General features: G+C 38.1%; 1 protein-coding gene across 10 annotated transcripts; it reads right to left on the bottom strand.

Annotated features, from left to right (window-relative positions):
- Positions 1-62352: 62352 nt before the first annotated feature.
- On the bottom strand, positions 62353-273691 carry MITF (melanocyte inducing transcription factor). 10 transcript variants are annotated; one of them, XM_063114141.1, is made up of 12 exons: positions 273459-273691; positions 146970-147222; positions 100205-100327; positions 92286-92345; positions 92118-92210; positions 91010-91093; positions 88846-88941; positions 81192-81309; positions 79094-79168; positions 73678-73753; positions 70345-70492; positions 62353-65873 (listed from the first exon to the last, which is right to left on the bottom strand). In XM_063114141.1, exons 1-12 carry the CDS (start codon positions 273560-273562, stop codon positions 65472-65474), a joined length of 1632 nt encoding a protein of 543 aa, XP_062970211.1. In that variant the 5' UTR covers positions 273563-273691; the 3' UTR covers positions 62353-65471. The 10 variants fall into 10 exon arrangements, with proteins under 10 accessions (XP_062970211.1, XP_062970208.1, XP_062970210.1 ...); XM_063114138.1 differs by having other exon boundaries at positions 92118-92345; XM_063114140.1 differs by having other exon boundaries at positions 79094-79150; positions 92118-92345.
- Between the last annotated feature and the right edge of the window lie 14667 nt (positions 273692-288358).

Here is a 288358-nt window from a genome sequence, read left to right as displayed (position 1 = left end):
GTCAAATGGGAAAGACATTCTACATTTTTTTTAACCTAAAGAACATTGTACAAAAAGATATCAGTTAGATGGAATCATAATCATAATCAAATTCAGATCTACCATCTTATTTTCACTTAGCAATATATAGTGCACATCTGTATGTCTCTAAACAACTCTTGTGTGTGTGTGTGTGTGTGTGTGTGTGTGTGTGTGTGTGTGTGTGTGTGTGTGTGTGTGTGTGACCGGTAAGGGGATTGTAACCCTTGGCTTGGTGTGGCCCACACCGCACTCAGCCAGTAAGCGCACCGGCCATCCCTATATAGGATCCGAACCCGCGGCCTCGGTGCTCCCAGCGCCGCCCTCTCCCGAGTGAGCCACAGGGTCGGCCCACTAAACAAACAACTCTTTTATCAGCACAAAAAATATTTCATTGTATGGATGTTCATAATTTATTTAATCAATGTCCTACTGTACATATTACATTATTTTCAATCTTTTATTAAAATAAACAGTGCTATCCTGAACATCTTCACTGTTAAGTCCTTATGTACATCTTGAATTATGTTGTTAAATTGGTAGAAATCAAATAAGAAGTCAAAGTGTAGGATTCATATAGCCAAGTTGCCCTCCAAAAGATTTTATTGAAAGACAAAATTCAAGTTCATCTTACTACTTGTCATATTATCTTCTCTAACAGTATGACTCTATCCTGAAAGTGGCACCCACTGCCATTTCTGCTAAGCATGATTTTTTCCAATGACATAGGTTACTCTGTGTTACAGCCAGTCCAAAACTGTCTATATTAAAGTGACTTCTAGGTTTTGATTCAACCAACTGATCACTGATCACTGAATTATCGGTTCAGGTAAAAGGTCACAAAGACAGTTCCATAGAAAATGTGATTCAGCAAGGAGGGGAACCCTAATTGATGGTTTCTCATTCCTTTAAACTTACTTTTAACCTCATCCAATTGTCTATGTATCAATTCAATTAATATACATAATTGATTTTTTTTTTTAATGTTGTTCCCAAGCATCACACACAGGCCTCTTCTTTCTGATGAATTCTCAGCAAATACTCACAAAGGCAGACATTATTTGAAATTTCAGGCCTTTCTTTAGTTGTCTCTATTGTCAAGATGCTTGCCTTTATGTTTCTTCTGAAATCTGCTCTGCTGTCCTGGAAGACATTGGAAGTGGTCGGCCAACCCAATCCCAACATCCTGGGAGGGAATTCAGAAATAACTATACTATGTTTTTTTTAAAAAAAAAATCATTGCAGTGAACTGTTTGTGCTACTTACACAGAACACAAAATATTTTTAATCAAGTGGAAAGGATCCCCCAAATGCGAAGAGGTTTTAACAATATGGATCACGGTACCAGGGTGTTACAGTTCTTCTCTCTTACCACTAGGGTGCCATTTTCTGCTCTGAGAGAAAATCGGCTAGATTGGGCCTCTAGCCTATAATACCTCCTTCCAAGTGTGAATTTATTCTTTCCCTTCTTGCTGGCAATTTTTTACTTTTCCAGGTTGGCACATAGAATCTTGCAAGTCTCCCTGGAAGGTGACTCATATTTAAATATGAATGGAGCAGCTGGCTTCTGTTATCTTAAAGGGTTACATGATGTCATTGCACGTTTTCAGCTAGGGTAGAAACAAACTGTGCTCTTTCCACACATCAGTTCCAATAATATATATTTCTATGAGATCACAGGGACTTATAAAATATCTGAAATTTTTCCAGCTTTAAAAATTAAGAGCAACGGACTGTTTTGTAATAATTCAGCAGCAACAGAAAAAAAAATCCCTTCATTACCTATCATGCTGTTTGAGGTTTATTTTTTTAAAATGACAATGATGATGATGATGATGATGATGATGATGATGATAACCATGCAAATAATAACGACATGACGATAAAAACATTAACATGCTTTGACCACAGCACCAAGGCACTGTACCAACAGCTCTGCACATAGTTTTCACCACAATCCAAAGAAAGGGGTACACTTACTGTTCCCATCTTTCAGATGAAGTTTCTAAAGGCTTAAAGGAGATAAAATCAAAGAGCTAAGAAATGGTAGAGGCAAGGTTTGCAAGTAGCTAGTTTTAACTGCAAAGCCTATACCATTAACCATTGTGATACATATTTATCCACATATCTCAGCAAATAATTTTCTAAGCAAACCTTGAACCTTCCTTCAGGACATATTTCCTCTGGGAAGCCTTTTCTGGCCACCCAAGGCTAGGGGAGAAAGCTAGGTGAGATGCCCTGAATTTTCCCAAGCATCTCATGCACAGACCTCTGTTAGAACACACAGTGTACTCTATTTTAATAGCCTGTTCATAGTCACTACCCGCCTTCACAGGTTCTGAAAGCTCCTGAAGGACACAAACTTAATCACCTCTAACAGCACCCAGTATTTGGTTAACACGCAGTAAGTGTTTGATCAAAGAACGAACATATGAGCAAATGAGGAATATCTCTTTTATCTTAGAAGTTATGTCTCTTTGATCTTTTATCTCAGAAACACAGAAGCAAAGTGAAATTCTCAGTGCTGTATTCCTCTTCTATTTTTACATCATCCTCCACCAGGCAATTCACCTCACTGGAAAATTATCCCAAATCCTTCCTCCTTCTAAAGAATGGTGGACACTGAAATCGGACTTTCTGGGTTAGAATCCTGGCTCTGTCACTTGCCTAGTGGAGATGTATGGATTAACCTTCTTGCCTCCGTTTTCTTAGCTGTGAAATGCATTTTATAATAGTACCTAATCCACACTACAGGACTGTGATGTGGTTTGTAACACTGCTGCTACTACTAGAGTACTCACCTTTACTAACCACTTGTAATGTGTCAGGCACTATTCTAATCACTGTGCGCCTGACACATAACAAGTGGTTAGTAAAGGTAAGTACTGTAGTAGTAGCAGCAGTACTGATAGTTGTAGGTATAGTAGCAATACTATTAGCAGCAATAGTTCTCTCTGAAAAATCAAGCATGGAGATTCAGGGAGAAAAGGTTATGACATGGTTTCACTTTCTCAAAGTCTATATTGCTATTTGGTGCTGTCCTTATAAAGGACATTGCTTTCTTACCAAAAATAGAACCAAGTCTTCTTTAGGTATCCAATAATAATAATTTTTATTAGTTACAAAGTAATAGTTCTTATGTGCCAAGGACTATGCTAAATATTTATGTGTAGTAAGTAATTTAATCTTCATATTAAACTTTCAAGGTAAGTCTTATTAACCTCAGTTGTAGATGAGGGAAGAGTTTCTGAGAGGTTAAGTCACCTGCCCAGGACCATACCACACAGCTGGTAAGTGATGGCACCAGGACATGATTTGTTTACTTGTTTATTTACTTAATAGCCTGCCCCTTCCACTAGACTGAAAGCACTATAAAGCAAGAGAGTGCATCTGTTCTGTTCATCATTGTATTCACAGACTGTAGCACAGTGCATAATCAGCAATAGGAAATTTTGGAAGGTGTGAAAAAAATGAATGAATAAACAGCTGAATAAATCAAGAGTCTAAACTCTTAACCAAAAGCTGTCTCTTAATTATTTGAGATGAATGGTATTTTTGTATAACACATTGCTGTGGTTTGAATGTGTCCCCCAAAATCCATGTGTCAGAAATTTAATCCCCTTGCAACAGTGTTGGGAGGTGGGGCCTTATGGGATGTGTTTAGGTCATGGAGGCTCCACCCTCATGAGTGAATTAATGCCACTATAAAAAGGACTTGCAGAAGTGGGTTCTCTCTCCTCCGCTTTTCTGCCATGTGAGGCCTCAGTGTTTGTCCTCTCTTGCCCTTCCACTTTTCACCATGTGAGGACGCAGTAACAAGGCCCACACCAAATTTTGGCATCTTGATCTTGGACTTCCCAGCCTCCAGAACTGTGAGACAATAAATTCCTATTCTTTACAAATTCCCCAGTCTTAGGTATTCTGTTACAGCGGCACAAATGGACTAAGACACTCATCACTGGCAAAATTAGAAACGGGTTGAGAAATTATGTTATAATAATAATAATAATAATGCCTCCTATTATTGAATGCCTACTATATTTATTATTCCTTTGCAATAGCTTTATCCTTGATTCATTCATTCATTTACTCAACAGATACTGAGTGCCTGCTATGCATTATATATGATGATTTTTGTGGAAGGCACAAGAGAAGAACTAAATAAAATAAATGGTGCTAACTGCTATTGCTGTTGACTTTATCTTTATGTGTACAATAAGCAGAATAATGGTCCCTCAAAGATATCCACACCCAAATCCCCAAAACCTGTGAATATGTGATCTTACATGGCAAAAGGGACTTTGCAGGTGTAGCTAAGCTTAAGGACCTTGAGATAGGAGACCAGCCTGGATTACCTGGGTGGGCCCAATCTAATCACATGTGTCCTTAAAGAGCCTTTTCCTTTTGAGATACAGGGAGCTGTGACTACAGAAGAGGACCAGGGGTGCAACAGGGATAGCTTTGGTGATAGAGGAAGGCACCATGAGTCACGGAATGTGGGCAGCTTCTAGAAAGTAGAAAAGGCAAAGAAATAGATGACCCCCTGGACCTCCAGAAAAAGTTCAGCTAACATCTTGATTTTGCCCAGTGAGACCCAGAACAGTATGATAATAAGTTTGTATTATTTAAGCTACTGAGTTTGTGGTAATTTGTTGCAACAGCAATAGAAAAGTAATACAGTGTACAACGATATAAGAAATGGGGATTCTCAGGCTTCCAAATAATAAGAAAACTGATTTTTAAAAAGTATTTCAAGGGTAAATATTAATTTTTACACCTAAAAACTGGAAAGTACAGGAATGTAATGAATAATAAAATAAATATTTGTATTGGATGGACTTGATACCAGCTGCAAAAATACCCATTGCACATACTCACTGCAAATCTTCCAAAATCAATACACGGCATTAGTGGATTAAAATGAACCCACTCACAAGTCATGCTAGATGACTTATAACCAGTCAGCAGAACTCCAACCTGCTCACCAAAAAGATCTTCATCAATCACTTGATTTTCATTTTTTAACTTCAAATATTGTCATTGGTCATATTCACCTATAAATGTGTTCTTTAAAAAACAAAACAAAACAAAACAAAACATGTTTTCCATTCAGATCATTTTATCCACTGGAAGGGGAGAGAGAAAAGGAATTAGAGTTGTGCCAAAAAAGAAAAAAATTAATTTTCTTGCTGTGGAGGATCTTGTTAAAATGAAACATCTTTCCCAAGAAATGGACGCTAACACAACACAACAGAATACTAATAACGTGCTTTCATAATATTTTTCCTAAAGATTACTTGCATTTTAAAACTGCCTTTTATATCGCCCCTAAGTGATGCTTAAAAAGATAAATTACCTCTGAACAACAGTCACTTTTTCCTTGTATTTCTGGTTAACTAGAATATGCTTTTGTGAAGTTATCTTTAGTCAAAGAAATTTACCAAAAGAAAAGATCACTTACAGTTAAAAGGAATAATTTGTATGATTTAAAGAAGAGGTAATAAAGCCTTAGCTTTTCCCAAGGTAACACACGTGCATTAAAGACCCATATTTGTGCTTAACAACTGGGAGGAAAAAAAAGTAATTGTGTTTAATATTTTACAAACAATATATTCATTTTATATGCATTTAATGTAGGCAATTTTAAGCCCAAGTTTCTAAATATCCACTAGTCACTTCGCTTTGTAATGAGAAATGAATGCATCATGCTTTTAGACCTGGGGGTGGGGGTAGGGGAGAAAAGTATAAATTTTAAAGAAAATATGTATCTACTTTCCCCTCCCCAAAGGAAAAAGGGGGCGGATAAAGAAAATGTTAATGGTGCCAGGGTGTTGGACTGTTGGTGAGCAGGTGTGTGCTGTTGAATGGGCCTCTAGTGAATTGGAAGCTTTTAAAAGAGATTGATTCTCTTGCTTAACTAATTATTTCAAACATGCTTTTAAAGGTATTAATTACTTGTGGAAAAGAGTCTCCATTTGCTTTTAAATTGTTTCTTTGGGTGATTCTTTGCCTGCAAAAACGTCTGGAGTAAAAGTGAACATTCTGTCACCATAATTTTAAATAAGATATTTAAATAGTATATTTAAAATATTTTACTTAAAATTATATAAAACCAAATTAAATTTAATTGAAACTACATAAAACATTAAAAATTATATAAAATATTTAAAATTATTTGCTTTATATGTAAAATATTTACATTTATTTAATATATACATATATGTAACTGCTAGATTAAATATCCCTTAAAAGAACTTCCAGTTTTTGTTTGATTTGTGCATGTGTGTGCATGTGTGTGTTACACAATATGAAAACTGCTATTCCTTAGTTTGTCCCAAAGATTGTGTAAATTATAATCAGACACTTCTCTGCCTTCAACACCTGTTCTCAAAGCTACAAAGTTATTGATTCATGATTTCTTAATTTGATCTGCTGAAGCCATCTGCATCTACATCAAAAGCTCATCTTTAGTTAGCACAAAATATTTTAAAATATATAGAATTTAATATTACATAGGTAGACATCAAAATGCTAAGCACAATTCCATATTGCTTCGTGACTTAGTTTTTTAGTTTTAGCAGCCTAAGACATCGAGGTCACCTGAACAAAATTTTTGTACACCCCTTGGCACTGTATATTCTCACTATGCACTAAGGAACAATTGACAAGAGGTCATTTTGCCAATTTGCTGCCCAGAACTCAGACTAATGAGTCACAGACAGCAGAATAAAGAAACTTAAGACTCTTGGCATTAATGAGCAGGCTAAGGATTACTCATTTTAAACGTTCCTTAGTAATGCCAAAAAGTAGCAACACTTTAAAAAAAAAACAAAACACAGGAACCTTGATGTTTGAGCAACTACTTTATTTTAACCCAGCATGCGTCAAAATTTGTAACAATATCTTCCTATGTCAAAATTTATATATAGTTTGTCAGACAAACATTTTGAAAAATAAAAAGAATACCTAAAAAAAAGTAATCGGATCAATTTTGTTGTAACTGTTTTTAGATTTTAATAATATTACAGCTATTCACCATCACCAATCCAGAGTTTTAAAAGCTGCGTTGCTCATGTAAAATATATAGACAAGTGAAATACAGAAGGAAAAAAAATCTACATCAAAAATGCATCTTTGGTTGGCCAAAAACACATTTTAATACATTGAATGAATTTCTAATTGTTAAAACCAACACAAAAGACTGAAGCCTTCTCTCAGTGTTCCCAACAGGATAATGTAGTCTAACAGTTTATAAACACAAGGCAGGAATTAAAATTAAAAACTACCCCAGGTCAGAAATGATATCATTTTATAATTAGAGAAAAAACTACTGGTACCCAGTGGAGATTAAGGAGATGGTTTCTGAAAATGTACATAAGAGCGACAAAAATAAACAATTTCCACAGTCTGGTGGCACAATTCTGTTCCCTTGTGATAGAAACACAAAAAGGAGTCTCTAACAAGCTCCAAAAATATGTGTGTGTGTATTTTAAGTAAAATTTAGCTTTCCCGCCAACTACATTTTTTCTGCTGGAAATAATGAACTCACGTAAAAATGATATAAGGATGTGTGTAAAAAGGACATTTAAGTGAAACAGGTTGAAGAGCTCCATAAATTTACTGAAGATTAAATTAAAGCTGGATGTGTACGATGTAGTGATAAAACAATTTGTGGTGGTTCCTTCTTTAAGCAAGGATGCTCTGGGCTTTGTCAGAAACCAGGCTTGCATAACTAATCAGTGGCAGGACCGGCCCCAGCTCTGAAATAGGAGTCCCAAGCAGCCCCTGGTAATACGTATATGCTCAAAACTCATTACTTTTGATATGCCTTGTTCTTGACCTAAATGCAATGGAAATTCTTCCTTGGGGTGTATAATATACATGAAAAAGTACAACTTCTTTTTTAAAACACCATTAGAATATTTTATTGTGTGTGGACATACACTCTTGTTACTCCTAAATGCTATTCTATTGAGTACAGTTTATATTCACTGGCAAAGCGAAATCTCCAGGGAAGCCAGAGAGGGAATGCAATTTTTAGTAATAACAGCTCACAACAGTGAATACTCTCCACTTATCCCCACAATTTCCAGCTATTTTGGACTCCTTTCTGAATTAACCTTTCATATCAAAAGGAGCAATTCTGCACACTAGAGACTCCGGCACAATTTCATGCATAATTTATTCACTCAGTTCAACATTAAACGCACAGTCCTTGACTTTGTCAAGGTGGATTCTGTTGGCAGACTTCACAAGCAGCAAAACAGGAGAAATGAGATCTACAACTCAACCTATTCACCTGTTCTGTCTGGTGAGAGATGGTGGGTGGGGGCGGTGGAAAGAGAAAAATGAGGTGAGATTCTAGTACAGTGCATTGTCATTTGTAGATTCCAGGCCAGCACACATAGTGTTTTCACATCAGTAGTCCCTCAAACGTTTTTTTTAAAGTAAAAAAAAAAAAAAAAGCTTGAATTGTGTTTCACCAACAAATGTTGGGTGTGATTTGTTGCCTTCCTGAAAATTCCACCATCCCAGGAGAAACAATACTTTTATCCTGGGATGCTTAGTAGGCACTGTTGGAAGAAATTACTCGAAGCTATTATTCAAACAGACCCACACAGTAGCTTGAGGTCACATTAGCGGGGCTCATTGTAGAAATTTAAATAACACAGACTTTCCAATGAGATCCCAAATCCCAGATTTGCACTCCCAGATTGGCCTTCAAGAACATAGTCACTCATTTTCTCTTCCTAAACTGCCCATTTGAACCCTCAAATGAGGGATATGTGCAACCACTTGTAAAAATGGAACCCTGATACACCATGAAACTGATCCTCAGCTTTTCCAGTGTGGTATGAAGCTCAGAGCAGACAGAGATTTATTTTCCTTCCTTCAAAAGGCTACTTCATTCAAAGCCATTGGATCCAGACACCAAAATCCCAACTACTGCTTAGGTTGAAATCTGCAGATTGCTCCATTTCTCAAGCTTATAGCTTACAAACAATTTTTGTTCATCCTGTAAAAGAGGAGTTTTTTTCCTGTTAATGATTACTATATTAGCTTACTATTATAAGTATCTAACATCTGCCAGCAACGTCATTAAGGGCTTTACAAGCATTACTGAATTTATTCCATCTAACATCACCATCAGATAGTTTTTAATATCCACATGTTGCAGATAAAGAAACTGAGGCTCAGGGATCCTAATTACTATGCATGTAGTAATAACTAGGCCAATTTCTCTTGCAGCCTCGATTTACCTTGAAAGGCAAATTGTGGAACTGAAGCAATAAAGTAAATACAATGCAGAAATAGACACTACGTGATTTCCCTAAATACATGAGACAAAGGTATTTGGTCCCTGACCTTTACACTTGCCCTTTAAAAATATTACTTTCTATCAGCAGCCACATCCCTCTTTCCAAACCTGTGGCTTTGGAAATGCTACAAATGCAGGAAATTTTCACACAGGACACTTTGGCAAAGGTCTTTAAATCTAAACTTTCTTAGTCCGGTGCCCCTGAAGTCTAGTTAGAAGAAGCCCAATGCACGTAAATTGGAGACTTACCAAAACTGATCCTTACTTTTATAATTTGCCTTTAAATTTACTGCAGGACCGTGAAAATTAAATGCCTCTGGTACCATCAAAGCAGCTCACTGAGAGTTCAGCAGTCCTCCTCCGTTACCATTCAGCGGTCTTTAATGTCTTGAGACGATTCCTGGATTTGGACCAAATCATTGAAATCTGTGAAAACTCAGAAGTGCAGCAGGTTTTCAGTTTATGACCTTTCAATCCCAGAGATGTTGATTTACATCCTGATTATGACATACCAAAATGAAGTGTAGAAGCTTCATTTTGCACTGGATTCCATTTACCCACCTCCCCAAGCCACCATGCAATTTGGGATGATCGGAAGGCAGTGGGAATAGCATCCGCACGGCAGACACAGTGGACTCCAGCTGCAATGGCTAAGCGCCCATCCCACCCGGAGCCCTTGATATTCCCACATCTCGTTTTCCCAGCTGCAGCATTCTCAAGGGCGATGAAAGCTCACACAAGTGTCCTGTAACTTTAGATCTCTAGAGCATCTCATGTTTCCACAGTGACAACTAAGTCATAAAGCTCTTAGAATTCTATTATCAGAAGCTGAACAGTACCTCAGTCTACAGAGGCCAGAATGATGACTGGGCTTTATTTCCTTAGATAACCTTAGATGTATATCAGCTTCCTGGCCTGGTGACTCCAGGCATGTGTCTTAACCTTTCTGCACCTTGATTTCTACATAAGGAAACAAGCTGAATAACATCTACTTTTGAGAATTGTTGTGAGAATGTAACCTAATGATTTTAAGTTGCTTAACCCACTGCTTGGCACAGAAGGGTTGGGTATTCACAGGTGACATTCACCTGCTCACTCCATGTATGATATCATTTTAATTTTAATCTGCACAGCACATCTGCTATAGTATTTGTCATATAGATGTGGACTCAAAACCTAGAAATTAAGTTACATGTGCAAATGTTGTTTAGCTGACAGGACTTTGAACATGTATGGCTTTGTCTTCAAAGCCAAAAAGTTTAAATCACCATACCATGCTGCCATATTAACACGTGGTTGCTAAAAAGAGCTTTAAGAACTAAAAACATACTGAGGAGGAATTTGTGAAGGGCTGTATACTTAACTTGCAACTAAAATAAATTTAATTCTCTATTGTTTATTCCTTCAGGATTTTCCAATCACTCCATAAAAAGGATGTCCAAATGGAGCTAATGAATGTCCCTGAAGTAGACAGGTACTCCACCAAGATCCTCTTTCTCTGTGGGTGAACCCACTGGCTGTGAGGGCTGCTGTTAGTGGCTTACACCTGTGATTTTTGCAGAAGACTTGTCCTGGGAGCCACCTCCCCTGAAACAGAAAATTCTGGGAAGTCCGAATCAAGAATGTGTGTATGCGTGCCTGTGTGCCTGTGTGCCTGTGTGCGTGTGTGCGTGCGTGTGTTGTGTGTATGAAGAGATTTATTATAAGGGATTGGGTCACACAATTGCAGTTATGGAGACCAGCAATCTAAATCTTCAGTGTGGGTCAGCAGGTTGGAGACCCAGGAGAGCTGATAGTGCTGAGGCTGTCCAAAGGCAGTCTGCAGGAGAATTCCCTCTTACTTGGGGAAGCCAATCTTCTTGTTCTATTCAAGCCTTCAGTTGGGTGGAAGAAATTGTCCCCATTGTGGAGGACATTTTGCTTTACTCAAAGTCCACCAATTTAAAAATAAACTTTATCCAAAAAACACCCTCCCAGTTGGCACATAAAATCAACCATCACAGGAGATTACTCCCAGCTCTTCCATTCATACGGCCATAGATGAACTAATTCAGAATTTAAAGGGCCCAGGCAAGAGAAGTCAGTGGTGCAGTCGAGGATCAGCATTCTTCCCATCTTTATGGATTAGACTAAAGCTAGGCCTTACACAAGATTATATCTTTGTTTGGTTCTTTCCCCTTCCTTACTCCGCTTCTATCTCTTTCTCATGAAGATCCTAAGACCTGCCCCTCAACAGCCGCATACAACATAACCAAATTCCTGCCTCCGGCTCTGCTTCCAAGGAGACCAACCTAGGATCCTGTGTTTTGGCTCCTGACTAGCTCCCGAACGCTCCACACATTTGCAGTTATACTCGACTCCTCAGTCTCCAACCTTCCCTTATGTTTGCCTCTCCCAACACGTCCTCCTATTAGCAATTATGCTATTCTGACTCAGATTCACTCTCTGTTAAGAATTTCCCCTACTCACTCAATACCTTCTGATTCACTGAGGATTCATCTGAGTGGGCTCCAATCCAAGGGTCCGGTCTGAAAACCAGTGCTTTAAGGAGATTTTCTTCTTGTCTAAATTTCCATCACAGGTACAGGGTTTACTGAAACTGCTCTTACAATGAGTGATAGTTACATGGAACTTCATTTGAATGCTGTGTTTGAGGGATGCTGAAATGCCTTTCAATACAAACTACCTTATGCTAAGATACTCAAGACACTTTTTAACCCTTCTTGAATGGGGTTAACAAGAAACCACCACAAAGAAAAAACTTACCATATGCCAAATGTCAGTCCACGGTGTTTTAGACTTGCCAAGTCATATTCTTTGACCTGTTTTTCTCAACTGTGATAATCCATAACATGGAAGTGCCAGGTTAATATAATCAAAGACCTTAATATGGCATTCAAATCCCTGTACATTTTGAGCTCAACAACTTTCTTAGCTTTATCTGACAACCCATTCTTCCATGTAAGGTTGGAAAATAGTTCTCATGTCATCTTGCATCAACTGAGAGAGTCTGCGTGAAGCACTACTTGGAGAAGTGACATAAAGACACAAACGCAACTGGAAAGAGTGCAGTGATAGACTAGTAATGCCTGCCACAGGAAAGGGAGTGCTACTACCTTAAGGCACGCAAAAACAATAGATGCCCACTACACATAGCATGCATCATGGACTCCCATTCCTACTCTACATCCTAATTCCAGACATTGGAAGCATTATACACATCACACCCTCCTATTCATCTCTACCTCTAATAAATGTCCTTCTCTATTCCTCTCTGCCCTTTGATATTTTATTGATCATCATTCTAGGCAATCTACAATCCTACCCTCCATCACCAAACAAAGAAATCTCATTTCCTTCCTTTACTCTCTCGTAGGAGTTTGTCAGTTCCTCTATTCAGCATTAAGTATTTGACTCTCTAATATACTCATTGTATCTTTTAAGAATATTTCTGCCAGCAAATAATTTTTTTTTTAATTTTTATTTTCCTTATGGAGAAAGCAGAGCTTATGTTCCTAAAGAGTTGAAGAATAATCTGGCTTCTGGTGCTCAGGAAATGTCACCAAAATCCAATTCACTCTTTGTTCTTAGCTCGAATCATCCTGGATTTCTTCTATAGGCCAACTTCATTATCAGGCTCTCCCACGGTAGTTGCAAGATGGCTATAGCAGGTCTAGCCTTCATTTTCCTCTCAGCTTTGGGTCCACCTTTCCTTTAAAGCTAAATAAAACAAAAATCCTAGGTCCAACTTTCATTGGTCAAAATTATATGTCCATATTTTTTAACCAGTCACTGTGGTTGAGTTAGCAGTTTACACTTATGGGCTGAGCTAAATAGAGTAAAATCCTGGATCTGAGAATGATATAAACCTCTCCAAACAACATGAGCTGAGTGGGGGAGGGCTACTGATCCAAAAAAACTCCAGGCTGTTAGACAAAGAAGATGGATGTTGGGCAGCCAAGAAATGACAAATGTCTACCATGGTCAGGTCTTGTCTCCCAGGGGTTTCCACACCGGGCTCTACAATACTGTTGGGACCTCAAAGAACCTTTTTCACAGAAAAGAATAAAGAAGCAAAAGATTTGGGGCTATTGCCTCTCTCCTCTGTTTCAACCCAAATATCTCACCCTTTAGTGTTTTATATATCTGACTTCTTTGTAAGCTTTTCTTTAAAAATTTTTTTTCTTAACTTTAAATAAACAAAACCATTGTCAGACCATTATGCTTAATTTTGGAATCGTGTGTAATTTTAACTTTCTGTAGGCACTATTTTTTATATATTCTTTTCCTAATCTCCTCCCCCTTTTTTACTTTAGTTCCATATTTTAATCTTTGTAATTTTTATTTTTTTATATTCAGTCTGCTATCTATCTAGGATTTTAAAGTAGGCCATGCTAAATTGTTCTTGTTAACTGGCCAAAATGAACAAATTAAAAGTGACATGTTTGTATACAATTAGTATGACTTAGATATAATTAATTTGAAAATGATTAGATTCTATTTTTTCCTCCCTTTCTACCTTCATCAGTTGAAAGAAGGTTATTGCCAGCCCGCTTCTAAATTTTTTTTGGCAATGCAGAATCAGGAGAATGGGTAAATCAGGGAAAGCATGAGAAACTGAGGTGGGTTCAGCTGAAAGGTTATAAGTACCTATTTCATAGAGACTAACAGGCCACTTTGGGTATCCTTGGCATTGCATAACATTTGCGGGGGACAGATTTCCAAAATGGTCACCCAGGATTCCCAGCTCCTGGATATATGCAATCAAACATTAATCTAGGTACTGCTACGAAAGGACTTGGCAGGTATATTAAGGTTACTGGTCAGTTGACCTGAAAGTAGGGAGATTATCTGGGTGGACCTAATGTAATCCTGTGAGCCTTTAAAAGCAGAGTGTTTTCTCTGGTTGATCGTAGAAGAAGTAGTCACACAGAAGAGTGAAAAGGACTGAATGTGCTATTGCTGGTTTACAGATGGAAGAGACCATGTGAAAAGCAATGTGGGCAACTCTAAGGAGCTGGGAGCAAGGAAGCAGGGACCTCAGACCCACAACTGCACAGCCTGGATTCCTCCAATAACCTGGATGAGCCCGAAGCGAATTCTTTCCAGAACTTCCACATGAGATCTCAGCCAGGTTGACACTCTACTTTTGACATTGTGAGACCCTATGCAGAGAACCCAGCCAATCTTTCTAGACTTCTGACTATGCAACTGTGAGGTCGTCATTAATGTTTAAGCCACTAAGTTTGTGGTATGTGTTATACAGCAATACAAAACTAATACAATAGTTTATCCTAAGATTCCTCTTAACAGTATAGGGCAAAACACCATAGAACAAAAGTTTTAATGGCACTGCTAGTAGAGCAGTTGGCTTTGCTAGAATTTCTCAAATTTTTTTTAAATGAATCAGTCCATCAGTCTTAACCTGAGCCATTCCATGGTCCTTAGTTGAAAAGATAAGATACTGGGGCTGGCCGGTTAGCACAGCTGGTTAGAGCACGGTCTTGTAATAGTAAGGTCGAGGGTTTGGATCCTCTTACTGGACAGCCGCCAAAAAAATAAAATAAATAGAAAGATAAGATACCAACTAGTAAATATGAAATTTAATATCTGTGACCCTAACTGGGATTTACTCAAAATAATCCAGCAGGAAGGCAGAAAGTGCTTGGGGGGTACAAGTAAGATAAGATTGGCCATGAGTTGTTGATTCCTGTAGACAGATTTTTGTATACATATTAAATTTTTTTTTTTTTTTAAAGATGACCGGTAAGGGGATCTTAACCCTTGGCTTGGTGTTGTCAGCACCACACTCAGCCAGTGAGCTAACCGGCCGTCCCTATATAGGATCCAAAGCCATGGCCTTTGTGTTATCAGCACCACTCTCTCCCGAGTGAGTCACGGGCTGGCCCTTACATATTAAATTTTACTCAGTAAGTTTGTTTAAAAAATTAATTTTTTTTTAAAGAAAAGATCTGTGGCCCTAACTGTCAAATATATGACTACCTATTTTTGACTCATTTCAAAATGCTACAGTCAAGTCGTTTTTTCCTTGGCCTTTGTAATTTAAAAACTAATAAGTAAAGGAGATAGAGCAAAATCCTCTAGGCTTAAGAAATTTAAAATGTACATGTGTATATTTTTTAAAGTCACTATTCAATACATCTTTATTGTGTTTTTTAAATCATTGCTGCTATAAACTCAATCGATATAAAGTTACCTTTAAAATAATTTAAGCAAGTGGCTGTATTTTTTCTATCCCAGACTTATTCAAATTAATTTGAAAGAATTTTTTTTTCTGTACCCTTCTCCTCCTGTTTGCTTGATGAACTCTGACATAAATTCAATACAAATACAGGTGGCTGTTCAGAGGGGCGGCCTAGAAATGTTAATTGGCTTATCAAAATAACAGCCTCATCCTACTTCTAGGTAGCTCTCATCCCTAAAAGAATCATGTTCCCAAATTCCTATCAATTTAAAATAGAATTCCAGTGTCTTTGATTGAGTGTGCCAGTTTGCATTATTTTTCCATTTTATAAAACTTATGGCTGGGGAAAATGTGCATTGCACACAAAAATGTGTAAAATACAACTTATAAGTAATGTTAACAGTTAATGTAAAATAATTACGTAGCAGTTGGCTTTTGAAGAAGTTAGGTGTTCAGTTCAGAAACTGTTGGTGGGGCATATACCATGTGCCTGGCACTGTGTTGATGGCTGTATTTATTATTAAGCATAAAAAGTCATTCTGCCATTTCAAACTCCATCAGTCCACAGTGTTTTAATGTCTTATAACCAAACTCTCTCAGAAAGCCAAGTTGATTCCATTTAGCAAAGCTAACCAATATCCCGCTAATTATGCATACACCTAAAATAAGGATTTTTTTTCCCTGTAAAGATGTTTGCCATCTGTTAAAACTGATAGTCACTACAGTTTTAAGCAATGGCTATACTTAGCTTTACATTTCAGTTCTTACCTAGTCTTTTAATCTTCCCAGCAGTATTTTATCTCCTCCTCTGTGTGAGTGTGTATTGTACACATATCATAAAATTTACAATTCTGACAATTTTAGATGGATAATTCAGTGGCATGAAGTGAATTTACAGTGTTGTGCAACCATCACCATTATTTCTGGAACTTTTTCATCATCTTAAACAGAAACTCTGTACAGAATAAATAGTAACTCCTCATTCTCCCCCCTCCCCCCTGGGCCCTGGTAACCTCTAGTCTACTTCCTACCTCCATGAATTCCCTATTCTAGGTACCTCATATAAGTGGAATCCTACAGTGTTTGCCCTTTTGTGTCTGGCTTATTTTACGTAGCATAATGTTTTCAAGGTTCATCTAGGTTGTAGCATGTATCAGAATTTCATTCCTTTTTATGGTTGAATATTACATTGTACATATGTATTACATTTTGTTTATCCATCCTTCTGTTGATGGACACTTGGGCTGCTTCCACCTTTTGGCTAATATGAATTATATTGCAATGAACATGGTTGTACCGTACCTGTTGGAGTCCCTGCTTTTTAGCACACATACCTAGGAGTGGAATTCTGGACCATATGGTAATTCTATGTTTAACTTTTTGAGGAACTGCCAAACTGTTTTCCACAGCAACTACACAATTTTACATTCCCACCAGCAATGCACGGGATTTCAATTTCTCTACATCCTTGCCAAAAATTGTATTTTCCTTTTTTTTTAATAATAGCCATCCTAATGGGTGTGAAATGGCATCTCATTGACTTGCATTTCCCTAATGACTAAAGTTGAGCACTTTTTCATATGCTTGTTGTCTATCTGTATATCTCCTATGGAGAAATATCTATTCAAGTCCTTTGCCTATTTTTGAATTAGGTTGTTGATTTTTGTTGTTTAGGAGTTCTTTATATAGTCTATTTATTAATCCCTTATCAGATATTTGATCTGCAAATATTTTCTCCTGTTCTGTTGGTTGTATTTTCACTCTCTTGATAGTGAAAGATGCACAAAAGTTTTTAATTTTGATGAAGTCTAATTTATCTATTTTTTGTTTCATTGCCTGTGCTTTTGGTGTCATATCCAAAAAATTATTACCAAAGCCAATGTCATGAAGATTTTCCCCTATGTTTTCTTCTTAGAGTTTTACAGACTTAGCTCTTAAATTTAGGTATTTGACCGATTTTGAGATAATTCTTGTATATAGTTTGAGTCCAGTTTCATTCTTTTGCATGTGGAGGGTATCCAGATTTCCCAGCATCATTTGTTGAAAAGACTATCCTGTCCTCATTGAATTGTTTTGCACCCTTGTCCAAAATCAATTGACATATATATTGAAAGGACAAGTTGACACCAGTTGACGATCCATCGGAGAGAGCTCGTTTTATTAGGCAGCACACACACATATACATAGGGCTTTAAGGGAAAGCTGATTGGTTTAAAATACAATCCCTATTTAGCATACTGCATGGGGCTTTGAGGGGGGAGCTGATTGGCGTGCAATTCGCACCGGCAGGAAGGAGAATGCGGAAAAGAAGGGCAACCAGCCCCATGATGGGGTGCGGCCGAGAAGGGCTTATGTGATCAGGGTGTGATCCCTTGGGGCATTTGGGTTCTTACATTTATGACTGGCATTCCTATACATTTGAATTTAGTCCCAGTGAGTCAACTGCAAAACATAAGTACCAGAGAGTAACAATTCAGTTAATCTCACACTCTCTGCAGAGAGAGATGATCTTCAATACTTTACTTTAATACAGTATTTACCAATGCTGTTTAGACTCCTTGTTTTGTAAAAGATATTACAAATACGATTGTTATTTAGATTCAGATTTAAATATTTCATTCCACACATGAGCAAGAGAAAAACGAGCACTACCTCATGTGGCTACTTCATGGTAAAGGTCAGTTTCATTGGATTGCCTTGCTGCAATATCTCCATCTCATGATAGCTCAGAAATAACTACAGTAGGAATGAGTTTTAACCACACTGGATACTTTCACTAATGAACAAAACCTATTCTAGAATCCCGTGGCTAGAAGTTCAAACAGCAGTATTTTTTTCCCTTAGATCACCTTATCTGGGGGGGAAAAAAGACATAAAAATAGAAGTTGTTACGAAAAACAAAGGAAATCATTTTCAATACATGGCCATGTAAATGAGGAGCTTATAAAGCCTGTGGCTCTTTAACAGTGTTTTGTGATTTGCTTGGGAAGGAGATACCAGGAGGCAAAGGGTGGCTGGTAGGGGTAGAAAACAGAAAGAGAAAGACTTAATTGTTGCTTCATACCACTCTTTGCATGACTTTTATAAAACAACAAAACATTTTAAAGTCTGTGACTTTAATATATTAATGACTTGAAAACATTTTTATTAACCATGCATTGAAAAATGGAACAAAACAAAAAATGACAAGATTGTGCCATTATTCGTAGCTAAGTTTCTGAAACTTATCTAAAAAGTTAGTAATATTGAGCAATATCATCACAGATTTTGGCATTAGACAACAGACGTTTAAAACTCAATTCCAGGGCCGGCCCATGGCTCACTCGGGAGAGTGTGGTGCTGATAACACCAAGGCCACAGGTTCAGATCCCATATAGGGATGGCCGATTAGCTCACTGGGTGAACGTGGTGCTGACAACACCAAGTCAAGGCTTAAGATCCCCTTACCGGTCATCTTATAAATGAATAAATAAATAGATAAATAAATAAATAAAACCCAATTCCACCAATTACAAACCTATAAAGTCTACTTAAAATATCTGGGTCTCAGTTTCCTTATTTGTAAAGTGAGGCCATTAATAACCACTTCATGATATTGCTGTAAGAAGTAAATGAGATAGTGACGTAGAGTCACTTAAGAAAATGTGGCATATGGCCAGGACTCAACAGTATTATATTATATTCTGAATGCTGTGGATTGGATGTCCCTCCAAAGCTCATTGGAGCTTAGTCCCTGCTGACAGTGTTAAGAGGGTGGGAAATCCTATTATGCTAATCAAAAGGTGGGGTCTTTAGGAGGGGATTAGATTGTGAGGATCATGCCTAGTGAATGGATTGATCCGCTCACTGAGTAATAAGTTGACGATTTAATGGTGGTCATGGGCACGGTTCTGATGGCTTTACAAGAACAGCAAGTGAAGAGGTTAGCTCTCTGTCTAGCTCTGCTGTCCACCATGTGAGACACTGCATCTCTGTGTGTAGTCACCACTAACAAGGCCCTCAGCAGATGTGTTCCCTGGACTTTGGACTTTCCAGCCTCTGAAACTATAAGCAACAAATTTTATTTCTTTGCAAATTACCCAGTTTCAGGTATTTTGTTATAAGCAACAGAAGTGGATTAATATAATGAAAATATTAAGTATCTGTTCTTATCTATCTGTTTATATTTGTAGAGAGTGAAGCAATACTGGGGTGAGAAGGACTGAAGCCATGTTGGGACCTAAAATCGCATGGGTTGTAGAAAATTTTAAACAGACACAGTTTTCTTCTTGGCATGCATTTCTCTAAGTTCCCTCTTTTCCCATGGTTAATTGATATTTTGAACCTTGGTTATGGGGCAAGATGACATTATTTACATAAATGCAAAGTTGTTTTCCAGCCAGCCTGGACCTGCAGACTTGCATATACTGTCCAGATACTGGAAAATCAAGGAAGACATCAATAAAGCTATACTGAGTCCACCCCTCTAGCAGGACCATGAAATAACACCAATGACAAGAGCAGAAACCAGACAGAATCTTGATAAGACTGCGTGAAGCCCTCATGGCTCACATCCCCCTCCCTTCTGCTTTTTATTTCTCATGTTCCATTCCCTTGATCCCTTCTTTAAAAATCCCTCAGTAAATCTGAATCTTGGAGATGGCTTTAATCTGGCCATTTTCCTTCAAGTTTACTGGAGAGATGGGTTAGCGTAACATCTCTCTTTAGGTCATTGATATTCCTGAATAAAAGCTGACTTCCATTTTCACCAACAACTGGCTTTTGAGTGGTTTGCCTTTGAAAGGGGGCAGGTAACTAGACCTGTGTGCCTGGTAACAGCAAATAAATATCCATCAAAACTAGTTGCTTAATATATTCTCTGAAGGTAATCTGCAGTATCCTTCCATCTTAAGGAAAATTGATAAAGAACACTGAAGTTATAGGCCAGTTCCCAGTCTCTCAGTCATGTAAGCAGCAAAAAGGAAAATGTGAATAGGACAATAAATAAATAATATCTTAAATGTAATGAAAGTTTATAAAACACTTAATTTGATATCTGACACAAAGCACTTATAAGTGGGATCTATTTTATTGTTTATTTAATTTTTCTCATTCACATCTGGACAAATCTATTGACAAAAATATCAAATAAAACTTTATACTGTCATCCCATTTTCCCTCTTATTGTTACTCATACAAGATAAATATTTCATAGAGTACAAACTAAAATTAAGCTCGTTTAAAAAGATCATTAAAATTCGATATTTTTCCTACAATGGAGAGAGATAGAATAAATATGAATTCAAAAAACAATTATAGAAGTGAGAGCCCATCACATAATAGATAAAGAATGATTTCTAATGCAAACCATAACCAAATAGCAAAGAGCAAGTATTTCAACCAAAACTTCCTGTTGGAAAAAGTTAAAATCACTACCCAAAAGGACCTAATTTAGTAAATAGCTATTTTCATCAACAAATTAAGGGGTAATTCATAGAAATATAATGCTATCTTCTGGGTAAACAGGAAGTTTATAGCCACTATTCCAGCTCTCAAAAGAGAGGAGAGACCTGTGAAGAGACCTTAAACTTAGAAAAGGTTCCACTGGGTCTTATCCACTGTTGAAAGACTGAGAGTAATGGCATTAAAAAATAAATCCTCAAAATTTGATATGACATCTAGCTAAAGAGGAAACAATCGACTCTTATCATGTATATGTTTAGCTGGAAAGGATAGATTAAATGTATTAAAATCTGGTAAAAGCCAATGAATTGGGCAATAAAATTATTTTCACACCCAGTCGAGACTAGATTCTCACTATTTCATGCTGTGATTCAGAAGGAGACATAGGATTAATTTTAAAACACAGGAGCCTGCAATATCATTTAATGGTTTAGCTAATGGCATCAAGAATCAGATGGTCTATGTCATCTTGAGCAAGTGACTTATTCTAAGCCCAAATTGCTCATCTGTCAAATGGGCTTAACAATTGTGCCTGCTTCAATTCAATGGGCAAAGCATAAAGGCACTTAGACGGTGGCTGGCAATGCCCAACACTTTTTAGCTCCTACTGCCATCATTATCATCAATGGGGAAACTCCATTGTGTGAATATTTGGACTCACATTTTTCTCCCTGGAAAAAAATTAGACACATCTTATTTTGAATATACCTAAAAAATGGAAATGAAACTGTCTGGAGAGGCATCATCCTCCAGTAGTAAGAAATAATCCTGCCACAGTTTTTGCTGTCTTTAGCAAAAACAGAATATACCACACAGCCCAAAGGAATGATTTCCACCAAAATATGAAATATTCCTTAAATATTTCATTTTGCCTCCCAATTTCTCAAATTTAGGGTTGTTTCTTTCCCAACTAATGAATAACCAGGCATTTCCTGGGCATGGAAATGACACAATTCTGTAGCACAGGGAGGAATTTGCCATCTATCCACAAACCTTTTGCCAGGACAAGAGTCTCCCAGCCACAGATACTCCCAGTTAGTCCATCTTGTGGCTGAAATTATGAGAACAATGGTCTTGAGAACATATCTCCTGCCCAAAGTAAAGAGCCGAAAGCAACACTGCATACTCGAAGAAGTGCAGGCACATCATTCCCACAAAGAATGAGCAAAGCCTCCACTGCCAAATCCTCTTTCTGTCAAACAACAACTTCAGGTGTTTTTTAGATGTACAAAACAGAAAAAAATTAAATAATGCCAATGAGAGAAAGCATTAAATGGTTTTTCATTGAAAATGCAAAGCCATTCACATTTGCTCTAATACTGCTTAAATATGTGTTACAAAGGCCTCTAAATACAGTCTATTTCAATATTACTCTTAAGTGAAAATGGCTTTGAAATGTCTTCTGTATTCTTTGCTGGGACCTGAGAAGAAATCACTGCATTATCTTGCATTTGCTCTTAGAGTCATTAGCCTCAGACAGCACCATCATTTAAGAAATTTATCATCAGTGCTGTCCTTCGCCCAATGTATTAATGCAATACATTATAAAAGCACCTCACTCTGATGATGTATGGCTCCAAAGATGGTAACATCTGGGGATGAATGGGTCTAAGAATAGATTCGGTGTAAGAGAATAAATGTATAGATCCACCTTGACAGTGTTATTCTGAAATAAACCATTGTTTGTTGTTTTCAACCTACTCCTCCAACACTCATAACAATCATTACAACTTCCCTGATTTAAAAAAAAAAAAAAAGCTATTCTACATGACATCAAATTGATTTTTGATGACAAAGAGGGACAGTTTCTAAAATTAGTGGGTTGGTACATTGAGAGATAACCTGGTACAAGCTTGATGATAAATTTCAATCATCGCTTTCAAGAAAACTCTAATTTAGTCCACCTCTTGCTCACTTAAATTTTTCAGTAGATTCTCCAAGGGAGAGAAAGGAGATTAACATCTGATATCTTCAAGGGTATTAGAACAAGAACTGAGTCACAATTAATTAGTCTATACTGAATTCTAGCTTTCTACATGGCTGATGATACATTTTTTCTGAAGCTCAATTCTCCCATTTTCATTCTTCAAAGTCCAGAATGCTGCCCTCTCCATTACTATGTCTAAATAGGACACAAATATTTTAGCTAACTACTGAAATAAATCATTATGAACATTCAACCTTAAAGAAAATTATAGCAAATGAAAATGCCTCAATGCCCTGATTCATGCACAGGAGAGCAATCTGCAGGGTCACAGCCTTCTTTGTTAAAATGAGTTTAGAGTACCCTTTTTATAAACATTCAGTACGGTATGGGAACTGGCCGTACTTTCCCATTTAAACACTGGGAGTCAGTGCTAAAGTGATGCCCCAATCTAATTCTCTGCCTTATCCCATCATCCAAGGATGCTTCCTTCACTGATGTTAATCAATATTCTTTATGCTAAGAGAAAAATAAAATAAAATAAAAGGCTGAGAGGATAAAATGCCCTGCATGCAAAATCCTGCAGTTACGTCCAGTTAATGTATTTTCTCCAGGTATGTTGACATGCCAATCTTTGCAGAGTCTTAGTGTGGTGAACTTAGAGGATACTGGCTCCTTTTATGCCATGTTTACCCACACAAATCTCTTAAAGAGACTTGCAGCTTCCCTCAGTGTCTCTCAGGCTACCATAAGATCATCATATTATGTGATCTTAACAAGTAAAATATTTTCCTCCCACAGGATGCTGTGGAGGGAAAAAAATCCCTAGTCTAGACCACTTGTCGGTAGTGATCAGGGACTTGATGTGTTTTCAATACTCCTGCAGTCTGTCATCCTTTAGACTCTGGTAAAGCAATCCCCTGTTATTTGTGAAAGCTTCACTAACCACCAGGAAATCTTGGTTTAAGCAGGAAAGAAACAAGGAGGCAGAAAGAAAGAGACACACACAAGTAAGTAAAACTAAAAGATAGAGAAAGGCAAAAGGCAGGGAGGAATGAAAAAGAAAGGGGTAAAAGAAATAAATTGCTGAGCTTCAAATTGTTTTATATTCAACTAGTTAATAACTACCTTAAATCAGAAGCACTGGTCCCTGAAATAAGAAATTCTATTCTAAGTTAAAACAGAATGTATTCAATGCCTGAAGAGCAGGAGTGAATATCATCTTCTAAAGATATTATTTCCTTTCATGAAATAAATATAGCACCTTAGCAACATAAAATATTTAATTAAAGAACATATTACAGTGTCATTGAATAATTTTCCAAAATCATTTTCTCCTTTTTTACTTTTACAAATTACCAAACTTTCACTGCTTGTCATTTCCACTATACTAGTTTGTTCTCTTGTTTCCTGTTTTCTCTTCTAACTTTGTTCTGAAAACAGGATTTCTGATTTAAGATGGTTGTTAGCTAATTAAATATAAAACAACTGGAGGCTCAGCATTAATAGAAAACTACTGTATGTATTTCAAGATACCTTTTCCTCTAGATTCTTTTAAGCAAATGATGTGCCTCGAAACTTTACCACGTCCACCAACCTTTTAACATTCTGAAGTTTAGCTTATTTTATTGTAAAATAACATGTGTTTGTACCTAGGAAGACCCTAGCCCATGGTTGTGTCAACGGGAAGTTCAAGGCCTCTTTCAACCCCTTCCTCACCCCTTTCACCAAGAACAGGGCAAGTGCATGACCTCACCAGTCTTCAGGTCACTGTTCCCTCACCTCTTCCCACAATTAACTAAACAGATTGGAGGAATTAAATATTCTCAAATTTTCTGACTCACACCTTTTCCTCCATATCTTTCTCTGCCATCAATGTCAAGGTCCAAGATTTGCATGATGTAGGGGGAAACAGATTATTTGGTTATGGCTCTCATCTCTGCAACAACAACAAAAAAGCCTTCCATTGTGAACCAGTCTAAATAACAGAGTTCTGCACTGAGGTGTGTCATTAAGGCTCCAGTCAACAAAGGAAAGCTCTGATGCTTTCCTTGGCCTCTTCCATGCATATATCTTTCACGGATCTTATGGAGAACAACAGAATAGAACAATGCAAGATTCAGCTAGGAGGCAGCAGAGCATAGGGACTGGGAGTGGTTCTCTGGCATCTGGGGCTTTGCTGCTGACTGGCTGTGTGCCTCCATTTTTGGTAGCGTATGATAAGTTGTTGAGAAGTATCAGCTAATTTTACTGTTATTCTTGAGATGCTGGTCTGATATCATCTATTAGTTCCTATTCTGATCAGAAAGGAAGGATATATCTGCCTGATATGGTTTGGATATGTTTGTCCCCCCAGTGCTCATGTTGAAATTACATTGGGATGTGGCAGTGCTGGGAGGTGTTTGGGTCATGGGGGTGGATCCCTTATAAATAGATTAATGCCCTCCCTGGCTGGGGGGTGGGGTGGTAGTGAGTTCTCCATCTATTAGTTCCTGCAAGAGCTGGTTGTTTAAAGGACCCTGGAACCTCCCCTCTCTCTCTCTTGCTTGCTCTCACCATGTGATCTACTTGCACCTGCCAGCTGTCCTGCCGTTTTCCACCAAGAGTAAAAGCAGCCTGAGGCCCACACCAGATGCAGCTGTCCCAGAATTGTGACACAAATAAAGCTCTTTTCTGTATAAATTACCCAGTTTCAGGTATTCTGTTACAGCAACACAAAAGTGGACTAATACAGTGCCTGATTTTTAATTTGCAGCAAATAGAAGAGGTGGATTTGTAAATAATAAATAAATAAATCATGAAAAATAACAGCAAACTGTTGTGTTTTTACAGTGGTTTTTCAGTGAAAACCAGGAAAATCATGCATTGGTTCCATTAATTGGATACTGGTTTAATATTAAGCACCTACTATGTCTAGACTTGTGCCAGTCACTGTGAGAATACAAAAGAGATATGAGACATTGTTACTTGGGTCAAAGAACTGACAGTCTAGTTGAGGAAATGGGATAGACATAAAATAATCAGAGAGAATCCTGATTTGAGAATCAGGCAGAATTGTGTAGACCTGTTAGTGATTGAGGCAGGTGTGACACTGGGGACAGACTAGTGTGGGTGACAACAACTGGAAAGAAGATATGAAGGAGGAGCTGAACCAAGCCCAGATGGAAGGTCAGATAGAGACAGGCAGAAGGAAAAACTGTAGACATTCTAGCAGGAGGGCTCAGCATGGACAGAGGGACAGAGACAGAAATAGAGATGGTAATAGCTGGAAATAGAAAACATAACTTGCTTCAAAAGACAAGCAGATGCAGTGAAATTTATGATAGTGGACAAATGAGAGCCACTGATAGTTACCGAGTCAAGGAGAGGATACAGCAGAACTGAGATTCAAATTTTTATGTACTATGAACATTGTCCTCCAGATATGAATTTTGAATGATGGCTATGAGTAACAGCTATACGATAAGAAAAATGTGGCTACAGGAAATAAAGGAATAGACAGAAAATTATTATAAGATTCCTTGCCTTGAAGATTGGAAATTATTTGGTAGTTTTCACCTAATTGAATGTTTACGGAGTCAACTTCAGGGAAGAGATTATGAGATGAGATCAGATTTTGCAATTTTGAAGTCATAGCAAGATGTTTAGAATCTAGTAGAATGCCACATTAAGAGGGAATTTAGATCCAGTTCTAACCATTTTCTTAATTCAAGGCAATCACATAAAGAAACAACCCAACTTTTTCTTCACTAGAAATCTATCCATTCATCTCTAGAATTAAAAAAAATAATAAAATAAATTTTAAAATAACTATTTTTAAATGACAGAAGCCATTCCTTTTGAAAATGGTGGCAACTACCATTTTGTTTCAAGATGAGAAGTTTAAACAAAATCGAACTTGAGTCTTAAAAGCTCTTTAGTTGTGCACCAAACTTGGTCCGAATCAGTAAATTCTTTAATGATATTCTTGAGAAACAACCCAAGAAGACAAAGTGAAATGATAACATGCTAAGTCCAAAGGGACCCTACTTCATCTAGTCAATTAGAATTGCCTTTGGGATTTACGATGTGAGTCAGAGTGCTGCATAGATTTTGCAGTAAGAAATGAAATTAGTCCCATAAATGTTCCCAATTGAAAGACCAAAAGAACCAAAAAAACCCTACAAAGACTGTAATAAATAATCAGTTGTCTCTTTCCTGTACTGGCAGTCTCACAACACAATTTCTTAATGAAATCAAATTAATTCACATTTGGGGGGCTGGTTGGGGGACATCATGTTGTCATTTGAATCCTCTGAGCTACCGTGGAGAATCAGTTGGTAGAAATCTCTGTATATTTCAGTCCCAAATCAAGGACAGCAAACTACTGGAGGAACAAAATCTTTAAGTTGGTAAAAACAAAAGTCCCTTCTTGTTAATACGTTGCCTTCCAGCAAGCACTACTTCTCAGCGGGTGATATGAAATTCTGTCACCTACCTGCCTCCGCTTCTGGTGCCCAAACAGGTTTAGATCTCAAAGTCTTTCTTCCTCTTGATAGGGACTACTTCTTTAAAAATGTTCCCGAAGATTTCATAGGTTTCTTTGAAAATAATTATTAAAAAAGAAATGGCTCCCAGGCTTATCCATGCATAGCAATAAGTCTCAGCTGCAAGCAAGTTTTTTAAGTCAAGATTTTTGCTTCCAAAAAAACAGATTTGTAGAAATGCTTTTAAAAATCTTATTAATTGGAGCAGGCTACAGTCCAATTACTCCGGTGGCTTGAAAACAATCCCAAAATAATAAAATATATAATAATGGTAGTGGTTTTTCCCTGTTAATATCACCACAGTCTGAGAAATCCTTTGAACCATTGCACTGAAAAAAATTTTGGATCCTCAATGACAATTAATTACAGAAGTCCAAAGAGCAATTTTGTTTTTTTGTTTGATTGAATGTTTGTGTTTTTTTGGCGGCTGGCCGGTATGGGTAAAGAGCAATTTTGGAAAGTAAAAAATATAATCAAGTCTAGTAGACATACATTTGGCATTATTTAAACAAGCTATGTTTTTCTTGACTGCTCTTTCAGCATTTTGCCATTTCTTTATTTTGACACAGATGTTTTATTTTATAAGTGGATGAACTTCATCATTTTTACTGACTAAAATTTTAAAGAATAGAGTAAACAGTTATAAAAACAGCAAAAGGTTAACAAGGCTGATAGATAGGCCATATGCTAGCTTCTTTCTTGAAAAGTAAACATATCAAACAGAAATAGGAGAAAATTTAATATGAAAAAATATGTGCATTTTTAACTGAAAATGAAAACTCATTACACTAATTATAATAACAGGAAATGTGCTTTGGTAGCCTCCTAATGAATAAAGTCTCCTTATGTCCTCCCTCCCCCACCCTCCCAGGGAATTCTTTCCATGAACAGCCGATGGGGAGAAAAGAGGAAAATCTCTAAAGTCATTTCCAATGGAAAATAAAATTCCCACTTTTAGCTCCTTCCTGGAAGCTGTGTCATCATAATCTCCAGAATGCCCATGCTAAATACAAATATTATAACTAGGCAAGTAAAATATTTCACTATTACCAACACCTTAAAAGTTGGTTCTGCCATTTTCTCTCTCCATGGCACTATGAAACGTGCTTAAACATTCTAAATTTCAGTTCCTTCACTGGTGAACAACAATGTGTGTTGATATAACAATGCATGTTTTATATGGTTGTTGGGAAGACAATATGAAATGATGTCCCTAAACCTTTTACTTTGCAGCATGCCTGGTGAATTGTAGAAGGTGTTCAATCAACAGTAGCTGCTACTGCTATTGTCATTATCATTATTAATTATTATTATTACTATTCTCGTTAGCTAATGGGAAAGGAATGAAATCCATCCACATCAGCTCAGATGATTAGAAGGCAGAGAGAAATGTGCAAAGGGAAGCAGTGGAGGATGGGCTGTTTGAAGGTGCTGGGGCCCATGCTGCACAGGGATGGGAGAGTCTGCTTTAAACACCAACTCCTTGACAAGTTTGCCTGCGGCCATGCCTGACCATGTCGACTCATCCGCCACCACCACAGATGCCACAATCTCCAGATTGTTGGGCAGGTTAGTAGAAGAAAATCTGTGTAAATACAGGGCATTCGTGTAATTTCAGCTCCTTTGGCTCATTTCCCATGAGATGTTATAATTGTACTCTTCTAAAGTGCCTGAAAACCCCTATTCCAGTTGAATTTTTGCTTCCTTTTTAAAATCTTTTAGCTCTTGATTGTGAAAAAAAAAAAAAAGAGATGAGGGAACAGAGAGGACTATAGGAAAGGATAAAAAGGAATGCAGATGTCTTTTAGATGCAAACTTACTACATTTAGTGTTCATTTCTACAAGATTCTCCTGGGGATTTGGCTAATCCCATACTCACAATCAGTGCTCAGCCCAGTCCCTCAGATGCTGCAGAAACACCAGTGTTTATCAGGCTGGGAGACACATGGTGCATTTTTGAACCCTGCCCTTAAGGTCTTTGGATACTCTGCCTATAACAGGAGGAGCCAAGCAAGAATTTCTTGAGCTTCTGATTTCTGGACTTGAAGAAGCGTTTCTTCACAGAGAGTCTTCAGAGAACTCATATTCGATCAAATTTTAATAATTGTTACATAAGGTCAATAGGTCTGAGAAAGGCTACATCAAACAAGCCAGACAGAGTCCCTTATTGTAAGACTTCTCAGAGCCTTTAATGTGCTAACACGGAATAACAATTCTCAAGAGATACATCTCCCTGACCACCCAGGACATTTTTCACAGAGCATTTCATGGGATTAGCAGTCTCCTAAACACTTAGGAAAATGCTTGCGGAAATACCAAGATGGTTTTACATGCTGATGTTCTCTTTTTGTCTTGACTTATTTTGATTTGGTAACTCAAGTCCATACTATCTATTTAAGGGAGGAATTTAGAAACCTTACGATCATTCTTAGTAATACTGGTAGGATGCTTGTTTAGGATAAAGAGCTCTGAATCTTTAACTATAGCCATGAGTCTTTGATGTAAAGATGAACAACTCATGCAATATCATACACGTGACTTCTATGAAAAATCCCTTCTCAAACTCCAGCGTAGACATTTGAGTATCAAGGTCAGAAAGCATAGTGAGGGTTGGAGGATAGAGAGGGGAATCAGTTCTGTCCCTGAACACTTTCTCCATCAAAGGTGTCTTTCAGACTCCATGGAGAAGTGTGTTTATCCCCACCCCTACTTTTACAGAGCAGAACCAATGCACATGGATTTGGCTGGAATGTGTGTGCTCAGGAAAAGGTTATGGTTTTGCCTTGATTGCAGGCAAGTACATTGAAGAACAAATTAAATTTATGACCTGAAGAATCAGGAAGCATGGTCCCCAGAAGCAAACAATTTCTCTGACATCTCTTTCTAGTGAACAAGGGTTGATTTTGCGTGCCATCCCCTCCTTCCTCTTCAGTTAGTCAGCATGTGTTATTTTCCTTTTAGACACCTCCATATTTTAGAGATATGTCAAGGTAGAGGCCCAGAGATTCTAATGCCATTGGAAGGCAGGTTATGTCAGCCAGTTAGATTTCCTCTCTCCCTTGGATAAAATCCTGTGATACAGGTTAACATGGAGCTCTAGGAGTAGAAGGTTTTCTCTCCCCTTTGGAAATAGTACATACCAAGGGTCCTATGGCTTGGAGCAAAGACCAGCTTTGCCATCAACACAGAGGAAAACAGACTTGGAAGATGGTAAAGTGAAGATTCCTGGTGACAATGGTTAGAACCCATGGATTCAGCCATGCCTCTGAAATATAGCCCTCCAAAATTTCAACTTACAGGAGTAGTGGTATCTTTTCTGCTTAAGCTAGTTTGGGTTGTGTTTCTAAAGCTGCAATAAGAAAGTGGCTGAATAATCCACTCCTATTCTTAAAAATTCATGTAAAATTTGCATTCTCCTTCATAATACATCCATGTTTGTTTTAAAAGAAAAATATGTTAAATTATTTACCTTTGAGTAAAGTTGACTTTCCAGGAAGATGTGCCATGTTTACACAGTGTCTTCTCTGCACCTGGCTCATGGCTGAAGACCCAGGTTTCAAGTTGCATGATTATGGAATAAGAGTGTAATAGCGCTGTATTAGTCTGTTTTTGTTGTTTATAACAAAATACATGGAACTGGGTAATTTATAAAGAAAATGAAATTTATTGCTTATCATTTCTGAGGCTGGGAAGTCCAAAGTCCATCTGGTGGTGGTGACAGTGACTCAGGAGTCTCACATGGCAAGATGGTGGAAGCAGAGAGAGTAGAAAGAGCAAAAGACAGACTCTCCTCTTCTTTTAAAGCCCTCAGAACCGTGCCCCTGACCACCATTTTTAATTCATTGACTATTGCATGGTCCTACAATCCAATCACCTCTTCAGGGCTCCACCTTTCAATTACCATAATAGGATTTCCCACCCTCTTAACAGTCACAGTGGGGATTAAGCTTCTAATATATGAAACTTGAGGACACAATTCAAGCTTAAGTGAGTTTTGGGGGACATGATCCAATCCATTACATTCCACCCTGGCCCCCCAAAACTCATGTCCTTTTCACATGCAAATACATTAATTTCATTCCCAAAGTCTTGATTTGTTTCAACTCAAAAGTCCAAAGTTCGAAGTCCCATCTATGAAATCAATACAAGTTATCTACTTCCAAGATAACAATGGTGGGACAAACATAAGGTATATATTCCCATTCCAGAAGAGAGAAATAGGCCAAAAGAAATGGGTCATAGGTCCCAAACAAGTCCAAAACCCAGCAGGGCAGGTATTAAATCTCAAAGCTGGTGAATCAGGTACCTTAAGTCCATGGTCCAAGTCCTCTGCACGCTGGTGTGGGGGTTGGGTCCCCTTGGGCAGCTCCACTCCTATGGCTTTCCTGGTCTCAAGCCACACTTTAGCTCTCCCAGGCTGGTGTTCCATGCTGGTAGCTACACAGGTCAGGAGTCTTCATGGCGGTCCCACTCTCCCGGTTCCACTAGGCATGGCGCTGATGGGGTTTCTCTGCCGCATCTCTGTCCCCATGTTCTCACTCAGCATTGCTCTAGCAAAGGCTGTCTGCAGTGACTCCTCCCCTGTGACAGATCTCTTCCTGGGCCCCCAGACTTTTCCATACGTCGTTTGAAATCCGGGTGGAGGCTCCCAAGCTTTCACAACTCTGCCATTCTGTGAGCCAGCAAACTTAACACCACGTGGACGCTGCCAAGGCTTCTCACTTGTATCTTCCAAAGCTGTGGGTCCAGCCACACCTGTGACCAATTTAGCCATGGCTGGAGCAGCCAAAGCAGCTGGGGTGCTGGTGCTGGAAACAGCATCCTGAGGTGGCCCTGGGCAGTGAGCCTGTGGAGGGTGCCTCAGGCCTGTTCCCTAAGACCATTTTGTCTCCTTAGGTCTTTGGGCCTGTAATGGAAGGGTTGGCCCCAGAGGCTTCTGCACTGCCTTCAAGGACTTTTCCCCCTTCTCTTGATAATCCCGTGATTTTGTGTTAATCTTCTTAGTACCATTGAATTTTTCTTCTGAAAATACTCTCTGCTTCTCTACCACATGGCCAGGCTGCAAATTTTCATTTGGCTTTGCTGCCATAACTCAGCATAGGCTGCTACAAGTAGTCATGCAGCTTCCTTAATGGTGCTTTGGTTCACAACTCCCAAGTTCCAATTTCCACAAAGCCCTAGGACATGGACACAATGCAGCCAAGTTCCTTGCCAGTTCACAGCAAGAGTGATCTTTGCCCCAGTTTCCAATAAGTCCCTTCTCATTTCTATCTGAGACCTCCTTAGAATGACCTTTACTGTCCATATGTCTATCAGCTTTCTGCTCACCACCATTTAACCAGTCTCTAAAACTTGCCCTGGTTTTCTTATCTTCTAAACTTTCACTATCATCTAGGCTTTTTCTAGCCTATTCCTCCAAATTCCTCCAGCCTCCCCTCAACATCCAGTTCCAAATCTGCTTCCACATTTTCATGTATTTATTATAAGCAACACTCCACTTCTCTGGTACCAAGTTTCCGTATTTGTTTTTGTTGCTTATAACAAAATACCTGAGACTGGGTGATTTATAAAGAAACAAAACATTTATTGCTTACAGTTCCTGAGGCTGGGAAGACCAAAGTCCATCTGGTGGTGGTGACAGTGACTCAGGACTCTCATGTGGCAAGATGGTGGAAGCAGAAAGAGCAGAGAGAGCGAAAGACAGACTCTCCTCTTCTTTTAAAGCCCTCAGAACCACACCCCTGACCACCATTATTAATCCATCCACTACTGCACAGTCCTACAATCCAATCACCTATTCAAGGCTCCACCTTTCAATTACCATAATAGGATTTCCCACCCTCTTAACAATCACAGTGGAGTTTAAACTTCTAATATATGAAACTTGGGAACACAATTCAAGCTTAAGTGACTTTTGAGGGGACATAATTCAATCCATTTTGTGTTGCTATAACAGAATACCTGAGACTGGGTAATTTATGAAAAACAGAGGTTTATTGGCTTACAATTCTGGGACACCTGCATCTGGTGTGAGCCTCAGGCTGCTTTTACTCATGGCAGAAAGTGGCAGACAGCTGGTGGGTACAAGCAGATCACATGGCGAGAGGAAGCAAGAGACAGAGAGAGAGGGGGGAGGTGCCAGGGTCTTTTAAACAACCAGCTCTCACAGGAAAAATAGAGTGAGATCTCACTCATGCTCTCCTCCCCCAGGGAGAGCATTAATCCATCCATGAGGGATCTGGTAAGAGAAGGAATGGTAAGAGAAGGAAAAACTAAATAAAAGAAGACAAAGAAGAATTACATTCTAGGGAAGCTTAAGCAACAACTACTGCCCTCCTTTGCCTGGAGCCCCACTGACCACAATTTGTAGTAGCAATAGGCCTGAATTTTACTGAGCACTTACTATGTGCCACATGCCAAAATAAAAATTTAGGCAACTTAGGAATTTATCATCATCATCAACATTACCTATCACATTTCCTATATGCCAGACACTGTTCAAGCATTTTAAGATTATCCATTTCTTAAAGATGGGAAATCTAAGGTTAAACAATTTGCCTAAAATCACACAGCAAATAGGTTTCAAAATCAGATGATTTTGCTCTAGAGTCTGCAAACTCGCGCACAGTAATGTCTTCTTCATTTGGCCTTTTAGGGTGGATGAAAGGGAACAACAGCACTTCTTTCCAAGGTAGAAGAGGCCCCAGCACCCTTAGACCATCCATGTGAGAAACCAGAACTGCCCACTGAAAACCAAAGGTAAGAAGCAGAAAAGCTGGCCACACTACAGCCCCACATTCCCTACATCACATTCAATGTTGCACCTTCTAAACTGTTGCCTAATTCATGTCCTCTGATTTGACTGGGGCATGTCAAGACCCTTCTTGGGAATAGAGTGGAAAGGGGCCAGTAGGTGTATTAGTTTCCAATTGCTGATGTAACAAATTTACCACAAATTTCATGGCTTAAAACAACATAAATTCTTATAGATCTAGAGGTCAGACATGTAAAATGGGTCAGCAGAGCTAGGTTCCTTCTGGAGACTCGAGGGAAGAACCTGTTTCCTTGCATTCTCCAGCTTCGAGGGGCTGACTGTATTCTTTGGCTTTGGCCCCTTCTTCCATCGTCCAAGTCAGCAATGCAGTATCTTCAAATCCCTCTTTGACTCTGACCCTCTTGCCTCCCTCTTTTACTTATAAGGACCCTTGTGATTACACTGGGCCCACCCAGATAATCCCAGGTAATCTCCTCATCTCAAAATACTTAACTATCACATCTACAAAGTCCGTTTTTCCAGGTAGAGGTAACATATTCACAGTTTCCAGGGATTAGGATGTGGACATTTGAGGAGCCATTATTCTGCCTACCGTAGAAGATAAAGGTTTCAGCTACCCCAGAAGCCAACAGATACTGCTTCTCAAAAATAATTTAAAGCTTCATTTCAGTTTTGAGTATCTTCTCTGTCCTCCAGCTCAGGACCATGAGATGGAACAGCAGGCCTCCTGCTGTGTGTGGGAGGGAGCTCAGACAAAGGGGTGGAGATAGGTCTCCCAATTATCCCTGTCTCTTCTGGCCCAAAGATCAGATTGCCTTTTACCAGAGCACTGCCATTTCTGGTTGTTAGGATGCATTCACCTGTGGGGATTTATTTCATCTGATACTTCCAGAATAAGTTTCCACAGGTCTCTCTTTAATAACTGTGTTTTAAAACATAGCATGGAAAATGATTATTTCCTTCTTTTGGTCTGAGATCACTGTGCTTTCCAGGCTTCATAATACTAAGTGGTTTATTTGTTTTATTGCTGGTATTCTTGGATTCCCTCCTAGGCCATGTTTGAATGGGCATTATCAAATTTTCCCAATCTTTGTTTTCTTTGCTATTCGAGAAATGGAACTGAAATACCCACCATTTTCTTTTCAGACACTTCTCAACCAACTGACTGCATTTTCATAATAAAAAATATTTTTTTTTAACCTACATTTGTTTCAGTTTCACATGAAATTCTGGGATCACTTCACTCTCTTAAACTTTGGATTAAATGAAAGCAGTCACAGGTCAAGGTTGACTTTTGTTAAGGTTATGGACAAATCATACACCCTCTGAACAGAACAAACAATTTGCCCCACCCACACATAGGACCAGGGAGAAAGGCCCTAAATTTAACAGTGTCGTTGGTCAGACCCTAACAGTAGATACTTTCAAAGCTTTAGCCAAATTCTTGAAATTCAAAGGAGTCTTTGAATGGAGTTTTTAGGAAGAGCTAGAAAGAATAGCTATATAGCTCTACATAAAAAAATGGGGGACTTTTTGTTTTTGTTTTTTATCTCCTTAGAAAGAAGCCACCGAAAATATATAAATAAATGAAAGCAATGGTGTTCCAATAAACTGTACAAAAATAGGTGATGGACCAGATTTGGCCTTTGGGCCTTAGTTTGCTGACCCCCAGTCTTGTTCTTTAAGCCCATACACTCACCCCCACCCCTGACTTGTTTTTTCTTGTTTGGTTTTTTTGTTGTAGTTTCATAAATTAATTTAAGTTGGGGTACACAAATTAAACTGTATTTCAATAATATTAGTTTCCTTTGCATTTTATTTTATGCATTTAGAAATACTAATCCGAGGAGTACAAAGTCTTCACCATAATGCCAACATGGTCTGGTGCATAAAATAGTTCTGTATTATACGTGTGCTCCTTTCAGGAACTAATTATTCCCAAGAGGTTACATGTGATGAAATTACTACTAGCTTATCAAAAGGAAGTTGGGGAGGTTTAACAGAAACCCTAAGACATGAGAACGGCATGAGTGAGAACAGCGTCCACCCTCTTCTTGGCACTGAAGTGAGAGTTTGATGATAAAACAGAGCGTGCCTCAGGGTTGACCCCGAGAGGTAGCTCTTCTGATAAAATGTAATTTTACTCCCTTTGAGGCACAGCCTGAAAGTGGTGGAAATCAAATCGACTTGGTTAAGCACTAAATTCTGAGTTTGAATCCCGCTTCCACCTCTCAGCTGTGGGCCTTTGGCCTGCTTCCTTCATCTCTTTGAGCCCCAGTTTCCGTCTTTGTCAAACTTTATAGGGCTCCTGAGAATACCAAAGGAGAGAACTCAGTGAAGGAAGGGTAGCATTCAATCCACATAATCTCTTGCTCCTCCACCTGCCACGGTTAGGGGTTTCTCTGGGTTGACTATTTAAAACAAGAGACTGAAGCACTCCACAAATGTACAAGAGCATAGCTGCTCATTTAGCATTTCAGGTTTTTATTAAGCAAATTGATAAGATTTATATTCTGTAATTGGTGCATGTTCTTTTTTTGCCTAATGACACTAATCTGTTTTTATCTTCATCATTTAACTGAGTTTCGTGATTAGCACAGGCAAGGTTTTAGGGATTTAAATCATTTGTTTGATGTTTTTGCTTTCAGGCATGTTTGATTATTTATTAAAATTGATAAAATCAGCTGTGTCAACTAGTTATTAAAACTATAATTCTTTTATTGGCTAATACCAGGAGGGCTGAAGCAAATGAAAAACTAAAACATTACATGAATTCTTGATTATGAAGCAAGTTTCTATAGGGGTGGCCTACATACTTTGCATTAACTGAAGCCTGTTTAGAACAAGTCTGTTCTATCTTTAGTCAATAAGGAAAGGGCCAAGTGGGTAAGCATATGTGCAACTCATGTTCTAATTTATGCTTTAAAATAAATACAAGTTTGAAAGAAGCAAATGTGTTCTGGTCTTCAGGAAAAAAAATTCTAAATACTTGCTAAGAGAGAGTGGTGCATAGTACTTAAAGGTAGTTTCCATCAATTCATTTCCACCCTGTACATATCACCCCACCCATGGAGAGGCAGATTCTCTTTCTCCTGCCATGAATCTGAACCTGCCTGAGACCTGCTCTGACCAGTGGTCTATGGAGGAGGTGACACTCTGCCAGTTCTGGTCAGATCTTCAAGAGGCCATCAAGAGCTTCCACTTTCAACATAGGATGCCAAATTCCAAGTTCTAAAGGTGCTTAAGCCAAAATACTAAATGATGAAACACCACATGGAGAGATAAGGATGCATGGAGAAGTAAGTAGCATCTAGTAGTTTCCAGCCCAGCCCACCCTTATTGGAATAGAAGAACTGCCCAGATGAACTTGACCAGCATTCCTGATGCAAATACTGTCAACAATAATAAATCATTATTGTTTTAAGCCACTAAGTTTTGGGGTGCTCTTTTACTCAATAATAGATAAACAGGGGCAGAAGAGAGAAGGAATGAATGCAGTTTTTCAGATAAGTGCTCCAAATAAAACATCTAATTGAAAAAGACATCTTCTCTTGGCCCAGGATGATGTCTCCCCTTCAAAGAAATTTCAAAAGAAACAACTGCTCTTCTGAGATACTGCAGAGAAAAGAGAGGATACACAGTGTCACACAGTTGAAAAGACATTGGTCTAGGAGTTGGAGTTCTGACTCCAGCCCTGGCTCTGTCACTCACTGAAAAAAGTGTTGGGTAAAGCGGTTCACCTACTGGACTTCCATTTTGTCATCAGTAAAATGAGAAAGGACATTAACAGAATCAATGGATCCTGTTTGGAGGAAGGCTAATAAGATCATTTGGCCTAGACTTTACTAGATGGAGATGCTTAAACATGAGCTCTACGTATTATTTTATACATAATCAGAGAAAGACACTAGAGGATACAAAATAGATAACATCTTCCACACAACTTTAAATTTGTGTCTCATTATGTCAACTCACCGCCTGTAATGTAGGGATAACAGTTGTTTCGAAAAACTGTAACTTATGACCAACACAATTATGTTCATGTTGCTTTGTATTTTCTATGTTTACTAGTAATTTTAATTTGAAAATTTAAAAATTTAAAAAATATAAATAATTTTTGTAAGCCATTTTAGGTTTTGTTTTTTTTTTAATGTATTGGGAGTCTTAGAAGATGACACTCACCAGTACCTCTTTCAGTCTCTAAGAAATCCTGAGTGTTTGGCTATGTTGTCTCTAGGATCCCTTTTAGCTCTAAAAGTTGACTATCACCCAGGGTTTCTTTCATTATTGCATCTACAGAATAATAAAGTATTGAATATAATTTGCAATTTTTCTGACTTCTTTTTATGGTACCAGGACTTCTTTTTGAGAGACCAAGAGACCCTTGTGAACTGATCAACCTCATTGAGAGATAAAAGTTTGTCCCATGAAATCAGAGTAACTGTCTAGAATGGTTTAGAAGTCTTGGTGGCACTATCAATATGCTTGCCCACATAAAAAGTTAACTTATTAGCCATAAGCAGCTCTTAGACAAATGTCTTGTGTCTGTGTGTGTGCACAGACACATATGCACAATAAGCAGATAAGTTACTAAAAACATATATAGTACTTAAACCTCAGTTATATCATTAATTTAGCCTCTCCTCTCCTGCAAAAAAAAAAAAAAGAAAGAAAGAAAAAGAAAAGAAAAAAGATGCTTTTAACATTGCAGGAAATTAATACCCAAGAGAAGAAAGAAAAAAGGTAGTAAATATATAAAAATATATGCAAATTAAAGCAATATAATACCATTATCATCTATCAAACTGGCAAATTAAAAAAAATTAATTCCCACTGACAGCAAAATAAAGACATTTTCATTCTAAAAGACTGAAAGAATTTGTCACCAGAGATACTTACTAAAGAATATATTAAAGAGTGTTCTTTAAGCAGAAGGAAGATTATCCCAGGTAAAAGAACAGAAATGCAAAGAAGAGTGAAGAACAGCCAAAATAGTAAATATGTGGCTTTGTCAAAATGGATATTAAATGTACAAAACAATAATGCTAATGGCCTGCTGGCTTTTACAAAATGTAAAGTTAAACTACACAATGTCATATTTACCAGCAGGGAATAAACAGCATTAAAGTGGCTGGCACTAAAGTTCATAAAGAGGTTAAAAATGCTAATATCAGACTCTGATAAGTCAAAGATAGATGTAATAACCATGTAAATACCAAAAGAACATAAGTAAAACCAACAAACTCCTAGGAAAAAATGAGATGATAAAAACTCTTTAGTTTAATCCATCCAAAATAATACAGAAACATAAAAAATAAAGGAAAAAGAAGAGAGAATAGGCTGAACAGTTGAAAGACACTTTGTAATGGATAAATAATTACATTAACTATAAATGCACTAAATGCTTCATTTAAATAACAAAGACTATCCCACTGGATTTTAAAACAAAACAAAAGAAAAACACTATATACTGTGTAAAAGGGAAAAGTATAATGGATTGAAAGCTAACATTTTTTAAAAAGAGGGAAAATGTATACCATACAAGCTAATAAAATGGAAGCTGTGGAATAATAAAAATATATTTTAAGTCAAAAGCACTACTGCAGTTGAAGAGGGGCAATTTAAATAATAAATGTTTAACTCATCAGGAAAATATAACAATTCTAAGTTTTTATGCATGTAACACTTTATCCTCAAAACATATGAAGCAAAAATCAACAGAATTATAAGAACAAATAGAAATAAGACCAAATAAGATCAAATCCATGATCATAGCAGGAAATTAAAACATTTCTGTCTTTGTTACTAACAGATCATGTGATCAAAATTAGTAAGAAAGTGAACAATCTAAACAACACAACTGGCAAACCTAATTTAAAGCAAACACATAGAATGCTGCCCCAAACTAGAGAAGACACATTTTTCACAGGCCCATGTAAAATGTGAAAGAAATTGCTACTGGTCCATGAAGCAAGTCCCAGTAAATTTTAAAAGGTTGGAACCATACAGAGTATGTTCTCTGACTACTAGCAATTAAATTAGAAATCAAGACCAAAACGTTAAGTAGAAAATCCCATATTATTGGAATTTAAGAAGCATATTGAATGGCCTCCTCCAGCTATGCTGGAGTTTCTAGTTGATAACAATTCTCTTCAAAAAAACCCAACTATAAGGTCTGGATTAAAAAAATGAAGATGAATGAGTGTAATTCTACCACTGTGGGTAAAAGAATCATAAGTGATTTGGGGGTGGGTTTTTCTTTGTGTTTTTATAAATTTTCCAAGTCTCCTAAATTTACTATTAGTTACTTTATCTAAAATCAATAAGAATCACCTTTTCACTTAGTGACCATAAAGAGTTATTACAAATAAACTATCATTAATTTTTTTTTGTTATTCATGGGGGTTTTTTTGACCAGTAAGAGGATCACAACCCTTGGCTCAGTGTCGTCAGCACCACGCTCAGCCAGTGAGCGCATTGGCCATCCCTATATAGGATCTGAACCCGCTGCCTCCGCATGCGGCACTCTCCTGAGTGAACCACAGGGCTGGCCCTTATTATTCATGTGAGGGCCTTCGACACTGACGTCATTAAAAATGTACAAATCCTTTGACCCAGCAGTTCCATTTCTAGAAATTTCTCTCCCAAAAATACATTCATATATCTGTCCAAAGGTATATATACAAAATTATGTATAAATGTATATTCTGAAATATTTGTTGATAGAACACTAGAAACAAATACCTATTTATAGGGAACTAATTAAATAAACTGTGATACATCAATCTAAAGGAAAGTTGTGCAGGCATTAACAAAGAATGAAGTGGTTTTATATATGCTGATACACTGTATGTCTTTGGTTGCAAGCACCAGAAATTAATTCTGGATTATTCAAGCAAAAATGAAACAAATTGAAGCTATGTGAGTTGGCCCACAGAATGGATGGGAGGCTGAGAGCAGAGGAGGAATTGGCAACTCCAGACCACTGGGCATCAGGCATCACCCCATCGTCTTGTCTGGATGTCAGCAATGCCCTTCAAATGTTTTCATCCTGAGTCACTGGCTGAGATTCACTCTAAAGAGGAAGAACTTAGGTTGCAGACCTAACTCTTGGCCACCAGAGGACAGGGGACTTGATTTACAATCCCACAAGAAATACACAAAATGAGGAAAAAGTGATTCCTGAAAATAAAATCAAGGTACTATTTGGAAGGGAAAAAGAATGCTATCCAGTAAAAAATACATCCTCCACCTACTGTTACAGAAATTAAAGAAAATACTACAGCATGTGCATAAATAAATCACCACGCGTGTTTCAAAACATGAGAGAATACATATTACATGTATACATATCGAATGTATTTTTTTTAAACACACACACACACGAAACAATTTAACATCTATATCTCCCATTAAGTCCTCAGTTCCATGAGGGCAAGAACTGTGTCTGTCCCATTCATATCTGTATTTCCAGTGGCTAACAAAGTAATAGCGGCAGAGTAAATTAAAAAAATGTAGTTCTACAGAGAAGAGAGGAACCAGAGAGAGAGAAAGACTGACTTTTCATATTTTAATTTTTAAGTGCCTGTAGTTTTTTTGCAATTAGAAAAGGGGATGAAGAAAATTAATAGTTACGACAGATTAATTTATTTATTTTTTTAATTTTTTTCTGGCTCAAAAATTCCTTACTCTAGGAAATTTGGGATTCATTGTTGTAAATGAGCTGCCTCATCCCCCCTCCCCGAACCATCTCATTGTGTACGGGCCCATAGAGAGAGCCAAGCAGAAAAGGGCTCATTGTCTGATGGAACAAACCAGCTTCAGCAGGAGAAGCTACCCCCCTGCAGTGCACACACTGCAACTCAGCTTCTCCGGGGCCTCGGGAAATAATGACTTGTGGAAAGATAAACAGTCAAGGGTTATGTGGTCATCACACTGGGGCTGCAGCTCTTTAGAAGTCTGCACTGATAGCAAAAACATTGTCGAGTGTCTAAATAATTTGAATGATATTAGCAAGGAGACCCTGGAAAGAAGAAAACAGCAATGGCTGATGACAGCAAGCTGACAATGGGACAGAATTTTATGGGCTGAGATGATTTTAAAAGCAAACAATGGTGATATTGTCCTTCTGGTGTTATTGTGTAACGCTGTAATTTATGGATGAAGTGGAATTTCAAACAAAACAAACAGACTTGAATTTGTTAACTAATACAGTAAGCACAGAACATTCTGTTATGTGAGAAGAGAAATGGGAATGTTTTATACACTCCTGCTATTTGCTAAACAGAAATATGTTTATATTTGGCATAAAGTCTTGCTTTTGTTTTTGCTAGCTTTTTGAGAGTATCCTTTTTCACTTAATCTGGAACATAGATATAAAATGTGGATAAAAGAGGAATATTATCCATATATATCACTATGCAATTGTGTTACAGTCCTAGAAGTTAAAAAAAAAAAAGACAGTTTATTTCACCAGCAGAGAAAACTTCTGTAAAAGTGTCAATTAGTTTATTCTTTCCTTTGAAAAGCCTCTCTATTCACAGGTACTATGAAGATGTGACAACAACCCCAACAACGGCTTCTCTATCACCAGTAGTCAATGATATTATGTCAAAGTATTTGGTTTCAGTTACATTTGTAAAAGAGGAACCACTTCTTTCTAAACTAAAAGTATGTTTATATCTCAGTAAGCATTGTTAATGATAAATGACTACTATTTATGGAATTCTTGGATTCACCTTCTATACCCAAAGAGAGGGTAAACTGCCTGTCCCACATCTCAATGCTGGGTATAGTGTTTGGCACATAGGAGGTAATCAGCAGATATTTGTTGAATGACTAAATATTCAATTCTTCTATGAGCAAGGTACCGTTCTCAGTTGTGGATATATCTGTCAAAGACACAACTAAGTCTGAGATGAAATGCACAAGGGCTGTTTACTCATAAATTTGTGGCAAAGGAACAAAACTTTTGCTTCAGCAGGGGTTCCCAGGTGTTAGGTAGGAGAGTGAGTTTTATAGAATAAAAAAAGAAAGGCTGAGATAACCTCTCACTGACAAGGCTTCTGTTAAGGTAGGATTTCTAGAAGCCAGGGTGACTATCTAATTGGTCTTAAGGTACATTTGACTGTCCTTGGTTGCCTGCAAGGAGGCAAGCAAGCAGTTTGGGGACATTATTGACATGAATGCTAAAGGTGGAGGGTTTTCTGTGGCCAGCCATTTCCTGCAACACCGAGTGTTCAAAGGGGTGCATTTTTTTGGCAGTCAAACTGTCATGATGGTCCTCACAAGAAGCTGACTGCCATGATGGGCAGATTCTAACATCTGGGCTCTCTCTCCCTTCCTCTCTCTCTTAAAACACACAAACACACATACACACAAACCGGCCTCTTAATTGGCAGAAAAAACTCCTAGAAAATTTAAAATAAATAAAATAAAGTTGTAAACTTAAAAAATTCTACTATTACCCCCCAATCCTAAATGCAATAAAAATAGAAGAGTGATACAACTTTAACTGTTCATGAGAATTCATCCGATGAAAGTAAACCTGCATTTTTATATTCAACTTTATTTAATGATAAGATGTGGTCTCAGGACAAACATAAGTTTAATATTTTACTAAACTTTGGACTCTATCAGAGAAATATTATCCTGAGGATTTGGGAACATACATAGGTGTTTACTGTGCAAAATAGCCATCTTAAAAAAAAAAAAAAAAAAAAAAAGGCTTCCGAGGATTCACAACCTTTCTGTTGGTTTGTCTTTATTTATTAATTTATGAAACCGCCATCTGGGAGGACAGTATTAGTGACCATGGGAAATTTTAAGTAGAAATTAAATAGACCTTTGGCTTCATGCCCAGGAAAAAATGTCAGTCCCTGTGCAGAAAACCAGGCAAAAGATAAAAAAAGATTCCATTATATCTATAATACAATCTTCTTATGGCTTTAGTACAAGTTTCTTCTCTGCTAACAGAAGTCCCTGCAGAAGGTTTAAACAATCTCAACAATTTCATTATGTGAGCGTTGCTAAATCCAATAATGTAAAAGGGCCTACAGAGCATTCCCATATGCTTGGTTCCATAGCCTTTCTTTCTAGGGGAAGTCAAAGAACTCGGCTCTCTGGAAACTGATTCTAGTCCAATTGCCCGGAGCACAAATCTTGCTTTGTTGACATCAGCGCAGGCTCTCCTGGGGACACACAAAGAAGGGAAGGAGCCATTAGAATTTCTCGTGACCCTGCTCTGAGCCAAATTCGGCTTTGCCTAAATGAATGAAAATGCTTGTTACATGGCCCCAGAAGCTACTTTGTCCATTTGAAAATTAATTAGACCTTAGCTAGATGAACAACCCTGAGATGCTTTCACAATGGTCTTAGATGGATGACTCTGGCTGAGTTCCCAATTTTAACAAGTTTACCCTAAAGCAAAAACATGGCCTTTTGGCTAAGCTAGTGCTACAATCATAATGCTTTCCTGAGTAGTAGCCGCTAAGCACAACCTCCCCAGAAAAGGAAGTTAGAAAAGGGAGCAGTTAAAACTTTTGCATGCAATAGTAATAAAAGATGTTCTTAAAGGAAATTTTTTTATTATCTCAAGGAACCAATTTAGTTATTCATTTCACAGCTGGACTTGAAGAAAATGTTAAAATCTTGTATATGTCACGATCTACTAGAGACTAAAACTCCTCAAGGGCACAGCTTCCTTTCAGTATTTTAAGTATAGTGAGACCACTGCAGGGTTGGTAGGTTACTAGAAGCAAAAAGCACAGGTCCAGATGCAAATCTGTTTTCTAAGTGTCAGCCTGAGAGTACTCAGGGGTGCCTATTGATCAGAGAGAATCTTTGGGTTTGTAAGATTTTGAGCTGCTCCACTCACAAAGAGACTAGTAACTACTTTAAAAAGTAATCTGTACATTGCTATATTTAGGAAGTCCTTAATAGATATTAGGGATGACAAAAAAACTATCTGTAATGTGGAGTTGAGGGCAGAAATAATAGGAGTTGGATACATTATGTGGAAAATAAAATTCCAGAAAGTACCAAAAACAGAGAAATTTTGGAAAGGGTGCCCAACTCACAACTTCTTTATTGATTTAAAAAAACAAAAAAGTCTCGCAAGGTAACTCGATCCCAGTCAGCTATGATGGGGATCAAGGACAGACTTCTGACTCCTCTGGAGCCGATTCATTGTCTGAGGATCTTGTTGTACCCACTTTGAGTACTCTCGCCATCTCTTCTGCGCATGCTCTCTCCTTCTGGAGCAGCGATTGAGGGTCTCTACACATATAGATGAACAAACATAGATGCCAGTCCATTTGTGGAAAGAAGCAGAATAATAGCGAAGTTGTTGAGCGAGGGACAGAGAGAGACAAGAGGCTATCGCAGCTTTAGTTTCTTACCACAAAGGAAGATTATAAAAATCTGAAGAAAAGCAATGAAGCAGATCTCCGTGTACTCTTGAGAATTCTCTCTTGTTGCTCACCCACACCCCATCCTCACAAAGAATTTTCTTTCTTTTTTTTTTTGGTGGCTGGCCAGTATAGGGAGAGAACCCTGGACCTTGGTGTTATCCAGAGTTTCAGTTTTTGTTTTGTTTTCTTTTGTTGTTGTTTTTGGCAGCTGGCCAAGTACCCCACAAGGAATTTACATAGTTTAAATGCATAGCTAATTGTTTCAGGATAGTTTTGCCTGCCCTAATTCCAGATCTTTTCTATGTCCCTTATGACCTAAGTAGGGACCAATCATCATCCCTCCACACATCCCCCAAAAGAAAAGTTATGCAGGTCTGGGATCTCAAATATCAAACATAGTCAGAAATCTTTGGATGATGTGGTACCTTGGATGTTCAAGAATGGGTGATTCTAGAAAAGAGGAACATTAAATACGTCTTCTCATGTTGTACATTGAGGAGGACTTGTGTTGCTCTCAATAAATGTGGGTTAAAACTGTATCCTTTTGGGCCGAGCCCGTGGCGCACTCGGTAGAGTGCTGCGCTGGGAGCACGGCGACGCTCCCACCACGGGTTCGGATCCTATATATAGGAATGACCGGTGCCGGTCTCGAAAAAACGACAAAAAAAAAAAAAAAAAAAAAAAACTGTATCCTTTGAATTGAGTTAGAGAAGTCACATTGTTTCCTTTTGTGGAGCCACGTGACTTCTTCAGGATGAAAGCTATTCACAAGTTATGTGACAGGATTAGCCTCTTTTAGGTGATCTGAACCAATGGAAAGTCACCCTTGCTAGCAAGGAGAAAGAGTTGTGGGACCATAACTTGCTTTCCTTAAGGCATGCTTATGTTTGGGTATTCCAGATTTGCTGAGATGCCCTCTATCATTTCAACAAACTCCCCTTCAGTTAGCCTCACTCATTTCCCACTCTGTCTTCATGCCTTTTGAGTGTTTTCACCCTTTGTCCTAACAATTAAAACTTTCACAGAACATCCCACAAATACCCCAAAGTGTAGATGGCTTCAAGTTCCTATCTATCTTCTGTAGTTCCTCTTCCATTTAGAGGAGAACTGACAGAATCCATCTTCAAAGAGAGGATTGACCAGCAAAGGACTGTAAGGAAGCACACGAGATCCCCAGGCTAGCTAACAGGTCCTGTAATAAGCATGAAATTAAACCGAAAGCCTTATCTGACAAATTTGCAATCGACTCATTGTAGGCAAATTAAGGTGAATATAAAACACAAATCAATAACAATAATAGCAACTTATATTTTCCATGATGCTTTCCAGTTTCCAAAGCACCTTTAAATACTGTGGTTGAATCACACAACAGATAAAGAGGGAGGCAGTTTGGTATTACCATGCCCAGATTGCAGACCAAGAGAGATGAAGAGACTTTGCTAGAAGAACAAAGTAGAATTATGGATAAGGGTGCACACTGCAGAGGCAGAGACTTGGTTTGGAATTCGGTATCCACTTTTTACCAGCTGAATGGACTGGGACAAGTTGTTTAATCTGTCTATGCCTCAAGCTATTTATCTGTAAAACTGAACCAAGTGCCAAGCACTGATGTTAAAGCTACAAATACATTAAATCATTATTCTCCCAACAACCCTACAAGGTGGGATCCTCATTTTACATATAAGGAAACTGAGGCAGGTAAAGATTAAGTAACGTGCTTAAGATTACACCACTAGTAAGTGGCAGAGGTGGAATTCAAGCCCAGGCAAGGCATCTCATGGCTAAGCACTACCTCTGTAACTTTTATTGGTTGGTATAAAGAGTAAATGGCATCATGAGATGATAGTTAGAGTTCAATACAGAGTAACCATTCATTCCTTTCTATTTTAAGAACTCCTCTTACTTATTGGCTCTTTTGCTATAGAATGGAACCTCCCCAAGGGCGGAAGTGCTAGTTTTGTTCACTATTATGGTCCTAGAACATAGAATAGTGGCTGGTACAAAACAGGGGCTCAGAAAGTATTTTCTGAAGGAATGAATGAATGAATGAATGACATTTATATTTAGATTTGGGGGGGTAATTGAGGGAGGAGGGGGCCAGAACAAAAAGCATGAGTTATTCTGCCTGAGCATATTGTCACAAACTGGTGCATTTTCAACAATTTTAAAGAAATAGCATGGATGTGAAAGTTAAGGCTCTGATGAAAAGGCATCTTTGGAAGCAGAGTGAGATACACAGTTGAAACTTCAGTGGTCAGACCTTGAGACAGCTAGAAAGAAGGTTGAGGGCCATTTCGTGTACCTCTGCACTTGCTCACCTGCCACTGGTGCAAACCCTGCCTCCCTCTCCCCCCCCCCCCCTTCTCTAGCCTTGTGAGAACCCACACCTCAGCCTCCAGTCCCCAGGGCTTAGAATCTGGCTGCATCCCTGCTTGTACCTAACCAGAACCTAAACCTCCTGACTCCTGTCTCAGTTTTCTATCACCCTTGCGACCTTAAATGGCCTCCAAAAATCCCATTAATGGACCAGGATCCAAATTAAAGAATTAGATTGAATTTAGGCAGAAAAGTGAGAGTGTCCTTTAAATGCCAATAGGCATTGCCTTTGGCATAACAAAGGAGTTAAAACATAATTAAGATCTGAAGGCTGATTACAGGAATGTGTATGATTATTTTTATTATTTTTCCTCTTTCTATCTTTGTGATAGGATGTGATCAACCTCTGCCATGCTCCGTTGCTTAGTAGCAGACAGTCAGAGTTTTAATTATATACTAAAATAAGCTAAAGAACAGAAAACTGCTTTATGTCTAATACGTATATATCAAGAAAGGCATGTGACAGCATCTAAATTGCTTTAGTGCCTGATAAAGGGGGCCTCTGGTAGGGTTGTCATCAAAAGATCACGAATGGAGTAGGAAAGTATTATTAATAAAGCTGCTACTCTATTTATATGTCCTCCATTGTTTGTGATTCCTTGTTAGAGCTAGAAATGAATTTTTATCTACCACTAATTTCATCGGAGTTTTTTTTTTTTTTGAGTCTGGGGAAAAAAAAACTTTTGTCAATTTCACTGCCAACCCTAGTTCTTCAAATAGAATTCTTTTCACTCCTCCAGATCTGCAATTCCCAAAATATTACATCTCACAATAAAAAAAATTAAAGAATTAGTTCATTCATTCTTTTAACATTCAGCAGAGCGATGTTCCAGCAGCAAACCGCAGAGGCATTCTCTGCCCTCATAGAGATTAGATTTTAACGGGGGAGAAAGATCATAAACAAGTAAAACAATGAAAAGGTAATCACAGACTATAACAAAGGTTATAAAGGAAATAGAACATTCTATGTAGGATTAGGTTTAGCTGCAGGTGACAGAAGATTCAAAATCATTTGGTTTTAACCTAGGTTGTAATTCAGCCAACGTGTATCGAGGTAGCTACAAGTTTTTAACACTGGCATGTATTCTGATTGACCAGTTCCCTATTCTATTTGGTTGAATCAGGTTCATATTCTGGAGCAGTTGCTATATATGTTAAATATTGCTTGCAACTTTAAAAGTTTATTTCTCTAGGCAGCTTCATGAATTTATCAGAGATTCAGATTTGTGGTTCACCATTCTCAACATATGGCTTCTACCTCATGATTCAAGATGACTGCTTGGGCTCCAGCCATTATATCTGCATAAAGTACAAAGGTGACAAGAGGGCCATACCTCATCCTCTTAAGGATAATTTATTGTTTTTCCCAATAGTCAGAATGTAGTCCATCGCTGCAAGAAAAGCTGGAATAGGTACCCTGCATTCTAAGTGGTCATATGCCTACTTGGAAATTAGGCAGCAGTTCTATTACTAAGGAAAAAGGAAGAGCAGATATTGAGAGGCAGGTAGTAGACATTGTCACACAGGGTGACGTGATAGAGAGTAACTGGTACAGAAGGGGCTGCTTTAAATAGGGTAATCAGAGGCCTTCTCAGGCGGTAACAATTGAGCCTAAAGGACATCACTGAGCTTGCCACATAAACTGGGAGAAGGTTCCAGGCAGAAAGAATATCTTATTTCAAAATAGATTGACTTCTGCTCACAGAATGATTTTGGCCTCACTTTATAATAATATTATACAACTATTAAGTGTTCCTGGGCTAGGATGATAATCTGTTTTCTTCCTAATTCTTAGTTCTCCAAACCCCAAAGCTTGTTACATTACGGGAATTTTTGAGTTATGGAAAAAATAAACTGTTGTCAGCCTGTAAATTTGAACATAGCAGGAAATTAGCTGAAAACGTATTTAGTAGTAAAAGACTATTTGATATATTTAGGGGTGTGTCTATGGTGGGTTGGTGGGGGAGAGAGGTAGCCAAGCCAAATAAAATGTGCATGTAGTATGTCTTTGAGACCACCATGAGTAGCGTAAATAACATGCCAGATTCAGACAAAACTACTTACAAATTAGGTTATTAAATCACAACTCACAAATACAATAACATGATTTGGTTTGATGTTCACTGGAATAGAGCCAATCGTATGGAACTAATGTGATGTTTTGTGTGAATGTCACATTAGTTATGCATTTGTTATGCAATTTTCGTGGATGCCAGAATGTAATTCATTGGAATAAACAGAAAGAGCCTAGTGGCATTAAAGCCTTAAGCTATAAAGGGGAATTTGCCTTCATTAAACCTTCCCATACCGTAATTAAGGTGACATTATATCCAGTACATTTTCTTAATGAATATCCTACACTGACATCAAACAAAAAAAGAAATCAGTAATACTATTTATTTCTGCAGATTTAATGTGAACAAAGATCACTATAAAGCAAGTCATTTTTGTCTAAACATATCATGCAATGGCAACACACCCTACTACCCAATACAGAGATGATGTGTGTGGATATGTGTATGCTTCAAAACTTTCTCTTTTTAGTCTGTTGTCCAAACCACAGAAGGAGAGAATTGCCACAGAAATCAATACTGAGTCTGCAGGAAGACGCTCCAAGCATACACTTTTTCTAACCTGGCTAGATTTCGCACACATTTGTGTCTAGCTAGGAACCTAAGACATAGTCTATGGGACAAAGAAATCACGCCTCTAAAGATGTTCAAATGTAAGCATCATTTTCTAGGGAAAAGTCCTTTTTACCTCTGTAACTCCAACACCTAAAACTATGTTTGACATATAGTAGGTGCTCAGTGAGGTTTAGATGAATTAATGGCAACTTCTGTGCACAATAATCTGCATTTACCTAATAGCTCTCTAAGTCCTTAACAACGTGTTTGACAAAAATCCAATATAAAATAAAATTCCAAGGCAACAAAAATCAGAATCGGCTAAAAAGAAACCAATGCTATGTAGTATTCTATTGTATACACCCACCTCTCTCTTGAAACCTCTAGCAATATGAAACATGAAATATGTGTGGTGAACATGGATTGCAGTACACACATTTAGGTGTGCAAAACAATTTTACTTCCTTTATTTTTCTATAACTAGACTATTTCTAATTTGAGTCTACCAGTTGTTATCAAGGAGGTTTGAAGGTTAATCTTTGTAATTTGGGGTTCCCTTCCCTTTCCCATGGAGTTCTGTGTTTCAGAGGAGTCTGTAAAAAAGAGCCACTGGGGGAGGCCAGGCACCTGGTCCTCAGTGTCATTCTCTCTGGTCTTTGGTGATGAGCCCATGTGGGTTACTGATGAGTCTTTCTCATCCTCTTCTGCAAGGTCCTTTCATGATTGCTTGTTTCCTTCTTGAATTCCAGGTTTCTTCTTTTTTATATATATATTATTGCTAACTTTTTTTTTTCTTGGAGGCTAGCCAGCACAGGGATTCAAACCTATGACCCTGGGGTTATAAGACTGTGCTCCAACCAACTGAGCTAACTGACCAGCCCCCAGGACTCTCTAATTGGGCAGCTAGGTGAAGGCCCTGTCCTACCTAAATACAGTCATTTTTTTTCTCTACGTTATTGCTGCCTGTCCTGTCCGGGGACTTATCTGGGAACAACCTCAGGTCCTCTCTGCTCTCAGATCCCATAAAACTGTCTGGTCTTCCTAAGTTTCAGCCTAAGGAGCCCATCTCTCAGGTACCCATCAATACCTCTGCTCTCACTACTCTCCCTCTGATCCTCTCTTCTCCCCTAACTGGGGAATCTTTCTGGAGTTGGTTAAGGGAGTCTTTGTATCCACATATTCGTTCTATACTGGGTGTCTTTTCCATTTTCCTAGGAAGAGCTGCCTCTGTTTTCCACTTTCTGAAGGTACATCCCTTCTCGAGTCCATAAGCAAGAATAATAGATCATTAGGCTTCCCAAAGTTGTGGACAGACTAAGGAGGAAGTTGTAATACTGAGGGAAAGTTTGGCTAGTTTATAAAGATATTATTCTACCCAGTGACTTTTCTATAGCCGGATGGAACTGGAGCAAAGAAAAGAGGTGGGCGGCATGGCTGGGGAGTGGGCAGAGCTGTGGAAAGAGCAGCTAAGGTTAACTGAGGGATGCTCTAGAGTCCAGATCCCAGGGGTTAGGGTCTGTCACACTGAAACAGGACGACCAGGGACCGGCAACCAGAAGAACTCAGGTAACCAGTGCTATAGATGAAATGAAGATGGACATAGAGGTGGAAAGTTTAAAGAAAAAAAGACTTTCAATCTCTGACACTTCTCCCATCCAGAGTGGAGTCTATCTCCCCTCCCCCTGAATAAGAGCAGTCTAGTGATTGCTTGGATCGGGAGAGCGTGGTGGAATGCTTTTGTGACATCGAAGGCCAGGTCATAAAAGGACATGCAGCTTCTGTCTGGGTTTTTGGAACACTGGCTGTAGGGTTGTTCCGTCTGAGAAACCAGCTGCCATGCTGAGAGAAACCCAAGCCACGTGGAAAGGCCATGTGGAGGCACTCTGGTCAACAGTCCCAGCTGAGCCTAGGCATCAGACTTGTGAGTGAAGGCACCTCCAGATGCTTCCAGTCCTCAGCTATTGAGTTCCTGCCAGCCGGTGGAGTCTTCCCACCTGTGGCCCCAGCCATCATGGAGCAGAGAGAAGATAAGCCATGTCTGCTGTGCTGATCACTTCCTGACCCACAGATTCCGTGAACGTAATCAACTGTCTTTTGCTTGATGCACCATTTTGGGCTGCTTTGTTATGCAGCAATAGATAAGTGGAATAGTCCGGGAAGGAGAAACAAGAAAAACACTGGAAAACTAGTGGGCTGGAGCTTCCCATTGCTAGATTAGAAGGCCAGTCCAAGAAAAAAAAAAAAAAAAATCAGTCTCTATGGTACAGTAAGAGCTAACATTTGTTGAGTGTTAATCTGTGACAGGTGCACAAGTCCTTTGACATGCATTCATTCATTTAGCCTTGAAACTGTCTGAGGGAAGGGAAGTTACTTACTGCCATTTTATAGATGAGGAAAAAGAAGTAAAGTGAGATTAGATATCTTGCCCAAAGTTATAAGGTGGCAAGAGGAGGGCATTAAATTCAAACCCAGTCTGCCTCCAGCATTCACATTTTTTTTTAATAACTGTTGATTTATTCCAGAATATTATGTAATAATACAAATGTCAATACCAGCAGGACCAGCTCAAAATGTTGAAGGAGACTATGGCTGAGAAGTGGCATCCAGGTTTTTAAACACAACATTGTAGAGCCTGGTATGGCCCAAAACACGTGTGTATCCTGCAGAAAAACCCACAAACTTAGAGAATATTCTATTAGCATTTTTGATGAAAGAAAAACAACTGTTGGCCTTTTCCCTCAAGGAACTCTATTTGAAAGCTTCATCTTTTTATTATAGAAAAATGAAGTTTAATGTCTCTTAACTTTTTAAATACTATGACCAAATGCAGTTTGGGCTTTACAGCCACTAAGCAAGATATGTTGTCTAATAATAGAGTTATTTTTGACAGAGAAAAGACAACTACTGGTTGAAAGGAAACACTGCAGTACAAACACAACTGACGAGAAAATAGCAATAGTCATCAAGTGTTGCCAAGTGTAGAAATTAATGTTTTCTATATTTTCTCTCATTAATCTTCATACCAACCCTCTGAGATAGGCATTTCTACTTCCATTTTCTAAATTAAAAAACTGAGACTCAGAAAGTTTAAGTTATTTGGCTAAGATTACATGGTAAGTGACAGAGCCTTGTCACTCAAACCCTGTGTTTTATCTATGCTTGGTGTCTCAAACAACAAACAACCAGCATTAAAGATCCCAAGTTCTCTCCACAAGAGTTTCTTCCCTGTTCTATCTAGAGTTACAAAGCATTTTTAAAGGGTTGCATTAACCAGTCGGAGGATTTCATAAACCAATAATCTCTCAACAAAATTTGGATGAACAACAAGAATTGGGATCACATTATTTAAATTTATAAAAGGTAATTTTAACAAAAATGATAAACTATATTATTTCAGAATACAGGATAGCCATTTAAACTAAGTATGAGTTTGTGTCTTCACCCTCAAGTGGTCCTACACACTTACCCAGTAACAAGATCTTTCCTTTCTGTATTATTAAACAGCTATTTTTGTGTTTTTAAATAAAATTTTTATACTATTTACCACATTTTTAAAAAAAACTATGCATTCTGTCCCATAAAACATTGGAATAGGTGCTTCTAATCTCTCCAAATTTTGGAATTCTATAAATCACATAACAGGAATTCAACAAATATTAGTTGAATCATTACACATTACGCATTCATTCACTCATTCAAATATTTATGGAGAACCTATTATGTATCAGGTTCTTGGTTAACTGCTAAGGACACAAAAATGAAAGGCATATGAATAACTGCTATTGAAATGTCCTGGATCCAGACTGAGAAGTAACTATTCCTCCTACATTTGTAGATTTCCCATAGGAATGCTATCTAGGACAGATGAAGTTTTAAAATGTGGCACACATTTTGAGTTGAGGAGGGAACCATTTACCTGTGATCCTGACATTGGGCCACATAATGTACCTTAATAGCACCTTGTGAACCAGATACATCCTCCCAAATGCATGCAGTACATTGCAAGTAATAGAATGCACCAAGAAGATTGGAGCGAGAAAGTAAGTTTCCCTTTCAGAAACAACTTTGATCAATCAGCCGTGGCTGCCAAGAATATTCTTTTATGAATTGTGAAGCCATGCCCAGACTCAGAGAGAGAAACTGCAGCAACTGATTAGTAATGCCAGCCAAAGAAGTGGTTTCAGGAAGTGGTGATGTGGGGACCACGTTTTTGCCATCCTTAAGCTAGATTTTCGTTAGCAGAGAAAGATTGTTCATGGCACTTCCTACTCCCTACTCAGAAACACTAGTAGAAACCAGGCATAAGAGGAAAAAAGTAGAAAGCTATGGTGATTCTAGACATCACTAGGGCAGGATCCTTCTTATGTGTTAGATTTCTGGGGCGATGTCAGCCTTCCAGGGGCAGGAGGGATCTAAACTCAGCAAGTTATCACATATCCCTTAGCCAAAAAAAAAATTATGAAAAATACCATTATAGCCATCTTTTTCTACAGCAAATCATAGTGCAGATAATAGCATTTGCACTACTTTCATTGCTTCTTGTATAATTTTCTACTTTGTACACTATGTATAACAATCTACATTCAGTAGCTCCTTGTCTCAAACTAGATATGATTAAAGAAAAAGTTCAGCTGACAACAAAAGAAATAAATATTGAATACTATTATCCAGTCTTTTATAATAATCCCAATAAATAGATACAAACTGTTTCACTAACCAAAATAAGATATACTTTCCATGTTTTTTGCTTCCTGTTATTACAAAAGAACAACTACATCTCCTAACCTTTGTTTAGGAAACATACAAAATCCTTAGATAGCTTTTAAATTCTAATTCAACTATTCTTATCCAAGCTACAAAGAGATATTTAATTTGTTTTTGCTTAAGCAGGAAAAAAAAAAAAACTCATTAATTTAGATTATCTGAGCTGTAAGGCCAATAGGAAATAGTGAAAATTCTGAATTGAAGAAAAGGGTCAAGAGGAGGAGAAGGAAGAGGAGGAGAAAACAATCTTACTTTTAAGTGTAGAGAGTTCACTATATTTGCAAGCACAGCTAAGCTGTTGTAACAAAAGATCCAAAATACAGACATTAAAGGAGATAGCCCATTTCTTTATTTTTCACACAGCAGCCCAGGGATTAGAGGTAGAGATCAGGGATCTGCCATACACAACACAGGGCATCTATCTCTGGGTCCAGGGAGACAGTTTCAAGTCTTTCTCACGCTTTCTTAGAAAGAAGTAAGAACTGAAGTGTGCTCACATCCCATTAAGCAGAATTTAATGGCAGCCCCCTATTTTTGTACAGCACTTGAGCTATAAGAGTGGCTTTTACAAATAAACATTTACAATCAATTTGAGGCTACGGAACACTAGCTTTGAACCTCAGTTAAGCAAAATGGTACTCATCCCCCGCAAAAGAATTCCATTCTTCTCATTAGTAGATTTGTGTTACAAAAATTAGATTCAATTATTTTTATAATACTATAAATTCATCGATGAAAAATTTACAGAAATCTCTTTTCTCAGTTGCTATACAAGTACCAACATAGTATCCTTGATTTTGCCTCTCAGCTCACAAAGCCTGAAGTATTTACTTTCAGGCCTTTTACAGAAAAGTTTGCTGACCCCTGTCATAGTCTAAGCTGGACTCACCTAATAGAATTCCTGCAATGTATAGAAAAATGAATGGCTTATAAGTAACTTAGCAAAACAGAATCCCATGACCATGAGGAGCCTAACCTGTGTTTCTAATTATAGTAAACCTTCTTTAACCAGGTTACATATCCAATGACTTCTACTGCCAAAGTCCAGTGAGAAAATAGGAAAACGAGAGCAGAAAAAAGTTTCTGCACAGTCAAATTCAGAGCACTAAAGCTTATGGATTTCACATACAGGAGAATAACCAGACATTTACACAGAGCACATTCTTCTCATATAAGGCTCAATTTTGTTAACTCTTAATTACTTAACTGGATCAGCAGTTCTCCTAAGCCCACAGCAGAGCTATAGCAGTAAAGTTGAAGGGGTGGGGAGGAAAGAGTGCTACTCTCTAGGGCCACTTAATATAGGGACCAAAACCTTCATTACGCTTCTAAAGCCTCCAAGGACACCACTGTATTACAGCACAATGTAATAATGATCTTAAAGACGACCCTGTGCCATCAAGCACAGGAAAAATTATATTCATTATATTCTGTTTCAAGAGGCAGAGAATAATACATTTGAGAAAGCCTATCATCAAAAATAGTGAAGATAAAATTTTGGCCATTGAAAGAGATAAGTTTCACTATCTGTAAGTTAATTCATATGGAACATTTATTATCCCAAGAACACATGTAAATGAGATGTGATGACATGATGCTTGTAAACAGATATTTCAACAGTCCTAGCAAACAGATTCTCTTAACCTAGTACTTTTATTTATTTGAAAGATAAGATTGTATTCTTATTGACAATATTGTGGCAAAACTTGCCAGCCCTTTTCTATTGATCACAAATAGGAATATTTTATATGTAAAGGACAGGAAGCCAGCTCAAACTGGTTAGAGAAAAAAATAAGAAAAACAAAACAAAACAAAACAAAAAACCCAGGGCTCTGAAAGAATAAACAAGATGGTGTGTTAAGAAAATGCAAATGGTGCTTCCCTTCCATAAGGTGGTCAATGCCCTCTTCTCTGAGAAGGTAAAATTTAATCCAAAACCTGAAAGATAAGGAGCTAACTGCTAGAAAAGCAAGTAGACACTCACAGGCAGAAAAGAGAACTTGAGCGAGAACTTGCCAGTTTTCAGGGCTGCCCCTTTCTCCTCTAGAGAGACTTACTCCACCTTTGTTCAATGGAGTAGAAAGGATTAGGCATGGGCTACCAGTGTATCCCATCCTCTGACAATAATTGGTCCAGGATTAAACATGCTGGCCAACTTGGGCCAGTGAGATTCTAGGAGAGAAATGTTTTTCCCAGGCTGGGGGATGAACTGCAAAGATGTATTTGTGGCCATCAATTATTCTGCCACCTCACAGAGAGAATCTGCGTAAAATGAAGCCAACGTAGAAAGCAGAACTAAGTAAGAGAGAGAGCAACCAATTCATGAATTGTCATTTGAGCATGTGAGCTCATTCTGAATTCCTCTCTGGAGTTTCTTGTTATGTAAACTGATAAATCTCCTTTTTTGACTTAATCCAAATGGAGTTTGGTTTCTGCCGTGTGCAACTGAAAACATCCTGATAACCCAGGGGGCATTGGAAACGACAAAAGTAGGAATCCATGTGCATCTAGAGGAACGTGTGCCTTGTGAGTCCTCTGAATATCTTATGGCAAAGCTTGGGTCTTAGGATCTCCATGTGGTAGAGGACTGAGTAGGGGGTGAAAGCTGGAGAACTGTTGATGAAAAACTAGCCAAGAATGATGGTGATGAGGGAGATACAGCGATAGGGACTTAATACTTTCCTTTCCTCCATTTCCATCACCCTGGCTGAATGGTAGAGGAAAGAAAAATTTCAAATTGATGCATCTGGGAGGGGCAAGAGACTGGCAAAAGCAGAGCTTGTGAAACCCTCTTGACATCTACGGTAATGAGGATCTTTGTTTTGACTACTCAGAATCCACTACTCCCCCCTTTGAGAGCAACACCACCCTCCAGAGTCCGGGTAAATCTCACTTTCTTTGCTCTTGATCCACACGGCTTAGGTGTTACTGAGTAAATCTACTGGAGTGGACATGGGACCCAGACCTGGCCTACTAATATGTTCCATCTTTGGGCTATGGTGACCATACTCAAGCAGGCCCGATCAGAACCAATGCAGAGACTTTGCCATAGCAACTGGGAAAGAGAGGCTGGCTTTCCACTGGACTTGAAACTGCCAGAAGAGACGTCATAGAGAAGACCCAGCTGCAAAAAAGAGGACAGAGCCCAGAAAATTAGAGGCAAACAGAACAGACGCCTTGTTTGAGCCACTGAACCCAGGCATACACGAAGTGACATTTACCATTTGGACTTTAAGGTAATATGAGCCGATAAATTCCTCTGTTCTACTGGAGTGAAACCATTTATTCCCAGGCAAAGAGTATGGGCTAAAAAAATATATTTTAAAAAACATTGAATGAAAGAAATTTCTGATCTCATCTGTAAGGAGTGGAAAACATGTGCTAATGTGTTTTTCCACTGGTTTTGTAATACAGTGTTTAAATTCTAGAACAATCTTAGTACTACAATACACTGTAAGCATATGACGATTAATGTATCTTTAATGGGATTCCCTACAACCAATTAACAACTGTACTTTTGAGATATAACCTGGTCCATCTGTTAGCACTTGCCTGCATTAAAAAAGAAATCATTGGCAAGATTATGTCAATTCTGAATACCATACAATTCTTCCTGATGTCTTTCTGCCAAAAACCAGTGAGCAGGACATAAAGTTATAAGTCAATTATCCTGTAGCCAAGATTTCCACCCTACTTCCTAAACACTAGGTTGTCCACATTTAAAGAGGTGGGAGACATGTAATATAAAGGACTTTTTATTTTACTATTCATAGAAGAGGTACATTGAACAGGTGTATAACCACAAAAAAATGTCATTTTTAAAATTCAGGAATAATAATTTTTTAATGGCAATAGTTTTCCTTAACCAGAATTTTGTATTTTAATTGGAGATGCAGACCTAAGCTAATTTGTCTTTTCAGGAATAATTTTTTAATGGCAATGTTTCTACCTACAGAATCATAAACAAATATAAGCATAATTACCTTGGGAAAACAGAAGAAATTATCTTTATCAACCCTATATAATATTTGTAAAATCTCTGGAACTTCCCAATTTGGAGCCATTAACAGGTATTTTACACACACACACACACACACACACACACACAATCCTGTGGCCAAATACAACTGGAAATACTACATTACTATTCCCAGTCCTGAAAATTCTCAAGGCACATTAGCATATTTTAGAATTTGAGAAGTTTTGCAGTAGAGATTCCTGTTCAAATTTGTTTAGCCCAGCATTTCCCAAAGTTAACTTTCTTTCTCAAAATTAACTATAGTGTTTGGCCTCCCAGCCCCATCTCCTAGAACTCATTCCCCAAAGCTTCTGGAACAGCTTGTGGAACTAGTTCCATAAAGCAAAGTTTGGGAAACACTAGTTTAGTGGTTCTATCTACACAGATTTTGCTGTCTGAATAATATGTAAGAAGTTTTGAGTGACAATTGTACCCATTTGGATATATCTTCAACTGACTCCATAATTACAAATTTAAAATGCAAATTTTTCAAAAGCAAACTGTCTTTACCCTTTAGACATGTTGCTAAGATTTATTTGGTTTTGTGTATACTCACATTACTTTCCAGTATATCTGGTATAGGTAACAGGCTCAAAAGATCTATAAATATTGAACACAAATGCAATTAACTACGTCTAAATTTTATTTATGCACAGGGCCTTGACAATTTTAATATGGCAGATGTGCTCTGCATTTTTTTTGGAGGTGGGGTACATGCCTCTTGAGAAAATGGGAGAATGGAAGCTCCTTCATTTAGATTCTGTAAAAAATGTATGTTACAGAATCATGTTAGTGCAGGTGAAAACATGAACCCCTTGCTACTGAGTCTCAGATGTGGCAGAAAAGAATTGAGATCATCACCACGTCTCTCTAAAGATAATGAAAATCTGCCTTTACAACACTCCTCTTAAACGAGCTTTCCTCATGCTACTTGGCGAAGCATTGAATCTTGGCAAATACAAAAAAATAAAAACAGGGTAATTCTAACAGTTCATTTATGTTGGCGGGATTATAAAGATTAACCCCTCAGATGGTGTTCCAAAGAAGTCATCAAATGTAAGTACAATTGAAAATAAAACCCCGATAAATATTTCAATATTGGTAGGAAAGTGAACAGGCAGGATATAGTCAAGACATCACTCTTAGCTGCATAACATCAGTATATTTCACAAAGGATTTAAAAGTTTAATTCTGTAGGGATAGAGATTTCAGCTACAGCAAGGCATATTTTCTAGAAATAACAGAGTATAATTATTCTCATGGCAGAAGCACACATGCAGAGTGTACAGGTTTAATACAATACAAAGTGTAAGTCATTTGTACTGAAGATATTTTTAAAATATGACAGATTAGGTTTATTATTAATTCTCTAAAATATTCTAACCCCAGGTCCTACGGAGAGTGAGGTCCTCTTCTCCAAAGTAGCATGTGGCTCCTGTCACCTGGCCAATTCACACAAATCTTAGACCTACGTTATTCTGCAGTGTTTCTCCAAATGTGGTGAACATGCCACAGATAATACTTATAATGATTTTAGATGGTTCAAGGAGTATTTCCTCTTTTAATAATGAAGGTGATTATGATGATAATATAAAAACAGCAACCATTTACTGTTTATTGTGTACTGCCAAGCAAAAATTCTAGTATACTAACTTGAATGGTCTTCACAATACCACTGTGTAGTAGCTACTATTACTGTCTCCAATGAACAGAAAGGAAATTGAGGCACAGGAAAGCTAAGTAACTTGCTCAAAATCACAAAGCTGGAAATGGGCAGAGATAAGATTCAAACCCAGGAAGTTTATCTGAGACCCCATGCTTTGTCATTTCATGGATATAGTGTTTTATAAAGCAGATTGGCTTAATAAAAAAATTTTAAAATGTTTAAGTCTGAGGATATGAAATAAAGTCATACAAGTTGTAGGTGAATGCCTGATCTTCAGGTAACACTGCTATAATACATAACTGTGTGGGTGCATAGGGGGCGGCCAGAGATTAAGGATGATCATGGACTGTGAAGGGACTGTTACAAGCAAATGACAGGGCAAAAACTTGGGTTAAGGTTCTGCTGCAGACCACTCCAGGGACGAAAAGCCACAGTTTTCAACTTACCTGCCTTCAGTTTCATCCAGAAAATTCTCTTGTTCAGATAGAAAATCTTTCTACTTTTACATGATTTTAAGACATCACAGTCATATTTCTAGAGGAAATATAAGTAATTCAAATAACCCTGAAAAAGAAAGGCCTCGATTATTGTATATTACAACTTGAGGAGAAAAATTAAAAGAAAGAAAAAGCTGACAGTCAGATCAGAAGCATTACAGGAAGTTTCTCACTCATTTTCTCTAGAGGTTAAACCAGAATATATTTTTTAAAAGGGCAGAAGTTTAAGGTCTAGCTAGGGAATAAAGACATGTTTTGTCTGACACTTACCAATTCAAATCCAACATTTATCAAATGATTCTTAAGTACTGTATTAAAAAAAAAAAAAAAAACAGCCAGGAGCTGGCAGCCTGGATATATTAAGCTTTCATTATGGTAAATTTGTATTTTAAAAACCCAATATCTTTTCTGTAAATATGCAAGGGTTTCTCTGACAATTTCTCTTTTTTTAAAGCCCCCTCTCACTGAAATATTTTAAATAAAGCCTCTATATCTAAAATGAATTCTTGGCATTTGGGAGTTTAAAATCTCCCCAAATTCAGAGGGGAAAAAAGCTGCATAATTATAGTTCATCTGAGTGCAAGTCATAAAGTAATCAAAAATGTTTAAAACCTAAAAGTAACATCTTAGAGTGTCATTTAAAACAAAAAATGTACTTACTGGCATTTTAAAAATTTTCACGGAATTTGTTATTCATTAAACCAGAAGAAAATGTGCACTACCATTTTTTGATAAGGCAAACAACATTCAAAATTGGCATTAACTAAACACAATTGGCCACCACTATGTGAAAAAACCAAATGCTTTAATGAGGCTATCAAGAACAACAGTTCAATTATTTCATTGGATACATTAATATCAATCCATAATATACAGTGCTATGGACCATACAGAAATTATTGCTGCATCCAACAGCAAGTGACTATTATTAACATTACAGTACCAAGCGTCCGCAAGAGACAGTCATTTGTCATTTTTATCAAGAAATAGGGTTTTTATACTTTTATCAACATCAATTTTCCCCAGTGCATTTTTCAAAAATATTAGTAAGTGCATTCCTTTGTGCTTTATTTTATATCTTTTAACTTCCTATGTGTTTTACTTGTTCTTATTGCTTTATTGTTTAAAAACAACCAGAAAGAACTCTGTCATCCTATGTATGACCAGATTGGTTGTATGGTTTTTTGGCAAAGTCAGAAGATTTGGTATTTCCATTGCCTTACTCAGAGGAAGACATTTTGGCATTTTGGTCACTCCATATGGAGGCCCAACCCCGAGTCACAATTGTGTACCCAGGGATGGGGGGAGCGGTGTGGATTTCTCTCGCCACAATGAACCCAAACCACTGCCTCTTGGCTTAACTCATCCCTAAAATGAATCCACACTCTATTTGGCAAAAAAGAAATAAATAAAACCACCCCTAAGGTTGCAGCTTTCTCCTAGGCTTGTGCGCCTGCCACTCCCAGAAATTGTCTCTTAAGAGGAAGGGGACAGGAAAGCAGGCAATGGCAAGCTCAGGAGGTGCAAGAGTCAGGCAGTGGTATAAGATGCCATGCTTTCTTTCAACAAAGCTTTGTATAAGGTTGCTTAACCATGGCCATATTCCCTTGACCGTGGATCAGTCAACTTTGCTCTATTTTTAAAAACCATCAAAACCAGCTAAGGAAAATTGGCAACATAGCATCATGATCTTCAACTTTCACACCCAGCTTCCCCCCACCATATAAATATGAAGAGAAAAATAGACAATGCTATGATTGTATCAGTGAACACTATGGTACAATTAGCTGTTCATGCAGATTTGCATCACTATGCTAGAAAAAAAGCTATGCAATTAAGGGGATTGAAAGAATGGGAACAAATTTTCCCTACCCCCTTAAGTAATAAAGCTATAAAACTGATAGCATCATCAATGTTTCCAAGGATTTTCATTGCCCAACATGCATGGGAAGTATGCAGTTGATTATTGTCACCTAAACCATCCATCTATACATCTGACAATCACTTCTCTCTGAACCCTCCATTACCCATCACCAATTCACATTAGACATTTAAACACTTAAAAAAAACAAAACAAATAAAAAAAAACTTCCTGAATAAGGTTTCCTGATCAAAGAAGTTGGCACTCTGTCACTAAAATATATTTAATATTAAAAATATCTGAAGGAAAATTGGAAGCTCTTATATTGTCTACATAGGCACCATGCTACATGTTCTTGACTACAGATACCATCTTGAAACTTTCTCCTACATTACAGTTCAGTCAGTGCTAGTCCAAAAAAGACTACTGCTATATTTAAGGCACTTCATTCTGAATAGATATGCTTTATGCCACTTGCTATTCAACTGGAAGCTGCTACTGAGAAATTCCATTCAACAGCCTGGCTTATAACACTATATATCTTCTGTAAAAAACATCTAGGCTGGATACATGTTCTACTCCTGTTATTGCATAGGACTACACAAGTAGATAATGCACTGAAACTAACTTTACAACATTGCTGCTTGTTAAAACATTGTTATCAAGTAACAGTAACTTGCCAATACAGTATTTCTCTCTTTAAAAACAAAATTCAGCAAGTTTAGTGAAATAAACCCCAATTTAAATGACCATAATGGGTGTATTAATGCTATGGTTATCGGTCTCCAAGAATACTATTTTTATATCACTAAAAATAAATATATAAGTTTATTCTCTCTAGAAAGCCTGGTTTTAACCTATTAATACTACACCTTAAATGTGTCAAAAAACCAGTTCTGAGTGAGACTGTAATATACAAAATATCTGCAAAGCTTTCTTTAAACACAAGACCTTGCATAAAAGTTATCTTGCGTGGGTGTACAAAGAATGCGGAAAACCACCAGTGAGTTGTAAAAATATTGAAAACTTGTCATTTTAAGATGCATACTCTTACAAATTAATACAAACATATTTAAAAGAACAATGATAATAAAGTATCTGTACAAATCAAATGAACCACTAAAACATAATTTAAAAATAAAAATAGTAAAGCCAATTAGAAATGTGCCCAGTTTGGTTGTCTTATCAAAAAGCAAAAATGAAAAATGAAAAAAAAAAAAAAGTGAAACAAACTTTCAGTGCTCCTCAATATTTTACTTTGTGAGGACATTCATTTCCATTTCAAAATAAAATACATCTTATGAAAAATTGAATCACGCTCATTGATGAAGAAAACTGTAACATCTCAGTTAAAGAGAGCAAGACTAAACTCTATGTTTCAGAACTTTGGTCTAACTCCCTTCAGTTTCAGTTGGTATCAGTTATATTTTCTAACCAGACAATCCTCATGAAAATGGCTTTTTTTTTTTTTTTGTCTTTTACAGAATATAGCATTTCTTTAAATAGTTTGTAGTATAAAGACTAAATGCTGCTAGAAGGGTACTGCATCTTTAAGGCGGTAACAATGAATCAATACATTTATAAAATGGAAAAGGGTTAGTATGGATTTCTTTTCCTCTTTCTTTTTTGAGGTTTTTTTTTTTGGTTGCTTTACATTCTTTCAATTAAAATTTACATTTAATTTCCAAGGAAGTCACAGGCTTAAAAATCTCAAATCAAGTTTCCCCTGAATAAAAATGGACAGACATTTCTCTGAGGCAAAATCCTCTTGTTCAGAAAGCTGAAGTCTGCGGCAAATTCAGTTCACAGATACTGCACACTTATTGTACAATACTTTGGAGGCATCTGTAGTTGTAAAATAGAATATACAAGTCTTTCACAAAATTCTAAAAATAAAATATATCCTGGGCTATATTGATACAGCATGAAAAAACTTTTTCATATTAAAGAAAAATTATCAAGAAAACCCCTTCAGGTAAATTATGAAATCTGCTAATCAAGAAAGAAAGCAGTTTGTAAGGATGCAGAGCAGGAAAGATTCGCTAACAAGCATGCTCGGTTTCTTCCATGCTCATACTGCTTCTCCGGCTGCTAGTTTTGGAAGCTCCAGGGGATAGAGATGAAAGGAGTGGATCAGTTACACCAACAGGAGAAAGAGTATCGTCCATTAGGATGTCTTCCAGTTTGGATCCCATTTTCGTGGGGACGCTATAGGCTTGGTTGCTCTCGGTCCCGGCTCCCCGGTTGTTGTTGAAGGTGATGGTGCCATCCGTAAGATCAAGAGTTGATGTACAAGTTAGGTCTGCGTGATGCTGGAGGAGGTCTTGGTTGCAGTTCTCAAGAACGGGCTCTTGCTTGATGATCCGATTCACCAGATCTGGAGAGCAGAGACCCGTGGATGGAATAAGGGAAAGTCCATGAGCTCGAGCTTGCATTTCAAGTTCCTATAAGAGAAGTAAAAATCAGACACTGAAATAGGTGGCATGCAGAGGATTTTTAGGGCAATGAAACTACTCTGTATGATACTATAATGGTGGATATACATCATTATACATTTGTCCAAACCCACAGAATATACAACACCAAGAGTGAATGCAACTTATGAGCTTTGGAGGATAATGAAATGTCAATGTGGGTTCATCAGTTTTAATAAATGCACCACTATGGTGGGGGATGCTGATAATGGGGGAGGCTGTGTACGTTTGGAGACAGGAGGTATATGGGAAATCTCTGTAGCTTCCACTTAACTTTATTGTGAACCTAAAACTGCTCCCAAAAAAATAAAGTCTATTAAAAAAAATTAGACACAGAAGAAAAACAATGAATTATCAAAATAAAAGTTTTTTGCTCTTTTAAATTTATAAACTCTGTATCTGCTAAAGTATAGTACCACTACTATACAGAGATACAGAGTTTATCTCTATATAGCAAATAGAGTTTATCTACCAGTGGTAGATATGTATTTATGAGTAGTGCATGAGATGGTTTTTTGGGTGGTATATGGATTTTATTACATATTAAAAATAGACAGAGACAGTCTCTCACAGATATTAATGTTCAGAATGAGGATAAGTTAAAAAACATAAAAATAAAAATTTTAAATGTGAGACGATAAAAGGAAAATATTAAGTAAGAAGTAATGTAGTTTCATGGTCCCTAAACTATGGACTGAGGTACCCAGAGGTGCTACAATGAACTCACAAGGCTTGGCAATATTTTAAAATTTCAAGGGAAATGGTGATACTACCTCGAGAACTACTAAACTCAAGATCTGTTTGAGCATTAGATTGTGCTACATATTTTTCAATCATACCATATCATTGCAAAGCTGGGTTTTGGGTGGTTGCTGTGACTTTAAAAAAAAAAAAGTACTGCATCAACACGAATGTGGAATGGGAAACAAGGATGGTAGTATCCAATGCGGTTCTGAGGTTTCTCAAGTTGTGCAGTGCCCAACAGGCAATCACATCCCATTAGTAAGTACTGTGGTTATCTAAAAATAAAATTAAAATGCTATTTTTCTTTCAATTTATATATGAAAAAGTTACTAAGACACTAGGTCGCTTTGACCTAAAAAAGTTTGAGAGTGCTGACAAAAGTTGTGAAGGTTCTATACAAGTAACTAAGGTTTTAGAAGCATCATTTAACCGATATCATCATGGCACAAGAAAATTACTTTACTTCCACAAGAAAATTCTCATCTATAAGGTGAACAACTGTTTCCTACACTTTCTTCATTTATCTTCCTATTATGGGCTAAATTGTGACCTCTCAAAATTCATACATTGAAGTTCTAAACCCCAGTATTTCAGAATGTGGCTGTATTTGCAGATAGGGTCTGTAAAGAGGTAATTAAGTTTAAATGAGGTCATATGGGTGGGCCCTAACCCAACAGGACTGGTGACAAAAAGAGGAGATTTGGATACAGGCTCACGTAGAGGGAAGACCACAAGAAAACACAGGGAGAAGGCAGCCTTCTACAAGCCAATGAGAGAGGCCTCAAAAGAAACCAACACTGCCGTCACCTTCATCTCAGACTTCTAGCCTCTGGAATTGCGAGAAAATGACTTTCCGTTGTTTAAAACACCCAGCTGGTAGTACTTTGTTACAGCAGCACTAGCTGACTGATACACTTCCTAAATATCAGTAACTCCCCCAGTACCTCATTTCAAAATGCCTTCCAAGCAAGCTCTTTCCCTTTTTCCTTTCTGTGTATCCCTGGACACTCCTAAAATGAATCACAGAGACCCCAACTAATCCCTGATAAGCGTTCTGCTTCTACATGCCAATGCCACGATCCTTTCTATGTTTGTGATGCAACAACATGTAACAGAATATAAATTTGAAGCAAGTCACCTTGCCTCATCAGAGAGGGAAAGTACTCTCCACATGGACTGGCCTCTCAACCTGTGCCTACAAGCCTAGCAATATACTTATCTGAAAAGTCTTGTTCAGTCTCTATTAAAGGCTGTTGGATCTGCAAGATCCTTCTGTGAATCCAATAAGAGTAAGAGACAGGAGCCTGAGATGTCACACAAGTATCTGCATGGTCCTTTATGCAATCTCCAAAAACACAAGTTTCTCCAGGCACCATTTTAAAGCCCTGGGCTGTTTAATAAAATGACAGTTCTGCTGATATTAAGGTTTCACACTCTTTCTTCTTTGAAAATTTTTGCATGCATCACTGAGGGTGAAAATGAAAGGAAGCTCTTAACCCAAGCTGGAAACATGGACTCATGTAAATCTACACCAACATGCTAATAAGAACTGCACCTCCATGCACATGGTTTGTCTTCTCAAAGTAAATAAAGTTGGGTTAAGAGAGGCAAGTATCTTACTCTAATCCTTTGTTGTATCCTTTAAAATGTGTATCAGCTGATAAAAGTGTTACTTAGATTTCTAAATAAAATGATAAATCTCATCTAGAGAACTCTGGCTTTATTGCATTGCAGAGCTTTCCTAATTAATAATGTTTTCTATGATATGCAAATGTTTTAAACTGCCTCACACTGTCACTGGAAGAAAACCAAGAAATCGTCACCATGGAATTTCCAATGCACATATTTCATGATATTTTGTATTTCACATGAATATACATGTTTGGAACCTTAAAATAAAACAAAACCTCGCTTCTCTTTCAAAATAGTTATTATGTTTTGGTACTCATATAAGGAAATAACACCTTAGTGCAAGCTGCTTTTATAAATGGGCATACTGGGTTCAAGAGATTAAATACCTATGGCTACTTACTAAAGAGATGGAACATAAACAACAAAAGCCAAAGAAGGAGGTGGGGCAGAGGGGAAGGAAGATTTTCAACTTGCGTATAACCTCTACTTCACTACTCAGATGCTAAAATGCACCCCTAGAGAAGAACCGCCTCCCACCTCCCTGCCCCATGGCTGAGGATCTCTGCAGTGAGTGGGAGATGTGACTTCTCCAAATGTGAAGTGTTGTGGAGCATTCAGAAGACTGGAGACCACTATTATAGGAGAATTTGCTCTGTTCAATAAGTTCAATATCTGGAATAAATACCTCCAGATGAAGCATGATGGTCTCTAAGGTGTTGTAATTTGCACTGCCATTCCATAAAACAGCTCCATAAATAGTTGCACTAGAAACCCAAAAAACAATGCTTGCTCTATGGAAAAATCTAGTAAAAGGTGAGTCCTTCTCCTCAAGAAGATAAAGCATCACTGACTCACAGGTAGGCTGCATTGAAAGTCTGCAAGTAAGTTAAAATCACCCTTGCAAACTCCTTTGATCAACAGCAGAGAGTCAATCTTTGAGGGCAGTTTCAGAGGAATTTGTGTCCTTACATGCAGCACGAGAGGCTGTGCACTTGAGAGAAATACCAGAAGCTGATACTAAAGAGGGATCCCCCATCACCTGCTTCCATTGGTATGTACGCTCGCTGAATGAAATGACGGACAAATTGCACATATCAGTAAAATAAATATTTCTCCCTCTAACAGTATCTAGTTTAAGTTAAAGATACATATGGTGTAATTCCACCATCCATAACTATTTCCAAGAATTATATCCTTATTATAAGATCCCCTGGGTGTCCCCAAGTTCCCTATAAATATGAGCTTTAACTACCAACTGCTTCTCCCAAGCTACAAATACTAAGACATCTTTTTATTTAACAGGTACAGTCAATGTTCATTATTTGCAGTAGTTATGCTCTATAAAGTCACTGCGAACACTGAATTTGTGAATACTGAAGCATTGCTTCTAGGGGAAATACAGGATTAGGTTTCTGCCAACCTCTAGCCACAGCATTTTCATCAACCAATCAATGCAAAACCTTGTTTAATGTGTTTCTGTTTAAAGTCACCTTATTTAATATATATTGTTGATTCATTAAAGTTGGATTCCCGGCCAACAGCACTGGAACTCATGACTGAAGGAAGCTTGTCTAACACATGTATTTTTGCCATAAAGCACATCACAGCCTTCTTGGCTTTAGGAACACTAGACAGCACTTCAGCACTATGCTTGGGGACCATTTCAAAAAGCAAAATCACCAACAAAAAACACAAAAATATGGAAAATATAACACTTAACAGACCATGAGAAGGACACCCGTTAATTGTACAAGAGCCGAAACAAGAAGGCAGTGTCGACATTGGGCAGAGTTGTTTGCCCTCAATTGGAAATAAGCATAATGGGCAACTCAAGTTTACCACTCTGCACGTGTCTGAGAATGACCATGAACGTGCCACAAATATTGATCCTGGGTTTACAAACAAATTTTTACAAGTAGACGAGTTCACAAATACAGAATCCACAAATAATGAGGATGGACCATATTAGAATCATGGATGTCAACTCCCTTATGGCTCATTAAATTCCTTTTCCCATCTCAAAATCAGTAGCATGCAGTCAATTTACACAGCACATGCCAGGTACCTGTATTCTGAGCAACAAGTGCCGGTTGGCATGCTCCAGTTTCTTCTGTCGGTTTTCAAGTTCTTTTGCACGTTGCTGTTCTCTTTGCAACTTGCGGATATAGTCCACGGATGCTTTTAAAATGGTTCCCTTGTTCCAGCGCATGTCTCTGTGATGAAAATGGAGGAAAACAGACTTTTTTTTACGATTTGAGGCTCAATGAAAATTCAATATTCAAAGCATTCAGTTTCTAAAGATGTAACAACAATTGTTCATTATTAGTTACCATTCATTGAGTGCTTGCCACATGCTGGATGCTGTCCACCCACTTCGTAGACATTACCTTACTTAAAAAGTTCTTTATAAGGTTAGGACATTGCACACATATTGAAACAGTGACAATTCAACCTGTCCTAGATCACAGAGCTACTATATGGTGGAGTCAAGACTTAAATTTAGGTATGCTGATTACAAAATTGATATTCTTAAACTCTGTATCAATTAGTTACAGGTTTCAGGGACTCTAAAAATTTACCCAGTCAGAATAAGCTATGGTAAACAATTCTGTGAGATCCCACTACTTGAGAGTTTATGGCATAAAGTGGCATCTTTAGCTTTTTTATCATGAGTTATCATGGGCAGGTTATCTAATCCCTCTGTCCATTTCCACATCTACAAAATGGTGATACTACTCTTGGATAAGTAGCCTCGTAGGTATGTCATTGGAATCAAAGCAGACACTTTACATGAATGTGCCATGAAAAGTTTAGAACACAGTTCAAATAATGAAGCAGGCACTGTGTTAAAGGCTTGACATAATAATTAAAATAGCTATCTTTTAATAATATTTACTATGTGCCAGGTACTTTTTAAAGTGTTTTACAATTCATTTAATCATGATGACCTAAATGGGTGGTACTAATATGATCCCCATTTTACTGATTGGCAACTAAGGGCACAGTGACGTTAAGTAATTTGCCCAAGGTCTCAGAGCTAGGAAGTGGTAGAACCAGGAAGCCTAGAGAATCAGGCTCTAGAATCCCCACCCTGAGTCACTATACCATTCTTCCTCCTATGTGATTGAGTCCTCAAAAAAACTAGACTAGGTAGGAACGTTCTGACACCTCTTTTTTAACAGATGAGAAAAATGAAGCACAAGAACACAAGTATCTTCCCAAAGGTCAGATCCTGGTAAGAAACCATTTTGGAATTTCAACCCAGACAGTCCGAGTTTGGTGCCTCTCAGCTCTTATCAGTATAGCTCTAATGCACCCGTATATGAGAAAATTAAGAGCACCATTAAAATATAAGTAAAAGAGCCTTTAAAAATTTACAGCACTCTAGAAAAATAATAAAGAATGAAATATAATATACAAGTAATATTTCTATATCACTGTAAATTAATCTGAACCCTTTTATAGAAAATATTCATAATAATGATAATAAGGACGATGAACACAAAAACAATTTGCTGTATGGAGAACCATCTATCCTACAATCTACAGCTGCTGAAAGCAGATCTGAAGTATCAGGTGGGACATGTGAATGGAGGGCCATTAAAACAAGCCACCAAGTAATTGAACCTCATATGGGTTAGATGAAGAACAAAACAGAAGTTCCCCCAGGAGAGGGACCGTGACAGCCCCCAGAGGATTCCCTGGAGTTGATCCCTGGGGTCTGAGCACCAAAGATGGCAACCCAGGGAGGTGTCCTGAGGTACCCGGAGTGAGCACAGAGAATTAACATTTAGGGCTAAAATCAAAGTAATGGAAACTTTAGCAGCCAGAGAGAAAAGGAATTATAATGGATGAGGTCTCACCTAGACCAGTAAGGTGAGAAACCAGTATTGGAACATTTGAGCAGCCACTCAGGTTTTAAGAAGTGATTATTTCAACCATTTACCTTGGCTTTTGCTTCCTTGTGAGACCCAGTCAATCAATTATGCTTCTGGGCTTAAAGAACGTGTTTTTAAAGTTTCTTTCTTTCTTTCTTTTTTTTTTTGGTAAAGAAAGAAACCCTTTTTTCAAACAAGAGTGTACACAGATCCCAATACATAAAATCAACAAAAGCACACTTCTTGGGGAAAAAAGGGTATGGGACTGAGACCCTAATCAGTTAGACTATGTCTCTGTGCACACTCTAGAAACCTGGTGCGGGGGAAACCACCACACAGATTATAGTCTGCTTTATCTTAAAACAATGCCTACAATTAAAGATCATTATCAGTTCAGATTATAAACACATAAGTATTTTAATACAATGGAGAAAGAAGATATGCAAATAGCAGCTTTCACTGCAGCCCCATAATTTCATAATATGTTACTAAAGAGATTCACATGCTACAGCTTAAAAGAATATGCTAAAAAGTGAAAGCTGATAAAGAACAGGAAAATGGGAATTCAATTTCAACTATCATGCAAGACTGACTATAGGAAATGAAGGTCACAGCCCTTTAGTAGGATAAATTTGTGCTGCAGACTGAGAATTTGAATGTTTCGAGTTTGAAAATGCCTTTCCTTGAAACCTGGAAAGCAAAATGTTAAAGATGGAAATGTGCTTGCACAGTCATCAAAACCACCTCACAACAGGTAATAGTTGTATTTTATTTTGTTACAAATTCCTTGACAATAATGTGAATAGCAAATTTAATAAGCTTTGCATGAGTAATGCTTATTTCATCTTTACATTTGATTAAATAGCTAAAAGGTCATATTCAAAGGCTAATTTCATAGAAGGCCTGTGGGGACCATTAAAATGTATACACACTCCAGTCCCTTACATCGAATGGGCCAATCTCTAATGGATAAAAATTGTATGTTTATTGTGCTATTTGCTGATGTTACATGTAACTATAAAGCTGGTAGGAAAGGCTTTAGAAGATCTTTACCGCTGTTATCTCTGAAAGGGGGGATGGAGGGAGACCAAAAGCTGAAATCCAAATTAGCTGACTTGTACTTAATAAGAGGATTAAAATTACTTTTTTTCTAAATTGATAAAATCTATAAAGAGTATGCAAGTTTTCACAAAAACAATTGACCTTTTGTCTGTTGAATATCATTAAAACTTGAAGTCTCCAATATCTACTCACCAGGGCCTATTTAAAGATATTGTACAAATCAGAGAGCAAACAGTCAACAGATTGCTTTAACAGCCACTGAAATCTCTGTACTGCATAAGCTATTATTATTATTAGACTAACCAAAACAAAGGTGTAAGAACTATTTAGGAACGGAACCAAAGGAAGAGGGCGGACTTCTTTACTCTAGTTTTTATAACTGCATTTTTTTGCAATATATGAAAAAACATTAAGGTACAAAAGTTATATGATGCAGATTAACATGCAATTGTACTCACGGATCATTTGACTTGGGAATCAAAGTACCTAGTTCTTTAATGCGGTCATTTATGTTAAATCTTCTTCTTCGTTCAACTTCAAGAAAAGAGCACAGGAAAGAGCAATTAGTAACAGTGCCACATGTGCATTTAGAATATCTCATTAAAGTCATGTGCACACTACTTCATCAGGTCCGGACAATGTAAACCTGAACCTATTTTTTCCCCTGTTTTTGGTAGTAAGATTAAAGTGCTCTAAAAAATGAGACATGTTTGAACAGAAATTTATCATTTACAAAGCCTTTAGACATACAGTCTCTCATTTGATCCTATAACAACCCTAAAATCAGAGTTACTATCCTCAGTTACAAATGACAGAACCGCCTAGGAGATACTAGGGACTTGGTGAGGACACCCAGCAATAAGTGGTGAATAGCCTGAACTCAAACCTAATCCTTTAGAGCAGAGAAGGGACAAATTTTCTGCAAAGAGCCAGATGGTGAGTATTTCTGGCTTTCGGGGCCAAACAGCAAAATTGAGGTTATTATGTAGATACTTACATAACCAGAGAGAAAACAAATTTCCACAAATTTTAAATTGACAAAATTCAAAGTATAATAATTGTTGTGTACAATTTTTTGCAATGCAAGTCTACTAATGAAAAGCACTAGAATTTTCTTATAATGCTGAAATTTGAATTTTATATAATTTTCAAATATCACAAAATATTATTCTTTTGATTTTTTTTAAACCTTTTAAAAATGAAAAAAAAAATTTCTTAGCTCATGGGCCATACAAAAACCTTTCTGCTTTAGCCCAGAGCTCCCCAATAGAAGTACATTATAAGTTACATATGGAATTTAGATTTTCTAGTAGCCACATTAAAAAAGTAAAAAGAAAGGGCTGAAATTATCTTTAATATTTTATTAAACCCATTATATCCAAAATATTACCATTACAACATGTAATCAATATAAAAATTTATAAATTAAGTATTTAATATTCTTTTCTTCATACTGAGTTTTTGAACTCCTAGGTGTATTTTACACTTACAGCACATCACAGTTTGGAGTAGGCCCATCTCAAGTGTCCAATAGGCAAAAGTGGCAAGTGGCTACCATACTGGATAGCACAGCCCTAGAAACTGAGTCTAGTATTTTTATTTATAACATGCATCCTTAACAGTACTCCTATTTTATAAATCCAGTTGTATGTTCAACTCAATTATCATCATCTTAGAAGAGGATGAAATAGTAAGGCATATGAGATAGTAATAAATGTTTCCAATTTACCTAGTCTAGCAAATAAACTGCAAATAATTTAAGGTCTAATAAATTAGGTTAAAGTTGTCAATATTTTAAATACTCTAATATATATTTATATTTGACCTACTAATATTAGGGGGATGCGAACCCATGACCTGGGTGTCATAACACCATTCTCTAACCAACTGTGCTAACCGGCCAACCTGACCTACTAATACTCTGTATACTTAGATACATAATATTATTAATTTTTCCCAACATATATTGCAGTTTTTCTTGGCTGAATGATTATTCCAAAGTTTAAATCAGTTTTATATAATACTAAGTCTTATCATTAGACTTTTATAAAACAGAAACACTAAGTGAGCGTCAAAGGAATTTTTGGATCTCTGATCCACTAACCAACCTCCTTGAAACTCTTAAGCATGACTTCTTTTCTTACTTTTACCAAGCATATAATAATCATAAACATTCAAACAGTACAGAAATGCATAAAGTGAAATAAAAGCCCTCTATGATCCACTGTTGACTTTCTTACATATCCCTTGTGATTATTTTTATGCTCTAAAAACAAACACACTTGGGGTAGTGACGCAGGTGTACACCCAGGACAGAGTCCTTGGAACTCTTCTTGATCCACATTCACTTTCTGGTAATCTCATTTAGCATCAAGGTTTTGGATACTACATGTACACAGATGCCTCTTCTGTTTCCAGCCCAGACATCTCCCTTGAACACCTGACTCACATGTCTGAGTGACTACCAGTTGTCACCATATGGAGGTCCACTGGGCAGCCCAGTTCAAGCATGAGCTCCTGATCTTTTCCACTCAAATCTGCTCCACCTACAGGCCTAAAGGTAACTACCTCACTTAATGGTAACTACATCCTTCCAGCTGCTTGGGCCAGAACCTTGGGATCAATTCTGTGCCTCTCTTTCTCTCATATCCCACATCTTATGCATCATCAAATCCGTTGGCTCTACCCTTCAGAATATTGCCAGAATCTGTCCACTTCCAATCTCTACTGCTACCTGATTGGTGCCACCATCACCCCTTGTCTGGAGTATCGTAATCCTCCTAACTGGTATCTTGGCTTCACCCCCTGCCCACTGCTCCTACCCAATTTGGTCTATTGAGAACACAGCAGCTAGAAGGATCCTGTCAAAATATAAGTCAGAGCATGTCAATTCTTTGCTCCAGACCTTCTGATCACTTCCCATGTTACCTAGAGAAATGCCAAGCCCTTGAAGCAACCCACAAGGATCTGGTGGGCTCCCACCCCTCTGACCTTATTTTCTACTCCTCTCCCGCTCTGAGCATCTCTCCTACGCGATTCACCTGTGTCCTCTACTTTAGCCCCATTGGCTCCTTACTGTTCCTCAACCGAGCCAGATACATTCCCCATCTTATGACTTCACATGGCTGTTCCCCTGGCCAGGAACACACTTCCTCCAGATACCTGAATGGCTCTCCCTCACCTCCCTCAGGTGCTGACTCAAACTTACCTATGCCACTTCCCTGTCACCCTATTTAAAACTGATCCACCACTTTCCATGCCCACCCTGACACTATATTCCCTTGGCTGCCCATCGTCTTCTCATAGAACTTTCTACCATCTAATATCCCCATATTTCATTTATTTATTTATTGTGTTTATTCACTGTTGTATTCCAAGCAACTGTATGCACCTGGCACATAATAGGCCCTCAACAACGTGTTAAATAATGATACATTTAAAGTGGAATTACACTAAAAATGATTCTGCACCTTTCTTTCTTCACTTAACAGCATACTGCTGACATCATTCACCGTCAACATTTAGATGTACCACGTCTTATTTTTAGTTTAGTGACTTCCCTATCCAATTACTTATGATGAAGTAATGATGAAGCTTGTAAAAAATTTCAAAAATATAAAAGTGTATTAAGGAAAAAGTAAAAGCCAACTCTTTATACCATCCAACATCTTATAGATCATCACTGAAGCCTTTGACTTCTAGATCTGCTCCCATGCACATACACATCCATATAAACAAAACAAACAAACACATCCATCTACAGTGTGTTCTTGTTACACAATGGAATATTATACATATCATGCTGCCACTTGCTGTTCTCACTCAGTGATATATAGAGGACCGTCCCTGATTCAAATGTAAGCTCCTAAGGATGTGCAACCCATTTGTCTGATTCGCTTCTGTAGGAAGGTGCCTCGTACAAACCGGGGGCTCAATAAACAGTAATGATGAAATGATTTAGTGAATAAAGGAATGTATTATTTTGTGCATTTTAGCAAATATTCTTACAAGATACACTCCTAGAAGAGGAAGGACAGGCCAAGGAGCAATCTAACCTTGAGTATTAATATTCTACAGTTAGATGAGACTTTAAGATAGTTTTATAGCCCTTAGAGTGAGCTAATCATGTTTGCACTTTACTGACAACCCTGAACTTGAGCGTTCAGGTGCCTAATTAAAGGTATATATATTGTTTTTAACAAGATCCAACTTAATTTTCCACATCTCTGTTAAGAGAAGTTTTGGATAATGCCTAATTATCTTATTTCTAAGGTGTTTTAAAAGAAGAAATATCTTAGAGTAAAATTACTTGGAAGCTGGAGGAGACCTTGGCTAAAAGATGAGGAAAGTTTCCAGACTTGAAATGGGACCTGAGAGGGCAGCAGCTATTAAAAGTAAAAACTAACACCCTAGGGGACCCAGTGATTCCATTTCTTAATACCTAACCTAGAGAAACAAACTCCCCCATACACAAAGAGACATGCATTCACTGTGGCATTGTGTATAATAGGAAAAAAAAAAAAAAAAAAAAACCCTAGAAACATAATCACACAGCAGTAGAGGAATTACTAAATATCATACAGTCACAATGCAAAATATTATGCATCAGTTTTTAAAAAGTAAATAGATCTAGATTTCTAACAGTGAAAGTTCATCAGAACATGCTGTTCAGGAAAAAAAAAGGACAGCAACAGAATATGAACAATATGATACTGTCCATGTTAAAACGTACACAAAATAATGCTATTTTTATTCTGTGTGTTATGTGTATGTGTGTGAACTGTATTCTTCAATACGTAGAAAAAGGCCACAAAGAGCAACACCAAGCTGAAACAAACCATGCTTATTCCTGGGGTCTAAAGGAGAACTCTGGCCTTATTCTATCATTTTTATAAGGAGAAAGTACTTGTATGTGACTCAGATTCTTAAAAATCAATTTAGGAAAAAGAGGACATGAGGCAATGAGATGAGAAATTCACACACAAACTATTTCCTACCTCCAAGCCTAATTCTTTTATTTTTTTTAACTGTACAGTCTCTTTTTTGTTTAAACAAAAATTTAAGTTTTTATAGGAAAAAGCTTAAAGATTTGATCAAGAGTAAATTAAACACATAAATATTTTAAAGGGGCTGGCTGATTAGCTCAGTTGGTTAGAGTGTGGTGTTATAATACCAAGGTTAAGGGTTCAGATCTTCTTTCGGCCCACTTCTGAAAAACATATATACATATATTTTAAATGATATAGGACATTTTTTTTTAAGTCACAGTTAAAGCCAGAAATTTGGGAGCCTACTCCCCTTCAGATCTGTTTCACTTTTTTTCCTTCAAATCTCACTGGAGAAGGTGATCCAATAATCACCTTTTGTTAATAAGTTCCAGTGTGAGCAACACTTATAATTGGGTAGTTGGGGATCAAGTCTCCCTCTCATCCCCCCCCCCAAAAAAAAAAATCCACTATTATAAACAAGAAAAATAAGGGCTGGCCCGTGGCTCACTCAGGAGAGTACAGTGTTGATAACACCAAGGCCACGGGTTCAGATCCTATATAGGGATGGCCGGTTCGCTCACTGGCTGAGGGTGGTGCTGACAACACCAAGTCAAGGGTTAAGATCCCCTTACCCTTAAAAAAAAAAAAACCAAGAAAAATAAAAACTCTTCAGAAACTAAAAACAAGTATATACATAAATTGATCTGAGATAAAATATAAGAAAAAAATATATTGATTTTTGTGAAACACAAGTTTCGTTCACAAAATGTATCTTTAACAGCTATAGATATCAATTTTTCTCCAAAATTTCTGAAAACATTTTTGATATATAGGGGATCATTAACCCCAATATCAAATATCATGAACATAAATAAACCCAACTTACTCAAGTTGTGATTGTCCTTTTTTTGCCTCTCTTTAGCCAATGCTCTTGCTTCAGATTCTGTAGGAAAAATACACGCTGTGCACGTGAATGAAGTCATTAGAAACTGGAATTGTTTGAGGGACATAACAACATAAACTACAAAACATCTCATTTTCTAAACATATAAAAGCTTACCTGACTTGAGGCTAAATAAAAATATGGTTACTTAAATGATGTCACTTTAAAAAGTTTGCACTTTTTCAAAAGCAATAAATACTGAATATAGGCAAAAACTTGGCTTCCACAAGTTAGTAAAAGACCAGTAACAACGATACAAGGCATACTGTAAACATATACAGATGCTAACAAGAATAAAACAGATAACTAGAAAACTATGAAAATGCACTGTTGATTTTCTATTATCAGGAGGCAAATTTTTTTTCAGGCCATAAAACTTTTCAGTCTTTTATAAATGCCTTTAACACCCTGACATGAAAACCGAGTGGGAAAGCTTCCAAACTGGATCTCCATGTCCTCTGACTGGTGCATGGAAATGAAGTCATTTTTGCAGAACTTGGAGCCAGCTTCTGTCAAAAACTGCTAGAATGAAATCATTGATGACTCAGAAGCAACTATTTACTAGTTTGAGTCTATAAAATCAAAAATAGGGATAGGGTACAGAGGCATTTGGTGGCAACTCCATTTGGAAATTTCTATTTGCATAGCGACTCTTGTGACATCTCTGTGATAACAGGTTACTTTTTGCCTTACAGAGAAGAAAACAAAAACAAAACAAAAACATCTTGTCTGTCCAATCCTGAGATTCAGAAAGCTCTGTTCTTTTCCTTTCAGAAGTAATATCTGAAACATTACATTACCATAATTTAGAATTTTACCTCAAAATAGAAATCTTTTTGGCATAACTTACAGCCACTGAAGTATATATATATTTATTATATGAGTGCTATTATATATGCATGTACTTGTATATACATATATTCATATATGTGTGTGTGTGCATATACATATATATATGCACACACACACATATATATTCATAAAATTCAGAAGGTGAATTCTTGAGTTGGGACAGTCAATCCAAATCATTTTCTATTTCTTTTCTTACACAGAAGCATGACAGGCAGCTTTTACTTATACACCCTCCACTTAGTGACTCTTAGGTTTTTCCTTACGGTACTTTTCCTTTCTGGTAGGATACCTACTTTGTTTTTTGGCTTTGAATGATTTTTGCTTATTAATTAATTAATCACCTTTTTAATCCAAATCAATGATTTTTTAAAAAAATGTCTTTCTCCCATCACAATTTTCTGAAATATTTTTTTAAAAAGACACCCTTGAATAGAACAAGAATTTTTGGCAACTAATCTAGATTCCGTATTCTTAGTCTGTCCACCCAATCCTGCAGGATGCAAGGACCAGATAATTAAAAAAAAAAAAAGGAGGGCGGGGTAAGGGCCATAAAATTCACCACAGTATAATGCCAGTTCTAATAGTTTCTGTCATGTTTAAATGGCCACGTGACTTCCCTTTAAAGCATTAAACAAAGTGGCGAAATATGTAATTTCACACTTGTCTCAAGAACAAACAATTGCTATTATTCCATTTTGTAATTTGTTTTTTTCCTCTGTGCAATAAATCTTTTGCACATGATATAGCAAAAATAATAGGAGGTGTCTAAAGATGTAATAAATATACTCTTACCCTATCCCAACCACAGGTCAAATAAACATCAAAGGAAAATTCAGACCAGGGCTCTCAAACTCAGTTGCCTCTAGGGGCTTGGCAAGTAACATAAATACCAGGCTGGATGGAAACATTTACAGCTGAAAGTGTTGCCTGCTGTCCCCAACCCAAAGAGGACAGAAGCCATAGACACAGTGATTGGTGCCACACAGTAATGGCAGCCTGATTCTCAGTATCTCAGGAGATACAGGAAACCAGGATTTTCAAACATAAATCCTCCATCTTAAAATAGTGCACAATGTTTTAACCACTGCATGAGTTGGACACAGTTTGGACATCACTGTATTGATAACTTTGTCTAATCAGGAAGTTAACAGAAAATCCACAGTAAGAGGCACATTTGCTAGGTATTTACCTGTGAGCTCCCTTTTTATGTTGGGAAGGTTGGCTGGACAGGAGTTGCTGATGTTAAGGCCTGGGGGTGGCAGGCCTTGGTTGTTGTAAAGGTCAATCAAGTTTCCAGAGACAGGTAACTGGAGAGAGAAACAATAATAGAAATGAATTGTCGAAAAATTCCTAAGTTTTTCAGATAAAACTCGCATCCTACTCCAGGCTTTATGTAGCAGAAATGATTTCAAACAAAAAGTCATTTTTTAAAAAAACAGGAAAACATGAGATATTTACATTTTCATTCACTTGCAGATATTAAAATAATTATATGATCTCCTTAGCTAGCTCCCTTTGAGAGAGGAAAGGACAGAGTCTGACACCCATAAAATGGTTATACTAGCTAGCTGATGGGTTTATTTTGAGCATGGAGATGATGGGTAACATGGCAAACATGTTATCTGGTACAACTAGCAGCATATAGTAGATGTTCAGCAAATGTTGGTTATTATTGTAAAATAATACAATAATGTCATCTATGTGGGGTGACCTTTGTCACCAAATTGGGTTTTTCATAAAAGTCAATTTTCTTCCTTCCCTCTCTTTTTCTCTCCCTTTCTTTGATAAATAAAAAATGTTTTCTTATTGGAAAAGAAATGATTTCCTTATTGCTGAAGAAAAAGCTAGTTCCCTTGAAACTGAAATTTTTCACAAAGCCACAAGAGGGAGCCCACAGACTTTAATAAAAGAACAAACATTTTACCCTTTAAAAAAGAAAAAAATGTTTAGCCTTCCCAAGAGTCTTTCTTTCTTTAGTTTTGAATTGAATGTTTTAAAGTAGTGAACTCATTTTTTCCTGACATTGAATTCCTTTTGTTGTACATGCATTTCCTGTAACTAGCTGGCTGCAATAGTTTTGGATGCCCATTTCTGTAGAAGAGGTCCAAGACATCTCCTGTTCCCACATTAATTATGGAGAAATAGTTAAGAGACCTCACTAATTAAACTGCAGACACTTATTTCCAGATTAATCTAAACAATTCCTATGATTACCAGGTAAGATTTTATGTCATTTAGCCCTTCCCCAATGACACAATCTGAATTTTATTCTATATCTGAGAAAAGGAAATTCAGAAAACATTTAAGTGTGATTAAAACGTTTAATGACCAAGAGGCATGTACTGAAGATGGTATCAACACAGTACGTTTCATCCTCTCAAATGATCATCAACATACATATAAAAATAGACCGTGAAATAAAAATAGAATCAAATGTGTTTCCCCTCATTGGTAGCCATTTGCCATCTATTCCTATGACGGCTTCTAAGTAAACACCGTCACATGCCTGGACGCACATTTCAGTCAGTGATGGGCTGCATATATGATGGTGGTCCCATAAGATCATAATGGCTATACCATACAGCCTAGGTGTGTACTAGGCTACACCATCTGGGTTTGTGTAAGTGCACTCTATGATGTTTGCACAGTGACAAAATTGCTTAATGATGCATTTCTCAGTATGCATCCCAGTCATTAAGTAACACATGATTGTACTCTATGAACTAAGTCCCTAGCTAAAGAGATGGGGGTGGGGGGTGATGTATACAGAATAAGATACTTTCTGACAGGCTAATTTGACACTGGCTCTACCAGGATTGGGGATAAGAACAGGGGGACAGATCAGCAGAGTACAGCTCCCTCTTTTACTCTTTTTTGAAGGCAGCATTTCTTATACGTGCACAAAATATCATACACATACACCCTACACAATGCAAATAAATACACATTGTGGTGATTTAAAATGCCCTTGAACCACATTTCAAGGCACTCTGGCTAAGGAGCTATTTAATAAAAAGTGATTTTGATTATTATTTGTCATTTCACTAAGTGGTTTTATCTGAAATAGGTCACCTTCTCGGGGTCAATCTTGCTGTGTGTGTGTCCAGGTTTTTTCTTGTCCAGCTTCATACAAAGAGAAATGTGCTCACGTGTTCCAACACAATACTTTCTAAAGCACCACTGAGACAAAGCTTGTAAAGCTGCTATGACATCTTGTAACTCCTTCAGATTACAAAGCTTTATTCCCCTATCTTTCTGGAGTTTCAGACTTGGGGAGAACTTCTAGTATTAATAAACCAAGAATGTGGCTTGAAAATTCAAAGCAATAAGCTAAAAGAAAATTATTCCCATAGCTCTGGAAATGCAAATCATATCTATATTATGTTTTCATATGCAAACTATATGCAAAGCATGCAATTGTGTTCTTATGATGGTTTGTTAGGGATAAATAATAGAGAAGAGATACATATAGCTAGCTTAAAAAAAATACATCTCCAAGACATCAGTGGATTTACATTGAACAGACATCTAATTCTAAGCTTCTCCAAGACATATTTTCTCCAAGAACATATTTTCTAATCATATGCTAAAGGGAGATAACATGTATACATATATTTAATAAATTCAGAATGAGAGAGAGTGCTCTCTGCCACAGGGTGACAGAATCAAAAACTGGGAATGAGACAGACATAAAGACACAAGGAGCAGAGCAAACACAGGATGAACAAGACACACACACACAGGGAGAGAGAGATAGAAAGAAAGACAGTCAGAGAGATGGGGTGGGGTTGGGGACACAGAGCAAGACGGGGGAACCCTAGAGAGAAATGGATTGGGAGAGAGTGAAAACTACAGAAAGGACTGCTGTGATTAGCATGGATTGATAGAAGTGCCCACCAATAAGAGAGATGAATTAAAATCCCCATAACAAGATGCCTCACTGGGCACTCTACTGAGGACAGACATCATTACTTCCAGTAGAAAAAGCAGCTTATAGCCTTCTATCGACTTCTTTAAAAGATTTTCCACTTTGGACACTTTTCCAATACTTGCTGATTAGGAATGGGCAGCATAGAACATGCCAAAATATTTTGCTGGGGAACATTTAATCTTGTGAGTGCCTACTTTGGGCCAGGCACAAAACTAGAATGGCACTTCGTGCATGTTATCTTACAGATTTTACAGAAAGAAAAGCCATGTTCTTGTCATGGCTGAATAGAGGTTTTTACTAAGAGGCTCATGTCACATGTTAATAGCAGTACTGACGGGCAATATCAACACGTGATGTTAATCAATTAGAAACTGCAATTTTCAATCCATCTGCAACTGGACCTGGGAAATAAAACCCGGTTGCTCATTACCCAAATGTGGATACTTCAATCTACATATAAATAGGCAGAGATTTACTGCCTGTGCTTATGAGTAGACCCAGGTTAAATTCCTGCCTGTTGTGTGATGTTAAGCAAATTCTCTAAACTCTCTGAGGCTTAGTGTAACCATTTGAAAAGTGGTGATAATATCACTCATCTCATAGGGTTTTATGAGATTCAACTGAGATAAAGTATGTGAAACACAGTGCCTGCTACTTAAGTGACCAATTTGTGGTAGCTGCTATGATTCGTGTTATAATTTTCTAGAGACTACTACTGGATTCCCACTTTACAGTTTGGACACCCAAGCTAATTTTCACTTTGATCAACAAAACCACCTGCCACATTAGTTACCAAGTATCCTGTCCACTATTACACCAATCTCACCAGACTGCAATGCAAATCTAAGCACAAGAATCTGAGGATATTCAGAGCTGAGGTGACCACTTATTATCCTAAATCCAGACTTCTCTACTTAGGACAATTTCGTCCCCCAGTGTCAACGTCTGGAATACTTTTGGTTGTCACACCTGGTGAGGAGGAGGCACTACTGGCATCTATCAGATAGAAGCCTGGGATGCTACCAAATGTCCTACAATGGGCAGGGACAACCCTCTGCAACAAAGACTTATCCCTCCCAAATGCCAACAGTGTCACAGTTGGGAGACTATGTCCTAAATGGTGGCTTATGTTCTTTATATTATTCTGTTATTCACTGAAGCTGTGAAGAGGAAGGTGGAGTAAAATAATATGGCTTTCTAATTAAAAACCAGTCTCCTAGCCATGCATATTTCAGAAAGGATTCTGAGGTTCCCTTTCTGGGTTAGAAAAATTTCCCATAAATACAGTTAACATCATAATGAGGCCAAAATAACACCTTTGGAGCTAAGGAAGAGGAAGAGACATCTTCTGTTAACATGAATATTTTGCATCTTCGCTGGGCTTTTATCCGGCACTTTAACCTGATAGACAAGATTCCACTTCTAGAGCACATCACACAGTGGACAGATGAGAGCCACAGCCTAATTAGGACAAACAAAGAGAAGACGGCACCTGTGTCTCTGCCCCAGTTCTGGTCTGAACCGTGCTCTTCAATGTTCTACTCCACCAAAATGAATATTTTTCCAAGTAAATGATAATTGTGAAATGTTATTATTTTTTTTCTGGATGGTCCCGTTCTCTGAATATCAATTGAGCACTGTTAACATAAGTAAACTGGGACTTTTATTCTTTGTTTATGATGGTACAAGAGGGCCCTTGTGCTCTCAGAATAGTTATTTCTAGACTTCAATTCCCTTAGGATAGTTTCCTCTCTAAGTGTTCCTTCCACTTTACTTTTGTTTTTTAAGTAGTTAACTTAAAGCATTACAAAGAATCAAATAAAAGGAAAAAAATGCCTAACTGGAAGAACATTAAATTTAAACTTTACCATGGGAAAAAGTTAAAATGCTAACAGGTTGTAATAGCTTTGTTATTTATTTTGACAACTGAAACTCAAGTTGATCAAGAATAAGAATTAGTAACTAACATTTAGTGAGAGTTTATCAGGGCTGGAACTATTCTAAATGCTTTGTGGAAATTAACTTATTATTCTCACATTAATCCTATTGTGGCAGGTGCTATTATCCCCATTTTACAGACAAGGAAATTGAGGCAGAGAGGTCAAATAAGTCACTCAAGAGTATGCATTCAGATGTTTGGTTCAGAGTCTGTGCTCCTAACCTCTAAGTTACAGTGTCTTCCCCCTAACAGCAAAATGCTGAAATACTTTCATCATAAGAAGACTGAGGGGCCACATTTAGCCTTTTCCAACATGGAAATATAGAAGAGAAATAGATGGCGGTGATAAAGGCAGTGACTTCTGAGGGTGGCTGCAGGGCACCCCTCTCCTGGCTGAGAATTAATTCAACTCTACCCAGGAGATCTTTCCTAGCTGAGAATTCCCCTGAGGTGGCCTCTCTGCTCCTGAATTATCCTTCTCCACTCAAGGACTAAGGTGGTCTCCACCTTCCAGACTGGCAAGCCCCATGAGAACAGGAACTATGTCTTACCCACCTTCACATCTATAGTACCTGGCCCAGTACCACAGATTAGCATTTAATAAATGCTACATGAATCTTAAAAACAGTTCAGGAGCAATAAGGAAGAAACAAGACCTCAAGGCTAATGTAGACTGAAGAGACATGGGTATTCACTCTAAAGGAGAGAAGCGAATGAGATCATGACAACTGTCTCCAGAAGGGTTGTCACGTGGAAAGGTTCTCCATTAAGCAAACTAGGATCCATGCTGGAATTTACAGAGCAACTCACTGTGAGGGATATCTTGATTATTAAATATGATATTATTCTAACATAGAGCTTGACACATTATAGGTGCTCAATAAATATCAGCCAAACAAATACTATCAAAATTATTTGATATGACAGTTAATAAATTGCACTTAATAATTTAGATAATATTATAGAGTACAACTTATGTTTCCAATGCTAAATGCTATACATACTTTATCAAGTGAGATAACAATATAAGGTAGGTATAAATGAGCCCATTTTGCAGATGGGAAAAAGTAGAATTTCAAGAAGCTAAGTAACATGCAAGGTCACAGAGTAAATGGCAGACTTCACATTTGAACCCAGGTTTGGTCAGAAATCTCCAACTCACAACTATTCTGTTTTATTGCTTCCCCAGTGAGCTAGTACAGATCATTCACTGAAGGCTTCCAAGAAGCTGGATGCTTGATTATTTTTGCAGAGAATACTAAGTATATGCAAGAAGAGGATAATGCCCTGAGTACTAGGTCCTCACCATTGGCAAAAAAAATAAAATAAAATAAATAATTTTACAAAATCTTGTCAATTCTACAGTCCTCCTGGGTGCCTAGGACTCATCTGACACCACTGACAAAATGACCACCCTTCCAGGAAAGTTCTTTTGAGATGACTGAGCCATTGCTAATTAATGCTGGTAGGACACTGAAACATTGTAAATATACCTATGTCTTTGGATATATTTACAAATTCCCTAGTGCAAGCTCCCCAAAGTGTTTTGCTCATGTTCATCCCAGGATTCTGACTGCTGAAAAGTGTAGTCTGCCTCGTGGGATCCATCAGGTTGGAAGCAGAAGGGTTCCATGGAAGCCAATCAAGGGTTCAAAGAGGGGTGGGGAGAGTTTGGCATGGAAACACTTATCAGAATGGCACACATCTGGTTCTTCCAAAATCAGGGGTGATTTTAAATGGGTGGGAAATAGACAAACTGTAAATATCCTAGAATAAGCTTTGAGGTTTCAAGGGAGTCTTCACCCTGCAAGAGTTCAATTAAGTCAACTTAAAGAACTGAACCAAGATGGAAAAGAAGAGCAAATGCTAACTATAAAAACTCAGTTTACTGAAGATTTTGGTGCACATAAGTAAGAGCTACCTTATTCCTTAGCCAAGGGAATCTACAATTGGAATTTAGCTTCTTTAAAAAATTTTTTTATTGTGGCAAAAAACATATAGAAGTTACATCTTAACCATTTTTAAGTATACAGTTCATTGGAGTTATGTATATTCACATTGTTGTGAAACAAATCTCCAAAATTTTTCACCTTATAAATCTGAAGCTCCCTACCTATTAAATACCTCTTCCCCTCAGTAGATGTTACTCTTTTAAAGACAAGTTATAAAAGAATATAATAGTCTCGTTAAATTGCTCTCATAGAAAACAGAGAATTGGATTAGGCATTCATTCAAAGACCTACTGAGCAGGCCTGGCTCTGACTCATCCAAGCTATGTAATCTTGTGCATGACTATCTAATTTAGTTATAATCTAAAACTGATGGGCAATGATACCATTCCAACTTCACTCAGAATTACTGCAAGGACTAAATAAGATCTCAGTAAGACTTTGGTAAAACAGTGATATAAGACACAAAAGTAAAAAGTAAAGGAAAACAAACGACAGAGGCAAGGCTCCAAATTATATAGAAAAATAAGTAACATACAAGAGTAAATATGACCACTGGTTTATGCAGTAAAATTGGAACAAATTTTGCTGTTAAAGAAGGTTGACCCCACTGTCCCTCTACCACCTGTTAATTCTAAGGAACCTCCTTTAAAAACTACATTAAGTTTTTCAGGCCAACTAGATTACCATTGTGAATGGTACAATACATAGTAGTTCCCTCAGCTGCTGTGTACTAAGTTGGGCATTAGATGTTGGGGGAATTGGAAGGCCTAAGGTCCTAGTGAGAGCGTACTTGTCCTCCAGGGAACTGTAGTGCTTTATCATGGGATTACTGATAAACTCACGAAAAATTCTTAATTTCTGATGTCTCTTATCTGTGACCCTGAGATAATTCTCCATTTTATCATCAATTAATTTGTTAATGAATCACTTGCAAAGATAAACTAAAAGTTCAGGATAAAGGGAGGGAACACTGGAAATATCTCAAGATCTCCTTTAAAAAAAAAAAGAAGCTCATCAATACCGTATTTGCCATTTGCAAGGCAGGATCCATCAAGCCCAAGATTTCTTCATTATAACTTGATTCTAGGCTAATGATGTCATCAATTACATCATCCATCTGTAGGAAAAAGGGCAATGGAAGAGAGACAGAAATAAGCAAAAACTGTGCCACCCAACCTCAAAGAGATCCATGGCCCTTTCTTACCCAAAGCAATAACGCTCTTTAGTTAGATTCTAACAAGTTACTGTCCTCCTCCCTCTAAAATAAAATTATTGAAGACTAATGGGTGAGAAAATAATACTGGCAGTCAGCATTTAATGAAGGAATTACCAGGTGCCAAGCACTGGGCTCAGAGATTTTCATGGGCTAAGTTATTTACCCTGACAATAACTCTATCAAGGCAGGTACAATTATTACAGCAATTTTCCAGGTGAGATAAACAAGAAACAGCTTGCCCCAAGTCACACATTGAAGAAGGGTTGGAACCATGATTTAACTCATGCTGTCAACTACTCTGCTAAACTACCTGTCCTAAACAGGAAAGTTGAACCAGGAAACTTCATCTTGAATGATAGCTGCTATTTCTTTTTTTTCCTAACGACTATGCCCCATACCCTTCCTACACCCTTCTTGGAGAAGGAAAACATAGATGGTAATTCAGGCCTTTGGCTCAATAGTAGTGTGTGGACACTGTGGCTGCCAGGCTACTGGTTAGCCCTGCACTGATCTTACAGTGATTTGTAAAATAAGTTTCTCTTTGTACGGCCGCCAGTATGCTTGGTACTCCCCAAGGAATACAGCAGGATGAGATTATCATTACAGTCATGGAGCTGACATTCCCACTAGATCAATTTTATTCCTGAAGTACCAAAACATCAGTTATGACAATAAACAACGGCGATTACATGTGCATTGCAGCAGTTGCAAAGACGAGTCTGTGAAAACATTTCTTTGTAAACACTTTATGTATTTGAGATAGTGGGTATGTCTGAGCTTGGGCCTTAACAGTGCTTCATAGGTATACAATGAAATCTCAGAACTCAGAACGATGCTCCTCTGTGTCTTTTTGCCACTTTTCATTAAAGAGGAGAGGCTCCAACGTCATCGGGCATGCACTAAAATCCTGGTTCTTCCACTTTCTAGGTTAGGGGCAAAACCTTTGATCTTTAAGCGCCTCAGTTTGCCAGTCTATAATATGGGGTTTACTAATATTTATCGCCTTATTGAATTTTTATGAGATTTTAGCACAAACCATATAAAGTGCTCACAGTGCCAAGGACATAGTAAACATCCAACAAATGAGTGTGATTAAGTGACTCCTGAGAAGAATAAATGGTGGCCAGTTTTGAATGATTGTTAGTGCACTGTTAGGTTCCACTTCTATGTAGCCAGGTTTATTTGTTTTGTTTCTAAGAGATGATTTTCTGAGTTGATAAGTAGCAAGTAGGCCAGGGAACTTTCTCTGTAAATTTTTCATTTTATTTTTAGGGAAATAATGGGCTTGTTGAGATAGCATTTTTAAAATAACTTTTTTCTCTTTTGACAAAAGTAATGCAAGTTGATGATAGAAAATATAGAAAAGCAAAAAAACAGAATTTTTGGTTGCTTATTCTCTTATAGTCATATATTTATACATATATATTTATAAATGGATGCCACATAAATTATATATCCATTAAAAAGTATGTTATAAAAGAAACCTTAATACTTGGGAAAATATCCATTAAATATTATTAAAATAGTAAAGTTTCAAAATATATGTCCCATGAGATTCCATTTATAAAACAATATATAGATCACACACACACACACACATCTTGGTTTTATTAATAGCCTATGAAAATTGCAACCCTACAAATTTGCATAAGATACTGGTGATGGTGTATAAATGCAATACAGCAATTATATTTTATTTATTAAAACTGATATTATTAAAGCACTTTTTAATGATTCAAAGCAACTTAGGGGAAAATGCATTTTAAATTTCATTTCCCTAGTAATTATTTAATCAAGAGATACTATGAAGAAAATGGCCCTGTTTAAAGCTTTCCCTATTTAAAAATAATAATAATAATAAATGGGATAAAAAAAAATTCCCTTAAGTCACCAGGAAGGTGTGATCAGCCACAAATATAGCCTCTCATCACCAAGTGTCACATCCTCAGGCTGTCAAGTCATTCAGTACCTGCATACACGATGCTCGTGAATGGGCGTTCATACTCGGGCCCTCACTCTCCGCCCTGTTTTGCTCTTCATACTTATAAAATCCCTGCAAAAACATAAGCAAAAACAGCCCATGATTTGGATTTGCAAATGACTTTTCAATGACATGTTCCCATAAACTAATGGCACGGCAACAAGATGAATTAAACTTTCAAAGTGGAATCTGACCAACAGACGAAATAATGAAGAAAGAAGCTGTCAAATCATGGTGTTAGATGACAAATATGGACAGAGAAAAATAAGGGGGTTGGTTTGGGCATAGGGGAAAAGATTTAGTCCCTCTAGAAATTAAAATCAACTGAACTTTGGAAAAGTCACCTTTGAACTCACATAAACATTTTGCAGTATGGTAAAACTCCAGTAAAAGGAGGCTCCTTATCTCATAATGTGGAAATAACAGTCATCAAATCACAACTCTCCTCTCAGGTATTTTTATGCTCCAAATTTTGATGCAACAATTACCTTGAAGGTATGTTTGAGTCCTGTCTCCAACCCACCCTTTACAAAAGCAGATTTATCAGACAGTGGCAATTTTATTGTGAAATCCAATGTATCTTGCAATTAAATTATCCTGTGCTATATTATTCAAATCCAACCACACACACCCCATGCTTTTCGTTTTTTCTTTCTTTTTTTTTTTTTTTTAACTTAGGGAGAAATAAAAATAATATTCCAGACATTCACAACAAGCGGAACTTCTAAACCGCCTGTCCCACACCTTTTCTATTTCTGTGTTTCCTTTTCCACCTCCCCTTCTCCTCTCTGCATTTTCACTGCTTCATAAACTGAATGGCATGGAAGAGAAGAAAGCACTCAGCTAATGAAGTAGAAACGAGTGGAGAGAGAAAATGTCCCTGCCTCTAAGGTCTTCCATCACATGCCACAAACTCAATAACCCAGTGCCAGTGACAAGAGATTGGAATGTGACAGCCACATTGGCAAATGGGGGACTAAGGCTGGTGACTGTGGCCACGCGGACAAACTAGAGCTCATAGTTAAGTGTGGGAATACTATCCAACAGACAGTTATTTACTGTAAGAAAACAGGAGAGGAGAGGAGACATGAATTACCTCTTTTTCACAGTTGGAGTTAAGTGTAAGCAGAGCCATGGGACTGTTGGGCGCGCTGCTCCCCGGCACCGGTGGCATGACATGATCGCCAGGCTGGTTTGGACATGGCAAGCTCAGGACTTGGTTGGCATGTTTATTTGCTAAAGTGGTAGAAAGGTACTGCTTTACCTGCTGCCTTTGGGCTTGCTGTATGTGGTACTTGGTGGGGTTTTCGAGGTGAGTCTGCACCTGAACATGGTCGTGGACGGAAGAGAAGACAACACCGTTATTTTTGAGTTTTGGATGACTCTTCTTTCAAGCGAAAACATGAGACTGACCAGCCTACCGACAGAATTATTAATGCCTATTATGTACCAGGCACTGCGCTTAACGGATTTTGATATTACTGAAGTTTAAAGTCTAACTTGTAGGATTTTTGGATAATACTTTGCCCTATATTATTTCCCTGCTAATTAACTATACATTTCTTTCAAACCTGTGTCCTTCCTCTCATGTCTAATAATTAAAAGTTTGCAAGTATCTGTAGGGCAAAAATTTCCCCAACACACCTGAAAGGGTTTATTAAGATCAAAACAATCATCTAGAAGAAGAAGCATAACTCAATTTATTTCACTTTCCTTGGCAAACAGAACAGCTTTCTGTTTTAAAATGAACAAACAAAAACTCCTTAAGAACCAATTGTAAAATGGTTGTAGAAAATAAACAGAAACATTCCGATGACTAAATCAACTAGTTGTGGATTAATTCCTCTCACTTTCATTTGGACATGGTTATTCAACATTTTAACTAAGAAAGAACTCAACATAAAAAACAATTCTACATTAAGTAGTTTCTTTCAAATGCATAACACTTATGTGTTTTTAAAGGCATGACTATTAACAAGCCATCAGGATATTTTCTCTCCTTTCTCACAAACATTAATACAGAACTAGGAATGCTTTTTTTCCCCTCAATCAATGGTATTCAATTTAAAGTCACTTTTTTCCTTGATAAGCACAATTTAATATTATAAGCTATGAACAGGAGCTAATGGAGAAAACACAGCCATATACCAGGAAAAAAAAATCCTACTAATATTTACTTTGTTCAAAACTACATCTAATCACTTCTTATGGCATCAAACAATAAACAACATTAAAAGAGTAGATCTGTACTTATTGAAAACAGTGTGCCTATTACAATAACATTAAAAAGGTGAATTGGTCGATTTATTGCATTATGTCTCGGAGACTGAATATGAATAAGAATAAAGCTCACCTGATAATGATTATATTCTAGCATTTCCAGCATAACAACGTTTTAGGTGGCCCCAATCCAAAGAGAAACGGTAGACTGTTCCTCCCTCTACTTTCTGTAATTCTGATGCGAAAACTGACTGGCATAGAGAAGGCACTATAAACAAGGTATCCCGAGACACCACAGGAAACTTTATCACAGCAGCCCTGCTTATAATAACCTAAGCTAATTAGTTATGCGTGTAAAAAAAAACCGTTCACACAAGGGACTATTTTTTTGGAAGCCCTACGAGTTTGGTCTTAAATATTGTTATCAGTTTTTCCCCCTGGCTTGACGTCATGCTTTTTTTCATAAATATAAAAGAACCTTTTTAAGTGATGAGCTATTAAAGTCAAACTCATTGTCAGATCAAGGCCAATTCACTATTCATCTTTAGTTCCAGTAGTATTAATAGACAATGGTATTTCTCTTTCAGCAATAGGTTAAAAGCTGGATGCCCCCTTGGAAGAGACATCGTCTAAAGGCTATTACACATGAGACTTTTCTAATGACCGAATATTTTGCACTTCCTACTGCAGGAAGACCGTCTCTTAGAATGGAAGGGACTCTGTGCTGAACTTTCAAGTTCAACAGCTTCATCTTGCATACTGGTCTCAATGTGCACCTTATTTTTAGCAGGGTGATGTGTAAATTGTCTATTGACCTCACATCAGGAAGAGGGGGAATTATCATAAATAGAACATCACACACACAGAGAGAGAGAGAGAAAGAGAGAGAGAACTAGATGCACATTTATGTGGAAAATAAATAAATGTCTCCCCAATTTAATCTCAAATTAGGAAGCATAGAAATTTTTACTGAAAATCTTTTAATATAATTCTTGGGGCTAGAGAAGATTAAGGTATATACACAATTGACACATTTATAAATTTATTCATTCAATTATTTACTGGTATTATGTGCTAAATAAACACTGTGCAAAGCACAGAATATACATAATTTCCAGCTTTATGAAACTTATAGTCTAGGGTGAAATGAAAAAAGAGGCAAACAAATATATATTTAAAAATTATGATAAATGCTTAATATTCACTGCTGAAATGGGGAGATGATATTTAAGCATAAAAATTTAAAATTCAATAATTTTACCTAAGAGCCCAGGATAATGAAGTCCTTTAGGTTGACAATCTTAAATTTTTTCAAATGACTGGTTTAACATGCACACAGAGATTCACAGAGACATTTTAAGTTTCACAAAGGGTCCAGACACGATAATGATGAGGACAATAGACATTACTAAAATAAACATAAAATGAGGGCAATGAGTGTAATGTGCTTATTTCACTATTACACTTAAAAAAGAAAGGGCTGCACATTTAAAAATAAATTTTAATTCACTGGCAGATCCTTATACTTTAATGAATCAGAATTTTATGCTTTCAGTAAGGAAAGAAGCAACTTGTTCTCCATTTGGCACTGTAACTGAGGTCTTTACTACATCCAGGTTTGGGTAAGCAGAAAGGGATGTATTTTGCTCTTTTACTGTCAGTGTCTTTTTAGTATTCAAGTAAATTAAAAGCAGATGGCCTATAAAACACTATGCAATAGGCAGAACATCTTCAGCTGTTTCCAACCCAAACACCTCAAACAGGTAACATAAATGAGGGACATGAACTGTGGGGTAAAGTAATAAGGAGTAGCAGGTTCTGTGGCTAACAGGAAGACACACACTTCATCTAAAGGAATAGCAAATATAAGCTGCAGCTGGTTATGGCGATGGGCAATACCAGTCCAGTCTAGCTAGATCTCCTAGTTTTTTAAGGAGAAGTGGCAATCTGAACTTTTTTAAGTGAAATCCTCTAAGTTTAAAAAATTGACACCCAATTGTTTTATTTTTCACATAGTACATACACTACAAGAAAAATCACTAGAATGTGGTTTCTGTTTTTTCATTGTCCATGAGGATAATCTTTCTATTTACTTTCACTGAGGGATGACCTAGATTCTAAGGAGAAGACCCTCTTCTGACAAGTTAGGGTCCAAATCCAGGCATTTCCTGGTGTGTCTTGGAGAGACAACAGTCAACAGAGTATTTAAGAATTTGAAACCTGGGTTCAAACTCTGACTTTACAACTTACCACTCTTGTGACCTACAAATCATTATCTTCTCCAGGCCTTTGTCTCTGTGTACTCGATAGAAATGATGATAGATCCTGCCTCACAGGGGTGCTTTCAGCATTAAATGATATCATACCTCTCAAAAGGGCTTAGCAAAATATCTCAAATAGCAGTTCCCAAAATTTTTGTCCTACAACCCTTCTAAATTTTTCAAATTAATTGTGTATGCAGATTATATCCATCAATATTTATCATATTAAGAAAGAAAATTGAGAAGTTTTGAAAACATAAGATCACACACTAGCACATATCTCACTAAACATCAGAACAATGACATCTTAACACATCATGTAGCCTTTGAAAACTCTACTGTATATTCATGAGATGAGAATGAAAAGGAAAATAACATCTTACTATTATTCTGAAAATAGTTTTGACCTGACAGAAGCCCTGCTAGGGTCTTGGAGACCCCAAGGGCTCCTGAATCACACTTTCAGAACCACTGATCTAGAACATTGTTAATACTCTAGCATGTTCACTGCCCTGCAATATCCTCATCACTGTGGATAGATGGCATGTGACATAACCTCTGTGATCCCTGCATCCCTCCTCCAGAAAACGATGGAGAAAGATACTTACCCTGCCCTAACTCCTTCAGAGCATTTTTACAAGGTACTACAGTTCTTTGACACTTTTAAAAGCTATATAAATGTAATTTTCTATCTTCAACCATTCTAATTCATAGCTTTTTAGTTAATGACTTTACTTTCATTAATTTTTAAATAGCCAATCAAACAAGCATGCAAATGAGAACATACATGTAGCATTAAAGGGGACGGAAACACCATCACGATTTCCCGATAATTTCTGCACGTTTTTGACCTTCAAACCAACTACCCATGTTAAGGAATTCAGAAGCAAAAGTTGAGTATTTCTGAGCACTTGCAACACAGACCACAAAATAAAGTTGGTATATATTACACTCTATCACAATATAGTTAATCTATTAATTTATATTTTATATAAATTATGTTAGCTATCTGAGTTAAAGTACACAAATCCAAAGGCTTTGAAACTTTTCTTCCTTGTTACTGTTCCTATCTTTTTGCCCTTTTTCCTTTCTTCATTCAGATCTTGAATTGATATCAGGAGAACTGGAATGGATCACTTCCTAACTGTCACACTTTAGCTTCGCCACTTGCTGGGTGAGACTGACAGGTTGTTTTCCATCAGTTTAATTCTAAAGAGATTTGGAGCACATCACATGTCAGTGGAATATGTTGGCTATAGATACTGCCATTCTGGCTGATGACAGAACTCACTAGGGGGAAAAAAATCCTCATGTGGATGTCCACTGACCTACTCTTTCTACTATTTGTAAATGAGAATTTAAATAAAATTAAGTGAGGATTCCCAGAATCCTCTTAGTTTATAATTGATTTAATTTTTTTAACAAGTCAATAAAGTGTTTAGATTTTCCATCTTACATTTAGGGACAGAACTTGCTCTTCTGTTCAGTAAGTTTAAGGAAAATTAAAGGGATTATCATTCAATCAATTGCTATCCACCATCACCACCCCCAAACCATGACGTTTTTCATACTGTTGTTCAAATGGAAATTTATAAAGAAGATCAATTATGCAACATAATCCCTGAAAAAAAAAAAATGGTAAAACAGAGAAAGCTAGATTTCTGGAATGAGTTGGGCAAAGTCTTGTATAGGGTAACATTTGTTAAGTGTCAAGGTTCTTTTCAGTCCCACAATCACAACGTTACTGCAAAAGAAAACACAAAGTCAGAACATACAAGGGTACTCAAAAAGTTAATGAAAAAAGAATTAAAAAATAATAGGAATCCTTCTATGAACGTTTTGAAGTACTCACATATGTTCTTAGACACATAATCTTGTTTTCTGAACAATCTGCACAAAGGTATCCTTAACAAAAAATAAGGACCACAAGTATATGAATCCTGACCTAAGAGAGAACAATCAAAATCAGATGCAAACAAAAAGCAAAAATAAAGAGCACTTGAGTAAAGGAAGACTAAAAATGAATAAAGTTGATAAACCCAAGGCCTTTTCTCTATAAGAGAGGTCTGCCCATCTGCCCAACCCAGCCCCTGACTGTTTCTGTATGGCCTATAAACTAAGAATGGGTTTTACATTTTTAAATAGTTGCAAAAAATCAAAATAAGAATGGTATTTCATGATACATGAAAATTACATGAAATTCAAATTTCAATGCCAATAAAGTTTTATTGGAACACGGCCACCCCCATTTGTTTACATATTCCCCATGGCTGCTTTCTGAAGCAAAGCTGAATAGTAGCAGGGCAGTTCTCATGGCCCCAAGCCTAAAATATCTACTCTCTGGCTTTTTTATAGAAAATGCTGATCTCTGCTCTCTAAGAAAGTTTTACCAAACTAGAATTGAGCTTTCCTATTAAACAGAAGTTTAAGCAGGTTTGGAGGACAGAATGAGGTGATTTTTATGAAGAGAAATAATATGTGTATGTATAATTTTGTATTTGTTTTTCCAAATATTGTCTTTACTGGACAAGTATCTATGTAATAACATAGGATATGCTTCATTACCCCCATTTTAAAGATAAAGATACAGAAACTCTGAGAAGAAAGTTGAAAGATTTTCCAGGGTTAGAAACTATAGCCAGGTCTCCAGTATACCATCCGTAGTGGTGAACTACAGACACACCTTTCTCTGTGGATCCATGTTTGAGTAAAGAGAGAAAAATAAAACTGTGTGAATCCAGAGGTGTACTCACATACCCTATGTGTGCACAAAGAACATATATAAATTTACATCAAATGTTTATCAGTGCATATACTTTCACACCACTTCCTGTCATTATAGGCTTTCTGAATTCAGAGAAATTAGTTGTAAATGTGTAAAAAGGGAGGAACAGTAAACCTACTTTTCTGACATTTTGATGTTGTCATAGAAAGGAAGCCATCATGCAGGGCTTTAACTGAGTCAAGAGGAAAAGATAAGACTGTGTGAATCCAGAGGTGCATCACATATCCTATGCGTGCCCAAATTAATATATATAAGTTTACATTGCATATTTATTGGCCAGTATACTTTCACAACACTTCCTGTCATTACTTTATAGGCTTTCTGAATTCAGAGAAATTAGCTGTAAATGTGTAAAAAGGGAAGAACACTAAACCTACTTTTCTGACATTTCGATGTTATAATAGGATAAACTAGCCCAGTCCTACCGAAAATGCCTAGCAAATCTTTCACCCTTAGCTAATGACCTATAAAACAGTGTGCTTATTATAAACTGCAAGGCGGGCTTGCTTTGGTTTTAGGACAAACGATACTTAGTGGCCTCAGAAAAAAAAGTATTATCATAAGAAAACTTCTAATACATATATTATTTTTTCTCTCTCAGATTAAAATAAGCCAAAGATTACAAGAAGAAAAAGAACACCAAGTTTTAATCTCAGCCGAAGAGAAATAGAAGAGATTTAGGAGTGGTAGTTGTCTGCCTGCAGAGTATTTATAATCTGAGAATAAAAACACCACTTTCAGAGTCAAATTCCAATGGGAGAAGAAGAAGCAAGACCCAATAAACTTAACCCACTACTCCCTTTAAGAGAAAGCCATGCATTTACAGGTCCGGTACTCTGAGGATCCTATCAGTCATTATGCATGGATATGTCATAATAAACAGCAAAATGTTTTCAAATATAGAAAACAGAATTGGCATTCATTCACCCTAAATTATCTACTATGTACCAGACACTATGCATTTTATATTCACTCCAAGCTTGGGTCAATTCAAAATAAAACTAAGAAAAAAGTCACTTGAATAACCACATTAAAAATTCTTGAAAGTCTCAACACACAGTTTTGTTTCATTTTGAAACTGCATAATAAAAACTTTTGATTGAATACAGAAACAACTACTGAAGAGATGTGATTTTGATAGTTTTAAAATCTTACTCTGAGTTGCTGCCATTTGAGAGCATATACTCAATTGTCCTCTTGCTGTACATAAAGAATTAAATACAGGATTGGGGGCAAACCTTAACGCATATACAAATCAATCGGGGAGCTTATTAAATTCAGAGTGTGATTCCATTGGTCTGGGTTGGAGCCCAAGATCCTGCATTTCTAACAAGCTCCCAGGGGATGCCAACCCAGCTGGTTCAGGGGACACATCATACCCTGGCTAGCAAGGCTTTAGTACATTCTCACCTGGACTTCTGCTTTCATCAAAAGAGCTGTATGTTTACCATTCATTCGACAAGTATGGTTTGAGTACCAACTACATGTGAGACAACTGTGCTAATCCTACACAGGTTGTTCAGGGAAGGGCCTCACAGAGAATGTGACATTTAAGCTCAGACCTGAAGTTGGTGAGATGAGCCAGGCAGACTGGCAGGAACAGCACCCTATAAAAGCCCACAGGCATGAACAAGCCTTACATGTTCAAGGAACAGTAAGGAGGCTCTTAATACACACGTGCTTTACTTGGCTTCCAATTCACCACACTTGCCTGGTTTTCCTCTTACCTCCTTCACCACTGTTTCTCAGTCTCCTTTGCTAGTTTTCTCCTCTTCTCCCCCTCTTACATGTCAGAGCGTCTCCAGGCTCAGAGCTTGGTTTTTATCTACCTACACTCACAGCCCTGGTGATCTATACCAGTCTCACAGAAGTGAACAGCGCAACCCAGACTTCTCTGAACTGCAGACTGATCTCCACCTGCCCGGGCGTCAGCACCATTTGGAGGACTGCAGACATCTCAGACTTGGCATGTTCATCATCCTCTCCAAATTGACTCCTCCCAAGGGCTTCTCCATTGAAATAGTTGGCAACTCCATTTTTCTATTAGGTGGAAACACAGGAAATTGTCATTTTTGTTGGTCAAAAAATGGTCTTCATATGGTTCAACCTAGTTTTTCATCCCAAAAACATAGGTCATCTTTGATTCCTTTCTTTCTTTCACACCCTATATGCAGTTCATCAAAAAGTACGGGCTCCCTCTTCAGAATAGATCCATAATTTGACTAATTTTCATCCTCTACTGTCCTCTACCTCTAAGCCATCATCATTTCTCACTTAGATGATTGAAAGTCTCCTGACTCTACAACCTGCTTCTGTTTTTTTCCCTCTTACAGTCTATTTTCAGCTCAGTGACTAGAGAGGTCCTTGTAATATATGTCAGATCATGTCATTCATCTACAAAAAGCAAACAAACAAAACCACAATTCTGTGATGGCTCCTTACTTATCTCTGAGAAAAAAACAAAATACTTACAAAGCCCTACAAGTCCCTATACCAATGTTACTCACAGTGCATGTTTGAAACGCACATTCTGTGACCCCAACCCAGAGCAAAAGAATCAGAATTTCTGGGTGTGGGGCCCATAAATCTAGTTAGCTTGTTAGTTCTCCAGGTGGACTCTTATGCACACCAATGAGAACCCCTGCCCACTATGCCTAATTCGCCATCCCACTCCAGGATCACTGCCTCTTAGATCTTATCTCCCATAAAGACATTCAAAATCCCAACCCACACCCTGCCAGCACTCCTGATCCTCCATACCCTTCCCTGCTTTGTCCAGAACATGGCCCGGCACATAGCAGATGCTCAGCAAATATTTGGTGAATCAATAAACAAATGGGGCCGGTGTAGCTGGTACGCATGAATAAGGGGGAGAACAGAAGCTGAGGACAAGGCGGCAGATGCGTAGACCCTTGTAGGGGTTGCAGGCTAGGATTCTGACAGCCTCTGGGAATGTCCTGGGGAAATGGAGATGTGACAGTCCCTCACTCTTCCTGACTAATTCAGAAAGCTCTGGAGGAACCAAGTCTCCAGTCCAGGCAGTTGATTCATAGCCTGCCATCCTACTCTAAGAGATGAAGCTTCCTTTTCTGTCAGGGTCTGTACAGAGTACCAATTTTTATAGCTCTCATCTAAGAGTGCTAGAAGCCAGAAGGTACCTGAGGGTCTCAAACACAAAGCCAAGAGCTTGGAGATTTGCCTCAATCTCTAGCTAGAGAGCCCTCCATAAGTCATGGTTAAAGCAGAGGTCCCCAAGCTGGTAGCTCATGGGCACAGCCCACAGATATGGCTTATTGGCCTACACAGTATTTAGTGTTCTAACCAGCAATCCTGCTGCTGGGGGTACACCCAAAGAAATTGAAATCATCATGTCAAAGGGATGCCTGCACTTCCATGTTTTTCACAGCTCTATTCACAATAGCCAAGAGTTGGAACCAACCTAAATGTCCATCAATGGATGACTGGATAAGGAAAATGTGGTATATATACACAATGGAATACTACTCTGCCATAAGAAAAAAATGAAATTCTGCGATTTGCAGCCATATGAATGAACTTAGACAAAATTATGTTAAGTGAAATAACTTAAGCATAGAAAGAGAAATACCACATGTCCTCACTCATAAGTGGGAGCTAAAAAAAAAAACAAATAAATAAAGAGAAAGAAAGATACAACAATCACATTAATTCCTTGAACTTTCAAAAGGAGAGAATGGAACTGAGGCCGACAGTGGAGGGAAAGGGGGAGAGGGAGGGGGAGTTAGTGAGAAATTGGCAAAGGGCCACAAGAAATGAATACATTGTGTAATGATAATTATAGTAATTATCCTGATTTGAGCATCACATATTGCACACTGGTATTGATATTCAATGCTGTACCCCACAGATATGTACAACCAATTATGTTTCAATTAAAAAAAAAAAAAAGGATCTGGTTTCTCTATCAACACTGAACTGCACTCCATGAGGCAGCAATTGATCAGAGCTGAGAGCAGCTTCTCCCTCTTAACTCTTCACTTTGCTGAATGCCCACCCCTCTTTATTCTTTTTTTTTTTTTTTTTTTTTTACTTTTTGTATTCAATCAAAATTGATTATACATATTTTGGGGGTTCAACATTGAGATATATTGATCAAATCAATATTACCAGCATATATATTGTTACAAATCGTAATTATTCTTTATGCCCCTTGTCCAATCTCTCTCCATCCCCCTCTCCCTCCCCCTCCCCCTCTAATCACCCTAGATTTCTTCTCTTCTTCTGAAAGAGTAATGGTTACTCTGTTGATTTGTTGCCTAGATGATCTGTTCAGTGCTGAAAGGTATGATCAAGTCCCCCAATATTATCATAGAGCAGATGCTTCTTCTGTCTCTCTGAAATGGGCTTTGTGGAGAGAGACATCCTCTTCTTTTCTTTATCTCTGCTGGTGACTCTCCTTGTGTCAGTGCACTCCAGTGGCTGGCAGACCATCTGCATGGTGGTTGCGGCGTCTAGCCACTTTCACGGCAGCCATGGTTATTGTGGTGGCTATGGTGGGCCACCCACATTGAGGTGATGTTTTTGGCATGCTCCTTGGTGCTGGCAGTGTGCCTGGTTGTGGGGTGTGTCTGATCCCCAGCTCCATGCCTTGGGTCACCAGGCAGGCCCCAAGACACTGGTGAAATGTGCCTGGTTGTGAGCAGGAGGTCTGGTCCCTGGCTCCATGCCCCAGGTCACTGGGTGGGCCCCGAGGTGCTGGCATGGTGTGCCTGGTCGTGGGAGGGGGGTCGGTCCCCTTCTCCATACCCCTGGTCCCTGGGAGGGCCCCTAGGCACTGGCGTGGTGTGCCTCATTGTGGGAGGAGAGTCCAGTCTCCCACTCCATGCCTTGGGTCACTGGGTGGGCCCCAATGTGCTGCTGCAGTATGCCTGGTTGGGGGGGGGCTGGTCCCCTCCTCCAAGTCCCCGGGTGGGCCCTGAGGCACCCACCCCTCTTTATTCTGACACTGACAATGGCCTGCTTCACTCCTTAACCTGCCTGATTTCTGAAGACAGTTCCTTTGACAGTCCTGTTTACCCTTTCACACTCCACACCCCTGGAGGAGGGTGGAAATCTGATAGAATGGTGGTGACATAACTGTGCTCAGAAAGCCACATTAAATACAAGACAATAAAATAAATTGGCATCACTTTGACATATAAAATAAAATCATATAAAGTTTTAAAATATATATGTATCCACCCAGCAATTGCACTTTTCAATAACTTTTTTAAGCAGATCATCAGATATGGGACAAAGATTGAGGTACAAGGATGTTCATCAGAGAGCTATCTATAACAGAAGTGGGCAAACTACTACCATACGGCATGTTGCCTGTTTTTGTCAATAAAGTTTTATTGGAACATGGCCACACCCATTCATTTCTGTATAGTCTGACTGCTCTCAAGCTATAATAGTACAAGAGTATATTTGAGTAACAGACCTTTTGGACCAAAATGCCTAAAATATTTACTATCTTGTCCTTTACAGAAAGAAAAGAAAATGCTACCATTAATTTCTAAATAACAAAAAATTAGAAACGAATATCTAATAACAGGCAATGGATTAAATTAATTATGAGGTAGGGAGCCATACATTTCAGGCTTCTCAACCTCGGCACCACTGACACTGGAGCCAGAAAACTCTTTGTTGTCAGGGATGATCTGTGCACTGTACAATGTTTAGCAGCATCCCTGGTCTCTACTCATTAGATGCCAGTAGCACCACACCCCTCCCGCCAGTTGAGACAACAAAAAATGTCTTCAGATATTGCTAAACGCTCCCGGGGAGGGGGTGGGGAGCAAAATTGCCTCAGTTGAGAACTACTACATACAGATGGATACTATGCAGTTATTAAAATCCACATTTTAAATGCAAATCAAAACCACATTGAGATACCATCTAACCCCAGTTAGGATGGCTAAAATCCAAAAGACTCTGAACGATAAATGCTGGCGAGGTTGCGGAGAAAAAGGAACTCTCATACATTGTTGGTGGGACTGCAAAATGGTGCAGCCTCTATGGAAAATGGTATGGAGGTTCCTCAAACAATTGCAGATAGATCTACCATACGACCCAGCTATCCCACTGTTGGGAATATACCCAGAGGAATGGAAATCATCAAGTCGAAGGTATACCTGTTCCCCAATGTTCATTGCAGCACTCTTTACAATAGCCAAGAGTTGGAACCAGCCCAAATGCCCATCATCAGTTGAGTGGATACGGAAAATGTGGTACATCCACACAATGGAATACTACTCAGCTATAAAAACGAATGAAATACTGCCATTTGCAACAACATGGATGGACCTTGAGAGAATTATATTAAGTGAAACAAGTCAGGCACAGAAAGAGAAATACCACATGTTCTCACTTATTGGTGGGAGCTAAAAATTAATATATAAATTCACACACACACACACACACACACACACACACAAAAAAAAAAAAAAAAAAACGGGGGGTGAAGAAGATATAACAACCACAATTACTTGAAGTTGATACGACAAGCAAACAGAAAGGACATTGTTGCGGGGGTGGGGGGGTGGGAGAAGGGAGGGAGGTTTTGGTGATGGGGAGCAATAATCAGCCACAATGTATATCGACAAAATAAAATTTAAAATATATATATATATATATATATATATATATATTCTACTGTTGATAGACTGTTAGGTTGTTTCTAATATTTGACTATTATAAATAATACTGCTATGACTAATTTTTACACATCTTTTGGGGCACATCTTTTGTATACCAAGCTGTTGGATATATAAGTCAGAGTAAAACTTCAGAGTATAAAAAAAAAAAAAAAATCCACATTTTGTAATACTATCTAATGAGAGAGGAAGTTCATAATTTAAGTAGGAACACAAAACAGGTTAAAAACACTACATACACTGCTATCCTAAGTTGATTTTAAAATATTGTTTATACATATGCACAGGCAAAAAAAGTAAAAAAAGAAAAAAAAAGACTAGTGACAAATTATTCAGCAAAGTCTTAACAATGACTATCCATGGATGATAAAATTATCAGTGACTTCTATTTTATTTGTTCTTTTCTATATTTTTTATAATGCGCACAGCACTAATTTTGTAATTTAAAAAACCTATAAATTCCACAAAAATGAAAGCCTACAGATCTGGATAAATAAAATTATACTCAGGCAGAATTCCTCTGTGGAAAATTTTGCAAATAACAAATAAACCCATGAAGTTGTTATACAATGGAGAAATTTTCCTTGTTTCAATTTTTTCTTGAAATACTTGATCAGATTAAGAGGACTGTTATTTGTGAAATTTTCAGTTTAACATGCAAGCCCAGACAGTTTGCGTTTGTAAAATATTTGACACATTTTTATGGTTTTGTAAAGGGCCACGATTACGTGGTTCAATAGTGCCCTTATAATAGCCCATTGTATGGACTGTCCAGTCCCCCCGCCCCACCCCATGGGAGTTACAAGAGCAGCATTCCACGTGCTAGAACTTTTCCACGTGCCCCAGTTTAGCACTGCCTCAGAATTGCAGACGATTTTTTGTTCTAGCATTTCCCCCCTAAAATGCCCCCATTGTTTTCAGTTTATCGGGTATTAGAGATGATTATGGCACAGGCAGCACAATCCCTTTTCATAAGGACCGACACTCTTAAGAAACTGGCAGTGGTCAAGTTTGTGAGAGATGAAAACATTGCCTTGGGCCTAAGCAAAAGGTCAGTCAGAAAGCCCCCAGTCAGAGATGAGAGCTGCATGCTGCTGGTTTGAAGGTCAAGTCCACACGAGTTAAAAACTGGCAAAAAAGAAGCTGCCTCATAATAACAGACTTCGGGGTCTGTATCATGAGACTGTGGGGTCTTTTTGGTTTTTGAGGAACTGCATTGTCTTGGGAAATTCCTAAGACTTGCTTTATAGATTATGTGATGATGAAATCCCAGATTGGAATTAACCCCACCAATCACAGCAGCCACGCACAGTGTTTTCTGACTGTGCCGGGTACTCTGCTGAGAGCTTCACATGCAGACATACTGTAAACTACCCACTTAACAACTATATCATTTATTCTCCCAGTATTTACTGAGCACATTTCTAGGTGTTGAGCATCGATCAGTATCTAAACAAAGCCCTGATCCCAGGAAAATCATATTTAAGTTAAGGAGGCAGAGGCAAACACCAAGTAAATAAACCAACAGAGAAATAAGAATCTCATCCACTGACAAGTGCAATGCAAGAAATTCACTGGGAGGGAAGGCTACTCTGTATCCACGTGTGCAAGCTAGAAGGAGGTAGACAGGAAACACAATGAGCCAGGAGTCAGTCTTTGTGGAAGCTGGGTAATGACCGCATGAAGTGTTCGCTATATTATTCTCTCTGCTTGGCATAAGTTTGAGAAAACCTATACACATTCACACAAAACATACACATTGATGTATTTCATACTTCGTTTTTACTCATTTTCAATCTTCTTTTTCCAGAAAAAGAAAAGTCTTAAGGTAGCATATTTACTAAGTAAGCACTTAATCTATCAACCTATCACAAGCATGAAATGTCTTATTTTCAGCTTGTTGTTCTGGACCTTGGCCTGCAATTTTCTTGTAAAGGAGCTGACTGTGTGTTGCAGGAATTGATCATGAGTCCAGTATGATCCCTGGGATTCTTCTGTGGTGCTGTCAGCACAAGCACCCTCTGCTCATGGAGTACTCTCATGGAGTACTCTCATTGATCAAATCAAGAGTGTGATTATTCGCCACAAATGAAACTTTTTAAAAAAAACTTATGTAGAGGGTACAGAACTGAATTCATATTGACCTTCTCGGATCAAACCAGAGATCAAAATCAGGACTACCTCTTTCAAACAAAATGGTCAATGATCTACAATTATGTCATAGAAAAAATTCAATAAACTGAAAATCAAGCTTATAGAGGTATTTAGGGGGAGTTTTGTTTTTCTTCATTACAAAAAAAAATTCAGTTGCAAAAAATGATTCATTACATTCTACAAAGCAAATTCCTTGAGTGATTTAAAATTTGTCACAAATCTATAAAAAATCTGTAAAGGTAGGACAAACCTATACAAGACCAATATACATAGTTGGGATAGTCCCACTCAGATTTTTTAATGATAAAAATAATGGATAAAGCGTATAAAGAGCTAAAGGACAGAGTACTTTTTTGAGAACAAAGGTAGGAAAATTTGAATATATTGGGACACCTCGAATTAGGAGAAATAATTAAAAAGTGAAAATAAAGCAATTACTGAGCACTTACAATGTGCCAGAAAAGTTTTCAAAGGATTGGCTCGTGTAATCTTCACTATAATCCTTTGAGGTAGAAGATATTATCATCTCCATTTTCAGGATGAAAAAACTGAGGTTTACTCCTAAACACCATACCAAATATACCAAGTTATGAGTTATCTATAGAATTCATGTTTCTGGTTTTGAAACTGTACAGAGAGCCTTTGTAATAATTATTTCTTCTGAGTATCATACGCCTTCTGAGTTTTCATACTTCATTATAAGTAAATCTTTTACTTAAAATATAATCTTTACCTGAGTGGACACTGGTGTTAAACCAAAGCTGTACCCAATTCCTAAGTGAACAGAAAAGCAGCCCCTAGAGCCAGCAGTGGATAAACAAAGACAGGATTTAACAACAGAGAAAGTCAAAATGAACATCTGTTCTGGGAAAACTGCCTCAGGACTTCAAGTAATTTAAGGGTTGATTTTTTCTTTCTTTCTTTCATTTTTGTGGGGGAGTTTGGGGGGGGGATCGGCAGGCAAACAGAATCTTCCAGACTCAATAGGAATTTTTGTTAACCAAAAGCATCTAAGTGTCATGGGATTTGTAAAGGAAAGGTTAAAATATTGTATGATATAGTAACGCCTTTTATAAGAAAGAAAATAGGCTATTGTATCACTGAAATGTCAGTTGCCATATACCTAATTGTAAACCAGTATCAAAAATGTTAGGGAAGAAGAGAAACGTCCAGATTACCCTCTTGTTAAAAAAAACCCACTGCACTTAAATGTGGCTTGGATCAAAAACAAAACAAAACAAAAATGCAGCGGTTTAGTCAGTCTCCAAAAGTATATATATTATGTGTAGTAGATGGAAAAAGAAACCTCAACACAAAAGAAAATATTCAATTTCTGTCCTCAAGGAGCTTATAATTAGAGGGTTTGGGTGGGGAAGAGAGGAGAAGGTAACCCACACAGAAATTTACATTTAAGGTGCTCCTACCCTTTAAGACAACCACTCTCAACCACAAGCAATTATGTCTTTCAAGGAACATTCAGCGATGTTGGAAACATTTTTCGTTGTCTCAGCTGGGGGCTCTGGGGGTGGGGTGGGGCCTGCTACTCTCATCTAGTGGGTAGAGGCCAGGGCTGATGCTAAGCACCCTACAGTGCAGGGCATATCCCCTTGCAACAGGGAATCTTCTAGCCCCAGTGTCAATAACACCACAGTGTAGAAATCTTACCCTAAAAGATACTGTACCAATTCTTCACCCCACTCCTCTTAGTGGTAGATTTCAGAAGGTGGCACAGGAATTAGTCAAGCCACAGGAATGGCACGGATACTTCATGAACTATTAATGAAGCACCTTCTTGTATCTCAGCTTCACAGTTAGTCAACAGTTATTTCATGTCTTGACATGGAAAGGAGAATTTTTTGTTTAACTGGACAGAGGGAAAACGTCATTATCGTTTTAAGTAGCCTAATTAAAAACAAAAGACTTCCTATCAACTTCAGTTCTGGATAGTAACCTGGATGGGAAACGCTATGCTGATAAATCTAGAACTATCAGTTCAACAGAGTAATGGGAAACTATGCCCTAAAACTAGACCAAATGAAAGCGAACAATTCTAATGATTCAAAAAGCACACTGGGAACCTGCTTTTGGTGTTTCTGGGACATTCTGAACATCAATTATGAGTACATTGTCCATATCTGAGAATGTCACTTAAAAGTCCCCTTTTTCTGATAAAATAGTAAATAAAGGAACATTACTACACTTGTAAACAAAGCCATAAGTTCACTAATTCTTAGTTTACAATTAGCTTACGATGTTTCACATAAATCCTCCTTACAGTCCAAAGTATCCATAATAAAATAACAACTTGTTTCATCTATTTATTTCCTACATTTAAAAAAGGAGTTATTTCTCTATAATATATTTTTTAAACTTTCAAGTCATTTGTTTATAATTTTGTACACAACACAAACTTTTATTTTCTAACTGCTTTTGAGGATATAAAGAGAAGTGTGGCGAATTCTGATAGGGGAGGTGGTGCATTGTGGTTTTTTGTTTTTGTTTTTGTTTTTGTATATTGTAGCAATTTTTCCATAATAAAGAGTTATAAAAAAAGGAAAAAAGTGTAAAAAGTCCTTAGACACCACAAACACACACATGCATACACACACACACACACCAATGTTGCTTTGGATGTTCACATAAAATAATTTAATCCTGAAATGTCTGCAATTTTAAGGATTCTAGATCTAGTTTCATATTGCTATTTGTCTCCCCACTCATATTTTTAAAAAAGTGTACAGACCACTCAGAAAAACAAAGAAAAGCTGAAGTAGTGAAAATAGCATTAAACAGCATTCTTCCCACAAAGTTTTTGTCTCAAATGATGCCCATGACAGATAAGTGCAGACCCGAATGACCTTAAATGGACTCTTTCAGCAAAATGACAAGTGGTTGCAACTACCAAACTGAAGCTTCCTTGTATTATGTGTTTTATCTAATTAGCATTCTAGAAAATGCTTGCATTTTGGCCACTAAATTTGAGTGTTCTCTTCTCCTCCTTTTGGTATTGAAATATGGAATGATGCAGTTATACATTTACCACTGAATGTGCTCAGAAATTTAACCTTATAAAATACTTCTTGAGACAGAGAGAGTGAAAGGATGCTTTCTTGAAATAATAGAAATGATTAAGGAAAAAAGCATGTAATAGGCTAAATAATGCAATATTTTTAGCTCATCTTCCCTTATATAGAACATGATTATTTACTTAACAATGGGCCATATAATTTTCCATATTCAAAATGGTTATTGCAGGCTATATGAATGAGGTGGAACAGAATTCTCACCCTCTCTGTTCAGAGAAAAGAAAATTAGGGAGGAAAATTAATTTCTTCTAAGCATCTCTTATATACAAGGCATAATGCTAAGGCTTTTCTATACACTAATCTCATCTGATGCTCATAATAAACATAAGTGCTATCTCTTGTCTCAATTTAGAGGTAAGGAAACCGAGGGCACAGCGTTAAATAACTAGCCTGATGTCACTGCCTGTTATCATCTGGCCAGGTATCTGAACACAGATTTGTTGGGCTCCAAACCAACCAAAATATGCAGGAGGCATCATGGCTTCACTTCTCAGAAGTGATCAATGCCCTGCTACAAGTAATATGGCCAATATGCTTATTTTAAAACACCCCAAATTGTCACCAGGAAGAGAAATGCACCAGAGAAAAGGCACAGAGGAAATTTTACTGAATTAACCTTAACACCCTCAAGAGTAGGGACAAAACAAAAATTTTAGGACTTTCCTTACTAAAAATGTAATGTGTTTGATGGGAGAAAATTTACAAAATAAAGATGAGCAAAAGGAAGGAAAAAAAGTCACAAATAATCCCACACCAAAAGACAATGCCTGACTATATTATGATATTTATCTTTCTATTGATCAAAATGAAATTTTAATGTGGCCCCCACGCAATGTTAGCAGGACTGAAGCAAAAGTTGTCTTGTTCATAAAACCAAGGCTCCACCTTTCTCAAAGGAGGATTTATACATATCTCTAAAACATAAAACGTACCCAGCAACCTGTTCACCAAGACGCTTACAAGATTATATCTGATTTAACCTTTCAGAATACAGTTTCAGACTTGTATTATTAATTTAAATTACATTTTACTACTCCTGAGTCTTTAACTACATGTTGTAGGATCCCAAGTCCAGGGAACACTTGGAGCTACAAACAGCTCTTTGCTAGTAGGTATCAAGGGAGTAGAAATGGAATCATCACTGGGAAGAAGAATATAAGGAATGTTATATGAGCAGAGACAATGCTGAAAAATCCCGTGCTTTCCCCCAACCCTTCCAATTTTCTCATACTACTGCCTCTCCCACACCATTCATGAACGCAAGCACCCTCACCTAAGAGCAGAATTACATACACCCCAGACTGACTTAGAGGGCTAACGATGGCAAAAAACAAAACAAAACAAAATTGGGGGGGGCAGAAACTGTATCAAGTTAAATATTCCCATATTTCAAAGTCAGGGATGGTAAACAACACCTGAGAATTTCCCAGACCTGAGTCCTCAAACTACACACACTAACCTGAATGCAAATAACCTAAATATGCACAGATGAGACTTTTTGGTCATTATTCCCAGAAACAGTCTATTGTTGTTTATCCTAATGCATCCATACACATCTATTTCCAGACGATAATACCATTTACTTGATGTAAGCCACTCGACAGCAGGCCAGATGTCCTTCTCGTTCTTGTACTTATTACATAATACAGTGTCTGACATGCACTAGACATGTAATAAACCTATGTCTAATGAACAGAATTTTACAGTAGAGAGCAAGTCTTCTATATATTAAAAATAGGAGATTGCCAGATTTACCTGGGGGCTGGCTAATAAACTATGGTATGTTCATTTTATGATAATATCATTTAATTTTAAAAGAATCCACTTGTAAATACTATAATTGACTCAGAACATCGACAAAGTAAGGAGAATATCATTCTGAGACACGTGATCCTGCTGCAATTGAAATTTTTTACTTTAAAAAATGTTGAGACGAGTATTAACATTCATATAACAGCCATAAGCTTATTATGATAAATATATCAAATTACCTAGTCTAGATACAGGATATTTATTATTAGGTCATATATTTGTTTTCCTAATAATAAATTAAAAAGCAGTGCTGTTTTGTAAATATTTGTTCAACATAGCTTGCCTAAATAAAATGTTTAAAAATTTTAAAACAGTCCCAAAGTTAACTCACTCAATTCTGAACATATAAAATTTCACATCAAAAGGAGTGAGGATTTTGTTTATATTATGTCAATTAAGAAAAGGTATAAATTAAGTATTCTAATTTTTTTATTAATGAACTGAAGGTTAATAAGATTCCTTCTAGGTTCTTAATCCCAAAATCTGACAAGATGCCAAGTTTTAGATGTGAACATACTCACCACATTATTTTTCATAATAAAAATTTATCAGCAATCTCTAACACTAGAAGAATAGCAAAATAAGTCCAAAGTATTATGTAAATATTTAAAATGTCATATATGGAGTGTATTAGCAACATTTAAAAACCTGATACTGAAAATAAAATTCAGATATAAAAGTATAGAAGCTATGATTGTGCTGACACAAAACCATATAAATTGGAAGAAAACTAATAATTTTATCTAAAAATAGTTTTGTATCAGAACAACGGAATATGATGACATTGTCATATTCTCTACTTTCCAAACTTTCTGGTATAATTATTGTAATAACAATTTGACGATTTTTTTGGCTGCAAAGCTAGCTTCTTACCATAGAAGTGGAAAACTGTAGGTATTTCTTTGCCAGCCTCCCTTGCAACTAGGGGATGTGACTTTGGATCCACCTATCAGAGGTGCTACTTACTATATACTATTTATATGTACATATTTAAATATATATGAATATATACATTTATCTATACAAGTATATTTATTTGCATATATATAAAGGGTCATTATCATGCATTAATTTTCATATATTAGGATTTCTTTATACAAACAATAACTCTATGGTATGATGCTTTTTTATTATGCCTGATTATGATGTGCACTTCTTGTGTTTAAAGGGATTCTACTATAGGCTCTGGTTTAGAAAGGAATTCTATGATACATAATAACCTCAAATAAATAAATTCTCAAATTCTTTCCCAATGGAAGCAACTGAAATGAGACTCGAACATTTCTCTCTAGGTCATTTCTTACAACTAAATGTAATATGTGGAAACAGGTAGTATCTCTACTTACTCTGGAGAAAAGTGTGATTGATTATGTTTAACACCCTACGTATTGCACAGTGACTAACCTACAGAACATAAGAGTTGTTTGTCATATAGAGAAGTATACACGTCTGTTAAGGTATTTACGTTTCATTGGAACCTACTAAACTAGGGTTTATATCTCCTTCTATGCTTAGTACAATATATTCCTCATGGCAGATGGTCAATAAACATCTGTTCAAATACTAAATTTATATGAACTATCCAGAATTACTCATTATTTTTATAGGTTAAGTCCCCCAATTCCTCTGGAATATACTTGTGGAGTATAATTGGCCTTAGTTGCTAAAGAAATAAGTCAGATGAAAGGAGGTCTTTGGCTGCAAAGGAGAAGTCAGGCTCAGGGTTCCTCTTATTAATCTATTTTAACCACCAGACAACTACCACAACTTCCCTCCTCCCCCGCAGAACCACCCAGCCCTTGGCGATCACGCTTTCTAGTGTACTTACTCATCCAGCACTCACAATGACATTGACCCAATGCTCAAAGCGGACAGGTAAATGTAACTACTGCCACCTGACAAATGGATGAAGTATCCCTAAGCTAGAGGAAGTAATAATCTGTGCAAAGACAGACAATAAATACACAACAGAATGTCAAGTTCATCTGTTGGGGAATTTTCACTGCATGGCCCAATTGAAATATCCTCTTCTGAAACGCAAAATAGTTGTTTTTTTTTTAAACAAAACTGTTCAATTCTAATAGCAAGATTTGATGAGTATGAACTGTGTGTATATGTGTGTGTTACTGTCTGTTTAGTAATGGCATGGGAGGGGAAGGCGACCACAGCAGAAATAAATGGGGAAGGCCATGAAAACAACTTCTGCTGAGAATAAGCATTTGTTAATCCACAGTTCAAAAAGAGAGCAAATTCCCCTTCTTATTTAAAGTGCCATAATCCATTGTGTCACAGTTAATGAAAAGCATGATATCCAATCTATACTGTGCTCCTGAAAGCCTGTTACAGCTTTATGTCATCCTGAATATGGAAAGGTTGAGCAGGCACCACCACCAACACAATTCAAGAGTCTTCATTTTTATCACACTATTAACATGTTCATTAGGACGATGTAAAATCACTGGCTTAGTTTACACACAGATGACACCCCTGGAACTAGCTGGCTCTCCCCTCCTGTTCAGTGAGCTGTGCTACTATTTAAATCTAAAAAGAATCGACTGCATGATCATAAATGAGGCGCAGTCAATCACTGTGCATGATGATCAAGCATCTCAAGGGCTAAAATCTGAGTCACCTTCATGCAAACTCAACTATGCACCATCGTCACTGCTCCATTACCTCAGCTTTTTCTTTGGAGTCTTAGAAAAACCTTACATTACAAACGCAGGTCAAATGAGATCTCTCAAGGAAGAATTCATCTCCCGAAGGAAAATAGCAGTATAAAACATAAAACACAACACATGGCATGCTTTCTTCGTATTTTTAGACAGAAATGTCATTCAAGCCTCAGTAATATTCCTGATGTTATTCATTAAACAATGAGAAAACAAGCTCATTAAAAAATCTTGATTAATGGATACAAAGAATGATTACATTTTATAATGATGAACATGCTAATTATCTTGATTTGATCATCACATATTGTACACAGCTACTGATAGTCAGCTCTGTGCCCCACAAATATGTATAATAAATTGTTATGATAAAATGTTTTAAATTTTTTAAATCTTAAAATAATAAAGACAAATGTAAATGTAAAACAAGAAGCCCTGACTCACTTCTCACTTTCATCTGTACTCTCTAAAAGTAATCAGTTTTAGAGTTTAGATGTATTCTCTATATTTAATTCCAGTCTAAATCAAATACAATTAAAAATATAATAACGTACAGACCATGTATGCATTTAAAACAAACATCTGGTTATGTGATGCATATTTTCCTGCAGCTTGCTTTTTAAAAATAATAATTTAATATAGACAACTTTCCAAGTCAACACAGCTAGATCTACTTCTTTTTAAAAGCAGCCATCTAGTGTTATATTCTGCTAGTAAAAATTTTTAATCATTCCTGGATTGAAGGGCATTTAGATTTTTCCTAATTTTCATTATTATAACTAATGCAAAATTGAATATTGTTATGTTATGAACACATTGCACCCTTAGATGAGCTTTTTGGAGGGTGGCGTCTTTTAGATAGAAGACAGTTGGGCAGAGAGTGCCTGTTTTACATTTTGATAGAATACTGCCTAAATTCCAGCCAAAAGAGGATCCAAGAGCCCATTTACCCACTCCTCCCAAACACTGATTCCAACAGGTTTGTGAAGATTTCTAACAATATCTGTGAGTGGCTTGTAGAATGAATATCAACGCTTCTTTGGTAAATTGTATGAGGCTTAATTTCAAAGAAATTGTAGGCGAAGTTCTTGCCCTAAAAGATAATGACAGTGTGAGGGGAAACAGCAACAGCAAAGACAACTAGAACATCCCCACGGTGGCATGCAAAGAAGCTAACCCAACGAATTGGTGATGACCAGCTTCTTGTGAGCTCTCCGGTTGGGATGGGCCTTATTCTTTCACTTCCCTTAAATGTTCCCTCCTTTACTGTTAATTTCTAAAGTTAGGGCAGAATGATATAACAGCCATCTTCTTGCCCACTAGATTGGAAAAACAATCAAAATATTGCCATGTTTGCTTTGGATTAAATATTGGAGACAACAATAAGGTCCATAGGTTCCCCTCTCCAGACCCATTCCCCTCTCTCCCTCCCAAGAGGAATCTGTTACCCAGAATTTGCTGTGTATCCACCCAATCCACATTTTTATACATTTACAACATAGCACCTATAAAGTACCTATGTTATTTTCTGTGATTTTCTTTTAAAGTTACATTATTGTTGACCATACATATGTTTGACTATATGATTTTTTTTAAGAATAATGATTTTGTTATGTTATTTAAAGTGAAACTATTTTTTTAACTGTAAATTAAAAAAAAAAAAAAAAAAAAAAAACACCTAACATCCAGTAATGTTTTTTAAAAAATTGAGGGGGGAAGATGGTAAAAAGGGAAATACTAGTTTGAAAACTCATGCCAAATAAAAGAGTGATATATGATGTAAAAGGTTTTTTTTGTTTTGTCTTGTTTTTGTATTCTATCTGGCAAAGTAGAAAATGGAAACGATTCTTTACTTTTCAACTGCACTGGAGACAGGGAGAAGACATCCCTATGCCCAAGGAGAGCACTGACCCTTCTGGAATGTTTTCTTGCTGTTTAAAATGGAATGAAATTGAGTCACGCCCCTGGAGTTAATTGGGTGACCCAACCAATGATTTTGAGAACATTTTTGTTATCTTTCTGTCTCATGTATTCAACCTGGATTCTACAGCAAAACCAGAAGGCAAAGGGTGAGGGAAACCCTGCAAGACCACCCACAAAAGAGTTTTAGAAGGAAAAAAGACCTGGATATTTTGGTTTACTTCCTTCGTTCTTAAAATAAAACCATTAAAATAATAGATAAACCATTTCCTTCCTCCTTTCAAAAATAAGTTTTAATGTTTACTATTTTTAAGCCTCTTTGGAGTTTGAAAAATTCTCTTTGATGTCAGCTGAAATACTTTTTTCTTCTGTGTTCATACAGAAACTGCTCATTCTCAAGAGCAATGACTGTGTTTTGGAGGCTTTGCCCTTGTACATTTAAAAGATACATGGGGAGATGAGTGGTCTGGGGAAAACTCACTGCTAGAAGGGAGAGTCAAAGATCAAAGCTTAGTTAAAGCAGATGGTTTTCCAAAACTTAACAGTGCTCAAAACCGCCATGGACAGACAGGCTGGGTCTCCTGTCTGAAATCAAAGGTAATTTCAAATATAAGTTTTGGGACTGTAATAAAAGCCACTAGACTGGGATTAGAGGAAGATACTACATCCAGCTTATGGACTAATTTCATCCACATAATCTCAAAGTTGTCCCTCATGCATCTCTCCCCAGTAGAATACAACCTTCATGAAAGAAAGATCTTTGTTTTTGTTTATTTGCTTGTTTTGCTATAGTATCCCCAGTACCTATAACAATGCCTGGCACATAGATACTCAACAGAATTGTGTTGCATTGGTGAATAAATGATTCATTTATATATCCAACCCAGTCTGACCCACAGGGCTCCATTTCTAAATACAACCAGACTTTTTCATCCAGTGGTTCAAGAGAGATCATACACAGGAAAGTTTGGGACACAGAAAATAGGAGTTCCAGAGACCAATCAACTATTTAAGTTATATCTCAAGTTTGAATCCCTTTCATTCTTCAGTACTGAGGGTATCACAGTGTAGTGATTAGGAACACAAGATTACTGAGGGAAGGTGGGTCAGGGAGAGTATCAAATTCTACTTCCATTACTTTTAACTGTGTGGCCTTGGGCAAGTTGTTAAATCACTCTTCAAGCAAAACAGGCATTAATGGTGCCTACCTCAGGTTGACAATGTTAAGTACCTAATGGGACAATTTACATATAGTGTTTCACAGTGGCCAGCATATATTAAGTAACCAATTTTAAAAAGCTGCTATTTTTATTGTGTATGTGTGGTCAAAGAAGTAAAAAGATGTGTGTTGATAGCTCCTTTTGCAACCTGTAGACTGTTGGGTATGTAGACTGTCATACCCAACAGTCTACAGGTTGCCAGTCTCTGTTTTGGATGCTCTCCATTTGGGCATCTTATAAAATAAGCAAACAAAACCCAACCACCTTTCTCCTGGAAGAATTTCTACAATCCACTTCAAATCTACCGGGGTTTTACCAGTCTGTGAGAAGTACTCTGAAGTCACTTCCTAAATTTTAAATAACTACAGCATTAAAGACCATATAAAATAAGACTAGGAAAAAGTTAAAGATTATACAAGTGCATTTGTTCGTAACTCATTCCTCTGCTATTTGGGAAAATTCTGAAATGCCTCACACAAATTACCTTAACAAAAAGACACTAGTAGAATGCCAAATCATGGCATTTATTAACCAGAGCAATAAAGCAAATTTCAGTTTTACCTCTCTAAAGATTGACATCATATACACACTATTACCCATTACATTTTACTACAAAAAAATTTAAAAAACCAAATTGGAGGGCAGACACTACCCAACTGCAAGACTTACTAGTAATTGCGACAGAGTGTACTGATGTCAATATAGACAAATAGATCCGTGGGACAGTTCAGAGTCCAGAAATAGATGAACACATATGATAAACTGATTATTTGTGTGTTTGTTTGTTTTTTGTTATTATGATCAACTGATTTTTGACAAAGGTATAAAGGCAATGAATAGGAGAAAGGATAGTCTTTCAACAAATGATGCTGGAACTACTGAACATCCATATGTAAAAAGGAGACTTTATCCATATCTTACAACATATACAAAAATTAACACAAAATAATCATAAAACCTAAAACTATAAAACTTCTAAAAGAAAACAACAGAAAATCCTTATGACCTTGGGTTAGGAAAAGAGCTCTTAAATATGACACTGAAATTATGATTAATAAAAGAATAAACTAACAAATTGGGGGGCTTCATCAAAATTTAAAATTTCTGCTCTTCAAAAGACATTGTTAATAAAATGAAAAGACAAGCCACAAACTGGGAGAAAATATTTGCAAAGTATATACTTGTATTTGATAGATCCAGAACAACTCTCAAAACACATAAGACAAACAACCCAATTAAAAACTGGGGAGATGATTTGCATCGACACTTCAGCAAAAGAAGATACGTAGATGGTAAATAGGCATATGAGAAGATGTTATACTTCATCACTTATTATGGAAATGCAAATTAAAACCACAATGAGATGTACTACACAACCATCAGTATTCAAACTTACCAGAAAATTAAAAAGACTGACCATACCAAGAGTTGGAGAAGAAGGAAATGAAACTCTCAAACATTGCTGGTGAGAATATGAAATGGTAAAGCCACTTTAGAAAAAAGCTTGGCACTTTTTTATAAAGTTAATGCCCACTGTACAATTCAGTTGTTCCACTCCCAGGTATTCACCCAAGAGAATCATAGAAGGCATCCATACAAAGACCTTTGCACAAATGTTCACAAGAGCTTTATTTATCATATTCCAAGACTAGAAACAACCCCAAATGTCCATCAAAATGTAAATGGATAAACAAATTGATATATCTCTAAAAAGAATACTACCTAGCAATATAAAGGAATGAGACATTGATACATGCCCAACATGGCTGATGTCAAATTAATTATGCTGAGTGAAAGAAGTCAGACCCCTCCCCCCAAAAAGTACATATTATATGAATCTATATTTATTAAACTCTAAAAAATACAAATTAACCTATAGTGACAGAAATCAAATCAGTGGTTTCTGGCAGACAAGGTGGGTAGGGCTGAGCTGGGAGGGAAGGAGGAGTTGTGAAGAGGCACAGGATATGTTCATTATCTTGACTGTGGTGATCATTTCACAGAGGAATAATATATCAAAATCTATCAAGTTACACACTTTCAACATGTGCAGTTTACTGTATATCAATGATGCCTCAATAAAGCTGTTTACAAAAATAACCACAATAATTAGTGGTTATTGAAAGTGTACTATAAATGTGCTGTGCTACCATTTCAATGAATTATCCCACGTTTTCTCACCAGCTGGGGAGGTAGGTATTCTTTACTCCCATTTCACAGAGGAGTGAAGAGAGGAAGACATCACTTGTCAACTGAGTTCTTTTCTCTCTCAATAATCAACTCTGCATCATACTGACCACTTAATATATTACCAGAGACTGTCCTCACAGCCAGGGACATGCAAGATGTGGAAACCATGTGGTCCTACTGTCTGTCGTGTTACTTAGAATCTACAAGGGTAGAAAGAATAAACTGCTAAGGACTATAGGTGGAATACAAGAAAAATTCAATGAAGGAGGTGGGTAGAGAAAGGAGGGGAGAGAGATGGAGGGAAGAGGAAGGGTCAGGGAACATTTTACACAGAAGGCGATGTTGGGGCTGGGCCTTTTTGGTTGGACAGGATTTGGCTAAGAATAGATGGAGACAGAAGGACACACCCGAATAAGACACATGGAGCAAATTCTCAGCATTTCTGCTATTTTTCATGCTGGTTGGTATCTGGGATGGGCAAATACACAAAATCTAAAAATGGTGAAAAATTTCAGTTCTTCTTGAGTCTTCCAAATGATTTGATTGTAAGACTGTTAAGAGGCAGTGAAGTGTCATTTTTTAACTATCATTTATGTTTTGTCTCTTTTGTTCACTACTGTTTCCCCAGTACCTGGCACCCTGCTTGCCACCCAGTAAGCACTAAACAAATATTTGCAAAATGAATGAATAAATAAAAATTCCAGAGAGTATGAAAGGAGACAATAATAAATAAACAATCATGGACAATACTGTATCAAACCAATCATGACAAATTGTTTCTAGAGTTTTTTATTCAGAATTTGTAGTAATAATAGAAACCATTAACATTAACTGATTGCTTATCTTTTTGCATGCATCTCATATAGTCCTCCAACCGTCTTATGTTATCATTATTGCCTTTTTGCCGATGGGAAAACAGAGGCTATGGGACACTGAGTAATTTTGCTCCCATGATCACACATCTTGGCAGCACACGTGGCAGTGGCAGAATGAGAACTCTGGCAATCTGATTCCAGTGCCTTCTACTCACATGCTGCCAACGCACCTCCCAAGCCAAGGCAGAGTGAGAAGCTTTGACTTCTAGAAGTGACTTGAGTTTCTGAATTCCAGCTCCAGTGGATATCAGAAAGGACCACTGAGTCTCAATTAGTTGGCAACTCAACAACATCCCCCCTGATGATCACTGATTTTTTTTAAAAAGGCCACATTAAGAAGCCACCTGTAACAAGACTGCTGCTTGGTGTAGGTAATGAAATTAGCTACCCTTTGAGAAGATGACCCTAGTTGCTTTATCATCTAAGAGATTTTTATGGTAGTTAAAATGGATTTAGGCTCTAGGCCTCCCCAGTCCACACTCTCTTACCTACACCCCATCAAGAATATCCATCTCCAAGATGGTTGGTCAAGGTCAGAAGCAGGTCTCAGACCACAGAACAGAGTACAATCAATAGGCCAACAGACAAAAAAGACCCATGATCTTGAACTCCTCGATCCAATATTCTAAACCAGACTTTGCTTACCATCTGAAGGCACTGGGCATTTTTAAAAAATACAGAATACAAGGCCACTCCTACACTCCAAGTCTAGGCCTACCTATCTTTACTTTTAAAAGCTCGCCAGGGTATTCCAAAGATTACCCAGTTTGGAAATCACTATTCTCAACCACAAACTAGACCCACATCATAAAGAAAAACTGTTCTTATAATGCACATTGAATTTTCATCTTTATGGCTTCATAATAATTAAAACTAAAACCCATAAAATACAGTTAACTTAAAAGGGATATCTAGTTCCTAAACTTGTTGACGACTCAGAGTCCATAGTTTAAATTTCTATAAACAAAATTGGAAATAATAAAACATGATAGAAAATACCATTACTGCATTCTTTTAATTACCGCATATTTTTGCAAAATAAAATTAAAACAAAGTAATTTATTTTAAAATTTAAAAAAACTCCATTTGGGTTATTTTTGCTTTTTACCATAAAAATAATTAAGTATACATTAAAATGTTTCAGAGGCAATTCTAACTAAACATGATGAACTGCCAGTAACGAAGTCAAAAGACAAGTTAACAACCAAGTCAAAGACCAAGAATTGAATTCTCAGTGTTCTAGAGGTTATGAGTGTAACTAAAGACTGCACAGTAATTAAAAGTAGTATTTTTGTCTTAAGATCAAACCAGCATCACACATTAAAAATAAAAAAAGAGCCTCAGGGTAGTTTTCAAAGGAGTCTATTTTGTACCAGAATAACCTATTATCTATCTGTTTAATGCTTCATGTGGAGAAAAACAGAAATCATCCACACAAGCCCACTGGACATCTACATCGTTCAATCATAAAAAACAAGACATAAAGAATGAGTCATGAATTAAAATGCAATTTCATTCAATAAGTATTTATTGAGCCCATAGTATGTCCCTGTATTCTTCTCTGTCCTGGAGACCCAATAGTAAGCCAAACAGAACATGAAGTACAAACTGAGCTTTAAGTATAAATATATTAAGTATGGCGTTAGCTGTCTAAACCTATGAGTTTATGTAAATGGAAAAAAATGAGAAAGCATAAGAGCTGATAATAGTATCCACCACTGAAGAAACAAAAGTAAAACTAAAGAAAGAAGCAATCACGTACCTTGAATGTTTTTCTTCCTAGGACATAGTATGACTCCAATATAAGAAGTCTCAGTCCCACTGGTAGCCACCTCTCCATTTTTATTTTCACCAAACATGGTGGACACAATCTAGAAGTAAGGTTCTCTCTCCAATGCCAGCTTGATTAGGGCCACAACCCCATTTCCAATGTAAAGCAAACAGCTGTAAAGCAAATGACAGTGCTACTACCACCTGCCCCTGACTTTGCCTGATTGGGCCAGGGCTCCACCTTCCTCTGCTATTCCTATGCAGGCCCTGAGTCCAGGACAACTCCAAGTTAGTGACACTTCCACTTGCAAGGTTGGCACATGCTGGGGTACATGGGTCAGTTAATTGCCTACAGCACAAGAGCCCTCCATGACATAGAGATGGAGGGCTACGCTCAGATGGGATACTACACCATGTCTTGGAGACTCAGAGTACTGCCCAGGTTTTTCTGTGGATCTCTGAATTAGGTAAGTGAAGACATTTTAAATGCCCGTTTTCAGAATTTATTAATTTCCTCATCTGGTTACAACTTATGCAGAAGTGTGAAGCCACTCAGAGGATGGGACCAGTTGTTCTGCCTCAAATACATGATTAGACCATGGCCATTGGGGGGGAAATAAGCAATAGAGAATATCTGTGGGCACAGACTACACTCTGACAAAGACAGTCTTAAAGAAAACTGAACCACGCTGTTGGAAAAGAGACAGAAAGTCAGCAGGAGGGTAGTCAGGGATGCAGTGGTTGAAAACTTGGGTTAAGTTGAAAAGACTGTGCTCAAATCCATAAAACTTATCTAAATCTTGGCAAAATGGAAATGCCAATATCTTATAAAAGACATAATTTTTTTTAAAAGAGCCAAAACACTTGGATTATTAAAAAACACTCTCCATATTTAGAAAAAAGGCTCTAAATGAAGCAAAACTCTACTAATTTTAACAGAGTTAGAGGCAAAGTCTGACTAGAGATGTATCAGATTTTTTAAAAATAACATTGGTTTATATTGCTGCTCATTCGGTTAAGAAGCCTTCCTTTTATCTAGCTGGCTGGGAAGTATACTGCTTGAAATTACAACCAACACCCAAGTCATGGGCATATAAAAAGTTGTACTGTAGCAACTTTCATCGAAAAAGCTCAGTGTACTTCACACATAGCTCATCCCATTCTCACAGGTTTTTCTGTTTGTTTGTTTTTTGGTTGTTTTTTTTTTTTTTTTTTAATTGAAAACAACATTTCTGGGCAGACGTTCAAAAGATGGCTTCTGGTGCTTACTGTATTGCAAAACTGTTTTCCCTCTCTACGTATTACTTTTCCAGGTAAATTCTTCTAAGATTAACAGGTAACAAATTCAGGAATTTCATAAAGTCACATCTCTAAAACACTGTACAATCATTTTCTGTACCATCCATCTATCTCATTTTCCCTGAACGACCACTTCCTCCCTTTATTTGCCTTAATTATGTTACTTTTGTTCTTCAGCAAATCTTCTAGTCAAGTCTTCCCCAAGTATTCAAAACATAACTTCCTCTAAATATTTGGACCCACACTGCTTCCTCCTTAATGAAGAAAGGGCTGCCTGTGAGCTTCCCTCTGCCCTTTTTTACCCTATTCTATCAGCTTTTGTCAACTCCGGCTCAAAAAGAAGGTCACTGGTTTGCCAAGTGTCAGCCAGTGTCACCTCATGAGTCAATCAGGATGAGCACAAAGAACAGAGATGTGGGAGGTGTTTGGTTAAACAGAGCCAGGAAGGAGGAGGAGAAACTTGGGTAATTGTACCACACATTGTAGGCACAGCTAATTAAGGAGGCACTTTTGAAACAAAAAGGGGAGAAAGAGGGAGGGAGGGAGGGGGAGAGAGAGGGAGGGAGGGAGGGGGAGAGAGGAGGAGGGAGGGAGGGGGAGAGAGGGGGAGGGAGGGGAGACGGAGGGAGGGAGTGAGGAGGAAAGAGGGAGGGAGGAGGAAAGAGGGAGGGAGGAGGGGAGAGGAGGGAGGGAAGGCGGGGGAGGGAGGGAAGGAGGGGAGATGGAGGGAGGGAGGGAGGGGGAGAGAGGAGGGAGAGAGGGGAGAGGGAGGGAAGGAGGGGGAGAGAGAGGGAGGGAGGGAGGGAGGCAGAGGGAGGGAGGGGGAGAGAGAGGGAGGGAGGGAGGGGGAGAGAGAGGGAGGGAGGGAGGGGGAGAGAGAGGGAGGGAGGGGAGAGAGGAGGGAGGGAGGGGAGAGAGGAGGGAGGGGGAGAAGGAGAGAGGGAGGGAGGGGGAGGAGGGAGGGAGGGAGGGGGGCGGGAAGGAGGGAGGGAGGGGGGAGGGAAGGAGGGAGGGAGGGGGAGAGAGAGGGAGGGAGGGGGAGAGAGAGGGAGGGAGGGGAGAGAGGAGGGAGGGAGGGGAGAGAGGAGGGAGGGAGGGGAGAGAGGAGGGAGGGAGGGAGGGAGGGAGGGGGGAGGAAAGAGGGAGGGAGGGAGGGGAGAGGGAGGGGGAGAGAAAGATGGTTTAGAAACAGGGGAACACAGTCAGAAAACAGAAAAGTATCACAATTTTTTTAATTTTAATGGTGAAAGGTTATTATTGATGCGAAAATAGACCAGCTGCAACAGGGCTAGGTGAGAAGAGCGTTAGCTGGGTGCAGAGGAGAGTCACCCACCCACTGCGTGACCTGCTTCCGGCCTTCAGCTCACACTAGCTGTCATTTTCCCTCCCCCTCCCCCTTGGCAGGAATGGGCGGGGGGGGGGGGGGGGGACTTCATAAGTTACTTTTAGCAAGTCTTTTCTGATTCATCAAATCTGAGGGTGGGAGGGGACAGAAGTAGAGAAGTGTAGAAATGGCTTTTAAAGGGGGAGTCTCTGAAAATATTTGTTTGCTTTGCAGTCATGTCCCCACACAGTCCCAAAAAACAGACACCACCCAGAGGTAACTGAAGTCTAAAGCCAGTGGCCCTTAATATCATTCCTCTCTGAAGGTGGCTGCATTTTTTAAAATTTTTGCCTGGAATTGATTGGTCCAGAAATTCAGGTCTCCTGATATAACAGTTTAGCCAGTCCTGAGAGGACATTATTCTCAGCAAAATTTTTCTCCAAGTGGGATTCGGGACACATGTTCATGTTCTCGTGCCCAGGGAGGCATAGGCTGTATCTGAGCTGGTGTCTTCTGCAGAACTAAGGTGAACCCACTGTCAGAGGATGGAAGGATACTCCCCCCGCTGAGAATCCTTCTCAGGGCCATGTGCCCCCATCAGTTCAGACAGGTGTAACAGGTTCACATTCTCTCTACATACAGCAGACTGCACTGTTTAAAACTCAAGTCTGGCTAACCCAGCCCACACCTTTCCATGGCCTCCCATTGTTCTTGGGATAAAGACAGGAATCCTTAAGATGGTCTCCATGGCCCTGGGTGCTCTGGCCCCTGCCACCTTCTAGCTTTGGACTGTACATGTCTCACCCTCGCTCTCCACACGCAACCAACCACCCAGACTTCACTTCTTTCTCCCAGGAGCTGCTGAGCCCTCCGACACCACAGAGCCTGGGCACTTTTCTTTACCCTCTGAAATGTTCTCTCACCACAAACATCGCATGGTTATCATCTGCGCTCCCTTCAGCTCCAGGATCACTTACCCAGAGAACTCTCCCTTACGCAAACTCTTCCCCCCTCCTTTGCTATGTACTCCTAGAGAACCTTCTTTCTTTCCTTCATAGCACTTACTGTAGCCTTTATTATCCTTTTTGGGGTGGTGGTGCGGAGATTGTGTGACTAAGTGTCCGTCTCCCTACTTAATGCTAAGCCCCAGGAAAGCAAAGATCTTGTGTGTGTCTGCTCACCATTAGATCCCTACTACATAGATGCTCAATAACTATTTGTCTAATAAATGAATGAATATATGCTCGCTTCCATTTCCTCTCTGTCCATTCATTCAGCAAATAAGCAGCTCCACCCATCCCCCTCCACACTCCCAAACCTGCTCTTTCAAAGGTCACAGTTACCACCCCAATCCAATGGACGCTTTTCAATCCTTAACTTCCTGGACTGATATACCATATCTACTATTGATCAGTTGTTCTTCCTCCTCAAAACCTTTCTGCCAAATCAGGTTCCCCAAGCTTTGTTCCTCTTCTTTTGCATCTCTTCACACATTTCCCCCCTCTGTCCTACACTCTACTGGTGTGTTCCAGAGTTCTTCTCAAGACTCACATCCTCTCTACAGCACTCTCTCTCTGGTAACCTAACACTCTCCTAGCCTAAAATACTTACTGTACCACTGAGTCCCAAACTTGTAGCTGAAGTTCATATTTAGTTCTAGAAGCAAATAGATCTCCCTATCCTGGTCACAAGACCTCTGCCTATCTCTTCATCCTGTCTCCTTACCATGATCCCTTTTGCTGTCTCACCTCCAGCAAGACCAGCCTTCTCTTTGTTCTTTGCCTGCTCTCATCTACCACTGGGCCTTTGCACATGCAGTTCCTTCTTCCTGAAACACTCTTCCCACATCCCTTCACCAAATTAAAGTCTACTTACTTTTCAGGTCCCAGGACAGGTGAACATAGGAAAGCCTTCTCTTAATCTTTACATCAGACCTTCCCAGCACCAGCTCCTATAGCACTGTGCCCCTCTCCTGTCCGGTATCTGTCAAAGCTGCAACTGCATGTTCATTTCTGTGAGTGTTTGATAAACATTTGCATCCTCTATTAGCACTGAATGCCACGAGGGCACATAAAAAGATGTTGGCCATTGTATCCTCAAACCAAAAATATTGCCTTGTAGTTGCTGGCATTCAATAAATATTTGTTTTAGGGCCGGCCTGTGGCTCACTTGGGAGAGTGTGGTGCTGATAACACCAAGGCCCATGGGTTCAGATCCCTATATAGCGATGGCCAGTTAGCTCACTTGGGAGAGCGTGGTGCTGACAACACCAAGTCAAGGGTTAAGATCCCTTTACCGGTCATCTTTAAAAAATAAATAAATAAATAAATAAATATTTGTTTTATATTAACTCTTGCTCAGCATCTTTGTAAGAATCAGTTCAGAATAATCATGAATAGCACAGGCTGTCAATCAAGTACACTTGACTTTGTTAGTTCATTCATTCATTCACACTCATTCATTTACTTATTAATTGAATAAGTATTAACTTACGAGGACTTAACTATAATTAGACACAACATAAAATGCCCAGGATACGGAGGTGAACAAAAGAGATATAATCCCAACTCTCAAAGATTTGAATCCTGGGTGGGTCTACTATTTATTAGCCATGCACATAGGCAGCAGTCAGAGAACATTCTCTATAAAAGTCCAGAGAGGGGTTATTTTCAGCTTTGTGGGCTGAGGTCTCTGTTGTACTACTCAAATGTAGTGTGAAATCAACCACAGACCGTATGAAAATGAATGAACATCAATGACTGTATTCTAATAAAACTTTACCAAAACACTCAGGAGGCAGGATTTGGCCCATAAATATTGTTTGCCAGCTCCTGTTTAGACCTTTTTTTTTTTTTTTTTTTTTAAGCAGACTGTTTCTTTTTTATTATTATTTTAATTTATCAATATACAACATAGTTGATTTCATGTCCCTTTACCAATTCCTCCTTTTCCTCCCTCCCTCTCCCCCCACCCCCCTTCCCCATCAACATCATATCTGTTCACTTGTCTTAACAATTTCTTAATTTCTATGACATTCAGTTTTCTTCTATGTGAAATGTATATAGTATGATGCCTTTTTCTTCTCCTTTTCATCTAACAAGTTTCCATTCACTTTACCCCTAACTTTTTTCTTAACCAGTGCTTTCTTCTTATGTCTTCTGAGACTTCTGGAGTCAATGCTTTCATCATTTATTCCCAAATCATTTTGATGGCCTCCCCACCTCCAAAGGCATTCCTCTAAAGCTCACACCCCACCTCCACCAACTCCCAGAGCAGTCTAGCTGGACGTTCCCCTCCTTCTCTAAAAGGAAAATCAGTGAACACACAAATGGAAACAAAAGCAAACCCACACCATCTGTAGCTACCCAACACCAATCGCCTCAGATCCTAGCTCCTGGCCCCTGCTCACCTGTCCAGGTTCACTTCCAACACTCTCCCACTTTCGCCTGCTACTACCTTGCATTTCACCTCTTCACACCAAAATCTGGAAAAAGTATTGTGGATTCATTCCTCTCCTCCTGCTTTTCTTCATGCCATGCTCCCTTATTCGAGTCTTTTGGGTCTAACCCTACTTATTCTTCATTTCCACTCAACATTAACCCCTCCAGGAACATGTCCCTAAGCCTCTGAGGCTGGACTGCAGTTCTGCTGTGTGCCCACAGCACCTCCCCACAAGGAAGACCAACTGCCTTCAGCGTTGGAGAAGTAGAAATCTCACTGGTAGAAGGGCTAAATAGTACTAGCTAATACTTAGAGTGCTTTCCTGCTTGTCCTTCAAGACTCTGCTCAAAGGAACCACGTCAGGAGTTGTGCTATGTATTTTACATACGCTAATTCATTTCGTTAGAACAGCTCTGAGGTTGGTTGAGGTGTTTCTGCTCTAACTCCATCTATACAGTCCTGAAAAGCATCACGTTCTACAAAAATTACACACTATGAATAACAGGCACATAGGAGAAAAGGAAGGTTGGGGCAGACCCCTCAAAACCTATGGACCTTTGTAACCAGAGCTCAATAACAACAATCAGTAAACCCTAATTCAATATCAGCTGGTTAAATTTCTACTGGTGTCTGCAGCCAGCATCACAGACAGCCTTAGACCCTCAGACTCCTGCTTCCTCTCTCAAAACGGAAATCGTGAATGTCAAATGCTTCTAAATGTTGATCATTCTTAAAAATTAACATCTGATCCTAGCTGCAGCCTTCCTTATGTGTGCACTGTGCTAACACACAGAGCAATGTCTTTGCAGCTGAGGTCTCTGCACCCTCAGCTTCTCCAGAGAGTAGAGCAGGGGGAAAGCCAAGCAGTTCTGGAAGCCCAAATCCCACTAAACCTGCAGAGGAGCAGACGCAGTGTAGGTATTTAGCTTGTTTTTCTTAAGGTCTTTATCTATGGTTAAGGCTTTTCTCTTCAAACATGATAAAGCTTGCCCCAGACTACTTCAAACATTAGCATGCTGTGGAAAATGAACCAAAAAGAATTCCATGTTATGCTGACAAACTTTATTTACCAATAACATTTGAGGGATTCACATTTAAAAAGCATACTGCAACAGAATAGGGTTTAATCATTTTACAGATGAGGAGACTAAGGCTTAGACTAAAGACTAAGTCCCCTGCCAAGGATTATCTAAGGACAGAGCTAGGATTCAAAGACAGGCTATATAATCCAGATTTGTGCATTTAAAGAAGGAAAGAAGGCAGGAAGGATGGAAGGAGGAAGGGAGAGAGGGAAAGAGACAGGGAAGGAAGGAGGAAAAGGTGGGGGAGATGTTATCATTTATAAAGGTATTTGTCCAAGGGGGAAGAAAAAGAGGCAAAGTTGAAAGATCACCAAACAAGGAAAGCCTTTGAAAGAAAAACAGTCAACACACACACACACACACACACACACACACACACACACACACACACACAAACACACACACACAACACATTCCCTCTTAAGGAGAGAATTTAAATCAGTATTAATATGTAAACTGAAAGAAAGAGAACATAATATATATAGAAGTAAATCACATTTTAAATCCCCCTTCTCCTATATTCATTCTCACCAACCAGACATAAACAAACATTCTTAGCCTCTATTTGTTTTCTGCTTAACAGAGGAAAGAAAATAAAGGCCATAGAACATTCTGTGCCCACAAATTGTGTCAGAGATTAATTTTAATATTAGCTATTTAGTAAACCTGAGAATAAAATATTTTAAATGGATTTTAAGATGTTTGTGTAAATAAACCCGTGGCACGTCTCCATCCTCTATTCCTCATAAGTCTGTGCTCAATTCCTGCTTAAAAGGCCTTCCAGAAAGTCTCAGAAATGCATAATGATAGCCAGGATTAATATTATTATTAATATTAACTAGAAAAACACATTTAGACAAAATAATTGATGATCTAAATAACAATTAAAGAGGTTTTGTGCCAGTACCATACTGTTTTGGTTATTATAGCTTTGTAGTATAGCTTAAAGTCAGGTAGTGTTATGCCTCCAGCTTTATTTTTTTTGCTCAGCATTGCTTTGGCTATGCGTGGTCTTTTATTGTTCCATATAAATGTCTGGATAGTTTTTTCCATTTCTGAGAAAAATGTCTTTGGAATTTTGATGGGGATTGCATTGAATTTGTATATCACTTTGGGTAGTATGGACATTTTGACTATGTTGATTCTTCCAATCCAAGAGCATGGGATATCTTTCCATCTTCTTGTATCCTCTCTAATTTCTCTCAGCAGTGTTTTGTAGTTCTCATTATAGAGATTTTTCACCTCCTTGGTTAACTCAATTCCTAAGTATTTTATTTTTTTGGTGGCTATTGTAAATGGGCAGGCTTTCTTGATTTCTCTTTCTGCATGTTCACTATTGGAGAAAAGAAATGCTACTGATTTTTGAGTGTTGATTTTGTATCCTGCTACTGTGCTGAAATCATTTATCAATTCTAGCAGTTTTTTTGTAGAGGTTTTGCAACTCACCTGCTGCCACCCTCAAGGAGAAACTGGTGACTACAGTGGAACCATAAGTAACATGTACACTGAGGTTCTTTATCATGACAACTGCTCTGTGTATCTAGTACTGAAAACAAACCCAATGTTTCTTTCAAGGGCTTTGAAAGTCCTTTGTTGCCTTCATCTTATCAGTGATCTGTAGGTGGGCGTCTCTCAAGGAAAAAGGAGACAGTGCATTGAATGTCAGAGCTAGGAGGGAAGTCTGTGACTTCTCAGATTCAGAGATCAAGCCACAGAGAGGCAGCAACTCCCCCAAGGTCACGCTACAGATCCACGCAGAGGCACAGCATACTATGTCTGTATGCCTGATTTCACAGCCACCGTATCAGTTGTAAAATGGTCAACTTTGCAAGATCAGTTGAAGGGAATGACCTTTGGTCTTATCTCAAGATTGTATGTATCACTGAAGTAAGATAAATGGTTTAATAGCAAAAATAAAGGTCAGCAAGTAGTTAGTATTGACTACAGAACATTCAAGGTGACCTGTTTCTAAAATGTAAAAAATAAAAAGGAAAATAAATAAATAAATAGATAGATTAAACTTGTACATAAATAACAAGAGATTGGGGTCAGGGTAAGACAATAGGATCTTAAACCAAAAAAAAAAAAGAAAATTGCCGTATCATGAAAGGAAGAAGTCAGGTAAGTCCAGAGCTACTGAGTCAAAACACTTAGAGACTAAATAAAAATGATTATGCAATTTGATCAGCAATAAAAGCTCTCTGAACACAGATCACTTGTTTCCATCAGTTGACTGGTTCTGTAATGTGGGTCCTGGAGCTTGGGGTAAGAGGCCGAGATTAAACATATCTGGAACCTCTACTTGCCTATAAATGATAATGCTTTAAAACTCTCTGTACTTTCTGCTCAATTTCTCTGCAAAACTAAAACTTCTATAAAAATTTTTTTAAAAATTTAATTCAAATGAGATCATGTAATCTTCTCTTAGAAATTAAACTTACTTCACCAAGAAAAAAAAAAGGTGAACAGTTAATAAACTCATGTATGGTCACTTAGATTTAACCTGAGTTCCAGAACTGAAATTGTTGGCTTCTCAATTGTAAGTGAAAGTTCAATTTCAGAATCAGGGATCATTTGGGTAACCTGATGCCTATTAGTTTTTCTTGAAAATTTAACCCCAATTTTTACCACTTTCCCCAGAATTTTCCATAAGTAAGGATTTAATTATTGCCTAATGTGGCTGTCAATCATCAAACCAACTTCTAAGACTTTTAAGTAATGGGTGCAATTTGGGGGGACGTTAAAAATAATAGCCAAGCATCCCACTATCTTCCTACCCCCAAAATAATTACTGTTAGGGGAACCTGTGTAGCCAGTTTTTAAAAATAAAAATTCCTTGCTGCTGAAATGTAATTCAACAGCAATTGGTTAAAAGAATCTTCATATATCCCATACACCTCTAGAGAAATTAATTCTAGATCATAGGTAGAATCAGCTTTCCTTACCTTTTGCCAAGGCAGTAACCTTTTAGTCATTTCTCAAGAACCCATTATGTGGTTCAATCACTGGACAGTGTGTGTCTCTGGTTGAAATGCTGATGACAGCGATCAGCATTTGTAAGTACTGTGCAAGCATCATGCCACTTCTCACAACAGCCCTATGAACTAGGAACTTTTCTCATCCCTGTGAGGCAGGCAGACAAGGGAATTGAGGTTAAGACAGGATTTGGACACTGCCATCTAACTCCAGAGCCAGGTCCTTAAGTACATACTAGAATACTTCAAAAAGTTCATGGAAAAAATAAAATCAAAAGATAATTTGAATGTTTCTAGGAACTTTTTGATGAGCCCCTGTATACTGCAACCAGACAGCAGGTGGAGCACATAATCAAATGCCTCTGGGGAGGAGCTTTTTGAATAAATCTTAGTTGAACAATGGAAACCCTAACAGAAAAGCAAAGCAGGTCTAGGAAACAAGGTTCATGATATGGTGCAGAAGGCCTCGATGGGGGCGTTCTTAGGGTGGTTTCTGATCTTCTCCTCTTAGTAGGTAACTATAGCATGAGGAAGGATGTAAGATGATAAGAAGGTAATAGATACCTTCTGGTGGAAGAAAAGTGCACTGCATGGCTCAGGTAGGAGCCACCCCTCCTCTAAGGCTGGAAGCGTGCTGGGTCTTTCCTGTGGAGCTTCCTAAAATGACCGTTTGTTTTATTCCAACCAGGAGGGCAAGCAAGCCACATGTGCTGGTTATACTGCCTTCAGGCAGAAAACTAATACAGAAAAACAAAAGAACACAAGAAAACACTTTCTGTTGATGTCAATGCTCCAGTGTAAAAGGCAAAGCCAAAACTATGGACACATCAGCAGAAAGACCTTTGATGTGAGAGGCTGACTGGCCAGGGTCTATTGCTCGTGAAATCATAGATGTTAGGGGCCTGCATGAAAAGGCCATTTTGTGTACCATTTAACCATCCAGTTCTAAAAAAATAAGCATAGATTCCAAAAGTAGAATGAACTTAAATAACACTTGGTAGCTAAAAAAAAAAAAAAAATGTTTCCTAAAGCTTTCTACTTCAAAGGAGCAGGAGGAGTTCAGAGGATTTTTAGGACAGTGAAAATATTCTGTGTGAAATTATAATGGTGGATATGTCTTCACACATTTTTTCCAAACCCATACAATGTACAATACCAATACTGAACATAGTGTAAAGTACAGACTTTGAGTGATAATGATGTGTCAACGTAGGTTCATCGATTGCAACAAATGCCCCACTCTGTAGGGGGATGTTGATAATGGGAGAGGCTGTCCACATGTGGGGGCAGGGGGGAATAAGGGAACTCTCTGTACCTTTTACACAGTTCTGCTGTGAACATAAAACTGCTCTAAAAAATAAAGTTTTTTTGTTTTGTTTTGTTTTGTTTTTTAAATAGCTTTTAACCACTTTTAAAACTCAAATATTTCAAGGCCCTCTTTGATTAGGAGTTGCGCTTCTGGTTTTTACTGACTGTAAAAATAGAAAAAGAGATGAAATATCTGGCTTGAGTACCAATTTGTACTTTGTTTACCACCGCATCATCTACATTTATTTTAAAGAGACATATAAGTGAGGTGTATATTTAACTTACAAATATCTGTGGACAAATGGGTTCATTCACCTCTCAGAACTCCTTAAAAGATCCAGTAGTTTCTGTAGCTTAAAGTGGGAACCACTGCTCTAAAGCAATTTATTTTAGTTTCTTACTGTTATTTTATCCTCAATTCACCTCCTCAAGATTTGACAGGATTAATCTATTTTATCAACTTTGCATAAGTATATGCATAGAATGGAACATGCCCCGTGTACCAAATACCCTAAACAGCTACTGGATATTTTGCAACTAACACTGAGCATCAAGGCAACATTTCCTCCTCCTTTCTCTTGTCAAAGTGCTTGCCTATTGTTCTACTGCTGGAGATTTGCCTTATCTCTTTATATGTTAAAGGATCTAAGAATCCCTACAGTAAAGAAACTTGGTTAGCTTCATTTGCACCTGCATTTCTCAATTTTTCTTCTTTCTCTTATAAATCAACTTCTAGGTGTCTACAGCAGTGATTCCCAAACAGGAGTATACTTTAGAATCTTCCAGAGGACTGGTAAAAACACAGATTAATGGGCCCCACTTCCCAGGGTTTCTGGCTCAGTGGGTTTGGGGTAGGCACAGGGAGTTTGCATTTCTAATGAGGTCTCAGGTGATGATGCAGGGACTTCAGGTTCCAGACCACACTGTAAATCAAGAGCAACAAAATACTTTCTAAGGAACACCATTTGAGGTTAAGTGCTAAATACTTAAGCTTTGTGTCAAACTGAATGAAGATTTTATGATTTAAAACTAAATGTCCTTTCAGAGGTTCAACTTCTCTTTCCTATCTATGAGATATCAGTAATCCTAAGTGTCAATAGAAATAGGCACAATGACCCATATCCACAACACTGTATTATGAATTCTATCAAAATTATGCTACCTAATGAGTTGAAAAAATCTTTAGATATGTGATTTTAACACAAACCTGGAAAGCTAGGAAGAAACTGAAATCAACTTTGCAATGGTCTCAGTGTTTACTACCATACATTACTTGAAGAAAATATTAAAATAAATAATAAACACTGAGAAAATATAGTTTCCTCCAAACTAAAAAAAAATCATGCAATCTGACAACATAATGATTTTTCTTTCTGGAAGTCATAGCATGGTTTGCATTTCTGCTCTCTTGGCTTTCTTGCTTGCTGTAATTGCACAAGAATGCAACTTTATAGGCTCTTAGTATTATAGGAAGAATACATTAAATCTCTCCAATACAGCTTACTAATTCCAATATAATCAACTAGTTCTTTGCATCAGGAATGACAAGTTGCCTAACAAAACATAAATTATTTTAGGTGTATTATTTCTGTTTTAATAAATGGTCAAAAGTGACTATCAAAACAGAAAACGCACGCGTCTGGTGAACAAGAAAAGGAAAGGAACTGTTTCATTGAATTGCGGGATGTGCTGAAATTTCCTAAAAATATACTGCAAGTTAACTGAGAAAAGAAACTGCCTTGGCAACATTAGCATGAATAAAAATCATACATAAAACTCCACCAAAAGACAGTTTTCAATACCTTTCATGTTGATTAAGGTACTACTGAATGTATATGAAAGAACAACCTAGGATTAACTAATCTCTTTTCCCTCGGTGTCTGTTTCACAGCAAGAACGTTGATGAAATGCTTATTAAAGTCCCAAGGTTTTAGACATCTTTAATACACTGGACAGGTGCTATGTAAGTGTAATTCATGGAGGTTTGAAAAGAACCTGGACTGACAGTATGAGTAAGACGTGTGACTAGCAAGTCAAGAGCTGTCACCTAGCTCAGGCCTGAATGGAAGGCTATTGGGAGAGACATGTCAAAATGCCACTTTACCAAGGGTAAATCTTTGCTGCTCTTTCCTCCAAGAGGTTTTTTATTTTTATTTTTTTTGTCAGAAATATCAACCATACATGAGATAGTTCAGCGAACCTGGGCTCCAAATTACAAAAAAAAAAAAATAATGCCTATTGGGTAGGTATAATAGTGGCATACAAAGACAGTAACTTGGAGATGACAGGAATGGCTATATTTGGGTGATGAATAATTATAAATCAGGATATTATTTATGAATAATAAAGCAGAATCCTTTACTGAGCATTTTCTATCTACTCAGCGCTATGCTAAATGCTTTGGATCTGTGCTGTCCAATTCAAAGGCCACGAGCCACATGTGGCTACTGAACACTAGAAATGTAGCTAGTTCAGACTGAGGAACTGAATTTTTTTTAATATTATCTAATTTAAACCTAAATTTAAAGACATACTCATTTTAGTTATTGGAAATCCTATAAATACATCTGAAACAACTTGGGTATATGAGTCTACTTTTTCAACTGTAAATTGTATAAACTCTAAACACAGGTCAAGTAATTCTGATGAAAATTTAGTGTGGAAATGGATGTACTGGAGGTATAAAATACACACCCAGTTTTGAACTTTGAACACAGGACGAAAGACTTAACATGAAGACTTAGTCAAAAAATAAAAGAATGTAAAAAGTCTTAATAATTTTATATTGACTACATGTTGAAATGATAATACTTTGGATATATTGGGTAAAATAAAATACATTAAAATTAATTCCATCTGTTTCTTTTGCTGCTTTTAATGAGAGCACTAGAATATTTGAATTTACATACATGACTCACATTCTATTTCTTTGAGACAGTGCTGCTTTAGTGAATTATCTCATTTAACTCTCACAAAAGCTCTCCAGAGCAGGTGCTATTCCCTCCACTTTACAGATCAGGACACTGAGGCCCAGAGAGAGAAGGAAACATGCCCAAGTTTGCTCAGTTAAATACTGGAGCCAGGCTAACCCTAGATTTTCAACAGGGATGTTGATAATGGTCACATCTCAAAGCATAATGAAGTACATCAGTTAGCAGTAATGGGAATTTGGCATCCAAATTATAATTTACTACAGTATTTTGGATGCCAAGTCTGTGAGGCGAAAGTCATAAGGTTCTGTGCTTCTCATAAATTCAGTCTTCAAAGATTAACCTGGCTGTCATAAATATCACCAAACATTTAACAATACATACAAGAGGACTAAAGGCCATTACTACAGGCTGTCTTACAAGATGAAGGATTCAAATTGAATTCCATCAAACCACACTGAGCCAATGCACTTTGACAAGCACCTTACATCCAAAACCTCCAAGAGCCTGGATTTTTCTATTTTTTTTAATTTGCTCCTCCTTTCTCTTCACCAAGACACAAAAGAAAGCCCAGTAAAATGCTAAATGGGGTAAAAGAAAACGCAACAAAGTTAATAAGGGACTATAGACGACCCTTCAGAATTTGTAAAAACACAAAAACAAGAGAGCACGTTTCCATCATTGCACAATATTGCTTTTGTTTAAAAGCCAAGTCCCAGTCTTGAAACGTGTGGGTAATAAATCAGCAGGCATTATTTTAAATCAACCGGTTTTATAAAATAAGCCAAGAGTTGAAAGAGGCAGGACTAATTACCAACATTCCTTGATGAATTACTTAGCGGCGTGTGCTAAGTCAATGTAAGGCTACATCTTGATCCCCAATTTTATCCCGTACTTATTTCCCAGGAGGTAAGAACAACATGTGGCTAATTAAGGCACCGATCTCCACAGCTAAAAGTATTCAAGGTAAGATTTCTTTCGGAAAAAAAGAAAAGGTTCTTTGCCTGGTACTTATTAATCTAATTTTTACTACTTCACTAGAAAAACAGAGTTAATCTTGTCACCTTTAGGCAGTCTGAACTACCATGCAGTGTTCAGAAAAAATGTTACATATTTGTAATTTAGCCAATAAGAATTTCTTAAGCCATTCCTAACCAGCAGGAATGTCTCTGGTTTGTCACTTCTAATTAAGTCTCAACAAAATTTCCAGCCCCTAAATTTTAATTATACAAAACCCAGGGCCAACAGGGGAGATTACAACAAAGTTATGCCTGGTGGTACAGTAGTAGAAATCGGAATTTTGCTTTTCATTTTGAGCCGTTAACTACTTTTTAAAATTATTCACAACCGGTTAATTCAAATCCTTCTTTTCATTTTTAATTTTCGGGATCCCTATACCTGTTATCTTTCTTCTAAGAAAGACCACCAGAGTTACATAATGTGCATAAGTCTACTAAACTGACCTGACAGAACTGTGCTACTCTAAAAGTTGTGGGTGAACAAGACTTTGCTAAGACTCTCAAATAAAATGCATTAGAGACATCCACTTTAATCATATGAAGAATGCATGAATACACGCTCCTACTATAAAAAATAAACCCTTTGACCACCACCATCTCCAATCCCAATACCCATTCCAGAGATAACTAGTAGAAACGATCTGGTATAGATGCATTTAGACCCTTTTCTAGAACATTTTCTATTTTTTAATAATGATTAAAATGATTCCTTTTCTAGGACCATTCTCTACCTTAACAGACTCCTAACTTTATCTGCTTTGTATGCTCCAATTTTGACTCATTTCCTTTCCACAAAGTTATAAATTAATACCAAAACATCCAACTTTATAAATAAGATCTGAAAGATTGTTATATTACCAGGAGCTAAATTTTTCTTGAAGTTCAGGCTGATGCTCAAAGAAGTCAATAAAAAGGGATGCATTTTGGGCAAGAGACAATATTTTAGTACTGATTGTAGCTATAACCCTGAGCAAAGCCACTGTACTGATTCACGTATTCTTAACACAGATCCCACCCACTTATTTTAGTAGGACAAAGTTAAAATTAGATTTTGCTTGCACATGTCCACAACCTGTCTTGTTCAAAAGCATACCTACAGAAGGTAGTCTATCTTTCAAATCTAAGTTCTCTCTTTAATTGTTAGGGTTAAGTAGGTAGTGTTTGTGAAGGAGACTCATGACTTCTTCATATAATAATACAAGATTTATTATAGCTGAAATTCACAAAAAATAACCAGAACTGAAGTTCCAGTTTTAAGTGCTAAAATATAGCAAAAGCTCCAATACTACAGGAGGGAGCAGAGGAAGAAAAACTAAAAATGCAACTATAATTTCAGGAGAAAATTCATTTTAAAAGAAGTGTATGAGTCTACCAAATTGAGTAGTTCAAAATTCATTTGAAACAATGCAGATGTATTATTAAAACACATGGAACTATAAAGCATATGAATTGTGATCACCTGGGCCATCAAGATCTTTAGAACATGAGTGATCTTGAGTTACGATTTTTGGATGTTGTTACAGAAACTTTCACTGTAGTGCTTTTTAACCCATAATGATGACTGTCACTAAACCATAAATTACCATTGTGGTCAAGGTGGCCAGGCAGTCTTTTTATATAGTAAAAACATATCCAGTTCTTTCACCTGGCATATCATGGAGACTCATGTAGATACTTTAATTCAATAGGGAAAGCCCTCACTAATCCCAAATGCTTAAGATCATGTATCTTTCTGGTAAGCCTGTGAGACTTTCTCTGTAGGTTCTCTCTGACCTACCACTCTGCTCTAACATATTCTGTTACTGGTGATTCCCCAGAAGTGTTTAGAGTATGCCCTTAAGCTCTGTAGAAAACACAGGAGACAGCAGGGTATGGTTATAAGTAGATAGGATAGGGTGTAGAGCCTAAACATGTAACCTGGGGCCAGTGATAGTTGCTCTATGCCTCAGTTTTCCCATCTGAGAGATAGGGCTTATCCTGCCTATCCCATGGGGATGCAAAAGAGATAAATGAGCTAAAAGACATGAAGTGTTCACCTTCCCACCAATACACCCCATAATTAATGTCTGTGAAGTCAAGGGGGCACTCTTGCTTTTCCTCCTCCAAGCCGCTTCAGGTGGTACTGCATTTACACCAGGAACTCCTATAAAAGTGTTAAGCTATGGCCTGAAGCTCTGTAATAAACATTTGCTACAGGCCCCAGGCTATCATGTCATGGGGAGACTGAATATCACTACTTCTCCCTCCTGAAGTTTGACAGGTCATTCCTTCTAGGAGAGGTACTACCACTAGTGGGCCATGCAGTTCGACTGAGTGAGTTCAAATTCTAACTGAAGGGCTCACTTTGGTGACTTTGGGTGAGCTATTTAACCCCTTTGCCTCAGTTCTCACATCTGTGAAACAGGGATGCTAATAATAACTACTTCACAGACCAATTGTGGGATTAAATTAGTCAATACTGGTAAAGTCCAGGGCGGGCACATGCTAATCACAACGGCTATTTACAACAGCTCTCCTGGGGAGATACAGACCAGGCCAGAATATAGGAGTCACATCTCTAGGAACTTAACAGATATTCTCTAAACACAACACAGGAGAAGAGTTGGGAAAGATACTGATGACGCTACAGGAATGTTTCCCAACCTGTTTTTCATCAGCACCCCCTAAGGAGCCTTTTTAGCCATTTTTCTCCTAATTGTCTCCCCTTGGCCCCTATCTCCATGAAATTTTAACGGACACATATACCACATATATGTTTATGTACCATGCTTTGTAGGGTTACAAAGTACTGTAACATCTAAGCCTTTTTTGCCTTCCAAGAACCAATTTTTGTCCCCCGGGTGGGGAGGGGGGTGGCAATATCACTTCTGTTGAGGATACATGCCCTACAGGGCTCATCACATTAAAGAGAAACAGCCATTAAAATTACCAAAGAGGGGAAAAAAAATACCAAAGAAAACTAGGCCCACTCCAATTTTTAGCTCTCACTGCTTGGCCCCAGACCTTCAAATTTGCGTTACAATACCGCCCTCCCCTCCAGCAGTTTGGAATTATGAAAACTGTGTAAGTGAAAGGAGGCTCCAGCCACCAGCATGGCTTCCTCTAACAAGAAAATGAGAAGGAGAGGAGCAGGTCCCTCCTCTCACGTCAGCCCACAAGATGACTTCAGTGATTGCAAAGTAGCTCATGCAGAAGACAGCAAAGATCCTCCCTCATACTTAAAGAGAAGGTGCTGCCTGGTTCAGGTGTCCCTGGGCACAGCTGGCCCTCTGTGCAACCTGACAAAATCAAACCACCAGATCCTACTGTACCCCTCGGCCTTGTGATCACAGAAGGAGAAATCATTTCCATGTTGTGCCAATGTTACCAAGTGAACATGTAATTAGAGCTGACGTTTCAATGTTTTCATAAAAGTGGAATTAATTCATAGGCTTAGCTGTATAAAAGGTGAATATTTTGTTTTAGATAGTTGCTCCCCATGATCTGCTCTTTCAAGTAGACCGACCCTAAAAATCTAAGCAAAGATGACTTTCTTCAGCCAGCATTTTACCACTAGTTACTGGTCACTAAAAGCAGTACAGACAGAAAAACCAAGTCTAACATTAATCAGTAAGCACTTGCCGAGATTCTCACACTACTTAGACTGTGTTAAGTTTGATTTTACCAATGTGAGCTGATTCTACAGAGGACCTACTTGTGCCAGCCCTGAGATTACTAACTCCTCGCCCACAGGGGTACGTAAAGCAGTGTAAGAAGCAAATGGGCTACAGACAGTGCCAAGCAAACTGGCACACACCAGAACGATCAGGCTCCTTTCAAAACACACAGTGAGAAATCCCCATTCGGCCTTGGGAAAAGTGGTTTCGGAAGAAGCAGTATTCTCAAAGTAGACATAACCCAGAAGAAAAAGAAATTCTATTTCTTTTGTTCCACTTGCAAATGTGAACAAAGAAAAATACAGGGTTATGTCTACCTGATCAAAACTGCCTAATATATTTCTTCAGACCTGGCTCCCACAAAAGGCAACTGTCAGGTTAGAAAACAGAAAACATCAGGGAGGCCGCCCCTACACTGTTAAGAGCTGTTTCCTCCTGGGAGAGTGATGGAAGGAAAGCGGTAGGAGAGAGCATGAGTTCCCTGTTGGATTATTCTTCCACACTGCTGACATCTTTTAATAGTTAAACATTGCCTGCAATTTTTAAACAATCAAGAAAATGAGTTTTAAAGAGAAAGAAAATTACCTTATGTGTGACACAATGATTCAAAGACTCTGCAGGGAAATGAGGTCTCTGGGAGGATGAAGAGCTGTTTGTAGAATGTGGAAATGAGTCCCTTTCTCCCCTAGAACGAGGATGTGGCCTTGCAGACACCAAATTTAATTCAAAAACAGAAGGACACTTATGTTTATAAGAGGTCCCTGAAATTGAAGCTGATAGATTGTGTAAGTTACATTGACTGGGGACGTAAGTACATGATGACCCATAGTTCATATGAATGAACTATGGTATTCAAAGAAATCTCAGACACAGCAGGTCCTTATGGGGACAACAATTCTAGCAATGGATCCCCTAACTAAGGGGGACCAAGGCAAGCTGATCGGAGACATGGTGTACCTGTTCCCATTTCTTAAGCCACCGTGATGCTATTCAGGGTCTGTATTCCTGGTTAAGGAAATCAGGAACAAAATCTAAACGTAGACTGTGGGAGAAGTCCCTTCTGCCGATCCATATGCCACCAACCCACCTGTAACTCAACACATATCCTTTTTCATGTTTCTGTATTATACCCACAAAATATGTCACACCTTGAAAATTCTACTCCAGGCAGATTTCATAATTTATAGAGAAAGACCAGAAATTTAGTTATCAACACTTACTCTCCCTAGTGAAATCTCATGAAATGTCAGCTGAAGAACAGGGTAACGAGGAAGCAGGCCTTCCATCCCAACTCACTAGAATCTCTACCCAAACGGGATGCAATGTTCACGAGATAACCACCTAATAAGTTCCCAAGTGAATTTGGATTACAATAGAGGGTCCTGGCAAAAAGTGTTTCTGTAACTGACAAATGACAAGCATCATCTCTAATTGCAAAGCAACTTGTCCAAGTCCTGAGATGATTTGGAAAAGAAGGAATAATTTAAATGAAATTCCCTCAAACGATTTAAAATAAAATATCCTAAAGACAAAAAAGTCTTTTTATCTTTTAAATTCACATAATCTTTCTCCTAAGCAGAAGAGAAAAATTCAGTGTACAATCTATTCCAGACAGAATAGATTCCAGACAGAACACCCTAACTTTAAATTCTTAAACTTCAAGGTGAAAGAAAGGAAGAGAGAGAGAGAGGGAATAGGAAGTCCTTGGCAATTCCCTGCAAATTTTTTAACAGAGAAACGTTTTCAAGCTATAAACTAATGTTTTCAAGTTATAAATGTTCAGAGTTCATGTTCGTAAGTAGTGGATAAAGAAATCCTGATGAATTTGCCAGTCCAAGATCAGAGCAAGCAGCTGCTTCTATAACCCACCAAAGTTAGGGAGATGAGACTGTGAAAACAGATGCCTGATGAGTGTGTAAACAAGAACTCTGTGGTTGTGATGATTCTTTAGCTATCAGGCCTGATGAGTCCATAAGGTCTGTCCTTGGTTACTATGCTTCTTTTTGAAGCTACATCAAATTCAAACCTCATGTTTGTATGACTTGCATGCCAACAAAACTCAGAAGCCACTTCCTTCAATGGTTCTTAAGGACATTTTTTGGTAATTCACAATTTGAAATTCAGGGAATATTCCCTACTTCAAAAAATGCATTATGTACTCCAAGTGTTGGATAATCTATGGTAAAGAAGCATCCTTTAATTACACTACCCAATTGAGTAAGGTGTCCTTAAGAAAGTGGAGAGTATCTCTAATAATGTAAATATATAGTATTAAAACTAATAATTCCATGTCACTCAACATGAAAATCAGTAAAAGATAAAAATCCATAAATTAATGAAATCAATATAGAAACCAGAGGCTTATCCTGCAAAGCATCATTAACTTACAGACTGAACGATGACCATGTGTTGAAGAATGAGTGATGCAAATTTCCATCCTCTAAATATGAATTCCAAACAGTCCTATGTTTACCAGATGTGAACAATTTTTAAATGTGCTTTGTAAAGCTTCATATTTTAACATAACTCTGCCAAGAATGGGATTAACCTAAAACACTAATCTAGCTTTTCAAAGTCAGTCATTCAACCTACTGATAGTAAAATGTTGGTAACCTGAGTGTATGTGTGTGTGTGTGAAACCTAAACTGTGAACTTTCTTCCATCGAGTTCTTGCAAACCAGTTGAGAGACAAAGGGATTAAGTGGTTTGTTAGTTTGTCTAATTGTACACATCTACCTCCACTGAGAAGCAGGTATGTTCTGTTTTAACAATTTAAACCTTTAAAGATTAAATGAAGAGTTTATTCAGCTATACTATGAGAAAATATTTATTCAAGATAATCTGTATCATAATGCATTCAATTAGTATACTTGGTATTACCCATTTTGTGAAAACGTATATTCATAAAAAAATGGTCCAAGATGAAGCAAATTCATTGTTCTGCTATTAACCATTGACTTCATAAAAGTATGCTTATGATTTAAAAACAGGAAAGGGAAAATTTTTTAAATGACCACCTATCTCTCATTTATCTTTTTCTAATAAATATTTCATAATACTTTCATACACATAATACTTTTCATGAAAACTATTTTTATAAAGTACTAAGTCTTCAAGTATCTGAAGCAATCATTTATATGACACTCTCCTTAAAAATGCTATTTGAATTTCTTAGAATATCACCTTATATGAAATCATTTATTATTTTGGTCTTCACTTAAGGGTACTACAATTTGTCTAAATAGCTATCAAACCTATCCATATTGCTATGCCTTTCATTTACATGACACACTTCACTTAAGTTTATATAACTGAAGTATAAATAGGCAAAAGTTGAATAAACTATATTCAACATAAAATATAAAATTGCTAATTACTTATTTTTAGTTAGACTATGTCTTCTGGTTCTAATAATTTATTTGCACTTTAAATTTGGATGTTTTTCTAGCCTAGCTAATTTGGGAACTGCAGTTCAATCCAGTGTTACCCAGACACGCAACATATAAGGAAAAATGGCTATATTATTCAAACCATTTAATGTAGATTTTAATTTTAATAATTATCAATAATAACATATTTTAAGTAATAAAAACATTTTTAAAGTATGCACATTTTTAAGATGACATGGAAATTATTTCCCCACCATCAGATATAATTACCTTAATAGGAATATTGATTTCAACTAATACACTTTAATATAATATCAAACATTACCTTCAGACTGGACATAAGCCACCACTGGCCCAAATCTATGTTAATTCTTCTAAAATTCTCCCTTCAGATTAAAAAAGTAGACTATTACGATGAATAAAAGAGACATATTTCTCCACATCTTATTACTATTTAATTCACCCAACTTTAAATAACCTAAGTTATAGACAAAACAATTATGATTTTTACAAATGTAAAATGACTTGAATCTTAAATAAATCTTAAACCTATAAAAACTTAAATAGTGATTGTCAATTTTCACCTAGGCAAAACAGAAAAACTCAATGTATAATCTATTCCAGAGAGAAAACCATGCGTTTACTAGAAGGGGGGGAAAAAAAGAGTAAAAGATCCATTAGTTGTAGCAATACCCAGAATTTCAAACAATCATGTTAGAATAAAATTTTATGCTTAAACCATTTGGATCTTCTTTGCCCTCACAGAATTTCAGTTGGTTTCTCTACCAATGAGTTCCATTATTTCACTATTACATGTTAAAACAGTCTTTGCAAATAAAAAATAATTGACTTTAAATTTGTTTTTAAAGAATCCCTTTTCTACTTCCTGGAAAGGATCACATATTGCGTCTTGATCACAACACATCATCTCTCTATTTACTTCAATAGTAAACTTTAAATAGCAGGAGATTTTTTTTCTGAGCATACAAATGAATGCGAAGACCAGCAATGAATCACCAGCGTGTAAAGTACACATTGTTTAATGAACAGTAACACTTGGGACTCTTTAGAATGAATCAATTAGGTGAGTGAGTACAAAAAAAAAAAGCTACAAAAATAAAAAGTAAGGAAGTTCCCCTGCTATCTTTTAACTGTCCTTGAATCAGTTATATTTAAGAATTGAAATGTTAATCTTTAAACAAGGAGTACCTCCCTGTGTGATGTGGAAGACACACATGTGAGATGGAATTCTGTTCTTAGACTTGTTACAATTTTCCCTAGTAATTAGGAAGCTATATGTCCCTGAAAGAATGATGCTAACAAGCTCCTGCAGTTTTTACTCCAGCAAGAAATCAAAGAGACCCAAAGCAGACAGCTCACTTCAGTAAAAGGATTATGCAGTCTGGTTACTAAAGCACAGAAAACTCTTCCACAGTTTTATATCTGAAGAGACCTTCTAGAAGAGTCAAAGTCTATAACCAGCATTATTTACTGAATAAAAAGAAATTACAGAGTGGCCATGGAATGTATTTAAGAAAAAACATATACAACTTATCAGAAGAGGCCATTGCAGATAACTTTTACATTTTGAAACTTTCCCCAAAAAGATAGATATTATTACAACAAACACCTATTCCTACTCGTGATTGCTCACAGAACATTGACACTTTTCCACCATTTATTGAGAGTTACTATTACATTCACAATTAGTTTACATCCTTCTTTTACAATACAAAGGCACATAAGAATCAATGGAGTTGGTGTTTACAAAGATCGTTCTCATGGGTCATTATAACCAAACACACAGTCAGATACATAAAACACGTAGAGAATGGAAAATGGAAGAGGGTTGGGTCCAACCAACAAGAAGGACATTCACATACCTTAAGGACTTCCATCGGCACCTGGGTGGCAGAGGGAAGGGTGGTGGGCACGCTGACGTTTATGGCTGATGTCTGACTCACGGGCACTCTCTGTTGCATGAACTGGGCCGCCTGCAGCTTCTGCTGCTGCTGCTCCCTGCGCTCCTGCTCCTGCATCTGCTCACGCATGAGTTGCTGGCGTAGCAAGATGCGTGATGTCATACTGGAGGAGCTTAGCGGAGGCTTGGAGGCCCCAGGATGCTCCGCAGAACTGCTGTGGGAAAACCAAAAGGCACACAACATTTAGTTCCCTAATGAGACCCTTCGCTTGCATTTGGGGGTATCCTAAATCATACCAAACTAAGAAATGAGCTTGCAGAAATATAATCAAGTTGCAGAACGGTACCCACGTAATTGAAAATAAAGAGGTGCCAGGATTGAAGTCATTAGTAGTTGAATTAAAATAAGTCAGCTTGATTGCATCGAGACATTTTTATCAGGCAGCTTAATTCTTTTTTTGACATTTTATACTGCACACTATCATCACCACCAAATATAGCACCCCATACGTAGTGCCAAGAAGCAATGTGTCTTAATGGCACCCACATTTCCACGTTTAAAAATAAATTGCTTTAGAACATAGTATCATGGAATACTATATACCATTATAGTATCATGATCATCAATTGTGTAAAGTATCCTGGCTAAACGCTTTCTTTTTAGACCATTATTTCTTTTTATACATGTTTTAATAAATTTGTAATATATGTAAAAAATAAATAAATTGCTTGATTTGCTTTTTTTCTATAACTGAATCTAACCAAATAACTACTCCTACGTGTTATCTAAGTTCCTTGAAGATGTCTAAAATGTTTACTAACAAGGAATTGTTTAGTGAGCTTTGTCATGGGGAAACTTTTCTAAGATACGGAAAGTAAAAATCATCAGTAAAAGAAGCATTTGGACCAGAATGTTAACACTGAACTCCACCTCAGTCTTTAGGCAAGAGGGCAGAAGACAAGCTGGTTTGACAACCCAATTCTTCTCTGCCTGGTTTTCTTTGTAGCGTCTTTTCTTCTGATTCATCTTGGCATGTCCTCGACGATGAGTGCGCTCGGCGCATTCCCCATGAATCCTACTTCTAGTGGTTTTGGTACTCTCTCTACCCAAAATTATTTTAAATGCTTAAATACTAGTCATAAGAAGAAAAGACTTCTTAATATTCCTAAATATAGTTTTTGATTGCTTATCTTGCTAGCTCTATGGCATCAACAAATTTTTAAACCTCTCTCTGCCTTAGTCAGCATATCTGGAAAAGAGAGATAGCACCCATTTATAAAAGTGGAAGGTGTTTTTTCAAATTTCTATTGCATCATTTATATTTTAAAGCCCTGCCTCTTGGGGATTTTTTGAGGATTAAATAAAACAATGCATATAACCCCCCTAGTACAATGAGCACCATGTAGTACTGCCTCAATAAATGGTTGCTATTGCTATTATTACCCAGAAATGTAATCGTCTATTTCTCACTATATATATATATATATATATATATATATATATATATATAGTGGGGAAAAAATATATATATACACATACTGAAATATATATATTTTTTCTATTTCTATTTTATATTTATATTTTATATATATATATACACATTTTTTAAAAATCTCTATTTAGGACGAACAGTAAAAAACCTTAGCACCTAGAAACAAAAAAAAGAACGATTCGAGAAAACATTCACTCTTAAGTTGCGCTTCAAGGGAAGTATTTGTACCTTGAGTTTCCCTCCTCAAGTATAAACCCCCATATTGTCTTTATCTTTTAACAAAAGGCAAAATAATGCCTTTAAATCACTGACCATCCTTATAAGCTCCTTAACGATAGAAATCTTCAGAGTCTGCAGGTAATAAAACATGCTAAAGGATGAGGATGCTTCGCTCTCACTGTCCCAGAAAAACTACATAATAAAAATTATACTAGGAGTTTACTTATTTTCACCACAGGAAATTGGTTCAGTAAATTGTGATAGGTTCATATAATGCAATACCTTGCAGCCATTAAAAATGGCGTAGAAAAATACTTATTGATATGAATAAAACTACATAATATAATGAACTTAGAAAAGCCAGATGCAGAATAACATACAAGGCAGAATCCAATTTTTCCAAAAACAAAACGTTCATGACAAGAAAAAGTGTAATGATAATGTCACTCTGGGCCATTGCTGTACTAAGGTATATGTAAGAAAACAATTTAATATTATCAAGAAACTATATAATTGCTCATACAATTTGCTTCAGAAATTTCACTGATGGAAAATTTTCCTAATAATCCAAACGTGGGAAAATTGACATTACAAAACTCTTTACAAATTGCAAAATATTCTTAATTACCTAAATTTGCCCCATAATATGAGAATGGTTAAATAAATTATGATACATGAATTTGATAAAATAGTACTTTTTTAAAAGAAATTGGACAACAACAGAGCAAATTGGGAAATGCATGTAATAAGAGTAAATTAAAAAGCAGGATTCAAAAGCATATCTACATTCTGATTTAAAATAATTACACAAACATACCAAATGACTAGCAGGGTATATATAAAGATGACGATCAGAGTTGCCAGAGTAGAAGTGGAATTACAGGTAAAATTCTTTAACTTTAGTTCCCCCCCAGCTATAATAAAGCTATAATATTTTCTTTCAGTGGCAGAATATATGCCACTAGAAACTAATTTAAAAACACAAAGAAATTACTTGAGTAATCAAGGTTAACATTTGGCTAGAAGAAAGGAGACTGGACCCATCATAGACAGTATTTTGACAAGAAATAAGACAGAAAAGTAGTGACTAATTCCAACACATCAGTTCTCTTATGTCTCCAGCATCTCAGAAAACTTAACCTTCTCTCCATTTTTTTCCTACATTTACTACAGATGCACAAGAAACTGAACAATGTTAATACCTCGCTTATTGTTTTAATATCATGCACTCATCCACACAAAAAGAATACCCAGCCATTACTCGATTCACCTAAAATAATAGATTCACTGGGTAAAGCTCTACTAAAAGAGCATCAAAAAAAAATGTATTTTCCACTTTGGAGTATGTGTTCAAAGCTCAAATGTACTTCCCTAAGCCAAGTGGGGAGAGAGAGGGTCAGCTATTTAAAAATAAATAAATAAATAAGCGGTCTTACTATTCAAAGCCTGTCGGGTTAAAACATTCCCAGAGAGACTTGATCCTTTTGATAAAAACAGGAGCAAACCTTTGAGCTGTAGCAAATGCAGCTCGGCAATAATCGCACTAATTAGCTGCTCAAGACAAGTCATTGGCTGTGATATTGGGGGAAAAATCCTTCCAATTAACAGTAAAGCATTCTTGAGACATCTTAAGTTAAAATTACTAGTTATCAACCACACTAAGTCTTTATACTTTAAAGTTGACAACAATAACATTTAAAGCACTTTCTAAAATACCCTGTCAGGAGAGAAAATGCATATTTATACAGTAGGCCAGTATAAATAAATTGAAACCCCACTAAAGAAAATATAGCAAATATATTTTTGTATTTATAAAAATTTAGCAAAGCTCAGCTGATTGACTTTTTTTTTTTTTTTTTTTTTTTTTTTAATTTGTTAAAAGTGCCAGTGAAGCATCAGAGTCACTTCATCGCACACACTTCCCGGCAGGATATTTCCACATTGTTAAAGATGACTCCCCAATTCTCAGCTTTGCTCTCATCTTTTAAACATCGTTTCTCTTCGAAATAATTCAATCTGCAATTATCACCTTCTGGACAAAAAAGAAGGTATCTACACTGCAGAGTGTTAGCAGGTCAAATGTGCATAATGTTTTAAATTCAAAATCAAGGTTTATGTGAGAACATTACAGGTGGCTACAGTGCTTATTTTTAAAAATGAGGACCTGATGCTCAAGCTACTAATGATGTGCAAGGAGAGATGTCTAAATGTATTTAATTGTAAAAGCTAACTGAACTCATCCTGGGCCCATGAAGCTCAATCGTCGCTAAATAATCCTAATTCCATGAGTCTGATACCTTTTAATCAGATTATGTAAAGGTCATTTATTCAACAAATAGTTATTGCCAGGTGCTGGGAATACCTGGTTTGTAATCTCACAGAGTTTAAAGCTACAGTCACATAATTCTTCTGAGATGCCTTGAAAATTTTTAAGTCAGTTATCTAGATTATCAGACTCTGACCTAGTTCCACATGGGAAGGTGTGCATCTCACCACCAGAAATCATCCTCTGAAAGCCAGCTGGTGGAGAGACAAAAGCCTTTACTGACACTCGCCCAAGTCACTGAAGACAGACACACAACTCCCCTGAGAATGGGAATTGCCCAACCCTGACTCAAGAAGGATGATCACCAACTGGACTCAAGTTCTAGCTCAGTCTCTGATGAGCAGCGTGATCTTTAGTGGGCCACTTAGCCTCTCTGGGCCTCTCCAAAACTCACCCCCTAAATGTACTGCAGGGGCTAGATGAGCTAATGTTAGCTGAATTAAAGTGCTCAGCTCAAAGGCTAGAATGCAGTATATGGAAAATAGGAGGCCACTAAATGTGACCTGAGTTCCTACCTCTATGGCTGAATTGACATTTTTAAACTTTAAAGACTTCCCCTTCTCTGTGATGGTATGGTTATATCAGACATGGGCTCTGAATTATCTGGTATATTCCTAAATCCAAACAGTTTACTCCACCACCTTCAATAGTCACATAAATACATCAGAAATTCCATTAAATCCAATATCCCAGCATTCAATCAATATCTGCCTGATCACCCCTCCCCTTTAACAGTGATGCCAATGCCCCTTTACTAGACAATATGAGTCGTTCTTGGGCCTCGATATCACAGTCCTCCAAGACAGGACAGTAAGTTAGTCAATCTCTGTGTACTGGGAGTTTCCTTATTCATACAGAGTATTTAATACATCTGCCTCTCAGCGTTGTAGTGAGGATTAAAATTTGTAATAGATATAAAAAGCTTAGCACAATGACTGGAACATGATCCAATAAACTGGAACACAGTTCAAAAATTAGTGGCAAAAATAATATTAAATCATAAACATGATACTTCTTTTTGATACAAGGAATCAACTTTTTATAAGACTGTGAACAAGTCTGGACCAAAGAAGATACGTCTTATGACGTTTAAGCAATCCTATTTAATTCAGAGAACCTGACAAAATCTTGCAGGGATGGAGAGAGAAGATAATTTATTCGGCAATCCTCTCATGAGTCATAAAGTAAGAATCCTAGAATTTTTGTCCAATAAAAAATAATCTTCATTACAGTCATTCGGTTGATAGAGCTCAAAGCCTAGTATTTGCTAGCACTGAGGTACAATTTACTTATGTGCAGGAAAGCACAATGGCTGATGTTCACATACACAGTGAGACAGTCACAGAAAGGCACAAGAATATTAACCTCGGCTACAGATGAGAAAGCTATGTCAGGGATAGTTTAAGCTACAGGAGTTTCCAAAGTCAAAAGGCTGGCTGCAATAAAATCAGCTGAGGACTTTGTCTTAAATAAAAATGCCCATTCTTAAATAAAAATGCCCTAAACTGAAAAATACCGATTTCAGTTTAGGTAAAGCCAAAGAATCGACATGTTTACAAATATTCTGCAGCTGATCCTGATACTAGGCCATGTTTGGAAACATCCAAGATCACCCATCTGTTTGGTAGGAGAGCTGGCCCTTGAAGTTGCTTCCCTGATTCTTAGACAGTGCACTTTCCTCCACATCTGAGGAAATTCACATTCCGTTTCCCAACTCCAGAGAGCCTGACCGGAGCTCTGAAGAGTCCTTCTGATACTGAATTCAACATGTTGGATGGGAGAGAATGGGAAGGACTACTCACTCCTTCCAAATGGGCTATGAAGCCAAACAAAAACGTCTGTCCAGAAACTACCAATGGGTCTTTATGGTCACAGCACAACTACTTCATCATAAATAAAAGGAACTGATAGGCTGAATTTATAGAAACTATTTGTTCTACAAGCAAAATAAAATTCTTAAGAATCTTTTGAAAGTACCTACAAGTGCAAATGGTTATTTATTTTTTAATGACAGTCTAGGCATCTAACATTTCATTATGATCAACACTTCCATTTTCTCAATCTTTCCATTCCTTCCAAAGTGATTCAGGATGATTTTTTCACCATGCATGGTGGAAACAAGTCCAATAAGAAACTACATCATTCCTTATATTTAAAATAGCTGAGAGTATAACCCATGTAAATATGAAAGTACCAGATATCACAGTCTAGCTTCAAACACAGAGATGTGGACTTACGTCACCACTAAACTTGGGTTCTAGTGGTCAAGAAAAAGAATGAAAATCTGCCAAGATTCCAGCTTTTTCTGGTAACATTTCCAGCTCAGATAATAAATACTCCAGATTCCTGGCACAAAAGAAAATAAAAAGGCTTGTAAAACACAGCATGTCTTTCTCCCCTTCTTCCTTTCAACAAATATTTGAATGCTTTCCAAAGTGTTTCTAGACATTCAGGATAATGTGGTGTCCAAACCGGACAGTGCTCCTGTTTCTGGAGCTTTGTACTTTTCATTGTACAAAAGGAAAAAACGTTCTAAAAATTAAGAACCACCAATCATATATAATTTAAAATTTGAAATCTTTACTTTCTAACACCAAGACCCTAATTAGTTGGTAAAAAATTGGAGATTCTACATATTTATTCAGGACTCTGCATATTCTTTAAGCTGGACCTTTGGCCGGTACCAGGCAAAACCGATCTCAATAACTGATTAAATAAAATCAAAGAGAACCTTATAAGACTCCCAACACATCAGTATTCTTCAAAAGAGGGTACAAAAAATGATACCCTGGAGTACAAAAAGAAAAAACTAGAACATTTCTTTACATTTATTTTATCTCATCATTTTTATTTTCTATTTTTGTTCACATTTTATAATGTAATATATAAGTACAGTGGCACATACATAAAATTCACAAATTAAATAAAAACTGTCGAGAGGGCTTGCTTGAAAAAAAATTAACTAGGAGGGATGATCAAAAATGTTTAGAGGGCTGGCCAGTGAGCTCAGTTAATTAGAGCATGGTGCTGATAACAGCAAGGTCCAGGGTTTGATCCTTGTACCAGCCAGCCAACAGGGGAAAAATTGTGTGTGTGTGTGTGTGTGTGTGTGTGTGTGTGTGTGTGTGTTTGTGTGTGTGTGTAGAGAGAGAGACCTCTGTAATACATGAGCAATGCTCTTCCAGGAAATTTTCATCACCAAATTTTTTTTAAGTTGCTTATTTTCACTACTCCCAAAGTGTTTCCCACTTCTATATACTCCAACTAAGGAGAATGTCAATCTATTACTAAAAGATATTTTAGACCAAGGATATGAACTTTGCCATTTCCTCATTTTATGACCACAAGTGATCTCCATTTTCCACCAATGCCACTATGAGTTGGCACCCTCAACACTCAGTTCCTTTCAAGGAAATCGCCTCTGAGAGCCAGACCATTGAAAGGTTAAAGTTAAAGCGCCCACAGTCAAGTTTTCTGTCTCTCATATCAAGCTTCCCTACACTAGACCAAACTCTAGAATTCTTGCTTACTCTGTCCAACTAGGGAATCCCATTCACATCTAGCTGCCATGTTTTAAAGGGCTCTGAAAAATTCGTCTCCTATAAATGTAAACATTTATGGTTTGTCAATCAAAACTATTAATAATAAATTTTTTGAAATAAAAAATAAAAAAATTTACTTCAAAAAATAAAATTAAAATTAAAATAATTGATATCTTATAAGGTATAAGGAATTGGTATGGCATGGCTAGATGTACCACCTAGAGTATTTTTTTTAAATGAACATTTTTAAAATCTAAAACTATGACAATCTAATGACTGAATTCAGACATGAATGTGAAAGTAATTGGGAGGAACTTTCTTAAAAGCAGAAAGCTCTTCCTATCCCCACTCAAATAATTGCCCCAATCACAGGGCGTGCTCTGTCTACTTGTCTAGATAACGTTTTAACAGATCACAGAAGATTCAAAAGCCTTAGATTACCATCACTTAACAATTACTGCATGCATAGGACATATCTACCAAGATGCAAAGCTTGAAACACTGTGTTGAAATCAGGACAAAAGTACAAACTATGATCTCAGGAGCAGTGATGGTGCACCTGTCATGGTTTACGATGCAACCTCACAAATAGTAGTAATGATTTATGGTGGTCACATGGTATTTATGCCTGCTCGGTATCCTGCCCCACTTCTTTTGTAAAGTACCCTCATTTCACCTTGATGAACCGGCCTCCTTCACTTTCGATTCATGAGGTTATACTGTGGCTACTACCTCCAGATATGGAAGCACAACCCAGGATTGGCCAATCAGCATATCCATCCCCCTAGCCACAGGGACTAACTCAGGAATAGGCTTGTGTCCCAAGATGGTTCAATAAGAGTCAGCCCTATGTCTGTGATTAGAACTACTGGGGCAAAATAACACTTTATACTAAGGTTTAGGAAGCTGGTAGAATACAAATCTGTAATTTCCTGGGTCTAAATGAGAAGAAACTCAAACTAGATGAAACAGTAATGTGAACTGAAAGAAAGGACAGAGCACTGAGGAGAAGGAAGAATAAAGAGGGAACCAGTGCTTAGGTGACAATGAGCAGCTGGATCAAACAATCCCTGATGCCTTGAAAACCCTGGACTAATTCTGGACATTGATTCACAAGGGCTAATCAAGCTCCACTTTTGCTTAAGCCAATTTGATGTACCCTGGGATACCGCTGCTGGTTTTTGTGACATTTTAGAAAATATCAGTAATTTTTTTTTTTTGACCGGTAAGGGGATCGCAACCCTCAGCACAGTGTGGTCCGCACCATGCTCAGCCTGTGAGCACACCGGTCATCCCTATATAGGATCCTCGGTGCTACCAGCGCCGCCCTCCCCCGAGTGAGCCATGGGGCCGGCCCAAAATATCAATAATTTTGATAAAGAAAATCAAAGTGTCAACCTAAGATCTACAATTCAAATAATCTAGAACCCATTCTCCTATTTTCTCCTTTTTTGGGCTGGGTACACTTTCCAGCTTTCCAGGAGTTAGGTTGGCTACCTGCCTATGCTTTACCAATGAAATTTAAGCAGAAATGTCATGTGGTGCTCCTTTAAAAGATACCCTTCTTGGAACCTTCTGCCACCATGTAGGCTGTCATTTGGCTGCACAGGCTGGAGCTCCAGGAGCCATTTTGGAACATGAGGTTGAGGCCCAGACTTGAGAATGAGGCCAGTAAGTACCTGGTCCTTCATGACCTGGTAGAGCCAGCTCTATGAGGGCAGAGACCTTTACATGTTATATTGACATATAGATTCCCCAGCACATAGTAGGGCAAAATAAATATTTGCTTAATGGCTAAATTTTGTATCCCTTTCTTAACAAATACTCCATCTCACAGAATCAAATGATACTAGAACCCTACTATTGGACAATCTTTAGTCAAAACATTTGCTTGAATCATCCAGTGACATAGAACTCTGAGTTCTAGGGATCTACCATATTTCCTTAATTTGAAGAGGAAATTTTCCTCTACATTTTAAGATTTCCCAAATCAGAATAGATCTTATAATCAATGACTATACTTAATAGTGTTTTTTTCTCCTCCAGTTGCATTATAATCAACAGTGAATTGGACTCAGGGAAATATATTTGATAGACAAATACTGTGGGATTGTGACTAATCATGACCCCTTGAAAGTTCAATTGAGTTACAATTTGGTAATTTAGAAATCTGAAAATGGGGGAACCCAACTCAATAAAAAAGGAAGAAATATTGATTCATTTACTATCTTTAGTGAAAATCCATGAAATACAGCAGATAAGAGCATAAGCCCTGGAACAAGAATGCCTGGATTGAAACCCTAGCTCTATCATTTCTTAGGTATATGACTTGGGCAGGATTTTTTTTTACCTGCCCAGGCCTCAGTTTTCTCATCTGTAAATGGGAGTGGAAAAAAGTACCTTTGTCACAGAGCAGTTATAAGAATCCAATGTGCTGACACAGGTAAGATGCTTAGAACGGTGCCCACAAACAATATGGCCAATGACTAAAAGTTAGGCAATGAATTCTCCTATCCTGTGTTTTAATTCCTGAAATGATATCCTCTGAGCATCTTAATAGATAAAAATTAGTAAAAACTGACAAATTATTTTCTAGGGAGCCAAAATTCTAGAATGTTGCTTTCTGCTATGATGTTCCTTTGCTTTCCTAGAGGAAAATACAAAACACAGAATTAATTCACAGTGTGTACCCTCCTAGAAAAACAGGCATGAGGAAGTTAAAGGGCAACAAACAGCTCAGTGAACAGTTTTGTCAAAGACGTTTGCGAAGAATTTCATTCTGAGAGTTTATAAGGGAAGCATCCTCCTATGGCAAGTATGTTAGTTAACTAGAAAAGGAAATTCAAAATTAAGAACTAATCTGGGTGTACATTTGATTTGACATTACTGCTGTCCTCATGCTACATCAGAATGGTGAGTTTCATCTGCCCATGGCATCCCATTCACTTGCTCAAAATTAATATTAAAAAAAATTAGTAAGTTATAGAGTACATTCTTGTAGGATATGAATCACAAAAAGCAGACATCATCTCTCCAACTATTACGTGATTTATAAGGCAGAAATTTATAACATTTCTAGCATAATGACATTTTAAATACATAATTATATATACCTTGTTCATAAAATGCTCTATCATTTTACAGACATGAGTAATTAAACTGCTTTAATGACACATAGAATGAAAAAATCTGAAGTATCTATAAAATCAAACTAATATACAGCAAAAATAGAAGCACAAGTAATTAAAGACATTTTTTAAACTACCTTTAATAAGACTTTTAAAAGACATATCTACTGAAAATGATGAACTTTAACCCACACTTAAATTTATGGGAATTTTATTTTTTTTAAGAATCAAATTCTAAAAATAGTTCAGCTACATCTAGTATTTTTCCATTATTCTTGCCATCTTTAAACACACCTTCACAAGCTGCTGAACATAATGCTTTTCTGACTTAATCAGAACCTCTCTCATGACCCAGGAACGTTCAGTAAATAATTATTAAGCTCCAAAGGTAGCTTTTGCATAAGTTGATTTGCTTGAATGCCTATTCACTTAGAGACACAGCTTTTAGCATTGTTTTCAAATCTTATCACCTAACAGTGAAAGTAAATGTTAAAGGGAGTGGAGGTATTTAGCATTTCTCTATTTTAGTATTTTTTTGAAACTGCCAATTTCAAAGTTGTTCTACATTTATATGCCAGGCAGATGATTCTGATGTTTGGATGTTTTGTTTTCCCCTCAAAGAGAAAAAAATCAATAAACAAAAATACAAATGAGGTGTTTATTAATGCAATGGTTCCTATTCCACAGTCAGAAAAAAAAAAGAGAGAAACCAAAAATCCTAAGGGTTTATAATGGGACTGTTTTGACAAACATTACTACTAAGCACACTGTTTTCCTGAAGAGAATTCTTTTTTATTGATAACAAAGCTAGGCTGCTGTCTATCTTACAATCATAAATCAAGCTCTTTTCTATCTCACCTTTTTCAAGTAGCCGTTTTTTTTATTTGTTGTCATTATTAAGACCAACATTCAATTTTAAACAAGATGGCAAAGATAATGGGGTAGAGCATTTCAATTCCCCCCCTCAAATTCGTTACCCTTGTCATATCCACCTACCAGAGGTTACAGCTAAAGCTGATTAAAGCCACAGTCACAAAGTAACAGCTCCAGTATTTTTAACTCCCAATAAAATCTTCCCTTCCTCTGTCTTCCCACTTAAAAAGAAAAAAAAAAAAAAAATCGCTCCCGTTAAGTGGTCCCGGGATTATTTCCAGAAGAAAACTTCACTTACAGATATAAGCTTTCAAAGGAGCATGGCATGAACATCTGAACTCTAAGCGCCTCCATCTTTTTTCCTTTAAGGTGTTCTGCAAGCCCTTGGCGAAGAGTGAAAGTCAAAGTTAGTTCTGGCACTGGCTGTGTCACTAGGGGTGGCTCCTGATAAGGCCCTGGAAACTCCAATCCAAACACAGCTCCGTGCTAGAACGGTGCCTGGTGTCTGTCTGCAACAGCAGACCTGTTTAATCCAGTACCTACTGTACCTGCAGGACAAAAATGCTGCCTCACACCGCAGAGGGGGCTACTTGAGGCCTCAGGCACAGCCAGAAATCCAATCCAGCAGCCTGGCGAGCACCTTGGGATGCTTATTTAGCCTTCCCCAGCTCAGATACCGGTTGAGGCTTGCAGGGGCTGCACGTTATTACAGAACTTGAAGGCAGAGGTAATTTCACATACCGGTGAATTTTTAACACTTAATGGAGTTACAGGATCTCAGTGGGAGAGTTGTGGGATTGCTCGTGTCTTTTCTCAGTTTGGGAGATCTCAGGCATCAACTCATCACACATCTCTAGCTGCTTTGCATCGTGCATAGGCATTTTTGGAGCTTGATAATTGAACGTGCCCTCCTCCTGACAGTCTAGAGATCCGACACAGAAATCCTTACCCTCAGACCCCAAGAATATAAGGAGAGCTGTCCTTGTCTGGTTCTAGTGGAAGTAAAACATAAACCGTTCTTAATCGTGGGCACCATCTTTCAGGACACGCAAATCTTAAAGCTATACATCTGTGTGCTCTTAGACCATCATCCAATCCAATTCTGAATGCATTGGTATACAAAAAGAAAAAAATAGCAATACATACTCTTAAAAGACTTAAAAATGCAGACATGACAACATCAATATTATCAAATATTTATGCAACTGCTACAGACTCAGCACACCAAAGGTTCCCTGCAGAGTTATGAAATGTGTATGTTATGAAATGTGTATGTGTATGTTTCTCCCTACATAAAATTCAAAGGTCAGAACAAAGACATCTAACACTGACTAGCTGTGTATTCTGGGCAGGTTACTTCACCTCTCTGTGCCTAAGAGTTTATCTCCAAAGTAAATGGTTGGAAAACAATGTAATCTCTATAAGCCACAATCAAACTCAAATTCCATAACATAATCTTTTTTTAACTTCCCTCTAATAATAGGAAATAGCCAGCCAGGAGTCTCAGCCAAACTATTTCTGGCTCTGTTTATTCCTTGCTCATTTATTCATTCACTCATTCTTTTGTTCAACAAATTTTATGAAATACCTACTATGTCCCAGGCACTGAGTAAACTCTTAGAGTTTATCATCTAGTGGGAAACACATTAAAGAATCACATAAATATATAATAATAAATGTAATAATTGCCACAGAAAGACAAAAAACTTAAAATTGAAGGGTTAGAAGGCTTCTCCTGGTAGGGACCTCTGGGCTGAGATCTGAGGGGGGTGGCGGGGTTAGGAGTACAGAAGAAGAGTCTTCCAGGCATTGGTAGCAACACATGCAAGAAAGCTGGGGTGGGAATTTAGCAGAAGAACCTGATGTGACTGGGGGACACAGAATGAAGGAAAAGTGTGGTTCCCATGAGACCAAAGCAGTGACCAAGACCAGACCATGCAGGATCTGGTAGGCCAAGGAAAGGCCATTGATTCTCATCCCCAGATAAACAAGAAACCATTGAGAGATTGTAAGCAGGGGAGCGATGAACTCAGATTTGAGTGTTTAGAAAGGTCTCTCTGGTTGCTATGTCGAGAACCAATTGGAAGACGGGCAGGATTAGCTACTTCAATAGTCCTGGTAGGAGGTGATGACAGCTCTTGGGGATAGGAGGAGGTGCAAAGTAGAGAAGAATGGGTGGATTACTGGTAAAACTAAAGATCCACAATAGAGGGAATAGGGGAGAAAAGCAGCCAGGTCCCTGATGCAGTAATTGCATTCAACAGCAGCAGTCACTGAGCACTTTCTACATGCCGGGTACTGTGCTGGGTACTAGGGTAAATAGATGCCTAAAGATGTTATACTATTCCTCTTACTAATCTACCCCACCCCTCTTCTCCTACCTCTAGCACCATATGGCATAAAAATTAGTAACTCAGGTTCTAGTGTGGACTTATCCAGGTTCAAAACCCAGCCCTTACTAACTCTGTGACCTTGTACAAATTTACTAAACACCCTGTTCCCTGGTTTCTTCACCTGAGAAGGGAATTAATAAGTGTCTATCCCACAGGTTACTGTTAGAAGTGAGTGCAATAATATATGTAACATTTTCAACAGTCTCTGACACATAGTAAACTCCCAATAAAAAAAAAATAGCTCTTATGATTATGATTGTGGTTAGTGCTACCTATCCTGGATTAATGTTGACCAATCTAGAGAACTAAGAGACAGGGTGGGGGAAAAAACCAAAAAAGTGGCAGATCAAGGAAAAAAGAAAGGATGGGAATTACTGTATCAGGACCTTTAAGGGATTATTTTTAAAAGATCAAGGAGGACTCTCTCCCACCTTGGGCACTATTTAAAGCTGAAATCAGCTACAAGGCACGTGGGTAAGTTTTAGAACTGAAACCCTGATTTATTACATGCTTACACATAGGGAAAATCTGCACCCTCCATGGGCTCACAAATGTTGACCATGAAACCAATGGTATCAATTCCAGCCATTCCTGATGGGGACACAGTGTGGTTCCAAATGTTCCCCTGGTATGTTCAGCCAATAATATCACCTGACATTTTATCCTGGACAATCCACCACCCAAAGAAAGATTTCCATTGACCATTTCCATAAGTGTTTAAATAAAATCACCTTTAAGGGGCATGTGACCAATTTATTTATGGTACTTTAGAAAAATCTAGATTACAGTAGAGTTCTCAGGGAATCTTCTTGGACACAGCAACGAAACATCCACCAGCAAATGGACTAAAGCTTGACTTAACTGTGCACATCTGCCACCATCTACAAAATTTATGAAATGCTAAATACATTTCCCCAATACTACAATACTATTTCTCATGTCATCACTCAATTATTCAACAAATGTCTTCTGAGCACCAGAAGCCATGTCTGTTTGGCTTATCGCTGTATCCCTAGGACCTAGGAGGATAAACAGTCCAAGGTTTGATGTTCAATATATATCTTAAAAAAAAATCAATCTATAATGTGTAAGCAACTCTTCGGGGCACATTTGTATTATCCAGATGTGTATCCTAAGTTTGTATGCATATGAATACACACACACACAAAAATAGCCAAGCCCTAAATTTAAACACAAACTAAGAATTGGTAGTGGGGGGGTGGGGGAGGGGAATAATATTTTTAAAAACCAAACAAAACACAGAATGCAGAATAAAAATATTACCTGTACTCCAATGCATTTCAAATCTTAGTCACCACTTCTTGCCCTAAATGCAGCAAATCAACTACAGTCATCAGAGTTCTTACTGACCTCTTTTACAAGCTGAACCTTAACTAAAATGTAATTTAAAACAATCAACCATCCAAGTGACAGCCAATTTTTTCTCTGGAAGCTAAACTGGGCTTTGGAATCTTTTTGGAAGGAAAAATCCAATCACTATTTCGAATGGGTTAGAAAAGAGATAAGAAGAGATTTTACTTGTTATCCTGCCCAAAACTTAGGCAAAGAAAAGTAAAGCTACTGTTTTATCACAGCTCAGAATTATTCTTATTTTATTTGTGTATTAAATGTTTTATTGCCTTCCAAAGCACACAATTTGCTTATATATATATATACATATATATATATGTATATATATATATATATATATTTTTTTTTTAGGTTATTGTTCTTTTCAGCAAACTTGTACTTTTACTCACCAGCCTAACAATAGTTAACATTTGACAGCTTGCTATGTATCAGGCAATACTCTGACCCATGAACTACACACAGTTTAGGACGCATCTACCTAGTCTTGGAATGTTTCATTATGATCCCAGCCAATGGTTCCTAAACCTGTATTCCTATCAGAAGTACCTGGGAGCCCTCTCCCTATTCTACTCCCTTAAAATAAATGCAGATTTTAAAATAGTATAAATGCCAAGGACCTTTACCCAAGCAAATAACTGAATGAGACTCTTCAGGGATATGGTTTGGAATTCTGCATTTTTTTTTTTTTCAATCCTCCTAAGAGTCCAATGTGCAGTCAGGCCTGGAAACCACTAATATATCATGTAACATATTACAATATATATAAGTATATATAATATATTCTATGTAAACTCTCTTTCAGAGTGGGAGAAAAATAGTCAAGAATGGAAGCTCCTTTCATTTGTGGAATAAAGAAGTTACTTGTACATTTTAATTCTTTAATGTATCTACTTGGAATTACTGTGAGCATGCTTTGAATGTTCAGTGAAAGCCTTACTAGGGGGTAATTAAAGAGTACCACCAAAGTGGTAATGAAACTCAAAACCTACTCTCAAGAGGAACACACATCTCTTCTCCCCACGTGCCATTATGCACGTGTTCTGGAAAAAGTCAGATGCTGCTGAAAGGCCCTTCAACCCACACATGTATTGATTTGTCCAGCGTGTGAGAGGCACTGTTCTCAGTGCTGTGGAAAAGACAAAGATGAAGATGCCAAGAGGCTCTGCTTTCCAGGGGTCACACCAGAGAAACCCAAGACTCTGTACACACACCTATGGCAAGAGCCCGCATCCTCCTTCTCCCCTGCCTCCCCCTCCCCATGACTGACTCCATGGGGCCTTGGCAGATGGCGTCTTGTGGGTCTTACATTTCTTCCACAGAGAGGTCTTCTCAGACCATCCTTCCTAAAGCAGAAACGCCCACTTCTGTTTTTTGCTCTCTCAACAAGTGTTTCTTTCTTTTATAGCACTTCATCTAACTTGTAATCATTTCATTTTTTTTTTTTTTTTTTTAATTCTTTCGTCCTTGTAGGGCAGAGTCCTTTGTATTTATTTTATTCTCAGTGCCTGGCATATAGTAAGTGCTCGATAAATACAGGATGAATGGATGGATGGATGAATGGACGGATGAATAGAAGAAAGGAAGAAAAGATGGATAAGTGACAAAATGAAAAAAGATCAGGTAACAAAGGCTTTATGAAGGATAACTTGAGGATGGCATTTCATTAATTAGGAGGGAAGTCAACAGGCATCAGTGGGATGTGCAGCTGCAGAGTCTTTATTCACAAGCTTTTATAGCTGAACACAACTCACGTTCATGGATAAAGTAGTGGGGTATAAAGTTACAAGAAATTGGTCCAGCAGTTCTATTTTGAAATCACTACAGCATGACTAAAGCACATCGGCAATGATTACCTATCTGCAGAAATAACTGTCCAGTACCACTCAATCATGTTTATCTCTTTCATTCTGTTTCTATTTTTTTCTCCTACCAAGAACACATCTCCTGAAAAAGATATTACAGCATCTTCTGAAAGACAGAAAGCTCATTGTACCTGGCACCCAAAGAAGTCCTTCAAGATTAAAAAGGGAAATACGGAAGAGACTAAGATGACCCCATGTCACTTGATTGTGACATATCCCAACATTATTAAAGAACTGTTTAGATGCTTATACGAACATCCAGAGAGTAAAAGTGATGTTTTTTTTAAAACTGCTTAGAAAAATCTGCCCTGAGAAGAAAAATATAATCTACAAAGAGGCATCTCAAATTCTGTTTGAAGTGAATTTTTAATTAATGAAGAGAAAAATATATAAAATACTAGCTTGCCTCTTTCATTTAATACAATAATCAATACAACAGATTAATCCCTTACCTTGAGCTCACTCTTAGGGTTCACATCAAAAGAAATATTCCTGCATTAAAGGTGATTCACAGGCCTTTGCAATAAGCAGACCACAATCTACAATATAAGCCAAGTAGGTGAGACAACACAAAGTGAGAGAGGGAAATGCTGATGAGATTATGCTGCTTTCATAATCTCTTCAAATGTGAAATTTAGTAAAAATGCAATTTGCTTTCCTTATCAAGGTAAATAAACAGGAAAAGATATGGCTGTCTCCAGTGTGGGAGACCAAAGTTATTCACAATATGACTTCACAATAAATAGAGTCTTCCACTTTGAGACTTTAAAATCATGGAGTTTTCTCTCAATTTAGTGGTTAATTCCTAAATCATTTAAAAAGGAAAATGTGGACTTTTCTATTGTTAGTAACTTTTTTTTTAATAATGAAAGATTGAAGAGCAAATAAGCATATGAGGTATCTTTGCCTGTCTTTCAGGGGAGTCGAAGATTGGAACAGAAGAGAGCGCATCACTGTCATTGTCATCTGCAATATCAGCTTCTTTCTTCTTCCAAGCAAGAATCAAGACATATTTTAAAGCAACATAATATTCAGCTGTCAGAAGTGATGAATCCACCTTTCCCTTACTTCTATCTCTGAATGAGATATCAGGACATCAGCTGCTCAAAGAGTCACCTAAACTTTTATGGTCCAAGGAGAAGCCAGAAAAAGGGACTCAGATAAAGAAGCGACACTTTGTCTGGAAGATTATCTAGTCTATTCATGTAAATTAAATATCTGTATTCCAAAAACTGACCTTAAGGTAGAGGGAGACTGTTTCTTACAGACAATAATGCGATTCTGGAAGGCAGTATGGAAGTTGCTGAAATGCAAAAACTGCACAATTTGTACAAACTGTGGTAAAGATCCAGGGTGGTGGTTTCAACCTGTGGGGAGCAAACTTCTGAGAAGTCCACAATATTATAAAGCAAGAATAACTGATATGTCTCTCCTATGAATATAAACTTAGCACCATTTTTCCAATGGGAGATGGCATAGTGCAGTGATTCAATGTAGACACACACACACACCCCACACACTATTCACATCCTAACTGGCCAATACAAGTACCGAATCCTGGACCTTGCTATTATCAACACTGCCCTCTAACCAACTGAGCTAACCAGCCAGCCCCAACATCCTAACTTGACCGTGGGTAAGTCATTTAACATCTGAGTCTGAAATCTGCATCTATAAAATAGGGATATTAATATTACCTACTTCATAAATTGTGATGATTAAGTGAGATAAGTTACAAAAAGTACTTAGCATGGTGCCTGAAAAAAAGCATTCAATCAATGTTATACAAGAAACAAGGACACTATTTCAGACTACTGTTAGGTAATAAAATGTTAGCCCTCAGGATCTCAAAGAACTTCATGTTCTAGGGCAAATAAAAGTTGTTATTAGGAGACTGGTCAAGTTGTTTTTGAAACTGGATATCTAAAGAGGTTGTACAGATTCAAGATACATGTAAGTTCGAGAAAGGTCTAGATAAATTTGTGAATACTCTATTCACAGTGAATAACTTAGAAGTGAAGTGTTGGCGGGCATCTGTAACTTCTGCGAGCAGACAACTAATGGTGCCTTTGCAACGGCTGTCTTAGCTACAAACAAAATTCTAACCCAGAGAACCTTCTGCAATGACTCAGTGTGACAATTATGTTTTTAATTTATATTTTTACTATGTAAATAAACCCAGTTAAGCAAGAAGTCATGTATTTAAATAAGTAAAACTGTAGTAGAACAAACCTCTTTGTGCTCAATAGATCACCTCAAGTTAAATTAGTATTAATAGTCAAATTTCCCAAACTTTTGAAGCATCTCAAATACTCACTCTTATACTAATAACATCCTGTTTCAGTTATGCTGAGCAAATAGGATTTTAAATGAGAAAAATAGTATTTGCACAAAAATCCTTCCTGTCTGTTGATTAAATCTAATCAATCAGTATAAACTCAATACACATTAGCTTTCTGTATCTAATTCACACTCTAGGGAATCTTGCCTATAATCAAAGCATATATTTATGTTGATAGTAAGAGGTTAAAATAACCAATATTTTAAATTAATAGTCTGTGTAATTTTAAGTAGTACTCCATGAAGTGACATAAAGGAAAAATTAAACGTTTGCCTAAAAAAATTAAGTCATGTTTCCTTTAAAAAAATAGTGCCTAACAAATCTACCTCATTCTCCCTTTAACATTTTCTAAGTATAATTACCTGCCTGATATTATGGGCAAGGTTGGTGATATAGATATAGAGAATAATAAGAACTCTAATTCAAGCTTCTCTAGCTCCTAATATCAAACAATATTGGTTTATTTTTAGCAGATGTGAACAAAATCATGGATAAGAAAAGATTCAAAATATTCTTATAAAAACTCATTCACTCATTCAACCAATATTTATTAGGCTCACACTATGTAACAGGCACTGTTCAATATGCTCGAGATACATCAGTGATATATCATGGACCTTAGACTCTTTTGTGAGTGTTTTTGTTTGTTTGTTTTTCTCTTCTGTTTGGTTTTTTTTTTTTTTTTTTTGGACCTTAGACTCTTAAGAGAGAAATGCTCTGAAGTAAATCTGAATGCTCAAATCATTTATCAGTTTAAATAGGCAACTTGGAAGTTGCATGAATGTGCTTGCAATTTTTAAACAACATCCACAATGACATTTTCATTAACAAGAATGTTTGGTTTCTAATACTGGATCAATCAATGCATTTTCATTTCCCAGTGTGCCAGGCAGGAAATATGGAAATTTGAAAATCTGAAAAAACAATGAGATCATGTTTCTGCCTCCCTTAAAAGAGGAAGGAGGAAAGAAGAGACATTGAGAATTCTTCATATTGTCATATGGCTAACTTTGCCTCCTATCTGCCTATCACATCTCATGTTTATTTAATCTTTTTTTTATTGAAATAAAGAAACTGAGGGACAGGGAGTGAGGTGAGTAACTTGCCCCAAGTCAAGACATTTATGAGCCACATATCTGGGGTTTGCAACTCCAGGGCCCACCCTCTTCTCCAGGCTTTCTGTTCCAGGTTTACTCAAGCTAAGCAATGGTCAAAAAGCAAACTACAGGATTCTAAAATTAGAACCTTGAACTGGAGTTGCCTTTTATTTGTCTGTAGCCCACACCCCACACTAGATTCTGGATTCCATAAAGGCATGAACCATGTCTCTTTAGTTCACCGCTTCATTCTTTAACCACAGGCAATACCAAACACAGAGAAGACACTCAATAGCTATTCGTCAGTGGGTTAAATGATTAATTAATTGACCATAGTGCTGTTTCTGGCCATGACTGACTTAAAAAAAAACAAACAGAGAATGAAGCAGACTTCCCTGAACATTTATACCAAGCATGAATTACATTAATGTCATTCACTTGAAAAAATATAAAGAAGAAACAATGCTTGTCCTCAAATAACTTAATCTGGTTGGAAAAGAGACTAAGAAAACATAAAATTACAAGGAAGAAAAAAAAGTAACCCCACATATCAGCACAATCTATACATCTATACATGTTAATGAAAGAAGTTAGCAAGTTCCCACGGAGGAAAAAAAAAAGAATTATTACAAAAGGCTTTCTATGGGAAGCAAGGTCTTTGGAAATTTGTCTTCACACTCTCAATACTTGCCCTGTTAACAAAAAAAACAGAGACCTGAGACTCAGCTGTTCCAGATAACATACCTCACAAGGATCTAACAATTTCCTTCCAATTTTATCATATTCATTCTACAGGTACTTCCATTTGTGGCTTCCATATATTATAACATTACCTTTAAAATATATTTATTATTTTAAGCCCCATTTAGTATTTGGGGGCAAAAGTAATGAAGTTAGCATGAGAATGGGTAAAATCTGAGAAATGTTGATGGGCAGATATAATGTGCCAGAATCCTCCAGTGGAAACAAGATTAAACACAGCCCAGAATAGTGGCCTACTCTAATGTAGTGAGAAGCTAACAGCTACAAAGAATTTCAGACTGATAAAGAAAACCACGTAGGGTTCTGAAATCATAGTAAGTGAGCCTAGCCCTAATCTCTAACTGTGGAAAATGAGCGTGACTCTCAGATATGATTCCATACAGGAAAAGTGGGGACATGGCCAAGTAGAACTGAGAATATCACAGTGGAAGTGACAAGCCGCATTTGTTGACAGTGCCTGTAAACAAGACCTCTGCTGTTAGAACAAAATGTCAGGCATGCTTGAGGTTGATGTTTCAATGTATAAAGACGTCTTCTCTAATGCTGTGAAGGTCGCTGCTGCCTGTGTTATTTCCTGGGGCACAAATTTAGCTGATTAGTTTTGTTTCTAATTTCATAATGAAAAATCAAAAGACATTTCTAGTACAGATTTTTTTCCCTAGCTGTATAACACTTTCATACACTAGATGGAGCCAACTTTATAATGCTTTAGGATTCATGCACAGGTTTTGTGCAGTACTTGAAAAAAAATCAATACACAAAGTTATGTGAGAGCTGTGTACTGCCTAAATATATTTTAATTTAAATATTTTAAAATTTCATTTTAAAGGTCAAAAGATCCTATCATTTTAACATTCTGCATGTTTCCTATAACTCTTCAGTCCAAATTAATATCAAAGTATCAATAGTATTATAAAATGTATATTTCAAATATGTACATCTTATAACTCACTGGCATTTTAAACTTTGGTTTATTAACATGTATTTATCATAGCTTTTTAAAATGACAATTTCAAAACAATACATGCTTCTTATTTATTAATTTTTTAATTTCTTTGGATTGAGGGAAAGGAAGCCACTTATTACAATGAGCATGACCATCTCATCAGACCTATAAAGTAAAGAATACCTCTAGACTAGGAGGGGGTTAGGGCAAAAAGAGTTGCAAATAGGCAAATGCAGACTCTCGGTACATGAGAACAAAGAAACAGTCCCCAGCACAAAGTGAAAGTGCTAACATACTCGCAACAGGAGAGAACTGACCTCCACAGCCAGGAAAGGTCCACTGCCAAAAGACAAAAGAAAATACCACTGTTCACAGTCACCAGCCTGGGGCTGAGATGGGCAGCAGGAAAATAAAAGGAAGGTTCTGGCCTGGATTCTCTCCAGCCGGTCATGGCAACCCAGTGCCTTGCCACTGAATCCTAACACTTCGGAGCAGTAGTTCTCAGCCAGGGATGATTTTGTCCCCAGGTGACACTTGACAATGTATGGAGACATTTTTGGCTCTTACAAATGGGGAGGTAGGTACAACTGGCATCAGGTGAGTAGAGGCCAGAGATGTGGGTAACCATCTTACAACGCACAGGACAGCCCCACAAGAAAGATACCCAGCCCCAAGTGTCAGTAGTGCGCAAGTTGAGAAACTCTATCGTAGAGTAAACATCTCTCCTATACAGAAGACACAGTAGTTCCAACTCATTGTAAGCATTAAATTATTAGCCCCAAATTTTAACGTGTTTATAAGACAGCTTTTAAGTCTACAGACACGGTATATGGATACACTTGAGTCTATCAAATATGCCACAGTATTTGAGTCAATGTGTCAATGTGTCAAGGGATTAAAGACTAAGAGGAAATATATCAATAAGCTGAAGATTATTGACACAATGAACAACTACACAACACTGAACATGAGTGAACTACAACTATACGCCTTTACATGGATAAAATCAAAACAAATATTGAGTGGTAAAAGGCAAATCACATAGAATACTGCCATATGATTCCATTTATTTAAAGTTCAAAGTATAGTATAGGGATGTATTCGTAGACGGTAAAAATGTAATGAAAAGCAAGGGAGTGATTAAAACAAAATTCAGGATGATGGTTAATTCAGTGGGAGGTAAAGAGGAGGAAGCAATCAAAGATGAGGCTTCCAGATTGTTCTGTATTTAAGATGGATGGTAGGTATATGGTTATTTATTTTATTACTCTTTACTAAACAGATGGGTTTTAACAACTTAAAAAATAATAAAAAATGAGTGTAAGGGAACTGAAGAAATGAATGTAGAGGTTGAACATCCTTTAACCAAAATGCTTGGGACCGAAGTGTTTTGGATTTCAGATTTTTTCAGATTTCGGAATATTTGCAGAAAACCTATCAATTAAGCATCTTAATCTGAAAATCCAAAATCTAAAATGCTCCAACAAGCATTTCCTTTGAGCATGATGTCAACGCTCAAAAAATTCTGAATTTTGGAGCCTTTCAGGTTTCAGATTTTCAGATTAGGGATGTTCCACCTGTAGCAAGTATAAGCCACTCTTTTGAGACATTAAGAAAGATAATAGTCAATTTTGACATGACCAGCTAAGGTATCACCAGGGTCAAAGATACCTCTCACTCTTCCTTCCCCTTATCCCTCCACTGAACCATCACTTACGACATCTTATCTGTCAACCACCAAACTGCATCTCTTCTGTCCTCACAGTCACTCTGTCATGGTTCTACTCTGGTCTGGACTGCTAAATCCCTGTGCCTCCTTCTCCACATATATCCTACACCTACTACTAGATAACCCTTCCTACAGTATGGTTTTGCTATTTTCACACAACTATTTTAAGAAAATAAATGGTTCTTCAATATACAATGAGTGAATTTCAAATGTTTTATTTAGACCAGCAATCAATGGCACCTACCTTTCTAGTCTTATCTATTATACTAATTCCAACCAATATAAACAACTTATTCTCAAACTCTAGCTGTATACTCTTGCTTGGAGTACTCTTCACGCACACACCATCCCTTTCTATCAAAAAACCTACACGTTCTTCAATGACAGATGCACTGCCAAATATTGGCAAGGAATGGAACAACTGGAATACTCAGACGCTGCTGCTGAGGGTGTAAATTTGCACAAATACTTTTGAAAAATGATTTGCAGTATCTACCAAAACTGAACATGTGCATGCTTTATGGGCGATTAATTCCACTCCTTGGTACACACCAAACAGACACATATGTTTCCCAATACGCATACAGCAATAATGTTCTTAGCAGCATTGCTCATAATAGCATAAAACTGTGGGCAAACCAAATGCCCATCAACAGTGGAATAGATAAATAGTGATGTGATCATACAATGGAATATTCTATGAGAATGAATTATTGCCACATACAGATAACAAGGGATGAACCTCACATACAAAATGACGAGCAAAAGAATCCAGATGCAAGAGTACTTGCCAAATAATTCCACTTGTATAAAGATAAATAAAACCCAGACATTATTAACCTATGGTGTTAGAGGTCAGGACAGTGATTATACTTAGAGGAGGGGTTGACTAGAAGGAGGCACAAGGATGCTAGTAAGGCTCTATCTCATAGACTAGGTGCTTGTTATTTGCTGAAAATTCAGTAAGAGGTACACGTAAGATTTGCAGACTTTTCTGTAAGAATGCTACACTCCAACTTAAAGTTTACTGAAAAATACTTTTAGAATCTACCCATTCTTTAAGACTATTCCTTGACAAACCTTCCTCACTTTCTTAACAAAAATCTTTCCTGATACCAAATATATCTCTTTCTCTTCTATCTAATGTCCCATAATATAATTATAACCTTAAAATTACCTTATAGTTGCTTGTGCATGTTTACTAAAGGAGCCTCTCGCAACACTAAGTGTACACAGAAATATTTCCTTTATGATTTCCCATAAAGTATTGTGTTATAGCAGCTAATCGATAAATATTTATGGAATTTAAATTAAATTTATGGAATTTAAATTACATGTATTGCTCTTTTCAAAGCAACATTTCTCTGAGTATATTGGGGAGATGCTATCATCCCTTTTTTATTATCTTATTTTTATTACTATACATTAAAATTCACCTCTTCTGGTGTACTATTCTGTAACTTTTGAAATGCGATAGGGTCATGTAAATACCACACAGAATACACACACAGGTCCACACCACAAAATATTCCCTGTGCTGCTGCTTTGTAGTCAAAACCTCCCCCATTCCTAACCCTCTGAAAGCACCTATCAGTTTTCCGTTCCTATAGAGCTGTCTTTTCCGGATGTCATATAAGTGGCAGCATGTGGTATATAGGCTTTGGGTCTGGGTCTTTCCCTTAGCAAGTGCATTTGAGATTCAACCACATCTGGGTATCAGTAACTTGTTCTTTTTCATTGCTAATCAATATTCCATTGGGTAGATGAACCACAACTGGTTTATCCTTTAACTAGTGAAAGGATATTCTGGCTGTTTCCAGGTTTTGGTGATTATGAATAAAGGTGTTATCAATTTTTAAGAGCTTTTTTAAAAAAGGATATTTGCAAGTGACTCAGCCAAGGTCACACAGTTACCAGTGATAAAAAGAAATGGTATATGCTCAAAAAAACAAAAAACTATGGAAAAAGTATGTTGACAATTTTCCCCCTTATGTTAATAAAATCCAGCTCACAATATGTTTTCTGTAAAGAGATTTTGAGCCACCTTTTCTATATTAAGTGGACATTAATGCACCAGAATTCGGAATTATACAACTAAAGCACCTTTCTAAAGGCTCCTTCTTGCCAATGTGACCCACGTGGCCAGACAATTACAAGTAACTTGCATGTCTCAACCTATGTAAAACCATTCACCACTGCTGTGTAAATAAGTGATGCTGCCCAGCCAGCCTCTGCCTTTCATCTGACCTACTGGACTCACCTGCAACACACGAAGATCAGGGCAAGTGACAGGCAAGTGACAGGCCCAACACTCGGGGGCTCCAAGAACATGTGAGGAAAAGGGTTACTTTAACAATTTGGCAGAGGGGTGGCTACAGCTGCACTTTTTTCTGTTGATTTAAACACAAAAAGCATATGTCCAAATCCTCAGGGGCAGAGTGCCCACATCACAAAGTTTCCATTAGCTAGCACTTTGGGTGTCCATCTGTGGAGCCTCAGCCCCTGTATGTCCAGGGTCGAAACCACGGGGAAAGGAAATGTCCAAGAAAAACATTTCGTGGAGGTAGCTGCCCTGCATCTGTCACCATGGCTAAAGATAGAATATAGGTTCTAAGTCTCTAAGACTCAAGAGCGCATGAAAACTCTTTTTGCTCTGAAGGTTTCAATGTGTCTGTGATAGTCACTAGGAAAATCATGAGAACCTCATCCTTTGGCCGCTTTCAAAGTTTCTGAAGTAAAATAATAATAGTTAATTACAGAAAGTCTGCTATGTGTTCCTGTGTTAAGCATTTCGCATGCAGTAACTTATTTTAATCTTCAATAGCAACCCTCTAAAACTATTATTATGTCCCTTTTACCAATGTGGAGAATGAGGCTTCGAGACATATCACTTGCTGAAAGGTTTGCAAAGAAGGAATTCAACCCAGGGCATACTCTGAATCTGGATCCTGTGTTTTTAACCCACAGGCTATACCACCCCACAATCCTACTAGTAAATACATTTATTTATCCAGATACTCAAAAACTATTATATGACTATATCCACCCAGGGTCATAAATATGAGTAAGATATGCTCCTTCCCTCTAGATACTCATTACTTGTGGGAGGGTGGGGAATCATATAAACAATACTACCTTACCCTTTTTGGTCAGATACTTTTCTGAGATTTGTATGAAAACTATACTCTTTCCAGAGAAAATTCACACAGGCACAGAAACACAAAACCCACTGAATGCCTGGACCACATGTTAAGAATCCTTGGAATACTTAAGGAGGTGACTATAAGCTGCACAGGGTTTTGTTTAAGATAGGAACAAAGTATTGTGAGAATTCACAGGAGAAACCCTAGGGTAGAGAAGTCCTGATGATAGAGGGGTATACACCAGGCAAAGAGGGAAGGAAGGAGGATCTTCACAGGAGAGGGGCATGCGACAGAAAGCTGGTGGCAGGGAAAAAATTCTAAAGAGAAAAGAGGGAGGCAGGGAAATAGGTAACAGGCCATTGAAATATTCCAGGCATGAGTTTCTTACTTCTAGAAAGATGTGGGGAGAATAAGGTATCAGAGTCCACGCTCTAGGGTCAGAAAGAACTGGGTTCAAATCCAATGTTCTCCCCTCTCTCATTAGCTCTGCACCCAGAGGGAATTATTCACCCCCTCTAAGCTTCAGTTTCCTCATCTGCAAATGGGGATAAGCACAGTCCCAGCTTTGCAGGCCACTGTGAGATAATGCATGAAATGACGCACAGCATTCACTTGGCACTGAACATGAAGTGTAAGCATTCAATATATTGTAGCCCTTATTCTGAACAACATTATCATCACCACTGTCATCACCACTGCAGTCACCAGGGCCTGATGCTGACATGCCTCACAAAAGGAACCCCTCCAAAACAGCAACAGAATGAACTCCGTTTATGCTCGGGCCATCCTGCTACCTTCTTAGACACACCAAATACTGTAGAAGGATCTTTGCCCAAATAAAGTCCCAGCACAAAAGCCAACTCTCAAAGGACTTTCCTGGTAAACTCACAGCTTATTATTTATTCCTATTATTCACACACAAAAAATGAGAAGCATATTCTATAGCAGAAGGAGAAAGAAATTATGACAGTCTTTGGGATATCTGTAGTGGGTTTGTTTGTTTTTTTAACATCATCAGTGTTCACTCCTTTCTTAAGTGAGAATAAAGATTATTATCAAGAGCTAGACAGTGCTACATATTATTGTCATTACTATCATGTCCATAACAAGAGTCTGAAAACATAAATTTTTGCAAAGCCTTTTTGCACTCAGTTCATCTACGTCACCATTCCAAGCATGACATTACTATGGAGAAAGGGGAAAATGGTACAAAATACTCTACTCAATTCTTCTTAATCATGTTTTCGGTAATAGTTTATTTTAAATTCTTCATGTGGTCTAAGAGCTAACATACAAGTTAGACACTGGAATCCATCTGTGAGTGCTCGAGGAAATGTGTGGACAATATTTTGTTTTGATTCCTCAGCCATGGTAATAGACAGAACATTCACGAAACCCTTGCTCTTAAAAATGTTCCATGGCCAGCCAATATTTGCCAGAGTGGTACTGTCATAGAGTCAGCCCTGGAAAAATAAAGTCATGAGAATCACAGCCATTTTCATCTTCCCCAGATGCTGGCCAGGATGTCCACATATCTCTGCCATCTATGCTGACACCATCTACAGAAATCACTATGTTCCGCTCACTTTAAAGCAAACAAAAGAAAGGAAAACATAAGGATTCCAACAATCCTTTCTGAACCCAACACACTGTTACAAATTCACCAAGCCTCCTTTGCTTTAAATTTGTTCTCCTGAAAAAGCATAGTAGTAAATGAGTTCATTTTGTCTACAATGAAAACACGCAGTAGGAAATCCAATTGTCCTAGAATAAGAAGTAGAATAATTTGATGATGAGACAGAAGGAGAAGTGGAGGCTGATGAGAGGATAACGTTTCCAGCACATCACTAAACATGGATGTGGTGGAGCGAGCTGGCAGGCTGTAGAGATGCAAACCCATCCAAGGGTGAATGGTGGCCCATTCATGTGGGGTCTTCAGGTTTCTCGAGGAATTATGAAAATCCTGAATCGGATGTGAAAATTAATGATTCTACATGCTGATTCAGAGTTGTTTTCAACACTATGGAAGGCTACATGAAATACACCTAACAGAAAGATTCAGAACAGCAAGTCTCCAGACCAGCAGCAACTACTGCCTTCTCTAATAATTTTCCCAGGAGCCAGAGCAGTGCCCAAACATAACAGCACTGAATGATGAGAGTTCTCACGGTCTTTGCACTCAGCAGATAACCTTTAAGGAGGTTCATGGTGTCCTGATCCTTCCTCTTAGGGCTAAATGAACAATTATTCTGACTTAGCGCTTCAGTTCTTAATATGAGATCATGGAAAATACAACCCATCCTGGGTACAAAACAACTGTGTATGCTGAAGCCCTCGTGTTTTCTCAGTCTCTGTGAGGAATTGCCAAAAAAAAAAAAACAAGAATTGCAAAGCCCTGAATGGTACCAGAATCAAGTAGACTAAAAAACAATTCAGAAAAAAAGCTGAAATCATCTTAAATTTGCCAGGCAAAAAAATAAAAATACCACAATCTGGGGAGAAAAATTTCCTTCTCTTATTTTTGTTTATTTATACCTTGTTTCTTCCCAAAAAGACTTAAGGCAGTTTATGAAAAAGCATAGAATAACCCACAATGAAACAACTACAACACAAAATTAATATAAGTGGATGAAAGAAAAAAAAAGGAAGAAAAGAGAATTCAAATAAATTAATTAATTAAATGACCTCAGGAGTAAGATTAGCACACAAATACAAATAAGATTTGGCACCTTTTCTAGAGATGGCTCACAAATTGCTTTCTAAACCAGAGGGCTAAGAATCCACCACCTACAAGGGCCAGGCAGGAAAAGGAAAGCAATAAACTGAAGAGTGCCTGTTCTGTTTTAAGGAAAATGACAATACTTCTTCACTGAAACCCATGGCTGCCATGGATCTGAGACATGAGAGCCCAATGTGGCCAGACTTGATTTTTCAGTAGATGCCAGTAACAAAATTTTCAATAGATGCCAGTAATTGAAACACACTCGTGTGAAATCTTCTCATTCCAATGTTGGCAAATAGTTTTTCCTTGGGTTTAAAAAAAAAGTGTGGGTTAAAGAAAACATGTCTGTGGCCATAAAGAGGAAGAAGACATGATCAGTTACATGACTAACTATATCCATAAAACAAAAACCCAAAGTTGTGTAGAAATAGAGTCATTTGTGGTATTGAAACCAGAGAGACACTAATCCCAGGAGACTTCATAAAGAGGACATTGTAACACCCACAAGATCAGCAGCCCATACAGTCAAGATTCATAGGGCTCTATTTTATAATGATCTTCAATGGGGGCATAATACTAAGTGAGATTTAGTAAAACTAATCGGCGGGTGCCAGGGGTGGGGGACACAAATTCTCAGCTATTTCAAAATCTCAAAGTAGAGATTTCTGCTTGTCTGGATTATTTCAGGTAGAGATTTCACAGTTGATTTCCCTTAACTGTTTTATAACCAATGATCTCTTTTGATAAATATAAAATTCTCACACTGTCCTTAAACATTGCCACCTTGGAAAATAATTTTTCCAATGACATACCCTTTCTCTCTCATTGTTTTAGAGCATCCATAGAAACAGATGAGCCTCTGTCATTCAAACTGTAATCCATAAATATTGGTTTTTCACAGCAAAATTTGATAAGTATTGAGTAGCACTATGTTCAAGATTAGAGTCCCTGACAAGGACCTGGAATTAGGTATTCCATGGGGTTTTAAGTTCAAGGCCATTTGCCTTACTGGATGGCCCATCTGGCAGTCGAACTGAAAGTTCTGAAAGCCAAAGAACTTGGCATGCCTCCAGTCACCAGCCAGGGAAGGATACACAGGTAGGACCAAATGTCTCCACAAAACAAATATCCTTGTGTATCTATTCCAGGTCATGAACAAAAGGACAATCAAATTCACACCACACAGCAATACTCCATGGAACGCCTGGGGTGGTGATGGGGAGGTTGAGGTCCAAACCAGGTCTTGACAGACCTAAAACTAATGCAGCTTTATTTCATCTATCTCATAGATAGTTCCACTAGATGCTTGTTTTGAAAATGCAAATTTGTTCCAACACTATTGATACATTAGGGAACAACTTGGCATAACCTGAATAAAATCTGGTTTGCAAAAACATGAGTTTGCCCACCAGAAACAGTAGATGAACACAAAAAACTATGCCCAACTACATCAAGCAGTGCAGAAAACCTTCAAACATCTACCAGCTACCCCAATTTACTATGTGTGTTATACACCACACCCATTCATAACTGGAGCTACAACGTTTGGTCTGATTTCAGGTGTTTCCTTCCACCACTTCATAACAACTCACAAACCACAACTCTTTTGAAGCCACTTCCACAAACACACTCAAGGCCTTATTCAAGGCAAAGTACCAAGTTTGTTGTCATGCTGATGTGTTGCTTAACCATTTAACAAGTGTAAGACTGTCTACTGTTTTTGTAAGGTTATCTTTTCTTTTTTAATATGTCGCCCATAAAATTTTTGAGTATTGTGCTCCTAATGTACATTCCAGTCCAAGCTACTATGCTGCCCTACTACAGGAGACACCATTCATATCATATTTGATGTATAACATATTTATTAAAAATTCATTAACTTGAGATTTAACAAAGAGTTATGTAAAATTTAATATGGATATGAAAGTACTATGCTCCAAAGAATCTATTTGTTCACTAGGGAAAATTAAAGACAAATAAAAAAAAACGCATGAAAAATAAAAAATCATTCATCTTAACATAAATATTAATGATTTTCCTTTCAGTCTTTTTTCTCTGCACATACAGCACTACTAGCCCTGGTATATGCACAATTTCACTTGACCTATTTATCTTAACTTGGCTTTAAAATTGACCTGTTACTTCTAAATTAAATATGCTTATTTTTCTGAAACAAAAAGAAGTATGAGCAAATTGACTCAATCGTTTAACATTAGTTGAGCTCATACAATCTGCTCAGCACTGCACTCTGTGACACAGAAATTAGAATATTTAATAGATTGTGCTTAACCACCAAGAGAATTTCTTAAACTTTCCAAATTTGGCATAGTTACAATATTTCTTACCCTTAATATTAATTACTATTTTTATTCTAGTTCTAAGATTTGTTAAAAATGTAAATTATATGAATAGCATATGCAGAAAAGAAAATGGACATTTATTATTAGTCTCCTGCAAATTACAGCTTCAAGAATTACATCCTGCCCTTTTATCTGCCACCTTTTCAAATATTATACAACCAAAATTAACTACACAAAACAAAGCTGTATTTGAATACTTTTAAGTAGTAAATACACACATTAAAGTGTCATAAAGATTGCCTGCTATTTTTCCCTTTTTCCTGCTAGCAGTTATTTTAAAGTTTGGCTGTGTGTGTGTGTGAATAAGAATTTAAGAGTTTATTAAAGTACATTGAAAATAAATATATATTTAGGCTCAGTCTTGAATTTTCTCCTCTATAAAATGTGAAATACATCTGTCATTCTATCTGCTTAAGTTAAATTTCCTAAATGGCAACACACAACTAGGAGTCAAAAGCTGTTTGGGGTTTCATCCTCTCCGACCTTTTGATGAGATGCTGAGAAACACTAAGAAATGAGGGTAACAAGATAAAATCAAAAGAGACTGGATAATCCATACACATAATAATCTGCTCTGAAATCACTGATCATTGATTTTCCCTTCTCTTTAACTTTTTTTGTTTGCTTATTTTTGTTTTAGGGCGGCTGGTGCATAACAGGGATCAAACCCTGGACCTTGGTGTTAACACCACACTCTTACCAACTGAGCTAACCAGGCTGCCCCTCTTTTCTTTAAAAAGAAGGGGGGGGAAAAGCTGTTTTGTAAGTCATTACTGAGACTCAAGAATGCGGGAGGAGGGGATACTGGAAAAGGACACAGGATTCTATCTCCAGGTGCCATTAAAGTGACAATCTCCACCGCATTTTACTCTCTCATTGAAAAAGACAATTCTAACAATTTCCTGATGATAGTTAAGCCTTCCATTGAGATTCCCGTCCCTTTCAAAGTATCTCTGTGTGTGTGAGACAGGATGGATGAAGTGTTCTAGCTCAGCCTGGGCAATAAGTTTTCTCAAACTTCATAGTGGCTCACCTAGTTGTACCTATAGAAACATTCTTGTAAAGGGCATGTTTAAGAAGGGGAGAAGTGAACCCCATAACTTTTCTACCAAAGCACGTTTCTACCAAGACAGAGGATAGAGGACCAGCCTCCCAAGGAGGACTAGAAGCAAAGTCTAGGGGCATGGTCTGAATTCATCCTTAGCAAGGGAGATATCTCTTTACAGACTCATATTTTATCTCACATTCTACTCCACAATATGTGCTTGCTTAAATCAGCAAGAAAAAGTTCCTAAATTACTGACCAGTTGAATTACAGATACTTTTACACCCCTACCCCAATTATTCACGAAAGGCGACATTAACCTCCAACTTCACGCATCCCTTGGCACAGGGCTTCAGACTCACAGGGTGCACATATTTCTATGTGAGATCCACAGCACTAAGGACATAGTGCTTTTATTTGTAAAGGTCCTAATGTGACTGTTTCCATTTTTTAAAAAAAACAAGTGAAATTACCTTCCCCTTTTTTATGTATCCGTGTTTCTTGAAGTATGCCTGCATTGAGAGCAGATCAATGATCTCTTTTGTGAGTACTGAACATTAATGAGTGGGAATCTTGAGGTGGGTTCCCTTCCAGATCCCACATAGATGTCACTGTCACATGGAAAAATTATCGACCACTGATATGCCCCGGCCCCTCACGGCGGCCTCCTTGAACTTATCGAAGAAAAAGCAAGGGCAGCCCATGTCTGGCAAGGATGCAATTGGATTCTTCCATTTAGAGAGCTACTCAGAATGCTATTATTCATTAGAGTGTCCTAAAAAGATACAAGAAGATAAAGTCCTCGACTGTGCTAGACACCGGAAGAAAAAAAGCAGCCACAAAGTAAAAACTGCTTTTTAAAAGTGGTTACGGTTTTAAAAAAAAAAAACATGATTTAATTCCTCGTACTATAGCTAATGAAAAGTAGCATTTAACATCCAGTGGGAAAAGCAGTGTTTTTATAATTTCATCAGCCATTACTACAAAGCTCATTTGTAAGAGCTTGGCAAATCCTCACTGTTTCTGACCTCAAGAACCAACGTTTTCTGGAGTCAGAATTCAGGGACTTATTCTAACATTGAATGTTCTCCCAAGTCCCTTCAAAAGAAAAAAAAAACATGAATTTCACATTGACTGATGCATGACATTGTTTCAGTGCAAAAAAAAAAAAAAAAAAAAATAGTAGTGCAGGTTGAAACCATTATTACATGTCATAAAGCATCAGTAATGGCCACTCAGCAAAATCTAAACCAATTTTTAAGGTCATAAACAAGCACATAAAGTGTGCTACACTAATTTATTAGAAACCTCCTCTTTCAAAGAAAGGGTCATGAAGGGCTATGGCTCAATGACACTGCTCTCTGCACGCCAGCCACAGAACTTGCACATGACCTTTGCGATTCCCCTTGTGAGGCCTCTCAGCACTTGGGCACTTAACTTTAAAAACTAGGGGGAGGTGACGCAAAGCTATAAAACTCAGCAGCAGGAACACCAGAATATGCTGGAATATGATAAATGTCTTTCTCACAGAAGAAACGCAGGTACTATTGATTTACAGAATCCAGTGCAAAAGGCAACTAGTTGGACCTCCTTTACCGCTTATATTTTAAACTCAGAAAAGTAAAATCAGACTTACCCTGGGAAGCCATCCTATAGGCTGACTCAGAAAAGTAGCCTGTCGAGAAGCCAAAAAACAGCTACAAATCAATGCTCTAAAAATTCACTGAGCTTAATCCTCCCATCCATCTACTAACCCTGCTACTACGTATGCATCTGGCTTTTGTTAAAGAACTTCTGCAAATGTACAGTGGATGAGTAATTGTTCAGACTTAGTAAAACATGCCAAACCCATCACTAATAACAGCGGTTTCATTTACTCATCACATTTTTGTGTGCTTTTTTTTTTTTTTTTTTTTGGGCAAAATTAGTGTTTTTGCTGATGCAAATTCCCTGCCTCTAGAGCATACACACACATTGTCCAAAAGGCAGTAGGCTGCCTGTTGTTTGCCTAACTTTTTCTGGGTCCTTGTCAGCAGTCAGTAATGGTGAACTAATATGTAAACACACAGCCTACTTGACAAACCATCTGTCCAAATTAATATTACAACTAATTACAACTATTTTCCTAAATCCAATAAAAATTCCACTCAGTTCTACTCTATCCTCTCTTTCATCAAAAAAGACAATTGATTTACTATGATAATTATTATAAATACTGAAGAAGATGAGGGACAAATTCATTTCCCACTATCTCCCTATCCAATCCTTTCTCTTAGAGGTAATCACTACTGAGAGTTTTGAATGAATCCTTCCAAAACTTTTGATGTACATATTATGCAAGTATGTGTACACACATGAACATACACACATTTCAAAAAAACCCTTGAGGACTGATGAGTCATGAACATCAGAATTTTCCAGATTTTAAAAAGATGACAGAGGTCATACACAATACAATATCCCCAGTGAGATCAGGGCAATAGCTCATAATCGAGTGCATTAATATTTCTGCCAGGAAACATATAAATATTCAATTAAATGAGATAATAAAAGACTATAAATAGCCTCATGATATTTCAGGTGAGGTAATTTTGCCAAATAAAGGTATTTAAAAAAAAGAAAATACTTCAATATTCAAAGTCTTTTGGATTTGAGAACTGTAGATAAGAGATTTCAGACACATGGTTTTTCTCCCAGTTACATATCAACTTTTGAAGGCTTTATTTTTATTACAAATGTTCACAATAGGAAATTTGGAAAATATAAATGAATAAAATTAAAGTCACCTGTAAAACCCCACTGCACAGAGAATTGAGCTTTTATTCACTCACGTATGAAAACATAGGCTCAGTACTATGCAGGCACATTAAAAAATCAAAGCAAATACGATTCCTGTTTTCAAACAAGGCAGAAAATAATACCTGTTTTAAAAAATTAGAAATCACTATGCTACCAAAGTTCAAAGGAGGGGTTGGGTGAACAGTATTATTTTTTTGGCTCCCAGCACCTTTTAAGACACTTCCTGTGTCTAGAGAATTCTCCTCCTTATGAGTTTAGAGGGAGATAGTGATAGCTTCAACTTTAGAAGCCAAATGAAGTTTCCCATACTCCCTTGCAGCTAGGATGAAGACATGCACCTGCAGTTCTGCCAATGAGATATATCTGGGCCAGACTGTGTGGAACTGTGCACCAGCAAGGAAAGACACAGCTGCATCTGGAAGGCCTTAAGGCCAGGGGCTTGGCTGTGTGGTCTAGGGCACCGCGCTGGTGGTACAATGGTGAAAGCTGCAGGATCTGTGCCCAGCTGTGGCAACATCAATATCTCCACTAGACCAGTTCTACAGTGTGCTGGGAACATGGCTGCTGGCTTCTCAGTCTCTGGTCTGGTTCTCTGGCCTTCCAGAGATCCCAAGCTCCTGAAAGTCCTTGAATAAACTCTCTTTCTGCCTAACCTAGGGAGAGTTCAGTTTTTGGTTGATCCAACTAAGACATCTGACTGCTACAAGGAGGAAATTTCTTTTCACAAGGCAAGTCAGCATGATGTAGTGAAAAGAATAGAAAGGTAACTGAAAGCCAAAGAAAGCAGCTTTCACAATTTGTCTCTTATCCCCACCCTGTAATGACTGGCTCTGGGCCCATGGACAAGCTCTTTCAATTATTTGAACATCATATCTGTAAAATAATAATATCCACCTTGTAAAATTGTTCATAAGAAAGAAATGAGCTCTTTCATGTATTCACTCTCTCATTCATTCAAATATTAATTAAGCACCTATGATGTGCTACACACTCTGCTAAATACCAGGTAATGAAGTTGCCAGATTTAGCAAATAAAACTACTCAACATCCAGTTAGATTTGGGTTTCAGAAAAACTACAAACAATCTTTCAGTGTAAGCATGTCCCATATTTGGGATATACTTAATGTGCCATATTTGGGATACACTTATACTAAAATATCATTTGTTTTCATCTATAGTTCAAAGTTCTCTAGGTATCCAGATTTCATCTGGCAACACTAGTGGGTGCACAGTTGGGCATAAAAGGGGCATGGTTGTTGCTGTCATGGACCTTCAGTCTAGTACTGGCAGCTAGGGGAAGGTAGGTGACAGGCAATGAGTAGATATACAACTACACACACAGTGTAAATAGGGAAAAGAGCAATGAAGGCGATGAACTGGGCAATAAGATGAAAATGAAGAGGAAGGCCTATTTAAAGACAGGGTAGTTAAGGGAAGGCCTGTCTAGGAAGTTAACCATGAAGGAAAGATCATGTTAAAGGAAATAAAACACATCATATAAATGTGCATCTTGCCCAAGGACTGCCACACAGTAGATGCTCAATAAACGTTTGTTTCATTCCTTGGCAGGGCCAGAACTTACAAGGCCCTGAGAAAGAGTGTGTCCTTCATTTTGTATCCTGATAAAGATGCCTCTCATGCCTTACCCTAGCCCTGCCCTGTCTCCTGAGATTGAGGACAATGATAAGCAGGGTATAAATTGACCACCAGTGGCTTCCTCCTTCCGAAGGTCCAGCAGCCCCCATCTATATACAATCTCACAAGACCCCGAGCCAGAACTGCCCAGCCCAGCCTCCAGAATTCCCAACCCAAAGAAAGCATGAGGGACAAAATGATAGGTACTGTATTCCCTTACCGAGATCTAGCATAACTTGTATGCAGCAATAGTAACAAACTGTTGGCAAGAACAGGGAGCAACCAGAACTCTCCACTACTGCTGATGGAAGTGGAAATAGGGATACAGGCTTTGGAAGACTGGCTACATCTAGGGAAGCTGAGCATCTGTGCACCCTGTGTGTCACCCAGCTTCCACTTGCACGGTTCCACTGCTGGTTCTGGTCTGGCAGATTCCCCCAACATACCCTACCTCCCTCTTTTCTCCGCTGGCTTTGTGACACCCCATCTACCAATTAAGCACCCAGCCCCCCATTAATCCTTTTAAAGCTTACCTTTCACCATGTCATTTTGATGTTCCAATAGCCCTCCATGTATATACTTAATAAACATTTGCTGATGGATTAATGGCAAGATTCAAATCTGGGTTGCTTTACTAACCTGGCAATGAGAGGCTAAAAGAAAGCAAGCAAACAACCCAGGCATTCAGAAATTTACAAGGCAGCTCCTTGAAATGCCCTCCACAAAAATGAAACCTTTGCCAGAAATCAGGATTGTTGTGAAATGCATATGTGGAAATACATCTCAAGAACCCAGATAAACCACCTATTGCTACCTATTCAAACAGAAAGTTACAAAAAAGACTGAGTGTTAGGATGATGGTGACAACCAACATCACAGCAAACAGCAAAGAATGGATCTTAAATGTGCAGGATCTTCCTTTGCACAGCAAAGGGAGAAAACAGTTTATTCCCACTGTGGAAAAGGAAAGAAAAAGGGAGATAAAGAAGAAAGGAAAGCCAACACTTAATCTTCTCTAGGATTTTCTGATAATGCCACGCTCTCTTAGGATTGTGTGGAACCATATCACTAGTGATTGTAATAATGGGGGTGGGGGAGAACATAATAATAATTGTTAACAGCTGCCATCTACCACATGCTGGACATTCTGCTAAGCCATAGGACACTTACGTCTTCATTAACATTACTGCAACCAATATTTATGCTGGACACTGTGCTAACCACGTTAAGTGCATCATCTCATTTCACCCTCCCAGCAACTCTGCAAGGTTGTATACCATTATTCCCATTTTACAGATGAGGAAAGGGGGGCAGAGAAGTCACGTAACTTGCCTAAGGTCATATCCACAAACCTGTGAGTGTCTAGGGTAAAGTAAGACTAAACAGACATAAAAAAATCAAGAAGAAAAAAATGAAAATGCCTCATGAGAATACATGCAACCTAGAAAGAAAAATAAAGAGATAAATTAAAACCCAATTTATAGCAACATAACACATGGGATCCGTGAAACCATAACCAATGGAATGGAATACACATGGAGCAACATGAGGCATCTCAGTTCCACTGGCCAAATCTCAGCTCCATTACGTACATTCTCAAAAGGAGAGTCAGATCTCACATCCATTCATTCATTCATTCACTGAATAAATATTTACTGAGCTCCCATTATGTGTAGACACTGTTCAAGGTGCCAGGGATACAGCAGTGAACAAAGAGAAAAAAAAGCCCCACTTTTATGCAGGATCAGGATGGGAGGGGAATATGAAAAGAAAACTCGATAAATAATGAAACTACATAAAATGTGAAAGGTAGCAAGTGCTAGGGGCAAAAATGAAGCAGAACAAGGAACGTGAAAAGGGCCCAGACAGGGGCAGGAGAGAAAAGCAATCTTAAATACGGTCATCAGGGTAGGCCGAGGGTGACATTGGAACAAAGGCTTAAAGAAGGTGAAGACATGAGCTCTGGGGATGGCTGGAGGTCCCGCATTCCAGGCAGAGAACATCCAGTGGGATTGGCTGAGGCACGGTGGAGCAGCAGTCAGGCCAGCCCAGCACAGCAGGGAAGCACAAGGTAGAAGACAGGAGACAAAACCAGACGGAGGAATAAGGACCAAATTGCAGAAGGCTCTTTAGGCCACTGTACACAAATTGAGTCTTTGTCTGTGGGGTTCATGAACCACTTTTAGAATCAGATGAGAGCCAGGGACCCTCACTCCAGAAAAGTGCACATGTGTAAACACTGCTCCAATTTCAGAGGGTTAACTCTTCCCTGACATGCCATCCTAGACTCGCAGGATTGGAACATCGTGCTGCAGAAGATCACAGTCCCTCCAGCTGAACCAAAGAAACACACTGGATCTCTCTATTTGATGGCGTCCCAAAGGAGGATAGGGGTTCGGAGCACTGAATGCCAAGGTTCTTCCAGTGTCTGAGGATCCTCCCATTCCATGGTCATCCCCAAACTGGGGAGGCCATCCTCAAGCATCACTGACTCTAAGAAAGGCCAACTACATTTGTCACCTGGAACTTACTTTGTCAGCCACTGTATCTAGGCACAAAACCACATCAGTACTGATCTTTAACATCCACAGAGTTGAGGAACGCATGCATTAGTAGTCCAAGTGGAACTGATGACAGCTGGAGCCAACCTACCACCCTGCAGTTCAGGTGTATGTGTGCATTTATGTGTGTATACATACTTATTTAAATATTTGAATTCATTCGTACTAGCTAAAAGATTACTTGTTTTGTTACTGCCAAATTTCCAGTGTTTAGAACAGTATCTGGCACAAAGTACATGCTCAGTAAATAGCAGCTGAATGAATGACTAAATCCAAAGAATTACTCCTTTGCAAATCAGTCAGGGAAATAAGTGGATCAAAACATCACAACTAAATAGAATAGTTACACTAGAAAGGTTAGCAAGCATGGCTTAACTAGGAATTAACAATGCTAGATGCAACACAAACCATAGTACCTGATGTCCTCAATCAAGCCTGTGGAATATTAGAAATTATACCACATTTCTGTCACAGTGATCAGGTTTCTCACCAACGCTTCTCAAATCATCTGCAGTACCAGTTTGTTTTTTAAACTTCACATCCATCACAGACCAATACTTCTGTAAAGTATAATGAAAGTGAATTCTTAGATAAATGAAAAGAAAAACAAAACAAACACACAAATATGGAAGCCCAAATTTGTAGTATTAGATTCAACAGAACTGAAAGTACTCTTTCTGATTGCTATAAGAGTTTCTGAACACTTTCAATTTCTGATCTCATCTCCTTGCAGACCAGTAACACACAGTTCATGAACCAGTCCAGTATGTGGGTCACACTCTGAATACTATGACTTTTAGATATCACATACATACACACACACACACACACAGAAGAGATTCAGATGGCAATGTTTTTCCTCTCTAGCTGATAATGAGAAAAATGAAGCTATGCTTCCTATTAAGTTTCTGTCAGACACTTATGTAAATCATCAGGGAATAAAATTAGCAAGTCCATGATGCATGTAATGTCAGACTCCAAGAATATTTAGTACATGATTATGCCTCACTCCAAATCACCTCAAGTTTTACACAGAAATTAGGGCCAGATTGTTCATTTTATAGCAGATTATACATTTCGTATAATAATTATAATCATATTCATTTTATATATCTACATCTATGCTGATTTTATATTAATCTATTTATAGTCAATAATCTTTATATTTTATCTTTTATATTTACATATATACAGCTTTATAGAAACATATCTATTGTATAAACTAGTATGGTAAAATTTAAAAAGCAACTAAAATGATACATATTTAGGCCACAAGAGTTTTCCTTCATCTATTCTAGGTTAGTGAACATTATCTACTTGAAAATTTCCTATATAATCAAAATAAAATTTGATTAAATATAACCTATAAACAAAACTGACCTATGAAACTTATAAGATAAAAACAGGTTGTCCTTTTATATCATTATAAAATAGCTCCAGATTAATGAAGGATGTTAGCTAATCTTCTTAAATAATTCCTCATCTTAAAATACAACCTTTGAAACTATGTACAAATAATCCTGAAATCTCTAGTCAAAGCTCCTTAAGTCGGGTGAGTTAATGATTTTCCTCAAAGTTCATCCAAACATGCATTCCAGAGGGGAGCATGCTTAGGGATGAACACGGTGTCGATATTGACTGTCTGAATTATTAGCTGGCACCCACGCCAGTAACCGTAGCTCTGGGCTAACTGTACATAAAAGTGAAGACATTCTTGATTGTACTTATAATATGAATTTTCTAGAGGCAAGACTCAAGACTGTCACCTTGAAGCTCCCCAGAGTTTCCATCAGATCACCTGGCAGAAGGAGTTAATATTTATCGAACTGCAAAATGCTACTGTCGATTCCTCATTTATCACAAGCTGTCAAGGTCAGATGCTCAGGCATCATTTTGTGAGAAACAGGAAGTCATCAGGGTACCTGGACCACTGATATGTAGGCCTGATCTTCTGTAATCTTGTGTATTGCCCATTTGCTGGTTTGGTACCAAAATGATGTGAAGGTCAAAAAAAAGAATGAAACTGCTTAATAAAACTGACCAGGGAAAACCCATTGGGAATTGTATCCCAAGAACACACCCACTGACTCAATGGATGTATTTAAAACATGATTGATCTCTGTGCCAAGTCCCTTCCCACTGATTGTTCCCTCTGAGAGATGCATAGTTCCCTCCCCACTGGTATCAGGCTCATCCTCTTACATGTTGTGGTCAAACAAATGTGAGTGCAAGTGACATGTTCCACTCCCCAGCAGAGGTTCTAAGAGCCACTCAATGGATCCACCTTTTCCCTTTTCTTTCTATTCAAGACAAATATGTCCCAAACAGATGCTGCTGTTAGGTCTTAGTTTCAGAAGGAAGGAGACAGAGAGCAGAGCCACCATCAATCTGCGATGTCTGTAAGCCACTAAAACTTTGAAGTCCTTTGTTAACGCAGCAAAACCTAGCCTGAGCTGACTGATACAATGACTTTACATCATCAAGTATCCATGTTTTTAGGAGGAAAGCCTGCATAACAGTGTTTGCTGAAGACTTGACAGTAAAGCTGGATTTTCTTAAGCTCTCATTATAGGAATCAACTGGCAGTAGTGGTTCTAGAGAAAGACCATCCTGTCCACCTCAAGTGGGATGGATTTCACTGGTGAGAGGCTGAAGAGCAGTGACGTTAGCATTCAGAGGCTGGCATGAGATGAGGAGGATGTGTGCTAAGACAACAACCAAAAATGAGAAGAAAACTCAGCAATGAATGAAGTCTGGTAAAAACTCTTTTATTCAATAGGAGTAGGTCCCTTATACCTGGAATATAACTGTGGCAGGGAGGATGGGAGAGGCAAGATAAAGAAGATTAAAACATCATTCCATAGGCAAAGCACGTACAAGCTCTGAGAAAATGAAACATGCTGTGCATAAGCAACCAGATACAAGTAGTAAGCTATGCTGACACTTAGCACAATTTAAAAATTTTAATTTAAAAAGTAATAGCAACTTCCATTCTTTGAGTACCGTCATGCATCCACATCGCTCAACAACAGGGATACATTCTGAGAAATTCATCGCTGGCAATTTTGTCATTGTGCAAACATCATGGAGTGTACTTACATAAACCTAGATAATACAGCCTACACACCTAGGCTATATGGTATAGCCTATCACTCCTACGTGAGTAATGCACTGTGCTATGACATTACAATGGTGATAGGAATTTTTCAGCTCCATTACTATATAACCTTATGGGACCGCCATTGTATATGCAGTCCATCATTGACTAAAATCTCATTATGTAGTGAATGAGTGTATTTATTATGTGTCAAGCACTATGCAGAACATCCATCATTTCATTCAATTTTTTTCCAAAACCCTGAAAGACTGGTATCAGTATTCCCATGACAAATAAGGAGACATCCTCAAGAACATAAAGAACTAGACCAAAATGGCACAGTTAACGTGCTAACTCCAAGCTTGTGCCTTTAACCTCACATTTTGCTGTCTTCCAAAGTCCAAAAATTTAAAAAATAATCATGAGAAATGTTTACAATCTCAGTATTTGTAAATGTCCCAAACTAGAAAAGCCCCCACATGCCCATCCACAGTAGGATGGGTAAATAAGTACCAATAGTGTCATTCAATGAAATACCACACAGCAATGAAAATGAATGAACTGTAACTACCCACAGCAATATGGATGAATCTCTCAAACATAATCATGATAAAAAGATGCCAGGGCCAAACAAGTACCTACCATATGACAGAGTGGCTGACTCCATTCCTGTAAAGTACAAAACTGGCAGAATTAATCTATGTGTTAGGAGTCAGAATGGTGGTTACCCTTTGACTGGTGGGAGGGATAGTGACCATGGGCATAGGAAGAAGCCTCTAGGGTGCAAGAAACATTCGGTTAATTGATCTGAGTGCTGGTTAACAGGAGTACGGTTTGCAAAAAATTTATCACACTATACACTTATGATACATGCATTGTTCTCTGCACATATTACATGTCAATAAAATATCTTCAAAATTTAAAAATGCTGCACCTATTCAAGGCATTTTCCAATGTATCATTTTAATGTATTTAGATTCAAATACATTCTTTAATAAAGCACATACTATGTTTTGCCAACTTTGGTAAATCTTAAGTATGAATGTAAGAAAATAAATCATTAGAGATTAAAAGGTAAATAGATGGGAGTCTGTGAAGAACAAACAACTAGGAACCAGAAGACCTTATTTGCAGTATTTTTATGTTCTCTAACTAGGTGCATACTCTTGAGAGCAAGGCATTTAACCTCACCTGTGGTCAGTTTCTCCATCTCAAAGATGAAGGGATCAGAGCAGATAATCCTCAGGTCACCTCATTCTGGTCTTTTACTTTTTTCTGGGTCTAACATTTGCCCATATCTCATTGCTACAGGATTCTCACAGAAAAGGGGAACAGGAGAAAGACTGCTTGTAGCCCTATCACAAGACACAAGGGCAGAAGGAAACAACGCTTGACATGCACATTTAATCAACTTATGATTATCAGTATAGATACTACAGCTCTGCAGACAATCCCCAGAAACCGAATTACCGCTCATCAACTGGGTCCCCTCTACAGCCTTGAAAAGATCCTGAAGCTCCCACACAAAGCAGAATGGTCAAATTGTCAGACAAAATCTTTTATGAGTTTTTTACTCTAGGATCATCAGAACCACTGTCCTCCTCCTCCACTGCAAATAACTGCAAACTTCCAGATTTTCCGAAGATTCATTTACTAGATCAGAAGAATGCATGGAAATATATAATAGCATATACATTCTTATTTCATGCTCCTTTGCACAAATCCATTAGATTCTCTTTTACCCATTTGCTCCTTGCAATGCAAGCATGGAACCTAATTCTATTGAGTGTACCCTACACGTTATTAGTCGGGGTCCAATTAGGAAAGAGGAAGCACACAGTAGTTTGTAAAGGGAAAGCTTAATATAATAAATATTAACTATAACAGCAGATTAGCTCATAAGAAGTAAAGAGAACCTGAAAGAATATAGAAATGGCACTTACAAGGAGCAGCCAGTACCTTTAGGGCTGAGTCATAGTGCTCAAGAGAGAGTCTTCCTCCCCAGGACTGAGATTAAGATCCGATGAGTTCTCTGCAGGCAGGTAAGTCACCAATGTGCTTTACCTATGGAACTTACTGGAATCCATCTTCCAGGGGGCCAGGGAAAGTTGTTCACAGCAGAGGTACCCTGCTACAAAATGGCCCAAGAAGGGATGCCATGGGAAGCTGCTGGCTACTAGGTACAACTCTGACCACCACACGCCATAGGAGCAGGGTACTGGAGAAGCCAGAGCACTAGAAGAACTTGGTTCTGGAGAAGCCACAGATACTACAGCAGTGTGACGCTGGAAGAGCCACATGCACTGAAGGAAACAAGCACTGGAGCTGTCTCCCACGCTGCAGGAGCCAAGCCCTGGAGAGGCCATGAATGTGCAGAAACCAGGTGAGCATGCACGCCAGATCCAGGAAAGAAAACACCTTCTTCCTATGACGCCTCTCCAGCGCCCTCTCCTGACAAATCTTAACTTCACACCATTTCAAGAGTTCAGATCCATTTTCACAGAGCAAGTAATAAAGGGTGAATTTGGACCTGAGAGGCAACTGATAACCATCACAGACCTGACAGCAAGCAATTGCAATAAGTTCTAAGAATGCAATACCCTGCATGCATCCCACAGATACCAACATGTTCCTGTGAGTGCAGATGACAAAAGTGATTTAGAGGGAAGAAAATTCCCTTAGTGAGATGCAAACAAATCTGGTAGCAGCAAGAAATAACAACTACTTCTGAGTCAAGTGCAGGGCTCTTGTTTCCTGGGATCCGTCCAAATTATCTTCTTTTTACTGCATTCTAAGTTCACATCAAATCACTTTTTAGATGGCCCTTAGTCTGGCATAGCTATTGATAATACCAGTCTTCTGACAAATGCTGACCGATTTTGAATATCAAATCTCTCACTGAGCCATAAATAATGTTGCTCATATTTTGACCTTTGCTTAGCCATTTACATGAATGTGGTAACTGTTTCGTAATAGATAACTTCAGGGCTGAGTATGTTCAGAATGTGTCAGTCGTGGCCTTTTGTCCAAGCTCTGGTCATTCTACCAACCAAAACAAAGACTAGAGGGCATATTTTGAACCACAAAAGAAATCATAGTCAACTACTTAGGATGCTTAGGAGAGCAGGATTAATGACCTGGTGTTCTAAACAAGAAAGATCTAAAACAAAGGAAACAAGCAAACATTTGTCTATAACTCATTTGATGAGATCACAAAATGCTAACTTTTAGAGAAATCAGACCTAGGGAAAGACCCTGATGCTAAAGAAATAAAATAACCATAATCCATATTTACAGAAGAAAGGGAAAAAAAGCATATAAAAGACTGTTACAGGCTAAATGTTTTTGTCCTCCCAAAACTCATATGTTGAAACCCTAACCCCAATGTGATGGTCTTTCATGGTGGGGCCTTTGAGAGGTAATTAGGTTTACATGAGGTCATGAGGTTGGGACCTTCAAGATGGGATTAGTGCCCTTATAAGAAGAGGAAGACAGAGATTTGCTCTGACCAAGGAATGGCCATGTGAGGACATAGCCAAAAGGCAGTCAATTGCAAAAAAGGAAGCAAGCCCTCACCAGGAATCAAATCTGCTGGCACCTTGATCTTGAACTTCTCAGCCTTCAGCACTGTAAGAAATAAATGTCTGTTGTTGAAGCCACCCAGTCTATGGTATTTTGTTATAGCAGACTGAGATTAAGATAAAGCCTAGGGTTCAAAACCCAACTGTATGAATTTCAGCTGGGGCAAAGAGATTTGGGGAAAGAAAACAGAAAATGAGGAAATGACTGGGAAAAGCAAGCAAGTATTGTGTGTTTGCATGTGGGTGGGTGAATCTGAGCTCTGGGAAATATCTTAGTCACCATTCCACAGAACAGTCCTAGGACAGAAGAGCAGAGCGTGAGACATGCAGAACCCTCTCTGTTACGCTCTACCTCCTACTCAGCTGCTCTGTCTTAATGTTTCTTGTTTCTGTTTGGTCTGGTTAGGTTTGGTCTTTTCTATCTCCACAAAAAAGCAAGTTCAATGAAGGTAGAGATGTTTTTAGCTTTATTCCCCCAGTATCTATGGCAGTGCCAGGAATGAACCAAATATTCAAGAGATATTTGCTGGGTGAATTAACAAAATCCAAGAAAGCAACTTTTTATTTGATTGTATATGTAACAGCAAGTGCTGCACATCGAGCACATTCTAAACCAGGAGCCAGCAAGCTTTTTAGGTAAAAGGCCAGAAAATAAATATTTTAGGCTTGGTGGGTCACATATGGTCTCTATTGCAGGTTTGCTGTTTGTTTCTTTTTTCAATTTTAAATGTTTTGGGAAAAAATATTAAATGTAAAAACCATTTTCAGGTCTAGTGCCATGCACGAACAGGTGGCAGGCCAGATGCAGGCTACAGTTTGCTGACCCCTACTGTAAACTATCACATATAAACTCAGAATATAATAACAAACTGTTTTCGAGAGAGAGAAAGAAGGAGAGAGAGAGAGAAGTATAATACCAAGAAAATCCACTTTGCACCAAGGACAAGGGTTCCGATCCCCTTACTGGCTAGCTGCCAAAAAAATAGAAAATAGAAAATCCAGCTTGTACTTCTGCTTCCATGGGTAAAACATTCCTTTCCTATTCTAAAAGGAGAATTCAGGATCCTAATATTAGCCTTGATGACTATCCACTTATAGTTTTTGGTTTGGGTGTTTTTTTTCTTTATCTAGATCTAATTTGATCCTACTAAAGGAAAAAAATAAATTCAAGGGCCTGGAACAACAAAATACAAGGTGAGCAAGTGGCAAGACTGCAAAAGAGAAGCTGCCCTGGATTGAAGCTCATGGTTTCTGCCATAAGCTCATTGTTTCCCATACATCCTACCAATTAGATTTTAAGTTTCAGCAACCTCATTAGTTTTTCAGACTTTATGACTCAAGCTTAGGGGGTAGGGGGAGGGGGTAAGGGTGGGGGTGTGGGAGCAACCCACAAAACAAAGACTTCAATGTCTTCAGAAGCTGAGAAAATTCCAGCATTGTCAGGGCAGACACTATTTATAACCGTGTAATGTGTATGCTCCCGCATGCATTTTCTACGCAGAGCACCCGACTTCCTGGCTTTGGCCATGGAGAAAAAGTGAAGCAGCTGAAAGTCTGACAATTACAGGGGGAAAACATGAATTCCTTGCTATTATTTTATAACATCCAGCATCATGTGACAAACAGAATTAAAAGCTTCCTGTTTTTGACTCACCTTTGACAAGAGAGTGCCTGATGCTATGAGTTTTGAGGTCAAAGTACTGGAAAATGTTGGTTTGGAAAATATCCTACAACTAGGCTGAAAGAAAAAAAAGTTGTGGAAAACCCCATTTAACTTTTTTTCCAGAATACACACACACACACACACACACACACACACACACAAAAGTAAATGCCAAGCAATTTTATCGAATGTGTGTATATGTGGCCTATAATTACATACAGTCTGTTTCTATGTTCATGCTTTCTATATTCACTCTTTTCTCTTATTGCACAAGAGCTAGGTTCTACATACAGGAAAGTATCTTGACAGGATGCTGCCCAAAGTGCAGGATGCTGGGCAGCCCAGCACCGCAGCAAAACCTCCACAATGACTGATTACGACGGACTCTGCAAGCCTTGCACATTACCTCCTTTCCATTCATGGATCCCAACTAAATTAATTTTCTCCTGTGCCAATTCTATCACATCCCTGGGGTTTACAAAGAAGCTTTACCAGGCCATTAGAGCCCAAAAGGGACAGAACATTTTCGTCCTCACAGAAACTTAAAATAGAGCTTAAAAATAAGACAATGAGAATGAATTTTTAGTTCTGCAAAGCTCTTCGTTTCTAGAAATTTCTGTTACAACTGAAAAAAAATCCTACTCTTGTTTTTATTGCTACATTTAAACTGCAAGTTAGTAAAAAACAAGTCTAACCTACAAATTCCAAGGTTTTAATTCTATATGACCTGATGTTTTTCAGAATAAACAGTCACATCAAAGTGTAATTTGGACCAAGTTGCATGTACATCCCTGGTAAAGATTCTCTCTAAAGTAGCAATGTCCAATAGAAATATAAAATGAGTCACATATGTATACTTAATTTTTTTTTTTTTTTTTTTTTTTTAAAAGATGACCGGTAAGGGGATCTCAACCCTTGGCTTGGTGTTGTTAGCACCACGCTCAACCAGTGAGCAAACCGGCCATCCCTATATAGGATCCGAACCCGTGGCCTTGGTGTTATCAGCACCGCACTCGACCGAGTGAGCCACGGGCCGGCCTTGTATACTTAAATTTTCTAGTAGCCACATTAAAAAAGAAAAAGAAACAGGTGAAATCAATTTTATCACCTTATTTAACTCAAAGTATTATTTCAATATTAATCCACTTTAAAATTATTAACACGATATTTTACTTTCTTTTTTCATACAAAATCTACAAAATCTGGTGTGCATTTTATGCTTACAGCACATCTCAATTTGGGCTAGCCACATTTCAAGTGTTCAATAGCCACCTGTGGCTAGCCAGTGCTGCCATATTGGACAACACAGCTTAAATGACTTCTCTAACATTTCTTTGAGTTCACTCTTCCAACCCAGAAAGTTCTAGTTGCAATGACATGACTATCATCATCAGAAGAAGATATTCTGAGAAGTGTTTCAACGTCTTGGGCAAGTTCACACTCAGGCTTTGCTCTCTGGCTTAGCCTCGCTTCAGGCCATCTGTTATACTGGAACAATGCCCGCTCGAAAAAAGTTACCAGCTTTTAGAACCAGACATGCAGCCACAGCAAGAAGATTCTCCTAGCTTAAGCAGTTCCAAATTCTGAACTCCTGAACTTCACTTTTCCCAGGTGCTGCATCTGGACATTTAGCAGTGCTTAAATTAGTACCATTTTTGAGATACCATCTTTGGAAAGAGGTGGAAAAAGCAAAGCCAAACCTTTTTTTTAGGATGATTTCTTTAAGGGAGAAGGTTACAGAAAACATAAGGTAACACTGGAGGAGACACTGCACCCTTTAGATGACAGAATGTGAACCATTCATTCCTATCCTACCCTCAATTCAACAACTTTAGTTGCTTTTACTAAACCATTATAATATTCTGATACACATATGATATCAGAACACTATACATATATATACTACTCAATTTTTTCTTCTTGGAGGTGATTCTCATTAAAATGTTAACCTACTAATCAGGTTAGTAGGACTGAGGAACAGTGGGGCAGATGATTAACGCTTTTCACTTTAAACATTTCAGCCCTCTTTGATATTTTCCACATGCATGCACTACTTATAGTAAAATTTTTCAATTAATTTATTTAAAGAAGAAAAGCAACCTATTAATTCTGACAGAATCTAACATTGTTTCCCTTATGAGTCAATGCTTTACCTCTCTGATTTTAAAATATACCCCAAATCCTCTGAATTTCTTATAACAATACTCATAAAAATATTCATAAAAGTTTTATTTAAATTTGATATCTTCCATTAAAAATTGCAAATGTCTAGTAAAACTATGTCGATCAAAAGTCCAAACTGTCCTTCATTCATGTATTCATTCAATAAATATTTATTTAGTGCCTATGTTATAAGTGCTACCTACGTGCTAGGGGAATGGAAATAAACATGGTTTCTTCCTAGCACGGCTTAAAACGTAGACTGGAAAGGTGGGTAAGTAAGCAATAATGGTAAGGAGATATGCACTAATATTGGAGAATCGGAGGAGGCACACAGTTCTGGAACTTACATGGCTCCAACGGGATGCTGAAGCCAAGAGCTGATGGATGTGTAGGAGTCAGTTCAACAAACTGAGGGGAGGGGGAGAAAGTCAGATGAAGAAAGAATCAACTCCCAGAAAGAAAGCAAGGGAATGAACAGGACCCCTAAAGTAAATACAAGAAGAAAACAAATAATAAAGTCTGGTATGGTGGGACGACAAAAAAAAAAAGAAGAGACAACAGTGGGAGGAGCAACAGGGGGGAAAGTAGGGGGCTTCATAGGTCCTCTTAAGTTGTATGGACTTTGTCTCGGTAATGAGGAGCCATCTCTGAGGTTTTAGATTTGCACGGCTCAAAGGGGAGCAGATTGGACTTAGAGCATAGATTGGGCCCACGAAAAAGTTCCTGCATTTCGATTTCCAAAAATTCAAACTTAGGTAGACCACCAGAGAAATTTTATCCTCGCAATAACTACTGCAAATATACATACAGGAGGAGAGGTGATCTTGACTCCTAAGCATAACTTTGTCTTCTGAGGTTGTCTCAGAGTAAGACACAATACAGGATGTTATAATCACATCCCTGAAAATACCCCAAAAGGCTTAATATTGATATAACATGAACCAAGCCACTAAAGCCAAGAATTTTCATTCCATCTCCAACTTGAACATTATTGTTATTATGTTTGTTTTTAAGATAAATATCAAACACATACAACAAATACCCATATACACACGATCAAGATTTTTAAATGTTATGCAGAATATCTGATTCAATTTTTTGAGAAATAAAATATCATGGATTCAACTAAAGACCACTTTGTACTCTTGCCTCTTCTCCCTTCCATCTCTCTCTTCAGAAAAGAATTGCTTTCCTGAAGTTGATGTTTCTTTCCAAACCAAGTTTTTCATGCATACGCACAAACGCATAGGCACACACACCCCCACGCATATCCACTAAAAGTATATGGTGATGATTTACGTATTTTAAAGCTTTACCTGAGTGGGACTTATCATACACATCATTCTGCAAATTGCACATTTAATTCAATATATTTTAAAATATATACATTAGGACTATATCAAAATGCCCAAAAGAGTGAAGAAAAATGTAATAAACACACCCATGTATGCACCACACAGCTTAAGAAGTAAAACATTAAAGACACTCGTATAGTCAGGTTGACTTTTAAAGGTATTTTGAACAGTCTTCAGGGGCTTTGTATCCCCCAAAGGTTATATGAGTAGTTTCAGAACAAGCATCAACTCTTCTGGCTATTATGATTAGAAGTTATCCATGAATTTTTCTGTAACTTTTCTAACAGTTCTGCAAGTTTTGAAAAGGAAAAGTTTCTCTTCTCCTCAATCCTATCACATTTCTTTGACAACTGCCACAAGACTTGAAGCACCTTGACTTCCTAACATAAGAAAAGCATTTTTCCCCCATGTAACACCTTCTTTAAACAGTGAAAATACAGCCAAATATTACCACCACCACCATCATCATCAATGAATGAGTGGTCATCATCATCATCAATGACTGAACCTTAATACGTGTCAGGAACTATACTAAGCATTTTATTTGCACTATCACAAATAATGCTCATGAAAGCCTGTGAATTAGATATTAATAAGCCCATTTTACCATTAAAGCAGCTAGGTCAGAGAGATGTTAACTAACTGTCAAAGACCAGAAGATAGCAAGCTGAATTCGAACCCCATGTGTCTGATTCTCAAACCCCTGTTCTTAACTATTACATAAAAATTACGTTAAAAATAATTTCCACTTTCAACCATGCAGGGTAACTGGTACTAGATTATCTCTTCTGCTTTAATTAACTAGAAACTAGACAAAAAGATATGAAACAACAGTTTTTGGTCATTAAACAATGGCATTTCATGACTGTGATTCCAAAAAAAGAGACAAAAATGCGATGAGCACTACAATCACCTCAGCTTTCTGCCTAGAAATAAATACTTTCCAGATTGCGAGGCAAAGAGGGGAAACCTCGGCAGAGCACAGCAGTCTCGATGAGTTGAGAAGAAAACATTTAGAATTCGGGGAGAACAAAGTAGTTAGAATATGTTGGCCAGAGTACAAGAAAGGAAGGAGTTATGCAAAGAAAGAGACCTAGAAATCTTTTGGGGTCTCCTTGGGTCTTAAAGCTAAACAGCAATACGCATATGCAGAGAGTGAGACCTCACAAGGCCGGGCAAAGAACAACTACTAGAGAAAAAATGACTACCAGAAAAAGAACATCTGTAGCAAGGCTATACGCTGAGCGACTTTCAGAGCTCACAAAGGGCTGGGACACGTTCAAGTTCCAACCTGCCAAAGTGGACAGACATCACTAAATACAAGGAACATTCAGTAGAGACCCCTGAAAGGCCATACCTTAGGAGTAGAGCTAAACTAGGCCTACAATAAGGCTAGTCTAAATCCACTCTCAGACCATTTAAAGAAAAACCTCAAAAACTCAAGCTGACGTCCAAGAAAATGAACTGCCTACTAGGACAAAAATCAATACTTTTTTTTTTTTTTTTTTTTTTTTAATTTTATTTTGTCGATATACATTGTAGCTGATTAATGCTCCCCATCACCAAAACCTCCCTCCCTTCTCCCTCCCCCCCTCCCCCCCAACAATGTCCTTTCTGTTTGTTTGTTGTACCAACTTCAAATAATTGTGGTTGTTATATCTTCTTCCCCCCCCCCCCCGGTTTGTGTGTGTGTGTGTGTGTATGTGTGTGTGTGAATTTATATATTAATTTTTAGCTCCCTCCAATAAGTGAGAACATGTGGTATTTCTCTTTCTGTGCCTGACTTGTTTCAATTAATAGAATTCTCTCAAGGTCCATCCATGTTGTTGCAAATGGCAGTATTTCATTCGTTTTTATAGCTGAGTAGTATTCCATTGTGTAGATGTACCACATTTTCCGTATCCACTCATCTGATGATGGGCATTTGGGCTGGTTCCAACTCTTGGCTATTGTAAAGAGTGCTGCGATGAACATTGGGGAAAAGGTATACCTTCGACTTGATGATTTCCATTCCTCTGGGTATATTCCCAACAGTGGGATGGCTGGGTCGTATGGTAGATCTATTTGCAATTGTTTAAGGAACCTCCATACCATTTTCCATAGAGGCTGCACCATTCTGCAGTCCCACCAACAATGTATGAGAGTTCCTTTTTCTCCGCAGCCTCGCCAGCATTTATCGTTCATAGTCTTTTGGATTTTAGCCATCCTAACTGGGGTTAGATGGTATCTCAATGTGGTTTTGATTTGCATTTCCCGGATGCTGAGTGATGTTGAGCATTTTTTCATATGTCTGTTGGCCATTTGGATATCTTCCTTAGAGAAATGCCTACTTAGCTCTTTTGCCCATTTTTTAATTGGGTTGCTTGTTTTCTTCTTGTACAGTTGTTTGAGTTCCTTATATATTCTGGATATTAATCCTTTGTCAGATGTATATTTTGCAAATATTTTCTCCCACTCTGTTGGTTGTCTTTTAACTCTTTTAATTGTTTCTTTTGCTGTGCAGAAGCTTTTTAGTTTGATATAATCCCATTTGTTTATTTTTCCTTTGGTTGCCCATGCTTTTGGGGTCGTATTCATGAAGTCTGTGCCCAGTCCTATTTCCTGAAGTTTTTCCCCTATGTTTTCTTTAAGAAGTTTTATTGTCTCAGGGTGTATATTTAAATCCTTAATCCATTTTGAGTTGATTTTAGTATACAGTGAGAGGTATGGATCTAGTTTCATTCTCCTGCATATCGATATCCAGTTATCCCAGTACCACTTACTGAAGAGGCAGTCCCTTCCCCAGTGAATAGGCTTGGTGCCTTTGTCAAAGATCAGATGGTAGTAAGTGTGTGGGTTGATTTCTGGATTCTCTATTCTATTCCATTGGTCAGTGTGTCTGTTTTTATGCCAGTACCATACTGTTTTGGTTATTATGGCTTTGTAGTATAGCTTAAAGTCAGGTAGTGTTATGCCTCCAGCTTTATTTTTTTTGCTCAGCATTGCTTTGGCTATTCGTGGTCTTTTATTGTTCCATATAAATGTCTGAATAGTTTTTTCCATTTCTGAGAAAAATGTCTTTGGAATTTTGATGGGGATTGCATTGAATTTGTATATCGCTTTGGGTAGTATGGACATTTTCACTATGTTGATTCTTCCAATCCAAGAGCATGGAATATCTTTCCATCTTCTTGTATCCTCTCTAATTTCTCTCAGCAGTGGTTTGTAGTTCTCATTATAGAGATTTTTCACCTCCTTGGTTAACTCAATTCCTAAGTATTTTATTTTTTTGGTGGCTATTGTAAATGGGCAGGCTTTCTTGATTTCTCCTTCTGCATGTTCACTATTGGAGAAAAGAAATGCTACTGATTTTTGTGTGTTGATTTTGTATCCTGCTACTGTGCTGAAATCATTTATCAATTCCAAGAGTTTTTTTGTAGAGGTTTTAGGCTGTTCGATATATAGGATCATGTCATCTGCAAACAGGGACAGTTTGACTTCATCTTTTCCAATCTGGATGCCCTTTATTTCCTTCTCTTCTCTGATTGCTCTGGCTAGTACTTCCAACACTATGTTGAATAGGAGTGGTGAGAGTGGGCATCCTTGTCTAGTGCCTGTTCTTAAAGGAAAAGCTTTCAGCTTTTCCCCATTCAGGATGATATTGGCAGTGGGTTTGTCATATATGGCTTTAATTATGTTGAGATACTTTCCCTCTATACCTAACTTATAGAGGGTCTTTGTCATGAATGAGTGCTGAACTTTATCAAATGCTTTTTCAGCATCTATAGAGATGATCATATGGTCCTTGTGTTTGAGTTTATTAATATGGTGTATCACATTTATTGATTTGCGTATGTTGAACCAACCTTGCATCCCTGGGATGAATCCCACTTGATCGTGATGAATAATTTTTCGTATGTGTTGCTGTATTCTGTTTGCTAGTATTTTAGTGAGGATTTTTGCATCTATATTCATCAAGGATATCGGCCTGTAGTTTTCTTTTTTGGTTATATCTTTACCTGGTTTTGGTATCAGGATGATGTTTGCTTCATAGAATGAGTTTGGGAGATTTGCGTCCGTTTCAATCTTTTGGAATAGTTTGTAAAGAATCGGTGTCAATTCCTCTTTGAATGTTTGGTAAAATTCTGCTGTGAATCCATCTGGTCCTGGGCTTTTCTTTGTTGGGAGCCTTCTGATAACAGCTTCAATCTCCTTTATTGTTATTGGTCTGTTCAAATTTTCTACGTCTTCACGGTTCAGTTTTGGGAGCTTGTGTGTGTCCAGAAATTTATCCATTTCCTCCAGATTTTCAAATTTGTTGGCGTATAGTTGTTTATAGTAGTCTCGAATGATTCCTTGTATTTCAGATGAATCAGTTGTAATATCGCCTTTTTCATTTCTAATTTTTGTTATTTGAGTCTTCTCTCTTCTTTTTTTTGTTAGCCATGCTAATGGTTTGTCAATTTTATTTATCTTTTCAAAAAACCAACTTTTTGATTCGTTGATCTTTTGAATTGTTTTTTGGTTTTCAATTTCATTCAGTTCTGCTCTGATCTTAATGATTTCTTTCCGTCTGCTAACTTTAGGATTGGATTGTTCTTGTTTTTCTAGTTCTTTAAGGTGAAGTGTTAGGTTGTTCACTTGCCATCTTTCCATTCTTCTGAAGTGAGCATTTAATGCAATAAATTTTCCCCTCAATACTGCTTTTGCAGTATCCCACAGGTTTTGGTATGATGTATCATTGTTTTCATTAGTTTCAATAAACTTTTTGATTTCCTGCTTGATTTCTTCTTGGACCCATATGTCATTAAGTAGAATGCTGTTTAATTTCCATGTGTTTGTATAGTTTCCAGAGTTTTGTTTGTTGTTAATTTCTAGTTTTAATCCATTGTGGTCTGAGAAGATACATGGGATAATTCCAATTTTTTTGAATTTATTGAGACTTGATTTGTGACCTAATATGTGATCTATCCTGGAGAATGATCCATGTGCTGATGAGAAGAATGAATATTCTGAGGTTGTTGGGTGGAATGTTCTGTAGATATCTGCCAATTCCAATTGGTCTAGAGTCTTGTTTAGATCTTGTGTTTCTCTACTGATTCTTTGCCTAGATGATCTACTGATTCTTTGCCTAGATGATCTCTCAGACCATTTAAAGAAAAACCTCAAAAACTCAAGCTGACGTCCAAGAAAATGAACTGCCTACTAGGACAAAAATCAATACTTTTTAAAGAAAGACAACAAAACCCAGAAACACAACAGCAAAACTATACTGCCATCCAATAAATATTCACAATGACTACCATCCAATGAAATATTACTAGATACTTGGGTAGGGAAGGGTTAATTCAGCAGGCCTGGGTTGCTCAAACACTGCATATTCCAAAGAAAGGCCTGTCTTCAAGACTGGCCCTTATTGGCTTGTAGGAGATAACCTCTGATCACTTGGAATATTCTGCTTGATAGGAGTGTTTTTGTATGTCTTAGATCTTGGGCCACACTGTATATATGGTGAACATCTATTTTTAAATACCTGAAGCCTTAGACCAGGCTGTACCAACTTACCCTTGAAAATTTTATCCTAACAGTGTGATTTAGGGCAAATGCCTGTTTTTGCTCAGGGGGAAAGAGGAAACGAGTCTGAGTAGCTGACATGAGTCACATAGACACTATACCACCTCCAAAAAAAACCCTGAAAACCAAAGGTCTGGTGAGCTTCCCTGGTTGAAAACGCTTTACACATGTTACCATACATTGTTGCTGGGAGAATTAAGTGAATCCCCCTGTGACTTTACTGGGAGGAGACACCTGGAAGCTTGTACCTTGTTTCTATGTGCAATAATCGATCAACAACTGGCAATTTCTTTGGTATAAAAAGATACCAAAATTTCAGACTACACAAAAAATGGCAGTAAAATTGATAGGCTAAATATATAGAATAAGAAAAGACTTATTAAGTGAACAAATAAATGAGTCAATACTTAACTTGTACCTTATAAAATACACAAGGCTAAGTCATCAGACACTGTGAACTCATCACATTAGGGAGGATGACCAAAAGTCTATGGAAAATTGATTTTTTTAAGAGAAAAAACAAAGGGTTGCCCAGTCACATGGAGCCCTGACCAAAGATAACTCTTTTCCTAGTTTCCATGAGCCAACCATACCACCATTTACCTCATGGACTGAAAGTCAGATGAAGCAATGATGAACCATATTGTTGATAAGCATCTCATATCTTCCAGTGACACTTAAACACCTAGTGGCCCTCCATTAAGTTTCTGTAGTTCATAGGTCCCTAGAAAATAATGGATTAGCAATCCTCTTTCAGTGTCTACTTAAGCCTATTTTAGAGTTTTGTCTAAGATCCTTAAGATTCTTACTTTTTGTTCACAACACCAATTTTTTTTAAAAAGCCACCCTTTAAAAATTACTGATTTTCCATTGAACTTAATTCTATAATCTCTAATCAACTTGTCACTAAATTCTTTAGAAGAACAGTATTGCATGTTCTATTCATAATTCACTAAAAATGGTGAACTTTATATCTTTTAAAGAAATTTCAAATATCTGAGCATTGGGGAACTCCAGAAAAGCTGCTAATGATTCAACAGACTTGTGGTCCAATATCAGATCTAGGAACAGCATTAGATGACCTTTCTTATCCACCAAAGTAATAGAAAATAATTTGAAATGCAAGGAAAATTTGCCTAGGTCTTTCCAGCAGTAAAATCTATCAAAAATCCTTCTATTTGTACTTTTGCCTCTCACATAGATTGAATTTGTGAGATACTTAAGGATCTTAGACAAAACTCTAAACTAGGCTTAAGTAGACACTGAAAGAGGATTGCTAATCCATTATTTTCTAGGGACCTATTCCCAAGAAAGGGAATAATATTAATGCCCAGATATACTGGAAAGTGTAACAGCACTTCCAGAGGGGAGAATTATTCTACTTAGTTTAAACGCAGAAAAGAAGTAAAAGATAGGAAAGATTTTGCAGACATTCTACCTACTGAGAAATCCAATCTTCCTTTTATTTTACCTTATCTTTCCTTAGCTACCTGACTGTGTCAATGAAAAGTTATCTTCAAGAGTAACGTCAAGAAATGAGAAAACCTTGTCAGAGTGAGGTTCGACGGTGTCCAAATTCTAAGCATGTTCCCAGCAGGGCCAATTTTTCTCAGTCCTAAACTCTTGACACTCTTACTATCCCAAGTGTAAACCTGTCCTCCTGTCTGTTCAATCCACTTAGTGGGAGACAACAGAATGATATTAGAATGTGCCAAGTGAGGACAGGAAGGACAACCAAATCGTTCACATGCATGACCCAATTCTTGCTTGTCACTGAATACAAAGAAAGAAAAACTATAATTTAATCCCTAACTCATAACACACAGAACTCTATCCATATTTTCAGCAGAACCTCATGAAAAAAATTAAACAATATCTAATGTATATATTTTTTAAAAACTCTGAGACAATTTAGGCAGCAAATAATTAGAAATTCTGAGAAGGAAATAATAACCACTGGGAGAGAAATCAAGCTATGAAAATTAAAAGTTGACAGAAGTAAAAAAGTACTTGAGTTAAATGATCACTTAAAAACGTAGCCCCTCAAGCATTTTTATAATTTAGCTTCTCTTTTCTACTATCTGTCTCTGAGAACAAACTCAACACTAGCTTTCTCCAAATATCTGCTAACAAGGAGACCCCCTCACTGACATGCCCTCTTACCTTTTCAAAGCATTTCTACAACTATAATCTATTTTATTCATTACACCATCCCTATGAGATCGCACCATTCCCATTTTAGACAAACCTGAAGTGGCAAGCACCTTGGAGAAGGTCACTGAGCTATTTTGAGACAGAGCTAAGACTACAACTTACTGTCTTCATTCTTTCCACAGCATCACACAATTTTGCTTATTCTCCTTATCCCATTTCTACATTTAGTACTGCCCTATTGGCTACTGAAAATTTTCTACTAACCTAATGTTCTACTAAAAACATTTTTGGGGTTGTGAAATGACAGACACTCATTGAAGAGAATACAAGGATGGAGAAATGATAAAGAAACAGCAGTAAATCTCACAGGAAGGACAGAAATTAAATGCAGCTGGGCCCCTAGGGACTGGAAATGGTACCAGATCAATGAAAAGCTGTCCTCGCCATTTCTCTGTTTCATGGACCATCTAGCTGCGTCCCTGTAGAATCTGCATCTCACTTCACACACCTACTCTATTGAGTCCACAGTCTTCCCAGCTCACACATGTTCCGAGGTGATCACAAAGCTCTCCCATCCCTTCCTCATCATTCTATGCTTCGCAGATGATAATGACATTTGTATCTTTCCACAAACTCTCTCAAGAGTGAGTTAGCTGTGTGTTGGCTGGCTAATGATCTGGGAGGCTTTGGCTGAATGCCCACCACTGGTTTGATTAGTTGTGGGAAAGGAAGGAAACACAAAAGCAAGCCAGGAAACCATTCTGGTAATAGATAGATAATTCATATACTGGGGCATTAAATCAATACCCTATAGAATGGCAAAATGCTGGTACTGGCAGGTACCCTCATTGCATTTAACCAAACCTTTTATTTTACAGATGAGAATACTGAGGTCTAATGGTAAAGTGACTTACCTAAGGTGACACAGATGCACTGTGACAGTCATGCCTACACTCCACATACACTGGCTCTCTGAAGCCACATATTTTGTCCTGAAACCTCTCATCAAACTTGTTCAATCCATATCTAATGGCATAGCTCTTCTCTCATATCAAGCTATACACCTTGATACATAAATAGCAAATCTATTATTAACCATAATGTATAAATACTCGTAAAATGTTCCTACCTTTAAAGCAATGAGTCTCAAACTTAGCTGCCCAACAGAATCAACTTGGAAGCTTTAAAAAGTATCAATGCCCCAGCTTAGACAGTTACCAGAATCTCTGAGGGCAACTTCCCAACACTGGTATTTAGTGTTTTAAAAGCTCCCCAGGTCATTCTAATGTGCAGTCAGTGTTGAGAACCACTGTTTTAGAATCTTAAAATTAATATGTAGAATGTATCTATAGAAATTCTTCAACATCCCTATTTTAATTCAAATTCAAAATAAGGAAAGTTTCCAAATCATTTAATAGTGTATTTTCGATCGCAGTTTTTAGCCAAATTTTAGGTAGTGACAATTAAAACTACCATTTACTGAACATCTATAATGTGCTTTACAAATGTAAAGTAGGATATAAGCTCCCTGAGGGCAACAATTTGGTTTTTTTCTATGTCATACTCCCAATGTCTTGTACAGTGCCTTGTATATTGCAGATGTTTAATAAATACCTATTGAATGAACGATCTCATTTATCCCTCATAGAGGCCCTTGAAGGTATGCATTCTTATTTCCTTGTCATCAGTGAGAACTTTTAAGCTAAGAAAAGCTCTAATAGACTTAAAACAACATATCTGTTCTACCTATCATACAGATAATGGTGAAATTACATATCTTTTCAGGGAGTTAATTGAAACTGATCTTTTGATCAAAGATCATAACTGGTATGTTAAAAAAGTTATTTTGAATATTAGCTCTACTATTTAATTTCAAAAGCTGAGCACATTGCCATCAAATAAATTTCTAGACTGCCCAAGCTCATATTGGACAAAAATTCAAGAACCCAGTTTATAGCAAACACAGTTTGAACTTAAGCCACATATCTAATTCAGTGTCAAAGTTTTTAAGAACTGAATGGAAAAAATTAACCACATTTAATATAAAGTGTGACTCAATGCTTAGTAAAGGAATGAATTGGCAAGCAGTAATCAAAGCCACCTAAATTATCCCTGAACACTGGCCTTGGTTATTCTCAGTATGAAATCCTGCAACAAGATCCCCAAAACCTAAGCTTTTGAAGAATAACATCCAGTATTTCTGGCCAGCCAATGCCAAGCTCAGAAGAGAAACCCAAAGCCAGATGAGCAAATAAAAGACAACTGCTTAGAACAAATAAAAGAAAACTGAAAAGGAAAGAGACAGAAGGTGAAAATGAAAATTTCCAACAACATCCATCCTCCATTCAAGCAAAAAAGACCGCTAATGCAAACTGAATCTCTATGTATAAACACGTGTAGAAATTTCATAATTTGTCAAGATTAAAGAGCTAAGCAAAAGAAGTGAAGAAAAACCCATGAAAGAGTTTCTGCTTATTTAATTGAAACAATATTTTTGGAAGAATGTTCTAGATACTATCTTAAGAACTTTAGAATGCCATAAAATTCATGTTTAATTTCTAAAGAGTAAATATAATTTGCTTGTTAATATAAGTTTTTGATGTTTCTTAGTACAGATAGACCCGTTTAACTGTTGCTAAAAAGTCACGTAAGCAATAAAGACAGAATAAATTAGAATCCAGAGTCTATGAAAAAAGCAAACTACAATATTTTGCCATTTGGCAAACATTTACATTTAAATACCACTGTTGGCCTGATGCTATGCCACATGCAAAAGCAAACGTCTTCTACCCACAACATTATATTTCACCAAGAAAGAGATACTTAGTTCACTGGTGTTTATACACACTCACGTGACCCTGTGGGTTTTTCTTCTTAATTCATAAGCTCCATTACATCACACTTTAATATGAGCAACAGCCTTATAAAAGAATCATGTGATAAACCAGTTGGGCCCAATGTCTAAGACACACCCTGATCATAGATGAAGCATCTGAGAATCTTTACCTTAACCCCTTCAATGCACCAGGGTATTATTTAGAAAATTATGTTCTGGCATCCTAAATGATACCTTAGTTGTGGAGAGGTCAGGGTAAGAAATCAATGACACAGCAATACTGGTTGGGATCATGCTACAGTTCAACTCTTGCATAAGAATTTAAAAGGCTGCACTCTCCCCCACACCCACCTCACTCTTTCTGCCATTCTCCCACCATGTATTACAATGGTACTCTGATAATACCAAATAATTAACATATTTTCTGAGTTTCTGACTTCTCAAAAACTATCTCCACCACTTAGGAACTATCTCAGAATTGAGTGAAGCTTGCTCTGTCTGTTCTGTGGTTTCTGCTCAGTGCCCACACTTTTATTTTAAAACTGACTGGACACAATAGAACTACATATCATTATAGAAGGACACAAAAGAATTCCTAACAGTGTGTGTTTCCAAGTCCTGTTGAGTTTTGCTCCTAAATACCTCTCAAATCTATCCATTTGCTCCAACTCCACTGTTGCTACCCTAAAGTCACCATAGTTCTCAGTTGCATTAATACAAGAACCACTTAACCACACTCCCCGAATTTTACTTTTGTTCCCAGCCACACTCACCCCACACATCCCTGCTCAATCTCTTCTACACACTGCAGCCTAAATAATTTTTTCAAAAAGCAAATCTGATCATGTGACCCGCCCACCTACTAATCCACACCCACCCCCACTTCCTTTAAATTCTATAATGGTTTCTTATTGCCATTAGGGTAAAGATCTAACTCCGCACTAGGGCAGTCAAGGTCCTGCATGGTATGAACTCCACCTAGATTCCTCGCTTCATCCCACACCATGCTCTGCACCAATGTCTATGCTTGAATCTCTCTGGTCTTCCCGCAGCTCCTTGACTACACCATACGGCTTTCCTACCCCAAAGATTTTTGCATGCACCTTTTCCTTCTAAAATATACTCCCTCTTCTCATCTTGCATATCTCTGAACAAACTTTAGCTTCTTAGGGAGGCCCTACCTAACACCATGACTAAGTCAAACCCTCTTATTACATAATCCTTATAATTTTTTTAAAGCTGTAAATTGGAACTTATTATCCAATTATGGGATTAATCTCTGTCTCCACTGACTGCAAGCTCCATAAGGACAGAGACTCTGCCTGTTTTAACTACGGTACCCATTCACACCAATTTTCCTGAAACAGTTCCTGTTTACACCTGTTGTCCTAGAGCAATTATTAAGAGTATTCCCTTTGACTCTCCAAGGTATGTAATTGGACTAAAACTTATATGGTTATCCTAGCTTTAGTTTATCATTAAATCTCCATGAACTACAGCATGAGTTACTACCTCATGAATTACTACAGCAACTGTATAAAGTATTCCATAAACATTGATAGAATTATTAATAAGTATAAAATCTTCGAATAGTACAGACTAATTTTAAATATACATACTTTCATATCAAGAAAAAAAAAACAGATCCACTAAGTATCTTTTCAGCATACCAAATTACTAAGCAGAGAACCACCAACTATATAGCCAACTCTTATGCCAGTCTCTGGCATTCAGAATCCCTAAACTTAGTTACCAAATATGCAACACTTTAGATAAACTCTAGAGAAGCACCATTGTGTCCATATTACTCCAAAATGGGTCACTGTAAGATTAACTGCTCAGTGCTCTAAGGCTGTATAAAGAACACTTTGACCCAAATAAAGGTATCAAAGTGGTTTATCCATCATAGGAGTTCAGTAAGAAATATTCTGCCTTAATTACTGCACTTAGTGAATGAAGGTGTTGCTTATACACATGTCATTGTACATGAGCAAGACTCATCAAATTAAACCATAGGCATAGAAGAAAGGAAATTACATTTCCACTTATTAATTGGCTTTAATCAGCATAAAACGTCTTTGTTCAACAACTGCCTTTGAGAAGGGAAATGTAAAATTAAACACAGGGGATGAATCTGCTTTGGCCATTAGCCAATATTTGATCATTAATTCCATCAAAGCAATAATAGCTCAGGGGGACTATTTCCTAAACGATACTTCAGAATTTCCTATTAATCAGATTGAAGAAGTAAGAGATCCCTAGGTTGCCAAAAGCCAGAAAAAAACATGCAAGCATTCCTCGTATCTCAAGTCAAAGGTGTGCTATGCCATCCCTACCATGACTCCAGAGAGCTATAATGTACCACAGGAATTTTAAATACAAGAGAAGTCAGGCAGTAAGATCACCAACCAACATGCTGGAGGAAATCATGTAAGTTAAGAGAGAATCTGGCTTGGCCAGAAATACCTTCTTGGGGGAGGGGCTTCCCCAGGAAAAGGCTGACAACTTTTGTTTTGCCTTTGGGTTAAAAATCCTGAACAATCTATGGAGCCAAGATAAGAAGAATCTTCAACAGAGAAGTAGACAGGGACGAGCGTGTAAAACCATCTTCAAAAGAAAGCTGTGCATCAGTATTTCCTTGTGTTACTCATTTTACTGGCTTGTATTTTTTCCCATCTTAATTACACATGGAACCAAACTAACAATAATTGTGGTTTTGATTACAAGTCCACAGGCTCCACAGAGTTTTAAGTAAAACTTAAGCTTCTTTTATATCTTCTGCAAACATTAGCATCCTCATAAATTGTCGCAAATCCAATCTAAAAATTAAGTGGGGCTGTTGCATATGGGTTCTTAGCCAGAGTTCCTAGCATATGGGTTCAAGGATCCACCTACAAAGGTCCATAAATCTTATGGTTATAGGTACAAATTTATAATGGGCTAAATATATTTTTCTGGGGAAAGAATTCTTATCTTCAAACTATAAATCGGTTCTTGACCCCCAAAGTTAAGAACTTGTCTCATTATCAAATGAATTCCTCATTTTAAAAAACAAACTCTCAGTAAAAAGAACAGTAAAATGAATCACTGAATTCAAAAAAATAAGTTTAGTACTGCTAACAAATACCCTGCCCCCAAAATTTAATTTGCAAGGTAGATTGTCACATAACTTTGTCCACATTAAATGGACCAAATTTTAATAGCTCTATATGCCACTCTTCTAAAGATACATTTTTTTCACTCATCTAATACTTATTAAGGATCGACTATATACTACACATGTTTAAGAACTGAAGTACTGTGAACAAAGCTATCTTTCTTCCTGCCTTTATAGCACATAGAAGAGATGACAATAGGCAAGTAAACATGTAAATGATTAAAATACATGATCACAAGTGGGTTTTTTGTTGTATTTTGGGTTTAGATTGTTTGCGGGATCTGATCAGTACGGGGATCCAAACCCTTGACCTTGGTGTTAAAAAACCATGCTCTAACCAACTGAGCTAACCGGGGCAAGTGTTCTTAGTCACTGTGAAAGAAACCAAGAAACTAGCAGAAGTCATTGATTCAGTATAACATCAGACGGTCAGGGAAACCCTTACTCTTTTTCCCTCCACCCAAGAAAAAGAGAACACATCTTTGAATAATCAGAATCAGAAGGGACTGTATGGTATACCTTTAAAATGTCAAGTTACCATTAAAATTTTAGTTAAAATTGTGAATGGTCATCAAAATTAGTTATTTTAAAATTCTAGTTTCCTTCTAACCAAGAAGAAAAAATTACAGATGGGAAAGAAATGGAAAGGAGGTTAAGAAACACATGGCAATAGATCAATTGTTTTTCTAAGTTGAGTTGTTTAGCTAAGAAGGCAAAAGAAAATTGTAAGTTCATTAAAAAATTACGAGATAAAATTATGTCATATAAGAGACTCAGTGTCTTGTTAGTTTAAATAGAGCAAGCATGGGCCAGCCCGTGGCTCACTCGGGAGAGTGTGGTGCTGATAACACCAAGGTCACGGGTTAGGATCCCATATAAGGATGGCTGGTTGGCTCACTGGGCGAGTGTGGTGCTGACAACACCAAGTCAAGGGTTAAGATCCCCTTATCAGTCATCTTTTAAAAAAAATAAAATAAAATAAAATAAATAAATAAATAAATAGAACAAGCATGAAGAGTCAGCAAATGATCTCTATAACATCTGTCTCCACAGTACACCCAGAAAATGACAAATTTTATTTGAAAACTAGATTCAGAACCATTAGCAGTACACATGTGTCAGAGAGGTATGACTTCCATCTATACCATACTATGGTTTCATGACTCTAATAAGCAGAACGAAGTTATTACACAGCTTTTCAAATTCAAAGGAGAGGATTCGGTATGGTGAAGTCTAAATCTGCATCATGCTGACCCTCTCCAAGAGAGCCAGCACCCTTATCTTCCATCACTCACAGCTTCCTTGATGAGGATGGTCTCTGGCCCTCAGGGCCCCTCTGAGAACCTGCAGAGGCTCTTGAAAAGCAGAACAACAACAAAAAAAAATGCTGAAAGTATAAATGTTAGCATCAAATAAAAAATCTTGCCCTCACATATCACAAAAGCCAATCACATTTTGAAACTGTCAATTCTCAACTTCACTTTCATACATATAATTTCCAAAATTCAAGTAAAAAAAATAAACATAAGAATAATATCAAGTGCTAGTAAATATTTTTTCAAGAGATTTAACCATAAAAATGGATTAAATTTATTAAACGTTGGGCATGGAAGAATCATAGAGATGAAAAGTACGTGCTAAGAACATGGAAAGTGAAGAAAGAGCCAGAATAAAAAAGGTCTCAACCCCAGAAGTGTGCAAAAGATTCAAAGCCATTAATTGTTGAAGAGAACAGAAGAGATACAAATCAAACTGACAAAGATAGATCAAGAAACAAGAAGAGGAGAGGAGGAAAGATACAAATCAAACTGACAAACACTGATCAAGAAACAAAATATTACACTGTCTGTCATAAGAAATATTGATGTATTTTTTAGAACTTCAGAAAGATCACAGAGTTGGCTGTCCCAGGAGCAAAAGCATTAAACTGCTCGGACAGTGCGTGTACACTTAAACCGTGTAAATGGTTCAGACTACACAAGAGTAACCAATGAAACTGAGCTGTGTCGTGGGTGCTGAGCATAAGTTCTTCCATAAGTACAGCAGAGGGTACATCTGTTTCATGGGTTCTTTCTTCTATTCAGACAAGAACAGAAGAAAGAAAGAAAAAAAAATACCAGTCTAGCTCATCCATGATAAATACACACTTCTAAGAAAGGGACTTCCCAACATCAAGGAAACTGTTTACCTCTTCCTCACTGTGAAAAAATTTGTGGTTAATAGAAAAACTGAGTTATTGGGTCAATGTAGTTCATTAAAATAACAATAATAGCAACAGTAATTCTTTCTTTTTCATAAGCTACAAATACAAACTGTTGAGAATCAAAGCCTTGGATGTATCTTTTTGAGGGACAGTTGTGTTTGTACATATGCTTGTTCTCTGTCATTAATTAAAAGAATTTCCACCACGATAGACACATTTTTTTAAAAAAATAAGAGTTCCTTATTAAACCCAATCTTCTTTATGAGTTGAGCATTTATTTTTTTGAGGGAAATTAGGTACTTTATGATACTTCCCACAAAATCCAGAAAACTATTTCATACCAAAATAATGATTAAAAGTAAACCACAGGGTTCAGTGAATGTCCAAGGAGGATTCTTCCTTCCCCAAGCATTAACCTCAATTGGGAAAGTCACTGAGACACCAACCAATACAGCTCCTGTTTCTGAAAGGATTTTACTGGTAATGAGAATGATGAAACTGCAAATAAACATAAGGGTTTATAGAGAGAAAGACAGAGGATGGAGTTCCTTGAGGAGTTTACAGCGCCGGGACCTAGCACAGTTCCTGGCAAGAAGACACCAGTACGTAAGCATATTTGAATAGTCAATGGATAAGCAAACAAAAATCAGTATGAGGCTTCCAAATACACGGCTTCAGAAACTGGGTTTTTTATATATTGAAGCATTTTTTTCACTTCTTATGTTACATTTCAGAAACGTTACCTTCCATTTCTATGTAACGTCTGGCTGGCAAAACAGAAGTTACATGAGAATATGGATCATCAACTAGCACAAAGTAGGTGCTCATTAAGTGTTTGCAGGGTTAATGATCGATAATGAATCAATACATGAACGAATGGTGAAAAATGAATGGATGGCGATTCCCTCACACATCACCTTGGTTTCCCTGGACTTGGTTTGTGATCCTTCCCATGGCAGTGTATTTGAGTCTCAAGCCATGAAACTGCCTTAAAAGTTAAAGGAACTCATCAAAAACTTGATTTCACTCTCTGGATTCTTAGGAAGCAATGAAATGGTTTCACAGAGAAGGTCTAAATGAATCAGAACAGTTGGTTCGAATCCTACTCCTATACCTAGTACGTCCCTGAGTCTAGGCCAGGGCTTCTCAACCTGGGCACTACTGACAGTTTGGGCTGGACAGTTCTTTGCTGTGGAGGCTGTCCTGTGTGTTCCAGAGTGGCCACCAGCATCCTGGGCCTGTACTCACTAGATGTCAGTAACACCCTGCACTCCCAGTCATGACCACCAAAAAAGTCTCTCCAGTGATTGCCAAATGTCTCCTGGGGGTCAAAATCATCCCCAGGTGAGAACCACTGCTCTAGTCAAATCTCTTGATTACTTAAGCCTCATTTTTCTTGTGAAAAATGTGTGTAATGACACCATCCTCAAGTAATGGTAATAATAAGTAAATTATAAAAATAACAGCAATGACGAACACTAACGATAATAAGGCTAATATTTATTGAGTGCCCATTATAGATCTGGCACAGAACAGAGGATATAATTGACTTGATTCCCTCCAATCCTCACCAAAATCACATGGCTGTGGTATTCCTACTCTCACCACAAGCACAGAGATAGCGGTTGTCACAGCCAAGACTCAATCCAAAGCCATGTGACTCCAAGGCCCCTAGCTCTCATCCACCATACTCTACAATCTCCCAATACAGTTTGTCACCCAGTAGGCCCTCAACAAATATTTGTCTCCTTTCAACACTTTTAATAATTTTCTTTTCCCTGAATAATCAGCATTTAGCATGTCTTCCTAAGGCATGAAATCTAAAATGATCTCTTAAAATTCCCGTGTAAAGATATCATAGTTGCCTCTTTCATCCTAATAATTAATGACTTCCTCCTGCCCAGTACATGCTGTAAATGCTTCACATCCCATGATATCTATTGGCATCAGTGCTCTCTGTATTCAACTGTCTGTTCCAAAAGATCAGAGACCATAAATGAAGTACTTATTACATGTTTCTGGGTGATGGTGACCATCTTAGATAGTAACAAAAACTGTATTGTTACTGATTTGACATTGTCACAGTTTACAAAAAAGCCATACACAGAATTTTAGAAGGGTTTAAGACAGCTGAACTTTAATTGAAATTAAATAATTTTATTTTTTACCAAAACTAAATTACATCTAATGAATGGGAGGAAAAGGAATCGATAATTATTTAAGCTTTTAATGCTGGGCCTTTAGCCATGAAGTTTATCTGCTTAAAACAATGGAATACAAAATGGGATTGGCTAACATTAGCCAAGCTTTTTCTATAGGGTTTCAAGGATCTTACAAGATTAGTCTACAAATGAACAATGCTCATGGTAATAGCATATGAGAAATAAGCATTGAAGGGGGAAAAAAAAAATAAGTTACACAAGGAGAAAGACCAAACCATAAAAAGACACAAATTTTTATTACTCAAGTTTCCTTTTTTGACTTTATTTCCCTATAATGATAAGTCTCTGTAACTTATACATGAGAATACTTAGAATATTTAACTTCCTTTTTCTGGTTCAGTTACTTTCTCAAAACATGTTATTTCCCCAATAATCAAGAAGTATTTAAAATATTATTTGAGATTCCTTCAGTCCTAGAGAAGGCCCATTTCAAAATCCAGTTCTAATAAACATGATAAGAACAATATCCTTTTTTAAAAAATGAAAGTGGGGGAAGGAACTAATCAAGGCCATCAAAAGCCACTATAAAAAAAGATAGACACAAGACACTTCACTCACATTAGGATGGCTATAACCAAAAAACTGAAAATAAAAAGTATTGGCAAGGATGTGGGAAAAACTGGGGACTGGAACCCCAGTACATTGTTGGTGGAAATGTAAACTGGCAAAGTTGCTGAAGGAAACAGTCCAGAAGTTCCTCAAAAGGTTAAAAATAGAGTTACCATATGACCCAGCAATTCCACTCTTAGATATATTCCTGAGAGAACTAAAAACATTTGTTCACACAAAAACCTGCACAAGAAAGTTCATAGCCGCATTATTCATAATGGCCAAAAAACAGAAGCAACTTAAATGTCTACTAACTGAAAATAAACAAAATGCGGTTTATCCATACATTGGAATATTATTTAGCCATAAAAAGTAATAAAGTACTGTTATATACTACAAGGACGAATCTTGATAATATCATGCTAAGTGAAAGAAGCCAGACACAGAGGCCACATATTGTACAATCCCACTTATACGAAATGTCCAGCAGGCAGACTCACAAGGACAAAGTAGATTAATGGCTGCCAGGAGACAGGAGGAGGGGGAGTTGGAACTAACTGCTAATAGGTAGGGGGCTTCTAACTGGGATGATGAAAATGTTTTGGATTAGGTAGTGCAGTGAACGTAGTAAAAACCACTGAAGTGTACACTTTAAAATGGTGGATTTCCTATTATGTGAATTATATCTTAATTTAAAATAATGCTAAAAGAAAAGGTCAGAGACTGAAAAAGAAAAACAACACTAAATTTACAGACATCCAGTGAGTTCCCCACCCCCTGCAACACAGAGCACCTGACAGTGCCCTCAGCAGAGAATTCTTCTGTGAAAACTCTTTCTGCCACTTCAATGACATGAACACCTAAAATGAGAACCAAATGCTGAAAGCTTTAAACAATGAGAAAGAGTACCCTAGGATCATGTTAAGGAGCATGAAATTAAATCAATTTCAGAGGAGAGAACCACAAGAAAATATTAGTGGATTTTTGACTGAAGAAATAAGAAGACAGAGAAACTGATAAAGGGGTGTGAAAGTCTGTCCAAAGAGAGCAAGACAAAATAAAAGCTAATTTGCCATTGCTTCTTTGTTCATTTTTGGTGTATAAGTTTGTATGTGTGAATAAATGGACATAGCCTCCTGAATACTGTAAATCAGACCACCCAAAAAAGCAAGGTGACAAATGAGTCGATCAGAGAAATAACAATGGCAGCAAAGGAAATAAATGCATAATTTTCTATCCAGTCACTTCTCGGTTATTTCCTCTTTCCATCACTCCACAACTATTTCCTGCTAAGCTGCTTCCTTCCTCTTTACATTTCTTCATTTATACCATTTTTCCTCCTGCACAAACACACCGTGCTTCCTCCGTGGAGTCCCAAACTATTAGCGAATCTGCTTTCTCTCTATGCATTCTCCCGGGGATGCACCTCATACCTACAACCTCTTCTATTTCCTCAAATGTTGCCCAGATATATTCTACTACCATCTCAATCATCATTCATTTATTCACTCATTCCCTCAACAAGTCAGCATGGCAGGGAACCAAACGAAGATACAACAGTAGCCAAATCTGATGTTATCTCTGCTCTGTCAGAACTACAGTCTAGCATGAGACATAGAAGTCATCAAATGATCACATAAATAAATGTAAGATAATAAGTGACTTAAATAATTAAGTACAAGGCAAAAATTAAGGTGAAGTATGAACCTATGAGAGTAACAAAGGGACGAGTAGGAGAGTAAAAGGGTGGAAGGAGAGGTGGAAAGAGGTTAGGACTATTCCGAGAAAAAAAAAAGCATATGCAAAGGCCCTGCGCAGGGAAGAAGCATAGTGTACTTGAAGGGATAAATGAAGTCCATTGTGCGTGAAGCACAGAAAGCACTGTGCGGAGGCAATGTGGGGGAATGGGGAAGATGGCAAAGGCCAGACCATGTAAGGTCTTTATACCAGCACAGGGAGAAGGGTTAAAAGGCTATTGTAATAATCTAGACAGATAGTATCTGGGCTATGGATATAGCAGCAAAAGCATTGAGATGTGGACATATAGTCAAATAATAATAAAAATGGTAATAATAACAACCATAATAACAGCAGCAGCTACCATTTGCTGAATGCTTATTAGATGCCAAGAAACATGCTATGTACTTTAAATATATTATCTTTTCTCCTCATAACTACTCCAAATGATAGATAGTATGAGCCTCATTTTGCATGTGAGGAAACCAAGACTCAGAGGAAGTTAAATGACTTAAATCATTTGGCCTAGACCATGCAGCAGGCATGTGTATACAACATGAATTGAATAAAGTCTATCTGCCTGGCTTCTATTAATACAATATGGTTTCCTTTCCATAAAAATAGTAAGAACATCAGCTACTGTGTAGCCAGGAACTGTGCTGGGTATGCTTATGTCAACTGGGCTTTCAATCCTCCCAACAACTATATCATGTGGGCAGCATTAGATGGAGAGACTGAGGCAGAGGCAAGTCACTCACGGACATAAGCTGGAGACATAAATGTTTCCAGGTCAGAAAGTCACAGAACTGGAATTTGGACCCACTGAAGCTAATAAAGTTCTGGATGGGTTTTCCTGTTCAATTTGGATACTGATTACTTAAAAACTAAAACTATGAGTCACCATTTCATCTATGATCAGTTTAAAGCCCTCTGTGAAAATCTAAAACGTATGTCACTTCTGCAATCAATATTCGTATTTTTATTGTAATCTCTGATCCACAGCATTGGGAGTGGAGATTTGTATCAATTTGTGTCACCATGTCACTGACAGCTCATAATGATAAAGATAACCTCAGTTATAGATGAAAAATGTTGAGTATTTCCCTCAAAATGGACAGAAGAAATGACTCTGACAATTAAGTCATCCATAAAAAATCATATTATTTTTCATGAAATACATAGTGAAAGTATCAGCATTTCAAAATCAAGACTGAAAATAAATGTTGGTTTCAACCAAAAACTATGAGAATTCAAGAAAACAGAAAAGAGTGAAATAGGCTCCCTGAATTCCTCATTACTCAAACTCATACCTGTCCCTCTTCAAAAATTTAATGCAACAGGATCTCTTTTTTTTTCTCCCATTGAGCCCACCGAAACAGAAAATCCTTCCTGTTTGGTCAAAAGAATCCATTTTTTCCTGTAATCTATTCATTCCCCCAAAATAATTAATGAATGATCTTTAATATAGTTGTAGATACTAAAACAAATCTTTATTTATATGATTTCTAGATAGTGCCATCCAGGCAAAAAATACATCTCTGAGTATGAACAATGTAGAGCACAGGTTAAAAAACAAAACTGGTTGGGCACAAAGATTGGTAGTAGTTTTTTTATTATTATTATTGATTACATATATTTGTGGGGTACAGAACCAAATATCAGTGCATGTATACAATACGTGGTGATAAAGATTGTACTTCAGATTCTCGTGTATCAACCCAACCTTCAGTCACTGGGGCAGGCTTAAAACAGTTTTCCATTCACAAGTGGCACTGAAGTGTGGTTTGAACAAAGCCAGATAATTAGAGGTGTGCACTTTGCAATAAAACACAGTGCAAATTCCTACATATGGCTACTAAAAATAATTTGTAAACTTACAACAGAAGACTTTCTCTTTGCTAATGCATTTCACTTATGTTAAAGTCAGAAAACTTTCAACAAAAATCTCCTATAAAATGGGCATGTTTTTTGCAACCTTTTTCATATAAACATGGTCTTGTGGCTTCCACTTTAACCACTTAACCCCTAAACATCACTGTTTGTGGCACTTGCCCAAGTATTTTGAAATGTTTAGTTTAGTGTCAAGGCAACAAATACTGCCTAAGTAACAAGTCAGTCTGTCCTGGGTTTTGCTTTTGCTTCACGATTATCCTAAAAAGATGGTGTTTGTAAGCTTCACAAACTGCAGGGCATCCAAGTAGCATTAAAGGTTTTACAACCTGCAAAACTATTTCAAGAGATTCCTCATAGGCACTAAAAGAAAAAAAACCCTTCAGATTAGATTCCCTTTTCCAACCAAAAAGGATACATTTCCATACTTTTCAAATGAATAATAACTAAACACCATCTTCAAAAATAACAACAGAAAGTTAAAATTTTGTTTCATAACGGATTTTATTTATGACCTGAGAGACTCCTGTTCTGCATACACTGGTGTGGTGTGCACATAAACAAAAATAAAGAGAAACCACAGATAATCCAAAAATGTGTACTATATACTTATAATTTTTAAATATGTATATTTGAAATAAGATCGGTTAACATACTAGCTATGTACAAAAATTGTGAATACAGTATATTTAAATTTTGTGACCTTTTTGTAATATGAAGATTGATCACATAATTTTCTGTATGTTTCTTAAAAATTTGAAATGTTCTATATGAGGCTTTCTTAAAAAGGGGCAAAAATGCATGCTACATTAAATCTATTAAAATGTACTAAAGTTTGAAAACTAAAATATATTACTTGGGAGAAAAGAAAAGAATTTTTAATCTGTTTACAACAGCATCAACAAGTTCAAATAACTGGGAATAAATCTAAGAAAAGATGAGCCAGCTATTCCACTGACATGTATTTACTCAAAAGAAAAAAAGTACACCGTCCACTAAAGACATGTACAAAGATGTTCAGGGCAGCTTTGTCCTTTATAGCCCCAAATGGGAAGGAACCCCAATGCCCACCATAAAGAGTAGAAAGATTAAATAAATTGTGATATATTCATACACGGCCTACTACACACACTACATCAAAAAGTACACACTACTGCTACATGCCACAGCATGCACAAAATCTCACAGATACACTGTTAAGCAAAAGAAACCAGTCAGAAAAGAACATGTACTGTTTGATTCCATTTCCATCCAGTTCAAGAACAGTCCACAGTGATAGAGGGCAGACTAGCAGTTTCTCTTGGGAGGTGTTTTCTGGCTGAGAGAGACACAAGGGAACTTTCTACAGTGCTGGAAATGTTCTAATCCTTGATCTGGGCAGTAGCTTCATGGGTTTTATATATGTATAAATAGATAAATAAACCACAAATGCAAAGCAGCCTGGATGACGTTGCTATTTTTTTAAATGAATGTGAATTTTAATGTTTGCCTATTACCTTGCCAATCAAGCTATCACAACTAAAATGCTAACCAAGGACAGGAAGACAGATCCTCAATCATCTTAACTTACTATAAGGCACAAGAAGGGAGCTGTACATGGCCCCAGTCACCCTTAGGTCACCTATCATATCATTCTTATAGTCACCTATTTGGAAAAGGTACTAAGTCAAACATTGCAGGGTCATCTGACTTTCTGTAAAAACAAAAAACAATGCTTTAATAAGGGGTCACATTTCTGATTAAGGGCCTAATGCCCAGCTATGTTCAGACATAATAGCACACACCCTATTTAATTAAACAAATCAACCATAAATAGCCATTTGCAAAATGTGAAGAAACAAAGAATTATGCAGTACATCTTTCTGCAGTAAAAATTACAGAATAAGTAGAAAGGGCAGGTTCCCCCAGTGATCCTCCCAAATGGGGCTATTTTGCTCAAGGCCAGGAGTTGGGGAGAATGTAGAAAAGAGACAAGGGGAGAAGGAGGTAGCTGGCTACCTAGATGCCACTGCCTCCCACACACTTCATACATGCTGGGTGACATGAGCAGGACAATGTGCACCTTGTGAACTGTCTAAATTTCATTTGGATAAAATGATGTAAGACTCAAGTGACATTCCTGTCTCATTTCTATGGCTCTCTAATTTGAGTAGGTGTTGCCCTAACCACAGCAAGAAAACTCTCAAACTGTGTGATTAAGAGAGCGCTGTTTACAAACTAGGATATGGTGTCTATGTGGCAGTGTGGACACCAAAATGGCATAAACTGAAGAACATTCCAGTGCTGACTTGTACACATGAGTTACTTGAGGCTCATTATCAGGAACCCAACATTGAGATTCACTTCAAATGCTATGTGATATGAGGTTCATGTGAATATATAAGAAAAGTAATTTTTCACACATAACTGGGTTTTAAATTTATACTTTATATGCATTATACATTAGACACGGGTTCTCCACAGGGGTGATTTTTGCCCACCCCACCCTCAGGAATATCCGGCAGTGTCTGGAGACATTTTTGGCCATCACAACTTGAGGGGAGGTGTATGCTACTAGCATCTAACAGGTGCAGGTCAGGAATGTTGTTAAATATCCTGCAATGCACAGGATGGCCCCCACAACACAGAACTCACTGACCCAAAATGACAACAGTGCCAAGATGAAAATATCCTGTCTTATAGTATAGATAGCCAAAATGCAAAGATTCAAAGAGGTAAGTTAGCAAATTAGAAAAGCTAAAGACTTCAGCTCATAAAGCAAGATGAAATTGTTAAGTAATAAATAAAAGCAAAACAAAGGAAACTATTTAATCTTCCTCTTCAAATACCACACAAGGTAAAGACTTTTAAAAAAAAAATGCAGTAAAAATACGCAGCACTATTTGTTTTAGCGGGGTGGGGACTGTAAACAATCTGAATCAATCAATGGAGGACTTTGTAAATAAACTGTGACAAAACCATACTATGAAATATTTTGCAGTCATTAAAACTAGTGATTTTGGGTTAAATGTACTGATTTGGAGAGATGCCCATGAAATAATGGCAGGGGAACAAAGAAAGTTACAGGATATTTAATACAGTATGAGTCCACTTCTATAAAAATTTAACACACTTCTCTGGACACATATATTGTTCACACGGATGGGGGAGGAACTGTTGATATGAATCAAACTCATAATATTGATCTCTTCGAAGGGAATGATAAGGACAAAAATTAGCAACTTTTTAAATTTATCTATTATTATTATTTTAGATTTTTTAAATCTTATAAAGTAAATTTGAGCTTAAGAAGAGAGGGAGGGAAAGAGCAAAGAAAGGAAAAAGGAGATGATGAGAGGGAAGGAAAAAGAGCATATCACCATAACAGCAGAGGAAAACTGTCTGTTGTTCCTGTTCTTACCAGTGAGTGCTGCTGTTGGCCAATTTAACGGATAAAAGCAGTGAACTAAAATTGGTGAAAGCAACTGCAAACATCTGGCAACTTGTTCACAATCAGGCCCCTTCAGCTAGCAACGTACAGTTTGGTTCAACTGGCTTGTTTTGTTTTGTTTCTCTGATCTACTACTCATCTCCAAAAATTCTGCACCAGATAGTGATGGAATCAATTACAGTCATATCAGTTTTCACAAACAGAGACACCAACTGCGCTAGATGACAGCCTCTCTTCTGGCAAGTGTAGATAAGGATTCAGCACATCAGTCTTCAAGGAGCAACTCTCAAGGCACAGGAACTTAATTACCCAAGTCTCATTACCAGAAAGTTCCCTGAAGAGCTCTGCTCCACCAGTCCTGAAAATCAAGCCCTCCTCTGCTGTTGTTCACTATTATTCAAAGCCTGCAACAGTATTTTCCAAGTTGCACTGCAATATGAAATAGACCCAACATGAAACATACATGCATTTCTAATAAGGCCTCCTGCATACACACGTACATGCACACACATGAATGCCATGCAGTGTATAGTTTTGAAAAACACTCAACAGCTGCATTTCCACTATTTTGCTCCCAATTGCACTGGACACCTTCAGCCATGTCTTGAAAGACAACAGAATAAAAAGATTTAAAAGATAAAAGATAAATAATTGCGCCAGTTTGAACTTTCAAATAGCCAAGATTTTTATATTTTGCATAAGTAACCACTCTTCTTAACTTCTCATGAAAAGGTAGCCTGTCGGGTTTCTCGATTCCATTCTATAGAATGATTTGTTTTTTGCTCAAAAAATGATTTATTACCACACTATTAATCCACTACTAGTAAAATGAACTAAGGAACATGCATTTATCTTTTCTGAGTTATGACACTCAAAGAACCACCGCCACCACCCAGTTAAGAAGAAAAACAACTTGGAGAGCTCTTCAGCAGTCACAGAGAGCTTGCTTTCATCCCAGAGTTGTGGAGGCCGGATTTCACAATCCCCCCAGGGACTGTAAGGACTGGCGCCAATCACAGCATTTCCCCTTATTAGCAAACTGGCTTTAGACCCATCAAAAACTTTCACATTTGAAATTTAACACATCTATATTTAGAATATGACTTGTAGGACAACATTTGCTGCATGCAAAACAGCAAAAACAAGAAGGACACTGGAGCTATATCTGTTCCTATAGAATGATAGAGATCATGACTCTAGGACCTCTAACAGAATAAGATATCTGAGATCAGTGACTCTAATAAGTAGTTAGTGTAGGGACCAGCAGAGCATCCACCACCCATGGTGTATTATTATGGGAGGCATTTGGAATTAAGGAGTTTAATATTTTAAACCTACAAGTACTGTGGCCGGGATGTTAGGATATATGCATGAGGACCTAGGCCTGGTATAAGGAATCAGGGAGTGATATAAATATAGTGTGAATTTCAGGCCCAGTCTGAAAAGGGGCTGGCTACTCCTCAGCTGCAGCCATTTATTGATTGGACAGAATAGGGGCCCAGAGTCTCCAGATTTTCCAGTTCTCCAAGAAAAGCTAGAAATAGGGACTTTTATGTGAAAGTTCCTCATTTTTTAAAAATCTTGACCACTATGTCATATTTTGTCAAAAAGGATTGTGGGTCCATCTGAGTGTGTCTATGGGCCACATTCAGCCTGTGGGCTCAGGGATTGCTACTTTGAGTAAAAGGTTCAAATACTCAATGAAGTAGTTAGATGAGCACCAGGAGACAAACACAAATTTTTTTTTAATTGTGGTTAAAAAAAAAAAGGAACAAAATTTACCATCTTAACCATTTTTAAGTGTACAGTTCAGTGATATTAAGTACATTCACATTGCTATGCAATAGATCTCCAGAACTTTTTCATCTTGCAAAACTGAAACTCTATATCCATTAAGTGCCAAATCCCCTTTTCCCCCTTCTCCCAGCCCCTGGTAATCATCATTCTACTTTCTGTTTCCATAAGTCTGACTATCCTAGGTACTCACATGAGTGGAATCACACAGTATTTATCTTTTTGTCACTGGCTTATTTCACTTAACATAATAATGTCCTCACAGTTGATTTATGGTGCAGCATGTAACAAAATTTCCTTCCTTTTTAAGGCTGAATAATATTCCATTGTATACAAATAGCAGTTTGCTTATCCATTGATGTACATTTGGGTTTCTCCCACCTCTTGGATATTGTGAATAGCACTGTTATGAACCTGAGTATACAAATATCTCTGTCAGGACCCTGTTTTCAATTCTTTGTGATATATATACCCAGGAGTGTAATTGCTGGATCATACACTAGTTCTATTTTTAATTTTTGAGGAACCACCATAATGTTTTCCATAGATGTACCATTTTACAGTCCAGCCATGCACAAGAATTTCAATTTCTCTACATCTTCACCAACACTTGTTATTTCCCCCATTTTTTTTTAATAGCAGCCATCCTAGTGGGTATGAAGTGAGACTTCATTATGGATTCAACTTACATTTTTCTGATGACTAGTGATGTTGAGCATTTTTTCAGATGTTTCTTGGCCATTTGTACATTATCTTTGGAGAAATGTCAATTCAAGTCCTTTGTCCATTTTCTAAATGGATTACTTAATTTTTTGTTGTTGAGTTGTAGGAATTCTTTATCTAGTTTGGATATTAACTCCTTATTAGATATATGATTTGTAGATATTTTCTACCATTCTGTAGGTTGCCTTTGCACTCTGTTGATTATACCCTTTGATTCAAACAAAAGTTTTTAAGTTTGATATATTTCTATTTGTCTGTTTTTTCCTTCAACATCATGAAGTTTTTCCCTGATGTTTTCTTCTAAGAGTTTTATGGTTTTGGGTCTTACATTTAGACGTCCAATCCATTTTGAGCTAGTTTTTGTATATGATGAAAGATAAGGGACCAACTTCATTCTTTGGCATGTGGGTATTCAATATTCCCAGCATCATTTGTTAGAGACTGTCCTTTCCCCATTTGAGTGGTCTTGGCACCTTTGTCAAAGATCATTTGACCATATAAGCAAGGGTTTGTTTCTGGACTGTCTATTCTATTCCATTGGTCTATTTGTGTGTCCTTCAGTCAGTATCACTCTTTTGATTACTGTAGCTTCGCAAAATGCTTTGAAATCAGGAAGTGTGAGTCCTCCAACTTTGTTCTTTTCCAAAGTTGTTTTAGCTATTCAGATAAATGCAAATTTTTGATGAAAGAGTTCTAGGTCAGTTTTTCTAAGGTACAAGCTGGCAAATGCTCTCTTTCAATCTTCTATCACTACTAGTATGTAGAAGCACTAAATTCAGAAGGACTTACAGACACAATGGAACTCCCAGAAATTTTTTTTAATTGAATCATAATTGATTATATATATTTTGAGGATTCCATGTTGACATATGTTGATCAAATCAATGTTACTAGCACTCCCAGAAATCTCAAACTTAACATTAAGTGAAGCAGACTCAAAGTACCCTGGCTTTGCTGGTGGAGGGAATAGTGGTTAAGAGCAGCACAGGTTCCAGCAGCAAAAAAATATCTGGGCTCAGGTTTTGGCTCCACCACTTCCTGTTTATGCGACCTTGCACACGCCATTTAACCTCAGTTTTCTCATCCTCAAAATGCAAGGTGTGACAGCACCTCCGTCACAGGGCTACTGTGATCAATAAACAGAACAACACAGATAAAGTACTTAGCACAGTGCTTAACTGGCCATCAGTCAACGCTCAATAACTTTTGGCTACTACCACCATTCTTGTTATTTATGCCCTTTAATATTAACTATTTTATTTTTATCAGTGGCATAATTTTTACAGAATAAAATGTAATGTCAGATACTTAGGAAATCCATGTAGAAACATATCTTTTATTTATTAAAGCTTGATCTTTATATCTTTATGTCAAATGCATAAACAGTAAGCAGCAGTTATACTGAGACCAATTAAAAGAAAAAAGAAAGTTAGGGTAATTTACACTGCCTTAATGAAACCTCAGATTCACTCATTCAAAAGGCATTTGGAATAGAAAACCACTGGTCAGATACAGACTCAATTTAATGCTTTACAGATTCAAAATCAAAACACCAAGACTTCAATGAGTTAAAAGGAAGAGAATCCCTCAACTTGGTCTAGTCTAGCCTCTACTACTAAGAAATGGAGAGGAACTTGAAACCAAATCTTTTAGAAGTTATATCTTGATCTAGTGTTTTATTCATTAAAAGGTCAATTTCACCTGTAACTGCCAACATGAGTGTGTAAGAGAAAACCATAAGATAAACTGTGCTATGAGTCTCAAATGTTTAAATCTGTATCCATTCTCACTTACTGTGGAAATTACCCTGATTTTCCCCTAGGATCCATACCCCTCCTTTGGTGAAGCTCACTCCACCTAAGAATCCAGGAGTGAAACATGGTGCCCGTGTCTACACCAATCAGCCTAAACTCATTCCTGCATCAGAGGCATTGGTTCATGAATGGGAACATGACTTAAGTCTGACCAGTAAGAAAGGTTTGATCTTCTTCCTTGCTATTCTGAAAGAGCTTCCAAAAATATGTCCATCTCCCTCTTTCTCTCTTTCTTTCTCTCTCTCTCTCTCCCCCCCTAGATGTGGAGGAAGAAATAAGTAGCCCCAGGAGTATTTGGTATGTATCTTAACATGATGAATAGGAGCCAACAATAGTCTAAAAATGACATCACACCATGAAGGCATAATGGATTGGATCAGAAACCAGGTACATGATAACTCTGGGCCTCAGGGGTAAACCAAGCCTAAAGTTCAAACTGAGTCCAAAAGGACCTCAACTCTTTACCTAAATGAACCAGCAAATTTCCTTTGTTGCTTCAGTTGGATTTTCTGTCAATTTTCTTACAACTGAACTGATTTTCACCTGATCCATTGATCAAATACTAATTCTTAAACAAAACTTTTAAAATAACATGCACTTCAAGGATGTATGCCCCAGATGTATGTATTTGGGGTTCTGGCCCCGAATATTTGAACTTTGAAAGGATAAGACCATACAAGCAAACACATGGCTTCCACTGTCAATATTAATGTCATTCAAGGATTGTCACCAATCATCTCAATGCCACCCAGAAGAAATTGAAGATTTGACTCCTGGGGACAGTAAACATTTTCCAGATGTATTTCCTTTCTAAGCTAAGGCTATTTAATCTGTCCTACAAGGACATATATTCACTTTCAATGTTAACTAAAATGAAGGAACTCTGGGTATTTGATGTCACATTGTGAAGACTTTGGACTTCAAAAGCTTTTTTCTTCTAGGAAGCCCAAAGAGTTTTACCCTCATTTATCGTCACCAATCCCAGGAAGTAGATAGAAGCAGGTATTCATGCCCCTATAGGCAGCAATACAAAGCCACTAACAAGGGTCACCAGGCACTGGGCAGCTACAAAATGAAACCAGACTCTCAGGGAATCCCTGTTCTGTTTTGAAAATAAATCATGTCTCACACCCGTGTTTGAGGGGGAGCAAAGTCAGAACAAAATGATCTTCTTGTTCAGTATTTCCCCAAGTGCACACTGGTAGACATTCTCCCTTTAACTCTATTCCCCCTCAAGAAAAGATAGGAGAAGTCTAACACAATGGAATACTACTCAGCTATAAAAACGAATGAAATACTGCCATTTGCAACAACATGGATGGACCTTGAGAGAATTATATTAAGTGAAACAAGTCAGGCACAGAAAGAGAAATACCACATGTTCTCACTTATTGGTGTGAGCTAAAAATTAATATATAAATTCACACACACACACACACACACACAAAAAAAAAACTGGGGGAGGGGAAGAAGATATAACAACCATAACTACTTGAAGTTGATACGACAAGCAAACAGAAAGGACATTGTTGGGGGGAAGGGGGGGAGGGAGAAGGGAGGGAGGTTTTGGTGATGGGGAGCAATAATCAGCCACAATGTATATCGACAAAATAAAACTTAAAAAAAAAAATTTTAAAAAGATAGGAGAAGTCTATAGTCAACCAAATCTGAGAAACTCTGGACAAGGGTAGACAAGTTTGTTAATTGCTAGACATTTCAGAAGCTTTAATACGCTGATGCACATGATGACTGTGGAGAAGGATGAATGAGCAAACATCTCTACAGGTAAAGAACTTAGAACAGGGCCCAGTGCATGCATATGTGCTCAGTATGTTACCAGAGACACAGAGGCAGATATGAGTCCATACTTCCTTCGTTATGATTCCAGCTCTGCCACACAGTAGCAATGTGACCTCTCTTCATATGTGAAATGGGGAAAAAACAGTACCTACTTTATAGTGCTGACACAAATAAAGTGCTTAAAGTGCACACAGAAAGCACTCAGGTGCTAGGTGCTACAGTACTTTTACTATTACTGTTCTCCAAATGGATGTTAGAATGTTCAGTTTCCCAAATTTATTTCATCACAGAACTTTTTTTTTCATGAAGCCTCCTATGGCATTAATTATTACCAGCTGACTTCTGAACTCTAGTTCTTAAATTATTTGTAATTTCCTTCTTCTCTAAGAAGGTAGAAATCATCTTGTATGTGTCCACCTGTCTATCTCTTTCTCTTACTCAACCCTCCCAACCTTTCAACCTCCCGAAGATCCTTTTTTATTTCTTGACAATTCAGTAAATGGACATGGTCTCAGGCTGAAGGACATGATCATTTTCCCAAAGATGAACTTTCTCACGTCATATTTCCCTCTCACTCAAAACTTCAACTCATGAAAAATAAGAAAGGAGAATCTTCAGGAACTAGAGCCTAAATTACTAAGTTATCAATCATGGGTTATGATGTGATTTGAGGAAAAAAAAAAAACTAAAACAAAAAAGCCAGTAACCGTGTGTACTTTAGTCAAAGAGTGTGTAGTGCTGTTGTTAAATGCATGAATTTGAGCATCTAAGAGATCAGAGTTCAAGTCCCTTCTACTTCTTACTACTCGCATGACCTTGAGATGATTATCTACAAAATTGACATAAAAGACAGTACTTCGTGCATGGGATTGCTCTGATTTAAATGAGATAATGCATCTAAGACACTTAGCAGAGTGAGTGCCTGGCACATTGGAAGCATCAATAAACGCTAGCTACTGCTATTAAATTATTGCTTCTGCTGTTATTTCAGGGCACAACTGCCCCAGCACGCCGTGACTCACTGCTCCACTCAGCTTGCCCAGCCTCAGCCCTCAGGAGGAATGTTCAAGTCCCTCACGGGATAACCTGATTTATACTCAACACCACATAGACCAGCCCAGCTCCACAGCCAAAGGTTCTCTGCCAGTACAGCTTTCGTGGAAGAGACATAGCTGGAAGACAATCGATCTGCACTATTAAAAAAGAAAAATCCAACTGCAGCATTTTGACAAAGATAACAGGCTCTTACTTAATATTAACCAGCCCAAACAAACAGAAGCCAAATGGTTAGATGCTGGTGCCCACAATCCAAGCCAATCTCTCCACAGGACACAGGACCCTGGCGACACAGGACCCTAGGGGTTACCCTGGGGGTCTCCTACAGAACACAAACCTTGGATCTGACACTTCAGAAGAAATCACGACAAGAGTTTCTTAAAACACTTAAATTATCATTGTCCTATGTTAGGAAGTCCTTTATAAAGAAGAATCTGCCTCTAAAATCATTGTCTGGGATAATATATTTTTAGGAAGCATCCATCCAAGTCACCTGAAAAATTCCTAGTCTCTAGTAACCCAACCAGTTATTTACCATGGATTAAAGTGGAAACTAGTTGCTAATTCAGCTTCCTCAACAAAGAAGTTTCTCTAATATGGGGGAGCGGGAAGGGACCTCACCTTTCGGGAATCATTTCAGTTAAAAACTTTATATTTTAAAAAATCCATGAGAGCCTCGAGCTTTGTGACTGTTTTCTATAGTAAAAGATCTCAAAATTCTTGACACTAAACATTAAGGCAGTCACTATTACCTATTCTGAAATCTCAGAGAATCCTCAAAATGATTTCTCAAGGAATTTTGATTTTCCCCTTCTCTCACCCCAACAGGTAGCCTCCATAAACCTTAGAAATATTTGCACTCAATTCTGGGATTTATAGTAAGGAGGAGTCACTGAAAAGCACTGATTACAACACCACTAGCAAAGAAAGCCATGGTTCATCCTGGGGAAAGAACAAACAGCATGTTGTTCCTTCCTGGAGATTTGCTATGGAGAATAGCGGGTATTTAAAAAAACAAAAACTCTTCCCCAATGGCTCTTTTTATACAGACCACAAAGGAAAAGATGGAGTTGTGATATTGGTAAAATTAACAATAGGCTTTCATCAACAATAAAAAACATAAGCCATTAGAATCACATTTAACATAGTTTCCTTTAATATATTTGAAGGAGGGGGAGGAGGAAGAGAGACAGACAAAAAAAAGAACCAAAAAAAGAAAAAATTAAATTGAATCTTTACCCTCATGTTGATACACTTCAGATCATGATTCTCAAATGATGGTTTCACAAAGAATCACAGAGAAGCTGAACAAAATGCAGATTCCTGGAAACCTCAAATCAGTAAAGCTAACGTCCAAACACCCAGGAATTCATATTTTTAGTGCACCTCCAGATGATTTTGATACAGATGGCCCTCAAACTATACTTTGTGAAATACTGATCTTAGTCATATGTGTGTATATATAAACATATTCTGGATCATTTAAAACATCGCCTATCAGAACCTCATAAACAAGTATAATGAAGTATCCCATAGTCCTCAGGCAAATACTACAATTAGAGCAGGTAGGCTCTTAGTCACCATTTGTGGTACTGAAAGCAAATCGCAACTTGGCATTTAATAAAGTATACAAATATATTTGACAAAGTATAATGTAGTCTAATAATGCACCTTACCTTTCTTTTCTACTTCCCTAACATAAACTGTTCTGGTCAAGAATAACCAGGATTATTAGAAAGATGATTCTATCATAGTCTGAAATTTAATACTGTACAGATGGGCAAGAGAGACAAGAAGCATCTAAGCAAAATGTAATTTCTGGTATCTCACTTCCCCACCATCCATTGGAGGACACCCAGGTCTCTGCTTCCAAATCAGTATTATTCTCACCCTTAGAAAAGAACCAATCTATTCACATGCACCAATTTTACTGTACTATCACTCTAAAGGAGGAAGAGAATTCTATCTGATAGCTCGGTAAGAAGGAAAAAGCCAAAAGGTGTTTAGAGTGGAGGGGGGATCCTTCCCCCTCTCATCCTATGGCGCATTGTACCTAAAACAGTAGAAATTCAATGAGAGTAATTTTCCTTATCACTACTAGGAAACTAAATGGTGATGTTTAGGGCTCTATTCTCATTTGTGTCAAGGAAATTAGTGTTTATATTCTCCGAGGGATCTGTAAAACACACAGCTGGAACATAATCCCGCTCAGCATTTACCACTCGTAATTTCAACAGATACAGATTAAATATTCCTAGATTTACTAATGCAGATAGCCATAAAGGAAACCGAAAACTTATGAAAGGACTGGTGGTTACTTTGAAAAGGATTTAGGATCCTGAGATATAAGTGCAGATGGAGAATATTTAATCAGGAAATGAGCTAGAATCAAGAAAAGGCCTATGATAAAACAGGCTCTGCATTGTGAATACTGTCATGTGCAGACATTCTCCTAAAAACATATGTCACACCCTCCTAATGCTGCTTGGGTTTGGAAATCAGACGGAACAGAGTTCAAGTCACAGTTTGTCCCCTAATTTTCTGTGCAACTTAAGTTAAGTCACGCAAGAACACTTAATCTCAGTGTTCTCAACTATTAAATGGAAGAATAACAGTAACTAATAAAGTTGTTGTGAACATAAAATTAGATAATGCATGCAGAGTTCTTAGCACACAGTAAGCATTTGATAAATATTAACTACTATTATTCTATTATAAGGGTCAGGCGTGTGGGTGTGAGGGTGATTTGGCCTTGGCATTCACTGCTTGATAGGGATGATTAAAAAAAAAAAATTAAGAGCTTATATTGCTACAGGTCAGGAACTCAAACAAGCAATTGAACATGGCTCATACATTACAAAAAAAAAAAATCAGCTCCACAAACATCTCTGTAAGTTATTATACCAAATTGATAATTTTATAGGGCAGGGCCTCCATGTATGGGCACTCAGGTTGTGCACTGCACAATGTCAGGGTTCCCAGACCATGATCTGAACATGCCCCCTGAATTTGTGCACTGTGGCAAAGCTGTCTGGAGTATATCAGCTAACTTCTAGAGATACTGACCCCTAAATCCCTAGCGTAACAAACTGTGCTAGTGTCTGTTCCATATGAATTCAGGAATCCATCGATTAGACAGGCAATCCATTCTGGATGCTTCTGTAACAGAGCTAAGTAAAAGGGAGAAAGTATATCCAGGAGAAAGCACATTAAACCCTCAACAACATATGCTGTGTCTAACTGTGTTGTCACCACTAGAATTCAGAAAGGCTAAACAGCAGGGAAGCTCAGACTAATGCCTGCCAAGACCTGTTGCTGTAGCTAAAAGGTATACTGCTTGGGAACAGAGAACTTTTAAAACACAGAACTTTCACCATTTCTGATTTGTCTGAGCAATGGTTCTAAAACTTCTGGGCATCTAAAACAAATGAGAATTTGATTAGAGCCAACTGCCCTCTACTGGAAAAATATACTATATCCCAACATTTTGCACGCATTTTCAAAGTTCTAAATGGTGCCAACTTCATGGACATGAGATCTATGCAACTGCACGGAGTCCCCAGGCTTGGTTTAATGCTCTGCTGTAGTCGTCACGAAGTTTTGAACTACAGGCTGCCCATATTCATTTTGTACCAGGCCCTGCAAATTACGTAGCCAGCTCTGAGTCTAAGGAGCACAAAAAGTATAAATACATTTTATAAATATAAGGACATTTTGACTTCATCTATTCAGGTTAATAAAGATTTGGGATTCTTATTCAACAGACTTTATTTGAGAGCCTCTTTTCTGAAGAGATGCATGATTATAGACACAACATTAACAACCTGGTCGCATATTTGAAAAGCATATACTCACCAAAAACAGAATACATCTGTCTTATCACTTAATAGCATTATTTTTTTAAAGGACTGAAAACCAAATAACTACAGATGAGTTACGCTTCCAAAGGAAGGCATGTATTAAAAACCAAATTTCTCCAGAATCACAGTTACTATAAAAAACGTAGTATTATGTACTTGTCTAAAACTTCAGAGTAACAGGGACCAGTAAGCCATCTCCCCCACTTACCTTTGATAAATACAGTCACCAGTATCTGGACATCTTGACTTCAGTCAAAGGTAGTCTCCAAAGACGGCGGTCAATGAAGCAGGTCTCCCACTGTCCATGCCCTTGTGCAGACCCCTCCCCCAACAACGAATCTGGGCTGAGGCAACTTGCATTAACTAATGTAAGGTGGCAAGAGTGATGCCATGGTAATTCTGGACCTAGCCTTAAAGAGACTGGTCGCCTCCATGCATTTCCTCTTGGAACACTTATTATGGGGAGCTCTGAGCCATCCTGTCTGGTTACCCAGCTGGAGAGACCACAAGAGGTCCTGAAACTATGTAGAGGAGAGGAAGAGAAAGTTCTAGTCATCTCAGGGCCAAAGTGGGCCTCTAGATGTCTCCAGGCCCAGCCATCATCTAACTCCACCTCAATAAGAGACCCCAAGCAAGACCAAAACCAGAATAGCCCAGTTGAGCCCAATCAACCCTCAGAACAGTGAGAGATAAAAACAGTTATTGTGTTAAGCCATCAAGTTTACCAAGGGTGGTTTGTCACACAGCAGTAGATAGCTGAAATAAGCTCTAAAAATTCCATCAAGGAAAGAGAGGTTGGGGACCCATGAGGCAAATTTAGCCCACAGATGAGTGCTAATTGGCATGTGGGGTTTTTTTTATTCATTTATATCAGGTAACGTTTAAAAATTGGGCAATCTCACATAAAAATCTAGATTACTGGCTTCTATGAAATCAACGTATCAGCCATACTAGACCTACATTTCCACATGGTAATAACCAGCAGCAGCAGAATAGTAGTTACCCCATCTTGTCCAGTCTAACAAAATTTCCACCTGGACTTCCTTCCCCGAGTTTCATCTCCCAGTCTGTCAGATCATCTTTTAACCCCTGTGGTAATTAGCAGACTGCAGGACACACCACTGACCCTCAATACTCTTGTTAAGCAATTGCACAAAGCATCAGCTGTTCTTATCACCCTCACCCACTTGATTGTCAACCCTGCCGTTACTACCTCAAATATCCCCTGTCACCACTATCTTCATTCTCCCTCTATTAGATTATTGCAAGAGCCTACAATGGGTGTCCCAGCCTCCATGTTGTTCTTCCAATCCATTCCAGTCCACAGCTATTAGGATAACCCACTTAACACAGATATGGACATATCATGGATTCCCCCTCAAAAGCCTTCAGCTGATTTCCCGATTGTGATATTATATTAGATGTCACCATTGGGGAAAATGTGTAAAGGGTGCACAGACATCTCAGTATTTCTCACAACTACGTGTGAATCTGCAATTATCTCAAAATGAAAAGCTTAACTTTAAAAATCTATGGAAATGTTTAAGTGTATACATTCCTTGATAAATTCTTTTATCAAAATTAAATTTTTATGAATTTTTTTAAAGTGTTCAGTTGCTCCCCAACACCTACAAAGCAAAATCCAAATTCACTCTGCTATACTTTCAAGGCTCTCCTCATTTTGTCCCTTATCGAAAACAATAAATCCCTGAAATCTTCAAACCTACTCTGTGCACCGTGTGCATTCACTCAGACTGGGGCCATCCTCCTCACCCTGTAAATCTTCCACATTCTCTAATGTGGAGTTCAAAGCCCCTCTTCCACAATTTCTCCCAGCAGAAATTAATCTTTCCCTATTCTACACCCCACCATATTTTACTTGTACCTTCAGGGTGCCCCAGTCGCCCTTGTTTCAGAGGTGTTTTTGTAGATGTGTGTGGTAGGAACTATGAGACTCTCTCCTGCTCTCATCCCAATTTCACAAAACAAACCAGTTCAGAAAGGTTAATGATTATTCCCAATAGCACACAGCATAATGGGAGGATTGAGATGCCTCCTTCCAAAATCTCTGCTCTTTCTGCTATACCTCGGGGACTGGAAGTTATCTGCTTTCAGAAGCTCTGTCAGCTAAAACAGTCACGAACAGAATTCTGTATACATTAAGTGGTGAGACTATCTTGAACTAAATCAGAGTACAGGACAAATACTTGCATTTCATGATAAACTGAGTAATGTTACCTTCAAAAAGAGCAAACATTTCCCTTCTCTAGTTTTAAACACAGAATGATGATATCCTTCACAGATACAAATGTCACAGCAAAGGCTCTGAATACCAAATGGAATTTTCTGCAAAAGGTCCACCGAGAGTTTGGGAATAAGGAAAATTTGGAACAAATTTGAGAAAAAAAAAAATCTTTTACAAGTTGAGAATATTAATCAGCCAGGGGAAAAGAGGTGCTTATTTTAAAAACAATTTGGTTATATGTGTTTGAAGGTATCTAATAAAAATATAGTCGAACCTTAAACACATCTCATAATGTATACATTACAAAATGTGTTTAAAGTTAGACTATATTTTTATTTTATATTTTAATGAAAAATTAGAGCTTGGGACTCACGGATAGATTGAGAGAAAATGTGCCCACTGCCCTTTCTCATCCATGTGATTAAACTCCTCTATGCCCTAGAACATTTCGTGTCCCTCCATCCCTTACCTGAAATCTGGCTGAGGAAAACAGAGCTAGCTGTACACACACATTGCACTTGCTTTTTTTCTTTCATACTAACAAAATCACAGTTTGTTCAGGGCAGCAATGTGCCCATGGAGGAGCTGCCATGTGACTGAGTTCTCGCCAATGAGATGCAAGGAGATATCTACAAGAGGCTTCTTGGAAAGCTTGTGTTTTCCTGCTTTGGGCATTATCCCTTTTCCTTTCCCCTGTTCTTAAAGCAGATGAGATACCTGGAGGAGCAGCAGCCACCTTGCCATCACAAGGTGCAAACATTAGGATAAAGCTAATACAAATCGCTGAGATGCTGGTTCTGACATCACGGAACCACTAAAATAAAGGCAGCTGTTATAGACTCCTGGGCTCCTGGTATGGCAATAAATGAACCCTTATTTGTTTAGACAACTGCTAATTGGCTACTGAGTTTCATGAATGGAAATGCAAATTGATTGATATACAAACCCTACCCTGAAAACGGGACCTGTCCTAAAGCTCTCTCAAGTGTCAGTGGTTCCATCTCCTACACTCCACAATACAAAGAACTAACATCCAACCTCCCCAACCTGTTTCTCTCCCAAGAGCCCCATGTCTATAAACAGCACCATTGTTCTACCCACCTGCCCATGTGAGAAATCAAAAGCCATCCTTCCTTCTCTCACACTTAGGTCCAACCAGTCGCCCAGCCTGTGATTCTCCCTCCTCAGCATCTCTCAAGCCACCCTCTTCTCTCCATCTCCACAACCACATGCAAGTCCAGGGTGGGATCATCTCTTGCCTTCACTGCTCCTAACTGGTTTTCTTTGTCACCGTCCCCTGCAATCCATTCTCTGTGGCACTGCCACAATGATCTTTCCGAAACACGAATAGGATCCCATCCCTCCTACTTAAAACCTTTCCATGCCTCCCTATTGGTCTTCAAATAAAGTCCACCCTCCTTATCATGGCTGAAAAGGTCTTTTATTCTATGACCCCAATGACAGGGAACTTGAATTTATCTTTCTGTCCAGATTCCAGTCTTCAAACCATGCTATACTCTTAGCAGATATTTTCACATGTCTGGAGGAAGCTCTCCCACATATTTTTGAATGAATAACTTTAGTTGTTCTTCCAGAACATATAATCTAAAAATTGTATCAGCATTTCCATATTTTGACTTGAGAGTATCTGACACCCAAGTCTTGATATGCCCATTTCTACTTCTCTGCACACCTGACTGCTCAATGCAAGCTCCTGCCCTTCATTAAAACACAGGGAACTTCATGGTCAAACCTAGTCAAAGTCCTGCTTTTCTCAAATGCCATATATAGCTTTGTATTATAATCACTATTTTTTCCTTCCCTATCATCTTTTTTTTAAAAAAAGGGAAGTCAAACTTAAAGATATATTGCAAAACAACACCAAGGTTTAAATATGGATATTGTAGCAACAGTGACCCAAATGACTAAAGTGGAAAATGTTACCAACACTGGAATTAGGGCTTATCCATTTCCAGTGATGCATGGCTATCAGACACAAGTGAAATTTAACATAGAAAATTTAAGCCACATCAAAACTTTAATCTATGAACACAATCCGAGTTAAGACAGGAAATAGATAAAGACTTGACCTAAACATAGTTTAGGTGATGACTTTTCATTTTTTTATTTTGGAAATTTTAGTTCCCAATATTTCTTATGAGTCATTTTTCATGACTATAAAACTGTCCACCAAACACTGACCCTGACTAACTTTGATCTTTTGTGACCTATAAAATTGTAAATGCATGGGCCGGCCCGTGGCTCACTCAGGAGAGTGCAGTGCTGATAACACCAAGGCCCCGGGTTCAGATCCCATATACGGATGGCCGGTTGGCTCACTGGCTGAGTGTGGCCCTGACAATAACCAAGTCAAGGGTTAAGATCCCCTTACCGGTCATCTTAAAAAAAAAAAAATTGTAAATGCATGATTATAAGACTTTAACTGCATACTCTTCAATGTGCTAAAATAGCTCCATTTATATAAATATACCAACAGTAACCTCAATATTATTAGTAGACTTCAACATTATTTTCCACATATTAATCATATTCATTTCCATACAGTGCTTGTGAAATCCATCTTAGAATATCAGTTCTACATAAACCAGAGATAAATTAGCAGTAGAATTTAAAATAATGGAAACAATAATAGAAATGGCAGTAGCAATTATTAGAAAAGTCTTCACTGTATCTGTGACTACTGAGTATTTTCCATGTTCCGAGCCCTATGCTAAGCACTTTACCAATGCATTATCTCACTGATTTCAGCTAAAACTTGGTGCTACAACTAGAATCATCCCCATATGACAAAAAGAAGAAAATGAAGCTCAGAGAAGTTAAGCAACTTCTTCTTGATCATACATCTGGTATCTTATAGAGTCTGGCTTTTGAACCTAGACCATCTGTCTGCAGGACATAGGCTTATTAATCACATCAGCAAACACTTATATAGCACTTACCACATACCAGGAGTAGTTACAAGCACCTGACAAATACTAAACCAGGCAATCTTCATAATAACCCTATGTAGCAGGTATTATTACTATCTCCATTGTACATATGAGGAAACTCCAAACAGGGAAAGGTCAAGTAACTAGCCCAAGATGGCCCTGACAATAAGCTGCAGATCCAGGATTCAAACCCAGGCCAGGCCCTCCAGAGTCTGTGCCCTTACCTACCACCCTGTACCACTGTCCTGTCTACTAAGTAATAATGACACCTACAGGGCATTTATAATGTGCAGGGCATTGTGACACTTTCCATACATTCTCTCTTAAAATCCTCATAGTAACTCTGAAGGTAGTTGGTATTTTTATCTCTCCTTTACAGTGGGAGTTCTGAGGCTCAGAGACGTTAATTCAGTCACCCAGCGTCACCCAGTTAACAAGTGCCACATTGGGGAATATAAGTAGCAACTTCTGGGTTTCAGCCTCTCACCTTCCCGATTATTCTCCTGAGGCATGAGTGGCTGGGAAACAGTATGCATCAGATTTTCCACCTCCTGAAAACTGTTCAGCTCATGTCATTTAGGGTGTAACTATTCATAGATACCTTTGAGCTCATCTTCTGGGAGCCAGTGTAACCACAAGGCACACTGCAAAACAATGCATGCTTTCTCTATAAATTAAAAATGCCAACCCAACTCAGGAAAAGCCCACCTTTTTTATATGAGCAGTTAGGATAGTTTAGTTTTAGAAAAAAAGTCCATTGTTGTTGTTTTTCTTTTTTACACACAGTAGGAATCTTTACACTTTCTCCTAGAAAAAGTCTCACACAGTTTTCTATTCCTACCCTGTTAGAAGTTCCATTACACAAGCCAAAGCAAATCACTCCAAAAAAACATTATGAATCCTACTAAAGGAAAAGCAATACTTTCTCTATTCATTTTTAATAAATAGAATGGGGGATCCAAATAGCATCAAAGCTCATTTCTGGAAACAGAATTAAGGAATAAAAATGCAACTACAGCAAAATAAATTGATAAATCATAGCCCACATGTCAAACCTATACCAATTGAAGAATGCTGACTTGTATGTGTCATGGAGTTTTGGTTTTTGCAGAGACAACACTTAATAAAATTCCACAACGCCACAAACCTAGTTATAATAGAGAAAAAAAATCACACTTCCTGCATCTTCCATAATGTACAAAATTAATAACAGTTGTTACCCTTAGCTGGGATAGGCACAGACATTTAACATAAATAGGTAAGAAAAACTCAGAGTCTGCCTCTCAATCATTTATTCTTTCATTTACAGACTCATTTAATCAACACATATTGATATAGTGCCTATCTGTGTCAGAGCCTAGCCTAACCTCTGGAAATATAATAGTGAACAAAATAGCCATGCTCCCCGGCCACGTAGAGTAGGAAAACAGACACTGAAGGTACAGATGAATAGAGGATTATTATTTAAGTAGCATGAAAGAAAAGATCAGTAAACCATAAAAGAATAGCCTGGCGACCTAATTCAGTAGAGGGGCAAGGAGGACAGGAAGCAACCTTTAAACTGAGGCTGAAGGATGAGTAGAAAGTAAACAGAAGCGTTACAGGAGGGTGTTCAAGATGGCAGGAAGAATGTGGGAAAAGCCTCAGGTGGAAAATAAGGACTGAAATGAGGCAGTGCGATGTGGGGGTCAAGGGTTCTTGACTCTGTTTCCAGTTTGACCACTAACCCTGACAAGTCCTTTCACCTTTCTGGGCTACAGTTTCCCCTCCATCTCTAACAGCATTCACTGGCATAGTCATTTGCCTCCTAAGCATTACCCCAGGGACAGCTCGGGTGCTAAAAGTCTGGCCTCATCCTTCCAAGAGTCATGGCACTGGTAACCATGGTAACCCCCTCAGCAGAAAGGTCTCCAGCACCCCACTCCCCAACATATGCCAGAAGACTCAGCAGAAGGGCCAGTCTGGGCATGTGGCAGCCCTCATACCTCTTGGGAATTTGTTTCCGGAATCTTCAGCCTGGTGACTTATGACACTTCTAGGCTGCCAGAAGAGAGGCCAGTCAATAGAATATGAGGAATAGATTATGTTGGTGGGTAAAATGACTGGGGTTCCACCTGCCTCCTGGCAGAGTTCACGTTGGAGGCCTGAAGACAAAGCAAGGCAAAAGCATACTTCTCTACAGAGGAGATAAAGGAACTGACCAGCCAGGCTGCCACCTGTGACACCAGTTTATTAGGGGCACTGAAACATCACAGGAAGTAAAAGAAATATTCTGATGGAAAGGGGAGAGTTGAGATGCCCAAGGGGCATTCCTGAGTAATAAAAGATGGTCCCTAAACTGCCTTCTAAAGAGGGTTAATTGCAGGACCTTGATGTGCTAAACAGCATGATGCAAGTTTGGGTCAGAGCCAAATTGCTGAGGGCTGTAGAACAGAGGCTGCCAGACCTGCAGCACCTCCAGCCCTTATGGTACTAGATCTCACTTGATGTTGGAAACATACTTAAAGAATACTGGCATGAAGAAGCACTCAAACATTAGTCTGCCTGGGATACCCTTGGGCCTCAGGCTGGCCATGGCTTCCTGCCCTCTTTTCTGCCACTAACAAGGGTTAGTGGGGTACTATCTTAACCAGGACTGTATCCTCCTACAGTTGAGGGAAAAAATTATGTTTTATTTATCACTGTATCCCAACTGATAGCTCAGTGTCACACTTGACAAATTAATCCTATTTTCTGTACCCAAAAAAATAGCATTAAAGTCATATGATAAAGCTTATAATCTGTGTTTACCCACCCCATGTAGTCTGTGAGCAACCTTTAACATTGATATATAAAATTACTTCATAGTTCACAAGACTTTCAATGTGAGGTGTTTATAAAAAAAATTTTTTAATTAAATAAAATGCAGAAAGATAATTTACACAGGGCCAGCCCATGGCTCACTTGGGAGAGTGCGGTGCTGATAACCACAAGGCCATGGGTTCAGATCCCTATATAGGGATGGCCAGTTAGCTCTCCTGGGAGAGCGTGGTGCTGACAACACCAAGTCAAGGGTTAAGATCCCCTTACCAGTCATCTTTAAAAAAAAAAAAAAAAGGATAACTTACATATCTGTGGTCCAGTTCTGCATACTCGAAGAGAAATGTAATCAGTCACACATATGAAATACTCAAATACATTGAAATTGGGAGGCTGGAGGTGGGGAGAGCAGGGAGGGCAACTAATCCAGAGTAGCAGTATCAAAACCTAGGAGGTCATTAAAAATTACCCAACCCACAAGTACTGTTTTATAAAAAGGCAAAACTCAAGCTCAGAATGCTGAATTTATTTGCCCCTACCTAGTGACAAAGCCATGACTGAAATGATCTCCAAATTCTTAGACCACTGTTTTCGTCTACCACACTGCACTGCTGCCTGAATTAATCAGATCATGTTACTCCTCTAGTTAGTAATCTGCAGTGGCTCCTGCTGTGAATTGATTGAACTGTGTCCCCAAAGTTCATATATTAGAAGCTAAATCCCCACTATAACTGTTGAGCATGGAAAATCCTATTATGGTAATTGAAAGGTGGGGCCTTGAATAGGTGATTAGATTGTAGGACTGTGCAGTAGTGAATGGATTAATAATGGTGGTCAGAGGTGTGGTTCTGAGGGCTTTAAAAGGAGAGCATATGAGAGTCTGTCTCTCTCTGCTCTGCCATTTGCTGCCATGTGAGACCCCTGCTTTACTGTAAAGCCACCATTGAGAAGACCCTCACCAGATGTGTTCCATGGACTTTGGACTTCCCAGCCCCAGCTTCAGAAAATGTAAGCAATAAATTTTGTTTTCTTACACATTACCCAGTTCCATGTATTGTTATAAACAACAGAAATGGACTAATACAGCTCCCATTTTTAGTGAGTAAAAGACAAAGTCTTTACAAACTTGGACGGGGTTTGCCTCTGCCCCATCTCATTTCTTCACTGAACGTCCCATCTCTTGCCATCGCCACTACTCCCTTTTTTGCTCAAACTGTCCCAGCCATTATGGCCATAATGCTGTCCCCGAATCATGCACATTCCTGTCTGGGAACCATGTACTTATCCTTGCCGCTGTCTGCTGTGCTTTTCCCCCAAATACTGGACCCACTCTCTCATCTTCTTCGGGTCTTTCCTCAAATGTCATTTTCTCAGGAGGCCTTCCTTGTCCACTCAATTTTAAATTACGAGTCATCCCAAACCCATCCAAGCTTTGTATTTCTCTATAGTACTTGTCACCACTTAGAATATTATGTATTTTATTTATTTATGTATTTATTTCTACACATCCCTCCCCCATGTAAGTTCCATGAGTACAAGGATTCAACAGTTTGGTTTCCCACTGTATTCCTTATTCCCCGATGAATGCCTGGCCCAAAGTAAAACCTCAGTAAATATCAGTTCAATAACTAGCTGTACGGATTGATGAATAAAGTTCAAAAGTGGCCTGAATCCAGAGAATTCAGAGCTATGAAATGTCTGATAGCATCTGGCAGCCCCCGGAAGCAGCCTGTGGCACGGCTGTCATCTACCACCATTATGTGCCCACTCCTGAACTGGCACTCACTGATCTCCTGCAGGAAAGTCAGTAAATAAGGATCAAAGTGACACAAACACTTGTCAAAGCAATCCCCTCTGAGGCTGCATTTTTTAGCAGAAATAAGATGCTCTTACATGTACAGAAGCAGAAATCACTTCTGAATTGCTTCCCTGTGGCCCTCAGCTTATGAGAGGAAGGGGATGATTTGCTTAGATCGGACATCCCCAAAAAAGAGACCAGATTACAAAAACTTTCTGGCATGAGCCAACATCTGCCATTAAGCCTGAATGGCTGGCACAGCTGGACCTCCGTGCATCATTGTAAATATAAAACATGAAGCCTCAATTATAAGTTAATGACAGATATATAAAGGAAGATATTAAGAGTGGCCAAAATCAAGGTGGTAGGAACCAAGAGTAGATATTAAAACTACATAATATTTGGCCTAACCATCATGGAAAAAAAATAACATTCAGCCAGACCCAAACTAACACAAGTAGCTTATGCTCTTTCATGTTTAAGAACCCAGTAAAGGTTTGTATACAGGGTATATCTTACCTCACTGGTACCCAAAATAGCCAAAACATCCGCAAAGAACAACCTGTCCAAACTTGAAAGACACATGCCAATCCTAATTGACAAAAATGAAATACCAAAGATCGTTAAATGTATTGCTAATTTCCAGTCTGATTTAGAGCTTTATAACCCAACACACGTATAAATTGAAAAATAGAAAAGTTTTCCACTCCTGTTCTTAGCAAACCCTCTCACGCCATGGGCAGGGTACCCAATTCAATTCTCTACACCACATCTCGAACCCCCTGCCACATTTTAATTCATTTGCTAGAGAAGTTGGGATGATCTCAACAAGTTCCAAATGCCAGGGGCATTTTTATATGGCATTAATTTCACAATGAGTCATTTCAACAACAAATAAAGGGAAAATACCAGAAAAGGAATGTTGAAAATATTTTAGCATTTACTGCCATGGTAGCTCTTACTTTCCAGGATTCTAAATTTCCATCGCTAAATCTAAGATGAGTCTCGCTCTTCTCCTATATCTATGATGGCTGAAGCAGCTATGTGGGTCTTGCATCCCATCTGTAGAGTCCTCCCCATTTACTCATGGCCCACTGCTGAAGAATCATTGGGACCATTCAAAACTATTAGGACTATTAACTCTGACTTGGGCCAACTCTAATAACTCTAATAAACAAGTATTATCCCAACAGGAAATGAGTTAAGCTGGCTTTCAAAGTCATTTAAGCAAATACTTAAAGTCAGACTGCCTCACAAGAAGCTTCTCGTGGAATTCTTCTGCTGTTGATTTTGCCCAATTTAAATCAGAAATCACTAGAAGTGATCATATCAGGGGGAAAAAATACCCACAATAAATGGAGTGAGTTTCAATTTATTTAAGTGACCCCTTAAAAGAGTCCCTAATCATTGCCCAAGTCTCTCTGGCTGTCGCCTCACAGCAACAGCAGGTACACGATAAATATTTAGGAAACCAACATGGAATGAATCCAGCTCCACCTACATAAAGTCAAGCTTCTAATCTGGAAATTCTAGACCATACACAGTCACACATGAGAAAAGTGGTTGTGGTCAGTTACGGTGGTGCTAGGTATATTTTTGTCATGTCGAAGTAACGCATTCATTTCAAAATGTGGTCACCTCCAGGTATTTGTTAATGCTAAGCCTACAACTGGAATGTTTCATTTCATAAATGAAATCATTCTCATCTTTGAATAATTCTCTCAAATATTATGGTCAAAGAAGCCATTCCGAATATAACCCATTCCTACTCTATGTGACCTCCAGATTTAATCACTTCCTACATTCAACCATCTGGGACTTGCTTTGCTTGCCTTCAACTCTGACCTTATTTATTCTTCCTTTTGTCATAATTGTCTCTTGCTTAGTGTTCCATTAAACAGCAAGGTTTTTGAGGGCAGAAGCTATGCTTTAAAGTCCTCTCTCCCCATACGCAGTTGCTTTTTTGTGCACAGTGGATGCTCAGTAAATACTGATTGAATTGAAAGGATCTCAGTCTTGGATATAATTCTGTCAAAGTTTGCAACTAGTCTAGGAGCTTAAAGACCAAACCTACTTAAAAATTAACTTAAATTGTAGGTACAATGAAATCACTCCAACTTATTAACCTAACCACTTGATGTGTTTATTTTCCTACTTGGAAAACCAGGCGAACCATAGGGAATGACCTTCCCTGGATAGGTGACTCCAGGAGTAATGAGGCAATTTCCTTCAAGGATGATGAGGTTTTCAGGATTCTCTGGAATGCATGCCTACCCATTAATGTATTATTAATAGTTCCCTTTGGGTAGAAGCAACACTGGAATATTTCAGAATTTCCAAGTGATGTCACACTATATACTCAGGTGTCAACATACTCTCAACTGAATGATCACATGGCTTACATGGGGTATAATGAATTAGGAGACAGATTTACTAGAAATACTAAGAAATATTTCTTTGAATTTGTGTAATTATTTCTATACTCATGTTCCAAGGGTCTTATTCACTGTGTTTGCATAAGTATACATATGCATCTACCTGAGTAGAAAAAAATAATAATAAATGAGAGGATAAAGGTGGTAAGTTTTACTTACAAACTACAATTGTCAGATTTTTTTTGAGCCCAACTTATTTTTCCCAAAGTTGCTAGATTTAGCAAATAAAAATATATGATTCCCAGTTCAATTTGAATTTCAGATGAACAAAGAATAATTTTTAGTATAAGTATCCATAAAATATTTGGAACATAGTTATACTAGAAAATTATTCATTATTAGAAATTCAAATTCAACAGGACATCTAGAATTTTTATCTGACAACCCTACCTCAAACCTAAAAACTGTATTATTGAGTCGATTTTTAAAAAGAAAATGAAAAGCACATAGCAATGAAAATATTTTGTGAAGCTTTACATTCAAAAAGAAAAAAGTAAGTAATCAAATAGCATTAAAGAACATTTTAGGGCTGAGCCCGTGGCGCACTCGGGAGAGTGCGGCGCTGGGAGTGCAGCGACACTCCCGCCGCGGGTTCGGATCCTATATAGGAATGGCCGGTGTGCTCACTGGCTAAGTGCCAGTCACAAAAAAAAGACAACAACAACAAAAAAAAACATTTTAGAAAGCTCAATATAAGATGGTAGGAAAAATAGCTAAGTAAGGTATACTGAATGATCACCATGTGCCAGGTACTGTACCATTTGTGTACATAATCTCATTTAATTCTCACCACATCCATATGAAGTAGGGGCCATTATCATCAACATCATCATCATCATTACTATACAGATAAGGAAACCAAGATGCAAAGAGAACAAGTTGCCCAGTGTCACAGAGCAGTATAGCAGAGACTCAAACCCAGGTAGGTTTAACAAAGGGCTTACGTGCTTAACCACGACCTCATTTTACAGGTGAGGAAAAAGAGAATCTTAGTTATTTGCCCAAACTCACAAAGCTACTAATCAGCACAGCTGAGATTCAAACCTAGGACAGTCTGACTTCAAAGTTTTAGTCACAGCAATCTATCACCTCTCCAAATCAAGCAAAACGGGAAAAGTATACTCCCCACCCAAAGCAGCTGCCAATTACCATCCTAATAAGTTAGAATTCTTCATCTTCAAAATTCCTAGGAATCTACGATGGCTTCCTAGGAATTTTTATCAGAGCCATTCAGCTACATCTTGATTTCGTATTACTATAGGTGATTCTGGGTTGGATGGAGAATGTGGGGAATAGCCTTACAGAGGGGGCAAATTTGTTGTTACCGCCATTTCTGGACCAAAATGTCTCTTTAAAATAAGCCAGTTATCTAATGTCTACCAGTCTTGCTGGCTTGAGACTAATTCTTGCTCCTATATGGATCCCAAACGCTGGCAATAACCTGGAACACAGACATAAAGGCTACTTTGAAGCAGCCACAAAAGCCAGCTTCAAGATCTAATTTTGTGCAGAAGGGCCACAAGAACCAAGACTTTTCTTCTTGGAGCTGGAACTAAACAGCCAGGATGATTCTGTGTAAAACATCAGAGTTCAGAAAATATGGGAAAATATCTTATGGGAATGCTCATACGCCTCACGTGCTTGTCTACTTCTGGAATGAAGATGTCTTCCATTGTGCGGTGGGGGTGTGTGTGATGTGTGTGCTTGCAGGCACAATATAGGGCACTGGCCTTGAGGCTTATCTGCTTATCTAACTTCATCCTCTAAAACTTACTAAAGGAGGCAGACAGCATGTTATAAATTAGTTGCAGAAAAGGGGGGAGCGGGGCCCAGTGGATAGGATGGACACTTAGAATTTTTCTCATATACCTATAAAGATTCCTTATATGGTAATCTAGACAACTGTCTGCCTGATTGTGTCTCCCCTTAGAGTAGAGGCTTCCTGAGGGCAGAGACCATGTCTATTTTATTCACCATTGTGTATCCTAGGTGCTTGGTACAGAATAGGCACCCACCCATGTAATGAACAAATCAATGAGCAATTACTTTATTGTCACCAATAAGCAGTGCACATACAGCCTTACTTTTGCCCTCACTGTCCTTGAAATCTGTGACCAGATTTACCCTCCAGCAATCACAACTTATCTTCAGGGCTGAATAGCGCATGTGTATTATCATTTCTCACAAAGACGGTTCAGCTGGAACCATCCTAACTGGCTTCTGGGACACCAGACGTGGCCACCCTCCAAGCCATTCTTCACTTGGCAGCCAGAGTGTTATTCCTCTGTGTAAGGCCACCGTGCCCCCTAGTGCTCCAGCCAGGCTTGATGCAGACAGTACCCCATGGGTACCACACTGTGCTGGGCTTCCACACCTTGGTCTACCTGGATGCCTTCCTCTCATTTGCTCAGCAGTCATCTTCTAATAATGAACTTCCAATAAGAACCTTTATTCTTCTAGGACACTTTGTTCCCCCTTTTTTCCCCTCAGAAGAACTGGTCTCTCCATCTTTTGTTCACAAAGCAACAATTACAGTCCTGGTATCAGGTTTATATTGCCGTGAGTTACAAGAAGGCGAAGCCCAGGTCTTACGGGCTGGCCATTTTGACATGAGCATAGTGCCTGACATGCAGTAAATATTCAATAATCACATGTTAGATAGATAAATGAGCTTAGGAGAGTAAAAGTAGGAAACTGTGTTAATCTAATCCTTTCCTGATTTCTTACTCTACTGGAGGAATACTGTCTAGACGCATTCATTAAGTTCTATCTCTATCTGCTAAATCTACTAGAAAAGTTATTGAACAGACGGACAATAGCGCATGCTGTTGCTGTCATTGTTGTTTAAGTGAACACCTGCTGACCAAGAAACTTCATAGAGTTTTGCCTACTTGTAATTGGGCTTGAGGTATCAAAAGCAAAATGACCCCAAATCAAGGAACCATAGTAAGGGACCTCAGCGAGAAGGTACTACTGAGATAGCAAATAGGTTTCACCTGTTCTATCCACAGGGCGTCATGGAAACCTAGTGCACGGAATTCAGAAGGGCCGGAGACTCCTCCTGGGTGCATAGGGAAGAGCAAAGTGATGGTTTGCAGTATCTACCCTGGTGCAACAGAGGGAAGGAGCAGTATAGTCCCACACACTCATCCCTGATCTACACTTTACCCTGCACTACACAACACATTCCTCACAAATGGTTAGCCCAGGGTCACACAATTAGGTAGTGGCACAGCTAGGCCTGCAACCAGGTCTCCCAATACATTCGTTCATTCCTTCATTCAACATTTACTGAGGAATTACTAGATCCAGCACGGTGCTATTTGCTGGGATAATATTATGAACAAAAACACTCATGATTACCAGCCTAGTGAAATTTATAGTTTATTTAATGCCTAATTCACAGCTCCTCTTACAACCCCATGATATATTTCCAATTCTTACCTCCCCTCAGATATTAAACACCCATTCTCTTACAGATAGTGACATTTCCTAGAGAAATATAAAAACTTCTTTTAAAAAAATATCTCATCCCAAACAATTCAACCAATTCATAACTATCCTTTCTCTTCCCTCTTTATTCTGTTTTTCCAAACTTTTAAAACTCACATTTAACGAAAACCTGCATGACAACATTTGCAATATTTTCTCAATAGCTACACCATTCCAAAACTTCAATTCAAAGAACTTAGCATCACAGCATCAGAAGGAGATGTTGGCTAAATGTATACAGATCTTACAGTGCAAACTTTCCAGAAGTTGAACAATCATAACTTATCCTCACGAACTCGAATCAGTGCTCAACAGTTCTTACAGCGAGGAAACTCTATTTTTATTCCTAATCCAAACCTTACTACTAAAAGTTAAACTAAATCCATGTTATCATGAAAGACAAGAGAAAAGAACCAGTTCACCACCATACATCAAATATTCTAGTATTTATGATTTTGATCTGCAATTCTTCTTTTTAAACTTGTTTTTCTCTTTCAAAATGAGAGAAATTAATTAGCAGTAAAATTAACCAGGAAAGGGGATTACTCTGAAATCTCAAATTATTTAATCAAGAAACCTTTCTTTCAAAAATCGTAAATGTCCAAGATGGAAATATTTATATATCTATAATCTTTACTAAAGAGTTTCTATTTTGACTCTGGAGCAAACATATGATTTTTAAAATTCATGTTGGTTTGCAAAATTCCAAGGCACCAAGTCGCACTTATTTCCATAAAGTAAAAAGACACATTCTAGTCTTATTCTAAACAGGACACCAGAAAACAAAACTAATACTGTGAACAAACAAATCTTAGCTAAAACTCATTGAAATAATCCAAATGGTTTCCATTCCAGGGAAAATAGTAAGTCAGCAGTTTGCATATGGCTGCCTTTTCTAAATACACAAAATAAGCAAAAACACCACCAGAGGAAAGTGCGAATGCTGAACCCTTTCTATTTCTGTTTCCATGGGACTGCAGTTCAATCAATGCAGCCAAGTAATACTGGGCCATCCTCTATGCACACTTCCAGGTGGCTTCCAACATCCCACCCAGAAGCCCACAAAACTCCCAGGACAAAGTTCACGGAGTCATCACTCAAGCCACAAAGTGAGCAATGAGAAAGCCCAAGGCCCAGGCTCCGACTGTTAGGACAGGGAATGGAAAGCCAGAAAAATAAATGTTTGAGATGACAATAACATTCAGATTCTAAACAAGAAAACAATGTGGACAGAGCTAAGCATTCCTTAAAGAATGAAAAGCTCTGAAAAATTAATAGATGAATCAGAACCCTTCTCCTAATACCAGTAACAGCCTGGAGTTGTTGAAAGACTGTTGAGTAAAAATATTCTATATAAGGAAAATATCTTAAGGGAAGTATTCAGAACCTTTCACCCTGGGGAGAAGACAGTCCAAAGTGCAAAATCATGAGTAAGAAATGTCTGTCTGGGGTTATTAAAGGGCACCTAAGAGTGGCATCCTAAGCACTAAATTGTTTTTGAAAAATAACAGAAAAAGGAAAAGGAAAATTGCTGTTTAAACTTCAAGACAAAGAATTTATTTCCAAATCCCCATCCTCCTACAGGACTTGAAAGGACGATAATTAGTCAAGAAAACAGCAAAAGGAGGAAGTGGTATTCTTTTACAATTTCTGTTAATCCCCACCAGCTGTAATTTAAGAAATTCAGTGACATCAGCATTTATATTTGAGCCAGGAAGAATGACAGAACTACAACTGCAGAATCATCTGAGAGGGGGAAAAGAAACTTGGGGCCAAATGCAAAGCACTTCTGAAAACAGAGAGAATTAATTCACTTCGCAGTGAATCGTTTCTACAGCTTCAACTACCAACACTGCCAAAAATAACATAAAAAGTGGAAAAGGAAGCATAAACACTCCAAACCTGATCAAATGATCCAGTGGAACTTCTGAAAAAATATTCACTGAAACAAGTGAACTGGACACTTCTGAAATCAGGAAGCCATCTACCCATTCATGAACAACGAAAACCAAAGACTCAATATTACATCCAGCCTGACACCCTTTGTAAAAGACACACTTGCTAAAGAAGAACCTATAAACTGAGTTACTTTAGTTATCATTTGTATTACCTTGTTAAAGACAGGCATAGAGTCAATTCCATGGTCTCCTTTACACAGGTAGAGAAAATAATAGCTCCTGGGAAAACCACTTAAGTATTTTCAGAGTATCCCATTGGAGTTCACGGCCCGACGAGGAATAAGTCTGAACTCCCAGCATAAATGCCAGCCATTAGCTTTTACTCAGATCAGAATCAAAGGGAAAAGAAAACCACACCAAACTTGACTGGCCAAACAACCTACAGAAGAGAGTTGAAAACACTCACCAGGGCCACCTCGGCCCTTTGGCTGAACATTGAGTCCAATGAACCTTCTCAGAAAGGAGATTCTGATGAAGATGCGATTGCAGCCATTCTGCCGCACGCTTATGCGCACCTTCTCTCAACACTAGGAAGGCTAAATTAGAGATAGAGTGATAATTAATAGGATCCTTGGCAGCAGGAGCCGGCTTCTTTAGCAAACCAGTAATTGCTGACTACTTAAAATGATGGGAATACAGCCAGGAAGGAGGTGCTAATGACAGTAATCATAAAAGGTAAAAAAGACTTTACATCAACAGGTTACTTGGCTCCCACTCAAAACTACCTCTTTAGCTATAGATCCAGTTAATAATGATAGCGAATAAATCCAACACCTTACATAGGAGGACTGCATATCCATAAACCTTGCAAAGAAAGGTTGCACGAAAACCTGATGAAAATAGATCGCCCCTCCACAAATCCTCCAACCTCCAAAATGTCATAGATTGCCATTTTGATGATGAAAATAATTACCAATTTGTACAAGATATCACATTGAAAAATAAAATGACTCCGATAAGTCATATGTTTTGACTTGGACTTCCTTTGAAAATATCCAGACTGTTGAGAAATTTTTAACAGCAACCATAGATGCTTGTTTATGCTCCCCTATTCTGACATTAATTTCCTTGTTTGACATATCTCTAGGAAAGAAAAGGTATTTAGTTCAGAAGTTGTTTACCAATATGACTGACAATTACTGGCAAGGTAAAGAGGAGAGTTAGCACACGTGTTTCCAGTTTAAAGCTCCAACCCCAGGAAATAAGCAGCACACCAACCTATTAAACTGACTACCAAATGCTCATCTAGACAACATTTCCAGACCAGTGCCCATTCCGCATTCCCCAGCAAGAAACAATCCAGTGTACTTCGAACATCTTTAGATGCCCAGATACACGGAGAGACGAGGATTCAATCTTCTGCCCCAGGGCGATGTCTGTAGAGATAAATTCAGGCAGGAGGCACGTAGTTTCACAATGACTAATGCTGACCAGAACTCTTCACAAAATCAACTCCATAGGTAAAGAACTACTTTGTTCAGGAAAGCCCTGGCTCTCTGATAGTGTTGCAAAGACTCCCTGATAGCCCTCCAAGAAGAGATCATTACAAAGCTAAGGGCTTCTGATCAGGCTTACAACGCAGCCCAGGAGTCACTATTGATAATATCTCATGGAAATCTTTAACATTTCTTGTGGTAAGGATACATGACAGGTAATGATTCAGGGGCAGAATCACTGGAAACTCAAATTGTTTACATTTTTCTTGGTATGTACGAGAATTAAGTCCTTTTTTTATTGTTGGTCTTTGTCCTGTCCCATTAATTACGAGTAAGAATGCTTTTACATTCATTCTGTGAATCACTAACTCATCACTGATGGAAACCACTAAGTATATGGTTCACCACTGAAGCCATCAACTAGGATTTTTATAACTCCTTCCCCTCTGTTAGATCATTATATCCTTTTATTGAAAATATTTAACTCAATACTTTGCAATGACTAATGCTCTTGACACCCACATGTCAAGGCAGAAGTTATGCTCATTACACAACATTATGATGTTTCAAGACCTCTGGCATGTCAAAGATAAACAGTCCAGAATGGAACAGACTGGCAACAACTTACAAAGACATACAAGAAAAGCAATCAACAAGTAAGGTTAGGAGAAAAAGAGACAGGTGAGTGAAAAATACAAGAATGTTAGGAGCTACATGTTCAGCAATAGAATACTAGGACGGGTTTATAGAAAAGACTGCTTGATGTCATGAAGGAGCAACATTGGAAGATCTTTAACAAGGGATGAGGAAAATCTACAACTTGCACACTGTGCCTGTGTGAATGATGAAGTAGCTACCCTCCCACCTTTTACTACCTTTCTTGGAGTCTTCATAGCCTATCCCTTTCCTTCTTCAAAAACAGCATTGAAAACAAAGGACTATGCAGCCAGGCATGCTGTGAACACCTTTAATCCACATATCTATTTATTTTGGAATCAAATGTTCAACCACACCCTAAGTCTTTTGTCTTTACTTCATCAGAAACCTAGTCCTCTTTCCATGCCAAAATCAACACGAGTTGTCATCCCAATCCCTTCTTTCCTATCTCTCCCTTTGAACCCCAAAATACATGGTAACCACCAAAGCACGGTGGATAAGAGGGTGAGCTTTTAAGTCAGACAGTCCTCGGTTTGAATCTTGGTTCCACCCTTATTTGAGTGACTTAAGAGAGCAGAGTGACAGAAGATAAATGAGCCTCAGTTTTTTCATCTATACAATGGGATGGTACCTACCTCATATTAGAATTATATTATATAAAGAATTTTTAAAGTTTAACACCGTACCTGGTAGACAGTAAGTGCCTTAATATGTTTAAAATTCACCTGGATCTGAATTATTCATTCCCGCTGTTTTGGCTTTTGACATTTCTAACACAGGAACACTTTGAAAAAAATTACATAGGTATCTTCCTTACCCAAGAACTAAGACAAACAGACACACACACACACACACACACACACACACACACACACACACACACACCAAATCATCCTTTTTATATAATACACAAGGATACTGCACAAAAATACAAAAGCTAGGCTAAAGCAATAACACAAGGCACAGCCTGTAATGAGGGCTTTAAAAATGCTACAGGCTGCTGCTGTTATTATTACTGCTCTTTGTATTTTCTTTGTTGTTATTAAATTGTGTGATCTATCTGCTACTGAAAACAAATCTTTTCTCCCTCCTTCTAAAAGAATTCCAAGCACTCCCAACAAGTACTCAGTTAATGTTTACAGTAATGACTATGCTGATAACTACAATATGCTAATTTCCAACACAGGGAGAATTCAAAATCATCACCTTTATCCTCTAGGTCCTGAGTAAGCTGGGCCTGGTTACTTCAAAAACTGCCAACACCAGAATTTCTTGGCCACCCTACTGCTTTCTGCTGGATTTTTCAGGAATGGCCCCATAATTTCTCTGTGCTCTTTTCCCAGGTCCCCACTCTCACACACCACCTTCCTAAGGAACAACAGAAATTATACCAAAATAAAAAGTACTATATCTGAACAGAGAAGCCCCAGTAACTTCAATGACCTGGAAGTGATGAGCCATTTTTATTGGCAAACTGGTAAAAATGGAAGACCAGGTTTCTGAAAAAGCTTTATTAATGTGGCTTCATGTGTCATCTACAACAGCTGAGCAGACAGTGTTTTAAAATGTTTTCCCCAGCAAGTTAGCTTCTGAGCCCAGAGAAAGAGCTCCTAGACAAATACAGATGCAAGAAAACAATTTTTAATACAGTCAACCCTCATTATTTGTGGATTCCCCATTTGCAAACTCAGCTACTTGCTACAATTTATTTCCAACCCCCCAAAATCAGTACTTGCAGAGTTTTTTTGCAGTCCATCACAGACATGCGCAGAACAGTGAGAAATCTGAGTAGCACACATTCCCAACCGAGGTCAAACAAGGTGATGGTCTGCCTTCTCGTTTGAGCTCTCCTATCATCCTGTAAACAAGTGTCCTTTCCACGGTCGATTTAGTGCCAAGTATTTTGCATTTCTCTGTTTTTTTGTTGGTGACTCCACTATTTAAAATGGCCCCCAAGTGTAGCACTAAAGTGACATCTAGTGTTCCTAAGTACAAGAAGACTGGGATGTGCCTTGTGGAGAAAATACAGGTGTTAGCTAAGCTTCTTTCAGGCATGAGTTATAGTTGTTGGCTGTGAGTTCAATGTTAATGACTCAATAATATACACTAAATAACGTGTCTTTAAACAGAAACACACATAAAACAAAGTTATGTATTGATTAGTTGACAAAAATGTTGTGACCAGAGACACTTAGGAACTTACCCTTTATTTCCCTAACACAATGGTTCAGTACTGGCTAAATCAATGCTTGTGGCAACTTTATGGAACACAACTACCAAAAGGAACAAGAATTGACTGTATTGTATTACATCTCTTAGCACCAGTAGTAACAATAATCATCATCCCTACTAAATGAATGTATTGAGAACTTACATACACCAGACATTTCATACATCATCTTCCAGACTCCTCAGAGCTATCCCAAAAAGGAAATACTAGTATTAGCCCCATTGTGTAGTTGGGGAAACTGAGGCTCAGAAAAACCTAACAAAGCCCCATAGACAACAAGAGATAACTTCTTATACATTTTTCTGAAAGGGTTTAACAGAGTTCCCAAAAGTTACTGGTCCCTTCTAGCACACCAGAAACACTTCATCTACCTTGGTCATTCTTAATTCAACAAATATTTATTGGACACTCACTATCCCAAATCCTTGAGCTACCCCATGTACTAACAAATTCCCATGGGAATTGACAGACACTAAAATATGTATTACCAATTGGCCTATTTATAAATAGAGGATGTTTGACTTCTTAAAATCCACATTATTTTTTAAAGAAGGCCTTCAAATGAAGTGACAGCTAAAGATCATCTTCATTGAATAACAGTTAACACATATTTCTTTCCAGGGTAATGGACGTGACTACCAAGCGGGCTCCTTTCCTCTTCCAGAAGGACCTCCTCTGCCCTTGCTGTTCTGATCTGGGTTCCACACCATCACTAGGCAGCCACCCATTTGCCAAAAGTGACAATAGTTAAGGTTTGAGTCTTTTTGCTCACCATTATCTACTGACTCCGTGGTAGGCTCAATAAATATTTATTAAAGATCATTTTATTTCACAAGGAAAATTTGCCCAAATATTCTACAAATAATTCCCAAACCCTGACTGAGAAAATAAGAGGAAGAGTCAGATCTCTTCATGTTCACCCATTTAGGTGTCCAAGAACTAAATCTACTCTGAAAACTTCCAAAAACTGCCTTTTCTATCTCCGATGGCTGGCCCTTCTCCTAGTTCTGAGGATCCTAACTTTCAACTCCAGCCTACACAGCAGATTTATCCTGTTCTTCCATCAGATGGGTCCATTTCTGGCCAATCCTCCTCAGGCTTTATTCTCTCCTGTGCTCACACCTTCTCGGAACAGATCAGCTCTCACTCTAAAGCACTTCCTTCTATGTATCTTTTGCTTCAGTGTGTTTGTTTGCTTGTTTGTTTCAATCACAGGGAAAGAGGAGAACTTTCATTTTCCCTGTTTCCTTATAAAACTCTGGATAAGAACTGTTTAACCAAGAGTCAAGTTTTAATTAGTCAGAATACCAGAGAAAATTTGAAAATACTCTGAAAAACACTGCCTTGAGATTTGTATGAATGTATGGATGGATTCTGGTAGAAGATGAATCCCATTTATTAGCAATCGAATTCATTCCCATTCCTATGCACACAACAGCTGATAGTATGGGAGACTCCCAGGCTGCAACCAAGTGCTAGCATAGGTTTACAAACAGCCACATGTAACCCAAGCATTGGAGAACTGATTATATGGTTGGGTTTTTTTTTAAAGCTATAGACAGTCAAATTGTTAGTTATTTACTTAACAGTGATAAAGCAATGCGAGAGCCAACAACACCTGCACAGAGAGATGTTTCTTTGACTAAGCACTTCTTCCATTCTTATGCAAACCCCTAAGTTCTTGGGGCAATGACACCAATAGTAGCACAAAACTACAGCAGTAGGTGGAGACTTGCAATAATAGTAGTTAGTATAGGAGTGGGAGTAGCAGGAATCAGGACACCAGCAGCAGCAGCTGGCATATCCTGCGTCCTCACTACAGGTAGCAGCTCATTGCCTCCTTGAATCTTCACAGCAATCCCATGAGGCAGACACCTTGTTATCCGTGTAATATGACTAAACTGTAACTGATAAAGGTATCCATGTAATAATGAGAGCAAAATAATGAGAGTTTTTCCCATGAGAAAGATGGTTACTATTTAGCCTAATCCCCCTTTCTGGTGACCAGCTTAGCTACAGGTTTTAGAAGAAAAACTTTGTGATGAAAAGGAAACTATCATATTTGTGGGAGGGGGAAACTTGAAACTTAGATTCTAATCTCTAAAATAGCTATACATTGCGATTACCAAGGAAAAATTCCTAGATGAATGAAAGATAAAGATTCTGAGGTTCAAAAATACAGGGCATTACAGCTTAGATTAGATAAAGATAACCATAGATGAAGGCTACCGTATTGAACGTAAAAAGATAAAGCAGGAAGTCACGACAGGCCAGGCTGAAACATGACAGTTAGGCATTACAAACATCCATGTTGAGACTGCAATGGAGCTCGGCTGCAACACTGCTATGGTATTGTGCAACCCCAAGTAGTGCCTCTTATTTATTCCTCCACCTAGCTACAGTCTGTAATTATGATTCTGATGAAAGGAAACATGTTGATAAAGACAAAGATTATTCTGGCAACAAAGTAATGCTTTGCATGTAAATAGCATGTGTCATCTTTAAATACCTTCCTCTTAGGCATCCAACTGTTTACCACTATTTGACCTGCATCAACTCTCAAAGCTCCCGATACTGACTATCCAACTTGAGGATCACATAGGCTCCCCTTATCTTCCATAGAGCCTCTTCTGCTGATTGCCTTTGAGTCATTTTCTCTTTATTAAGGTGTCTAAAACTAAAAATGCATTTCAAGTCAAAAACCTTGATAATGATGTTAGAGGCAACCAGAATGAGAGAACTAAGAGCCAGACTTTGGGCTGAGCACTTTACCCTGTATTTCTTTTGCTTCGCACGATTACTCTATAACTTAAATCACATTATTATCCAATACCCCCTTTAGCCCTCTATTGAAACAGAGGCCACAAGAAAAACTTGCCTAAAGATCCAAAGCTAATAGGTGGCCAAACCAGAATTTCAGTGCAAATCTGTCTCATTCTGAAGTTTATGGGGATACTCAAAAAGTTCATTGAAAAATAGAATTAAAAGATCATACAAATCTTTCCATGAACTTTTTGAAGTGTCCTCTTATTACACTGGTTAGAACTCTTCACCAGTTTACAATAAGAACAGATCAGGACTTTTTCTCTGGAGGTCAGCATGCAGCAAAAGAAAAACAAAAAATTTAAATGACTGGGTCTAAGTGGATTAGAAATAGGGGTAGGTTGAATTTCCTGGTAATTAAGGAATCCAGAAATTTTCTACAGGCTTTAGTTTCTCTGACTTAATATTGGCCTTGCCCTTCCCTCTCAAAGTCTATACCTCACCATCAAAGAAGTGAACAGCCTGGTGAGATTCAGAACAAGGGGAACGATTCTGTTATGTCAGGACACCCTTACATGTGACGAAACAGATGCTGGCTGGTTGCATCTATTCCGCCCCTCTGTTTTGGAAGCTCCCACACTCTACAAACGGTCTGGAATTCATTAAAACAGGAAAACAGGCTGACACTCGTATTTCAAATTTTATTCAGTGCAAGTTTAGTGAAAAACAATTTGGTCACATGGATATGCCCAAAACCACCATCACTGTGTTTCTCAACCAAATCTTTTGGTCAAGTGACTGACTGCAGTTAGCTTTAAATTTCACACTTTCAGAGTCTGGATTAAACTACAATCCCCTTTTGAGATTTGGACCATGGCTCCTTGTGGTAGCAAAGCTAGGTTAACTCTAAGTCACTCAGACTCGGTAGGCCTAGTTAGCCCTATCCTTGCACTTTTCTGTTATTTAACCAATAAATTCATTTTCTAATTAAACATGGTTAATTTGGATTTTCTGCCACCTGACAGGGGACCACCCAAGTTTATATACACTGCTTATATACCTCTATGCAGTGCTTTCTATTCCAAATTCATGGAGCAAAATCACCCCCCACCCATCACCACCTTAGTGCAATGGTTTTCAAAGTGTGACCCCTCAGACCAACAGTTTCAGCATCAGTTGCCAATTCGTTAGAAATACAGATTCTCAGACCCTACCCCAGACCTACTGAATCAGAATCTGCAGCAGTGCATCCCAGCAGTCTGTCTCGTAACAAGCCCTCCAGGGTCTTCTGATGCACACACATTTGAGAACCACTGCACTAATGCTTTTACCAAAAATACTGTCTTCCCATATTGAATTATTCTTGCTTGTATTGCTATTTTGGTATGAAAAAGTCTCTGATCCTAATACATATTGTTTTTTAAAAGTGGGGTGCTGATTATACAGGTTGAGTATCCGTCATCTGAAATACTTAGGACCAGAAGTGTTTCAAATTTAGGATTTTTTCAGATTTTGGAACATTCACAAATACATAATGAGCTATCTTGGAAATGAGACTCAAGTCTAAACACAAAATTAATTTATGTTTCATATACACCTAGCCTAAAAATGATTTTATACAATATTTTTAATAATTTTGTGCATGAAACATATGACCCGTCACAAGAGGTCAGGTGTGGAATTTTCCATTTGTGGCGTCATGTCAGTACTCAAAAAGTTTCAGGTTTTGGAGCATTCTGGATTTCGGATTTTCAGATTAGGAATGTTCAACCTGTACTGTGCAGCCAGAGATGATCGTTGATAATCATTACTTACTAGTTAAGAAAAAAAAGGAAAGCTCCCTCTAGAAAGTTAGTTATCAGATCTACATTAGTGATGTGGCAGCACCCAAGCAAATCCTGGGACTCACTCTAACCAGTGAATGTGAACCTCCCACAAACTAATCCGTATGATATAGCACATGTAGCCAGGCCTATATCAGTTCTCTACTCCTAGAGACATGAAACTGAATCACACAGGCAAGCACGTGGAAGGGGTTGCTACAAGAATTTGGAAAAGAGATTGCTGGCAGGCAAAACAAATGTATCCACTAAAAGAAATAAGTAAGGAAAAGGAAGTTAGCTGCCAGTAAGAACTCATCAGAAAGACGTCAGGTGTATGAACCCAAAAGTAAGCAAGAGAGGTACGCTAGGGACAGATTCCATAAGGTCAGCAGAGTAACATGTAGTATCATCGACCCCCAAAACAAACCCCAGTTAATTATCCTTGTCATTCAGCTCCCTGCTATTAAATCATGCATTTTAGTGACTTTGATACTATAGCCAAACCATCAGCATCAAACCTTCCAATTCATTTCTGAATAACAAAGATCTAAAAGCTTCCATATGTAATCAGTATCGTTAGAATTACATTCCAAGATCCCATCATCAAACATTTACTCATCTAGCAGTTACCTAGATAAAGATATTATTAGTGTTTATCTACCCAAAGACCAGTGGAAAAATTACCATGCTAAAATGATGCAAGATGTGGATCCAAAAAGTCTACACAATGATTGCCCAATACACCATAAGACAGCGGCCAACCTCTTACAAGTTACGCTCCAAGCATACTTCCTTGAAGCAAACGGGCAAATTTTATTTAGAATGTCACCAGGAATCATGCCAGTTGCTTATATTTTTAGGGATTGCCTCATATAAGCTACTGTAAACTCTTCCTTTAAAAATAAATAAATAGAATTTTCAAGTACACATAGTTGGTGTCATCCTCTTCCCTTGAAAGTAAATGACCCTAACTAGCCAGTACTATGTTAATATTTATTCACAGTCATTCTCTGCATTATAAATTAGTTACAAAGAGTTCTACTGGCCGAGGTGCCAACATGCTAAATTTAGATGGTGCAGTTATGCAGGCTCAGTAATACAACAGAGCAAAGCCAACACAGAAATAATACCTTTCCACCTTTTGCTGAAAAACTTCAGGTGCTAAAAAATAAAAATATATATATACCCACTCCTTTTGATGGAGAGGGGACTTTTACAATATGACAGCTGCCATATCTGAGCACCTGTTCCTGGACTCAGTTTTAGAGTACTACCTCCACCAGTTTGGGACAGACCTCATACAATGAGGAACAATGTGGCCACATCCCATTCAGGTCCTCTCATAGACTTTGCCAGGATTGGGCTAGGTCCTAAATTAAGGTAGGAAATTATCTTTAGGATTTCCATGTGCATTTCCTTTCACCAAATTTTAAATCTCCAGTTAGAACATTTTTATGGTAAGGGTATCAAAGTAAATATAGCGTTCGTATCTGTCATTTTGTAACTTTATGTATAACCACAGCCATCAGGCTAAAAGCATCTTCTCTGCATCAAATCTTCTTCCCACTGGGGCGAGTTAAGCTTCCCAGAAGGAAATCCTATTCTACAAATACAACCTATGCTTTCTGCCAACACTGGGGGCAACCACTTTTCCAATGCTGGCCTTTATCACATGGGAAAATAGATGAACATGTGTGAATGATTCAGCATGTTAGGCCACTTGGAAAAGAGGCAGGGGTGCAGAGGGCAAAGACCACAGATGCCTTCCTGAAATTGCTCAAGGAGCCACAGTTTCTGATGGGACAAGTTTCTACCAGTGCCCTTTGTAGCATTTGGATTTAAAATATTTGCTCTCACACAACCCAGGATTTTTCCTTTTGTAAGTTACCGCTCCATACGTACATGAATCAAAGCTACCGAAATCTAAATGCTTTGAAGATTTTTTATTAAAGTGGTGGAATTCAAAACACGCCATTGCCTGAGGATGTCAAAGTTGGTGACCACTTGAGGTGGTGCGTAGGAAGAAAGCTTCTTCTTTTTCATTTCTGCACTGACCCTGACATTTAACATCAGCATGGACAGGAAGCGTGATCTAAGGGCTGAAACACAGAACTGGAGTCAGGAGTTCTACACCACTTATTTGTTGGTGGTGGGCGTGTATAATTTGTAAAATCAAGAGGCTTTACTTTTTAATCCTTGGTTACTTGGACTTCTCCTTTACACCAAAACAAGTAATTCAAAATTGATCCAAAAAAACTATTCCTGGGCTAAGGATGGTCAGACATGATCTCAGTGCGACAACAGCGAGAAGAACAAGGAGGCAACACTAAGTAAGATGATCCTAGAGGAAAGAAAGAATCAGAAAAATAACAATACCTATCCCCACGTTTAGTTCAGGGTTAGGTTTATAAAGACAAGCATAAATCTCTGCCTCACTCAACATTAGGAAAACACTTAAGACCAACTTATAAACACTTATAATGAAGATCTATGTCCGCATTTCCTTTTCCACTATTCATAGATTACCTTAACCAGTCCTGTGAGCCTTCTTCAAACCCACTAAGCGTCAAGCCTAATGTTAGCTGCTTTACATAAATTACCTTGCATCTTCGCAGCAGCCTTGCAGGGTAGCTATTGCCCCATTTTACAGAAGAAGGGACTGAAGTTCAGAGAGGAACTTGTCCAAAGTCACAGAGCTAGAGAGCAGCAGTGCCAAGATTTGTACCTTCATGTCAGTCATTCAGGTCTTGCCTCAGAAGCACTTCTTCCATGAGATCATTCCTGATCATCCTACCTATAAAGCCCTCTTCTTTTTTTCCAGTCACACTCTACCAATAACACCTTATTTCATTTTCATTGTAGTGAGCAAAAATTATCTCATTCATTTATTTGGTTCTTTATGAACTGTGCCCCATCTCCAAGATGTAAGCACCATGCTAGCAGGAACCTTGCCTGTCTGGCTCTACATTTGATTTTCTATGGCCAGCAGAGAGCCTGACACACTGTAAGTGCTTAATAAATCACTGTTGTAAAAAGGGAGGGAAAAGAAGAAGGGAAGGAAAAAGTAGAAAAACAAAGAAATCAGGTCCTTCTGGCCCCAAAGATTTACTTCCTTTGCTTAAAGTGATGGAGGGAAGTTTAGGAGCACCTCAGGGAGGACGATAGCAGTCCTCATGATTTTGAGGTGACATTTACATCCCTGTGTGTCTTTTTCTCACCATTACCCCACTCCCCAAAAGCATCACATTCCTTTCAGCCTGCCCTGATTCAACTTCCATCTCAATGGAGAACGGCCAATTTACTCCCATCTGTAACACACTTAGCACCGTGCCCGGCACGTGAGGATCCCCAAGCAATGTTGGCCACTAAAGATAAGAGCCTCATCATTCTGAATCTCAGAACAGATGTCTCATGAACACTCCAAAGGGGTACCTCTTTATTCTTCACAGCAAGCATGAAAGGTTGCAGGGAGGAAAGATGAAGCAAAGATATAAGAAGCCATGTTTAAGAAACAACCTAGAGAAATGGGCTTACCAGGGAGGAGCCAAACCTGGTCCTCCTCCCCAAATGCTTGGCAACAGAAATTTCAACAGAGATCCCAGACCTCCTTGCAGGTCTTCTTGCCCTTGTTTGTCTCAATAAAGATGCAAACGTATGCCTTGGTATAATTCCTTTCCTCAGAGTACACAGTGTTCACTAGACTCACAAAAACCTTATAAACTGCAAACTTGTCTTTACAATATCAAAACCTTGTGGTGACTGCATTTAATATCTTTGACCTGTCTTCTTGATTATTTTCTCCAAATAATGCATACTTGGAGTGTAGCCAAACAGGTTTTTATAATTTACTCTGATTAGACAACCCTCAGCAAAGTACATTTTATATTTAACACACAAACACAAACACACACAAAATGAAACTTTTGCTTACGGTCCTTGAAAGATGACAAAAAAATTAGCCAAGGGTTTTTTTTTTTTTCCCCTCCCTATTATTTATCCTAATACTGCCAGCTCTGAAACAAAGCAGTTGGAGGGAGAAATTTAGTAACTTTGATTTGTCCCAAGATACATTTTTTTACACTGAGGTCCTATTCCTGACAGTAAGCACATGTGACCTGTTCTAAAAAAAGGATATTTTCCACTTCTTGCACAACTGGAGCAGATATAAACATCAGCCTGTGCAAACTGCACTGCAGAACTCAAAAGGAATTAAACATACATATACTTAAAATCTATAAATAGCAGTAACCAGGAAAAGGAAATCTTCAATAACACAAAAAAAACACCACTTACAATCCCAATTTAATCAAGTATCCCATCTAATCATAGTACAAAACTAATCTGCATAATAAGATTTGAACATCTGTCAGGTTAAGGCAACTCAATCTTGTCTATTTTGCTTCAGATACATGATTCTGTACGTGTTTCAGTTATTGTTATGAGAAGGAAAAAATTTCTACTGTGGTAAAATTCTACTAGAAAAGAAGGAATTGATATCATTTACTAACAGTGCTCATCACTATGCTTAAGCACATTTACAAATTTTTGCCTCAGTTGTAAAATTTCTGCCAACCCTAAGAGGATGGGTTTTATTGATCCCATTTTACAGGTAAAGAAATGGAGACTCCAAGATTTTAAGTATCTTGAACACAGATATAGTAGTTAAGTGGCAAAGACATGACCACAGTGCCTAAGCACGGCTCCCTCTAAACATGTGTCCATGTGCCTCTAGTCTCTCTGCCACAACAAGGTGCCCACAGACCACGAGGATGAGCTGGGAATCTAGTTAAAAGTCTAAAAGGCAAATGAAAACCCTAAATATCGACTTTAGGATTATGCCCTCCAAAGCATCTAACATTTTATTTGATGTTGTAGAGAAACATGTTTGAGTATTGCTTCTCCTTGAAGGCCAAACTCAAATACCCCTATTCATCAGAAAATTCCTCTTCCTCTAAGTTCCCATTGCTGATGCCCACCGCCCCTCAGGGACCCACTGTGCCTTGTCTGATTAGCTGGATTCACGCGTTCTCTTTCCCTCACCCCACTGGGAATTCTAAAGAGGGTACAGCATGATGCATCTTTGGATTTTGCACAGTCATGCACAGTGCCTTTTACGTGGCAGTCTAGAGTAGTGGACACAAGCATGGATCTAGAACTAGATGGCCTTGCCTTAAATCTAGGCCCCATCTACTTAGTATGCCTCAGTTTCCTCCTCTGTAAAATGAGAATAATAGAAATACATATGCCCAAGGTCAAAGTAAGAGTTAATACAAGTAAAATATTCAGAATAATGCCTGGTACACAGTAAGCACTAGATAAATGTTACCTGCTCTTAAAATTATAATTAATATCATTGTTGTTTTTACTTATTATTAACACCTCATAAAGGTTTGGCAAAGATTAAGTACATTTTACCTACGTAAAAACATTTAGAACAGGGTGCATACTCAAAAGTTAGCCATCATTATTAGTACTAATTTGCACACAACATACTAGGACTCAATAAATACGTGCTGAATATGAATTCTTATGTATGCACTGATGTCACAATTGCTAGCTTTTTCACCCAGCATAAACGCATCATTACGGATAGGATCAAGAATATAAAATGCAAAAAACTTATGTGAACACTTCATTAGGAGTAAAGCAAACAAGAATTTGCTAATGTTGAGGTAATTATATTGCATAACAGTATTTGCCTTACAGAAGATAGCCACAGTGAACCAAAGGCAAACACCTTCCAGAATGTCAGAGCTCACTCCTAAGTAATAAAGAAAATATCAAAAACAACATCTGCTAACATATATTTACTGGGCACTTACTATGTGCCAGGCACCATGCCGATACTCTCCCATAGTTAATGTTATTAAGACCCCTAGGAGGCAGGCTTCCATTTGCCAGATGAGGAAACTGAAGTTAGAGGTCACCCAGCCTGCCCAAGGGCACTCAACTAGTTAGGGACAGACACTGATACCAGAACAAGGCTCTTAATCTCTCCACTAGTAGTTCCCTGCAGGTTGGACAGAGCAGAAAAATCAAGAAAACTTTAGGAAACCACAAAAAAACTGACAGTTTATTTTGCCAAGAATAGATCATCATTTCATAAAAGAAAGGGCATTTTTTATTATAAAGACAGGAGGGGAAATCTTAGCATAAATCCAAGAAACAGCAGTGAGCTTGTAGCCAAATACATGTGTGTGAGGACGCATGTGACACAATAGTCTTTGTCTTTCTCATCTCACCCTAAGCCTGTGAAAACTTCACAGACCTCTCTCTGAATCAGCATTCGGGAACCACTGCTGTATCCTGTCCCACAGTAGATATATCCTACTAGTCACTGTCATTCCCATTTCTAATTTGCAGGAAGTTTAATTACAGATGTCTAAAACAATACTAAATATTTAAGAAGAAATCGGATAGAGCACGGTATTATAACACCAAGATCAAGGGTTCAGATCCCCGTACCGGCCAGCTGCCATCCCCCCCCCCCAAAAAAAGAAGAAATTGGAATTAAATTAAGCCAATTCTGAAATCTGTCTGGGAAAGGGGCATTAGCAACTACAAAGCCACAGAATTTAGCACCAAGTAAATCAAACAAAAGGACTATGAGCCTTAAAGATACTACTGTGTTTCAAAATGTTGTTTTTAGGTCTGAAAGACCTACCGAGGGTTCCCTCACTCCCGGAAGGTAATTCAACAGTTCCACATTTGTCTCCCTCACATGACTATACCTATGTGAATTTAGGGTTCACGCTAGATATTCAGCACTTCTCAGCCCCCCCCCCTTCCCACTGTTCAGAACTCATTCCCAGGAGAACACATGAAGGTTTCAAAAACCTTGTTAGAGGAACCAAAGTGCAAACAATTCTTCATTAGAACCTGTTCTCATAGCGTGCGTCTTCCCATGATATGACACAGCCTTACGTGTCAATACGACCAAAAAGGGATTCGCATCATCTAAATCCAGCAACTTCACATTCCTAAAGACAAGGAGGTCTGGGTTAGGAATAAAGTGTGCCTTTCCTTATGAAACACTCTGAGCTTAGCCTCAATGACGAACATATAAATTGCTCTTTGGAGAGAACCTGATGGACACCTATTTTAAAAGCAACACAATGTTGAATGCAAAAACAAAAACCAAACACCCTACCCCGAGTAGGATACCAAGGGAGAAAGCAACACATATTCAAACAAATATTTATTGTGCGAGGCATTGTTCTAGGCCAGTGGTTCTGATATGGGAGTGATTTTGTCTACCGTGGGACATCTGACAATGTCTAGAGACAATTTTGGTTTTCACAACTGGTGGAGGGGGCAGTACTGGCCTTTAGTAGAAAGAGGCCAGGGATACTGCTAAACATCCTGCAATGCAGAGGACAGTCCCCCACAGCAAAGAATTATCTTCCCAAAATGTCAGTAGTGCTGAGGCTGAGAAACTCTTCTAGGCTCTGGGATCCCAATACTGAACAAAGAACAGAAGAAATTCCTGCACCCTTGGAGCTTGCAGTCTAGTATGGAGAAACACATAAAAAATATAACATATTGGAAAGTTATATGCTAGGTTATAATGTAAGTATACGGAAAAAATACAGATGGGCAAGCAAGACTGGAAGTTTGGAGGGAGAGCAATTATAGATACTTGGTCAAGGAAGGCCACACTGTTAGTGTGATGGGAATCATGGGAATGACATTTAAACGAAGACCTGAAGTTGGCGGGAGAGTGAGCACTGTGGCTGTCTGGGCAAAGGGTGGTCCAGGCAGAGGGAAAAGCAAGTGCAATATCCAACAGCCCTGAGGGGGAGGCGCCTGGGCTACTCTAGGAATAGTAGGAGACCAGCAGGAGTTGGGAGGGGGCAGCAAGAGATCAGGTCAGAGCTGACATGCAGGCAGCCTTGTACCATTTGAAGGACTTGGAGTCTTACTGAGAAAAACTAAGAGCCAGTGGAGGGTTTTGAGAAGAGAATGACATACCTGCCTTGAGTTTTAACACAGGGTTTCTCAACCTCAGCCCTATAAACTATTTGGGGCCAGATAATTCTTTGTTGTGGAAGGCTGTCCAGTGTACTGCAGAATATTTAGCAGCATTCCTGGCCTCTACCTACTAGATGCCAGTAACGATCCCTTTCCACTGTAACCATCAAAAATGTCTCCAAATATAGCCAAATGACCCCTGGGGGGCAAAGTCATCCCCTGGTTGAGAATCAGTTTTAACAGGAACATTGTTGCTGCTATATTGAAAATCCACTGAAAGCAGGTAAGGGAAGAAGGCAGGAGACCAGTTAAGACACTACTGTATTAACCCAGGTGAGGGCTGACAGTAGCCTAGACCAAAGTGGTAGCAGAGGAGTTGGTGAGAAAAGTGAGCAGACTGGACATATATTCAACTCCAAGGGACAATCCAGAGAATACAACTGAAAAATAAAACAACTCCAGCAACTTTCAATTTCAACTTTTTCCAACCAAGCCTTATAAGAAGTGAGGTAGCCCAAAGAGACTTAAGACAAAAAGCAGAAGATTCTGAACAATGTGTAGCCCTTTTGAAGTCACACAACAGATGTCAATGACAATACCTTAGACAACTGCGGAAAACAGTACAGGGAAATGGTGCCAACTCCATATATTTATTCACAGGTTTTATTTAACTGGTTTATTTCAAAGAGTATGTGTCTGCTCCACATACAAGTTTTACAACAACTTTTTTAATTTAGCTTCCTTCTCCATACCGTTTCTGTGCCACACCTGTTTCTAGCACTGACGTGTGAAGCCATTTCTTCCCACGTACCCACATTTTTCCTTACACGTTCTTGCTAGCTAGCTAGTTACAAAGGATGTTCACCCTTGCAAGTCATTTTTGCTGACTCTGAAAGAGAACGGGCCCAAATCCTTCAACATGAGTTTCATGGCACACATTTGGGCTTTTCCAGATGGTATTTTCCTCTCTCTCTCAAACTCATTTAATGTTATGTATCAGCTACCATCAAAAATGTTCCAAACAGTCCAGTTAATTCATTTCTTTCAGGATTCCACACACACACTCATTCTGGCCATGTAAGCATTTGCTTATAGAAGCAAAAGCAGAGACTGCTCAGTAAAACACTGGTCCCTTCAGCCAAATGCAGATAAAACCCCGATGAGCATAAACCAACAATACCCTTTACACAATATCACTCAAAACCCCCAGCCCCCAACACATACAATCTATGCTCACACACAAAACAGCTATTATGAAGAAAAACCACCAACTAAAGGCTGGTTTTATGCATCTCACTGCATAGGAGGTTTCCTTCCAATCTGTGTTAAGCATCTGCAAAGAGGCTGCTTCAGCCAGAGGCAGTCAGTGAGTGGGTCTGCTGATTCCAGATTTTCTTCCCCAACTTGGATTCAGAGTCCTGCCACAGCCCCGAAGGAAACAAACCTGGCTCCACTTTCCACCAGAGCAAGAATTATGCCCATGCTCTCCAGAAGTAAAGATTGCACACTTCACTCCTGATTCAGTTGCCCTACTTCATTCAGCCCGATTTCTGGCCCTTCTCCCCATTTGCCAGGCAGGCCCATTCACCCAGGCCCTAGCCACGGTGAGAGGCATGGTAGGAAGGATTAGATCAGTGCAGAAGCACTGCTGAACACTTCCAGTTATAGCCTACTCTTACCTCACAACTGAGGGGGGGACATAAGCCCTCTCTGCTATCACAGTCTCAACTGACCATCTCCCTCATAGTAAACATTGGAAATGAGAAGTGAGAGGGATCCGGAGTGGCCAAAGGACAGACAGAAAGGAAGACACCCAACCCACTCCAACAGCGAAGAGGAATGGAGGTCCTGCAAGAGCAGTGCAAAGAAATGGGCACTAGAGGTGGCAGGGCGCCAGACCCGCAGATGTCTTCACTCCCCTCCTAAAACGTTTGTGAAGTCCCCCGCGAATTAAACACACGTTGCCATCAAGCAGGACACACTCCCAGTAATTCCCCAGCCCGAGATAATTCCCCTTCAGGGAAGGCCTGGATTTGAATGGGACTCTATTTCCCGGGAGCTTAACCTGGACGAGGAGACACGCCCACCCGCTGCCCCTCCCGCACTCGTGCTCGCGTGCCCGGCGTGGAAGACGAGAGGCAGAGCGCAGGCAAACCTCACCTGGGGGCCGACAGGGCTGGTTTTCCCAGAGGGGCCGGAATCCTAAGAGGCACTACTGGGTGAACTAACTGATGCCCTATAACGTTGCGTCTCAATCCACTCCAAGCTCTCCGTCTCCAAGCCTTCAGCCCACCGGGATCTTCAGAAAAGGTTCAGTGGAGGGCCGGCCCGTGGCTCTCTCGGGAGAGTCGGTGCTGATAACACCAAGGCCACGGGTTCGGATCCCATATAGGGATGGCCGCTTAGCTCACATGGGAGAGCGTGGTGCTGACAACACCAAAGTCAAGGGTTAAGATCCCCTTACCGGTCATCTCTTTTTTCTTTCTTTTTTTTTTTTTAAATTATTATTATAAAAAGAAAGAAAAGGTTCACTAGAAACTCTTTTTTTCCCTATCCCACTAGGACAGCATCCCGGCTCAGTGCTCCTCCTCTCCCACCTCGCGCCGGGTCGCTCCCCAGCCCCCACCCAGTCTCAGGAGCTGGCATCCCCAAGCCGAGGGTCCCCGCGCCTGCACGCACCGTCCAGGCTACCCGCGACACCCCCGAAGTGCGCTCGGCAGAGCCTCCTAGATGCGCACCGGCCACGGCCCCCAACTGCGGGGGGCAGTTCTCCCTCTGCCCCAGGGCAAGAGCACGGGGTCCTTGTCCTCGAGCTGGGGCGATCGGCTTTCCTCCTCGCCCCGGGGTGGGAGGCGCGGGGTCCCCCAGCCGCCCGCCGCGCCGCCTCCTTCCAGCTGTCACCGCTCACCTGCTCTTCAGGGGTTGACTTTTGAGTTCGTAGTAGGTTTTGGGCTCTTCGTGAAACTCCTCCCCAACTTCGAAATCCGGCACGATCCCCGATTCCGACTGCATGGCTCCTGCTTCCCGTCTTCTCACTGCTAGAAAGTGAGAACAGAGCCCCGGGGAGGAGGGTAGGTGGCTGGGCCTGGGCTCCCGGAGCCGTGCGCCCCGCGCAGTGCCGAGCTGAGCCCGCTTACCCGTTCGCTGCCGCCCGCCCCAGCGCGGTGAGTTTACACTCGCAGCCGGGAGGGAGGGTCCGACGCCGAGCGCCACCTGGGATCTGTAGTTCGGCCTGGGCAGGGGACTCCTGGCTCGCCGGCGGAGCCCTTCCTCGAAAACTACAGCTCCCAGAAGGCCAGACGGGAGGGGGAGAGAGCCAACGTGGTGGACACCGCTACTGCTACTCCTGTTTGGATTCATTGTCAATGTCAGCAGCTCCTCTCCCTCCTCTTGCTCCAAGGGTACAGGCTCGGCTATTTAATAAGAACGGACTCAGCAGGCTGTCCTACTGTCGTCACCCCTCCTCCCACCTCAAACATTCGCGAGGGCACGCGGAGTCCTTATTTATAAAAAAGATAGCGCAGGGTTTGGCACTGGAAAGTTTTAGCATTCAAGCGTATCTTTAAAAAGACTTCCTATCAGCCCGCATGCTTCCCTGGGCTGCTGCAACATATCATCTTGTCCTCGTATTGGAACAGAGTATAGGAACTTTCCTTCACTTTGTAATGAAAACATTATTGGAGAAATTGTTCTTGTGCATTCCTTCGCTAGAACTAACTCAGACTGAGCTTTTACATTACATTCATCAGCTGAGTGGCTCTTTCCTCTTTATCCAATTAGCCACTTCTAATTTAAAGCAGAACTTGAAAGATTCGGTTAATTTTAAAAGGCACAAAGTTACAACGCAGACTTGTCGCTGTCTGCTTTTAGTTTCTCAGTTGGCTGGGAGTTCAAATGAAATTGTCCTAACATTACAGGAGTGAGGTTGTGGGGCACATATACTGTACAAGTGTCAGCCCCCTCCTGAGCTCGCCTGCACTCACTGAGGTCACATCATAAAAGTCTCTCAGTTATGGCTCATTTGTACTTCCAGTCCTTCCCTCTGTTAGTTTCAGTAGGATGCGTTCCTTCTTTTAAAAGTGACTTGGGGAATCAGGGACGCAGTATGGAATTGGAGAGTGAAATTTAAAGGTATAAGATTCAGAGGTGAAATCTTTAGTCCTTCTAAGAAGTGCTGAGCAATCTTGGGGTATGTCACTGGATTCCTAGAAGCCTTGATTTCTTCATCTATAAAAGAGGAGATTGGCAAACCTGTTTTAGAAGGTGTTGCAAACTCAAGTGGAAGAGAAAGTGATTTGTAATCTATTAAAAACTGCTTAGTGGTCATTCTTTTCTTTATTAGATCTTGAAAATATTCTTTTCAGACTAACATCCCATCTGTGTGTTTGTCCTTTCAGAAGTAATAAACTAAATGATCATCCTAGGAGAAAACTCTAAGGAGGCTGCACTAATGACTGGGCACCTTCTAGGAGTTGCCCATTTGCACGTCTTGCTTCACAATGAAACATTTTAATTTCTCACATCAGAAAAGATTCCCAGTAGGATGGGTTGATTTTAAAGCTGGGGATCTCAAGGAGATTTAGGAAAATGTGCAGGAGATACATGGTGTTGTAGTAGCAATTACCAAAATCCCATAATACAATTTATTCCCTAAAATACTATGTTTAGGTCCTTCACTATAACCATTAAAATATAACAGAATACCTCAAAACACCCCTGATGAAAGTGAGCATTTTGTGCTCATGAATGTGGGATCACAGATCCCTTGATAAATGAACTGTTGGAAATTAGATATCAAAAGTAAAGTGTTAACTCTCTGCCAGAGGAAAAGGAAAAGGAAAAAATGTAGGGAATATGCAGTTTAGACTCCTAATTTCATCTGGGTTCTCAACTATTTGAACTTGAAATATGGGAGAAGGGGCCTATTTTCATAATAACTTGGGAATGTTACAGGCATGTAAGGGGTATGAGCCAGAGACACTAAACATCTTGCACAATAGCAAACTTTCCTGTCCAAATGTCAGTGGTATTCCATTGAGAAACACGGGAGGCTTCTTAATCTTTTGGCTAACCAGAAGCTTTTTAATCTAAGGAAAGCTGTAGACCCTTCAGAAAATACAGAGGTAAACAAAATTCTGTGCATACTTTTGGTCTTTTGACCCTATAAAGGGGGGTCAAAAGACTTCAGGCTACAACTGCAGTTTATAACATCTTTAGAACTATAATGAAACAGTCCATTATGTCTTTCATTATATCAAACAGTGATCTACCAAACTTAATGGATCAACCTCGAAAGGAAAAAAAAATGATAATAATGCTATTAGGAAAGCCAAGACCCTTGAACTTATCTCCAGCTAAGTGCATCTTCCAGAGAGATCTCTGGGGTGCAGACCTCTGAGCTGAGGTTGCCCTGAGGTATACACAGATAGCTACTATTTTTTCCTCTGCACATTTACTCCTGGTCTCATCCTACTCTTTGTTCAGGAAAACGCTTCAATTACATGTGGCAGAGTTGTCTAGTACAGTGCCATCTGCTACCCAATGGGAGTGGGTATGTGACCTAACTCTGACCAATCAGAGGGCCCCATTTCTTGAGCCACAGCAATTCCTTTAGGGGTGGACAAGGGACCCTAACATTGCTAGAGGACCTCCTTGGGACTTTTCTGCTATAGCGACTGGGGAAGAACATCTGATATTTGGAAGAAGCATGGTGCTGGAAGGAAGACAACCTGGAGCTACTTACTTATGGCCACATAGGGAAGCTGATCTAAGATGGGAGAGAACAAGATAAGATTGACAAAGAGAAGCAGAGACAAGCAAAGCTGAGAGATAGAGAGAAAAGTATAATAATATTTTTTCCCTTCCTTGTTCTAGGCATACCTGAAGTCAGATATCCTTGAACTTTCCAGATATATAAACAAACAAAAAGAAAAAAAATTCTTTTTTTGCTAGAAGTATTTTGGTTTAAGTTTTTGTCACTTGCAATCAAAAGAGCTTTGAGTAATCACCATTAATATCTTTCACTCCAGAGCCAGCCCATGGCTCACTTGGGAGAGTGTGGTGCTGACAACACCAAGTCAAGGGTTAAGATCCCCTTACCATTCATCTTAAAAAAAAAAAATCTTTCACTCTTTTAAGTGGATAATTTTCTATGGACTGCCACATCATTAATCCACATAAAAAGTTGGCCACCTGATAGATATCTTCTGTAATCTCTCTTCGTTAATGAGTTGGACTCTAGGAGCAGGTAGCACTTCTAAAAATAGGTGGTAAAATCTTCATACATTTAAACCGAGAACTGTGCCTATTGAATGTACAAAAAAAACGACTAAAGATTATAATTATTGTCATTAATATTACCTGTATTTATATAGTGCTTTACTTTACATAAACTTGTCACTTACACCTCTTATTTGAGTTTACAAAAATCCTGCAAGGGTGGATAGGCAAGAGTATCCACTTTATTCTGCCTTGAACATGTGCTAGGTGTGGGCATGGCATTATGTTTAATTTCCTCCCTGCACTCATGAGGCTCACAGTCCAGGAATTGAGTCCAGACTGGTAACACAATAAGAAACCACATAGGAATTCAATCCACTACATTGCGCCCCTGGCCCCCCAAAACTCATGTCCTTTTCACATGCAAATACATTCATTTAATCCCCAAAGTCTTAACTTGTTTCAACTCAAGAGACAAAAGTTCAAAGTCCTATCTGTGAAATCAATATAAGTTATCTACTTCCAAGATACAACGGTGGAACAAACATAGGGTGTAATTTCCCATTCTAGAAGGGAGAAATAGGCCAAAAGAAAGCATTAGCAGGTCCCAAACAACTCCGAAACCCAGCAGGACAGACATTAAATCTCAAAGCTGGTGAATTAGGTACCTTAATTCCATGTTCAATGTCCTCTGCATACTGATGTGGGGGTTGGGTCCCCAAATCCTCTGGCAGCTCCACTCCTATGGCTTTCATGGTCTCAGATGATGCTTTAGCTCTTGCAGGCTGGCGTTGCACTCTGGTAACTCCACAGGTCTGAGGTCTCCATGGCGATCCTGCTCTCATGGATCCACTAGACACGGCACTGATGCGGTTTCTCTGCTGCAACTCTGACCCCACGTTTCCACTCGGCATTACTCTAGCGAGAGCTGTCTGCAGAGACTCCACCCCTGCTACAGATCTCTTTCTGGGCCCCCAGACTTTTCCATACATCCTCTGAAATGGGGGTGGAGGTTTCCAGGCCTCCACAGCTCTAGTATTCCACAAGCCTGCAGACCTAACTAACACAATGTGGATGCCTCCAAGGCTTCCAGCTTGTATCTTCTAAACCTGTGGGTCCATCCACACCTGAGTCCAATTTAGCCATGGCTGCAATAGCCAAAGCAGCTGGGGTGCTTGCGCTGGAAGCAGCTTCCCAAGGTGGTCCTGGGCAGTGAGCCTGTGGAGGGCACCTCAGGCCTGTTCCCCAAGACCATCCGTCTCCCTAGGCATTTGGGCCTGAAATGGAAGGGTTGGCCCAAGAGGCTTCTACAGTGTCTTCAGGGCCCTTTTTCCCTTCTCGTGATAATCCCTTTCTTTTGAGTTAATCTTCTTAGTACCATTGAATTTTTCTTCTGACAATGCTCTCTGCTTCTCTACCACATAGCCGGACTGCAAATTTTCCAAATCTTTACGCTCCACTTCCCTTTTAAATTCTGGCTTTATGTCGTGCCTTTGCCGCCATTACTCAGTGTAGGCTGTTACAAGTAGCCATGCAGATTCCTGAATACTTTGCTGCTTAGAAATTTCTTCGGCCAAATGCTCTGGTTCACAACTCTTAAGTTCCAACTTCCACAAAGTCCTAGAGCATGGACACAATGCAGCCAAGTTCCTTGCCAGTTCATGGCAAGGGTGATCTTTGCCCCAGTTTCCAATAGACTCCTTATTTCTATCTGAGACCTCCTTAGAATGGTCTTTACAGTCCATATTTCTATCAGCATTCTGCTTGCCACCACGTAACCAGTCTCTAAGACAGTCCAAACTTTCCCTCATCTTTTTGTCCTCTTCTGAGTACTCCAAACTCCTCCAACTTCTCCTCAACACCCAGTTCCAAAGCCGTTTCCACATTTCCAAGTATCTGTTATAAGCAACACCCCACTTCTCTGGTACTAATTTTCTTTATTAGTCTGTTTGTGTTGCTATAACAGAATACCTGAGACTGGGTGATTTATAAAGAAAAATGAAACTTATTGCTTACAGTTTTTGAGGCTGGGAAGTCCAAAGTCCATCTGGTGGTGGCAACAGTGACCCAGGAGTCTCACATGGCAAGATGGTGGAAGCAGAGAGAGCAGAGAGAGTGAGAAAAACAGAATTTTCTTGTAAAGGCCTCAGAATCACACCCTTGACCACCATTTTTAATCCATTCACTACAGCATGGTCCTACAACCCAATCACCTCTTCAAGTCTCCAGCTTTTAATTACCATAATAGGATTTCCCACCCTCTTAACAGCACAGTGGGGGCTAAGTTTCTAATACATAAAATTTAGCCAAGCTAAGTGACATAATTCAAGCTTCAGGGAGTTTTGGAGAGACATAATTCAACCCACTACATCACTTAAATACATTGTGTGGACTTTATTTGGACCCTGATTCAAACAAGTCAATTGTAAACATTCATTCTGGGGGAAACTCTCTCATCTGGGAGAGTCTGAACACAGACTGGAATTGAGTGATATTAAAGAATTATTGTTAATTTTGATTAAGTGTGTTAATAGTATTGTACTTATCTTTTTTTTTTTTTTTTTTAAAGATGACCGGTAAGGGGATCTTAACCCTTGACTTGGTGTTGTCAGCACCATGCTCACCCAATGAGCTAACCGGCCATCCCTATATGGGATCCGAACCCGGGGCCTTGGTGTTATCAGCACCACACTCTCCCGAGTGAGCCACAGGCCGGCCCTGTACTTATCTTTTTAAAAAATTCTCATCTGTTAGAGACACATATAAAGTATTTATGGGTGAGATGATATAATGTCTTAGAGTTGCCATAAAATATTCCATCTCCTCTCTTCTAACCTCAAAAGGCATGTGAAAGGAAAGATGAAAATGAATGGTAAAATATTGAAGACGAGTGATGGGTTATAGGAATTCACTGTACTATTCTTTTTACTATTATGAAGTTTTAAAACGTCTATGATCAAAACTTTAAAAAAAATTGAGAAAGACAAGAGAGAAGAAGCAATCATAATGATTTTTAAAAATGGATTACAATTTCTGATGAAATTAGATAAAAAGGCATGTCATTCAAAAAGAGAAAATGGACATAAGAAAATATGGAAGCGGGGTTATGCATGGTATGTTTGGAGAAAGGAATCAACAGAAACTGACTATGGTTGATTTCAGCAGAAAAGAGTTTATTGAAAGTGTACTGAATAGCTGACTCACCTTCACGAAGGGCAGCAGAACCTAGCATATAAACTGTGCAACTAAGAACAATGACAAAATCTATGCCATAGACCTGGGCTAGTGAAGGTACCATCTGCCATCACTGTGTCACTAGACATCACAGCTTGCACCTCTGACACTGGACATAGAGAAATGCTGCCTCTGGAAACTGGATATAACCACAACCATCTACCACCAGAATGGGGTCCTCAAAGTCCCAAATACTCCACCCCTTTGTCTTCCAATCCAAGGTCAAGGTTTGACTGATTGGTGGGTCTAGGTTTTGTGCCCAAGCCCTAACTGCAAGGGATGCTAGGCTAGCTACCCAAAGCAATTTAGTACCCTCTTTCTCTCACTATTTTAGAGACTACAAAATGTTTTTAAAAGTATTTGACAGCATCCCTGGCAGCAATAAATTCAATTACATGTACAGAAACCCATAAATCTTTCCATTCCCCTTCTTCTCCTCCCCTTTTTTTAAACATAATTCAACATTGTTTTGTTATTTGAAATATATTCTAAGGATCACAGGAGTGAACAGTAGGGAGGATATTCAGTTGCCTAAAAAAGGGGGTGAGATGGGCCCAGATGGAAAAAATGTAAAGAACAGAAAAACGCCAAGGGCAAAGGATAATGGGGCAGAGGGAGGGGATGGTCAACAGTTTTCCGCACCTTCCTTCCAGCCTCTGTCCTCCCTATGTATGCAAGGCAGTGGAATATATACCAAGCCACGGGCCTGCCCCAGGAAAACAATCTAAGCTGAACAACGTTCAGACATGAAACATGTCAAGCGGGAAGGTAATTCATTTTCAAGGCATAAATCTGTTTAATGGCTTTTTAGGCTTCCTTTAGTTCTTTGGATAGTAGATTATGAGAATCTGATGAAAGCTTTAGATCTTCTTACCAGAAAACAAACAAACAAACAAAAAAACCTCACAGTCAAAATGTCATTTGCAACTTCACAAGTGACAAGGACCATCCTGTGGTCACCCATTGCTCCTCCAGGAGTCTGTGGTTCCTGATCTACTAACTTCTAAATATATTGTTCTTATAAGTGCTGTATAATGTAGTTTTCTAGAGCTACTACAGAGGTGCAAGGGGAACAGAGGAGAATGCTATGTTGTGTAGACCAGGAGAGGAAAGGGTTTTGTCCTCAAAGTATTGTCCATGAGCTATGTCCATCAGAATGACTTGGTGTGCCAATTAAAATGAAGACTTCCAAGCCCAGAACCCACACTAGTAAATCAGAATCTCCAAGGAGTGGGAATTGAGAAGCTGCATTTTTAGTAAGCTCCCTAGCTAGTTCTTAGGCACGTGGAAATTTTAGTACCATCTTGTAAGGGACAACGTCAAGGTAAGATAAAAGAAAGTGCAACAAAAAGGGAGATACCAACATTGTGCTAGAAAAAAGGTGGGAAGAAGATGATTAAAAAAATAATCCAATGTGCAGTTTGAGAAACTTGGACCTGAATATAAAAGGCAACCTAAAGGGATTAGGAAAGGACTGGCTGAGATCAGGAAGGTGATTTAGATGACATTCTGAGTATCAGAATATCTGAGTAAGGAGGAGCTGGTTGCAATGGAGTAACTGCAAAGAGTCAACAGGTTTAAGAGCTGAGCAGTGAATTCAGGGATGCTTTACCTCATTTAAAGCAGACAAATGCCTTTTGTAGCTTATGAATCCCAAAGCCAGGCAGGTGGCAACAGGTGGCTGTCACCAAGTCTACACTAGGGTCAAATCACTCTTTACCCTGATGTAGATTTGGTGACTCCAAAGCTAATGCTAAGCAGTAACAGAAGGTCATGCTTTTAATTCTTGTTCCAAAGTGTCTGAGGTCACAGCATTGGAGCAAAACATTATGAGATAATACAGCAAAAAGAAGGAATATAAACTTCAAAGTGACCATTTCTGTTTCTTTTAAACAGCTACCAAAGTGAGATTACTTGCTTTTATTTAAAATATTTTAAATAAACTTATTTGCATATTGGAAAAATAGTAACGTTTATTATTTTTTAATTAGAAAACTCAAATAAGTAAAAGAAAATAATTTTTAAACACCCATAATCCTACTATCCAGAGATATTCATACATAGGTATATGTCAGTTAGTTCTTATATATATGTCTAAAGAAATATTCAAAAGAACATCACACTGAATATACTGCTTTGTCACTGACTTTTCCCCTTCATGTATTTATTATGAGTAGTTTTCCTTGTCTACAAAATTATTTTTATACTTTAAAAATACATAATACTTTCCATTATATAAATTTACTAAAATTTATTTTTCTTATCTCTGCATTGTTGGACGTGTACATTGTTTCTAAGTTTTCACTATTATAGGTAAAAATAATTTCACTATTTTCCTAGTAGCTAAATCCTAGATAATTTCCTAGAAGTTGAATTACCAGGCCAAAAAGCATGTGTGTTTTTGAAACTTTGCCAAAAGGGATCTTTCTAGAACATAAATCTCACCTTGCCTTTTCCCTGTTTTGTTTGTTTATTTTTGTTTCTTTTTTTTGGCAGCTGGCCTGTTTAAAACCCTTTTAGGACTCCCATTGCTACAAAACAAATGCCAAGCTCTTGAATACTGGGTAGCCAGCTCTCCAGGCCCTGAATCCACTCGCAGATCACTCCATGAGTTTCATATTAAGCAGCTCCAATAACCCCAAACTGCTTGAAGTTCCCAGAATATGCCAGACTGTTTCTCTCTATCTAGAATTCCAAAGCCTTTGCCCAACACAATTATTCAGACTTTAAAACCCAGCTCAAGTGTTACCTTTTTCAGGAAGCCTTGCCCAACCCTATCAACCTTTACCAGATCCCCAGATTGATTTAGGAGCCCAATTCCTGAATGCCCCAAGTACACTGTAATACACTGTAATACACTGTGTTATAATTATCTGCTTAACTTTTCATACACATCCACCACCACCACTATGACACACACATACCCAATACACCCCGAGGGCTAAGACCATGCCTATGACAGATATTCAATAATTGCCCGTTGAATAAATAAATGGATTATCCATAAGTAAAAGAAAATGTGTTTTCTAGCAAAGTCACATTTACTCCTTTTTGTAATGATAGCAAGGATAATGCAAACGCAAATGGGATTTTTACTAGGTTTTCCACCGTGTTAATGTGTCCATCAGGCAAATACTGGTTGAAAAAAATAACTAACTTCTCCATCACTAGGGCTCTATTCTAGTCTGAAATGATTTATCAGGGTAGAATTTATGGCATTGCACCCTGTAGCATTACTGATAAGCAGGCTGAGATCTCTTCATTAGAACAACAAACAGACATGCTAAGACTTGCTACTGGGTGACTTGGAGAAATATCTTGCTGGAAAATAACTGAATGAAGCATACTTAACACTTATTAAAAGAACTAAAATCAGAAGCAGAAATAAGCCAGGATGCACATTTCCCATTATGAAGGTTGCAGAGATAAACCTCAAGGGATTTGATGTTCCCGTCCATGTTAACACAAAAAGTTGTCAGAAAGTTTTTAAAGACGGTACTCATTTGTTAGGTTACAGATGAAAATACATTCTTTTTTTTTTTTTTTTTTTTTTTAAAAGATGACCGGTAAGGGGATCTTAACCCTTGACTTGGTGTTGTCAGCACCACGCTCAGCCAGTGAGCGAACCGGCCATCCGTACATGGGATCCGAACCCGGGGCCTTGGTGTTATCAGCACCGCACTCTCCCGAGTGAGCCACAGGCCGGCCCCTGAAAATACATTCTTCTTTGTTTCTCCATAGAAACCAGTAAGGAGTAGATGCTCAATGTACTGCTTTTTGGATCTTTTTGTTTGTTGGCTTTGTTTTTTGGCAGCTGGCCGGTATAGGGCTCCAAACCCTTGACCAAACCTTTGACCCTGGTGTTATAACACCTCACTCTGACTGACTGAGTTAACTGGCCAGCCTTCTCAATGTACTGAGATTGAATTGATTTGCCAAAGTGGTACAAGGATACTTCAAAAAGTTCCTGGAAAAATGAATTTTTGTATAAACTTTTTGAAGTACCTTCAAACGCTAAAATATCAAGATCTAGGGCCAAAGATCAAGCAGTTAGAAAAACAGAGAACTTCCTGCCTAGGGGTAAGTGAAAAACAACCTGCGTAGGAGTAAGTAAAGCCACCCACGGACTTACCTCTTAGGAATTAATTGAGTGGATACCAGGAGACAGTCAGAAAACTATACGAGTTACTGCTTGTAAGTACAAAGAACAGTGCTTGACACATGACCAGCATTATACAAGATTTTTGTAAAATAAGTAAATCTTTATTTTTTCATTTATTTAACAAATATCTGCTTAGTGCTTACATCGTGCCGGCCACATACTGAGAAAGACTAATTAACTGATCTAGCTAAGGGTTTCAAAAGTTTGTTTAATTTAGGCAAAACTAAAGAGAGTTTTAAAATTTATACCAATAGTCTGGCCTCCTTTTCTGCATCAGAAGAGCACACTGGCTGGATTGGAACCCTGGCTTCACCACTTACCGGCTATGTGACCTTGGGCAAGATACCTAAATCCCTATTTCTCAATTTCTTTATTTGTAAAAAGGGTATAATAGAACTACATTGTTTGTTGTGAGGACTAAACAAGGAAATCAATATAAAGCAAATTGTATTATATTGTCTAGAACTAGTAAGAATTACTGGCTAATTTTAAATTATTATTAGTGATTGTTGCTATTGTATTGTTCTTTTTTAAATTAGTCTTTAGTCTTTCATTGACCTATGTCTGAGGTATAAAAGCAAAAAGAAAAAAAAATACTGTTTCTCATATCAGATTTCTTCAGTTTAATTTTTTTTAAAGAACCTTTTCTTGCAATTATGAACTATACCACACTTATTGGAAAAGCGCATGAAATGTAAATGTAGTCTTTTACAAATAATAGTCCTCACCCAATCACAACTTCCTCCTTCCAAGAGGTAACCACTTTTATGGCAATCATTTTCTTCTTTTCTTCTATAGTATTAATATCTTAGTATGCCTCCCTAAGCAATATAGTTTATTTTTGCCTGTGTTGGGATTTTCTATAAGTGAAATTGTGATAGTCAGCTTCCAGGGTGGCCCCCAATGATCCTAGCCTCCTACTAGTATTTTCCATTATTGCATCATGGCTGGTCTATTTGACCAGCTTCTCAGGCTAGGTCATAAAAGGTGATTGAGGTTTCTACCTAGTTCTCTCCAGTCGCCACTCTGGGGGCAGCCAGGAAGAATCTCAAGCAGTCCTGTGAAGAGGCCCATGTGGATAGAAACAGAGGCCTCCCACCCACAGCCAGCACCAGCTTGCCAGGCTTGTGTGTGACCTTAGAAGTCGACCCTCCAGCTCCTGAGAAGCCTTCAGATGACTGCAGCCCAGAAGACATTTGGCTGCAGTTTCATGAGCAACTCTGGGCCAGAATTGCTCCAAGCCACTCCCAAATACCTGACCCACAGAACCCATGAGCAATAATAAATGATTTTTGTTCATTAAGCCAAGATGCTTTGGAATAATTTGTTAGGAAAGAATAGATAACCAACTAGGAGTTATTCTATATTAATTCTTTTATATCTTGATTCTTTCATTCAACTTTTTTTAAAGGATTCATCTATGACAGTGTCTGTAAATTTACTTTAATTTACTTTAATTACTGTCTGTAAAATTACTTTATTTACTTTAATTACTGTATGGCATTCCACTGGATGAATACATTTCGATTTAATTTTCGTGAACATTTCTGTCTGTGGGGGAAACTCTTAACCTGAAGGGCTAGAAAAGGAGACTTTTTGATTTGGGGGCAGGTCCATGCAGACATGAGGAGGGAGGATAAATAGCATTTGATCACCTTTGAGGCCAAAGTTACCATCAGTATTTTCATAATCCAAAATAACTTGAATCACCAAAACAAGAACTTTTTGGAATGATTCTTACCTCATATCACTGCTATAGTGTATTGAACTCTGTCCCCCCCATAACTCCCGGAAGCTTGAATTGTGTCCCCCAAGTTTTATGTATTAGAACCTTTAGGCCCCACTGTGACTGTTAAGAGGGTGGGAAATCCTATTATGGTAATTGAAAGGTGGAGCCTTGAAGAGGTGATTGGACTGTAGGACCATGCAGTAGTGAATGGATTAAAAATGGTGGTCGGGGCATGATTCTGAGGACTTTAAAAGAAGAGGAGAGTCTCTCTCTCTTTCTCTTGCTCTCTCTGCTCTGCCATCTTGCAATGTGAGACTCCTGGGTCTCTGTTGCCACCACCAGATGGACTTTGGACCTCCCACCCTCAGAATCTATAAGCAATAATTTTTGTTTTCTTTATAAATCACCCAGTTTGCTGTTATTTTGTTATGAATAACAGAAATGGACCAATACAACTGCCAACACAGTCAGTTGGCGTCGTAACTGATAACCTCACTAGTCCTTCCATATTGTCTCAAATAGTCACTGGGCTTCTCTTTCTCTCAAATAGATATCAGGGAGGAGATGGGGTGCAGACATACAGTCTCTTCCAAGATGTTTTCCTCTGACTGATCAAACCGAAGTAAACATGTTGGCAGCTGCTGATGTAGACAGTCTTGTTTTCTTAACATTTAAGCTATTTAGTCACACAGGAATCTTGAGCACCTTCATTCCACAGCCAACTGGATAGCTTAGTTCTTTGCACTCTGCATTGCATCATTTAACGAAGTTTCTCTTGAATTCTGGTGCTTGATGTTTGTTGCAATTCCAGATAAAGAACTTCTATTAGACTATTAAATAATAGTAAAACAGTGTTCTTTTTTGTGAAAATCCTGGCTATATAAAAAGTAATAAATTCATTAGTTCTAAAGGATTTGTGAAGAAATGTCTTATTTATTTATTTATTTTAAAGAAGACCGGTAAGGGGGTCTTAACCCTTGACTTGGTGTTGTCAGCACCACGCTCTCCCAAGTGAGCCACGGGCTGGCCCTAGAAATGTCTTATATATGCTTTTTAGAAAATCTTTTACAGCAATGACTTCTTAAAATGAATATTCTTCTAACACTTTTCCAGAAATATGAAATTCCAAATAAATTGGACTCTTTCTTGCCAGACTCAGGTTGCCATAATTATGCATCTTTGAATGTACCTATGATCACATTTCCTGTGGCCACCTTTAATGCTATACCATGTGGGCATCCTACTTTGGATTTACTTTTAGAAGCCACTTGCTTTGATATGTTTTTGGTCTTCAATATTCGATTCTTTTGAACACAGGACACACAGATTAACTAAGAAGTTGGGATTGCAAATGAGCTACATTGTGAAAAATTAATTAACAATAAGAACTCCATTTCTAGGAAGCTACACTACAGAAATACTCTCACAAAGGTGTGAAGATGTACATAAAAGAATTTTCATTGCAATGTTTTTCATAAGATTGAAAAACTTGATCCATGACATGAGGACTGTAGATAAATTACGGTGCATCCTTATAGTTGAATTCTATGCAAGTGTTTTAAAAAAGAATGACAGCGAGCTCTAGGAGCCAGCATAGAAAGATGTCCAAAATAAATCTTACATGAAAAAAGCACATTGCAAAACAATGTATGTCAATTTTGTTTTCATTTAAGAAACAAACTCTGTGTGTGTATGTGTGTGTGTGTTTGTAATGCTGTATATAGGCTAAACCAACAATAACTCCTATTGGGGCTGAGGGAGGAATTATAAAAAATTTACACTTTCAAAGTCACACATTTTTGTAATGTTTTATTTTGTTACAACGCATACACATGGATTTTGAAAATGTGGGGAACAGTAATTTTTTTATTTGCCATTTAAGTCAGTGATAAGGATGGTGATAATTATGATGGGACAAAGTGATAAATTATAGACTTAACTTTTAGCATTCTCTTTAGTGCTTGATGTGGGACCTTCTTTTACACACTCTTCCAAATTGTTTCGATATTAGTTAAAGAGACAAGAAATCCAGACATCTTTAAAAGGCTGAGCTTCATTGTATACTTACCTGCAAACTCATCAAGTTGTATACAATAAATATCTACAGCTTCTTGTGTGTTACTCATATCTCAGTAAAGTGGGTTTTTTTTTTTTTTTCTAAAAAGGATGAATCAAAAGACCAGAGCATATATTTCCTGTATCACTCTTTATTACCATCTTTTTTTTTTTTTTTTAAGAAGACTGGTAAGGGGATCTTAACCCTTGACTTGGTGTGTCAGCACCACGCTCTCCCAAGTGAGCCACGGGCTGGAACTTTATTAACATCTTTTTTATATTTCACAAAAAATACGTTAATTTTAGAAGAATTTGAAAATGCTAAGACCAGCCCGTGGCTCACTTGGGAGAGTGTGGTGCTGATAACACCAAGGCCACGGGTTCAGATCCCTATATAGGGATGGCCTGT

The sequence above is a fragment of the Cynocephalus volans genome, chromosome 11 (assembly GCF_027409185.1).
Source record: "Cynocephalus volans isolate mCynVol1 chromosome 11, mCynVol1.pri, whole genome shotgun sequence".
NCBI classification, from domain to species: Eukaryota; Metazoa; Chordata; class Mammalia; order Dermoptera; family Cynocephalidae; genus Cynocephalus; species Cynocephalus volans.
The sequence above is the reverse complement of the archived record's forward strand: the minus strand, read 5'-3'. Positions and strand labels throughout refer to the sequence as shown.

Excerpts from the sequence above, each read along its gene's own strand:
- MITF (XM_063114138.1), bottom strand. The coding sequence starts at position 273,562 with ATGCAGTCGGAATCGGGGATCGTGCCGGATTTCGAAGTTGGGGAGGAG. Across the intron at positions 100,328-146,969 it reads TGCCGATGGAAGTCCTTAAG|AAAAATGGAGTTGCCAACTA; the intron begins GTATGTGAATGT and ends TCCACCTAATAG. Across the intron at positions 92,346-100,204 it reads TGGTGCTGACGCCCGGGCAG|GTGCAGACTCACCTCGAAAA; the intron begins GTGGAGATCAGT and ends GACCATGTTCAG.